Raw genomic sequence first — 227,457 nt, 5'->3', positions numbered from 1 at the left:
TACATTAAGGAAGCCCACCCAGGGCTTCTCAGTCTCAACAAACCCGCCCCAGAATTCCCAATTCGAAAAGTGCCAGTGTTAGCAGAAGCGGAAATGGACGCAAAAAGAGCTAGGAGACCACCGACGACAATCGGGCTGTGCGAATAGCAACCGTAAGCACGATGCCCGCGGGGATTTCGAAAACCGCTGGTGGGCCTGAATGGCTACAATCCCGCTGACCGCTCCCACCCCGGTTTGAGTGGGAGTTTGTGGCCAACCCATTCGGCGTCGCTTGTGCAATTTCCTGGGACCTCAGTTCCGTTACCATGGGGTGTGACGTTAGTAAAAACTAAACAGCATCAGCCGCAGGTTTACGGCAGTGTGTTACAGCTGAATGTGTTGGCGAGGTGGTGTGTATCGTAACCCGCAGACAGATCTGCTGGTCGTCCACCTCCACGAATGGAATTGATTTTTTCCCCCTGTTGTTTGCCATTATTAGCCTCAATCGAATCTATAAAAACCAAATCAAAATCCTTCAAGAGGTGTCTCCAGAGCCCCTTTGTTTCTTGTAACTTTATTAAAACATTTTTCTTGTATTGAATTGCTGACACTTCAGCTGAACGTGAAAGCATTTCAGTGGATGACAGACATACTCTCGCTCCACTGACCACTTGCAGTATAGGAAACGTACATACGAGTCAAAAATGGCTTACCTAAATGGTTTATTGAAAAACAAGAAAAAATCAGTTCCATTCCACCCTGTAAACATAAATGACTGGCAAAGCTCCCACATTAACCGCGCCAGAGCGGTATTCAGCGGGATTGCGCCGTCGTCTTCCGCCATGCGGTATTCGGAGTCCCGACGGGCATATCGCCCTTAAACTTGGCGCCCAACCGTCGTCGGTGATCTTCCGTCACGTTCGAGCCGTTTCCGCCCTTTCTTTTCTTTGAGTAGGCCTCACTGTGCGACACACAATGTGGGGAAGCCGGTTTACAAAGACAAAATGTGTTGCTAGGAAGACATTTTTTCCAGGCATAATATATGCCATCTTATATCAAAATGTAAAGCGCCGGGGCGAACAGGTGCCCGAGGCTCGAAGGAAAAGTGTGTGCATACAGCGCGAGACGAGTTGTAAAATTTTTATTATTTTATGAAGGGTTAGGCTGTGGGCCATGTATACGGAAGGCGCAGGAGGGGGCATTTAACTTGAGCTCATATTGTTGGGGACTGAGTTATCGGCCTCGAGAGCGGTTCATTGTAGACCTTCGGCGACCTGCCCGGAAGTGTACGGCTCGAAGTGTGCTTATACAGTAGGCCGTAGCGAGCTATGTTGAACGAAGACCAGTTTTTAACGTGAGTTCAGCTATACATGTACAGCGAGTAGATCCAGGGTGTGGTTGTTGAGATAGTTTGGGTCGACTGGGGAGTTGGAACAGAGCAGGAAGTCTGCTGAGATGCATAGTTGGCAATGGGACATTTGGTTATCATTGTGGGGTTGGGCCATCTGCTGATAGTTTCGGGTGTGTAAAAGGCATTGGCGAATAATTTGTTCATGAAAACATGTGCAGTCGGCCACAACACCTGCAGAGAACAGCGGCCCGGGGGGCTGAGAGAATGAGCGTCATTTCTATGTTTTCTGTCCTATGTTCTGTCGATGTATGCTTACGAGGAGCTTAAAAGGGACCTTGCAACACTCCTCGTGCAGTGCAAGTAAACCTGCGCGACTTTTAGATTAGACCGCCAGGAACACCCGAGCCAAATATTACACGTGCACGTGAAGCGGTAAGCGCGCAAATCGCCGTGAAAGACGCGGAAAAACCAACCGCTCTCACTTCAATTCTCCTCGTTATGCACCCCTGGCATGGCCTCTGCGACGTCAATCGGGCCATGGCTGTCCTGGCTGTCGCTGGTCAACTTCGCGGCTAAATTCTGGCATTTCCTGTGACGATCAGCCGTCGTCGGCGCTGTGTATGAACCTCTTCTATGTCTGAACCTGTCCGCATGCTTTTGGTGTTTCTTTTGTTTTGAGAGCGCGCGGAGTTTGAGTGACGAACTAAATACTCCACTTTCAACGAGCCCACTCGACAACTAACGTTTATTGCTCCAAAAACACCCTACCAGCCTGAGCGCTTGCTTGCAAGCAGGCCACCATGCCTGCTTTTTTGTGGCACCAGACCGGAAATAGACCCGTCCACGTTGCGGGGGAAAAGGACGAAACTCCCCGGCCTATGACATATCGAAGGCCGCCGAACAGAACGCCGCGCGCCGCCCCCCTCTCCGGGAGAGAGCGCGCAGCTTTCGTCGCGTTGTCCGCGGTTGAGTTGAGAGGGAACATTTATGCGCGATTTTTTATCGCGCGTAGTTTCGGTGATAGTGAACGTATTTTAATAATTCTTGCGGGAGGAGATTGCTGGGGACTTTACCCCAAAATGCATTCAGAGTAGTCGATGGAAAGTGTTGCAGGGTCCCTTTAATATATTGGTCCTCCCTGAGGGCTCTAGCGCCACGGGGTTATTCTTTCATCCCTGGGTGACGCCAACCGCTCGATCCCTCCACCTCCTTCGCTCATTTAAATTTCAATGCAAAGCTGCATGCTAGGCTAAAGCGGTCCTGTCCATGTGCACGCATAAAACTCTTACGTCGCAACCGATAAGCATAATGCGAGAGGGTAGGCTGGGTTTTATCTCGCTCCTGGTGGAGCGGGCGGGCAGCGAACTATATTGCGCCTGCCTTCGACCAATTTATTTTCGAGACCCTCGAGCATGTAACCGGCCAAACAGCGTCCTTCGGCGGCGCTAATCATATTCATCGTCATCACCAGCCTCTTCCTGGGAGCTTTGCTGCTGCTGTTGTGCATCATGCGCTTCCTGAAGGCGTTCCACGGACAGATCGTACCAGTCGGTGACGCAGAAGGATGACCGCCTAGATCTGCGTGGTTGAGAACCGCGGTAGGCCTCTGGCGGACGTCCTCTTCAACAAGCGCCCAGTCGACAAGTCCACGGAAATGAAGAAGGTACGCGACGAGGTCCGACACGACTTCCGCAGCTCTTCGTACAGTGCCCCGAATCGCTATCGAGCCGGAGCACACGAAAGAGAGCAGCCGGAGGAAGACGGCGTCCATGATCGAACGACAGACCGCCGGGCTTCGACGTCATGGATCCCGAGTACGCGCGAGAGAGCGCACTGCGAAACATAGTTTCAAATACAATAAAATACAATAATAACTATGCGGCGAAAGGCCGAGTGCAGCGCCCCAACTGCGGACAAGATTGCGGAGGAATACGCGCGGGAAAGCGCCAGCAGGAAAGCCTTGTCCAGAGCGCCACCACCCTCGATCCAGGTTGCACGCGCAGCAGAGACAGGAGTATACGGCAGCGAAGAGATGAACTACGACGAGCCCGATCGTGTGTCCGCAAGCACTGTCAAATGTACACCTGAACCTGCGTATTAACCTGGACCACCTTTTTAGCAGGAACAGGAATGCCTCGTGGGGTTTCTTCTTCGTCTGGCAAGTCGGATCCAACATGTCGGACCGACACGCAAGTCTGCGTCGGGCGGCCGTTTTCTTTGCATTCGGGAGCAGGACGCCGACAGCGGTGTCGGGTCAAACACGTCACTTGAATCAAGTATTGTGATTGGTTCTAGACAGTCAACCAAAAGTTAAAGCTCTGACGTCGCCGCTCTAACATCCGGGTTCAGCGGTTCTCTGCCGACGCGGGCCAGTGACGGAGAACCCCGTCGCACATCTGCCACTGCTGCAGTCATGGCGTGGTTTTTCACCAAGTTCCTGCTTCTGGCCCAGCACGGGAAGGCAGCTCGCTTACTCCCATCTTTGCTGTAGAGGATTACGGGCCACCGACCAAGTCGCGGCGTTCTCCCTCAGCCCCAACAAGAAAGCCAACAGGCCACGCGGCGGCATGCAGAGCTTTCTTTGGTTGCGAAATCCAAGCTGTCTCGTGCGAGGGAAGCCCCTAGCGCCTGGTGCTCCAATTCCAGTCAGAGCATGCCGAGCAGTGAAGGGAGCGAAAACGTTTTAAATGCAGAGCATTTCAGTAACTCACGATGTCACCCGCGTTGACGTCCGTAGTCGTAGTCCGCACCCCTCCCCCTACACTATATAAAAGAAAATACTATCCGGCGCCAGGTTCCGATCCCTTGACCCTGCGGGCGGAACGCAATGTGCATGGTGGTCTACCCACTGCGCCACAAGGCCGACACAGAATGGGACGCTACGAACGCGCCTTATATCGTTGACTCATTCAAATTACTGCTGACGAGCGCTCTCTCGTCAGCAGTTGCCACAAGTGCAACAACATTAACGTAACGCAAACTACTTAACGTCGTGCGCCCCCGGAAATGCTCTGCAGTTGATCGTGCCCCTCGCGAGGGGGATGTTTGACGCTACCTCTTGCAAGACCGAGTGCAACCGCCGAGAACAACCGCCAACAGGCCACGCGGCGGCATGCAGAGCTTTCTTTGGTTGCGAAATCCAAGCTGCCTCATGCGAGGGAAGCCCCTAGCGCCTGGTGCTCCAATTCCAGACAGAGCATGCCGAGCAGTGAAGGGGGCGAAAACGTTTTAAATGCAGAGCATTTCAGTAACTCACGATGTCACCCGCGTTGACGTCCGTCGTCGTAGTCCGCACACCTCCCCCTACACTGTATAAAAAAATACTATCCGGCGCCTGGTTTCGATCCCCCGACCCTGCGGGCGGAACGCAATGTACATGGTGTTCTACCCACTGCGCCACAAAGCCGACACAGAATGGGAGGCTACGAACGCGCCTTATATCCTTGACTCATTCAAACTACGTCAAGAAGCTGCTGATACAACGCATTCACTACCACCAACTCCCCAAACACTAAACGTTAACGCAATACACCCACCCCCTATGCGACGCATTTACTCGAGTCCCCCTCGCGGGGAGATGGGACCGCCAAAAACAACGCGTTGTGGACTGCGCAGTAAGGTGCCGGCACGTGCGAGAACCGCTCGCGCTGTTCGTTCCAAGCAGGGGGCGCGCGAGCACTGCGAAGGCGGGAAATTTGAACTGCTTTGGACAAACCTCCGTTCAATTCATCAAGAGAGAAGTGAGACAGGGAGGCGAAGAGCGTGATGAGTAGTAGCAGTAAGCGGATAACGGTGCCACAGGCCGTTATGGTGAATCACTGCTCTGCATTTACGACAGCTTTCACGTTGAGTGGAACGGCTTTAATTTTAGTTCTGCCCGCTAAAAGATCAGGACCTTCGCGATAAGCTTCCATCCACGTTTCAGTGGACGGAAAGCCTGTACCTCGAGTCACGAGCCTCAAAATTTTTCGTCGGGGGCGAGGGGGGGGGGGGGGGGAGATACCGGAGAAGAGCGTGAGAGGTGGGCGAGGGAGAGAAAAGAAGCATTTACGTGGCACCGGCCACGTAAATCGAGCGACAAATTGACATCAAAGCGCGTATTTTCCGGCTACTTTCACGTTCCGCAATCCAAATCACTAATAAAAAAACAGCAAGCTGATAAGTCACCGACCAGAAAATACCCGACCAGAAAATACAACTCCGGTATACAACGGCGCCTATCTGCCACCTTTAGGTACAGTCACGGAGAAATGAAGTGCGAAAAGGAAACTATGAACCAGAACACGCAAAACCGAAAAATATACTGTTCGTAGAGGTTAAAAAGGGCGCTCCATTGATATATTTCCAAAGCCACAAATTCCAAGTTTGTTATTGTAATAAATCACTCGTAAATTTAGCTTGTATGGAAAGAAACTGCGCTATTTCTGTGTTCTGGTTCATATTTTTGTGTTCGCGTTTCGTGTGTCCATGGCTATACATCGCTCTATACAGCGCGAACTTGCGTAGCCTACTCGCTAAAGAACGAGTTTGCGAGGCGCTGACTTTATACGTCACGGTCCAACCACCATGCAGCATTTCCACAGCCACTGAAATCCCATCCATCATCATCACGGGTAAATTGTACGGAACTTGGACATGTGTACACGAACAAGGGAAACTCATATCGTGATAGTCAACTGGCATCATAGCTAGCCTTTTTTAATGTTCTGCTGGAGCACGGGCGTCCCATAAATAAGACATCGCCACAGACAACGAGAAAACCATGTCCAGCTGTTTATGTAGTCGGCAGTTCAATGATCAGGACTCATAAAACTGTTTTTCTTGCAGCGCGGTGTTCACCGGAAACGTCAACGTTTCCGCGGTGAACACCGAGCTGCAAGAAAAACAGTTTTATGACAAAAATATTGCTTTGCTATTTTTTAGTATGGTTCGACAGTGTCGAGAGAAAGCATTGGTGCATAAAATTGGCCTGAAGCCGCGTGTGGAGCGTAGTAAACAGAGATTCAAAGTGGAAACGTCTCCTCCGGCATTTACAGCCTTCGTACCGGGTATTTTTTAATCCTCCAGACTCTTGGACATCGGCTACCTAGGCGCTGTTAAATATATAGTGTGACTTAGCACGGGTGTTGGCCATATCACTAAAGAAGGAAAATAGGCTTGCAGACTTTAGTAACTGCACATTGAATTATACCGTTTATTATAAGAAACACGTACCCTTTACCACGATTATGATAACAAATGCTAGAGAAAATTATTGGGCATTTGACAATTTGTTCCACACATGAAACGTTCATACTTTGTAACACTTCACCCAACTCACACCATACTTGTCATTGAGTGAAGGCGCGTCATTTTATGCCACCGTGATTGTTCTTTAATCTGCAGAAACGGGAAATTTTGCACTATCTGGCTACGCTCGTCTTTCCGTTGACGGTCGCGCCGTTTTATTTTCCCCTGTTCACCCAGCACGTGGCAATGACTTTTAGCCCAGCCAGTACAACAGAATGACGAGGCGCCTAATGGATATTTTTTTTCTCCCACCACCTGTCGGTGACGTCCCTCCCCAGCACCTGTTCGGTAAGCTAGGCAAGTAATTCTGAACCATTTCCTCGCCGGGGACCCTTTCTGGGCTTGCAAAAGTGGCGGGGGCCGGACCACACGATGGATTATGTTGATACCTGTCAAATTGTCAGATAATTTACCCTGGTCGGTATAGTCGTCCATACACACATTTCTCTATCCGGCTTTTGCGTGCGTGGCTTTCTGGCACAATTTTAATGTTACGCAAAAACCCGATGACCTTAAAATACATGCTACACGGAGAAGTTAAACGTGCATGTCATGAGGCAAGGCCTCTTTTGTGCGTTGGCCGCAGCGCTTGGCAATAAAAGAAAAAAAAATGGCTGCGTATCTGCTCCTTTCGTTGCAAATGTCGTCAAAAGACGATAGTCTTTGTAGACATTTGCCAAGGAAATGCCCCCCCTTCGCTTTCCCCCTCACCTCTCATGCTGTTCCTGTTCCGTCGCGCTCATCCCAAGGTAAACACACTAAAGGTTTGCTCAAGGCGATTTGAATTTACCGCGTTCCACTGCTACAGGCGGGGTTCCTCGATGCCAGCGCTGCAGTACGGCGGAGACGCTCGTGAATCGAGGCGGCCGACTTCAAGGTTTATAGAACCGCGTTTCCGTGCTCCACGTGTGTTCCAAGAAGAACGTGAAACCTAGCTAGTGGAACCTTTATTTGCTGTTGCCGCGTGATTTCTCATATGCCGCCAGGAGGTGGCGAGGGCAATAGCAGGCGGTACGCGTTGTTCTGCAGTAGATGTAGAATATAATTTGCTATCGAAAAACCAAGCATCCAGGAATTTTTTAATAAAGCAACACTGTAAATGTCCCTTGTGTACTAATTTAATGTCTTATATTTGCGTAATGTCTTGTTCTTGTTGAACAAAGTTGACAAGTATGAACATATAAACCGGGCTTAGACGTTTGCATTTGGCTTACTTTGGCCGGGTGGCTGAATCGAGTTACAGACAGACAGACGGACAGACAGACCAAAATTTCTGGGTTTAAGTAGCCCAGGAAAGACTATCGTCTTTAAAGGGGGAGGGACTCGCAGACTGAATTCGTGCAACGCAGACAAGAACGCAACTGGGTGGATGCAGTATCTCCCAGCCATGCCCGTTGCTCCCTTCGCTTTTGGTTCAGCGTGTACGGTGTATGTTCTTTCAGAGATGTCGCACCTAGATCATCTTGTGTATCTTAATCGGTACTTGATATTGGACGTTTCCCCTCGTTGATTATTGGGGTGTTCGTGTTTAGTATTTTCAGTAGATCTCTGCATGTGGCCGTGGTTGTGAGTCTATTTATTTGGCCAGTGAGGTGGGCTTCTGTTAATTCTTCGACCGTATTTAAGAAGAGCTGCGGGGGACAAAAATAACCAGTGAGTCATTAATTCGGCAGACTAAGACGTTCGAAGGTGATCACGGGACCCATGACAGTGAGCGGTGAAATATAAACGTGGCAATATATGGGGCAGTGTCGTGTCATATGCCTCGTGTGCAGCAGGGACACCAAATCTCATTGATGTGTTTGTGGATGTGGGAGGTATTCTGGAGTTTTGGTCACAACGTATACCTCCGACTAAACTGCTCTATTCATTACGGCAGAGATGATGCACTGAAAGCAGTGCGAACGGATTAATACAGGAGTGGGGAGCGGTGAATAGTGTGTGAGAGAAAGTATGTTTAATAAAAAAAGGTCGCGTTACCTAAGCCCTTTCGCCCAGCTTGGTGTGCCTGATGTAAAAAGACAAAATAAAAAAAAATGTACAGAATTACAGCGACGACCGAGTTGCGGTAATCCCAGTAGGAACACAGCTGTCGTGCTAGCTGCTTTTACCAACGTAGATAACAGCTATAAGCCTGTTGCACGCCGGAAAGCGGGCACGTATTTTAGTACACGCTCGTGCGGGCACGACATAAAAAGGCATGCTGAAAAGGGGCCGTTGTTTTAATCGGGCATACTAGGGCGCGCACGCTACTGAAAACAATAGCTTTTCATTTCAAATAGCTCCCTTCATGGCTGTAGCCCGAAAGAACCCATTCCCGTTTGACCCCTTCCCGTTTGAACCCATTCCCGAAACGCCCTTCCCGCTTGACCCGTCCCGTGTGCGCCCGTTCCCGAAACGACCTTCCCGTTTGGGCGCTTCCTGTTTCAGCACGTTCCCAAAACACCCTTCCCGTTACAACCCGCTCCCAAAGCACCCTTCGCATTTGAACCCACATCTTGGCAACCCATTTGAATTTCTGAAAATATGCGTTACCGTCTTCTAAACTGTTCCCCAAAATTGTGCTTACAAGCAACGGGTCATGCACTGAAAACTTGTATGCACCACATTTTCCGGAATCGACCGATATTTCCGGCCGATAAAAGTTTCCGAATGCCTTAGGCCGATACTGCCCTCTTGACACAGAATTTGTAGCGGCGAAAGTGTACTATAAAGATTCCCAATATCTTGAGGAATGCACGCATTGGATTTTTCTGCAGTTGGTGTCGGTACGTGCGGCTGAAATTTATTTATCAGCCGCTCTTATGCTCATTGTTTGGAGCGGAGCTTTGTCTTTTGGTTGGAGAGATCTAGCTCAAAGATGTCCGTACGAGAGACTTTATAAAAGGCAAGAACATGTGCAGAAATCTGAGAATTGGCTACAAATACCTTTCCTACGTGAGTAATGGGCAGATAGTTTTATTTATTTACTGATACTTTACGGCCTGGTCGGGCTCATGCAGGAGTGAACATAAAAACACATCAGTATTGGTTGGCGTAGTTTAAAAACGCCCCACACAAATAAGTAAAAGACATAAATATGTAATAGACGCAAAGGGGTCCGAACAAGGATATGCATTCGTAATGTATTCCAATTTTAAATTACGACGATTCAACTAGAACACATATTTACAATAGGCGGGGAAAATTCTTCTAACGATACCGAGTTCACTGTTCGTTCAGTTAACTTATTCCAGTAAGAAATTGCATGATGAAACAAAGAGAACTTTCGAAAAGTAAATCAGCTGATTGGCTGCCTAATAGTCTTACTATGATGTCTTCTCGCTGAACGGCTGTAAAGCCCTTGGAGGTAGTATTCCCGCGTCAATTTTAAGTTTCTGTAGTAAAGAAAATTTAGGCTAGAGACGACCCTGCGCTGCTTAGGTTTCTGAAGGTTTGCTCTATTATGCAAATTGAGTACACTAGAGAGACGGGAATAAACAAAATCAATAAAACGCAAAGCTAAGTTTATAATTTTCGCCGCTTCTCATGACTGCGGTGTTTTATAGCCAGATGTGGCAAATGTATCCAGATACATAGGGTTACTTTATTTTTATACATCTTTTTATCTTTTATAGTTTTCATGTTTTTTTTCGACGATGATGTACACTTGCGCTATTATAACGATTAAATGTGTTAGTCCGCCAAATAGGATTTCTTTCAAAGCGAGGGTGTTTTGCGATTTTTTATTTGTGCTTCCGTGGCGCTTTTCTGGGCTTTTTGATTTTTGGTTTGTTAATTTAAAATATTTGTTTATTAATTTGTTAATTGTTAATTTGTTTGTTATGCTTTGTTAATTTAAAAGATTTGTTAATTGGTATGACGAATTGTAACCAAATGTCGTCGTCCCTAGATTCAAAAAGTGAAGCCCAGGTTTGAAAAGCAGTCAATGACTCTGGATGTACTGAGCATGCTATCGCAGCGGCTGTGAACAAACGGAAATAAATGAAAAACAATATGAAAATGTTTTTATAACGTTTCATAAACTGGGTACGTTATTCCGGGAACGAGCTAAATAGGAAAATACGAAACTGGAAGGTTCTTTCGCCCCGGGATGAAATGGGAAGGAACAAACGGGAAGGGTGAAATGGGAACGGGTTCAAACGGAAACGGGACAAGTGAGAGAGGGCGAAACGGGAAGGTCGTTTTGCGCCGGGTTGAAACGGGACGGAACAAGCGGGAAGGGTGAAATGGGAATGGGTTCAAACGGGAACCTCCCTTCATTTTAGGGGCCAAGCCCCTTAGGGCTGCGGCTGTTGGCGTCGCCTGTCGTCGTCGTCGTAATCGTCGTTCGATGTATTCACGGTACTAAAACACCGGGAAACTCGTTTACGCCTCGCGCTAGAACGTAACGCGTACTAAAAAAAACACCGGGACACTCGCTTACGCCTCGCGCTAGAAAACTTCGTGCTTCAAAGACAAGAGACTTTTACAGCAAAGCTGTATACCTCTACCCCGCAACGGTTTCATCCCCGTTGGCAAAAACGGCAAGGCGCCAGGAATACACTTATACACTGCATGCGTCGCCCCTCCCCAGGTTTCACGTTAGTGGAGATGGCCCGCTATTTTTTAACGACCGGCGTAGTAGTAGGAGTAGGACTTTTATCGAAAAGGCCATAGGCCGAAAAAGAATTGGCTCCAATCCACGCTGTGAAGCTAATTGGAAAGCAAAGCTGTAAACGACACCCACAACAATTGCCCATGCGACGTCACTTGAATTCACACACGTGGCTCTACAAAAGGTGAAACCATAGATTCTGGCAGCCGTTACCTGGGATTCGCGGGGGCGGCGTCCCGAACGCTGTGGGGTAGCTATGTAAGGACAGAGAGGCGACCACAAAGTGACTTCAGAGGTGTAATTTCATGTCCAGAATAATGTCTAGTAGTGCCGAACGTTTGTCGTCAGGGTGAGAGAGAGAGAGAAAGGACTTTTATTAGTTATCCTGCACTATCGGTGAGGGGGATCACCACACAGGGTTCCGCCCTCACCGTCGGCTGTTGGTGTTAAAGCCGATCCGGAGACGCGGCCGCGTCCGGCCGGAGGCGTCGGCGCTGGAGGGTCCGACCATTGACGTGATCGGGAAGCCGCCCGCGCTTCTGCCTGGCCAGAGCTGTCTCCAGCTGCTGGATCACCATGAGTTGGAGCTCCCTAGTCGGGGAGTTCATATTTTGCACGACATGTTGTGGTAGTTCCGGTGGGTAACCCCTCACTCTGTGTTCGTCACACCCCCACATTATGTGAGGCAGGTCCGCGCGCACCACACTACACACACAGCACACGTCACTCTGGTAGAGGTCCGGACAGATGTGTCGCGCCAGAGCTGGCGTGAGCGCTGTACCAGTCTGCAGCTGCCGAAGAAACACTCCCTCACTTCTACTCAGAAGCGAATGAGGCTTCGGTGCTTGATCGGCGTTGTTCGCGATACCAGGCAAGGACTTCACCGAAGCTCAATGCCGGGTGCGGTTCGTTTTCCTCGTCGTTGCCTTCCGATCGCAAGAGAGGGGGCGAGGTGACTGCGCGGTGTGCGAGCTCGCGCCCAGTTCTGTCCGCTTCCTCGTTGCGGTTTGGCGTCCTTCCCAGAGTGGTTTCCATGTGCGCCGGGAACCACCTAATGTGGGCCCGCGCCATTCTATTTGTGGGCAGTAGTCCATGGGCGGGTCGCCCAATGATCCCTCTGCTGTAGCCGACAATGGCGGAGCGTGAGTCACTCAATACTGTGATGGCCTTGTCCAACTCACAAGTTAGCGCCAGCGCGATAGCCGCCTCTTCTGCCTGCGTTGCCGTATGAGCGGATACGCTACCGGCTGTGAGTGCACCATGCAAACACCAACACCCCATTATTCGTTCCAACGAAACGCAAGGATCAGTAGCAAAAGGATTGGTGTGAAATGTTTCTCTCAAACGTGTTGTCTGTTGTACTTCCAGAGTGAAACTGCGGAATATTTCGGTCCTCATGGTGTTCCGATCCAAACTATTCCCTCCTATAAGTTAAAGAACCCATTTGCTCTACCTCGAACGTCAGTGTTGAAATGGCCCGTCGTCGTGCATACACATAGGCGTGGTTCGACCGCTTCGTGCTGTTATAGAATGCTTGCTTACTTCCCTTAATTTACGAGAGAATATCTATCCAAGTATAGTATTCCTCTTTCTTGTATGTATAGCTGTCTCTGTTTCTATTTCTCTCCGTCCAGAGTAGTATAGGTCGTATAGGATGCAACTCAACGCTTTATCCGATTGTACGTGACCAAACCAGAATTAAGCGTAACGTACGTCCGCTCAGTATATTCAGATTTCTATTGAATGGTACATGCAGGTGACCCTAAAAGCAAAGCTGTTGTGTGCTATTTTTTTTTCCCAGTGCGTGTCACTGGCGGATATCCTGCACCTGCAAAACGCTGAAAGGTAAAGGTGCACGTACGCCGCCCACAAGGCGGAAGCGAGTGCATCGCAGCAGTTTATCTTTTCCTTTCTTTCTTTCTTTCTTTCTTTCTTTCTTTCTTTCTTTCTTTCTTTCTTTTTTTCATTCTAGTGCAGTTTGGAGCAATACGAATCGCACTCGCCGCTAGAAGTGCAGCTCGGGCTTTTCAGCTGCTAGGCGCAAGCTGGCTTGCTCGATGAGCTGTAGTCGTTTGAAACAAGCGGGAACGGGGAGGCTCAGGTGAGGGTCATTCAGCGTTTCTTCTTTTTCTTTCCCAAGGAGCGAGGAACGATCAGTATGAATTTTGATACTTTACCCAATGACGGGAGGTAATCAGATTTCTCACAGTAATCTGAAGTAAAAAAATTCAGGGAAGCTTGGACTCACCCGCAAGACTTCAATGGCGAAACCGTGGTAGGTGAGCATTGAAGGACACGCAGTTAAATTTCAGCACCACAGATTATTTGCATAGTTGTGGTGTTAGTAATCGTCGCCATATGCATCGATGAGCTCGTCGTCTTGTTCGTGGCCAGTAGCGGTGGCTGCAAAGTCATCCTCAGCATTGCAGACTTCCACCAGCTCAACTGGCGAAGCTGGCACTAAGTCGTGCAAGGCTTGAACCACAGTGAAGCTACAAGGTTTCTTTACACGTGAGCACTGAAGGACACATCACCGCGCATGTGTACTTAAGCTTAAAATTGCTTGTTTGCATGTTCCTTTGTTGCCTTGCACTGTGATAGTAGTAGACATATCGTCATAGGCATCGATATCGTCGTGTTCTTCATGCCAAGCATTACACGCGCGGTAGCACTTAACGATAGCGCTAGAGTTTTTCTTTTTGTTTCTGCACGTGCCGGGAACGCTCGGCGGTCGCCGCGAGCCACGCGCTCACGAGCGCTCCGCACTTTCTTGGTATTTTTTCCCTGCGACACCGAACTTACGGCTTGTACAACGGCTCCGCTGTTAAAAGGACCCCATTTATGCCAGAAGCATGTCGCTGGAACTTAAAATGTCCAGTTACATTTAAAGCTTTTTTAGCAAAAAATGTTTGCAACTGGTGGCGCCGTAGTAAAGACTGTGGTATCGGACAGGACGAACGGGTGATATGGTGCCGTTCATGAGGAGCGGGAGCTATAAAATTGTGATCTGTTTCACTTCACGTCTTTGACACGCTATCGAAAACTGCTCTCACCTCAAGAGAGACGCATATAAAGGGCACCTAACCCATTCTCGAGTTATTTTCTGTAATTGCGTATTAGCTCTCTGTAATCGCGTTTAGCATAAGTATGCACGCCGAAGAACGGCGCTAATTACTGTTCATGTCAGCATGGCGGGATCCTGATGAATGAACCCTGAATAGATACAATTCAACTGTCACTCACGTTAATGCAAGAGCGGCATGCCTGCTTTTCCACCAGGGTCCAGTCGGCAGACGCCACAAAGTCAGACGGGGGCTATAGCTGAGTTATAGGGTCGACTAAATAATTTTATCGACGGCCACAAGTGCATCATGGGCCGTATGCGGGCGCCGAGTTTGCGAATCTTTCCGCAAGCAGTCTTTACTGTAAACGACTAAATTTTTGCGATCTGTAAATCTTCACGTATTTCACGAATCGCCTTCCATTCGCGAAAATGTTACGAAATGTCATCACTTTTAAAGCAAAAATTTCGGCTGACCCTTGTTCCTTCTGGATGTCAATGTGCAACCTGCTTTGAAAGCTCCTGTCGTGATTGTCAGACGTCGTTTAGGGGCACGTCGGGTTGAAAACACAATCACGGATGTAGAAAATCCCACTTGTGCAGCGCAGTCTGGTATCATTCCTGCCAAATCCACTTCGTTTTTTTTTTTTTTTCTAATAGCGCTCTACGGCGGAACTGAAAGGTTAAACAGCTTTGCCGTTAAAAAAGCGCCCCCCCCCCCCCCTTTAATGTCAGATTTTGTCGATTGTGCCAACTGACACCGGGTGACAACGCTGGCAATAAAGGTGGTTACTTAATTTCGCACGATTTGTCTGCGCTGAAGATCTTCTTGTCTTTTATCTCTCAGCATGCTGCCTGCGCTGTTCATTCCGTTCGTTCTGGCCACGGCCACCCCTGGCGCACTGGGGACAACTTCCCGGAAGCCGCACATAATCTTTATATTGGCGGATGACCTGGTAAGTTCATTCCTTTTATCCGGGACATGAAATGCTACAAAACCAACTCCGAATAGTGCTTCCCGTGAACATGCGCATCGACATTCAGACTCAAAGTAATGACTCCTCGTCATCTAGTCAGAACTGAAATATTTTGGTTAACCTACAGAAAGACGAGCACCTATGAGCACCGGAATCGGGACTGAAGAACCAGTTGCGTGGGCTGGAATTTCTCTCGCGGGGGCTGTCCTTCCAGTACTTTTGAATTACATGTATATAGCCACGTGAAAAGCGGAGAGGGCAGCAGGGGCACAGACCTCCGTTCGGCACTTCTCATTCACAAGCGCTTAGGTGAGGCTCGACGCTTTTTTTTTTTTTTTGCTCCACGGGGTCAGCGTCTGACTAAGAGCTGAAAGAGAAGCTAAAATTACGAGGCCACATAAGCACTCTTGATGCAGCGAATGCGAATGCAGAAGGTACCGAACGTGTCGTCTCACTATCATAATCCTCATGATGATCCATTTTTCCTTCTCATCCCACTCTCCCTTTGTCCATTCTTTTTGCAACCAAGCTTGTTCTGTTCGCCTACCTCGCGTGCGCACTGCTCCAGCGTCATCTCTTGGGACCACGCGCGTTTTTTTTTTTCTTTATCTTTTTTTTTTGTCATGTTGCAAAATAACGGCTCCAGCAGACCTCCTTAGTTTTTGTGTTTGTTTTGATTTCATCTGTCTTCGACCCTCCCACTATTTTTTTTTTTTTCAATTTCCTATCGTAAAAGTCAATCCCAGCAGTATGCTCTAAATTAAAAAAAAAAACGCTGTTACTCTCGGTTATGTACTTGCATTTTCCCGCAAATGTGCCACGATGTTCCTCGCGCTGAACAAGTGGACATGCATGTATGAGCCATGCGAGCAGCTTTAGTAGCTCGGGACGGTCTTGCCTATTATTTTACTTCGTGTTCAAGCATCTGTGTTTATTCTTTAAGCCGTACGTCCGCCATTTTGTATGTGTGCCAGGAAAACCGGATTTTTTTACCTACACAGTAAACTAATGCTCTCGCATTAATAACTGCTGAACGCCTCCTTGGCGAGTTCGACAACCGAGTTTCTAGCGTAAGATTTTGTGAAATTCGGGCTTAGCATCCCCTTGTATGGCTCCAAACAGATAAAAAATGCAACGTGCCAACCAAAGTCGAACTGTTCTTACAAGAAATCTTAGATATTGGCTTGATCTGCTAGCTTAGATATTGGCTTGCTCTGTAGAGGCTAGAAAGGCCTTCTTACTTGCACTGCAATGACAGTCAACTAACGCTCGTGTATGTGCAAGGTCCTGAGCACTTCGAGCAGAAGTCAGACAGAAGCTTTTTCTTGAGCACGGCGTAAGCAATACCTCTCTGGGTGTGGGTACACCGTGACGCTAAGGTGGAAGGACGGTTAGCGTGGAGGTGAATCAGGTGATCGCGCTGTGTCGTTCACGCAGGGTTGGGGTGACGTAAGCTTCCACGGCTCACCTCAAATCCCGACTTCCAACCTGGACTCCCTGGCCGCTGACGGGATAGTGCTCAACAGTCTATACGCAGCGCCAACGTGTGCACCGTCGAGGGCTGCCCTGATGACTGGACTGCACCCGGTTCGCTATGGTGCGTCTCGCGACATTCATCTCACTTCTTCAAGCCTGTGCCGACCCGACGGAAACGTCAAAATATTACCTTACATTTTCAAATCAAACGCGAATTTTTGTACCTGGAAGTGCGCTCTTTTATCTCGCCTGATTTCAAAATAACTTCTAACGGGTTTGTTTTTATTTACTTTTGTTAAAACCGCTCCAACGTGTATTCCTAACTAAAAGAACACTGGTATGCTCTAGGCTATGTACTTAAATTTTGACTCAATATGCTTGAGGTTTCCTTTGCGCTGAATAAAATGGGCATGCACGAGCCGTAATACCAGTTTATTGTAGCGAACACAAAAGCTTCAAGGCCATGCCACAAACACGCGCCCATCCGCCGCCGATCACGTGGGCTTTGCCGGCCGGTAAGACGTGGAAGGTTCAGCACAAAGACATAAAAACTCCGACCTCCCCTAGCGGGAACCCCTGTGTAGATGAGACGCATAGGGGGTTCACGTTGCAGCTTTGGACAGCGGAGGAACGGCGCTGGAACGATGGAGCGGAGCGGCGCAGGCACCGCGTTTTATAGCGCGCATAACGGTGAGGGGACGCGCCGGCGCCAGTGCGTCTGCCGCGGCTATGACGCAACACAATCCACTTTAATCCAATCCAATCCAAGCCAAGCCATTCGAATCCAATCCAATGCCCCTCGCGAGAGAGTGTTCGCTATCGGAGAGGAGAGGGGGTGAGCGGCGGAGAGGGCAGCTCACGCGGCGAGGAGAATGGGGGAGGGGCGGACGCCGACGCCGACGCCGGATGTAGGGACAAGGCGAGTGAATGAGATGCAGTCGCATCTAAAAGAACATCTTTGCCCCTCCAGATTCGCTGATCATCCACTCTTGTGGGACAGGATGGCTCATCATTTTTTTTTGTGTGTGTGAAAACGAGTCTTTCTTGTGCTCTAGCAGCCCGAAATGTCACTTGAATGAGCTAGAAATGTCACTGGTGAGCTCGCTCACTCGTGGGTTTCTGACCCACAGGCGAATTGGTCGGTAAGTGGTTGGTGAGAAGTGTAAAGGGGGAGGAGGTAAAGTGAGATATATAGAGTAAGGATATTGAGGTAGGAAGAGGGAGAAAGTAATGCGAGCAAACGTGTAGCAGGAAGGGAACGCGGAGGACTCAGAAGGTAACAGTGAAGCGGAGGAGTTGGAGATTAGAGAGCAGAAGCGGGAGAGGACGAGGGAGAGCCGGATAGAAAAGGGAAGAGAGGAGAGAGGGAAGGACAAAAATCTCTGCCGGTTGGTAGTGGCGTTGAGAAGAGGAGGAAAGGGCCGAGTGGGAATCGGCAAGTGTAAAATACGAGGAGGGAAAATTAGGGAAGTGGGAAGGAGCGGGGGTAGTAAGGACGGTGATGAAGAGAATGGGGCTAGAGAGAGGGTATACAGAGAGGAAAATGGACGTGGAAGAGGCGGAAAAGGTAAAGAGGAATGTAAAGAGGAATGAAAATGGGAGAGGAAGCAAAGGGAAAAGGAAAGAAGAGGGTAAAGTCATGAGGGGGAGGCTTGGAGCATTGAGGATCGGAGGGGATGAGGAGATAAGGGAGGGAACGGTAGGAGTGCGAAATGGTTGAGGAAGTGAGGAGGGGCCAGAGAAGGGGGGGATGCGAGGGGGGAAAGATGAAAAACAGTAGAGCGCGAGGGAAGAGGTATTAGGGGTTGGAGTGGGAAAGAAAACGAGGATAGGAAGGAGGGAAGAGAGGATGACTGGGAAGGTGGGATTGAATCAGGGCAGTAAAGGCAGGAGAGGAGGGGAAAAGGGGAGAGTGGAACAGCATGAAGGGTAGGAGAGCAAAAACGAAGGAGAGGCTACGCAGCAGGGGCGGCCGAAACGCTATTGTCTACAACGTCATTTGCAGCAGAGCAAGCAGATGCGGAGTCGATTTTGCAGCTACCACTTTTCGCATTAGCTTTAGAGCATATCAGCTTTTTATTGTAAGTTCTCCTTTAAGCTAACATTCACCCACCCCTGCTATCTCCTGCTCTTGTGTACTTATATAGTGGGCTTGTAAATAGAACACGAGAATTGCAAAACTCCAAAGTCCAAGCAAAGCTTGTAATAAATGCCCATACAGTTTGGCACCGACAATACGGGTGCTTTTTTGTTTTTGTTGTTGTTGCTACTGTTTCTTTTTTTTCTGACAGCCTCTTTGATTTTGCGAATCAAAAAGGAGGTCGTGATGGGTGAATCGTTTCACATGCCAGCACCTTAGCCCGATCGCGCAAACTACTAAACTCTCGTCTGCATAAATGTGTCTATACAGGCTTGCAGGATGGCCTGCTCGATCCAGTTTCCAGGCGTAGCATTCCACTGAACATCACCCTGCTCCCCGAACACCTCGGAAACCTCGGTTACAGAAGTCACATGGTGGGAAAGGTGGGCTATACGCGCTTCGGCTATTACATGTACCCACCTGTTTATGTCCTCATTGTGCTGGTTACGCCACCAAAGAACCTTTTCTGGGTGAACACAATGCCATCTGTCTGAAACACTAATCGTATTTGCTCGTGTTACATTTATTGGTGCGATGGCCGTTTGCTGACACTAGAATGCTCTCCTAACGGTTCAGTGGTATGCGTCGCTTTTTGAAGCTGAAATCAGCGCAAGTCAAGAGTAAGAGCAAGGTTCTGAACTGGCACCCAGCTTTTGTTTCTTGAGGGGGAAAATAAATTCAACCCAGATGACTTAACGACACAGTGAAGGGAATTCTTCGCAGCGCCTAACGTTACCTTCTTTTTTTTTTGTAATCTCTTTAAGTATTGGTTTCCTATTTGACAGGTATTTGAATAAAATTTCAGAAAAAAAAAATAATAATGGTGTAGTTTCTGATTTCTAACTTTTCCCCGATTACTGCACAAGCAAACACGCAGAAGCGTATGCTGCCTTCTTTCCCACAGTGGCATCTCGGATGTTCCAGCTGGAACCACACCCCAACAAGCAGAGGCTTCGAAAGCCACGTGGGCTTTTTTAATCATGGCCAGCGGTACAGCGCCCACACGGTCACTTACGTAAGTGTTCACTTGAAAGGTTATTCATTTTCGTTTCCACGGTCCAGGCGCTTAGATAGTATTCGACATACTTACTGGCTGCCGAACGCTAAGTATTACTTTAGTTCCATCTGGGAAAGGTTGCATTCGACCACTGTAAGAAAGCGGTGTTAGCGTAATTTCAGAATACGCACAACAAAAGGATTATATAGTGCGTACGGACGAGAGCTGTCCTTAAAAAACGCTGACATTGATTTTAACTTGCTAGAATAACAGCGTGCCCGTTCATTTTTCTTTCTGTAAGCTTGTATGCAAACAAAGGTACCTTTATTTTACAGGGAGAGGGTTTGGTGCATTTGTCCACTCATTTCTTTCTTTCTCATCTGGAAACCACTTAGGCGCTACAGTAGTGGAAAGGGTATATTCTGCCCTAGAGGTGAAGTAGGGAATACACGCTGGATCAGGTGAAAACCCCAACAATGTGAAAATAAACCACGTGAGCAATTTGCGTGGATAAGGCACACTGATAATGCACTTGATACCAATAAACTAGCTTGTACTGTTCTGGTCATTTTCTCATTACGCATTTCATCCCTTCTAAGCCCGTATTAGAAATCCTAGGTTTATCCGCAATGCCATATGTTTCAGAGCAAACTTTGCAAGGATCACTACTATTCATTTTAGATATAATATCTATAGAATTGTTCATATGATGCAACAATACGAAAGAGCTACGAAGGACTCGCTAGAAAGGCCTTAGAATTTGGGCCATGTTAGGAGGAACAATGCATAAAGATGGATAACCATTTATTTCGTACCTATAAATAGCCATGCTATAGTGTCAGACAACGAGGTTGGGTATGTAAGCCTCATTGATAGGAGCAGTTCTGCCTTTTGCGCCCCTGTACGCCTGGCTCCACCCGTCCTGAGTACCATCAAAATTATTATCATTATTATCCTGAACGGGACGTACGATAGACAGTTTAGAAAATTTTCGGGAAGGACTGAACTCTACGGATGTGGACACCCTGAATACAGCGCCTGAGGGCTCGCTGTTTGATAGATCTAACATGCGGGTAGACTGTATACCAAGGTCAGTGGCGTTACATTAACGAAGGCGTCTCCGTACCGACACCGAGCTCCGTCGTGTATTGGTAGCGTGGTGGCTGAGCGGCCAAACGACAAAGAGGCGAGAAGAAAATTTAACTCGTTTACGGCACGGCAATATGAACCAGGACGATTACATGACTCGAGCAGGGTAACGCCAGGATCCGAGGCCGCCGACGTACTCCAGGGCGCTAGGGGCGAACGCGTATTTATCACCCAAAGCGGCAACGGTCAGCACGCCTTCAGAAGCCTTCATCCTGTTGCGCTCGACAAGAAAAAGGACCGCCCCGAGGTCGATCGCAGTCGGTCCCTGGCGGTGGATGCCGCTTTCACGCTGGCCGTTCGTTTACGTTGCGCACGACGCAAAACGCGCGCTAGCAAAAATCAAGAAACGAATATGATTGCGTGTCTGGCAGTAAACGTCACCTCTTTTGGGGGATTTTATCGAAAAACGTAATACAATCAGCAGCCATTGCGGAATAACGCGCTCCTTTAGTTAAGTGAACCATTGTCGCCATAGTCATCGCTTGACTCGTGAAATAATTTTGTCTCGACCCTTTGCAGTATCCTTATGGACGTGCGCAGTTGTATGCCCTCATGGGAACGGCCCAGGGTGTTTTGTTGGAGGTGGCGTGGTTGTTATTAAGGAACAAAGGTAACTACATGAAAACGGGATATCGTTCGAGGGCACCCGTGCATGAACATACATTTGCCATAACGTTGTAAAATTTTAGCGTGCGCCCTTTTGATATATGAAACAAGAATTACTCTGCACAGGCGCCGTCATCCGTGCACCACCCATACATTTACGAAGGCGTATTTTACACACGCAAGAAAACCTGTGTTTAGGGAAGTCTGCGCCTTCCTTTCAAAATATGAATACACACTGTATTGGACAGTCTCCGCAGCGCTCGGTGACATTTATGTTTTCTGTGTGTACATTCGTATGTACATTTTTTGCGGATGTGCGAAACTATTTACGCCGAATCTTTCGCTGGCATTCACGAGTTGTGAAAATATGTCTGTGCTGTTGTCTTTTAACAGCGAAGCTCCTTAGCGAATCGTAATTTTTCGTGTCCGAGGTTAAAAATACCAAGAAATTTCCAAGCGCGCGCACGTGAGCGCGGGCCTCGCGGCGACCGCCCGGCAGTTAACAAAACCAAGAAAATGCCTAGCGCTCGTGTGTGCGAGCCACGCGATGACCGTCCGACGCTGGACGGTCCCTGCGCACGTTCGTCAAGCCAAGCATAGGGAGATTGGCAAAGATTGCGGCGACCGCCTGGCCATTAAAAAATCAAGAAACGCTGAGTGCTCTTGTGTGCGTGCCTCGCGGCGACCGCCCATCGTCCCCGGCGCACCTTTGTCAAGCCAAGCATACCCACCTAAGGAGATTGGCCGAGATTGGAAAAAAAAAAATTCCAGCATTTGCCGTAATCGTGGCAACACGTGCTCGGAACGAGAAGGACACGTCATGGGTACGCCCTGTCAAGGTGATGTCCAATGACTATCACTTCCAAAAAAATGAAACCAGCTCACACTTATAGCAGCAACAATGAAGTAAAGGTCGTTGCGGCCGCGAAAACGAAGCAAATCGGCTACACTCGTGGACTGAAAGCTTCGTGGTGGTCGTGAAGGTTGCGTGCAGCTTTGCTACCTTCAAGTTTTACGTGTTAGTGTAAGCTTCCTTCATTTTTCCTTGTCTCATTTTCACACAGCCAATTTTTCAACCAAAGCATCAATCAGCTTCGCCATGAACGTGTCTTGTTCTGCATAACCGCATGCTTAAAATTAGTCAGGTCTGAACCCCGTAGAGAGGTCCTGAAGATTAATAAAAAATTAAAGATCGTGTAACGGGACATTAGGCGTGTACAGTCGGGCAAAACACCAATATTTTCTACAATACGCATGGAACGTACCCTGACTCGCTGGATTTTTTTTTTGTTTGTCCCAAACTGCTATCTTTTATAGTATTTTGAAAAAGGCTAGCCATAATTCTTGGGCAATGTTGAACCAAGATGGGGCTGATAAGTTATCGAATTACTTATGTTTATTACACCTCCCTTAATTTTCTGGCCTGCTCTTTTCACCGTTACGCAACTAATCCGGAGCCGTAGTGGAGGGCTCCGGATTAGTTTTGACCACCTGGGTATCTTTAACGTGCGCCTAAATCCTTCGTGGTTTTGTAGCTGAGAGTTTCTTAGTTACCATGGGCTTTGTAAGCGAGATTTTGATTGGTTACAAACACATCTCGCTGTTCTATGCATCTGTGAGATGAAGTGAAAAAGAACAGAAATAATCAACAGCGCAATCGTAATAGAAAATTTGGGCTCGTTATAAGGACTCTGCTATTAGGTATGCGTTCAATAAGCTTGATTTACAACACTATAAAGCCTCTTGTCACGCACCAATGTAACTGGACGTGAGATGATGAGCGCAGTGGGCGCGCGTTAATAGTTTCATTCATTTAATAGTTCACTTAATACGACGATGAAAGCCTTAAATAACTGATACGACAGCGCAATTCATCAAACCTGCCTTCGGTGTCACCAGAATTTGACTTAACTATGGGTGCTGTTGCGACCGGGCGGGGGCACCCGATCCGAGCTCCGTGGCCTCCGACATACGAGTGGTAGCGTGTATTGCGTGTATGATGCGAGCGGCCAGCCGCTGTTGCAGCCGTGAAGAAGTCCAGAAGCCGTAGGCTAACGTAACTGTTTACTTCATAGCGAGAGGTGAGCCGAAGCCAAAGAACAATGCCCGGGCGGGCGAGGTTACAATACAGGACTCGAGCAGAGCGACAACATCAATTCGCTGCTCTAACAGGAATGAGTTACAACGCTTGGGCAGCTCTATTTATACCCAAAAGCGATAACGGTCAAACGCAACAAGCTGGAACACGCACAACACTCTTTCCAGAGTTCGTAAGCCGTTCATAGCCTCGGGCACGTTGAGTCCGAGAGAGGGGAGAGAGGAGGACTCCGTTGCGATCGACGGGGCCTCTGTGTCCTTGAAGAGCGTGGAGACGAGCCTCGCAGGCAGCCGCCGAAGTTTCGAAATGCGCGAGAGCAAAGCGTGTGACGCGGCTTGTCGCAACTTGTTGCCGACATGGTGGCGCGTGTTTTCAAAGGCGCACGAGTGGCTTCGCTGCACAGCCGAGGAGTGATGCGGGGAAGTACTGCGGCGCTGGCCGATTCGTAACAGTGCACGTAAGAGACGTGCACCCATATACCTATTTCTGTCGTTGTTGTTCACTTGTATCAGATGAATGCTTTTTCCTGTGCCAAACGCTTTAATTTTTCTTCACCATACACGTCTTAATATAAGGTTTAGGGATGTTAGTGAGGCTCACAAACGACGCAGAAGACGTTGTCCAGTCTGGAGTACTCGAAGGTGGCTTTTGTGCCCCGAATTAATATCGTAGCCATCGTTATCATAACAACCTGACTCTCAACTCGAACGGTTATGACATGACTACGGTGCTGAACGCTAGAAATACTCACTAATTAACACAATAAATAGTGTACGTTCCACTTTCCAGTATAACTAGAATTGAAACCGATGAATATGTCCAAGCAGCTCTTTATTGTTTTCCAAACCGTTTAGGCATAAATAAAAAAACCCTGGCCTACTCGGGATGACGTTCCATCAATTGAAGATAAATTCCTCTTGTTCTCTTGAGAGCAGTTTCACTATAGCGCATATCTCGATACGAGGCAGATATGGCTGTGGGAAATGTAAATGACCAGGTCTGAACAAGTATAGTCCTACTGTATTTTTACCGTGTACATGTGTGTGCGTGTGCGCACTTGTGTGTGTCGAATAAGATCGCTTTTAAATTACATGAAAACGAGCACGCTGAGGAAACAGGTTGTGGCGGCGCACCTGGAGAAATGATGGAAACCTACTAGCACTAGTTCCTCTCCGTACTGACTTTTTACTCTCCGTACCAACTTTTTATAAAGGCAGAAAAGCAGTAATGAAAAGTGGGTGTGTCACTCCTAAGCTTCTATGATTTGGCTTGCACCTACAAATATCAGACGAGGTTTGAAACCACGATTGCTTTGTGAATGAAGCGGCTACGACGCAGTGCCCTGTATACGAGCACAGCCTCCGAGCTTGAATTCCGACCACGTTATTGGTATCGTGCACAGTTGCTAACGTTTTGCTCTATAAACCTCCATGCTTAGAAGTCTGATATAAAACCAGCAGGCTCTTATACGCACAGTAGGTTATTTGGAACTCAACCTACATTTTCTGCGCCCCATAGTGCATGTCGGCATACTCTTATGCCATGACAATGTAAGGTGATGTGATACAATACCTTCGAGTGTTTGACAAGTTTCTTCCAAAGCCGACAAACTCGAAGGCCTTGAATTTGTTTTCGTCTTGCATTTTCGCGGTTATCGGTTGTAAGGAGCTGGATGTTCCTTTTGTTCGAAAGTTTGCGGGATACAGAAGCTGACGCCTAGCCCCGACTCTTCGCTCTCTGTACAGGACCGGCTTCGCAAGGAATGGTGCGACGCCGGCAATGTTTCTTCCGGAGCGGTATCAAAAACTGTATCTTAAATCACGCCTTGAGCTAGTGTATGCGATTTTAAGTATTTGCTTGTGACTATTAACAGATGTATAGAGCGAAAAAGACGAAGGACAAAGAATGCACGAGGACGAAGCGGGTAGGTTGTCTGTTATCATGTACGCTGTTGTCATAAATGTGTGCTTCTTTCAATAAACCAGTAGTTGCAAGTAGCGCTTCGTCCTCGTGCATTCTTTGTCCTTCGTCTTTTTTGCGCTATACATCTGTTAATAATGATCGACCAACTAGCCCAACAACGTACTTTACTAGACTTTATTGCTTGTGACAAAAATTGGCCGCGTATCTGCTCCTTTCGTTGCAAATGCCGACAAAAAACGATAGTCTTTATCGATTTTTGCCAAGTAAATGCCTCCCTTCGCTTTTCCGCTCACCTTTCATGTGGTTCCTCTTGCGTCGCGCTCCTCCCAAGGTAAAGACGCAAAGGTTTGCTTAAATCATTTTAAATTTACCGCGTTCCACTGCTCCAGGCCGGGTGTCTCGATGCCAACGCTGCTGTACGGCGAAGACACGCGTGAATCGAGGCACCCTACTTCAACGTTTATAGAACCGCGTTTCCCTACTCCACGTGCGTTGCAAGAAGAACGTGGAACCTATCTAGTGGAACCTTTTGTAACTGTTGCCGGTTGATTTCTTAAAATGGTGTCGGGCGACAGCAGGCGACGGCGGAGTGGTTTTAAATGCAGAGCATTTCTTTAACTCACATGTAGCGTCCGCCATGCGTCCGCAACAGCTCAGCGCGCAGGCGCGCCCTCTTCCCCACTCCTCCTCTCCCACATCACGCTACCCTCCTCGCTCTCAACAACAGGTCCGCACCCCTCCCCCTACACTATATAAAAAATAATACTTACCGGCGCCTGGTTTCGATCCCACGACCCTGCGGGCGGAACGCAATGTACATGGTGCTCTACCCACTGCGCCACAAAGCCGACACAGAATGGAAGGCTACGAACGCGCCTTATATCCTTGACTCATTCAAACTACGTCAAGAAGCTGCTGATACAACGCATTCACTACCTGTGGGCGGAACACGAGGTACATGGCGCTCTTCCCACTGCGCCACAAAACCGACACAGAATGAAATGCTACGAACGCGCCTTATATCCTTGACTCATTCAAACTACGTCAAGAAGCTGCTGATACAACGCATTCACTACCACCAACTCCCCAAACACTAAACGTTAACGCAATACACCCACCCCTTATGCGACGCATTTACTCGAGTCCCCCTCGCGGGGAGATGGGCCCTTTTTTTTCTGCAGTTGATGAAGCATTTAATTTCGCAAAAATCAACCATGTATGATTTTTTTATAAAAGAACACTGCAAATGTCACTTCTGTATTAATTTGATGTCATATATTTGCGTAATGGCTTAGTCTTCTTCAACAATGTTGACAAGTATGAACATTACACCGGACTTAGACGGGTAGATTTATCTGTGACTATATAAGACTATTACGCAGGCATTGTTTATACTTTGGCCGGGTGGCTGAATCCAGTCACAGACAGACAGACAGACAGACCCAAATTTCTGGGTTTAAGTAGCCCAAAAAGGCTATTGTCTTTAAAAAGTTTATGCACACGTAAAATTTGGTTCGGACAAGCATCAAACATAAACCGAGCGCAAAGAAGCTGCGGGGAGAGCGAGCCCGAGTGAAGCAGACGACAAATACGGGAATCCCTACGTACGTCATGAAGATGCGCTTCGCAGCACCGCCCGTGGCCGCGCTCACAACCAATAGGCCGATCTCGCGGCGAATACTGGGGCTCCTCGATTTACAGCCTCGGACTCACGGCGGACTACCCAAGAAGCAGTCAGACATTCGATTTTCCCATGTTTCCTGTGGCTTGGGGGATCCTCGGACTACCCGCGGACTATCCGCGGTGAGCCCGAGACCAAATTGAAAGGCTCCGCTGTTGCCGGAGAGAGGTAGGGGAAGGAGGAGGAGACTCTAGCAGCGCAGGTGGCGATAAGTCAGCAGCCGTCGTGGCAACGGCTGTTCGGAGGGTTATGGCCAAGCGGCATTTTCGGAGCCTCATGATCGCCGTAAGAGGCCCGCCCCACCCAGCATTGTTGCTATGTGGGAAAGCATCTCGGCGCCTTATCATGCTGTCGCCAACGAAGCTCAGGCATCGTGTCAACACGCCCACACGCAGTCGATTCGTAACAATGGTCTAAGAAATTCATGGGAAAGTTAAATCTTCAGCTGAGTAATGAAAAGGCAAGTAGTCAGATTTATGCATTTAGGAGAGTATTTTGGTTTCCATTGCGCTCACAAGTCTGTTTGCTTTGCACTGGTGACTAAATGTGTAGACGTATTCAAGCATAAACTTTCCTAGTGAATTTTGATGTCATCAGCATAAAGCAAAAGAGAAGATTGTCTTATGGCCGCAACATCATTGAGAAGTGAAGAAAACAGGAAAGAACTGAGAACAGACCCATGCGGCACGCCACAATTTAGGGACACGATCGATAGGTCTGCTGGCCGTTAACATTGAAGTAGCAGGCCAACTTACACAATGAGCTTTTTAAGAGGCCAAGAAAAAAAGGCCCATCTTCAAGAGAGACACTTTAGCAATTTTCAACCGATGACTGATGATTTCAAAAGCTTTCTTCATATCAAATCTCGAGGCAGTATCGGGCTGTCTCCGACAATAAATCGCCTCAAACGCTCGTTCTTTCATGAAAGAAATGGGATTTGTAGTTGCAGAATCGCCCGACAAAAAGTCATGCTGTTCGGAATAATAATGATAATAATAATAATTGCAACAGGGAAGAATCGTGATGGGGGGTTGTGATTCATGCTTCGGAATCAGTGGGACATGTATTCTATGCCCAGAAATTTCAATATCGTGAAGAAGTTTTGTTTTTTATGTGTGTGGGAAAGGTGTTCCCACATGCACGCACGTATTGAAGATGGGTTCGGTTCTGAAAAGGTGTTCCAGGCCTTGAAAGGGTTGCCTCAATGAGGCATCAACGTTTCCAGGCGTACACGGACTTCAACAAATGAACACGACACTACAAAAGAGAACACACAAATGTAAAGACTTCAGCCCATGGGCATCGCATAAGTGAGTCGTTTAAAAACATTTGCGAAGGGTTGTACCAGAGTCCCTCAAAGGCATTGAAGGACTGTGGTTACACCAAGATATTAGTCGCAGCGTTCGTGGCCACTCAAAAATGTGGGAATTTAGGTGTCCAGGTTCATCTTTTCCTCGTGTTTCACGTAGCAATGACTGCACCTTCAATAGAGAGTTACAGCAGAGCGGAGAACCGGTCCCGGTACTACACCTCTTCTAGTACACGGTACCGGTACGGTACCCGGTACACCTGCGCATGCGCACAACCAGTTTTGAAGCCTCTGCACACGCGCAGTGGCGCCGATTGCTTACCGGGTACCATACCGGGACCAGTTGTCCGCTCTGCTATAACTCTCTAATGTGAAAGGAACTATCGCTCACAAAGCTGATATTGGCTTTTCCGTTGTCTCCTGCAGAAAGGTCGATGCGGTTACGACTTCTGGTTCAACAAGGAGGTTATGGACAGTGCATCCGGCGTCTACTCGATGGACATCTTTCTGTCAAGAGCCACGACCGTCATTGCAGATCACGACGTATCAGAGGTTCGTGAGCGAGAGGTGAACACGTGAGAGGCAGCCACCATTAAAAAGACGGCACCATGAAACAACAGTACAATGGAATCTCGTTAATTCGAACTTCAATAACTCGAATTTATGGATAATTCGAAGCGTATGATTTGGTCCGGCCAAATCTCTATAGAAGCCACGGATAATCTGAACTACACGCCACCGCACCGGCGTCTTGGCGCCTGATACAGGGCCAGAGAAACGAACTCTGGGACTACACACCTAAATCCCACATGGCGGGCGTTACGGAAGACAGATTTTTGCGAACTCTGTCGATGAGGACGGGAGTACAGTGGTGTGTGTGGTGCACATACAGATGATGATGATAAATTCTTTTATTAGGAAGGGGAGGACCGAAGGTCGCTGGAAGGGAAAAAGGGGGAATAGGGAGGGAGGTAGACGCCCACTAAATCACGCTCGCCAGGCCACTGGCAACGCCAAACTGGGCTAAGGTCACCAGGTGTTGAGGATTAGATGAGGGCATCATTTCACACGTCAGAAACGCATGCAGAACACGTCGCTAACAATGACGGAAAGGAGGACGAGGACGAGGCATAGTGCGGCAGTCCACGTAGAGGCCCCGGCTGTATCAACTACCGCCCGTATTTTCTTCGGCTTTCACAAAGGCGAAGATGAGTATTTCCGCTACAGTTATTTGATAGGCCAAGAAGTGCTGGCTCTCGCCTTTAAGGCCAAAAGGCAGGCCGGAATCACAAAGTTTTTCAATTAAGCATCAACGGGTTAACATACCCGACCGGTTCCCAGTTGCAGTTTACTATTGTTGCTCTAAGCTTTCGTTAGTTTGAACTTTCATTAATTCGAACTGAGGCGGCGTCCCCTTGCAGTTCAAATTAACGGGCTTTTACTGTACTGCATTTGAACGGTCCGGATCAAATTTTTTCCATGTGCCCGGTACAGTTTGCGTGGGGAAAAAAAGAAACCTTTAATTAGAACAAAGGAGTAGAATTTCCTCACGTTACCACGCAGTGAAGCAATAAACGGGCTGGCACTTTCGCGGAAACCTTGTATACATTATCCTGCTTTTAGCAGGTAAGATCGTGCGGCAATATTGAATTGAAGCACCAGACTGGCTTCTACCCGCTCCCTTGTATGTGGCGAGGGCATCATCTGCTCCGAGTTTCTTAATTAGTTCACAGTGAAGTCGTGAACGCTACATATTTACTGTCTGCTGTCAATACATAATCATCTACGCAAGGAGTATGCAGAAAACGGCTGACTGCCGTCTTACTGGAACTATCCGTAAACAAATTATATGACAATTAACCGCTAAGACAACTCTAACGTTAAACACCACAGCTTCTCCGGTCATCCTTCTTCTCAAAGTGGAAGGACACTGTTTCTTTTCTGGATTTTCTGCTCAGACAAATAACGTTTATTGTTCTCGAGAGACCTTAAGCACCTAACGCTCTAACACGACTTGTTAGCGCGACTTGTTGGAAACGTATTCGTTTGTACATCTCTTTTTCTTTTTCCGAGTAGGAATGATATTATAGCCCAATTGTGTTTCATTTGTGCAGCCGCTCTTCCTGTTTCTCAGCATGCAAGCACCCCACATCGGAACCGGAGACCACATGTTCGAAGCACCCGAAGAAAATGTGGCCAAGTTTGATTACATCGGTTTTCACAAACGAGCTATGTACGCAAGTAAGTGCACGGGGTGTGAACCGAACTGAAACCAGTAGTATCTCAAATCATTTGGGCGCAAGAAACACGCTAGCAATGAGTTTGGTTTGCAAGTGAAAGCAAGCGGCGAATAAAGCCAGACGCTCGTGTATATTGAGGTAATGTAGACAAAAAAGAACTTCATTAGGCGCACATCCCCCTTGAAAAATAGAAAAAAAAACTGGAAATACAAAAATAAAGCAGTTCCTTCAACGTGAAAGCTGTCAAGTGCGTGACAATGATTCGCCAAAGGGGCTGTGGCGCCCTCTTTTGACTAGTTTCAGTGTCAGCCTGGGGTTGATACCGAAAGTTGTCAAGAGAAGGTGACGCATCCCCTGAAAAAGCTTATAAAAAGGCACTGGATTGAGTTTTTATTAATTTAGGGTAATTACTGCCTTAATTCATGATTTTTTTAACATTATATTACTATGTACTTATTTGCGGCCTAGCAACGGCAGCCTCCATGGCAACGGCGCAGAGCAAAGATCACCCCCAACACTTTGCATATGAGAAACGTGTGCCTGTGTGGCGCAATGGAAGTTAACATCGGCTTCGTAACGCGATTTACCCAGGCTTGATCCCGACCGGGGAAGCGGTGGCCTTTTAGGGGCGAAGCTCCTTAGGGGCTCGGGCTGTCGGTGCCTCATGTCGTCGTAGTGTCATGTGGTCACGGTACTAAACACCGGGACACTCGTTTTCCAACGCCTCGCGTAGAACGTTTCATCTTGGTTGGAAAAACACGCGCGCTAAAAGAACACACCGGGACTCTCGTTTTCCAACGCCTTACGTTTGTGCTTCAAAAACAGGAGACTTGCAGCAAAACTGTATACCTCTACCCCCCCCCCCCCCCCAACGGTTTCATCTCCGTGGACAAAAACGCCAAGGCGCCCTCCCCAGGTTTCATGTTAGTGGAGATGGCCCGGGATTTTTTGAAGCCTCTGTTTGGGTGGGTGACATCGTGACTGCGGTGGCTAGACACCGGCACCCCGGGCGAGCTATGACGACAAGCCGGGCTCATAAAGTGCTGCGCACTTTACAAAACGCAGAGACTCCCAAGTCGACATTCTCAGATATTGTACACGCATTCTTTCCAGGGGCTCATGCTCACGTACACCTGTGTACGCGAGGACACGGAGGTGCTAAACAATAGTACATTTTATTACAGGGCCTTTCATTAAACCAACGAACTTAAGATACTCTCGCTAGGGACTCGGCGCTGTGGCTCAGTGGCTATGGCGTTGTGCTGCTGAGCCCAAGGACGCGGGTTCGATTCTCGGCCGAGGCGGCTGCTCATCAGACGGAGGCGAAAAGCAAAAACGCCCGTGTGTTCGAGATTTCGGCGCACGTTAACGATCCACAGGTGGTGAAAATTAATCTGCAGCCCTCCACTACGGCGCGCCTCATCGCCTGCGTTGCGTCGGCGCGTTAAACCTCATAGGGACTTTTATTAATCGAAGTGTCGGTAGATTAGAGTGTCATTAACAGAAATATATTACCTGCAGCAGCAGCAGCTTATTCAGAAAATTCCAAAAGTGGGAATACAGGTGTTCCCCCCCTCCCCCTCTATGCATTTTCCCGCACTACATTTGTGACTTCACAAACCAGGAGTGGTGGAACAAGATTGGTGGAGCTCACCCAAGCATTTCTCTGAAACAAGCACTTAAGAGACGTGTAACAAATGTGGGCAGAAAATTTTGCTGGTCATGCGCTTTGAAAGAAAAAGGAGCAAGGAGCTTTCACTAAGTCGCACAAGGCTTGAACCATTGCGAAGCTGGAGCATTTCTTTCTGTGTGAGCACTGAAGGGCACACCACGACGCATTGCATTAGGTTTGAAATTGTTTATTTACATGTTCCGTCGTCGCTTTTCACGGTGGTAGTAGTAGCCACCGTCATATCCACCTATATCGTCGTTTTCTTAATGCATGACTGGCCGGCCCGGATCGTTTTCTCCGCAGGCTTTCACATTTCTCCCGAAGTGGAACGCATCAGCACGCGCTAGAACCGGCAGCAACCGGCTTCGCAAACTGGGCGTCTGTACACTCTAAGCTGGGTAACCCTTAATAGAGGTATACATTTTCGAAATTTTGTAACCTATAATTTATAAGGTACAAATGTAACCTATATCTTCGTAACCTTTATATACGTATACACGTAAGGGTTACGCAGTTATGGGTTACTTTGCAGCTTTCAGCATGTATACCTTTATATAAGTTACATCTACCGCCGTCCAAGGCCACACAAATTGGAAGGTGCGATGTTGCGCGCCAGGCGCGCTTTCGCCGGCGCCGCTGTGGCGACACTCCAAAGGCGCCTTTCCCGCGTGGTGAACAAACATTGCGTTAGTGGAAGATATGTGCGACCATGCTGTCCATTGCGCCGTCTAAACTTTTGCGTCGGGTGTCTTTTCTTCGCCCCTTGAATAAACTGCCGGCCACACGGCTGGGGCTAAAAGAGAAGTTACTTTTATAATTCCTAAAACAGCAGTGCCAAAAAGCTTGAGAATGTTCTCTTAATATATATGCATTGCATTACCTGTTCGATAATTGTTACCCAGGTTGTCACCCAAAAATCTTCATGAGTATTGGCGACGCTTAAGTCTTATAAACAGGCATAACTAAATTTGATGTTTGCGTCAGCTTTGTGGCGTTTAAGAAACCAGTATCAAACATGCATGATAGGTCTTTTGCTAAATTGAGCTTTAGTTAAACAACATTAGGCTTTAGTGAAACCAAGCTTGAGTGGAAACATGCACTTGATAGCATACTTCAAAAGGACGCCAAAGTTATGATAACATAGCCTTAAGCCAAAAATTATTGTCTGACAACCAAAGCCATGATTATCAAAAGAGAATTGCAGTACATGCACACATATTTGCGCATTTACCAGGAGCACATTTCCAGAAGTTTGGCATCGGTAGTTTTGAACATTCACATTTATTATTATGAAACACCTGTGGGCTATTTATTAAAAAGCAAAGCTGCGAACCACCCCAACGTTATTATCGTTCCTTAATGAGTATTAGACGAGTGCGGATTCCTGGGCGAATTGGTGTTTCCTATATTGCTTTAGACTTCCAGGTAAAAATCGGTTTATTCATATATCCTTATTAAACCTATTTATTAAATGTTGCGTGAACAGGTTCACAAACATGGCCAAATATACAAATTCTTTACCTCAATATTTGCACGGATGTATGCAAAGCATTCCGAATTGTTTGGATACTGCCATTGAACAATTTCAGGCGAATTCGAGTTTGAGGTACATTGATAAGATGGTTCTCAGGGGTGCACTTTCCCAGTACAGCGTTGTTGTCGTGGTTCCCCACAGAAAAAACGCAGAATGTGGGAAAGTAGAAAGAACATTTATTACAAATTCACTTTTTCATACAAAGCAGTGTTTATGGCTATGTTCCCTACATTCTCCGTTTCATTCAGTCTAATATTACACTTGGAATTCACTCGTCCTTACGAATCCATCTTTACACTTCCATCTTAGGTTCCTCTTTACAGTTCCACCTGAGTTGTGATTCCCACGCCAAGTTATCGTTTCTTATGCAGCACTAACAAGTTTCTAGGCTGATTGCAATCTGTCTTTTGGACAAACTTTAAATGGTATCTATAGTTTCCTGCATGAAAAAAGGCGCTTGCAAAATTCAGAGATAAGCTTCGCAATTTACGTAGTACACAAGCAGGCACAAAATCAGGGCACGTTGAAGATTTCCCTGCTTGTTCCCTGCTGCCGCAGATGGAGGTATATATGTGAGGGGCCGTCACTTGGATTTCCCCACCTTGAAGAGCCATCTACAGAAAATTTCAGAAAAAGAACAAAATGCAGTGCAACCATAAGCCCCTCACACCAAACCACAGGCATGTGAAGTACGAAAAATATATTGCACGGAAATGAAGACGGAGACCAGAGAATGAAATGAAAGGCCACACCAGAGGAGTGATTTATGGCCTTTCCTAATATAATCGTTACACAGAGTAATTTGGCAGCATTGTTCAGAACAACGCGAAGCCACTATAGTCATACCGGCCAACCTTCCCGAATTTTAATCGTGCCGTGTTCCAGTTTATCTCGCGAAATGTTTCTGCATGCTCACCCAGAACAGGCAAAAACTTTGGGCTACGAGATAAACTGACATACATTTGCAAAAGAGAAAACAAAAACGTTTCCGCGCCTTCATGTGGAATCACTCGTACACGCAACAGAGCGAACGTCGCACTAAACCCACGAAACGTGCTTTCACGATGCTGACGCCACCTGCGTCACATTTTTGGCTGTACTTAAACATCCTCCTCCGCCTCCCCCCCCCCCTCGTACTGGCAGTTTCATTTTGAACAAGGATCCCACGTGGAAGCCGAAACGTTTTTCATTTAAGTAAAGTGTTCTTATCGGTGGTTTCTTCCTCGGCTATCAGTAAAAAGGAATCGCCAACTTACATTTTCTCTTCGTCCAGATGTGTTGTAGGAGAGGATACATCTAGAACTTGCACCGATCTTCAAGTGGCATTCCCAGGAGGTCTGTACCTGTAATGACTCGAAGGGTTATTTGGGTTAAAATGTAATAGGCTTTAGAGCTGGGCAGTTGGTATACATTCATAATGAAAGAACACCTCAAACTTGACAAGACGAAGAAAAGAACACAAAACAAGTACTCACTAACAACTGGAGATTTCTTATAGAGCTATTTTAGAAAAAGAGTTCTTGTTGGCTCTGCAAAACCACGCATCCTATAGAATTGCTAGAGATGCTGAAAAACTACAAAGCTCCATGCTGAGGAAATCGTTATGTGAATTCATAACATTCATGTAGTAACGAACTGAAAGACAGAGTCACTAAACATGAGGCAAAATAAGATACGAAATATAACATCATAACACTTGAAGAAAGGCCTCGCATTTTTACAAGTGAATCATACTTTTGTCTGTGCAGGCCTGGGGGCCATCTTTACAAAGAATATTTGAAGGAATGTGTTTTAGTTATTGCATTTTCATACCGTTATTTCCGCTGAAATCAGACTTCATTTCAACTTGTGTCATACGCAGGGGAGTCCTGGTTGTCAGCTCAAGGAACACTGCCTGTAAGAAAAAACAGTAGTGCTGATAAGTCATTCCATAGGTAGCCAGATGCAACCACACTTTTTGAACAGCCAGGATCCGATGAGGGTGCAGAACCCATTTTTACACCTGCACCTGTCTCTGTGTAATTCGTCACAATTTCTGTATCATCAAAAAACAATCAAGCAGCCTGCATGCTGGCTCATACATACCACCATTCTGTAAAGTCGCTTTACTGCACTACACTAGGATAACGCGAGACAATCATTTGCCCTGCAATACCACGCGAATAAATAAACGACTGATTTGCGCGAATGAGAATAATAAACCACTTAACATGGTGGAAATGGCCCGCTGTCTCAACATGACTAACACCAAATTTACCCACTCAAGGAAAAGAATGAAAAAAATGAGGAGTGTTGTACATACGAAAACTTTTTATTGTGCCGTAAGGCAAACTTTCACAAAAAAGAGGCTTGTGCTGGACAAAAGTGAGTTTAGAAATTTCGGGCAGCATTTAGTGGACTACTCTTCTGCAGCACACACCTTGTGTTTATCCGGATATATTACTACAAGACCAATAAAATGAACACCATTCCGAATATATGCAGCGAGAAAAATGAACATTTTCCGACGACTGAAACAAAATGATAATACCCAGAGAATAGCGCGATAATATAAGACTTTAATGGGAAAAAATTCAATTATTCAAACAGAGTTACCTGGCAATTACATGGTCCAATAACTCGTCAAGTGCGCCCGATGCAGCGAACAGCGTAAACAAAACGCTCAACACATGACGAAGGCGCGCAAACAGAGCAGAAAGCAGGTCACGGGCGCCGTTATCTGTGCTTTCCGGATCGTCCGCTCTAGTCTGACGCAACGAACGCAAGCCCGTGATTTCATTCAATTGCCGTCGCGGAATACAGAAAACGTCCAGCGAAGCAACCTGTCAGGTAACGAAAATCCCTCTCGAATGCTGCAATTTCAAATTGAAAAGCCCCCAGCGAAAAGATACATCCAATGAAAACACCGAAACCGTCACGGGACTATACTCACCGAGTTCGCTTTCACTGGCGCCGGGGCAATGGTCCAACATGCGAACTTGATGCTGGTCGTAGAAGAACGGTCCGTGAAGCGCTGCCAGTCACAAATGGGCTCGCCGCAGCCTCCGCGACTCACGCCGACAAATAAGTCTTGTTACAGCAATCCTCGCTTCATCGTAGGGGTATCACAGCGGTTAAAAGGCTCGAGTGGCGCGAAAACGCGGCCACCGGGCCTGCCGACGCCGCCATTACTCTATATCCCGTCATGCAACGGAGAAACCAACGGCCGCCGGGACAGAAGGCGCAACGAGCATCTCTTAGAGGTTACAGGGCGTTTTATAGGTTACAACGTAGAGGTTACATGTCAGATTTTGTTGATGTAACCTATAAATCATTATTGTAACCTATAAATCGCTTTTAACCTCACGCTTGTAACCCTTAGAACGGACTGGGATAAAGAAAACATCAAAATGAATCCATTGTAACCTTTATTTTATAGGTTACTTCCGTTTAGAAGTTACATTATGGGTTACCCGGATTAGAGTGTAGTGGAGCACTGCACACACTGGATATCATCTGGGGTTGCCTCCTGGACTCCGTAATTAAGTATTCACACATAGGTGATGCCTCTTCGTGAGAAGGAAAGCACTTTAACTGCTTAAACAGCGACATTGTAGCAAAGAATAGTACTAAGGAAGACAGGGACGGACAGAGGGGGACATATACGGGGCGCTATGCCGGGAGGTGTCCCCCGACATTGCGCCCCATGTGTGACCCCCTTGTCTTCCTCAGCGCTCTTCTTTTGCTACAATGTCGTGCCAAGAAGCCCAAACTGGCGCTCTTTTCAACACCGACTTCTGCGGCAGTGCCGCCCCGCTGCGGTGACATACGGTAGCTCGCTGCCGCTTTTTTCCCTCGTGCACATGTTGGGAGGACTCGGCTCGGCACCCCCTCCCAAGGGGCGCCCGGGGCACTTGTACGTACACCCCAGCCCCCCCTTAGTTACGCCACTGGCTGTGTACATCATATTAGTATGAAACTCTATGGTGTACATATGTCTATGAACACGTGTGTTTTACATGTTGCACCTATCGAAATGCGGCTGCCGTCGACGGGAATCGAACTCGCGTGCTAGGGAAACACGACCGCTGAGAAACCACTGTAGGTAAAACATTTCAATGCACGACCAAAAATTTGGTAGCGTAAGCAACACTGACCGAGGTTGAGCAGTTTCGCGTGGACCTTGAAGGGCCCTGCTGCGCAAGCGCGAGGAGCATTGGATTGGATTGGGTTGGACTGGATTGGATTGGATTGGAAATTCAATTCAATTGGAGTACGGGTGTGTGGAGAATTGGGTCTGCGCATTCAAGAGGAGTGACGTCATAGCCGCGGCAGCCGCACTGGCGCCGGCGCGTGCCCAGCTGTGCGCCTCCGTTGCGCAGTAGCCAAGTCTGACGGTGCGCCGGATCCGCTTGATAGCCGTTTCGCGTGGCTCTTGGACAGCCGTGCTGCGCATGCGCGAGGAGCAGTGACTGGACTGTACTGGACTGGACCAGACTGGATTGGACTGTACTGGATTGGATTGAATTGGAAATCGTTTTAGCAGCAGTAAGCATGATAACCATCTAATCCTAGACAACCAGGAAACCTAAGAATAACCAGCTGAACCTTAGCTCACGCTACGTATATCCTGGCATGGCCGAGCTAAGCCTCTGCTAATTTTTTTTTTTTAAGCGTACCAACTTGTGGCAAAGACAACCACGTTACGTTGCCAAGAATCTGGTCTCCGAAGGGGATGATGTCTCTGATGAAGAATGCGAGCTATTATTACGCTGATGTGACGTTAACTGAAGACGGTGGAAGCTGAAGTATACGTGCTGCTTAACCCTAAGTTTTTGCATTTCAATCCACGTGCTGTACAGAGTAGAGGCTCCGGCTGATTGCCAGCTACAAAGACACTCAACCAAATATAATAAATTTCATTCAGCGTCTAACCCCTGGCGTGGTCACGCACACGCGCGCCCTCCTTAGGCTTAAAAAATTGGGCCCATCTCCCCACGAGGGGGGACTCGAGTAAATGCGTCGCGTAGGCGTAGGGGGTGGGTGTATTGCGTTAACGTTAGTGTTTGGGGGGTGGTGGTGGGGTGGTAGTGAATGTGTTAACTATTATTTATTTATTTATTTCTAGGCCCTTATTTCTTATTTATTTCTTGCTTATTAATATTAATTATTAATATTTCTTTCATACATTAATTATTACTTTCGTGATTTTGCGACTCGAGTCCCCCCTCGTGGAGAGATGGGCTCAATTTTTCTTTTTTTTTTGTGACGCAAGAAGTGAAGGCAAGGAGTAGGTTGTTGTAAGTCGTTATTTATTTATTTGTTGCTGTTGTCGTTGTATTGGACGCTGAGAACAACGGCTTCGTGGTCGCTAAAGTGTACTGTTAAGGGGTCTTTAAGCAGTGGTCGTGCGTTGCAGCAACTGGTGAAGAAGAGATCGATGCAACTGCTGCCGCGTATCAGCAGCTTCTTGACGTAGTTTGAATGAGTCAAGGATATAAGGCGCGTTCGTACCCTTTGATTCTGTGTCGCTTTTGTGGCGCAGTGGGAAGAGCACCATGTACCTCGCGTTCCGCCCACAGGGTCGTGGGATCGAAACCAGGCGCCGATAACTATTACTTTTTTTTATAGTGTAGGGGGAGGGGTGCGGACCTGTTGTTGAGAGCGAGGAGGGTAGCGTGATGCGGGAGAGGAGGAGTGGGGGAGAGGGCGCGCCTGCGCGCTGAGCTGTTGCGGACGGACGGCGGACGCTACATGTGAGTTAAAGAAATGCTCTGCATTTAAAATAAATTACCGAGCCCGGGCCGGGCGATGTGTTAAGGGCCCTGGCCTTGAAATCAGACCCGTGCAGAGCTCTAGTCTGTAGCGCGAGCTGTCTTGTGCTCCCCGCTTGAGGCGCGGATGCACATGAACTGTTTTCTTTGTTGTTGTTTTTTTTTTTGCGAGAGACACGCCCAAGCCTGGACGACGCCGGACGCTCCTCGTCATAAAACGCGGAATCACGCTTGCGGTAAACGGCCAGAGTAACTATGTCCCAGATTTTTGACGACGCCGTACACCGCGCACATTACGGCCAGCAACAACAGCTTCGCTGTGAAAACACAAACCTAAGCCTGCAAACATTTAGGATATGATGCATCAGCCCAGGTACTGTATGCTTCGTTCCAGTTTTGATTTTGTTGAAATGTTTCGCCTTGGGTACAAGCACAGCCAAAATATGCGTGCACATATGAGAACGCGAGAGCCTGTCGTACCTACTGACCACTAGCGCACAACCGTCAGCAAATTCAGATATTATGAGCGCAATGGACTTAAAACGAGACGGTCGTCAGCTCATTTAATCAACGGCGCGTGTATTTTCAACCCCTGCTTCGCGATGCCTGGGCGGGGGCGCACGCGTGCGCCGCCGCTCGATCCCGCTTGTGGTCTGGGTCAGCTTCACTGGGGTCATCAATTTTGCTGCACGCCAAAGACAGCCAAGGTGGAATCCCGCTCATATTGGCTTCCAATTTTTGCGGCGAAAGTGATAGGGTTGCCACCTTTGCCCGAAGAAAAAAACCGGCTCTTCGGGGTAGGGGGGGGGCGTGCTATATAGGAGGTTGAATTTGTGCTAACATCAAGACGCCACGGTTTTATTTTATCTTTTTTTGACATGCGATACCATTTATTGTAGCGTTTTCCTACAGAGAAATCCACATAACATTTGTACTGAAAGTGATCGAGATTTTTGTTATTGCTCTAAATGTGATGCAGTGAAAAGCAACTGCATTCCCTTGCTGACCGCGTCGGCGGAATTTCGTTGTGTTGTTCCTCCCTTTGTCCCCTTCCATCTCAGGAATCGTGCTCGGCCAAATATTATCTCTGCTCGCGTCCCATCGCACAGTTTGTCAACACATATTTATCATCGTAGTTTCTGTATTGACGCTTACAATAGGCCTAAAAAGGAATACATGTGGCACGATAGCCAAATAAAACCGGCCAGTGTTGTCCGGTTTTAGGTACAGATCGGCACGGCAACCGTCCCGCTGTTTAAAAAAACCGGTCGGGCCGGTCCAAAACCGGTCAGGTGGCAACCCTAGAAAGTGAAAGCCAATGACTATGGGCTTTTGAGAAGATGGCGACGATCCAGTGAAGTTAGGCTCGGCTCACTTTGGATGCGTTGTGATGCGCTCTGAAACGTCACCAAAACATAAAAGGGAAACAGCAAAAGGAAATGACAGTCTGGATTATTTATTTCTCAGCAAACAAGGCATCGTTGACCGTCGGACAAAACCCGAGGAAGTTACGATACGCATGATTTTTCAGCAAAACCAAAAGGTTATTCAGCCTTTAGTATCCCTTTTCGCGCTATGGAGCGCATTGTATTACGTGTTGTTACTAATGGGGCGGGAAGACGCCAAAGAATGCTTATGCATTACAAGTAGTTTGTGAACTGCCGCGTTGTTCAGTGCATAGCTGAGCAGTACTTGCGGGCTTGACACGTGCACGTGCCAGTCGTGCTTACCATGGCAGCCTCATCTTCCCGCTTCACTTTTCTCTTTTTTCTGAAGGGGGTGAGGCATGGCGCGATAACAGAAGACATGGTGAATTGATGGCACTTGGTTGCGGGCTAGTTGGTTCATGACAAATGAAGGAATAAATGCTGCGTTGGCGCGAAAGACGAGGCCGAAGACAAGAGGGAGACAGGACAAGAGTTGGTGGGCAACGGGTCTCGTAAAAGAGGCATCAATTTTTACATCCAAGCTGTAAATGGCCCTTGTTACGAATCGGCCCGCCGCCGTACTTTCCCGCATCACTCCTCGGCTGTGCGGCGAAGCCACTACGTGCGCCTTTGAAACAGGTCCCCTCTTGTCAGTGATTCATGTTTTCATGCCTCGACAAGCCCGGGCCAGACGCTTCGCTTTCGGCGCGTTTCAAAACTTCGGCGGCTGCCGGCGAGGCTCGTCTCAACGCTCTTCAAGGACACAGAGGGCCCGCGATCACAGCGGTGTCCTCTCTCCCCTCTCTCGGACTCAACGTGCGCCGATGCTACCGATTGGTCATGAACTCTGGAAAGAGCGTTGTGTGTGTCTGACCTTCGTGGCGTGTTGCCGCTTGTTGGCGTTTTGACCGTTACGGCTTTTGGGTATAAATAGAAGCCGCCCAAGCAGTGTAACCCATGCCTGTTTGAGCAGCAAATCATTGCTGTCACTCTGCTCGAGTCCTGTACTGTTACCTCGCCCGTCGGGACATTGTTCTTTGACTACGGCTCACCTCTCGCTATGAAGTAAACAGTTACGTTAGCCTACGGCTTCTGGACTTCTTCACGGCTGCAACAGCGGCTGGCCGCTCGCTCTACACCACGCTACCACACGTATGCCGGAGGCGACAGAGCTCGGCTCGGGTCGGAACACCCGCTCGCAACAACTGGTGTCAGCGCTGGGATGACACGGTTGCAACACCCTTGACTTCCTCATTAACATCCGTCCAAACAACCCCCCACAAAGATAATACAACATCATTGCCATTGCCTTATACTTTTTTCTTGGGTGATAATGGCAGAGTTCTTCTACCCAATAATTTTTATACCTTCGTAATGCTTTTGGCGCCACAACTATCGGTGTCCTCCACCTTCTTCATGTAAACGAGCTAACTTCTTAGAATTCCTTATACGTGTTCAAACTATGCAAGAGTTAAAGCCGTTCCACTCAACCCGGAAGCTGTCCAAAGTGCATAGCAGTGATTCGCCATAATGGGCTGTGGCGCCGTTATCCACTCACTGCTACCACCCACAACAATCTTCGCCTCCCTGTCTCGCTCCTTTATTGATGAATTAAATTAAGGTTTGTCCAATGCAATTCAAATTTCCCGCCTTCGCAGGGCTCGCACGCCCCCTGACTGGAACAGCGCGAGCGGTAGTTCTGTTCTTTTTGTGCCTGCTTTCATCTCGCACGTGCCGGAGCCTTACTGCGCAGTGTGGAACGCGTCGTCGCTATCGTAACAACCAATCCAACAGACGGACTGTTAAAACTCTCTAGTTTTAGCAGTCCGTCCGTCCCGTCGCGTACGTAGCTAGCGTATTGACCAGGACCCGTCTGGGCACACGGGCATTTGTTACGGTATGGGGATTAATTCCGCGGGCCTGCCTTCGCCATGTCCGCGCCTCCTCGCCCTTCCGCGCGCGCAGGCGCAGACCGGTCCCAGCAAACCCGGTAACAACGTAACGAACGGAACGGACGGACTGCTAAAACTCTACTAAATGGACGCGGGCGCTGCCGGTTACTTACACAGATTTTGGCTCAAATGTACCTGCAGTTTTCTTTGCGCTAAACAACGGGGAGATGCATGACAAGCGCCAGCGCCTCAGGAGTTTGGAACGGTTATGACTATAACAACCACTTGTTTTTCGAAGCCTCTGTTTGAGTCCGTTACGTCGGAACGCCGCCTGATTGTGGCGGCGGCTAGACAGCGCGACAGCGAACGAGCTACGATGACAGGCGAGACCCTAAAGTGCTTTACACTTAAAACATCATGGCAGCTAACGTGCGCGAGCGTGAACACACAAGGTGTGCCCTGCTGGTGTCGCAAAAATGCGTTGCAAGGAGCATCGTTAACTGAAAGCTGCATTTACTTTGGCCCCACAGGCATGGTAGACACGTTGGACCAGGCGACAGGCGTCGTCCTGGAAGCCCTCCAGGAGAAGGGCATGCTGGAAAACAGCCTCGTCATCTTCTCTAGCGACAACGGCGGCCACATTGGGGGCCAGGGTTCCAATTGGCCGCTGCGTGGCATGAAGAACACCCTGTGGGAGGGGGGAGTGCGAGTGCCGGCCTTCGTCTGGTCACCCCTGTTGGTAGGAAGAGGCCGCGTCTCCTGGGACCTCATGCACTTCGTCGACTGGATGCCCACACTTTACCACCTGGCTGGTAAGCGCCCTCCCTGTTTCCTTAAATCCCCGACGCAACGAGTAAGCACAGTCTCTATATGATTGAAACTAGAGCACGAAAATATACAGGAGAATGCAAGCACTATACCCGCCGCGGTGGCTCAGTGGCTAAGGCGTTCTGCTGCTGAGCCCAAGGACGCGGGTTCGGTTCCCGGCCGCGGCGGCCGCTTTTCTGATGAAGGCGAAAAGCGAAAACGCCCGTGTGTTTGAGATTTAGGTGCACGTTAAAGATCCCCAGGTGGTCAAAATTATTCCGTAGCCCTCCACTACGGCGCGCCTCGTCCCCTGTGTAGCGTCGGCGCGTTAAATCTCCTAATCAATCAATGCAAACACTAGGACTTTTTGTTTTACGAATCCCTGATGACTTGGGTGGCTCATTTGTACGTATAAATTGAAGCACTTATTTTGTAAATACGGCGCCAAAACACCGTTATTTTGCCCATGAAATAAGATGTAAAATTATGTATGAACGTATTTTCATGCTGGTATTTGATTTTATGCTCTGTGTGCTTTCTTTAGGTGCAGCAAATTTAAAAATTGCGCCCACCTCCCCGCGAGGGGAACCCTGTGTAGATGCGACGCATCGTGGGGTTCACTTGGTGTTTCCGTTGGATTGATTCTGAAATCGCGTGAAACGTGTCAGGAACGCGTATGATTATTGTGTTTTATGATTATTATTATGTTTTACTGGCCAATCTTGGTCAATCTCTCTAAGTGGTATGCTTGGGGCTTCGCTGTCGCAACGACCTTTACTCCATTGTTGCTGTAAGTGGGAGCTTTTTTTCTTTTATTGCAAGTGTTAATCATTGCCCCATCATGCGTTGTATCAGTAGCATCTTGACGTAGTTTGAATGAGTCAAGGATATAAGGCGCGTTCGTAGAATTTGATTCTGTCTCGGTTTTGTGGCGCAGTGGGAAGAGCACCGTATACCTCGCGTTCTGCCCACAGGGTCGTGGGATCGAAACCGGGCGCCGCTAACTATTATTTTTTTTTATAGTGTAGGGGGAGGTGCGGACAACGCCGTATGGAGGGACAAGGCGAGTAAATGAGACGCAGTCGCATCTAAAAGGGCGTGAGGGAGACGAAACCCAGGATGGAGGTTCGTAGAGAGGCCACCGTAACATGCCACTAGCTTCTGCATCTGTCTTCAGTGCTCGTGCGGCATTTGACGACTAGCGGTGGTCCATAATCATCAACATCATCATAATCAGCCAGTCTACGCCCACTGGAGGGCAAAGGCCTCTCCCATAGATCTCCAATTATTCCGGACCTGTGCTAACTGCGACCAATTTATCCCTGCAAACTGCCTTATATCATCTGCCCACCTAACTTCTTGCCGCCTCCTGCCACGCTTGCCTTCTCTAGGGATCCACTCTGTTACCCTCAATGACCAACGGTTATCTTACCTTCGCATTACATGCCCTGCCCACACCAGTTAGATTTCGCCACTCTATCTTCTTGGTGAATGATGAAGACGAAATAATGAGGTTCGTTTGATGCTCGAGCCGAGAGGACGATCTGGACTCATTCCGATGACCGACGCCCGATGCTTGAAGCAGGTGTGGGATGAGGACTGCCTTTCTTGGTTTATTTACGCTATTTACATTACTCCAAGTATTTACATCAGGACAGAATGACGGTTACATTGTCACTCTGCCTGCAGCGTCCTATTCGGCCAATATTTATAGTGAACTAGACCCCTCTCGACCGACCGACCCTGGACAAAACCCAACACTCTGGTTTTGATCCCAGAAACCACGCCTCCAAAGAGGGCGTTCAAGAAAGAGCGAAAACCCTTTTCAACATGATTCATATGGAGCACAGATTGGCCACAAGAACCAACCAATCCTAGACATGTCCCCACCTGTGGTCACATGACCCAACGCTCTAAAAAAGGGGCGTCGCCTAATCCCCCACTTCCACCACCCCCTTCCAGCCAATAGTGTCGCTCTATCAAGGTGACGTCGTGGCCGACCGCATTGCACCTGCGGGCAGCACTCGGAGCCACGCTTTCCTTAATGCGTCCGTGCCGAAAAGTAGTTCGTAAGGGCGCCTTCACTTTGAGCGGAGATAAAAACCTTAGCTAAAATTTTTTATGTGCCCGTTTTAATTCAATGCGTGAAAGAATTTATCGTCAGCTGCAGTAGCGAGTTTCAATTATATTCCTGATGGTGAATTTCTGCTCTTCCGGGTTTTCCCTCAGCCGCTTGCTTCTGGCAGCTTCTGGTTTTATGCATTGCCGGCCCCATTTCCCGCCATGGATCCCGAAGAAGTCGCATCTGAATGTGCTTCATCGTTCTCGACTGAGAATTGTGGTTCGTTGCCATCTACGCCACGCCGATGGTACAAGAAAAACAAAAGCGGCCGTGTCATCTGCAGCTGCGGACGGGAGATGATCCGGAACGCGTACGTTCGTTTGCGGCATCTTCACCCAGAGCGCAGCGTTGAAGAAACGGCCGCGACCGTGAGCGATCTTCTTGGAGTCAGCGTGAGCTTGGTGATGGACGTGAAGAAGGAGATGAAAAATAACGACGGAAATGTTGCGACGCCCTCCCGAAAGCGCCCGCGAAGCGCCGGAAAGAGACGACGCACAGAAGTGTACGACGACTTCACGAAGTGCGCATTGCGGTCGTCCGTGCATCGTTTTTTTCGCAGCAATGAGATTCCGACAGTGAAGGCAATTGCTGCGGACTTCAACGCTAGCGGCGATGTTACTCCTCTCAAGCCATGGACTGTGCGCCGCCTGCTGAATGACATCGGGTTCAGGTATGAGAAGAGGGGCCGGAACTCGCTGCTGATCGAGCGGGACGACATTGTCGCGTGGCAGCAGAAGTACCTCTACGACGTCGCCAGGTACAGGATGGAAGGTCGAAAAATCTTCTACCTTGATGAAACCTGGGTGAATGCGGGACACACGCTATCGACTGTTTGGACGGACACGACGGTTGCTTCCCACCACGACGCCTTCATGCGTGGTCTGACGACAGGTTTGAAGCAGCCGTCAGGGAAAGGACAGCGCCTGATTGTAACGCACATCGGCAGCGAGGACGGCTTCGTCAGTGGTTGCCTGGATATCTTTCGGGGTACGAAGACCGGCGACTACCACGAGGAGATGGACGGCACCCGCTTTGAAAGGTGGTTTGGCGACGTTTTGCCGCAACTGCCACAAGGTAGTGTAATTGTCATGGACAATGCCTCGTACCACTCGCGGCTGGAAGAAGCAGTGCCTACGACGTCTTCGCGCAAACAGGTCGTTCAGGACTGGCTGACGTCCAAAGGACTTGCTTGGGATGAAAAAATGCTTAAAAAGGAGCTCCTCAGCCTTGTGACCTCTGTAAAGACACGGTACATCAAATATCGTGTTGACGGTGCAGCTGAAAGGGCAGGATGTATTGTGCTTAGGCTCCCACCCTACCATTGTGAGCTCAATCCCATTGAGCTCATATGGGCGCAGATGAAACGAGGTGTCGCAGCCAGAAATGCCACATTTAAGCTGGCAGATGTAGAGGTGCTCCTGAGGGAAGAAGCTGCCAAGGTAACAGCTCAACACTGGGCAAACGCAGTTCAGCATGTGATCAGCATTGAAACAAAGTTCAGGGGAGACGGTGGAGCAAGTGCGCATGTTCAACCTATTATAATCCATCTGGATGAAGATGACATGGACTCCGACAGTGACCTATCTGGTATCGAGTCCTTTGAAGATGTGTAAGGCGGCCAGCTATTCGCCAGTGCCGCCTTTGCCCCTTTCAGTTAGTGTGGAGTGCGCAATTTAGCTTAAGTAGGTGTGTTTCCATAGCTGCAGGAGCAAGAAACTCCATCAGACAGCAGAGAAGACCAGACATGCTGTTTGTGTGCGTTATTAAGACTTATTTCTGGAGTTAACTGAGCTGCCTGTGTGTGCTGCGTAACTTGTTCATGGTTGATTGCTTTGATATGTAGCTATGAGAATCAGAAGATGGAATTGCAGTGTTTGGTTTTTATTTCATTTGCCATTACTGAATGTTGTATGCTGTGTTGTAGAGTCGACAGGGATTTTCCAGTATGATAGTGAGGGTGACAAGTTATTTCAACAATCGATGCATGATATCATTTGCTGTAGTGAACCGAGCGGTGTATTGTGTGGTGCTGGCTCAGGACTGGTTGCCTTGATATGTAGCTATGAGAATCAGAAAAGGCTGTTGCAGTGCTTGGTTTCTGATTGCATTTGTTGCAAGTGTGGTGCAGGAATTAGGCCGAATGAATGCAGTCCTGACAAGACACTGCGTGGCAGACGTATCCATAAAAGAAAATTGTACATCTCGAGCTAGAGGAAACCCACACTGTTCCAAACTATTTTCTGGAAGCAGGGCCACGCTTGCACTATGCGATAGTTTTCGCTGCACAGGGAGGATGGCTATTCGCATGTGTAGCATGAGGTGTGTGCAAGCAGAGTCAAGCGAGTTCGCAAATTCACTTCAAGCAGAATCATCTGCAGTGTGTGGCTCTACGGCTCCTTGTGCGACACTATATAAATGGCTATAAAGGCAAGTTTCACCTACAGGAAAAGACGCTAGCTCGAGTTTTCACCCCACGTTTTTTACATTGTTTGGACACTTATGCGTGTATTGGATGCAGAAACAAAGTTGCAAATTAAATGCCTACATGAAAGCATGTAACTGAACATTGTGTGTCCGTGTGGCTGGCTGAGCCAAGTTGTCTTCTTGTAGAACATTGAGAACAAATAAATCTGTTTAAGTGTCTTATTGCTCGTTTCATTTGCTATGCATAATTCAGCAGTGCGTCTGTTTAGCTGTCTGAGCCAAATCTGACAGGATACAGCAGTGAGGACAAGAAACGTTGCTTCGGTGTTTTATTTCTAATTTGATTCTATTTAGCTATCTGCTGTCTTACGCACTACTTAGGATAAATAGGTTTTATCTGTTGCCTACTCCACTGGATAAAATGCAGAATCACAATGTTAAAAACAATCCCCAAAGCTTTGGGAAGGGGAAACAAGGTTGGTTTCAATCGATCCTCCCATGTATGGGAATCATTTCATGTAGTGCATATTTGGCGAGATTATAAATTTCCTCCTGAACATATGATCCGATTTTGCCTTTGCGTAGCAAGAAAAGTATGATATGCATTGACCAGTTTCAGTGCAGCGATGTGTACCATATGTGTGGTTCCATGCATCAACTCAACCGACATGTCATCAATCAGTGCAGATCACTACGTAACCCTTCAAACAGACTTCATTGCCTGTGTTATGAAGTGGGCATCAATTCATGTTCTGTCATTGTGATTTACACTCCTAATATATGTGTAGACATTGCACGAGTTGAGTTGCGAACAGTGCTGTGGCAAGCAGCAGCTTGCTATTTGACTTGGAGCAGCGAGCTTCTCGCTCCAGCGGCCACTTGTGACGCAACAGTGAGAATGGATGAAATGCTGAGCTGTTTTCCACCCTGAATGCTCTATTTTGAATTTAGAGCACGTGCATGCAGATGACCATTGCAGCAGCAGCTTCTTACTTAAGAGACAAACACAAGGCGGGCAGTGTCTATATAGCTTCAATAATGCACATCTCATGCAAGAATTTGATTTGGTGAACAATATGCATGCGCATGTGTAGAAAAAGCTGAAAGGTGGTTTATTTGATTTCAGTGCTGCGTTTCATGTCTTCACATGCATTGTTGCAGCTGGTCATACCGGTGAAATCTAGCTAATGCAATGTCACTATCGCGAACCACAGCTAATTCACAAAGCATAAACGGGACAATGAAATTGAACTTACAGTGTTAACACTCCTGTGGAATCTTAATTATCATAGACAATGCAAACTCAAAGCAGATGCCTATTCGTATTTAATTCACAAAGGTTTTTGTCCGAAACAACAACTTAACGCACTCCAACAAAAAACAGGCGACAAAACATACTTGTGGCAATTAACACATTTAACAATGGTATCTCAGCGTAACCGAGAAAAAAAATAGAAAAGGTGGCATATTAAATCCCATCACGTAGCTAAGCTACAGCTCGTACGCATTCACGGTCAAAAAGTGCGGAAATTCTGCTTCTTGTATTTGGCAACTTGATCACAATTTGGGCGAATACGCTTGCGCCCGACATGGACTTGGGACACACGGCTCGACATATATGCTTTAACGAAATGCAGCGCGCGCCGTCGCGTGGCTCGCGTTTCGCCCCGTGCGTACTGTCCATGGCGTTAATAACTTGCTGGCGTAATCTACGAGAAATAAACAAGGAGTTATCGCCCCCTGTCGCAGACACTGGTGCGATAACGTGGGTAGCACAGACACAGGAGGTACTAAACGGTAGAACGGTACTTCACGCTCAAGGCCAAACGCCCGCACAGGATGACGACGACAGCTTCGTATCATACAGCGTACTGCAGTAACTGCAGCGGCGGCTGCTTACCGGCAACGCGAGCGCTCACAAAGCAGAAGAAAAAACACCGTAGCGATTGTCATTACCGAGCATGTTAAGAACACTGCACACAACACGCAAACAATGAATGCGACTGAACGGCATAAAAATCGTCCTCAGAGAGCCCGACGACGCCGACGGTTTGACGCGAACAGCGGAGGCGGCCATTTTGGTAGAAGTCCGGAAGCGCGGAAGAACATGTTTTGTGATTTCTTCCGTGAGCGCGGCGTGGAGGCGGTCTACCGCGACGTCACGTTGATACGGCGACACCATTGGCTGGAAGGGGGTCCTTTGATGAGGAAAAGCCGCACTTTTCTTGAGTTGTATCCGAGTATAGTACGTTTTCCGAAGCAAAGACAAGACATCTGCTACCCAAAGTCACTGACCGCACGGAGTGGTCACACCATTACGTTAAGCGGGCGGCGCCTGCTCAAAGCCAGAGCCGAACGCTTAGAGCGGTCTTCCCGCGTCTAACATCGTAGTGTCCTCGCCTTGCTGCCTCGCATTCGTCCGCGCGCGCTCGCCGGCACAATGAGGGAGTCGTGGCTAATCCCCTCCACAGACTGAGGGACGCCGCTGCCCGACTCGCGGGAAGAGCTGCTCTAAACCCAGGCGAACATTCTTGAGGCGAATGACCCATAAACGAACAGCACCTACGCCGGCTTCGCAAATCCTCAAAGACTACGCCGCGCGCCTTTTCGACACTAAGAGACGGCATCCTTTCGCTTCCCGTCAGCACGTCAACCTTGACGGAAGACCACATACCAACGCAACAGAGGTACTCGGGCTAAGCACCCCCGTTTTTTGCCACACAAAAGGAAGGAACACAAAGCATGCACTGGGCGGCCCCCAACTTCGCGTCCCTGCGGTTGCGCATGACAGCTACAAGCGGAGGCAACGCCGATACATGAGCCACCGGCGGCTTTCATTAATTAAATGGGTTAAAAACACCCATTTCTTCTTCTTAATTTATACTAATATGTCCTTAACATGCGTTTGTTTCTTGACTCACTCCGCTCTCTTCTTGTCCCTCATCGTGTTACACCTATCATCTTCCGTTCCATTGCCCGCTGAGTCGTCCTCCATTTAAGTTGAACCCTTTTAGTGAGCCTCCAAGTCTCTGCCCCATAGGTGAGTACCGGTACGATGCAGCTGTTAGACACTTTCGTCTTCAGGGACAATGGTAGGCTGCCATTCATTATCTGAGAATACCTGCCGAATGCACTCCACCCCAGTCTTATCCTCTCTCTGCCTCATGGTTGGGATATATAATCGCTTACCACTTCCACTGCATCGCCACCTATATCAAACCGCTTTGCTGTCCCTAGGCTATTGTGCATTACGTTAGTTTTCTGCATATTAATTTAGTGCATAATAATTAGACATCAATTACTGGCCGTGGTTATAAAAACAGTGAAGTTTGTATAATAGCGTTAGTTGCGCTTTAACCTTTCAGTTTTAACACAAAAGGCCTGCCCATAGCTCCGACAGCTCCCATTCTGCACTGTCTGAATACATTATTTGCTTCCCAATTTTCTTATCTAATCTTTCTATCTAATTATCAGGCTTATACTTCTAGTCTGTACGTTTACAAATATCCCATAGACTTGCAATTGCTCCGCTATGTGTCATCCTAATAATTGCCCCCTCATCTTATCTCCTTCCTCTTATATCATATATGCATGTATCTCCTACAGGTACACAAATGCACACATTATCGCCAACTGTATGTTTGATGAATAAACCTTAAATGCCTGCCCAAATATTTCCAGCACTGTCAACCAATGATGGTGTATTTTCTGTCGGTTGTCCTCGTCGTGGAGCTAGAATTGCACCGACTAGTCCAACTGCTGACCTATTTCAAACACGGGCACAATAGGCCTGCATAATTAATACACTGATTGCCCAAATTTAATTCGCAGTGGATAAATATTTTTTTACTCTGCTGTGCCCAGGAGGAAATGTTGACGACCTGGGCCCCATTGATGGAGTAAGCCAATGGGAAACGCTGTCGAGTGGTGCGCCTTCGAAGAGACAGGAACTCTTACTGGGATTCAATGTGCTCAGCAAGACCGGCGCATACAGAAGCGGCAGGTTAGCCAGTGCTTATCAATTGTTATCAACTGGTTATTTAATTCAACGAATACATAACAAGTGGCTCGCGCGCTTTAGACCACCAGTGTTACAGTGTCATTGCCTTCTAAGTCTGGGGCCTCTTTTACAATAAAATTACACAAACGCCTAGCTCGTTATATTGAAATAAAATGCGCATGGTTTCCAATGGGCATTGGGTTACTTATAACGTAACTTCATTATATCAAGGATTTCGTTGTATTGAAGCTCATTATATCGACGTTTTACTGGACAAATGCTTATGGCAACACATCGACAGTTGTCAAGGGTGGAATCTGCCCAAATTTCTTCTTTACGGTGATGCAGTATTTGCTTAGTTTGGGTGTTAACATATATAATTTTACAGCATCCAAGGTTTACTGTGCAAGATTTATTGTTTATTGCAGCAATCAGGTTTTGCACTTTCTCTCCAGAGAGAGTGCAAAATTTTTATCGCAATCAGTGGTTACAGTAGAAGGAACGCATGTGTCTATAGTTCACAAGCTACGTGCCGGACTGTGGAGGCTGCATTGTTGTCAACAGTCCCCCAACTGAGGGCGCCTAACTCACCGCGAAGAAAGCGACAAAAGGTGCCGGGGCATCGCTGATGAACCTGCCGAGAGGGGAGAAGGAAATGTCCTTTCAAGGTGCCCTTCGCGGTGAGCTAGGCGCCCTCAGTGGGCGGACTGTTGACAACAATGTAGCCTCCACAGTGCTGCATGCAGCTTGTGGCATGAACTCTAGATGCTCGCACCTGCAGTTTTGGCTTGGCGTTCCGAAACAGGATCTGTCAGCTGAGATGGCTTATGCACCTACCAGGTATAAGCTGATGGTGAACCCCAGCGACGGCAGTTGGAGTGACCTCAGGGGGAAGCCACGTGGGAATGCGTCCCTGGGCATCGACCTCGACCAACTGATGGCCGACTCGGCCGTGGCTAAGACGCTGGCGAAGTTCTACAACACAGGGACGCCTCTTGTGCCAGCTCCCGAGTGGAGGCGGTCTGCCTCCGTTTTCTGCGAGTTGGAGCTGTGGAGCAATTACAAGAGGGCAGACTCACCCTATCTGTTTGACGTGGTCAGCGACCCTTGCGAAACCAATAACCTTGCAAGCGTGCGGAGCGACGTGAGTGACCTCAACTATTAATAACCATCCTTTCACAGCGCATAAGGCTGGAAAACTTTGCGACTTTGTTGCGCAGTGCATCATCATCATAATTGTGGCCCTTACCTTCATTTTTGCTGCAAAGTTCACTTTAGCCAGTCTCCTCCTTGCACACATCTGTTACAATTTAGCGTTCTCTCCAATTACCAAAGCTAGCATTGCTAAGAAACTTTTTTCTTTCTCTCTATCGCTCTCATCATTAACATTAGTGTGTAGACCATTTAAACGTAACCGCTTATAGTGCGGGACCGGATAAAATGCGGGTTTTTGTGATCACCGGTTTGCCTCCACTAGAACTCAATGCATAAGCATACGGCTTAAAAACGCGCTTGCCAGAAGCACAATACCTTTTATATTGCGTTTTTTTTCGCGGTTTGGCTGATCCACCGGCGCAGCTGTGGCATCGTTTAAGGTCGCCAGAGAGGGAAAAAAAAATACGGAATCAGCCATACAATGCAGTGCGCGCTCCCTGCTCTAATCAACAGAAAAGAAAGGCTCCTTTTATTCGTGTGCTCCGTTTGCACTCGCATGGTAACTGCCCTCGCTTGACGCTTTCCCGAAGATAGTGATCCGCTCACCCTACCCTCCCGCGCGTGGTCAGTTGTTTCTATTAAAACGTTGTGCATATAACCAGCCGCCCTTTCACGTTTTGACCATTGGGAGATAGCGAGTGGCCACGCCGCCTTAGGCATCGTCAACAAGATGTGGGGTGAAAAAAAATCCAGCCTGCGTTCTTATCACGTTGTCCCGCGGCATCCCGTCAAAGAAACCCAGCCGGGCTCCTGCAGAACACAAACAGAAAGGAAGCTAAAGCCGCAAGACCCTTCAAGAATGGCTGATAGGGGTAAAAAAGGAGGAAATGAAGACCGCGCCTCTGTTTTCAAGAGGCCTTTGTTTCAGTGATGATTAAGAGGCCTTTCTTTGAGTGGTGATAAACAAAGAATAAGTTAAAGGTAGATTGCAATTAGGTTCGATACGAGCATGTTTTGTTATACTGCGGTGCCGCTTATAGTGCGGATTTTTGCGGCTCCCGCTGCATACGTTATAAGCGGTCTTCACTATTAACAACTCAAGGCATATGTGTCATTTTCGTGAGTGCTACAAGAAGCCTTGTCACAGCAGCTCTCGTGCGATGGGCAGCACAATAAATTACAAGAACCATATCTTTTTCTACACTCTGTAACCACTCTGTAACAATGATAAGCTCATTTTCATTTGGAAGGTCATTGGGCACATACACACTGATCCACTCTCTGTTAACAGTAGGGTGCTGCCACTGCCAAACAGCATAACTAATTTTTAACACTTTTTTGCCCACGGAAAAAGCTGCAACTTTGGGTAAGCTAGCAAATATTTTTTCCGGGTCGCAAAAAAAAAAGTAACATATAAGTGTAGAAATGTGCAATGGCAAATTTCCTTTGTGATGGTAACTGTCTCAAACAAGAATATGTATGTAGAAAAAAAAGGAAGAAGGCTGTACAGAGAAGTTTTGTGACAAACAAAAAATAAGCAAAAATACCGGTGTTGCTCCACACACAAGAAGCACAAAAAAATTGAAGATATACATTTTGTAGAGACCAGCAGTGCAAGACTCCTGCAAATATGAAATGCCTAGCTGTAAAATTTTTCGTCACAAAAAAAAAAAAAACAGTTTCCCTAGTCCGTTTCGTGTCTCTGGGGAAAGCAGTTCCTCAAACTTGTGAAACATACGTTGGCCGCACGTACATCTTCAAAAACGTTGGTTTTCAGCTCCACTTTTTTTTTTGTTCGTAGCACAACTTACAGTTTCTATACTTTTGTGTTTTCTGTGGCTTGTGTTTAACAGAGGTGTCAGCTTTCTGGCTAATTTCACACACTATTGCTTTCATTACTGAAATACGGTGCATAAAGTTGTCCTCGGAGTCAGTTTTGCTAATATCATTCAAAAATTTGCATGCAGTAGGCTTGTCCAAATAGCTGCAAATGCGGCGTTCCCACCACCGTAACTTCAGAGCGCCCGTTACATGACTCCGACAGCACTTTACTTAGTAGATGGCGCCAGCTCTCAGAACACACTTGGAAAGCATCAAAGTTGAACTTGAAAGTGTCAATAAACTACTATCGATTTGAATAGGTGTGGGCAGAAAAGTGTTTAACGACAGGTGCTGATATAAGCGAAACCACCAAAAAACTAAATGACAGTGGGTTGAAAGGCCTACAGAAGAATCCATGATGCTGTGGTGTAATTAAGAAAACAAGCCGCACTGCCTGTCGCACAATATATGATTACAAATAACTAGCAATAGCAAGAGTGAGACCACCATGAAATTACAAAAATCATGAACTAATCGTGAGCGGTGGATACCGCAATAACAACTCATGCAGATGGCTTTGACGCTTTACAGTAGGGCACGATGCCTTAACAGATGACTCACAACGGTTACTCGGGTGCTGCTTTTTTGACCCACAGCTGGTGGCCAGTCTGAGAGAGAAGCTGTTTGCCGCCGCCTCGATCACGGTACCCCCTGTGACTGAAGACGTCTTGGAGCCTGAAGCAACTCCCGAGTGCAACAACTGCGCCTGGGGACCCTGGGAAGGCAGCTCCCGCTGCAACAAGCCTCTAGAACGCTGCTGCAGCACGACACCCGGATGGCAAGATACACCGACTGATGGAAACACGTGTCCCGTACGTCCCCCCTTTTAATGTCGCCTGAGAACAGTGCGCCAATTCTTGATGAACTCTGGCTCTTTGCGGCACTGCATCTTACGGCAGTAGTCTATTTATTTCCTAGTCTCATAAGACCTCTACGGTGCAGGGGTTCTGAGTGTCAGAGTCCAGCGCTTTGTACAAGCCCTACTGGAATCTCCGGGTTCGTAAGTCCACCCGAGCGCAAATAATTTAAACTTACTGCGGAGTATGAACTCAAGTAGCACAGAAATTTCAGGGGCCAAGCCCCTTAGGGGATCGGGCTGTCGTCGTCATCTCATGTCATCGTAGCGTCATGTAGTCACAGCATTGAAACACACTCGTTTTCGAAAGCCTCGCGTTAGAACGTGACGTGTACTAAAAGAAAACTAAAACATTTAATCTCTGTGGGTAAAACGTGTACTAAAAGAACACACCGGGACGCTCGTTTTCCAATGCCTCGAGCTAGAAAGCCTTGTGCTTCAAAAACACGAGACTTACAGCCAAGCTGTATACCTCTACCCCCAATGGTTTCATCTTCGTGGGAAAAAAAACGCCAAGGCACCAAGAATACACTTACACACTCCATGCTTCGCCCCTCCCCAAGTTTCACGATAGGGGAGATGGCCCGGGATTTTTTCTCCTGTTATAAGCAGCACCTGCAACTCAAGAATCTCAATGTATTTATGAGGGGTCAAAGAGTAAAATATGGAAAAAACATTACACGTGCCCTGTCAGGGCGGGCTGACTACACCTCTTTTGCTTCCATGTGAATGGCCCTCGCAATGGTTTTACATATATTAAGTTGACCCTTCCATTTGGCTGCCACTGTAGACACTGAACTAATTACTGCATTTCTCCTCAATTAGAAGAACAATAAACCCAAATGTGGGGAAATGCAAGTCCGCCAGCGCAATGCGTGCCTCCATTTTTGTGCAGGTGAAACCCTTTTGGACAACGTGATTCATATCGCCAGCAGCACTGATTGGACCATACCAGTCTCTGCCATTTAGATGCTTCTATTCAGAAAAGGACATGTGGTTTTCACTGGCCTGCTCGCGTGTTCCGTTACGGTGTGCAGCGAGTTCCCGTGAGCTTGCTACTGACACCGCAGATGCTATCCTGTGAACACTTCCTGCAATCTTTTTTCTGCGAATTTTCTGTGATGTTAAGAAGACAGTGTGTAAATTTATTAATAATAAAAACTGTGATTGCATGCCTTTTTCTCTTTACACATTATGTTTGAGGGTAAATGGAGGTGTGAGGGGCTATTGACACAAAAAATCGGCTCAAGTTCTATGCATGCTTTCATGGTATCAGAGAGGTCACTGTTTTATGTTTGAGCGTGATCGTCATGATGGCAGCAAAAGTGCCCGGTCTCCTAACTGATTCGGCGCTAAAAGAGAAGCGAAAAAAGATTAATGAATCAATGCTATAAAATTTGCACTTGCAGGAGCTCAGTGCGAAATGACGAATATCTAGGGAAAGAAGACACAGAACACCGATTGTCCTGCGTCTTCTTTTACTCAATCTCCATCACTTTGCACTGTGAAGTCCAACCATGAACCAAAGCTAATTTGATGCTGCACTTTAACAACGTTGGTTACTCAGTGGTGTACCTGTTTAGTGGAAAAAGTATATAGCGCTTATCTTCTTCAATTGTAGCTAAGCCATTCACAACAACAACGCCTTAACGTCCTTTTTTACCAATATTTTAGCCATTATTCTCAAGTAGTAAATATTGCAGAGCTTTCAGTGCCCCCTGCCAACAGCTATACTATAGAGATTTTATTGATGTGTCTGTGAGCAACAAAACATTGCGAACAGGCCAATGTAGCTGAAAAGACAGCTCCTGCTTGATATTATAAAGTCTTCTACAACAAGAATTAATTCGCAAGCTCTACTGGTCCTACGACTATTTGTGTGAACAGCAGTTTTATTGGAGGCAAGCACAACTATGGTGGCCTACACTGCATTTTCGCTGTCACCAAGAAACGCCAGTGCAATAGCTATCCCAAAGACCTCCCTTGCAGTGCAGTTAGTGTTACCAGTGTTGCTGCAGCACACTGAGGTTAAAAATATAATCAAGGCTTATAAAGCACCTACAACTAGACATAAATATTTCGCATTTACAACTGAAAACAACATGTTTAGGAGCGGTCGGACTTCAATATTCATATATATTTCTATGTATTTATTCTCGTTACTTCTGGTAACCCAATTTAGCTCTCTGTTTTAACAATGACCTGCAAACTAAATTTGCATTACCACTTCCATGGCCATTACGATGCTGTTGTTTGCTGGTATGGCGCACTTCATTAATGCCATGACCATCTCTCTGTGATGCCGTACTGACAGCAAAACGATTCACCCAAAAATAGAAAATCCTACAGGCACCGCCAAATCAAAGCGGCGTCATCCCGATGCCACCAAACAGAAAATGGGGCCTGACTGGTTAGGACAACCTGATGTTCAGTTCACTATACGCCTCGAGCTTCGTGATCGCTGCGCCGCCTGCCGCCGCTTCTCCGCGGCGTTAACGGGATGGCGCTGCGTGGCTGATAGGAGCTCGTGCAGTGTTTTGGCTCTGTTTTGCTTCTTTTCGCCTTTCTGCGGCCTAAAAAAACTTGTGGTGACGTCTACAAGCAAAGAGTACGTTTAGGTCACAAAGTAGCTGCGTCTTCGTAGAGCACGCGATCGCCTGCAAGAGCTACCCGGAGACGCGGTTCTGCACACTTCGTCGCCGCTCTTCTGGGTGTCGGCGACGGTAGCATCATATCACCACTGTCACCTCCAAATACGTCAAGCACAAATGAATTCCACTGTCGCCTCGTTTAGACCTGATTCTGGCGCAGTGAGAGGTTGGCTTCATTTTGCAGCGTGGACAACGAATGCGGCTTCGTTTCGAATATATACGTCGCAGAAAAATGTTTCGGGGATGTGATTACCCAATCCCGGACAATAACTTACACCTTATATAGGAATATAAACCATGTGAAAATGTTAAGTATATTCCAAGCCTGTGAATCGTTAAATATTTGCCCACACACGCCTTATAGCAAGAACCAAAGCAAGTTATTGAAACCACGGAAAAATAAGTGCTGTGCAAGTGCGGAAGAAACATAATAGCTCTAACGGAAATGAAAAAAAAACAGTGCAGCTTCTGACATGCTAAAGACGTTCGTCAAAACTTAGGCCAGGTATGCGGTTCACCAGACCAACTATACGCGAAATGCACTGCTATTTCCCGAAACATAGGTGGGGGGAGGGGAGGGGGATGCTGTGCACAAATGGGGAGCGGAATCAATCAATGAACGTTTTAGTAATCACACACACCAATCTCGCATTCACTGTCCTTTTGTTTTTCGACTTCAACGAACAGCTGATCGTAAGGCGGACGCATTTTTGGAAGTATACAGTGTAGGTAGTTCAACAAGCGATGAAAGGGGTCGTTGGAAGAGTGTGGCATGTGATAAGGCCCTCTGATTTCCGGTTCTGCTTTATTCTAAAGGCTTTCTGCGCCATATGACGATATTTTGAAGGAGCATTTAGTCACAGACGCGGATATTTTAAGCCCGCCTCCACGCTGCTCGCAGAGAATATATGTGGCAGATGAATGTTTGCAGGCGCTCACCTCATGACAAGACGACTCTGTTTTGATGCCAGAGTATAATTATGCATTGCCCATCGTAATTTTGATGAATATTCCAGAAATTAACACACAGTGGCTTGTAAATGGTGGTGATCAATATCAGATGTATATTGGCAAACGTAACTGGCATGCCGTCAGGTATGAGTGCTCTGCTGATTATGTAAGCGCACAAAACTGATTTACATCGTAGTGTATAGCCGTAGCATGAACATCTGAGGAACAGGTGGTTACAGAGATACTATTAGTAAATTCAGGGCAGTGTAGGTAACTACAGTCGGCTCCATCACATGCCAATTCCGCGACGCTGGCCTGTGACACATACCTGGCGCTTATACAGACCGAATATACCACACTAAGATCGCGTCAGAAACATTTACACTCTCGTAAACACACCCCATTTGCGAACAGAGTGACTGCTACACATAAACATGGATTTCAAACGCCCACAAACGGTAAATCTCGGTCGTGAACGGGCCGCAAAAGCAGCGGCGACCGTGGGGAGCGGGACGCGGACTCCCGCGGCTGCTTTCGAAATGGGCCACTAGGGGGATATCAGTGGCGCCCCTACAGGCCGCGCTCGAGGCGTATGGCCCTCCTTCAGCAAAGCAAAGTCGAGCTTTGCACGCACGCTTATTGCCTTCCTAACACTGGCCAGTCTGTGTGTGCCTGAAGAAGGAGAAGCAGGCATGTTGGCCAGGCACATTTTAATACGTGACGCCCGAGTGTACACTGTAGATGGCAATGCTAAATGTGCAGCAGGCCGGTGCAAGCCCAATAAGTATGGTGGCTGCCAGGCGCGACGGTGAGCAAAGGCAGGGCGCCTCAAGACGCTGATTCACTCGTTCTTGGCAGAAGCAGCAGCAGCCTTCTCTGTAAAACACAACACAAAGCCACGCTAAGCCTTCAGGAGGCAGAAGGGTGGGCTGCCACCTACCAATGCAAGCCGTTACAGAGGCAGCGGCATTGCGAAATGCTAAAAGTACGCCCAACACAAACACCTCCATGAAACAGAGCAAAAATTCAGAATTTTTCTGCACTTAAATACCGAGACCTTCCGGGGAATTGGTCAAGCATGATTGACTGGAGTAATTGCACGACATTGGAGAAAAATGAGACAAGAAGCCATTCTTGACATCTCGAGCTTACAAATGTCTGGACCACCCCTCCCTGGTGTGCAGACCTACTAAATACAAAAGTGCACAACCAGGAAGTGCACTTATTCAGCTGTTACCACAAAACACCTTTCCCAAATACTTGTACGCCTCAACTGATGGTGATATTCCCTAGGAAAATATTTCTTCAGACCAACTAAAATGTTCCCATTCTGAAAAAGAAAAAAAAAAAAAAAGAAAGAAAGAAAGAAAGAAAAGAAATTAGACCGAAAATGTCTGTATCATGTCTTGAAAGGGTGTACAAAGCCTATTTTGTGTAGCTAGCAGCCAGACAGCTTAGGCACCCCCTTTACAATGTGCTATTCAGTACCACCAGTTCATCCGATTTTTTTTTTTTGGGGGGGGGGGGGGGGGTGCAGATAAGAAGAAGAGGCTGAGAAATAGTACAGATGAACTCTCACCCTTGCGAGAATCTTCATACAGAAGTCCAAAAGCTAGTGACAATGACAATATACCTATATGGCAGAGTCAGTGAACAGAGTGGCTTTACACATTTCGCAGCAGGTCCCAGGGCACAAAAGATGCTAGTTTAGGACAGTTATGAAAGTTTTTGCAGCAGATGTCAATATGCCACTACGGGACGAAAACATCACTACCAGAATCTAAGCATGTTTCTCGCAAATAGCACAACAAAACTAGAAGGAATTCATCGCTGGGCTACATTGCCCCATACTTGAACATTAGCAAAACAGACAAGGAGGTGAAAGTGACAGCGCAGGCACTAACCCCAAGTTATTTCATTTAGATAATTTAGATGCTTTTAAATATAGCAGCTGACATACAAGACGTGTGAGGTTTGGGGACAGAAATGCATCCAGTTTGCAATAAATTAATTATTCAGCTTGCAAAATGAATTTGGCTTTTTGCATAAAGCGCTTGCAATGTGTTAGAAGGCGCCCCCCTTGTATGAAAATAAGTGTGCTTTTCAGAAACAGCTTCATGGAAACAGTTGCATGGATCTCTTCACGCAAAGTTTGCATATAGGCGTTTCCTAGTCAGCACAGCCAAGCGACGCAAGGCACCATCTAGGGGCATGTTTGAAGCTATGTCCACGTGCATGTGGCCCTCCATTTAATCGCTCATAACCGCTTGGTTTCGCAGTGTAGTAGTTCTGCTCCTGCGAAGCAAACATCCTAACCCGGATTCAAATCCTGCTACCGCTTTTTTTTTTTTTTTTTCAAGGGTTTGTCATATTTAAATATTAACATTTGTTATTACGCATATAGTATATTTATGGCATCTTTATGCACTATAAATGGGACTTCGTGTATTTTCGTTGCCTTTTGGTCAGTTTCAGCTACTGCTTCGTGTATGATTTCGCAGGTTTTCCCCTTTTAGGTTGGTTTCAGCTATTTCCGTTGAATATTTTCTACACCGTGGTTTTCAACCACTGCAGGTACGTTTTGGCTGTTATTTATTTCAGTTCGTGTGGCTTTGTATGCTTTAGGTACGTTTATGCTGTGATATAACCCCCATAAGCAAGCTCAGGTGACGGCTGGCTGTACTGACTAGGAAGTGCATATACGCCCAAAGTTTACACGTTTTGCTCATCTACCATTTTATTTCAAATCGTGGTGCCCGACAAGTCTGCTTACCTGCGAGATTTGCTCTTGCAAATGACACTGTTTTAAAGATGCTGGTAAGATAGCACCCAGCATTCTGCTCGGAAACAAGCGCACTTTAGTTTAACTCTCCGGCTTTCTTAAAGGCAGATGTAGGTGATCTTTAAAATAATGGGAGCGAGCGAAAGAAATGCGAATGGGAAGTATGTCTACAGCGGGTGGAAAATCTCCCAGATCTGCCCACAAGCTGCCAATTCGACATGGTGAAATCTAAAAAATACCGCTGGCATTGCATGCATGTCTTTTGCATTGCTCTGCTTAACTGTTGCTATGTGACGATGTGATAAGAACGGTTTACCGTGTAAGAACATGTGCCACACATGGTACGCGGAACTAAACTTTATAGCGAACACACTGGGAAAGCCTGAACTTGTTAGGAAATCGAAAATACCCGTAGAGGTCGCAAGCCAGTGCCTATACCAAATACATAACCTTAGAACGTAACACGTGGGACAAAATTTTCCCTTTTTTTACACAAGTTATCCAGGAAAGTGCGCAGATTAGTCCCTTTGAGCTCCAGTACGCAAGACAGCCGACTACTATGCCCAATGCCATGCCACTGACAACCACCCCAACAATGGCATTTAGCAGCACCTATTAAGAACAAGGACAAATTAGGAAAATCACGTATGCCACTCTTAGGAGGCCATTTTATCCTGGAAAGACGGTTCTGTCAGTATAGATTCTTCCCTTCCTTGCAAGGTGCCAACTTTTCTCGCTAATACCGCATAAGTCAGAATATAGGTCACGATTTTTTACCCAAAAATTTGCCGAAAGGTCACCCTTCGATTTATATACCAGTCATTGGCATAATATCAGTTATCAGGCAACCAGGCAGCTCGTTGGGCGCATCCAAACCACAAAGGCATAATCGCCACCGGCACCAATCAGACGCACCACCACCTTTGTTTTGTTGCTCTTATCAGTTCTCTCGCTGTCAGTGAGCATGTTCTATGCATGTGCGTGCTACTTCCTTCTTGCTCAAGAGAACTTCAGGCACTTGGTGCTAGTTCACCACAACATTTAAAAGAAACGTCACATGGTATGCCCAAGCCAACGGCAACGCGTCCTGCTAGTGCCAGTTTAGTGTCACCGAAGAGAGCGCACGCTACTGGCGTAAGCTGAAGGGGCAGCTATCGGTATGCAACGCTCGGAAAACCTCCTTTCATGGGCACCAAGCTGTGCACCTGGAACTGAAGGACAAGGAGGCGACTTCTGTCTCCAAGCATCGTGCAACGCCTCTACGAATTGATGGCTGGCGACAACCCCAAGACGCCTGCTGGCTGCCTGCACGGACTGGCTCTCGCGACGATCTGCTCATGGTCGTTTTATGCTTGGCGCTCACTTCTTGATGACATAGTTTTGTGAGTGTTTAAAAAGTGCTTCCTAAGCTCTCCGGACTGCACCAAGGACGACTTACTGTGTGGGAGACCATCAGAGAGAAGCAGTCATCCTACAAGATTTCAGACAGCTCTAACAAGTAACCTGAGATGAAAGAAGTGCTATAGTCTCAATAAAACGATACTGCGTATGTAATTTTTTTTTCCCAATGTCTTTGCCACAAGGTAAGGGAGTCGACCTATATTACGATTTACATGGTACTTCTATTGTCCTTCACCCGGATGTAATTTACAAAGCTAGCAAAAAAAACGAAAAGAAAGTCCATGCACAAAGGGAGGTTGTCTCAAAATAGGTGACCGGTAAAAAGCGCGAAGGCTCATGGGTATGTCATCTGCTCCCGCCACTTCCAGTTCGAGATCTCGCCTGGCCTGCCGTACGCTGGCAACTTCCACGAGCATGTGCGTGTTGTTTATTTGTCACAGAGTTCTTACCTTTCAGTGAAGCCCCTAGTAGGATTCATCGTTGCTTTACATTGAATGCGCGATGCATGAGCGCTTTGTTTTCGGTGGAAACAGATAAACAACAAGCACACGCGCGCATGAAAGCCGCCGGTCTACGGGAGGCCAGGAGAGTTCTCGAACCGGAAGTGGCGGGACTCCACGGGATCAGACAATGTACCCGTGAGCCTTTGCGCTTTTTACCGGTCACCAATGGGCGAGGAGAGGACAGGGTGAGCTACTCACGCAGGGCAGTTTTGAGGCCAGAGCCAGCCTCTGCAGCCAACTTGTTGATCGTGCCTTCGTTGCGCAAAAAGAAGGGCCGGATGAATTTATTGTAGACGTGCTGCGATCCATTGGGCTCAATGGGAGCAAAGCAGTACACAAGGAAGATGATCTGCAAGACACGCAAAAAGGCTCCACTGAAATCAGGCGCCCCCCACCTACTAGGACGAGGAAAGAAAGCCTGTGGATATAAAGGCTATACCACAGCATGTGGTCAAAGTATGCAAGGCCTAGAGACCCAATTTTTTTTTATCACAGAATATGACAACTTAGTTTTTACACAGTAAAAATTACAAATTCAAAAATGAGCCACCTGGCCAAGCAAGTCACCAAGCAAGCAAGGCAACCAGCACGACAAATACCAAGATGCGCGAACCTACTATTCACTGTTTGCCAATCCTGTGCGTATGTGCAGTGTGGCAATGTAGCAAACCCTGAGTGCCATCTTATGCAATAAACCGTTGTTCTCCAGTAAAAAAATGCCCACTGGTGTAAAGAGTATAAACAAATAAAACACGTGTGACCCAATGGGACTTGAACCGAGGTTTCCACAATAGCAGCCCAATGAGCTACCACCGAGTTATCTTATGGCGAATTCCATTGGGAGAACAGGAGCAAGTGGAGCGAGCAGCCAGAGCAGCACACGGGAGTAATGGGGACGTGTGCTTTCGTTCCGCAAATGAAACATTCGCGCTGCTCCGGGAGCAGTGAAAAGAGGGGGAGGGCGTAATGTCAAGAGTCATGTGACCAAACTTTTCCCGCTCTCGCTTCCCGGAGCATTTCGCGCGCTCGTGTTGCCCGCACGCTGTTCCTCGCCAGTTTTGCCAGATACGTGCCGGTGGTTTTGTGTCTGCCTTCCGCATGGCGACGAATGAAGAAGCCGAGCGGATGTTCATGTCCATGATAGGGTCACCATCGTATCTCCCAAAATTAGCTGCGAACGATAACAGCATCCGCCGTCTTTTCCAGATACGACTCTACCTTCGGTCGCTGCTCCGGCGGGGTGAACAGGTGCTCGAACATATACTCATGCAATGTCAAATCGTCGTCGTCGTCGCTGCTGCTGCTGCTGTCCGATGATGAGTTTGCGCTTGAATCTGTGGTGCTTTCATAATCTAAAAGTAGCGGCATCGTCCAGACGGCCGCGCTTAGCTGCTGCCGTACGCACTGAGCGACTATCGCGGCTGCTGGATTCCGCCATTTTTCCTCCGCCACCCGGGGATAAAACCAGAAATGACGTAAAAGAGGTCATGTGACTTCCTCGGCGTTCCCTGTTACTCCGCCGCTGGCGACGGAGCACCGAGAACTGCTCTCGGCTGCTCTCGGTGCCAAAAAAGTGCTCCTCCTCGACCAATGAAACACAACGCCCCTGCTCCTGCCCGACCACTGGAAGACGCCAGAACTCGCGAGAGCACTTTGGGTGCAGTTAGAAGTGCTCCTGTTCGCCCAATGGAAAGCGCTATTAGCCTGTTGCCAGTGGTGGAACAAAAGTTGTTGTCGTCGTTCCTTCCTTCAGGGGCATACCCACTCGAGGTATACACCAGGAATCGGGAGCTCTGAGGGGGCTAAGGCGCCCAGTTCACAAGATTTAATGAACAATAACTGTTTTTAATATGATTATGAGGTTTAACATGCCGTAGCTATACAGGCGATGAGGCGCGCTGTAGTGGAGGGCTCCGGATTAATTTTGACCACCTGACGATCTTTAACATGCGATGAAATTTCGAACACATGGACAATTTTGCTTTTCGCCTCCATCAGAAAAGCAGCAGCCGTGGCTGGTAATTGAACCCACATCCTTGGGAAGGCTTAATGAATTAATTTATTGACAGGATAAATGAAAGGAAAGTTCGCCAGCAGCCGCCATTTGTCACACCTAGGGGTGCACCGGTTCAAGCTTGCAAACCGGTTCTGGCTGTGATTTAGTCGGACTAACTGAACCGGAACGAAATAAATGAACCTGAACCCGATTCGTAACTGGAATGTTTCTTTTTTGTTTTTTTTTCCGGGTCGACACACTGGTATCGGGTGCACCTTTTCTGGTCAGTATCCCCAGTAGAAATGTTTCATGTGTGAGGTCGTGGTTAAACATTTCAGGCAACAAACCCAATTCACTTTCAGTGCTTCACACATACGTAGATGAAGGCTGCTAAGCACAAGGTGAGATGGCAGCATCTATTGCAACATGCCCTACACAGACATCCCAATTGATGCTTTGTTCATAGAACACACCTAGCTGGCACGACAGTCGGCAAGGCATAGGCTTGGCAACTTATGCTGATAGACAACACAAATATTCCGACCACCAACAAACTACTAATAGCTCCGCTGAAATAACGTGGCACTACATTACTTGCACAGAGGGTTGCGTTTGGCATCCCCTCCTTCTACCTCGCCTCAAACCCCAGCATAAGCTATCTGCAAGAGCAGAGAGAGGGGGGGGGGGGGGAAGAAAAGTATAAAAGTAATAAAAAAGTAAAGCCCGGACATTGAACCAGACCAATGGATCTTTCAAGTGAAAAAGAAAAAAAAAAGTTTACACAGTCCTCCTATAGGTTGTATTCGCTGGTGAGGCATGCATGCAGGCAACCATGTGAGTGTGCCGTCACTGGTTACGTCGAGATCCGCGGGATGGCGGTACTTGTCCGTGCTAAGCACATGATGTGTGTTGGACATTCCAAACTCTACCCCACCGAACACAAAGTAATGCCTTGACTCCAATGTGTTTGTGATTACTAACAGCTCTGTTGACACCACCGTTGAGAATCCGGTTGAGATGGAGCAGACGACACACACCGATGTTTTTTTTTCATCTGCGGTGTGCGTGCACAGTGGCACAAGCCGCGCCATGTCTGTGGTGCTTCAGGCATGTCCGTGGCTGTTTCCAGTGTTGCCAAGCGAAGAAATTGACAGCTAAACATTTTAGTGAAACCCTTCAATACCCCAGAGTGGACAGAAATTGGCGCCTTCCAATCACAGGCACACTTCCGGATTGCAGACCATGGGGGCCCCTACAACAAGGTCTAATCTCACGGCAGGCTGCCACCAGGCATTCACAAGGTGAACTGCTCTGAAATAGTTGCACTTACCTTCGCGAGCCAGTAGAAGGGAAAGTAGCGCAGGATGTTGTCCGCAAAGAAGTCCACCACTGAGAAGCAGGCAAAGACCACCCAGTAGGTCAGCCACTTGGTGTCGTCCTCCTTTTTCGTGGACTCGATGGCCCGCATGCTGCAAATAACCACCCGAGCACTGGAGATCTGAGCTGGCAGCCGTAAACTTGACACATAAGAGGCCTCTGACTTTCGCAGGAATAATACCCCTTAACAGTCTTCATCTCCATGCTTCGTCCCTTCATGTGAGCAATGGGTAAATAACGATTCTCTGAATACTGTAGTATGGGGCCTTGATGCAAGAAAAAAAGTAACAAGACCTGAAAAAAATAACAGGCCTCAACTGTCCCCGCTCTACGCGACACACAAAGGTCACACACTACACGGTACAACACGTTCCGAAGAATTTAATGTTAACTCTCTGGTCCTACTGATCCCGAGTGCTTGCAAAGACTGCTCATTTCACTCACGAATCTTATTGCTTGTATTCACTGGCGAGGCGCGCATGCAGGCAACCGTGTGAGTGCGCCGTCACTGGTTAGGTCAGGCTCCGCGGGATGGCAGTACTTGTCCGTGCTAAGCACGACTGTGTTGCACTTTACAAACTCTACCTCACCGAACGCAAAGTATTGCCTCGAGTGCACTCTGAGTGCGATTAATAACATCTCTGTTGACACCACCATTGAGAATCGGGTTGAAACGAAGCAGACGGCGCACACCGGTGTTTTTTTTCTTCGGCGTGTGGGCGCAGTGGCCCAAGCCACGCCATGTCCGTGGCACATCGGCCATGTCTGTGGCCTTTTCCAGTGTTGCCAAGCGAAGAAATTGACAGCTAAAATTTTCAACGAATGCCACCTATGCCCCTGTCATGCAGCACATCAAATGTAATTCAAAGTGAATGACATTAGCTGTTAATGACATTCAGTTTGGCCATGTGTCTACACGGCAAAAACAAACGAACACGGCAATTAGCAAGCTCAAAATATTGGAAAATTATAGTTCAAGTGCGTCTAGGATGTTTTTATACATAGGTTTTTTTAAAAGAAAACAAATATTTTTTTTTTTAATTAAAAGGGAGAAAATCACCGTCTTAGGTGACATAACTAGACATCACAAGCAGAGACAAGTCCTTTTAAGTACTTGTTTGTTTTTATTTGAAGAACAATATGAAAGGGAGATATAAGTTTACAGACAGTTTTTAGAAACAGTATTCTTTGGTTTATTACTGAACTTTCTTGTCTAGTGACGTGCCACTGCTGTCGAGGCTACCATATTCATTTGGCAGGTAAGTGAGCTCCCCAACCTCATTTAGACACTAAATGCCATTCGCCTCGAATGTCATTCGGTATTCTCATTTAGCACCGAACTAATGACATTTAAAGCAAATGGCATCTGCCATGATGTCATTAAATCTGTCGCGTGACAGTGGTAGTAGAAACATTTTATAAAATTTCAGCTATTCAAAGCCACGCCCTCCCCCACATCCTCCCCAAGTCTGGCATTTTATACGCAACTTGCACATATTCCAGGCTTTTTTGTGAACAATTCCTATGGAAACCAAGGCAACAACAAAAAACCAGCAATCTTGATTTGCATAAGCGGGAAATGGCACGACATGCTCGCATTTAAAATTTTGTTAGTTGCAGCCATTCCTTTTCAGTGAGAGCCCATGCTGCACAGCAAGAAACTATCTTGCAACGAATGCCGCGATCATTCTAACGAGCTGCAGTGAATTTGAGCGGATTTCACAGCATTGGTGGTGCCACATCCTCGTGCATTGTTAATACTGGAGTGAAAACAACCAGAGCAGTTTGTTCAGCAGCACTGCAGAAGCCTCACTTTGAAAAGGCTAAAATATGTGCACTGATTCAGCCAAGATCACAGCCAGCGCAGGACACTCGTTACTGCCTAGCTCCTGACAAAGGCATCAGTACAAGCAACTGCAACTAGAGGCTAAGCAGCAGGTGTGCTGCTCAGGCTTTCCAGTCACAGAGCTTTATTCCCTTTCACAATATTTCAGCAGAAACACGGCAAACACCACTCCTGGTGCTTCTCATTTCTGTAAAGTGCACCCGCACAATGAAATCAATATACCCAACCAAACAAACTGCACAATGGGCACAAATAGACAGTATTTAGAACTAAAGAGAAACAAAAAAACAGCTCTAGGACACCATTCTTCAACTGCAGTCTCAAAATAGGTGCCAGAGGCTAAAACAGGAGGATCAGCAATCCTACACTGTTTAAACTTAACAGCAAGGCACAGGCTGGTTTTCGCCTCTCATGTGATAGCCTGTCGGCCAACTAAAATCCCGATTTGGAAAGACACCTAACTGACATTGTTGTGATGCTCCGAGAATACTTAATTAAGGGGGCATACTGGTCTACTAGAGCTAATTTTTAATTTGCTAACCACTTTTAATGAAACTGCACAGGATTATGGAGTTTTCTGAGCCAATTTCAAATCAGCAACTAGATTTCTTGCAAGTTAATTCTTTTAGATAATTAATGATTAACTGCCATTATTTTAGGTCACAATTACAAAATAACCAACAGAATGGCGATTACCCCGTGGCTAGGCAGACTCATAAATGACTGAAGAATACAATGTTGCAAAAACTTTCCTGATTTAGATATTTTTGGTCATTTTACAACACACCGAACTTAATTCCTCCTGCGCTGTGCCAGAAATGGCTCACAGGTGGTGTCAATTAAACACAATAATCATTTTCCAAAGCCTCCATTTGAAAAATTTGTTTCCAACATTGTATTCTCCACATATTTAGGTATCAGAAGCAAAAAAAAAAAAAAATACAGTTCTACCTGCTCTGGGTGCCGAGATATCTGAGGGCGCAATGTTAGCTTTGCATTGCAAGAAAAGTGCCGTTTCACCATCGAATTCTGCACGAATTGAGTTGTAGAGTGCACTTTAAAATGCTATTCACAACAAAATATAGTGCCTTTTGCTGAGGAAACTTGCAGACTGATAGAAAAATGGTGGTGGATGCTGAAATTGCCATTTTTCAGAAAACGATTTTTTTACCGTTTTTTTTTGGCCCGAAAGACCCATCTGCTCCCTTAAGGAGATTAGGAAAGACGGGACGGACAAGAACGGATGACGCACACGGGAGAGGTCAAAGATTTTCATGAACAAACACACTACACAACTTACGAAGCATAAGCGGGGATGGCGAAGCCAACAAAGTTACACAGGAGCTGGGCAAAGTAGCCAAAGATCATGTACAGCGCGAAGAAGACAGCAATACCTGCATGAGAAGAGAAGCATGCAATCAGGCACTGAGCACAACACGACTGCCAAAAGGGTTCAGCACATATTACCACCCACTTCTATTTCCCCACAGCTCGAGGATCAGGAAAGCAGTGGGTATCAATCTCAAGCCATGTGCGTACACTTTGCTCAATTTCCTCACAGCTTCTGGCTGAAGGCTACATCAGCTTTAGTCATAACAGAAGTTACTGGACCATTTATGAAAGGTTAGTTGTCATATGTAAAACTCAATTCTGGCAAATCTGATCCAGATTTATGTTATACCCCTGTAACACGGGCACTTTCAATCGCGATTGAGTCAATCCAGATCGAGCTCAATCCGGTCGGCTCGAACTCAATCCTGGTTTCTCAAGCGTGATCGAGGCTTCCAAGCACGATCGAACGAGAGCGGCGATACTCTCATCCCCGCTGAGTGATGGCACAGCATGTGAAAACTTCAACTAACGCCACAAATTGTGTCAAATAACTTGACCCAAATAAGCGTGAAGTAATATTTACATAGTTACGTATACCTACGACCATGCGAAGTTACCAGACGCCGGCCGCAAGTACATTGTTAGCGCCATCTAGCGCACACGAGTGCAACCCGTGCAACTTCTCGGTCGCGATTGAAACGTGCCGTGTAGCAGCGGCAGTGCGTCGAGCGCGCTCGAAAACTCGATCGCGATTCACTTCAATCGCGGTTGAAAGAGCCCGTGTGACAGGGGTATTAATTCAGGGCAAAGCAAAAGTGAGAATCATGGGTGACCATCACTGATGCAACTGTGTACCAAAAGAAATTGTACATACACACAAAACTTCTACATAACGCATTCAGTATTTCATTACCCATCCATGAGAGTTGCTCTTTTTTCATGACAAGCTTCACCATGAACAACTAGTTATCCAAGCTCCACACTTTGGGATTGCACCGTATGGCGTAGCGCCAATTTAATACTTTCTATTCTATTCTGACATTCCTCTAGTTCCTGGTATTAGCTCTTGTCTTACTTTTTACCGAGCATAAATTAAGTTCCACCTTTAAACATCTGTTTTTGCTGGAAAATGCAGGACATGAAGTGCTCAAATTAAAGTTTAAAAATCAAATGGCATGTCTGTTTAAATCGACATTGCTGAATGCTTCAATTCGTGCAGTTTCATGCACTGAGAAGCAAAGCCATTTATTTCTAAATGCGAAATCCTGCATCATATAGTATTTATTTAGTGTAATTTCAAAAGGTTTAGCATAACAGCCATTACCAGAGTCCCAATCTGCATAAACAGAACTGCTCAGTACATCATTACAAGTTGCACAGCTTTAAGTAATTCAGTTTAGTCAAGGCTTTCAAAGAGCAAGACCCTGAGGAGCTTTCATTCTGGTCAGGAGCAATAAGGATAATGCTGCCCATTCCTAGCAAGTGCGGCAAACATAACGCCTTTAAAAGGTTTTCAACAGCCCGGCTTTTCAGAATTTGGACTGAGATGCAGCAGAGGTAGAGCTGCACTGCTTCTACAACAGCAGCTCGAAGGCAAAAAAAGAAAGGAAAGTGTGCCGGGAAGACAGAGCCTCGACTCCACTTCTCTGCGCTGATGCAGGCAACTTTTTGCAAGGAAGAATTGCCCACCCATGGCCAGCTGGCTTCTGCGCACGCCCGTATGCTGCTCCACAATCATGAAGCCCTTTCGGACTATGGGCGGGGTGTCCTCGATCTGCCTCAGCACAATCCATTCAAGCAGCCGCTCGGACTGTTCCTGGCTCATGGGTGCAAGGCCCCCCGAGCTGTACAATGCATCCTGCCCATGAGACGGCCATCCACCCTGGGAGGATAAGCCGAACCCGGGAAATGACTCCTGCTGCCGCGCGCTTTCGGCGGTGATGACATGCTCTGGCACGGGCTGTGCTCCGTAGCTGGTAGCTGGATCCTGCTGCTGCGCTGGCCCTGGTGGTGCAGATGTGCCTGCCCCAGCACCAGCTTGGCCAGTGGCCTGCTGGTTGAAGGCTGCCTGCTCCTGAGCCCAGGGGTTGTCAGACATGTCAACGCAGGCACACCCCGGGCTGCTTCACCTTCCTCCTCCTTTGCTCCCCTGGTCGTTCCTCCAGGACTGTCACATACCCAATCGGGGGATCGGCCAAACAAGGGACAAAAATGCTTTATCTGATTACAGCGCTCTGTATACTGATCGTTAAGGCGCGGTCAAGAAGTATTGTGAACCGTGAGCGATATATAAAAATTAGAGGAATAAAAAAAATAAATAATCCGGGAAACTCATTATTAATAGAACAAAGATTTCGTAAGTGGCTAGAGTAAAAGAATCCAGTTAAAGTGGGAATCGATTAGATTTTTCAATGAAACTCAGAAGTGCAGAGCATACATCCCGGTGGCAGAACCCTGTTTCTGAAGCCCCGAATGAAAGCAAAGCCAGTACCATTGGCGTGCGCAGAGTTCTCGATTAGGGGGAGCAAAGTCTTACCACTGCCCCCCCCCCCCCCCCCCCCCCCTCCTCCTTTACAGCAACTCCAGACCTCTTCCCACTGAAGGCCTAGCGGTCTGAACGCAGTGCAAAGAGGGATGGTTATAAAATTTTTATTCAATGCGATGGACTTGCAACACATACAAAATATTTCTGAGCAGAAATTTTTACTTTAATGTGTTACATTGGCAAAATATGGGCCAATTTGGCGCCCCCCTTCAGATAATTAGGGGGGGCGGCCGCCCCCCTGCCCCCCCCTGTGCGCACGCCTATGGCCAGTACACTAATGTGGGGCTGGCATTTTGCCTTCTTTCTACGGCAAGAGGAAGCTGATCCAGGTGAAGAGACAATAAAAATTCCAACGGCTTCCTGCAGAACTTGGAGGATAACCACACTCGCTAAACACTGCCAAATGCTACCTTAGGTGGAAGCTACCCTCAATCATTTTTGAAGGCGCAGGTATCAACGGGACCGTCCTGTGGACTTTGAAAGCAACCGCTCCTGCGAATACCCTAGTCACATGACATTTTTCATCCACCACGCTGGGAGCGGAAAGAGGTGGCATGCAGAAGGGAGAGGGGTTGACATTTCATTCTGATGACACTCCATTCTGAAATAGCCTCGCACTTCTGATGCAATGTAGAACATTAAATATACGTGCAGATAGGTTGTGGCCACAGCTAGACTGACCAAAAAGATATCGAGTCACCTTGCTTTACGAAAGCAATGTGTGAAATTTATACTAGGAGTACAAGATCGCAATAAAAAAATCACGATACTGACAAAAAATTGTTACAATTGCTGGGGCTCAAACACAGGCAATTAGCATTAAAACCAGTGACTGTACCTCTAAACCACAGAGGCCAAAATGCGGGCTGCATTATAGAGTTGCTCAAGAGACTAGAGGGTGCATTCAAAGCCAACTAGAAAACGGCACTAGATGGATGCAGCAAGTGCTGTGCTTGTATTACCTCAGAGGGAATGAGAAGGCCTACTGGGAGAGAGGATAAAGCGTGGGGAAGGAGGAGGCACATTACAGAAGGGCGATGGGGTTTAACAGCTGTCAGCGAATTGTTCCTCCACCATTCACCATATGAATCTTATGTTGCTGTTGTGGTTTGTCAAAAAATAGAAGGAAAGGAAGTGCACTGGGAATATTTTTGAGCTCGGCGGGGGTGTGGAAGATGAATCTTCTCAACCGACACACACTGCATTAATCGGGCATCGACCACTGCAAATCCGGCTAGATGGAACGGCGGTGGCCAACCACTTGCACTGCCACCGAAAGTTTGCTTTGCCTTCAAGCTACGAAAGACGTGTCAAATATAGAAAGCTCAAGCCCAAAATGGTGATACGAAGTGGCCGCGGTCAAATGGGACTCCGCACTATGAAACAGAGCAACAGGCTTTCATCTGCTCTTTCTGACCTTTATGACCCTCACCTGTGATAATATCTGTCCCAGGGGCAATGCCAACTTGACTGATTGTGGGGTTTAACGCGTCAAAGCTACACCTGGGCTCCGAGGAACACCGCAGTGGAGGGCGCCAGATTAATTTTCGGCGCAGGCAATTCCAAATCTGTCACTAGTACAACATTGGTGCTAATACTACCAATGTGTGCACCAAGTAATATGCGTGACTAATGATGAGTGCACATCAGCACAGCAACGCTGGGAAGACACCCCACTGCGGTGGTCGATCATGTTTTTTGAGCCTTTGCTCAAGATCTAACAACGCTGTTTATTTCTAAACAATCTCCGTAATCAGCTAGCCTTAATTACTTAATAAGTTGCTTACTACTAGGTTATTACCAGCTGCTCCAGGATTACGCAAGCGAAAGACCTTACGGTTCCGGTCGGATGAACTACACCATTTTAGCAAGGAATGTAAATATGGGTAGGTAAAACCATTCAATAAACCGTAATTATTTTGAAAAAAGCGGCGGCCCAGGCAGTTAAGAAGGCCGCGCGCCGCCGCTACTCGTGCGTCCCGCTGGACCAGGCTGCGCTGGTCAACGCGCATTTCCCTGGACGGGTGATCGAGCCATTAATTTTTTTAAATGTATTAATGGTGGCAAATGGAAATGAGCGCGGCTTTTGACAACGCCTGTTTAGCTGCTTCCGTAGGGGAAAAAAATGTGCGGCATAAAACCGCAGGTCAAAGGTCTGGCACGACTCGCATCAAGCACCTCCACCCCGCCCCCTTTCTATTCAAAATGTTCTCTAACCGATTCCTGCCGAGACGTACTGCAGATGTCCTCAGCCCGTCTCACAACCAAGGCAAATAGCACCACACAGAGAAATCGGAGCATGGCATGCATTTTCGCCGTAGCACCAGGAACTATCCCCACGCAAATGCAGACATCTCCAACTGCATGTTTTAGCCAGGGCCCTCCCGCCATCACCCAAAGAACTAAACTGCCGCAATAATTAAGTGAACGTCTCTCTCTCTCTCTCTCTCTCTCTCTCTCTCTCTCTCTCTCTCTCTCTCTCTCTCAAGGCGAAGGCCGCCACCTAGCACGTGGAAAGCAGCAGTTCGTTTTTTTCCTCGCAAACTGTAACACTTTTCTAAAAACGAAAACCCGCCACGGGCGGCATGAAAAATTTCGGGAAGCAACGCGGGAACTACGCTGGGCCAGAAGAATTTTGCAGATCGCATTTCAAGCTGCCGATGAGTCCGGTTTCCTCACGTGGTCGCACTAGTAACAGCTGGCACGGTCAGTCATTCGGGCATACCTGCTGCGTACCGTGGCATATTTTATTATTTTTTGTGCGTGCGGCAGAGGAGATTAAACGCGGCATGCACCTGCGAGATCAGCCAAGCTCTGCAATGTACGGCTCTCGCCAACCCCTGCAAGCAGCATGCAAGGTCACAACCGCCGGATGCCCATTGTGCCAGTCCGCTGCAAAGAAGCGCGCCCTGCTTCCTTGTCGCGGGCCGGCAAGAGCGTGCTAAGGGCGTTACTTCCTGTTAAAACCGCTACTCATGCTTTATCGCGTTGCCAGCGCTTTATCCGGCTGCTTTGCGCACATCTGATGCTTTGAAAACAAGGCACCAGTGAAAGTATTGACCAGTGCGTTTTAGCTCGCCACCACCACCGTCCGTAAGGTACGCCTTACGTGCACGCTTTGAGGCCAGGGTGTACGTGCGGTCAGAAGAAAAGCAATCGCGATCGAAATAGCAAAAGCCGTGAAACACACCGAGCAAAATGTAGGCCCTCTTGACGCCAGTTTTGGCCTGGACGAAGTTGAACAGGAACTGCCCCTTCTCTGGGAGACCTGCAATCACGGTCTCGGCCCGGTCCACTGCATCGTGCACGTTCACCATGCTTCTCGATGGTTATGTCTGCAGTCCCACGACAAAAACGTTGATTATCACTAGTGTCCTTCCCAGCGTCGAATTTGCCTCCGGCAGTATCTGCACACCACGGCCGCTCCTCCCAAAGCCAACACGCACCTGCCGCTAGCGGCACCAAACAGGACGCGCGCGCGCGATGCGTTGTTCCTAGCGTGAAAGAGTCACAGCCGTGCCCTCCTCGGTAGACTTCTGCCAACGTTATTGAGCGATTGCACTGTCACGTGACCCATTCTGTCCATAACTTGTATACTATGTTTTGTAGAAAAGAAATATTATGCATAACGTTTTTCTATCGTTATTTGCGTTTTATCAAGATTTCTTTGATTTTTTTAGGAACTGGTTTTTAGTGTTTTTCCGCGTGCGTCAGGTCGTGGTGGTCAGGTCGTCAGGTCAGGACGGAAGCAGCTCGCACGTCGCCTGCCGCCCGCACGCCGCTTGCGTGTACGTGTATGCGAAGCTTTCGTGCTAAAAGAACTAGAACTTTTTATTTGTCACCGTATTTGAAGTTATAAAACTTGTATAATTATTGTTGTGACTGAAAGGTGCACACACGGTGCCGTGAAGCCAGAAGTCACAACTTTTCTGGTGCTTTGTTATGATGTTAGGAAACTTAAATGAAGACATCGCATAACCCGTAATGGGTGCACACTTACGCTCACTCGCGTTAGCGTTACAGTGACCCGCGGCGTGCGCTCAAGATTCTTACTCCCGCGCCGCGCCACTCATGATGTTCCGAACGCAGGAGCTAGCGCGTGCTCGATGGGGGAGGGGTTCGTTTAATGACGTTGAATAAACACTTTAGTTTCAATTAGCGATCGGTGTGGTCACTTTGTTGCGCGAGACAAACCCCACTTTCACTACATCCCAAGCCTAACATGATTGGTTTTTTTTTTTTTTTTTTTTCGAATTGTCAGTCAGCGTACAAAAATGGCTGCCGCGGGCCGACCATTTTGATACCGCACTGTTTTCGGTACTTCAAGTGATGCAAGCGTTGTACCACTGAAGTAACCGAATGGTTGCCGACATTCTCTCATTGTATGCACATACTCAGTTTGGTCAACAACCACGGCGTTTCCAAAAGAATGTTGAAGTGTAGTGCCTAGAATATATTGTAGCCACAGGCACTACAGTTGAAGAGACGGCCAGAGCATCACGCTAATAAATTTTGTCCGTGTCATCAGGTCCAAGAATACGGGTTAATGTATCAGTGTCAAGGGGAAGTTGTGCCGAAAAAGTGCTACTTGGACAGCACGTTCTTGACAAAAATCGACGAAATAATCCCACCAAATTAAGGAAACAATTAAGCATTTATGCGTACGAGGACCACAAGACGTACGGCGCGGCGGAAAATTCCAGGACACGTGGCAGCAGGACATTTAGCTCTAAATATACACGCCTCGCTTCACAAAACGACTGACGTTACGGTGGGATGCGTTATTTTTTTTTTGCGCTATTTTTTCGTTATTCATCATCATCATCATCAGTTGCGAACAATACATGTTCTCTTACATGAGAGAGCGAAATGCAAATATCCCCCATTTAAAAAAGTTACAATGTCCAGAGCAAAGGGTGCGTGCACTGCGAAGGCGAAATTGCAACAATTGCAAAAAAAAAAGTCTCGCTTCATTAAGATAAGATAATTCGAGAGAAACGCCGCGAAATGGCGGTATATCGGCGCCATTAGAGTTCCTGTATATCGCGTAGCGCAAGAGTTGCGCGTCTGATTGCCGCATGCCGCGGATTCCAGTTCGACAGAAAGCCCGCTTTCAGTGCTGCGCACTCGTGCTCAACTGAACATCGGCGGTTGCTGAAGCGGCTGCAGCGGCGGCCCCTTAGCTGATAAGCAGCCGGCTATCGCGCGCCAGGCTTTTGTCCGGGGAGCGGCACGGAGATGCATGCAGGTTGCAAACACCACCGTAAAGCAACTGCAGGTTCCATTCCATACAGTGAGTGAAAGAAAAGAACTTAGCATCAGGGTTCAGGGTAAGGACACATAATTCTTCTAGTGCTCCCGTTTAAGTAATTCATTCATTGATTATTATGCATAACCCAGGACTCAAAGCACCACGGGCGGCAGCGCTACATGTACCACCACGCGCTCCCTGCGTATAAAGCGCTTTCCAATGCACCACGGGTGTCCAGAATGTTCTAATCGGTGGTTATATTATATTTCCCTCAACAGCAGCAGCAACCACTGGGTGTGCACCAGAGCTTAGGCCTAACGTCGCGCTTGAGGTCTTACGATGTCAATTTCGGTGGCCTCAATTTGACGTACGAGTACAATAATTGTAATTATAATGTAATTATTTGTAATTACTTTGTAATTATAATGTATACGCATTGTACGTTGTGCTATAATCGGAGTCATGTGCTTCTTTTTGCATTACTTTGTCAAAATTTCTCCTGTCGTTTAAAGGAGCACTGACACCAATTTTCGGCGTTAATATTATTTGAAGGGGAAAAAACAGCGCAGAGACGGGGACTAACGGACGAAAAGACAGTACAAGCGCTGACTAACAACTGGGGTTGCTTTATTGCGTTCTGCAATTTATACATGAGGAAAAAGTGACGTCACAACCCTAGGAAAGGAAAAAAACACGCTGAAGTGATTTGCACTGTGAGCGAACAAAGAGTATTTTAGAACCTGACAAGCGCTATCTGTCGATATACGCTATCTCTTTTTGAAGAAGTGCGACTGAAGCCTGACTGACACATTTCTTTCTTCCTTTTTTCGCTATTGAGTAGGCTTCGAAAATCTCGCGTGTGCGTGATTCCGTGTAGCGCTTTAGAACCTTGGTTCTATCTAAAAATGGGATGCACCCGAGACAAGGTGGCTCCCGCTGCCGACACGTAGAGCATACGCATGCTCGCGCAGGCGTTCATTGATGCATCTTCCCGTCTGTCCAACGTACACAGCGTCGCACTCTAGAGGAATCTCGTAGACCACGTTGGTGCGGCAGGGGACGAAGCGCGTAGCATGATTAGTGCTGCAGTCCGCCTTAGGTGGTGTCGTGTCATTCACGGCTTTGCACATTCTCCGTAGCTTGTTTGGTGCGGAAAACACTGTTCTTATTCCAGCCTTTTGTGCTATCTTCTTGAGCCCGTGCGACACTTTGTGCACATATGGGATGACGTTGATGCGCCCGCGCCTCGTTTCCTGCGTTTGAGGTGCTTCCTTAGATGTCGTCGACTTCAACACACTCTCCGCGACAGTGAGCAGCAAAGTCCGCGGGTAGCCTGCGATGAGAAGCCTTTCGGTCTGCGCCTGCAGACTCGGGAACATTCTGTGGTGACATGAACGAAGCAAAGAATTTTTCAGGGCTGCCCGCACGATGCCTCGCTTAACGAGCCTCGTGTGGGCTGACGAGAACGGCAGAAAACCTTTCTGGCTTCTGGGGGCATATTCCCAGCATACATGGTGGCCACAGAAAGTCAGGCTCATGTCCAGGAAACGTATGGTTCCACGAACAGGCCCTTCTGTGGTGAGTGAAAATGGACTCAGCACTGAGGAAAAAACATCGAGTAGCTCACCCACTTGCTCCGCCTCTGCCCCACATTTCTTTTTGAAGACAACTAGGTAGTCGTCGACATAACGGAACGTCTTCACGACGCTCTTCCCTTCCAAGGCCATCTGAAGTTGTCGGTCCAACGATGCCAGCAGGAGGTCACTTAAGACCGGCGCAAGGGACGACCCGATGCATACACCTTCCTTCTGCAGGTAGAGGCTGCCACTGTATTCCACATACGTGGAGTCCAGATAGAAGTTCAGGGCTTCTAAGAATTTGCCAGTGCTGATTTCGCACTCACTTTGGAATCCTACATTGCCGAACTGGTCCACCGCATCGCTGACCGCCTTCAGTACTGAGCCACGTGGGAGATTGTAGTACAGGTCTTTGATGTCGATGGAAAACGCGTCCAGAGTTTTTGCTGACTGTGACTCGAGAAAGAAGTCAGAGACTTCGCAGGAGGATCGCACAAGGAACGGGTCGTCCACGCCGAGCCTTGCAAGGGGGGCCTGAAGAAAGCGGCCGAGGGCGCGCTGCCAGGAGCCTCTTTCTGTCACAATCGCCCGAAAAGGGCAACCTTCTTTGTGAGTCTTCGCTGAGAAGAACACTTGAAGGGTGGCACCCTTACTCTTCTTGAGTGTTGACGCTAAATTTGACAGTCCCCACCTCTCACACATCTGGATTGCTTCCTTTTTCTTCCGGTCAGGCTTTGCTCTAACGATTTCACGGAAGTTCCCCGATATGGCTAGGTCTGCTCTTGCCTTGTACACAGACTCGCTGGCTGCTGCGAATCCACCTTCCTTGTCTGAGAGGAGCAGCTTTGTGTTGGTCGCCCTCAATTCTCTCACCACGTTTCTTGTGCGGGAGGAACGGATTCCAGAGGGTGGCAGAACGTCCACACCTTCATGGATGCATCTTTCTTCATCCTCAGCGCTGGCTTTCGATACCGTCGTCCTCACAAGCGACAGAAGTTCCAGCTTGTCAAGGTTGGGGTGTGTGGCGAACTTTGGACCGAGTTTGAGTGTTTCTTCTACCTTCTGGGGTAGAGATGCAACGCCCAAAAAGTGAATCTTCTGATCTGGGCCCTTGTGCTGGGGCTTCCTTGGTAGGGAGGCAAGCATCATTCTCCAGACGAACTCAATGGTCCTAGAGGCCACTTGCAGGTCACACTTTACTCGCTGGGGCACTTGCTCGCTGGGGCATTCGGCTTCAGCGTGCACTGAGTGCGCCAATTTAAGGCACGCGCGCACCTTGAGGAAGCGGACTTGTCGGTACGCTTCAGAGCGGAGAATTCGGCAAATTCTTGCGCTGTGGCCCGGAGACGGCGGCACCACACCTGTCAAAGCTGCCACTGCAGGTGGGACGTACGCATTGCGAATTGCGTACGAAAACAGGCGAGCCCTACAGCTTGCGTGGACGATCCCGGAGATACACATTAAAGGGTTGTTGACGACAAACAAAGGAACAGTACCCGGTGTAGAAGAAATGAACTTGACTAAAGCTTGGGATTGGGCTCGTTGGTTTGACATCTCAGGGGGAAAAAACAGCGCAGAGACGGGGACTAACGGACGAAAAGACAGTACAAGCGCTGACAAACAACTGGGGTTGCTTTATTGCGTTTTGCAATTTATACATGAGGAAAAAGTGACGTCACAACCCTAGGAAAGGAAAAAAACACGCTGAAGTGATTTGCACTGTGAGCTCTTTGTTCGCTCACAGTGCAAATCACTTCAGCGTGTTCCAGTGATTCCCTCCAGTGTTCCCTCTTCCAGTGATTTAATCTTGCGCTTTTTTAACGACAAAATGTATTGACAAGGCATTAGGCGGTATTCGCGTTGAGGTACTCGGCACATAATGCTAACGCATTAAAAGCCAATTGTTGACGTTAATTTACCCACCTTGTCAGATTTTCTAACGCCTTGGCAGTCAATCGCGGTGCTGGCCTTTATTTCAAAAAAGGGGGAAATGGGAGGTGGGGGAAAAGGGCATGTAGCTGGAGCTGTTGGATGGTTGAATCACATCGACTCTCGATGAAATGACCCCTACTCCCAAACTCCCGAGCTGTCACTCTTCGGAAATAAAAGGCCTTCAGAAATAAAAGACGGTTACACAAAAAAATTGTAAACAGCCGCAACATGTCCACTACCACACGGTCGTCAAAGCGATCGTACGTAAGTGCCTGTGACCGAAATAAATGAATACTAATACCTTCGTTCGTACTCCAAACGTCTGGCGCCAAGCGTACAGGCCCGCAAAAAGCATAACTGCGCATACCAATGAGGATTGCGTATTCCACCTTAGAAGAGTCCGACAAATTTACATAGCTGTTAGTGCATTCCGAAACGCAACACATCCGCCTAGATTTATCTTTACGGGCATTTCTGCTCACAAGACCACCTAAATGTTATGGCTGCGCACTCAAATGCGGCGGCCCATTCCACTAACGAAGGGGTGCCGAGTGGGCACCAGCCGGTCGCTGTAGCGGGTGAGGAATCGGACGCGGGCGTTGCGGCGGCCTCGGTTGTAGAAGGGATCAAGGCGGAAATTTCTGAGATTAACAGCGCGAAAGAACGGGACAACAAAGGAGTAGACTAACACAGGGCTGTGTTAGTCTACTCCTCTGTTGTACCGTTCCTTTACGCTGTTAATCTCAGAAAAAACCGTGCGTCCAATCACGGCCGGGCTAAAGCGGCGGCGGCATGCGCGCGCCGCCGCTGCAGGCCGTGTTCCAATGAGCTGGATTACCCGTCGACCGGCCGGTGTGAAGGAGAGTCGGTGCAGGTGGGAAGTGCCTTGGGCTTCCAATATTTCGGTGAATGTGTTGTGGAGGCCAAGTTGGAGGAGGCGTGTGTTGGAGGTGTAGGTATGGAGGCCTAAGGCTGCTTTGTAGGTCTTGCGGATCAGGGCGTCCAGCTTGTTGTTAGCTTCCTGTATCTTTCGAGGTTCACGAAAGGGCAGCTATACGTGGGGCGACTGATGAGGAGGGCTTGGACGAATTTGCAGGTGTCGGATTCTTTGAGGCCGTTGGAGCCACGGATGCGCCGAATGAGGTGCGTGAGCTGGATGATTGCCTTGTGGAGTTGTGGGAGAGAGAGATAAATTTATTAAGCAAACTGGAAGTACTCACCGCACTGCACAAGTTCACATCGCTGGCGCGATCAGTTCAAAGCACGCACACCGCCTTTATGTCCATACGGCAGTCGCGTACCGAACACCAATATACATCATTCCTGAAAAGAAAATTTAGGAAAATTTAGTGGCCTTCCACTCTGTGAAGAAGGATAACCAGCGAAGCTAGGCGCAGTCCAAGGGGTGCACGAATCAAGACACGCCTGTTTGTAATATGAGATTGAGCATACTTCCTGGCTAATTAGGTGATTGAAACTTGGAAGGACTCGAGCATCATTCTAGCGGACAAACATGGGAATGTCCGTTTCCCTCCCACGTCGTAGGCATATCACACCAACCCAAATGTTCGGCCAGCGAGGCCAGCAGTCAGGTCACAGTGTTCTAGAATTACAGATCTTAACAAAAAGGCTAGTACAAATGTAGTAACTGGTTGTATTTGCTAATTCCTTACGAACTTGAATGCCCCGCAGAACGGTACGTAGGCGCTACCACTAAGTATGGACCCTATAAATGCTATCGCTACTAGTCTAGACCGTGCACTTAATAACTGCGACTTGTTTGGTACTAACATTCATTGAACAAAATTCTATGATCTAACACATAATAATAACTGAACATAATACAGCACTTTTGCCACTCCACCTTATGATTTAAAAGTTTTTGCAAATCCACATACTTACTTGTATATGCCCACATTAAAATGCATAATTCCGAAATTATCGCTACAATACTTGATTTTCACGAAAAGCCCACCTTACGACAAGCCCTCCACTACGGCGCGCCTCATCGCCGGTGTAGCGTCGGCGCGTTAACCTTATAATCAATCAAATCATTGCGTACGTCAATTAAGGTATACATAAATTGGAATCCAAAATGGAAATTAATTCTGGCAGATTTTCTAGAACCCCGCAGGGCATCTTTTCAATGGCTTTTGGCGCGCGGGAGCCTCTTTTTCTACACCAGACGCACTCGTGCACCTGTGGGATTGGTTCCGGCGCACTGCAGGGCACTTTGTTTGTTCTGTGGGGCGGCCGAGTCCACGATGCACATCTTTTTGGAGTGCGCAATTCCACAGGCACTCTTACGCAAAGTAGCCCAAATATTTGATGTTCCTGGCATTCCATACGAGACAGTGCGGTTCCTAAACCCACTCCCGCGCGTAGCAATCAATCAGTTCGTCTTGCTCCTGGTAGAATGTTCCTATCAAGTATGGCTGGCCCGCTGCGCTGTCACTCACTCTGAGCAGCGACCAGGCCTCCATGAAGTACTTGCAAAAGTACGGAAAGAGGTCTGGTTTCACCTGCAAAGAGAGCAGCGGCGGCTTGGGGCCCAGGGCTTCATCTCCACTTGGTGTTCACCGGCAGTAATTTTCGAGGAGGCTGGGGGAAAAATCTCTGTCACATTCTAATGCTTCTCCTTTTTTGCAGATTGACCCCATATAAGTATCACGGTAGTAACGGTTTTTTCCCTTTCGCACAGAAATGAAGAGACGGCAGACCATCGCCCCCCTATGCCCAGGGGTAAGGGCCGCCACTCAGAACAAAAAAATACTCCCCTTCGGGGGGGGGGGGGGGCTTACCATGAGTGGCGTAGTTGGATGATGATGGTTGGCTGGGTTCTGTAGCCCTGGGGTGCGGCACTCATGTGCCAAACCCTCCACCATCTGACAACGGTAAGTTGGTACTACGCACCGAATGGACTGCGTACTGAGTGAAATATTTTGTACTAGGTAGCATAATTAGTCGATGGCGCCCGAACACTAAAAATCCGAGTGGTGAAGCTTTGCGCAGTCTGAATTTTTAGCTAAAAATGAGCTTGCTAGTTCCGCACCATAATTTTCTAAATATGGCCATGATTTCACTAGTTCTATCGAGTCCTCCACTTTTCCGAACGTTTTCTCAGCACAGTGATAATTAGAGCTACTGATTTGTTCACTACCGCGGAGAGTAGCAGTAACCATACCTGTCAAGGCAAAGGCGAGGACCACAAAGCCGGTGCAAGCTGCCCCCACAAGTAGCACCGTCAGCCGGGCAATCATACTCGCTATCGTGGCTACGCAGGAAGCCCCAGAAGTAACGAATGAGCCTGTCGATGCACCCGCTGTCCCCAACTTGATGCAAGCAGCTTCAAAAAGCAGGATCGTCAGCCGCGCTATGGTTTTCCCTATCATGGTTCCGCAGTGAGCTCCAGACGCACCCGTTCCGAACTTAGGTCGACAATACACTGCTCTCCAAGCGTGCACTTGAAGAGCAAGCAGGAAAAGCCTTTCGGAACCTATCGCCTGCCTTTCGTGAGCGGATGGATAAGGCGAGATAGCACCGATACACAGACGTGTGCGTTTCGATAAAAAGGATAAACTCGGCAACATCTGCATGCACAACGTGACTGTGGCATGAGATTATCTGGTTCCGTGATCCTCACCTGCGCTATCTTTGTGTAGAGAATACTTTTTTCCAAGTGTGGGATTGAGTGGCACTCCAAGACTGCCCTATGGGACATTCGTTAGCTCATCTTTTTTCCACAACGCTGTAACACAGTGGAACGCGTCGCCCGACGACACCAACACATGCCCTGATAACAAATGTTTTAGAGACAAACTAGAAAAAAATATCCTCACTCAAGATTAACCTTCAAGTTCTGCTGCCGTAACAGATGATATTTTGTGCAAGATATGTTGTTCAATTTGTTCAGTGTGTGCACTGCTTCCACCTATTGTTACCTTTGTAAAATTGTTCCATTTATTTTGCGAAGTTCCTACCTTAATCAATGTCTCGAACTTTTTTGCTTTAGTGCATTTGTGTTTTGTGTTTTTTGTGGTTTTCAACAATATCTAGGTTCATTTGTATTTCTGTGAACAATGTTCCGTGACCCCCCCCCCCCCTCCCACTTATGTAATGCCGTAATAATAATGTAATAATACATGTCATGAAATGAAATATATCTTCACACAGCTGTGTACGGTTCAGATAAGAGGGATCGCAGATGGGAACAGATATTAATCTTTTTGCACCACAAATTTGGTTCACCAGAAACGTATTTCTAGGCAGAACACAAATTTTCTAGCGAGAGCAAAATCAAGCTGGAAAAATGTTCGAGCGAAACTGGATTGCTGGAATTTTCAGCTGCCTTTTTAACTATAGAAAGACGCCTTTTCTTGCTAAGATGAACACCATAACCAGCTGGAATTCTTAAATTTCTGTACCAAGAAAATTTCACCCGAGGTTATTTTGAGTTAAATTAGTCGAATTTTTTTCCAGCTACGATCACCACAATTTCCAGCTGTAATTCAATCATTTCCAGCGAGAAATTTCAATTTCCATCTTTAATGTCCAGTCTGGTAATACTTTCTTCTAGCTAGAATCGCCACAATTTCCTTTTATAGAATAGCCAAATTTATGTAATTTCTGGAATGCAGCAGTCATGGGCATCCATTCGGCAGCGAGTTTCCACACAATAGAGAGTTATAGCAGAGCGGAGAACCGATACCGGTTTCGCACCAGTGGGGCCGGTCGGCTGCCGCCGGGTACCGTTCCGGAACCAGTTCTACGCTCTGCTATGGTTCTCTAGTTGCCATACCGCTAAAAAAAATCACAAAGGCATGAATGCTCCTTGATCGATTTACTGCACAGAAAAAAGATGTATGACGTGGCTCGGAATTCCGGCGTATTTCTTAAAACTTGCCAAACTGTTAGATTTTACAGTACGAAGGAAGTTTTAAAAATGGTAGTAATCAGTAGTAAATACAAATGTAGCAATGAACACGAAAGCAACAGCCCCATGCATACATTAATATTCTGCACATTCTTGGAATTGCTCGCAATTGCTTAGGTTGTACAGTCGAACGTCGTTATAACGAAGTAGCATAGGAACAGTAATTAATTCGTTATATACGATATTCGTTATAACAGTAGAAGTAAAAATCGGCTCTAATAAATCGCATTCTGGCTCGCGCAACAATTCTACATAAAAAAACGCACTGTTCTAGGCTTCGAATTCGCTATGAGTGAGGTAGTCCTTATCTGTCTCCTTGCATTTCAAACTAAACAGACCGGAACGTGAGAACGTGAAATTACAAGAATTTACAAGAACTTACAAAACCTTCGTTCGGCAAAAAAAAAAAAAAAAAATAAACGGGCCGGCATTTCTATTAACTTGAAGGAGGATGTGACCTTCACCTGGTGGCTGTTCACAGTCTGAGCGGAATGAAGTTTTTCACAGTGTCCACGCAATAAAGGGCCTTAAGCTACTAAAAAAACGGCTGTTTTGCCTCATTTCATTTAAATATTCTTTTTATTGTGCTAGCTGTCGAGTTTTGAGCCTCGCGGAAACCAAATATTTCTTTGTTATAGCCGATATAGCGCGGTTCTCGAGGTTTCGGTTTTGTTATAAAAACAATATGAGGGACCTTAGTTTGCCCTAGAAGGCTCTGGTTTGCCCTAGAGTTCCTGTATATAGCTCCCGCAGGGAGCTAAGAGTTGCGCGACCGACCGCCATCTTTGTTATCCGGATTGCTGCGGGAAAGCCGCCCGTCGCGAGTGAAGGAGCCTCGCCGCCACGCTTCCGACGGCGGCCGACGCGCGGTGGTGGCGCTTCGGTCGGCGGCGCCTTACAGCGGCTACGCTGGATTCCTGCGTTGCCGCCCGCGTCGGCGGCTGCGGCGCAGCCGTAGTGGGGGCTTCTCTGCGCGGCATGGATAACCGGAGTGTCGCAATCACGGCGACGCGTGGAAAAGGGTCGCGCAACTCTTAGCTCCCTGCGGGAGCTATATACAGGAACTCTAGTTTGCCCGCGACTGCTGCGCCGCCTCTCGCAGCCTCTTAGCAACTTTGGGTCGGTGGATGTCGCGACCGGCCGTTCAGACGGTTCAGCGCACGTGAAAACGCGCGCTGCGTGCGGCTGGACGCTGTGTGGCGGATGTTTTTTTAAGAAACAGTTATAATGGCAAGTGCAGTGCCCGAAAGGATCAAAATGCTACAGGAAAGAATTCGTGGCAGCCCCGCTACTGCTGCGTGAAGGACTGCCACAATCGCGAAGGACAGCCTGGCATCGTCCTGTACTGGTTTATCCGGCAGCCGTGGGAGAAGGAGAGTCGCAAGAAATGGATTTCAACAGTACGAAGAGTGAAGTAAGTAAGAAAGCCATGACATTTTTTGGCAGTGGAAGGAGTAAAATTGTGAGTACGATTGCCATTTATGCGCTGCGCAGACACGAAGGGCCGCAAAACAAACGTTTATTTTCAACAACAACAACAACAACCTTCGTGCCATCCTGCTGCTGACACTGCGGCGTAGCTGTCTTACAGTGGGATGGTTGGAAAGACAGCTGTCGCCTTCGTGCCATCCTGCGACTGGCACTGCGGCGTAGCTGTCTTACAGTGGGATGGTTGGGAAGACAGCTGTCGCCTTCGTGCCATCCTGCGGCTGGCACTGCGGCGTAGCTGTCTTACAGTGGGATGGTTGGAAAGACAGCTGTCGCCTTCGTGCCATCCTGCGGCTGGCCCTGCGGCGTAGCTGTCTTACAGTGGGATGATTGGAAAGACAGCTGTCGCCTTCGTGCCATCCTGCGGCTGGCAGGCTAGCAGTGCGGCGTAGCTGTCTTACAGTGGGATGGTTGGAAAGACAGCTGTCGCCTTCGTGCCATCCTGCGACTGGCACTGCGGCGTAGCTGTCTTACAGTGGGATGGTTGGAAAGACAGCTGTCGCCTTCGTGCCATCCTGCGACTGGCACTGCGGCGTAGCTGTCTTACAGTGGGATGGTTGGGAAGACAGCTGTCGCCTTCGTGCCATCCTGCGGCTGGCACTGCGGCGTAGCTGTCTTACAGTGGGATGGTTGGAAAGACAGCTGTCGCCTTCGTGCCATCCTGCGGCTGGCCCTGCGGCGTAGCTGTCTTACAGTGGGATGATTGGAAAGACAGCTGTCGCCTTCGTGCCATCCTGCGGCTGGCAGGCTAGCAGTGCGGCGTAGCTGTCTTACAGTGGGATGGTTGGAAAGACAGCTGTCGCCTTCGTGCCATCCTGCGACTGGCACTGCGGCGTAGCTGTCTTACAGTGGGATGGTTGGAAAGACAGCTGTCGCCTTCGTGCCATCCTGCGGCTGGCAGGCTAGCAGTGCGGCGTAGCTGTCTTACAGTGGGATGGTTGGAAAGACAGCTGTCGCCTTCGTGCCATCCTGCGGCTGGCACTGCGGCGTGGCTGTCTTACAGTCGGATGGTTGGGAAGACAGCTGTCGCCTTCGTGCCATCCTGCGGCTGGCACTGCGGCGTAGCTGTCTTACAGTGGGATGGTTGGAAAGACAGCTGTCGCCTTCGTGCCATCCTGCGGCTGGCCCTGCGGCGTAGCTGTCTTACAGTGGGATGATTGGAAAGACAGCTGTCGCCTTCGTGCCATCCTGCAGCTGGCAGGCTAGCAGTGCGGCGTAGCTTTCGTACAGTGGAATGGTTGGAAAGACAGCTGTCGCCTTCGTGCCATCCTGCGGCTGGCACTGCGGCGTAGCTGTCTTACAGTGGGATGGTTGGAAAGACAGTTGATGCCTTCGTGCCATCCTGCGGCTGGCACTACGGCGTAGCTGTCTTACAGTGGGATGGTTGGAAAGACAGCTGTCGCCTTCGTGCCATCCTGCGGCTGGCACTGCGGCGTAGCTGTCTTACAGTGGGATGGTTGGAAAGACAGCTGATGCCTTCGTGCCACCCTGCGGCTGGCACTGCGGCGTAGCTGTCTTACAGTGGGATGGTTGGAAAGACAGCTGACGCCTTCTTTCAAATCTTTTCAACCATCCCAATCTTTTCAATCTTTTCAAACCATCCCACAGTAAGACAGCTGTCGCCTTCAGGCCAGCCTGCGGCTGCCATTTAGTTACTTCATGAATTCATTTATTGCAGGATGATGGTTTTACCCACTAGAGGGAAGGGGTTTCGGGGAGGAAAAGAAAACGTTTATGCGTATAGCATTACTTGCTGCATCATTACGTAGTCAAGACAAACCCAAGCAGCAAAGGCCGATTGCCAATGATTGGAAACCCCGTATGTCCCCATTGGCTTCCGAGCTATTCGCCGCTCATCGGTAACTCGGCTGAAAGATTGACTCAGCGCCAAGCAAACGGCGACAGGAAGTAACGTCACACGGAAAGACCATCGGAGGCCGAGCTTCAACTGATGCATAAAAGCGCATTTTGACCACGCGCTTGCCGTGCGCGTCGCATGTTCAAACAAGACGGTTGGAGCGGTGAACAGGCTACAACGCAGAAAAAAGTAGTTACTTAAAGAGCCACAGCACCGTGACACAAAACAAAGCTTACTTAAACTAAAGGGCAGCGTATTCAAAGGAGCGTGAGAGATAGTGTTACACGTTCAGTAGGAATGGGTCATTAGTGCGTCCTAACGCAACGGTGTCCGTCGGACTGCTTGAGTGTTGTGCCTTTGCACGTTCTTTTTCTCCTCGGCGGGGCTGGTGGACGTACGCGTCGCTCTCACGTCTCCGCCCCTTTTGTGGATTGACACCGCCGTAGTACTCCTGTGCGTGTCTGTGAGGTGCGTATTGTGTCGGTGTGTGTGTTTGAAGTATACCTGACTGGTCGAATAACATCGTTTGCCTGCTGCGGCCGCTGCTGAAAACGTAAGTCACCATTTCAACTTTCCTTGCGCGGTACGGGAGAGCTCGCGCTCGTTCCCGCCAAAACTTCAGCTGTCGTTTATAACTGGTGCTTGTGAGTGCTGCTTGGTGTTGTTGGTTCTTGCGAAGAATGAAGTGGTCACATACATGTGCTTCCGTTTGTGTGACGTCAGTTCTAGCTATCCTTTTTCCGGCTTTGTGTTGTCCGAACAAGCGGCCGTGCTCCCCCTTCAGGTTCACGACGTTGAGCATGCGTTGAAGCAAGACCCGTCTGCATTATAAGAATTCCGGATGTGTTAAGCTGGCTTCATTAAACTCTAGCTATAAATGAAGCTTTCGTTTCATTATTTTCTTGAGCAACCCGCCGTGGTGGCTCAGTGGCTAAGGCGTTGTGCTGCTGAGCACGAGGTCGTGGGTTCGATTCCCGGCCGCAGCTGCCGCTTTTCTGATGGAGGCGAAAAGCAAAAAGGCCCGTGTGTACGAGATTTCGGCGCACGTTAAAGACCACCAGGTGGTCAAAATTAATCCGGAGTTCTCCACTACGGCGCGCCTCATCGCCTGGTTTGCGTCGGCGCGTTATAACCCTACAATCAATCAAAATCAATTTTCTTGAGCAACGTAAAGATATTGTCGAGCGACAAAGTAATTTCACATCCGCTGGGCTTCTCCGTCGGTTTCGTTCGCATCTGGCGCGTCTGACGATGCAGAAGTGAGCGACGGCGACAGCAACACCGTAACTGGCCCAGCAAACCATAAAAAATCTTGTGGATGTCCATTCAATGTAACTTCCCTGATATCCAATGTGTAGAGGATATATTCGTGAACGCCCACGTTATGTCCACAGGATATTCAGGCGATGTCCCTATTGCCTCGGAATAGACATCCACAAGTACTTTCGTCTGGATATCCACAGGATGTCCTTAAAATTCATGGAAACTTTTTGTGGACATTTCACAGATATCCGGACGACATCATATAATGTCCATTTGATGCCATGTTGAGGCATTCTCAGGACTTTATACTATTATTATATAACTATTTATATATTATTATTAGTGACATGAAACCATCCCCAATTTTTATTGCAAAGAAAAATGGTATTTATTTCAAAATAATTTCAATATCCACCAGATGAACCTTGCTGGAAGTTCAAGACCTAGAAAACATTAAAAAATAAAAACAGCACCAGTTAAACGCTTGTTAAATAGCTATTATTGAAACAGCTGCTTACACCATTCTCCTGGATCTCTCCATCGCTACCGCCTCCGGACGACCAGATGGTAATGTGGTCTGCATACAGGCTGTGTTCCAGCCCCTCTATGGAATCTAAAATTCTCGGGAGCCCGATCATAACTGCATTGAAGAGAAACGGGGACAGAACGGAGCCCTGAGGCGTGCCCCTGCTCCCTATCTCTATGACATCCGATTCTACTCCGCCCACGACCAGGCGTGCCGTTCTGTTGGACAGAAAGTCCCTAACGTAGTTGTAAGTCCTGGTGCCGACCCCCAGGCCCTCTAGACTCTCCATAATTGCCTCGTGCTTGACGTTATCAAACGCCTTCGTCAGGTCCAGGCCAAGAATAGCTCTGGTGTCTAACGGCGAGCACCCTTCTCCGTCAAGGATTTTATGCTTGAGTCTCAACATCACGTCTTGAGTGGACAAGCCCGGTCTAAAGCCGATCATGGTATGGGGGAATAGATCTCTTTCGTCCATGAGCGCGTGAAGTCTGTTTAGGACTACGTGTTCTAACAATTTGCCCATACACGACGTTAGTGAAATGGGTCTTAGATTCTCTAGGTGAAGTTTTTTTCCAGGCTTCGGAATCATTACAATCTTTGCGTCTTTCCACTGTGCGGGTATCTCGCCGCGTTCCAACACCAGTTCAAGTACCGAGTCAGCGCTTCTATCGAGTCGTCGTCCAGGTTCCGGAGCATCTTGTTTGTCACTCCGTCGGGACCCGGAGCCGACTTTGTACGCAGCGCCTGAATGGCTCCGCGCACCTCGGTGAGCGTTATGGGTTCATCTAACTTAGGGTTCGAAGGTCCCTCGTAATCCTTGAGTTTCACGCGGGGGTGATTGCCCACGTATCTGTTTCGGATCTCTCTTACGAGCTCCTCGTCTGAGCCTTCGAATTTGTGAATGATTTTGCTTAGATTCTGCTTCTGAGTTGTTTTGCTCATTTGGGGGTCTATCAGATATCTGAGTGTGTTCCAGGTCTTTGCTAGCCCCATTTGCCTGTCCATCTCGTCACATCTGTTGTGCCACGTCTGTTGTGCCAAGTGATTAGCGTAGTCTTCAATTTCTTTGTTGAGTCTGGCTAGCCGCCTGCGGAGGTTGCGATTGTATTTTTGCTTGGCCAGTCGTCTTTGCAGACCCTCTTTGGCTTCCCACATATGCAGGAGCCTGGCGTCGGTCTGCTCGAGTCCCGCTTCCTCCGGGATTGTCTTAGTCGACGCTTTAACGTCACCGTGCATCTGCGTGACCCACGCTCTCAAATCTGTTATGTCGCGGGTAGCTCCTACCGACTCTTCGTTGCCATCAGCGGTTTCGCAACGCCTCCGGAGCCTAAAGGAATCCCAGTTCACTAGCCTCAGTTGAGTACCACGCCCAGCCTTCGTTGGGCCCGCCACAAAACATTCCTTACAAATGTAAGGTCCGGAGTGGTGTCTACGCTCACGCTGTTTCCCGTGCGCGTGGGGCACCCGGGATCCGTCACGAGAGTGAGGGCCTCTTGTTGACAGTCCAGCCAAAGATTTCTCTCTTTGATCAAATCCTTCTTGTACGCCCACGCCGGGTGCGGTGCATTAAAGTCTCCCACTATTACAAGCGGCTGCTTACCCGCAATATCTAGGACTTTGCGGAAAAGTTTCTTGAATCTATGTCTCTTCTGAGGACTACTGTAGACGTTCAGTACGAAGACACTTCCCTGCCCTCGTTTTTGAGCGGAGATAATCTCCACGAGTACGTGGTCTACGGTCCCTATGCCCGTTTCGCGTCGCATCGCCGGAACGTTGCGCCTAACCAGGATCGTGACCGGGGTCCGCTTGTCGTCCGAGTGCTCCTCGTCAAAATAAGACGTGTATCCCGATAATTTTGCCTGCCCTCCCGTTTCCTGTAGGGCAATGACGTCTGGCACTCCCCCAGCGCTTTTAGAGTCTATGAATTGTTGGAGGTTACCACGCTTGCGTCGATACCCACGACAATTCCACTGCCAAATGGTGTACCTGTTGCTGTTTTTGCGATCGTCCCTAGCCATGATTATTCGGTTGAGTTTCGATTTGCTACCGTTGTATCAACCAAGGCAGATCTCAAACCCTCTACTGCCGGTCTCGAGTACGGCTTTGTGGATTTGATTGGACCTACTCCCCTACCCTGCTGCTGCTGTCTGGCTGCGGTCTGTGCACTTTCTAGTGCGGACACTCTCATGTTGAAAGGATCAAGCTGCTTGGTTACGTTTTCCGCAAACGAGTTGAACATAGCCCTTATCTCTTCGAGTTTCGCGTTCATTTTCGCCTCGAAAGCGTTACTGAATTCCTCAAATATCATTTCTGTGTTTTCCTGTATCCTCGTTTGTTTCTTGGCCTTGCGCTTGACTCCTGATCTGCCGGCGTTGCGGCATACCCTTCGCTTTTGCGGAGGGGACTCAATCTCCAGGTCTAAGTCTCTCTCGAATTTGGGTGACTCTACCGCTGGCGGCTTTTCCTCTATCTCCGTCGTCACGGGAGAAACCGATGGCCCCGATGTCGGCTGCAGGGGCAGACTCGGCTTCGTCCCCACCCCTTCACCTTTATCATCGGCTGCCATCACCAGCATCTCCTCGCTTTCGCTAGCGGAGGCCTGATCCCCCCCAGCGCTCGGCGCGGCGGTCTTTTCTCCAGCGGATTCTAACTTCGCTATTTTCTCCTTTAGGGAGCGATTCTCTGCAATGAGAATCTCTAGCATCTGTCTAACCTTGGTGGTTAGCTCGGACTGCTCTGCTGCGGCTCGTGCATATTTATCTTTGTTTTCCTGTGAGTTGGTTCTACCCTGCCCCTTAGGTTGGGAGACCGCGCTCGCCCAGCTTATCCTGGTTTCGACCGAGGATGCCGCCACTGTCAGCGCTTCCCTGGTCTTGTTCGAGTTCTGTCCCTTGTCTTGCAGCGCCGGTTTCCCCTCGCTGCTGCTTTTTCTTCCCAGTCCTCCTCTCGAGGTGGAGGCGCTTTGTTGTCGTCCCGGTATCGACGGCGATCTGAAGGCCCGCAGCCCAAAACGAAGAATCTGACGCCAAGCGCGCGCCGGCTCCCTCCTTCCCCCCGAGCACGGCTTTCGAAGCTCCTTTCATGGCGGCCGAGCTCGTGTGGGCCATTCAAAATGCAAAAAGAAAAAGTGCATGCACCCGGGGCTGACGGCATCACATACCAGGCTATCGGAAACGTAGCCGAGAGGCAGCGCTCGCGCCATCTTGACTTTGCAACTTCCACTGGTCTTCCGGCACCCTCCCTGCTCACTTTGGCCTGCAACTTGTCTCTCCCATCCTAAAAAAGAACAAATCTCCCAAACTTTTCTCCTCTTTTCGTCCTATTTCACTCACGAGCGCTGCCTCCAAAATTCTCGAATCCATGGCGCTCGCACGCCTCGAATTACCAGTATGCGCGAATCTGCAACTTGAACCCTGAGCAGCAGACGGGTTTTTGCCGCCAGCGCAGTGCCATGGATTCAATTGCTGACCTTGTCTCTGCACTAGAAAACGCGAAGGCTACCAAAAACCATGGCCTTTGTCGTCCTTTGGACGTTCGCAAAGCCTTCGACTGCTTAACCCACGAGGCTATTCACGATGCAGAAAAACGCTGCTAAATTACGCGGCCGTATCATCTCCACCGACGTTACAAGACTGGACAACGCCCGCCACTCCATCGCGCAAGAACTAAACAAACAACACCCAGATGCGTGGGTTGCATCATGCAATGCACCTGCTCGCATCCAAAGCATCAAATTTGGGTGACAAGAGTCCTGCCTACTCAGCGGGCTCCATATATACTGGTTCCGTACTCATGCAGGCTGCGTACCAGTGCTCGGAAAAAATGAGAAATGAGAAAATCATCAGTCCCGCTTGTTCTTCATCCACATAAATCAAGCAGCCTAAAATATAGAATTCAATTCCCGAATCAAACAGAAAGGCAACCAGATTTCGCTCAAATTCAAAATCACATATATACTACCCACTCTTCATTTAAAATATTAGTTAGAAACAGACCAGAAAATATTTCGAAGCTTAAGGAAAGACGGGGATGAGGGGTGATTGAGCTAAGACACACTTTGTGTGGCTGGGGCCCCGTATGTACACCGCGTTATGAATGCGAATTATCAGTGTAAGGAAAAATGTAAATTTGTGGACATCCTAGCAATATTGCGTAATGATGTTATACTAACACACCTGCAGTGATATCGCATGGATGTCCGCAAGCAGATGATCTTGGGTGAAACATTGTATGGACATCACATGAATGTCCTGAAATGACATTGGATATTGTGACCATTAGTGGATATCCTATGGACTTTCGTGGTTTGCTGGACAGTTTAATTAATACCCGATGAGTTAGGTTTGTAGCGTTGCTTCAATTGTCGCTTTATTTGGTTACCCCTTAAAATATAACGCATTCAAAGGCCGCAAGGTTAATCTTTTCTACCTCCAAGTTGGCATAGATGTCTTGAAAAAAAAAAAAAAAACGTAAACGTTCGTGCGTTCCGAACCCGTTGTGTAGTGCGTTGCCTTGCAGTCTCTGATCCCGCGTTGTTAGAAAACAAAACTTACGCTAATAAAACGTTGACGGCACGACATTTCAGTCGTGATTAATTGTTTATGTGGCTACAGTATGCACAACAAAATTTCACGGAACCGCTGGTGGGTTACTTTGTGTATTGGACTTTTTTCATATTACCTTGCGCGACTGCGCAATAAGAGTGAAGCCCATTATCGGTGAAATACCGGACTGTTTTCTCAAGAACGAGCCAAGTAACTGCTACCGTAAAACGCAGTATTGAAAAATGAATAGTGTAGTACGTTTCATGTTTCATAGCGAGTGCTGGAAGTTTAGGCTGAATACTTTCACACGTACAGTACATGTGTTAAGGCTGGTACTAGGTGCTGTATTTAGTAAGCAGCGTGCATTTAGCATTATAGTGGTCTATTTTGTTTACTTATTACAGGCGCTACGACGTAAAGGTGTTTCTTGTGGACAAATGGCGGATGCAGCAGAGACAAGCCTTCCAAGCTGGGCTATATACGCTGTTCATTGTCATATGGGCAGGTCGGCGAATTACCGGGGAGGAGGGTCTTGTTTTCATTTACCTGAATTCTCCTTTTTAGTAGGCACCTCAAGCCGTTAAACGAAGCATAATCGGTTCGCGCTTCATGAGCTGCGCTTTCTTTTATTTTTTCTCGACTATTGTGTTTCTGTTTGCTTTCGTGTTTGTGTTCGTATTCTTGCCACTGTTAAGCCAGGTTTCCCGTTGTAAATTTGATGTGCATAATAAAAAAAAACTACACAGTGGGACCCGGTGAGTTGTTTCTCAATTGTTTTGCAAGTCCCGTAATTGCTTCGCAAAGTTGATGCAGTTTGTTTATTGTGCCTCGCGGTCCGATTTCTGTTTTATAGATGCCTTTGTACAGGAAATTATTTAACGAGTGCGCATTAAATAAATAAGTAACGTTAAATAATTTCCTGTATAATGGCTTGTGTAAAGCAGAAATCGGGCAGCGAGGTATCTCATAAAATAGGCATTGGTCATAAAGGCTGGCCACAAAGCCAAAAATGTGCATGAGAATTCACGGGGTCCACCCATAGGCATTATCATGGCAACTACTTTGCCAAGCGTTGTCCAATATTGGCCTTCCAGAGCTTGTCACCTTTCCAAAGCGCCAGCCAATAATGGCGTCCGAGGTATTGCCAAGCTCGGACACATAACCACTGACGATTTGCCGTGCTTGCGCTTGATAATTTCTGCTGCTTGGGAACGTCTTGTACACATTGAGGTTCGTATGTCTTCTAGTCATCTTAGTAAAGATGACTTATCAACATCTCACGGAGCTCAAGACGTCGGAGATCTTGCACAGGTGTCCTGTAGATATCTCTCTTAAGACATCTTTGAGACATAAAAAAATAGACGTCTTATAGCTAACTCGCATAGCGCAAGATGTCTAAGACCTTGCAAGACCATGGTAGACATCTATAAGACGTTTTGTGTTCAGTGGGTTGTAGGGTTTAACGCGTCGACGCAACGCAGGCGATGAGGCGCGCCGTAGTGGAGTGCTCCCGGTTAATTTTGACCACCCGAGGATCTTTAACGTGCGCCGAAATCTCGTACACACGGGCATTTTTGCTTTTCGCCTCCATCAGAAAAGCGACCGCCGCGGCCGGGAACCGAACCCGCGACCTCGTGCTCAGCAACGCAACGCCTTAGCCACTGAGCCACCGCGGCGGGTTTTTATATTCAATTTGCATCAAACAATAGCGTACGTTTATATTCAATTTACACTATTACTTGATGCTTAATAGTAACTTTTTACGTCCGTTGGCGGATGTCATTCGGACTTGTACATCCGTTTCTGGATGTCCACTGTACGTCCTAAAATGTACGTCCAAACATGGACGTACAGTGGCCGTCCAAACTGGGCCTTGGATGTTCGGCTGTATTTCGGACGTCCAACGGACGTCCGTGGTTGCTTGGGATATCGTAGAGTTTCGCACTGTCCTTGCTGTTACTGACACTAAATAATTTCTACTAAGATTTTGACGAGGCTGATTTTTCGACATCGCGTGGCTATCAACCCAGATGAAAGAGACTGTCGACATATATTTTTGCATCAGAATACCAGCCGGAGTAGCAATTCTTATTGCTAGTAAAAAAGCAGGACCAGACTTGCAAAGCTACTGCTCGAGTGATATCGAAAAGCAGCTTTGGTTAGCTAGCGCCTCGGCTATCATCTCGTTTTTTTGTTTGTTTTTTGCTACATTCACCACGGACAAAGAGTTTCTCAATATTGAAAAACTCAGTGACCAGGGGGCATGTGGCTAGGGATCAGGGACGTGTCGGGCCGGGACAGGCTGGTCACCTTAATAACTACAGGCTGGGAAGGGCTAAATATCATGCAGCAGAGATCTGTCCAGACGGCAGGCAGTGGCTTGGCGCCTTCTCCAAACACCGATCCCCAACCAGGTGTTGTACAACCGCTGCTACCCGGCGCTATATACTCCAGCGCACGCAAACAGTGCGGAAACAGGGCGGACCTGCAACATATACGGTCTGGGCTTGCTCCAACAAGGGATACAGAAATCAAATGAATAAATGTCAGAAATTAATGGTGGAAGACGTACCGTGCTGCTCAGCTCGGACCCGTGAGAGCAGGCCCGTCTGTTCCAGATGGCCGAGGCCGCCGCCGGGGCAGGACTCCTGGCTGCCGACTGAGGGGGGAGGGGGGATTTCATCAAGACTTACCTTCCCTGACTCCCATCTATGGGCAAATAAATGTCACTCACTCACTCGCCGTTTGTCTAGAATGTGAGTTCTTTGCGGCATGGCTGTGAGTAGCGAAATACGTTGGATTGTTTTATTATTTTTAGGTTTTCTCTTGTTTCTTTTCGCCAAAGATGTAAATTTATACCATTATAGCAAGGAAGTGCCGTTACTTCGCTAATTATGTTGTTTTTTCCCCCCGTAGATGCAAGGCGTATATACAGGGTGTTGCGACGATAACTGGAACACTTTAAAAATTTTTCCTGAGCGATCCGCCGCTCTGTTCGCGCTCAAACTTCACACAAAGGTCGCATTTCGTGGTCTATTTTGTTTGACACCGGGAACAACAACGGTACTTGCCTGTTTATTCTGAAAATAAATAAAAACGATTTTCGCCTATGGGAAAATGGCCGCTGATTTGGACGTGCGAGCCAGCGCAAGTTGATGTTGGAACGACGGAACCACCTGCAGAGTGAAACGCATATGTTTGGGATTCACGTACGGAGCCAAATGGTGCAGCAGACGATCAGAAAATGCACCTAGAAATGAGCTAACAGACGATCAGAAAACCCGGTTTTCGGGCTCGCGCACGTCCAAATCGCCGCCATTTTCCCATAGGCGAAAATCGTTTTTATTTATTTTCAGAATAAACAGGTAACTACCGTTGTTGTTCCCGGTGTCAAACAAAATAGACCACAAAATGCGACCTTTGTGTGAAGTTTGAGCGTGAACAGAGCGGCGGATCGCCCAGGAAAAATTTTTAAAGTGTTCCAGTTATCGTCGCAACACACTGTATACCACGCGCATTTGCAGGCATGCTGCAAGCGAGCGCCGGCACCGGCCCTGGCTCTGGCCGCCTTTTTTGCAGTTTTGGTTCCGAAAACACCAAAAATTTGAGTGAATTTGAGTGAATGTGTTGGGCTTCATTTTAGGCGAGGGAAGCGCAAAGTAAAATACGTTTTGAGGAGCGGCTTATATAGACATTTAGATGAGAAGAACTGGGCAGCAAAGTGCACAAATACCTGTACATAAAAGTGTGGACACCCAATGGCAGAAGAGAACGCGAAAGCTGGTGACAAATATAATTTGACCACGGCGAATAAACAATGGGGGGCACAAAGCAAACGAAGGAAACAGAGACGCTCATGTGGACAGAGAGGATGGAAAACATGGAAAAGAAGGGATCACTGGGAATCTACAAAGCAAGCAAACTAGAGATCCGGAAAGAGAACTTTAATGGCAACAATAAAGGTAGTGCGTTGCTCTTTAATTGAGGCGCGGGCTGTCTGCTTGAGAACTCGAACTTACATGAGCAAATATTCGTCCCAGGATGAGGCATGTGTAAGATGTGGCAGGGATAAAGAAACAATCGATCACATAGTAATAGAATGCCAGACGATTCAGCCGGCTAGAATTGGGGGGCAAGTCCTACTTCCTGAGGCACTGGGCACGGCCGCTGGATGAAAGGCGCACTGCGTGCGCTCTCATCCAGCGGCCGTGCACTGGGCTTGGGGAAAAAAAAAAACAGGGAAGTCGATAAAGTGTCATCCCAGCCAGGGCGAAAGTAAAAAGAAATACAAGTTGAGGGTTCACTAAAATTAAATTACTAAGATAGACTAGATGGCGCATGCCGTTACCCCGATTCAAAGAAGAAGAAGCCTTTGGACGGTCCGCGGGAGTCCGAGGTCTGCGTTCGGACCGGAACTCACATAGGAATACACTGGAAAATCGAGCTCCGGATCGCGTCTCGGGCAGTCCGCGGATTATCCATGATCATGGAGGAAGAAAAAGTTATAAAAGTGATAATCGAGGAGGCCCATTATCATCATCATCGGTTGTAAACGCAAGATGGCGGCGCCCGCGAAGTAATGCTTTTGTCGCGCACATGGAGCGTGAACTCAACGTGGCTGCATGAGCGTGTTGGCACATCTTACAATTAATACGTGAAGTAGCAGCTGTACTTGTCCACCTGCAGGGAAATGGAAAAAGTCGCAGTTAACAACTTGGTACGTCTAATTGCGCGGTCATTTTACTGCTGATCGGCGTCATCGGCGTCATTTCTAATGCTTGCATGCCTTATGTGCAGGTATTGAACCTTCGCCGGAGGCTCAAGACGGAAAGGGTTTTGCTCATTCGAAAAATGATGGGGCAGATAAAAAAACTTGGGGAGGCCAAGTAAGTTGTGCTGTTTTGTTTTTGTGACTGTGCCCTGCGTAAGCGTGGATCGCTGCAGGGATTGAACGCGCAGCTCGCTGTGTTGACAGTAAATGCTAAGCGAGGGTTTTTGTTTTTCACATATTGCAGGGGTCCTCATGCAGAAAGGAAAAAGCAAAAGGGAGAACGTTGGAACAATCAGGTGAAATTCCTCAAGGTAAGTCGGCTACAAATTGTCGTGTAGCACAGGAGGAGTAGGGCCGCTGGCCTGTGTTTCAATGATGTCTTTCTTTGATTTTTTTTGCAGAAAGTTGACCTTCTCATTGTAGCACGACAAGCTCTGGCGGCCGAAGAGCCATGGCAGAATGTGCTTGTTCGGGTAAGGCAAATACATAATTCACGGTGCATCTGATGTGATTATTGGTTTACGGACCATAAGTGCTGTGCTGCTAAGTCAGTACGTCGATGATTTTGAAGGGCAAATACACAGTGAGGTCTACAAAAGGCCCATGTGGAGCAAAAGGTCTACAAGTGATCCAGCTCTGGTGTTGAATCCATGCTTGCACATTGAAGAATTGTTTAAAATTTCCATGTAGCACGTGGTTTCTGTCGCTATGCAATTACAAAACTGCTGGCGCCCACTAGCGGTAAGCTACGCTTCTACTCTGCAGGTTTGATATGAAGCCTTGCAGCTGTACTGCAAAACAATCATCATTATCATCAGCCTACTCAGAAGTGTCTGTGGGCTTCAAGAAGCACTTTTTCCGTTTGCAGCAAAGCTCCTAATGGCAGGTTCGTGCAGTCATGGACAATTCAAATACGAACCGCGGATCGCACAGCCAAAGATACTGGTACCGTCGCCTGGCAGTGGCTGTGGAAAACGCACGGACATGTGCAGTTGAGATGCCGGGTGCGTGCAGTGCGTGTTTTACTTCGATATGTCACCCTCTCCTCGCTCGCATGATTGGCTTGTCACCATGCCTTAAGAGCGCTGCAAGCACTGCAAGTACTACTGCCGCCGCAGCTGAAGGTGTTGGTCGCGTTGAGAGCAATGCGGCACGTAATTGCTTGCAGCTGCAGCCAGTCGTTGCGTCCGAAACGCTTGCGCATTCTCGTAAGGCATACTGTTGAGCTCATCATGCTTGCCTGAAGAAAACGAGCGCACAGAAATGGAGACAAAAATAAATGCATGCCGCTGAACTTCTGTTGGTACTGCATTGTTTTGCATTCGTGGTGCAATGGCTCTGGAATTGAACAGTTCGCTGGCCGCCAAAAATGCGCCTATGTGTGACGGAGTGATGGCTGAGTCGCCTCGCGGATTCAGTGCTTGTAGCAAAGAATAGATGTATAGCACCAGAATTTGTTTCCAATGATATACAATTGCGTGGGCTGGGAAAATTACTTGCGGAATTCTAATATTTCCAAAAATTAGGAAGATAGGCAGCTGAAACCATTGGCAGCTGAATCTATGGGCCAGTTGCCCTTGCACAACAATTTTGACAACCCGATGTTTTCGTTTTTTTTTGGCAGGCACCTCAGTGCTAGTAGAAATCTGCGGAGCGGGCAGCACTGAGCATGATTTGGGCCTGACCAAGGTGTTCGTTATTTGCTCAAGTTATTGCATTCCACGTGCAAAGCTATGTCGCCAATGTGACGCTGGCACACGCGGGGAACAGGCGCTCATGTGAGCCGAGCTCACAGTACCTCCCACCGCATCGCTCTTGCGGCATGGCGACAAAGCAAGCGTGCGAGTGATCAGAGGGCGACATATCGACACGCACCCTCGCTCCCGATATCTCAACTGCGCATGTCCGTGTCTTTTCCACGGCCGCTGCCAGGTGACGGTACTGTTATCTTCGGCCGTGCGCTCTGCGGTTCGTATTTGAATTGTCCATGACTGTACAGGTCCTTAAAGCCCTCTGAATTGAGAACTCAGTTTTGAAGGTCCTTGAAAAGGCCAAAAATTTTTTTACTTCCCCTTGAAAACCCCTGAATTCTTTAGGCAAGAAAAAAAGAGGAACAACTGCGAGCTGGCCTAGTTGGATTTGATTCATCTTGCAAAATAGTGCACACAAACGGGGACAAGGAAATACGGACAAGCGCTTCTAACGGCTGATAATTTAATTGGAAAAACAGTGCGGCGCACAACAGTGCAAAAAACATTCAACGGTGCATTCATCAAAACGTGTTCACTCAGTAATTTCATATGCATGAGGACAGCAATGATATATTCTTATCTGACAATGCTAAGGATGGGCGGCTTACACAGTCCTCACTGTAAGTGAAAATGTGCAAGGCCTCTACCATTTCTCGATGTTTTATTAGGATGATTGGACAGGACGACAGTGTTATCAAAAGAAGGTTGTTATCAAAGACAGTGTTATCAAAGAAGAGCAATTGTAGAAACCTTGCAAACCGTTGCAATGAAGACAGTGTAAGTCACCCATCCTTAGCATTATCAGATAAGGAGATATCATTTATGTTGTCATGCGCATGAAATTAATGAGTGTGAAATTGTTTTGATTTGTGCGCTGTCGATTGTTCCTTGCATTGTTGGGTGCAGCGCAGCGGGGGTATAAGAAAAGTTTTTTCAATTAAATTATTAGTTAAAAGCGTTTGTCCGTGTTTCCTTTCTTGTTCCTGTTTGTGTGTGCTATTTTGCAAGATGAAAAAAAAAGAGGCCAGATTATGTGACCTGCTTGTCAGTGTAGCTGTGCACTGTCCCCAACAAAAACATGCTTGTTTAATTTCAAGCCAGCTTTGTTTGGGAGTACAGGCATGCGTCTCGTGTGGAACAGACAATAGCTCATGTGGAACGAAGTCCCCGCATCAGACGAGAACAGCTGCCATGGGTCCTCTTCCCATGTTTGGCACTGCTTTCTTCATTGCCTTGTCCTGTTATTCATTTCGCGTATCTTTCTGTCATGCCCCCCCCCCCCCCCCACCATGGCTATGCCACACCATGCCTCGAAAACAAACAGAGCTGACACTGCAGGATGAACTAAAAATGAGCACAGATAAGCAAGACTGAACGTGAGAACACAGTGCGTTTAGCGCCTACTAGGCTTTATTGGACGATTTAATTTTGGCGCGTATGATGGTGGGTAGAATCAGTAGACTCTACTAGCACCCCCACCCCCCACTGCTTTTAATAAATCAAAAAGTTTTGGGGAGGAGGGTGGCGGGAGGTATTGTTTTAGGTTCCTCGCTATTCCAGACTGTATTAAGGGCATTTGTGGTGCTCAAGATGTTCAGGCTTATGCACAGCTCCTTGAACGTTATTGGGGGTGGCACTGAACTTGTACACTTCCAGAAGGTGGAATTGTACCAGAAAAATTTTTCTTGGGGCCTCTTCCTTTCTTTTTCTTTTTTCTTTTTTAGTGGAAGGAAGCAAGTGTTAAGTCTGCGAGCGGAACAGTAGTAAAAATTTCGGACATGTGCTGCCTGCATCCTTGAAAATGCCTTGATAGGTCCTTGCAAGTCCTTGAATATCCTTGAATTCTTGTCTTTGAATCTTGTATGAACCCTCCTAATGGCAACTCGACCGGAATGTTGTACACATGCTGCCATCAATGGGGACTGACGAGATTTGAAGAGCTTACCTCATCCTCCTTCCACCACTCTTCTCTAGCTGGTCCAGATTCCACAACTTTTCTGTTCAATAATTTGGCACCTGACTGACGAGAATTTTTTTTTCCACTCGTGCTTCTTTGGTGCTCCTGGCTAAACATTTGTTGTCTGAGCCACTCACCAGGAATGTCTGGCCATCAGTCATGGAAGCACACAGAGGCAGGTTGTCTTCATGTATGCACATCCACACCCGGAAGTTTTAAATAAAGGTCGGATCGTCACTTAGATGAATAAAAAATTTCAGACTGCATTATCACTATCCCTGATGCAGAAAATCGCTTCAGCCTCTCAGCAGCTACTGTCCGAGCTCACTGTACAAAATATCAATAATACCGGATTGCAGACATTTCAGAAATGTCGCTCTGGCTGATCCACACTTGCCTGTTGTCCGTGCTGCAGAAGGACTCTACGCCCGAGCAGCGTGCTGTGGCCCGACTCGTTGGCCGCCCCACAGTGCACAAGATAATCGACCAGTTCAGAAAGGAAAACGAAGACTGGAAAGAGTGGCTTCCCAAGGTCTACGAGGCCTGGGAAAAGCGCAAGCTTGCTGTGCCCAGAAAGAAGGAGAAGCCGGAAGGACCACACACCGGACCCTTGGCCACGTCCACGCCACAAGTAAAGAGGAAGGTGCTTGGCAAAGCTGGCCAAAAGAAGGGTCCAGTTGCTTCATCCGACAAAGGAGAGTCGGCAGCGAAGGGGGACACCACGCCTGGAGCTGCCGAAGCCCCATCGACGGGTGCTCCGAGGCCACTCGCAAAGAAGAAGGTGTTGGTGAAAAAAACTGGAAAGGCGAATGTGACAGCCAAGGGCAGCACGGGAACTGCAAAGGAATCCCAGTCGCCTGGCGGGAAGCCCAAAGGGTATGTCGTGGCTGGGATGTGGGGTTCGTTTGTTGCAATGTCAGTGCATGCTCTTTGCTATCATGTGGAACCACACTGCGGGGGTTAGTGTAGAAAGTTTACAAGAAGGCTGCATCCAAGGTTTAAAGCAAGAACGCCTGTGTGGCGAAATGCACGTTAAAGGGGTACTGACACCAATTTTTGGTGTTAATATTATTGCACAGTTCGCTTCCTTAATACAGCAGAATACCCTGGCGGAAATGTCAGCAGAAATGTGAGATGGAACAGCTCGCAGAGCGGTGCGCAGCAAATGGACATCAGCGTGACATCACTTCGTGAGAAAGAAAAGAAGTGACGTAGCCGTTTGCCTCCAACGCTCGCCAGAAACTCGCGACGTCACTTCACGCGTGTGGGCCGGCGAGCTGCGATTGGGCGCTGGCGCGTTCTTGAAGTCATACATGTAGACAGAGCTGCAGGCATAACCATTGCCTAGAAAGACACTCTTACCAAAAATAAAGTTCCACACATGGGAAAAGAGCCGATAATAAAGCCCAGAATCGCTACAGAAGCTGCTATCAGGTCTTTTACTGAAAGCGGTCATCAAATTTCTACCGCAATGCTAGGCCTAAAGCCTTCAGGCAGGTCACCCACTCAGCTCTGGCAGCGGGGCTGTCGAAACAACGCCTCCTCCAGCCTTTGCGGGGGTTTGACATCCGCACAAAACGGTGAGGTCATTGCGTGATTCTGTCACATGCGCCCTTAGGGCTGGAAGCGCGGGAAACCAAAACGGACAATTTTCAGGCCGTTCAATGTAATTTATTATTGCGCGCTCAAGTATTTAAAGTGCTGTTTCGGGTTTGCCAGCCCTTTAAGCATTGATAAAATAAATAAAAAAAGGAACATAATATTTTGGTGTCAGTACTCCTTTAAGGGTTTGCAGCTCATATAGATTTTTAGCCCTTTATTATGGCATAACTAATAGTTGAGGTGTAAAATGCCCCTTTACATCCAAGGTGGCCTATGCTCAGCAGGAATTTTCTGGATTGTAATGCACAATATTTTGTTACAACTGAAATTGCATCACTTAATGTAGCTTCCTGTGCAGGTTTCACTGCTTTATTAGTGTTAGATACCTTTACAGTGCTTTATTGAGCATGATATGCCTTTAACTGAACCCATCATTTAAATTTTTTGTATGTGGATTGTTGCAGAGCAGGTGTTAAAACTAATGTTGACGTGCTGTTGGCACTAGAATTTGAGCTCATGGTTCTTGTGCTCTGAAGTGAGAATTGCGCAACGAGGGTTCTTCCAACTTGGTAACACAGCTATGAAGTTTCATACACTACGTTCTGAAATCAAGGGGCTGGTTGGTCGATTCCCCCCTTCCCCCCCCCCCCTCTATTGTAAGATTTGGATTTCTTGGAGATGGCACTTTTACATTAGATGGAATAGTTCCTCCTTGGAGGCTAGCAGAGAAGTGCGATTAGATCCCACTCTTCATGTTGCTCTTTAGTGAGGGGCGGGTATGGGGCGGTGACGTCATGGTGTACGTTCAGGGCGTGGCGTTCAGGGCATGTCGTTCCCTTTTGCTCTCCACCAGTGTCCCACTGAAAGGTAACGGGGGGGAAGTTGGGTGAGTTTGTAAACACTCGTAATGGTAGAAAGTGTGAAAACAAATTAGAACGGAGAGGAACGATTATGACAGGACAACGTGCTATTATACCCTTGCTACACTGGCATCCGAATGTCATTCGAACCGAATGTCATCTGACTCAAATGCGAAGTTGTGCTGTTCCACTGTGTTCGGAAATGGCGTTCAGCTCGAATGACAATCGAGTAGAATTAGCACCTTGAGAGACATTTGGGGCTCTGAAATGCCATTTCTTGCACTCTTGCGAACAGTGTTCCAAGTCAGCGTTAAAGGGGCCATGAAGAGAAAATTCTTTCCTTTTACGGGAAGAGAAAATTACGACCTCATCACGATCCCTTTCCCCTCAAGTGAAGAGAAAATGCTTAATGCTTAATCTTTGCCTGATTTTTTCTGCTTGAACGACCTTTTAAGAACACAAATCCCAAATATTTTCACAGTTCATTGCTTCTGGAATTTAGGAGACGCCTTTGAAATTCTCGTCTTGAGGCACATCGCAAGCGACCATGCGCGCATCGTCGGTTGGCAGCGCAACTAGCAGTGACGTCACATCAAGGACATTCGAGAGTTAAATGGTCTTTGTGTATATTGTTCTGTACAGCCGCAAACCCCATATTTTAAAAATAATGCATCCTTATCCGTTGCCATTAACACTTTTCCATCAACGTGACCGGTGATGAAAAAAAGAAGTGCTCCGTATGCGATTAGAGAGAGAGAGAAAAACGTTTATTGTCAGAAGCAGCTTGCGGCCGCCGGGCCAGCCCAACGTTATGACCAGCCTGCGTAGAAGTCACACACCTTACCCACTAAGCTGTCGATGGGAGAAACGCGTGCGGCAGAAAACTGCGGCATAAAAGCCTCTTCGCATCTGTAATCCAGCACTCCGGTGTGTTGTCATAAATTCTAATCAACCCAGAGCTTTAACCGCCAACTTACGGTGCACGCTTCTGCAGTAAGCCAAAGCGGAGCATATCCAATGAATGAAACAACGTTAACAGAATTGTTTATTAGAGGAAACAGGAAAGCAATCGAACTGCGTGATGGGTGGGACCAAAGTTGGGACTCGGCGCTGTATCACTGCTTCTTGCTAATTATTTTTGCGCTTGATGAGTAAATTATGGGTTAGTTTTAAGTTCCAACTACTCGGGGTTCCTTCGATAAACGTGTTTATGTAGTAAATTCTCATTCTAAGCTTTCAGTCATTTATCTCATCGGGTCAGAAGTTTCATGTTCGTGCAAGTCACATTACAGGCTACGTGAGACAGGTGTCAATAAGCTTGTGCAAGAATACTGGCTAGCAGAACGGCAGAAAATCGTGCGAAAGAGCATAAACAGGTGACAAATACCCAGTTTACTTTAAATGCGGTTACTTCTGCCTACGCCACTCGCCCGCGCTGTTGACTGAAAGTTCGACCATGTTGATCTGTCGTATCAGAGATCACACACCTCCCGTTCAGTTGCAGGGTGAGTTCATCATGGCGTTGATGTTGTGGCTTTATATGACCTATTGTGAGCCCTCTCTATGTCGACATGTTGTGCAGACGAGTGGGAACTGTGATTCGCTTCTTACCAAGACATCACTTCACAAGTTGAGGAGAAAAGCCTCAGTAAAACCATAACTGCATGTTTTTTTTTTTTTTTTTTTTTTTTTTTTTTGGTAGCGTGAGCTACACTGGTTGAGGTTGAGCAGTTTCGCTTGGCTCCTGGAGATCCGTGCTGCGCATGCGCGAAGAGCAGTGACGTCTCACGGCGCACAGCTGGTGCACCGGAGCTGCTGCCGCTGCGACTGGATTGGATTGGATTGGATTGGAAATAGCGGTGGTCCCGGGTTCGCATCCTGGGCCAGGACGAATTTTTCTTCAACTGCGAAGTTTCTGAGGAAGCTGTACAGCTTTCCTTTGTGGCCGTATGGCTGCATTCAGGTGTATGTCAAACTTTCCCTCGCAGAAACTTACTCCACCTTGAGGATTTCCCCTAAATTTGGTCGATTAACACCTGTCCTTTACTTCGAGTTGTTGATCAATTCGTTCTCGCGCTACAAACAACTAGCGTCCTGGTTAGCTCAGCTGTTAGAGCGACTGCTCCGGTTAAGCGGTTGTCCCAGGTTCGAATTCTGGACCAGGACGAATTTTTCTTCAACTGCGAAGTTCCTGAGGAAGCTGTATAGCTTTCCTTTGTAGCCGTATGGCTGCATTCAGGTGGATGTCAAACTTTCCCTCGCATGATATCAAGATGTAATGTTTCTATACTCTCAGCACCAATGCGACCAAGCGACAAACTAATGTGGCCACAGAGCACAAAAAAAAAGTATGAAAAAAATTCTTGATTGCTAGTTAGAATTAAGAAAAACCGTGTCAAAGCTTGCATTATTTATAGCTTGATATCGTTTTACTACCAAATACTGCTGCTAAAATTGTCGCGTTATTGCATAAAAACAGAACTGGACAGCAGCAGCACCACGCAGCAAGGTGAGAGATTGCTAAAGCTTTCAAATGCTGTCGAAATTGTAATAAAGCATGGTGGATTCTGAGTGGCATTTGACGCCCTTTATGTGAGTCAAATTACGTTTGGTTCGAATGACGTTCGGATGCCAGTGTAGCAAGAGTATTAGAAGCCATTTGAAGTGTCAGTGCGATCCCACACCTTGACCTGCCATCTCTCATGAGAATCGTAGTCCTACTGCCTATTGCAGTCGTGACACATGACACATCACCGTGATCTAGTGATCATGGTGATGTGTCACTATGTGTGTACAAATACTTAGTGCATAGACCACATTCTGTAATAAAATATGCATATGGAGAATTTATGGCCTGCTGTTACGCAACACTTAAAAAACCCCAGCTGATTTCGCTCATTATCATCTGTAGCAGACAAGTTTAGAGCCTTGTGCCAAAGAAAAATCAATTCTGTAAATGGTGGATGGTATGAGTCCGATTGTGTGAACATGTTCAAACTGCACGACTTTGACTGATAAAACCCCTATTGTCAGCTTTCTCCAGACTACTTCTATTTATTTCATCGAAAAGGGTGCAGTTACACTTCATGACATGTTTGTGCCTGTTAACTCTTTCGCTACCGCGCCTATCAAAATCGATCAATTTGATCGATACTTTTGGGAGCGCCTTTTCATAGCGTTCCAGGTGTTTCTCCAACAAGTAAAGCTGTTCGGAGTTAAATCAGAAAATGGCCTTTCATAATTAGTTTTGTTTTCATTTTTGCAACGGAAACGTGATTTTTGACACGCTTTTGAATCACCTGGGTGTGGAAAAGGGGCGTGGTCATCGCGCGTTACTGCTACCAACGAAGAATGCGTGCAACTCATAATTACTCTGCACCAGCGCTTGTTTTTTGCTATCAGGGCGTAAATGGGGAACTAGCAAACGATTTTCAATCGTCAGGTTCGCGCTCTGACAGTAATAATCCCAGAAATCGGCTGAAAATGTCAAGCAGTGCCTGGTTGCAAAGCTACTTTATGATTTTAGGCAGTTTTATTGCCTTTGCGCACGCTGTTCTAAGTACTGTGGTAGTTCTACTTACCCCAGGACCATTCGCAAACAGTCTACAACAGTTTCGGTTTCGTTTCTGCATCGCGAAATTCATATTTAGCGCTACTACGCAGTTACCCAACTTCAAGGCTACCTGCCATGGCGCCTGAAGCGTCCGGGACTGATCCTCGAACAAAGCACGGTGCTCCTGATTTCCCCCCACCCTAACCCGATTTCTGCGATAAGAACTTCAGATGCAAGTCAAAAGGTCACACCCAGTCGCCAGATATCTGTACCGCCGAGGACAGCGCTTCAAACCGGCCTTACACTGCCAGCTGTTCGCCTTCCAGTTTCGTTTCCATGCGAGGGTATATCCGGGTGTCTAATGTTGCTGCTTAGTTGAACTGTCTATTCGGACGGAGACTCTGATAGGTTTTTGTACTGTTTCATTTGAAAAATGTTAGGTGGCGCTGCAATAGAGGAGGCTCGTTGTGCTGATCTTTTTCAGCGTGCAACTGCTACTTGGCCAAAGATAGCAGGGCACGATTCTAGCTCATCGTACCTCATTTTTGCGAGCAAGGCTACAATTGCGAGTAAGAAGATGATAATAAAGCTCAGCTTTATGTTTTGAGAGGTAACTGACCGTGAACGACAACAAGCATCAGCCACGGCGTTCCGTTTTAAACTTCATGCATGTTTTTTTCCGCATTGCGTGCTTGTCCCAAATATTGTGATCGCTGTAAATGCAAAGTCAGCCATTGACAAGATGTTGTTATGTTATGTGGGGGCAAATTGGTGCCTCTGATAATGACAAACCGCCAGATTTATTCCAGGAAACCACCCGAAATTGCACATTTTGAATTGGAGGTTGGGCTTCACCGCAAGACGCGAGCACCGTGCATGCTAACATTTTTTTTTTTATATCTGACAAACTGTTCCGCGCAAGTCTACATTTTTTCTAGGGCGTGTTTTTGAAATGTTTTCCTACAAAATGTATATTCTAATTTTTTTTCTACTACCGGTGGTTTGATATACACAACTCCTTTTTTATCATTTTTTTCGAGAACTTGACAAAAATTTTGGTTTTGATATTTTTTTTACAAACTATGATATATAAAAACCTTTAAAAAACTGGTATTATTGGAAATGCCGTTAAATAATCTGCATTTTGTGCTCCTGCAATTAGTGCCTAACCAATTTTTTAGCAGGAAAAAAAAATGTTTTCTTGGACCCCTAAAATTAGTCAATTTTCCGGCGGTAGCGAAAGAGCTAATTAAGTGCAAAAAATTTCACATTGTTGTTTATTTATTTTGTTAGTTATTCAGCACAATTCCATGTGGAGTCAGTGTCCTTCCACGTAATCCTACAACCAGGCATTGCTGTTTGCAGTTGTTGGGACGTTGTCTGTGATGGTTAGTTCCTGTTGTCATCTTCTTTCCGTCTTGCCAGCCTTTACTTTAAACAACTTGGGAAATGAGAAGATGACCGAGTCACTGTGAGGGCACTAAGTACCTTTATTTTTGCGTTGCAGTCTTCCTGTCCAGAGCTCTGGTGATGCGGAAAAGGCTGTGACCAACGCTGCGCAAACCAAGGAAGCAGAGAAGCCGCCACCCAGGTTTGTTGTGGTGTTGCTTTAGACTAGACTGCATGCCAGATGGCTAGCTAGGATGCAGTTGACGAGAAACACTAACTTGTCCTTCGTGGCTGTCCACAGTGTGAAAGATGGGCAACGGTTCTTTTTCCATTATTAACTCTTTCGGGACCGCTCCATAGGCCATCGATCACATATGATCGATGGTTTCATGAGCCTGCAGAATACAAATTTTCGCTCGATGGAACACCTAGCGACATCTAGGAGATAGTTTGAAAACTATAGTTTTCTCTTTTGTGAAGTTTCTTTTTTTATCGCCAGGCGGCAACGCATCAGATATTTTATTCTGACGGGCAGTGGTTTCGAATATAAACAAACATGGCGTCATACCCGCGCGAGCGCGATAAGAAATCCGCCTCATCTCGTCTCGCATATCTTCGCCTTCTACTGTGGATTTTAACGATGAGAGTGGCAGTGAAGAGTCGGAATGCGGCTTTAGAGATCGGATTTCAGCTCGAGTGAGGATTCATGTGTCGATCAGCCTGGAACATCAAATCGCGCTCAAAGGTGGGTGTTGGTTTCGGTTTCAATTGGCTCTGGAGTAGATGTGTATGCTCGAAATATGTTCTGGCTGGTTTATATTTGTTCGCTAGGGTGTTAACTACCTATGGTGGTGATCTTCCACCATCTCAGAAAGGGATCAAGTTTTTGCCGAAACGAGAGCCCGGCGTGTACCTGGGCGACGACGTAGCCATGGCTGTAGTGCCAAAGAGATCGCGCACAAAACAAAAAACCAGTTACACCTAGCCGCATCAAACTTGCGCGATGAAGAAACAAAGCATTGTGTTAGATTTTGTATATCCTGAAATACTTTTATTCTTTTTTAATATTCTTATATATACGCTTTTTTCTAGCTTTTTCTGTAGTTTTTTTACAAAGTTCTTACTTTAAGATTTTTTCATGCTTCTATCGTCACTGTAGAAGTAAAACTTGGTATTGTATGTCAAAGAACAAATAATTAGCTGCATTTTGGTATATGCTAAGGCAAGATGGTGCCTTTGCTTTATGCAATAAAAAATTTGTAGCGAGACCTCCCTTTTTCATCACTTTTTCTGGCGGTCCCGAAAGAGTTAAACGTTGATTGGGAAATGAGAAGATGACCGAGTCGCTGTGAGGGCACTAAGTACCTTTATTTTTGCGTTGCAGTCTTCCTGTCCAGAGCTCTGGTGATGCGGAAAAGGCTGTGACCAATGCTGCTGCACAAACCAAGGAAGCAGAGGAGCCACCGCCCAGGTTTGTTGTGGGGTTGCTTTCGACTAGGATGCAGTTGACGAGAAACACTAACTTGTCCTTTGTGGCTGTCCACAGTGTGAAAGATGGGCAACGGTTCTTTTTCCATCATTAAACGTTGAAAAATGTGCAGAGTGCAGAAGTTTCCTAGAAAAAAAAAAAAAAATTAGAGCCGTTCCACTCAATGTGAAAACTGTCGGAAGTGCAGAGCAGTAATTCGCCATAATAAGCTGCAGCGCCGTTATCTGCTCACTGCTGCATTTCAAATTTCCCACCTTTGCAGTGGTCGCGCACCCCCTGCTTGAAACTGCGCCTGTGGGAGTTCTGTTCTTTTTGTGCTTGCATTAGTTATGCTGGAGCTGTTATGAGTCATTTCGAACGCGTAATTTGTTTCTTGCACGGCTGGAGCCTTTCTGCTTAATTTTAACGCGCCATTTCTTTCTTGCGCAATCGCTTTTTTCGCTTACTAAAAACCAACCCAACGAGCGTTCCCAGCTAAAGGAGCGCGGGGGCTGCCGGTTATATACACAGATTTTGCCTCAAATGTACCTGCAGTTTTCTTTGCGCTAGATGGCGAGATGTACGACAAGCGCCAGCGGTTCGCGAGGTTTTAATGGTTATGACTATTTAAACTGCGTGGTTTTCGAAGCCTCAGCGTGACTCCGTGACCCCGATACAAAAGGCTGTACTTGGGTCCGTTATCTCGCTGTGCCGCCCGATTCTGGCAGTCGCATCAACCGTTAGCAAGCTAAGAAGACAAGGCAAACCCGTAAAGTGCTCTGCACTTATTATGGTGCTCGGGACAAACTACATGAAGTGTTTGAGCACTGCAAGTGCATGTTGATAGAAGTGGCAGCTGCTTGTATGTGATGCTGTAGGGCAGCGTCTGATATTAGGTCATGCTCAAAAGCGCGATGCATGAATGAGAAAACCTACCAGCTGTTGTTTTTATTCTCATGTTTATTTTGGCAATCTACTCTAGTAAATTTTTTATTGAAAGTGCAGCATTGGATTTTTTTTTAATCTTAAAATTTTACAATTCAAAAACATCTAGCGTCTCTAGCGAGTAGAAAGGTTACCGATTTTTGTTGATCACTTTCAAAAGCCAATTTAAGCTAAGGCACTCTATAAACCATTGTTAATGATTGTAGGCTTATTTCCTCCAAGGGCTTAGGATTTGCTCAAGCTACAGGGAATACATGTATCCACAAACACATTGTCAGTTCTATTGCAACAAATGTTGTGGTACTTGTGGCCATACCACTCAAAAGCACAGCCATTTTGTTGCTTGCAGTGAACCGTTAAAGAGGCACTGACACAAAAATTTTGCATCTTGTTTTTTTTTGTTGCGATAAGTAGCTAGTGACCTACTTATAACCTGTAGAAACCTCATTTGCTTCAGCGTGCGACGGTCGTTTAATTAGAGGCATTTAAATGCGGCCAGTCACAGTTTCGGTTTCAGCGAGTGCTGCGAAACGATGGATTTTGTGTGAACAAAGCTGACCACGTGACCGTCGGAGGGATATCACAGAGCAGAGCCGCCGTAGCACTGTCGAATCCGCATCGACGGCAGTTTCTGCGAATGCCCCCACGTACTGATCTCGTCAGGCGCTTAATTAAAAAGCGACCGTGGATGTGACGCAGGCGCTGCGAGTGCAAATGCTACCGCGGCTAAAGAACGACGCGCGACGCTCGAGACGGTGGGTGGCAAGACGCGCGCTGGGAGCAGCCGGCCGGTCTGCCTACAGGTCCGCCTACAGATGTGTTCGGCTTAGCACTGTGGCGGATATTCGAGTGCCGCTCTCGTAAGCAGTGCAGATGACAATTTTTAATGCAACCCGCCATCGCATCATTAACTCCTTTCTCGTGTAAGCCACCATGGTCGGGACTTGGGGACAATTTCGTGCAGCGGTAACAACCTATCACTCGAGCTACCTGCGCCGGCCTGGGCCACTTCGCTGCCGTGGCCGCCGCCTGCACAGCGACCGTGCGGCTAGCTCAGTGGGCTTTTCATGCCTCCGGCGCGTTTTCGCATCCAATGGTAATAAACAGTAATAGAAACAGAGTGCCTGGAATCGCTGTAGAACTTTGGTCGCGGCCAGCTGCCCGATGAGCTGACGAAATCACGGCGCCTCCGCCGCCAACGATCGGGTCGTTCGTTCTCGAGAGCAGAAGCTCCGCCCTCCGGCCCTCCGATTGGAGCTGCGAGCCGGGCGAAAAACGCCGGCAGTGCGGAAGCGGCAAACACAAACTCGTGACGTGTTTGGACGTTGTTTATTTACACAATATCCTCGGGATGTCGATTGCGCGTGGTCCTCTGCTGGCCGCTCGGTTGCATTTCGCACACTTTAAAATTGATTTTAAAAATGTTATAGGCTGTATTCGCCGCTGATATTTTGCAGGTGATGTATATGTGTTCCCACCAATCTATCTCCGAAGTTATCTCGCCTTCAAAATTTTGTGTCAGTGCCCCTTTAAAATCCTCACCTTGGCTTACGCATTTAGTGGCCTTGCATCAGGCATAACGTATTCGAAGAGGTAAAGTGCAACAGTTGCACTGGGCTTGCTTAGATGAAGTACTAGAGTAGCGCAGCCAGTCTGTTATTACAGTAAAAACCCCATGTCTTCACTCTACGGCTGTGTCTGTCAGCATGAAGCCCTTTGAGCTACAGACCAGTTACTTGACTGGAACTATGAAATTGCCGCCCGTGCCGGTTTTTTTTTCTCATTGAAATCATGTGAAGACCACATTGTGGACGCGACCCTTGTTTCAGTGACGATCCTTGTGCGTACGCAGGAAGTTTGCCGCTGGTGACCCCTTCTTCTGTCACGGTGACAAAGCGGACCCTGGACCTGCTGGGTCGCCGCCACCCAAGAAGCAGCGGCCACCTGCCTTCCGCGAGCGGCCCTTCCCTAACCAGAGCAGGAGCTTTGGGGGCCCTCCCGGGGGTCCCAACAGGAAAGAGCGCCGGAATTCGGAATTCAGGCCCGGTGCGGGGGCTGGCAACAGTTGGAAACAGGGACGCCGTTCGGAGGGCTTCCGGCCAGGTGCGGGCAACGCTCGGCAGTCACCAGCCGCCAAGCGGGCCACTCCGCCAAGCGCCAAAAAGGGCCCCGAGGACACTGGTAAGGACTAGTCAGCTGAGGGGCCACGATTTCCTTTTTTGTCTTTGAGAATTCAGCAGCGTCTTAACGGATTACTTCTTAACGGAGTTATGAAGTAATCCATTACTGTGGCGGGTTAAAGGCCCAGGCACTCTGCCGTTAGGCACAGTGTTGTGGGTTTTTGAAACCAGGCTGTAGTGCTGACTTCTGTGACAAAGGGAGAAAAGAAATGTCAAAATATGTGCGTACATGACATTAATAAGTGCATGTCAAAAAGGTTGAGGAGCAGGCTCGATGCATTGGTTTTCAAACCAAATTGAAATTCGAATGTCCACGGTTTGATACGATAACTGTTGTTTTGCTGCTTGTGTGTGGTCAGTAATGTCACTTCTTCACCCTGCAAAGCTTGCCACCCCCGCCTATGCTTACTTTAAATTTCCCCCGAAGTCTACTGTGATGTCTATTAAATATTGCATCTCCTGAAAGGTGTTCCCATAGCAATAACAGAATAGCAAGTTTATTGCCATCACAAATGACAAATGCTCATCGTCCGCTTGTAACATGATTCTCGTGTTGCACGAAAAAAGGGGGCAGGCAAATAATAATACTCCCCTTTGTGCGTGCAACATGTTTGTCTCTTAAGGGGGCACATGGGTCTTAGAGCTAAAATTTTTATTATTTGAGCTATTGCCATGAAAATTTGTAAGTTTATGTATTATGCTATGCTGATTTCAAATCTGACACCAGTTTTTGCACAAAGTGCAATGTTTTAATTTTAGGCTACTTTTATTGTTTGCAGCTTTTGTCAAGTTTTTAGAAAAAATAGTTTTCTTGGTGGCTATAAATTTCATGCTGGTGAATTGAGGAAGAACCCGTGAGTGCAATAAAAGCAGCCGCATGTTCCTCTCTCTGCTAGTTCAAAAGTTATGAATGTGAAAAGTTAGTGTTCAAAAACTACCATTTTTTTAGTCTAATTACTTTTGATAATAAAAAATATCTTGATGCATAGGGCATTATCTAATGGTCTAGTTGCACTCACCAGCTATTCAGTCACTAAAAAATACAAGAATGACCAAAATCTGATCAGTATTAGTGGAGATTAGGTTGTCAAACGACTGCTCCAAGGCAAAAAAAGTCGAACTGAGAAAATCGCAAAAAACGAAATGCAATGTTGTGAATACTTTATTTACATACATACACATCAAGGAATGCAGCCAAAAGCATCAAAATGCTCCTGGGGAGTAATTTTTGTTGTTGATCAACAAACTCCAGAAGTTTGTTGATAGCCGACAAGTCAACTATCGTGTAAGTCGGCGCCGATGCTGACGGCTCGGTGTTATCACTGCTACAGAGAGTCCGCAGCTTGCGCTCTGTGCCCGATGCAGACGATAAGCCGGCTGTTATCGCCTCGGCTCGCTCATGAAGTTGTTGACGATCGTCAGGAGTCATAAACGTCGTGTCAAGCCGCGTTCGCTGCTGCCGGCCGCTTTCACCAGAATCACTCGAACAGCCGGCGGTCGCGCCGAGGGCCGCCGCTCCGCCGACGGTCGCGTTGAGAGCCGCCGCTTCATCTGCCGCGGGTTGATGGTCGGTTGCGACGCCTGTTGAAGGTTCCCGAAGGCGTTCAGCTTGCTTGCAGCGTACCTTTTTGCGTTTTTTGCCGAATTTGTGAGCGCTGCGGAACTTTCGGTACGGTTTTGCCATGCTTCCCGTCCGACGGCTTTTCCAAAATGGCTGCGTTCAAGTTGAAAAAGATGGCCGCGCCTGATGACTAGGGCCAATGAGGAGCGCCCGTTTCACCACGTGACGAGCAGGGACCAATAGTAAAGGCGCATTTGACGTTTTGTTTTGTTCATTTTCCCAGCTAACAAAGCGGAGTCTAGCGCGCCGCCCGAGTAGAAAAAAAAGAAGAAAGAAGGCGCTTTCGAACGCTACCAACATGGCGGCTCTACGCCGCGTCGTTCAAGGACGGCGCGCCGCTCAAAATCGGCGTTTTCGACGCCGCTTCGCGTCATTTTACAGCTAGAAACGTGCCGTTATTCGTCATTTTCTAAATAACTACGTGGATTTGGGCATCAAAACTTGACGAAGAGGTAGAAAATGACTTCGCGAACGCGAATATCGCTAAATTGAAAAATGGGTTTTTTCGCGATTTTTCGGCTCCAAAGACCCGTGAGCCCCCTTAAAGAACATTCCGACAGGGACTCTCATGCTACTCTTACTTACAGATCTGAAACATGCAGTGCAACATTGAGTGGTGCTTGCATGTGCTATAATATATCATTTAGATTAAACTAGACTTTCTTTAATTCTTCACTGTATGAAAGCCAGCAGCTTGGCATGCTGTGTAACATTAAAATCCCCAACACGTTGCAGAAATTTGGGGCATTCTCAATGCAAGAGTAACCCAATACTAGCCAGCTAGCTAGCACAAGGATGTCTGCAGTAAGTGTCTGTGTGTTTGGACAGTGTACAGAGATCTGCATTTTAGTTTGGCAGACATTCCGCCTTGTTTGTTGTAACAAGGTCTACCTGTGTAGAGCTGTAGAATTGTGGGACGAGATGCTACCACTTCACATCCATGCACGGGACAAATGCAGCATGCATCAAAACAGCATTTATTACCATCTAGTAATTCACAGTGAATTAAATAACATTTCTCCCATCTTTTCTCTGCTCCCTGCACGTGACCAGACCTGCACCCTTCCTGGGCTGCAAAGCGACAGTCCCAGAAGGCACTGGTGCCATTCCAAGGAAAGAAGACCACCTTCAGCTGAGTCCTCAATAAAGATCGCCCCACCATTTCTACTGCCACAGCTTCGCAGGTCTAATGCCCATGCTCCACTGGCACAATGCCAGACTGTGGTTTGCCATGCAGCAGTTGTGTGTGTACAGGGACTTAGGGAATAGTTTGCCACTCGAAGTACAACAAATTGCTTGGCTCTGCAGTGGTGTTAGGAATATTGAAAAGTGGCTGAAAAATTATACTCTCAGGTGGGGCTAGTGTTCCCTACATTGTGCAGGTCAACACAAAACCACATTACGCCGTCCCACAAAAAGGCTGGCTCGCACAATTGAGGCTTTAAGCAGCATCAGCGAGCAGTTTTTCCCTATTGCCTCCTGCACGAAGGCAGTGCCATTAGTACAGGGCTGCGGACGTACAGTGCAAACGATGGGCATGTTTAGTGTTGCCCCAACACAGTGCGAACTAGTGAAGCAGATACCGTTGGCTTCGCGTAACACAAAAGTGGCATCTGTCATACACTAACACTGCACAAGTGTTTGATCAGGAAATGCCACAAGAGTGGCACCCAGTGCAGCCAGCTTGTAAGGGAGGGCGAAAACTGCGCAAGTCCGAGTGTAACGGTGGGCAAACCCAGCAGACTAGGTGAGGGCTTGGTTGCGCTGCGCAGTGCGACGTTGTTTGGCCTAGAGGACGTGTGGGCAGAGTTCCTGGCAGAGCATGTGGGTGAGCTTGAGCAGGGCCCCCTGGAGGGTGTACTGCAGCTGCAGGGCCCCAAAGCCCTTGTAGAGTCCCGCGGCCCCTTCCTCGGCCACTATGCAGCGGAAGCAGTCCACGGGGCCCTGGTACTGCGAGATGATGGCCGTCACCGAGCAGCCCGTGTCCAGGTTGTCCACAATCGTCCGGGTGCCCTGCAGGTACAACCTGTGCAAAGCATTGGGTGGCGGGTTTTCAAGATGCACGCTCCTGGTGGATGTCAGCTGGACTTGCGCTACAAACTCCAGTTATAGAAAAAAAAAAGGCAGTGCCGTGAAGTAGTTGCTTCATAGGATGGTACACATGGCGCTTGACTGCATTTGAGCGCTGGTCACATTCCCCGCCTCAATTTGTTTTGATCACATTAAGCGACTGAGCCTCAGCATGAGAAAGAGATGCCACCCGGATATCGTAACACTAAAAAAGGGAAAAGGAAATGCATCCCACATATGCATGTGCTAACTTTCACACAAACACGCACAAAAAAAAACTATTTATTGCTGCCGAGTACCAAAATTTTGGCTGACGTGAATGTCAAGTAACCTGTTATTCAATCAAGTACTCTACTAACTGTTCTAAATTTTAAGACTTCTAACCGCAGCCAATGGCCACTCAAATGAAACAAGAAGCATTACCACTGTAGTCTACTACCAAGAAGAACCATCGAATGCGACCACTCCATAAAGCCTCAGCATGAGCAAGAGTTCTGCAAGTTCTACAGATGCGGGGCAATGCTTGGTGCATACTTTTGAAGTGGGGTCAACCCCATAGGCTAGCAATAGCGCTTTGCTAAAGTTGGGAGAAAGCTCTTCACACTCGGTCGCACAGCAGCTGATGGGACACGACTTACCTATGCAAGACAGTTTCAAGCGGGAAGAGCAGCACGTCTGCCACAAAGGAGCCAATCAGCGAAGCCATCATTTCTTGGAGAAAGGAGGGACCCTCGTGGTAGGGCTCCTGCAGTAACAGCAGCAACGGACACCCATGTGAGACATCGACTAGTTAGACACAAATGTTCAATTCCAAAGGCAGATCCAGGGTAACTTTGTTGCTACTTCTGGAGCAGACGCATTCCAATGGCACATTGGGAGCAATCAAATTCTTCCAATTACACAAATCAAGAACGCCGTTGCAGCTGAGATCGCTCCATGGAGCAAGAAAAGTTGCTCCCCCGAAATCGGTGGAGTGGGCCAGAACTCGCGAGGGGTCTTGTCTTCTCTAGTGACGCTGTTGCCGTCTGCTTCCACCTCACTCCCCTTTTCAAATTGCCATGGCACCCGCTTCGGCAAATACAACGGCCACAGTCACAACAGGAAAATAGATGCAGCACGCCGTGTTGCGCTCATGCTTGCTACTTACTGCACTCAAATTTCACCTCCAAATTTACTTTGAACCCACAGTACGCACCACCAAACCAACAGGGAGCGAGCCCAGACCGGCTGTGGTTTTTACCATCTCCACGTGCCGGGCAGGCTGGAGGAGCAGATGGCGTCATGCTGATGCCGATTGCAAAAGGGTATCCGTTCTGAGCTTTCTCGTGCAGGCAAAGATTAAAATGCATTTAAAATATGTTATACTGAATGCTTACTAAAATCTCCACATATAAAGGAAGCCTTTTACATAGTTATCCCAGCCTGAAATTTTGTGTCAGTACTTTTTTTAATAACACTTCAAACAAAAAGAAAATTGTGAAGGTGATTGATGAAATTTATGTGATAGAAACATGCTACGACATTTTCAATGGCTTTTCTCTTTTGGTGGGTTCCCGTTTTACACGGAATGAGACGGATATTGTTTAAAGGTTTAAAACCAATCTTTGCGCAAAGGCACAAAACCCACTTCTCACTATTATAATGCAGGGGTGAGACAGCTGCGTATATTGCGAAGATCTGATACAAATTTGTTTTCCTGCGCCAGGATGCACCAAAAGCTTGAAAATTGGTAAAATTGCGCCAAACTGGTCCAAAACAGTCTGAGAGGCAACGAATTTTTAACTCTCCCATCAGTTTCAGTGGGGAAAAATGCTTACTGACCGCATAATTTTCCATTGCACCCCCAAGGTGATGCTGTTTGTAAAAATTGACTCATTCAATAAAAAACCCGCATAAAATGGTCCCCGAAATAGTTTTTTCGGAAGTCACAATGTCGGGCTGCACATGTTATATTCTGTATGTTTTTAAAAAAGCTTTCCCATCGAAAATCATTGCAAAGTCCTGTATAAAAATACTAATGTTTACTGAGGCGACAAAACTTGTTCAAGTTAATTGTTCAAGTTACAAAACGGCAATTTTCTGAGCGCCGTATCTCCGGAACGACTTTACGTACGTATACGGGGCGACGCCATCTTAGGATGGCGAGGATCGGAAAACATGGCCAGCGGGTGAAGCAGTTGCTCGTAGTTCAGGCTGACCACTCTTCACAGATTTCTACCGTGCTTTTGGTTATGGGGGTGCCTAGATTTACATTTAGTTTGATCTGTTAGGGGAAGTTGCGCCACTCGAAAGGTGGAGTTCATAGAAAACAACGCGTTGCCCGCGAATTCGCCGCGTTTCGTGTGAGGCGCGGTTCGCGCTTGAAGTGAAATTTCGGACTCATTGCGTTGTTATAAAACGCGGAGTTATTGCTGCCTTTGACAGCGAGCTTGCGAGCGGCGGGAATGGGACGGTCGACACCTCAAAAGGGGCGGCGCAGGCTACATCGCCGCAAAATGCTCAAGCAGTGTCCGATAGCGGGACGAGCTATTATTGCATGCTAGTAATAATGGTTCATCTATCTGAAGTGAAATTTAATGCCAAAAGGGAGATGGCTAAACATATCAACGTTACTCGAATTACGATCGATCGTAGTGAACGTGCACTTAGTGTTTGAAATGGGAAAGCTGGTGGGGTGCGACGACTGTCACCCCGCTTTGCGCAACTTTTGCCGTGGCTCTACACTTGTGCTTAAAGCCGAGTCTGGGATTACAAAAATAATAATTTCGGCATTCCCATGATAATAAAAATGCCTTACGATTGCTTAGTTTTTCAATTTGATATTTTCAACGGAACTCCATGCTATCTATACATAGAGCCTAAGAATTTAAAAATGGTTTGTAAAAAGGTAGTGCATTTGGTACCTCGTGATATTCTGGTAGAAAAACTTTATTAAGAGGCTGTTTCAGTGTTGTATACGTTCAAAACCGATTAAAAAGTTCTTTCCCCCCCCCCCGAGTTGCCAAATATTTGAGCTTTTGGGCACCTAAGGTGACGTAATAAATGTCGTTAACTGCTCCAAATCAAGGTTCTTCTGCTCCAAAATCGAGATTTAGCTGCTCCACAAACTGCTCCCAAACTTGATTCAGCTGTCTCACCCCTGATAATGTGAACCACAAGTACAATTAGAAGTACAAGCACAAGTACAATCATGGTCATGCTACTCACATTAGTGCAAAGAGAAAAAGATTTAGGCAACAATCCTGCTTTTCATGAAAGGTGTTTCATCTTAAGGGGGGCACACTGTTCTTGGAAACTTTTTTTTTGCTTTCCAACCAATTTTGATAAAACTTCATGGGCTTGTTCAGTTTTTTAGCAGATTTAAAATATCTAATTAGTTTTGATGTGAGATAACTAGTTTTCGAGTTAATTAAAAGTTTTCCTTGATTGTTCTTGAAAACAATAGGGAAAAAACTATTCAACAAAAGATTACCAGTGAGACATGAATAGATACCAGAAGTTGTGTAGAAGGAAATATGGGAAGCAGTTTTTTTTTTTGTTTTGTAGTCACATACACATATCAATTCTAACTTCTGAGTTCGAACTACTTCTGCTAACCAATTAAAAATAATGCTAATTAAACAACCACTGAAACACAAAAGGCAAAATCTGCTTCCCATATCGCATGGTTTAAACATTCAGCTTCACAGTGCAAAAGAAATGATCTTCCTAGCTGCACTACACTCTGGGATGTACCTCTCAAGAATTTTGTATCACTGCCATACCACTGATGGCGAAAAATGGAGACTTATGGGAAAATATTTATTTTTTTGTTGAAATCGGGCCTCTATGGCTTTTACAAGTACCTGGTAGTGTTCCATGTATGAAATTTTTGGAGTAAAAACTGTGCAAATCAAGAGAAAAGTGTTACAGTCTAGTCCACTTATAACAATATCCAAGTGCCACGAAAATCCCATCGTTATAATCGATAATTGTTATAAGCGGATTGCGAAATAAAAAGATGGAACAGAGCTCAAACTATTTTATTCGAATGCCAGCAAGGTCGTACTACTACTAATTTGTGGAAAAGAAGCCACAGTCGGTCACCTTTGTTTGCCACGTGTGAAGCTAGCGCAAATCTTTTCCAAGAGCATCTATAGGTGCTTCGCCTAGCTGAGGTAAATGTCCTTGGCGGAAACAAAGTTCCTGAGGGACTGTGTCACGCATTGGGCCTCCTACGAAGACACTACCTAAATAGGCTGCGCAACCGCGTCATTAGAGTCATCCCTGTTGCACTTTTGGTGCACAATATAACCGAATTCAATCGTTATATCCGATATCGTGGCACTGGAGCATTGTAATAAGCGGTTTATTTTACCATAGAAAGAATACAAAAGTTGACGGTGCCATATCGGTTCATCGTTATATCCGATATATTGTTATAAACGGTATCGTTATAAGTGGACTCGACTGTACCTAAAATAATGTTTTTTTGGGCAACTTTTTGGTCCCAAAGACCCAGTAGCCCCCTTAATCCTCCCTGATGCGAGGAAAAGGGGATCATACTGCTCCTTCTCTATGGCAGATATGTAGATGCTGTAAGTAAATTCATCGCTAACTTGTCTTTCAAAGGATTGTATGAGAACATGGAATATGATGAGAAATGATGGGTGCACGTGCAAACACACACACACACACACTTGTCATTTAGTTCCTTCCTAACATGATGAGTAGATGAGATGCCCCTATTTTTCTCCTCATGAGGGATATCTCTGTTGTTTAGTGAAATCCTGCTCCATAAAAGGGACGATGGCGATTTGTGCCTGTGGAACACACAGCTTTCAATTGACAATTGGACGCCCACTTACAAGTGCACCCCATGTATTTACAATAGGGCACTCGATAGACAATTGGTTCAAAGGCTTTCGGAAGGCCTTTGAAACGGCCATACAGCACAGTTATTACTCTACTGTCTACTCAACTGCTGAAGTCATTAAAGAGGATTGCAATTCCACGACTACTTCCCCTACACTAGTGTGGAGAAATGGATGACCACCACTTAATTCTTGGACGACAATGTGTCGTTATTTTCGCACGCGCAAGCGAGTGCATCTGCGCTAGTAGGCAAGCAAACAGTGCCCACCGAGGCGTCGCCCCGGGCGTCGGGCGGCAGTCCCGCCTGGTGGCGCACGAGCAGCAGCTGGCGCCGCTGCCTGGCCCGGTGTGCGCTCAGCAGCTGCAGGGCGGCCCAGCGCACCATGGTCGCCAGCAGGTAGTGGGCCAGGCCGTGCGCCACCGAGGGCCCCAGCAGGCGCCACAGGGGCAGCAGGCGGCCCCGCCGGGGGCCCGTGCGCGGCAGCAGCCGCACCAGGCCCTCGCGCAGGCAGTCCAGCAGGCCTGGACGCTCGCTCGCGGCCTCACACTGCACCACCTCCACCAGGCTGGCACAGCTGAACGGGGTGGCCACCATCAGTGCCACGCTGGAAGAGGGGCGGAGAGGCACTTCAATACTTGCTGCGCTAAACAAAGAGTGACAACATACTGAGGAAATACGCAAAGCTCAGAAGTTTGTAGGCTATGGTAGAGCAGAGATTCAGGACGCAAAACAAGCAAAATGACAAGAAAAATGCTCGCACCCAACTCAAATTTCTTCTATTTCAAGCACAGCCACCAGCAGCAGGAGGAACACACCTTTTGAGAAGTAGATGCTGCCCCAGCTGGCGGAGTGAGCTGTGCGAAGTGAGCTCCCTGCAAAGTATGCCTGCACTGTGAGCCACTGCTGCTCCTGCTGCAGCCAAGTACACTACTCACCGAGGAAGCGCAGTCGTCTCCGCAAGCACCGTCTCCACCACCACAATGATGCCACGCACAATGAACATGCTTGGTGCACCTTTCCAGAGGGTTATTAAGCCCTGCAAAGCCCACACACACACACACACACACAGATGGTACAGAATAATACTACCACCCGACATAGAAACAGAAAACAAAAACCATCACATAATGGCTTTGTGCAAGAAATGGACACAACAAATTCGCATCGGCCAAGCGTAACCCCCCAGCTGTCTTATGCCACCTGCCATAAATGGCTGAAAGTTACTAGGAGAAAAATTCGGAAAGGAATTAAAGTATTCCCAGTGACACACGGTCAATGAGCCCTTAAATAATGCTCTGTCTAAAGGTACGTCGGACATACCCTAATCTCAGAGGCAAATGATACGTGGGACACAGATCCTTGTGGACATCAGACTTGCCCAGTACTGGGAGTCTAAAGATGCGGCACGACACACAAACTTTGTTGTATCAGTCCAGAGGTGCTCCACGCTCGTATGCCTTACACGTCACGGTGAGAGCAGCTTGCCTTGATTTTTACCCAACCAGCCGAACTGCTTCCACTCATTGACTGCAAGAGAGATCCTAGTATGTCCGATGTACCTTTAGCCTTTCGGATCGGGGTACATTTGACTCACCCATTGACAGTTCGCTTAAATAATCCCTTTTGTCTTTTTATCCCCACAAAATATGGTGCTGCTTCCGATATCCCATTTTCACATAGGGAGCAGTAGTTGACCCTGATGCGAAAAGTAGACTTACAAAGTTACATTGATGTTAATCGTGCACTTCACTCAATTTTTTTCGCACATTATAAATTCGTTCACTGTCAAATAGGGTCACATTACCTGTCTTTGCTGCAGCTTGGCAATTACAGGAAAAAGTGTCCATGGCGTCAAATGATACCGGTAGGCTGCCCTATGAACCTATAAAAAGATCACCACGATAACATCTGCAAATCCCGAATTATAATAACTGCTGGATCTCACCTGGCACTGCCTCCTAAGCACTATGCACGGCTGCGCCACCAGGTTATCAAGGAGGATGCTGGAATGTAAAAGTTGTCTTATTGTACGACTTGGTAGCAGTGCATACCTAATGCAACTGTAGTAAACTATTTCACAATTTCTAAAACGTGCATGCTTATGTCGAGTAAACAATACCTTCCTAACCGCAAAGCCACTTCGGAGTGCTGCTGGCTCGGCTCTGCGGGATAAAGAAAAAAACTATTTAGCTCCAAATTCTGATAACTGACGGCGACCCACCTGGTTCCTTGGGCGGTGTTGGTCGATCCCCATCGCCTTGAGGCGCAGTTGAGGGAGCGATCTGAGGGTAGTCATAATACGTCCGTGCGCGAATGCTAGGTCCCACGGTCAGCTCTGGGATAGGTCGCAGAGACTCTCCGTCTCGGCTGAAATCACTCGCAGCCGCTCCAGGCAGCACTCTTTGCGGACGCTGTGGATCTGATTGCATTGCTGCGGAGAGTTGTTGAAGCACTGCTTGCGGCGCCGCCTTCGACTCTTCGCGTCAGGTCATCAAGGCTGACCCGCGAAACTAACGCCAGAGTTGGGTGTTCCTGGAGAACAAGCTGATGGAGACGCCCAAAACAGGCCACTGAGAGTGCCGAAGATGTGCTCTGCTCGGCAGAAGCGGACAGAAGGCTGGAGCACTGCAAAATGTGCAATAAAAAACCCAGCTGATTTGCGCGGACCACTTTATTTCGCTTCGCTCCTACCGTGAGCGCCGTGAGGATCCTGCTCTTAATGGCTCTAATCCGTCCCAGCCTGGATAGTGATGGATTTTACTTATCTAAATTTTTGCACACTAATATTTTAGTAGTGTGCTAACTTTGAATAGAAGCATAAATATTGATTTTTTTATGCCAGAAAGATTGCGAATTTTAAATACAAGATAATGTGCAATTTTTACTGTTTTTGGCTTTAGGCGATCCTAGCCAAGTCGAGCGAAAACCAACTGCGTGATGTGGTAAATGGCATGTTAAATTGAACCAACGCTATGCTAGCAATACTTTACGCCCGGTAGCTGACGACGAAGGCACAATTCAACTCATTTGGCTGTTGTTACCTCATTAACGCAGTTTAAGTTGTTGTCTTTATTGGAATGCAATGGTAAGTTGACGGTGAAGAGAGAAACCGAAGTGGTTCGATGTGGCTGAGTGGCGCTCCTTCGTTCCTTCCAGTCGGCGCTCTTCAACTTCCAAAGCCTGCTGACAGTGGTTCTGTTGCTAATATGCACCTGCGCCTACATTCGTTCCATCTACCCGAGCCTCCTGGACAGAAACAAAGAAGGGTACGCTCTGCGTTTTGAAGCAGCCTGGTTTTTAATTTTCAACCATAGTTTGTGAACTGACAAACCAGTCGTGTTTCGTGTGGAGATGGTACTAATGTGTGGATGTTTGCAGGCTGCTCGGTCTTTTCTGGAAATGTGCTCGCATAGGTGAGGACGCTTGCTTAAGAATGGTCTTTGCCGAAATTTTTGGTGCACCAAATGTTGCTTTAAGTGCTGCTTTGTGTTCGCAGGCGAGCGTAAAAGCCCATGGGTTGCCTGCTGCTGCGTCGCCATGGCCGTCAGCATCTTGTTTTGGACGTGACTTCCAATGAACTTGTGCAGCATATTTCCCCTCTCTCGCTCAACCTGTTGCCCAGCATGCTGGAAGACAGGCAAAAGGGCGTGCGACTAAATTGATTGCGCCGCCTTTTCTTTTTCCTATATGAACGGTGCGAGCTTCTACTAGAACCCGCACTCTGGGCACTGCTCCAATAAATGCAATCAATGTCACTGATATCATGCAAGGCAAAATCTCACTAAGGCTATTTCACTAGGCTGGGTCAACCATATTTCTGTAGCTGTAATCGTGCAGGAAGTGTGCTAAGCTGTTTAAATGGACGGATGTGAATGTTTGTAGTAAAATGGTCTCATTATTTCTTATGTGTGAAGCTGGTCACTTTTCTAATGCCCAAGAGCTGTGGCGGCAACATTTTCGTGGTTTACATCACTAATGCTCCTGGGGCTGAATTGTGTAAAGCGAGGATCGTTATTTTTAAAGACGGAATTCGCGTGAGAATGCATTTTTCCTTTCGTTCAGAAGTTTTGCGAGTGTGCAATAGCCGAGAGGGAACAGCATGATGTGCCTGTTCAAGGAGCAAAATGACGGCTCGGAGCGGTGGGACAGTGTGTGTTTGCCATTTTGCTCCGCATGTGGGTGCATCCCTCTGTATTTTCTTTTGGCTATCACATTAAGTGAAAAATGTTAGGTCAATCAACTGCATTCATGATACACTGCAGTGTTGACATTAGTTTTACACATGCAGCATATAGCACTAAAAAACATAGCCACTAATGACGCTATCAGATCGCGCAACACGCGTCCAGACTTGGCCAGGAAAGTGAAGTGCACCTACAGACAGCTGAATGCCAGCTGTGCGAGAGCACATTCCGGTGCACGCTGCCTTCTCTTCCTGCAGTGGCTCAACACCACGTGGAGTGGTGCTCGAATTGCTCCGGAGCAGGTGTGTGATGCCTGCCTCCTTTCCCTTTCACCCACCCTGCACATATGCTCGGCTCCCCTTTCACACGTGTTGGCTTCCTCTCCATTTTTGCTGTACACAAGCCGGCGGATTAGTGTTATTTACGCGACCGTTGTAATGAAAGTATTGCATTGGTTTCAAGGGACACTGAAGGCAACTAACAAGTTGGTTTCAACCGAAAGATGCTTAAATTGCTTAGAAATCGCTAATCAAATGGGACGCAAGCAGCAACTGCAGTCACTGTTTACATCTTGATAAACTGGAAGCAAGCGAGGCAGTGGTGAAGCAACTGAATACAACACTGCCACATGGTTTCGTCAGTTTCGGTCAAATAGGTCGGGCTTTCCCAAACTCCCACATCCTTTGCAGCTCCGGACCACTAAGCAAAATGTTCCTTCATGGGACCTGTTATCAGTATTGAGGCTTTGTTGAAGAAAAACATATTGTCCTTTTGAGGACCCGCGAATGTTGGCGTCAAACCAACTACTCGTGCGAGGCTCGCACGCTTCCTCAAAAAGTATGGACCTACAAAAAGTATAAAACTTGAAAAACTTGCAAAAAATATAGTACAGTTTAGTATAGTATAAAATAGAAGCTCGTATAGAACCTCGATTTAACGAAGTCACCGGGACCAGCGAATTATTTCTTTAAATTGAGAACATCAAAAAAATCGCCAGAGCGAGAAATTTAGTTTAAGAGAACGAAAAAAAAGCTCGTAATTTTCACCCATACGCGCGCTTGAGCAGCGGATGCACACACTTCTAGTAGCTGGTTAGTGAAGTCAAAGCGTCCGGGGCACCCTCGTGTGCCCCAACAAACCGCCTCAGAAGGACGATGGCGTCCATCACCTGGCTTGGTATGGGGACGGGATCTTCGACAGTATCCGAATCGTTCGCATCTTCAGACTCGTCTTGTGCATCAGAAACAAGCTGCGCTATCTCCTCGTAATCGAGAACTTCTGTTGTGCCAAAAGTCTGTCTACGTTGGCATTCATGAAGACGTCGACGTTCTGATCTGCGGCCACCTCGTCACGCCGACGAAGCTCTTCCCAACAACTGGGCGATGCCTATTCCTGCTTGTGTTGCGGTCTTGTGTTGCCCGACGCAGCCCCAGAAGTAGAAGTGTGGAAGCCAACATGGCGGAAACTGTTCAGAACGATCAAGGGCATGGTTGCTCCCCACAATGTTTTTTTTTTTTATTATTTCAAGTTCATAAAAGCATTAAGCCGATGGGCGGCTGCGGGGGTAATCCAAATTTGTTTGTTAAATCATGAAATTCATAAAATTGGGTTTCGTAAAATCAAGTTTCAACTGTAGTATAAAAGCTGCCCCAAGTATGGACGAGTAGCACCATTTAGCGGCATCCAGGAAAGACGTTGCACATGCCAGACAATTTAAGCACTTCTGGTGAAAGTTTCACAGTATAGCCAGTAGCGGCGGCACCTGTCTTCACATCGCTATCTTCTAGCTTATTTTGGAAACAGCTTCGCATAAGAACGGTATATTCGTGTTCTTGGTGAGCTAATCTATCAATATACATGGAACAACTTGTACTTTGACTTCAGTGTCCCTTTAACAATGCATAGTGGTCTCAGATTTGCGGAGTAGGCACCTCTGAAACTCGGTTTCGAGACATTTAAGGTTTCTCTTATAATGGGAGAAAGCGCGACCATCATTTCGCGGTGAGTTGTGAAAGCACATGCATGGGTGGGTATGTTGACATCACAGCCAAATGGGAATTGGTGAACCAGCTGTTGGCGTTTCACGGCAGCTCTCCTCGTCACTGGCCAATCCACCTGAGCTAATATGCTGTGAGGCCTACATTCAGCCTTAATGTGGAACCTAGCAATGTGGCAAGAAACGTCAAATTCTTACATCAAACTTCATATACCAATGTAACGTTAAAGCTAATGTTGGGCTGTCGCATAGGGCCGTCGGGATGCCGCATATACCCCGGTTTAGCCATATGCCCCTTTTTGCGCCAAAGGGATCTGGGAGCACTGCTTTTTCTGCCTACTGAGCAAGTAATGTGCGAGTGACACTCTCACATAATAAATTTATTAACTGCCTTTTGTGCCATGTTGACTGCATGTCTGAAACAAAAATACTATTGTTCTCAATCGTTTGTCAATCATGTACTACTTGCTTTACGCAGAATTTCTGCCCACTTTTTCCATCTATGGGAGGCTCAACAGCGCCTCGTTCGTAGATGGCGGGAGGCGAAAATACAATTGATACCTGAAACTTCAAATCGCTGCCCTGACTCAACAAGCCACTATCTACGCGCTCACTCTTCACAAACAAAACTGGGCTACCTTCTGCAACCAACTCCAAGGAACACTTGGCTATAAGCCACATGGCATCTCCTTCGCTGCCTTGGCTCCAAACCTACCAAAGCTGCCATCCACAATCACGTTCGCTTTCTTTACAAACATCCTCATTCCAAGGATCAGCTACTAAAAGAGCTGAACACCACCCTTTTTGGCCCCGACAGCGATACCTCTCCTTTCTGCCACGCTGGTTACACCGGTGCTCCGAATCCAGCCCTTGACACTCCATTCACTCTGCAAGAACTTGACCAAGCCCTTTCTCGTCTCACTAGAAACACCACTCCCAGCCACGACTGCATAATTAACAGAACTATCTGCAACTTGGGCAATGCTTCTTTAACAACTTTACTGAATTTCTTCAACCTCCACAGGGCAAGCAGCACTTGCCCTTCCCAATGGAGGCACGCAGATATATCACTCATACCGGAGTCGAACAAGCCAATTTAGTTTTCCAACCTTCGCCCCATCTCCCTCACCTCCTGTTTCAGCAAACTCTTCGAACTCATGGTTCACACCCGCCTCATTACTCACCTTGAAGACTACCTATTCCCCTACACCATGTTTGGCTTCCGCTCACACCTCTCAACTCAAGATGTTCTCCTACAGATGAAAGAGCAAGTCATCGATCACCTCGGCAAAATTCATCCCAGTGGCATCTTAGCTCGTGTTTGACATCACACATCAGTCCATCTTAGAAGGACTTCGAGAAACCTAGTGCGGTGCGTGCAGATACAACTATGTATGGGCCTTTCTTACTGACCGCACTGCCACCCTTGGCATTGGACCACTTTGCTCCGACACATTTTGCACACCTCCCAAAGGAACACCACAAGGTTCAGTTATATCCCTCTCCTCAAGCTTCCTCTTCTCTGTCAAACCATTGCTGGTTTCCACCATGCCCCATACACTGGTGATTTAACTCTTTGGACCACCACGGGATCTGGCACACAACAAGATACCCTTCAACAAGACATCGACACCATCCTTGCTTATCTCCGACCTCGAGGCCTCACGTGTGCTTCCAGAAAGTCTACACTCCTCATCCTCCACTCCCGCACTCGTGGGCGACCTCCAGTTCCCACACCCAACCCTGCACCAACAATCAATTCCACACCCATTCCTAAAGTACACACCCTTTATATATACTCGAATTCGATCAAGATGGCTCTGGCGCTGCAGTTCTTCCCCAGCTACAAGCCACTGTCACCAAACTCCCCCATCTCATCAAATGCATCACAAACCAGCGTCAAGGCCTCAAAGAAGACGATACAATACGACTAATTCAAGCACTTTTAATTAGCCGCATCACATATTCCACCCCATACATCGCCCTCAAACTCAAAGAACGAGAAAGTCAAGTGAGCTTTTAAATTAGGACTTGGCCTCCTCGCTCAAACCTCTACTTGTTGTTTCCTTCAACTCGGAATTCACAACACCCTCGAAGAACTCCTGGAAGCTCAATGCAACAGCTAGCTCGCGAGACTCCTCCTTACCACTACCGGCCGACACGTCTTTCAGGCCCTCAGTTACCCGACCCCACCTGCTTCACAAGCCCTTCAACACATTCCATCTTCAATCCGGTCCCACATTACTGCATCCAAAATTCGTAACAATACGCACCCAGAATTCAACCAAGGTAGAAGACTCTCCCGGATTAAACATCTCAATTTCTGAGGCAAACCCACCCAACGAGTGACGGCTCAACGACCACCGTTTGCTACGTTAACGTTTCATCTCCTTCTCTCTCTCTCTGCCGCATGTTTATCTTTTTCACGCACAAAGCTAAAGCTGTGGTGTTGTGCGAAAACCACCATAAGGGCGCATGTCGTACTGTTAAACTTGAAGGGTGTATGCCGAGACGTGTGGCTATCCAGCACTGACTCATTAATAAATTAAATTTCTTGTATTTATTTAAAAAAAAAATGCTCAAACCCATCAAGGAGTGAAAGCTCATAATGCATCAGCAAACACTAAGAGCAAGTTACATGAAGCTTTGAGTATTCACACACTAGTGCAGTTCAAATAAACTGCAGCGGTGAGCAAATATTGCAACTGGGTTATACTGAAACAAAATTGAGGCCATCTTGGTGGCATTTAATGGTGCACACGATTATGGAGTAACAGTATCGACTGCGTCAAGGCCCATCCACACTTGCGACGGGAGCGACAAAAGCGAGCAATGCGACTGGAGTGACCAGCACATTCGGTGTTCACATTTGCACGCAACATGAGCAATGGCGACGACCTATTTTTGCTTTCCTTGTTATTGTCTCTCGCTTGGAATGTGATTTCACGGGAGTTTAGGTTTCGACATCGCACAGTATCCCGGTGCTATGGCAGGATATGACGTCATGGGCTTTCGCCTCCTCCTTCCACGTTCAGAGCAACAGCGTGATGGCAGCGACAAAAATTGGTCAAGACCAACAAGTCTTGCCACATGACGAGAGCGATGCCGAGTAGCAGGAGTGACAGAAATCGCATCGCTTCTGTCGCTTTTGGTCTCTCCAGTCACAAGTGTGAACGGGCCTTCAAAGAGCAAATTTAGCCAAGAAGCACAATAGGCAGAAATAAAAGAAACATCAGTACAGAATTACAGAAATATGTTGCGGTAGAAAATTCGAGCACAGCAACACCTGTCTCGCTGCCCTTGGCAACATACAGTTTGTTTCACTTGCAAGTACAAAACAGTTTTGAGCAGTTCAGGGCCAGTCCAGTCCTAGGCAGTCCAAAATGGCAAGTTGAAGAGACTTCTATTCAAGCCTTGACACTATGGGAAGACCCACTGCGAATCTAATGAACTGTTACAAGTCCTTGGCATACTCGCCCACCTGTTTATGCTAGCTAAGTGGGCACATTTGTATGGGCGTGCTCAAGCAAAATGACCAAGGTACAGCGAGAACATACAAGCAGGTCAGCTGATGGGTCGAGACAGGAAAGGTAGCAAGTGGAAGCATTGCGAGTGAGCAAGTTAAAGCACTGCAGGGGGGCAAGAAAGGTGGCCCCCTTTAGAGAGAGTGTGCTGAAGAGATGGCGCAACATGGCATCCTGCAACCAAAGCTAGTGTCGTTAGCTTCAGTTGCAGCTTTGTGCAGGTGCGTATTTTGAGTTCGGTGGCAAGCAAGCAACCTGCACTGCAGTGGACCAACAGGAAGTGCAAACCTTGGCCAGGTTTTAGAAAAAAGCATGCTCGGCATGCAATTGTTTGTGCTTCGAATGTGATGTGATGATAATTATACCGAGCAGGTGCCTCTGCTTAGTGATTATTTCCCGACAAGAATTGCCCTCCACTTCATTCTGCACCCAATCTGCAGCGCGTTGCTGGAGCAGGGCGAAATTAGTCTTGATCCACATGATTGTGTCTCCACCACAGCCCAGAGGCATATGCCTCGGCACAATCACTGAGGGGATGTTTTTACCAACAGTTCCCTTTAAGCAGATCAGAAGCTTGATATGCGTATATGGAGGTCAGTTGGGCATAAAGGGGCAGACAGTGCAAGCCAAAGTTGTGGTTAACAGATGGGAGACATAACTGCCACATCAGCTTCAAACCACCACGCCATCAAAGTTGGCACCAAATGTCGCATGTTGAGCAAGACTGCATGCTTTGATGGCAGCACGAAGAAAATTCGCTGCTTCACACTGCTATCCAAACTGCTTAATCAAGTAGTCTGTCAATTCTTTCTATGCAAAATTGACCAAACAGACATGTGGGTAGTACAGTTCTTTTTTTGTTTGTTTGTTTGTTTGTTTTGTACACGTTTGCATGATTACTTCTTTGATGAACCAAACCCTGAGAAACCCATGGTGGCAGCCATGTCTGGGTCCACATCTTCTGTGGGTTCCTGCGCTTTTCGCTTCCGCTCCTTGCGCTTCTCTCGGCGGTACTCACGCAGCTTTTCTTCCTGCAATGAGGTCAACAACAGACGAGGAAAAGAGTTGAGTACGACACTGTACAACTGACACTGCCACTGGCTAAACTGCACACTCATAAGCATTCTGCTTTAGGGCTTTGCGACTGAAGTACTCGTTAAATGTGGACCATAACAAATATACAAAAAAGTGAGGGACGCCTTGCGGACTACATTCTCAGAACTATTCGTAGGGCCCAATTGAGCCATGGGCCTTACTGCATGGCACAAAAAAAAAGTGCTCGACACAGGGCAGTAGCCTGAAATTTTTTTCAGAGGGAGGTTGTGGGGTATCGGAGGGGAGTAGTTTTGCCGGAAGGAACACTAAGCCTCACTTATGCACTTCCCGGGAAGAATTTTGGAAGGGGGTTTGAATCCCCAAACCCGCCCTCTGGCTACGTTTCTGGCTCAAGAGCAGCAGTGCTGCTATAAAGAGCACCGTCACAACTTGCTACATAAAATATCTCCAAATGCATTCGGAACACAGCCATATCATATTTACTCATCCCTTGCAGTAGTAATGGTGCTCCTGAAACACGGAGAACACCTGTTTACATATCCCTTTGTATTTTTAGATTACACAACACCTGCACCTACGAGTTACATATCCAAACCAAGGTCACTTATTGGGCCTAACAAGTGGAAACACTGCTGAAGTACTCCAAAAATTATAATGTATGACACCCTAGTTCACACCCACATGGTAGCGATTAGTTTTTTCTTCTCGTTGTTCAAAAAAACATACAGGCTAAAAAAACTGCAATGCTCCAGAGTGTAAAAATTGCAACATCGATTGAGAAATTTACTCGGCCCTTCAACAGGCAGCTTCCATGTATTCGTAAATTGAACAACAATTAAAAAGAAAGTGGATGAAGTATCTAAGATGTGTCTCATTACTGTAGTAAAAAGAAGAAAAGAATCTACTAGTGTCGTAGCTGCAGTCCTTCTGCACAGCACTGCGGTTTGAAACCCACAAAGTGACACCTGCAAACGTTTAAACAGGCCGCAATATGCAATGTCCTGGTTCAACAAAAGATTTGCATCATTATTTACCACAAAGCCCTCCAAGGCACACACTCATTCCTGTTAACAAAAATTATCACACATAAACTATGCTCGCCAACCAAGCCATTGGTACGCTGCACGAAAGTCTACAGGTAACTGCATAACACATAAAAGGAGTGTGCAAAGTAACAGCCAGTGGCAAGGCTTCTTTCGTGCACGTTGGCTGTCAGCCTCGGAACCCCACACTCTGAGCAGTGACAACGGCAGCAGGGCAGGGTAAGCACGCAGGAGGAACGTGGCTCACCTCTTCCCGGAGCTCCTGCATGCGCTGCTCAAAGTCGTAGTCCTTCTTCTTCTCCTCGAGCTTCTTCTTGTTGAGCTCAAACCTCTGTTTGACCTGGTCCAGGGAGGAGCGCTCCACACGCATCGACATGCCCAGGTTACGCTGGTCTGCAACAGCACAGCAGTGCACCGCTCAGACAACAATGCCACGAGTAGAAGGCACTAGATCGGCATACAGGCCACGAGCGGAAATAAAATAAAGAGCAAAAAAAGTACGAAATTGGTGATGTTCCCTGTGGGAAATTTTCTCTTTTTCGGGAAATATCCGGCTGCAATTTTGGCCAAAAGGAAGAAAGGGAATCTTTATAAATGCAGGGAATTTTAGGAGCCATGGAGTAAAAAGGAAAAATAATGTCAGTAATCCGGACCGCACATCATTTATTACTTTGTTTTCTTTTAAAAAGCTTTCCTAACACTTCGTCGGATTTGTGTTCACATATTTAAGGTCACGTTTCCGCTAGCCAAAAGCATTCAAGACTGCTTCCAATCCGGTTCATGAAACAGGAGGAAGAATACAGAAAAGAATACTCCGAGAGAAAGAGCTAGTAAAGCATGAAGCAGCGGCAGCTGAAGGGCTGAAGCCTGTTCACGTGTATTCCTCCACAATATACAAAAATGCATTTTGGGTGCACCTTGGTTTGCGTGCTGTCAACAAGAGATGGCGCCAGCAACACCAGCGCCAAGCCAAAATTGCCTCAATTATGCAACAATGTCTCGTTTTTCATACGGGCAGTTTTAACTTAGAGTTTTAAAATGCATAGTAAGCATGCTGTTTGGTACAAAACAAGAAATGTATGGTCATATGCTGCGGAGCGGCAGATGTAGAATTTATTGCCTGCTGAAATTCTGATTCTCCGAATGGCGTCTGCACACAGAAGGCTACGTAAAGTAGACATAAATGGCACTGGCTAATGCTCAAAACCGAATAAGAATCTCTGTCAAAATCTATCAGCTGCAAAAAAGAGAATGCAAGGAAATTTGCAGAGAATTCTTAAAAAACCTGAGAGAAAAAAGTGCTAAAAATATGGAATTTCTGAACCTAGAAACGGGAATTTTTATCCAGAGTATGAAACATCACTATACGAAATGTAGCCCAATGGTACCCCATAGGCTTTCAGATCGTAAGAGCACAAAGTGTCAGGAGTTACATTCGAGGGGTGAATGTGTTAACGAATAACCGCCGTTGAGCAGCCAGCGTCTACTTACGCTTCTTGCCGTTGATGTGGTCCAGGAAGTTAATAGAGTCCTTGACCACGCAATCACAGACATTGCAGTAATATCCTCCAGCTTGAGAGGCTGGTGTTGTTTTTGTGATAACGCAGGTCTTGCCCAGCTTCGAGTCAAGGTCCACCTGTGTTTATGCAGTGACAAAAAAAGAAAAGAAAAAAGAAGCAGCATTACTGTAGAAACAGTGCCAAGCATAGATGTGTGAAAGCAGCAATCATAAGCGTATTCAAATTCAGGAGCCTCCCAACATCACTTTCGTCACAGCTGAACACGTGATTGATTGTAGGGTTTAATGCACCGGTGTAGTGCAGGCAATGAGGCGCGCCGTAGTGGAGGGCTCCGGATTGATTTTGACCACCTGGGGATCTTTAACATGCGCGGAAATCCTGTACACACGGGCGTTTTTGCTTTTCGCCTCCATTAGAAAAGCGGCAGCTGCGGCCGAGAATTGAACTCGCAGCCCTGTGCTCAGCAGCACAACACCTTGGCCACTGAGCCACCGCGGCGGGACAGCTGAACACGTGCCCTGCAGCTCAAATGCTGCAGTGTTCTCTCTCTCCACAAGGTCCACCTTTTAAACAAACTTTAGAAAAGTATAAGAACTTTCATGCAGAAAAAAATTTAAAAAGGGACCCAACTGAAATTATTTCCATGAGGTGTAGATTCATGGTCAGGCACTGGCACGTGTTACAGGATCAAGCCCCCTCAGTTTGCAGTGAACGGTAAACCGTGTTTCAAGCACCCTTCCATGCCTGCAGGTACGAATCTGCACAGCAGTCGACTGGAGTTAAGTTGGTGTGAATTGCAATCACAGCTAATAGGAGTTAATTTCAGAGGCACAATGTTTTCGACCCCTATTACAACTCGAATCGACCATCAATAATCATGCACAGCTCTTCAAGATCCTGGGGTGTGTATACCAAATAAACATTTCAGCCATTATACCTCAGTTGAGCTGCACACGAAGGGGATTCTTCGTTTTCGGGGAAAGTCCAGTATTGCCCAATATATCCCCTTGAACAAATTTTATAACAGCCTGGTTAAAACCAGTTGCACCACAAAAATATGCCATTAACAAAAATATTTACTGCCACGAAGTAGGGCTGCCTAAAATAAAATTATTCTGACCAATATAAAAATGTGACTGAGACCCAGAAATTAGTCGTCATGCAAAATTAATACCAGACATGCCAATACGTTCAAAGAATTGTGCTTGCTTTGGAGGTGTCCTACAAAAACAAGGGCCCCATCACTGGTAAACTCTCAATTATCAGCACAAAATTTCCAGTGCTTCCTCCTAACAGGACCTTGAACATTCCTGACAAATAGCATTTATTTTGGGCCATCTGTTAAGGTTCAGGCTTCTGTTCTTTTTTGCATTTGCTACAGTGAAAAAGCTGATTCCAGCTGTGTTTGCAAAAGGTTGTTACAACTGTGAAAATGTATTCGCTACAGTGAGAGTTCAGAATGAGCAAATCATAGCAAGTACATAGCCGATATAGCACAAAGAATTGATACGACCTGCACAGGCACAAAAATAACCCATGGCGAATCGTAGTCAACTTATTAGTAAGCAGATTCAAAGCTGTTTCAGAACTGGATAAATCGAGCCACAACTGGCTAGACAATATGTCACTATACAAGAATAGTGCTCAAGGGCGTCCGGGTACATAGCACTAAAAAGGCGCTATTTGTGGTTACAAAAATTACAAACAGCGAATCAGAACCAGACTTGGAGAATGCACATTGGATTTTATTACCGAACAAAGAAATAAAGTTAATGAAATAAAGTTAATAAAGAAAATGCAAAAAGTTACTGTCACTTCGTAAAAAAAAGAGTGGTCAGACTCGCTGCGTGAGGGTTTTCGACTAACGCCAACTGATCACCAGCACACAGCACAATACGTTCACATACATACAACTGCACTCTGTCAATCTTCCTTGAATAGCAGCTGCAGACGCCTGGGGTTTTTCTGGGCAAATTGCGAGATGACAGGTGTGATGAAATCTGTTGAAATGGCTCACACAATAAAGATACTACTGGCCTCCCTGACTTTCAGTGCAGTACAGGCGTACAAGTGTTTTGAGGGGCTGATTTATAGGCTTTGTTTCGGGGCTTGGGTGGTGCCGACATTTCGCAATTCCGAAGAAAATTGCGAAATTGCGTAATTGGGAAATTTCGCAATTTCGAAGGAAATTGCGAAATTGCGTAGAAGGCGATGGGACGGCACGGGAGGATGTTACACTCTCCCTACTAAGTGTAGCGGTGAAGATTTTTTGCTAGATGTAGCTGCACATTTGTCCAAAAACTGAAGTTCTTGCGGTAAGGCTGCATAAATATAGAGTTTAGAAAAAAAAACAAGAAAAAACGTCAAACCTTTCAAAATTGTTTGCTATCTTCAATAGCCAGCACAGGCAGTCTGTTTCACTGCCGTCACATGACCGGCGATGTTAGTGTCTAAAGTGCAATGTTGACCGCAGTCCTGAAGGGCGTTTCATGCAGATACGCAGGACCTGAGTGTGCACTTGAGTAGAGTGGATAGTTTGGCTAGTTGGTTCACGTACATAATTAAAAAAAACTTTGCGCTAAAGGACGGGACAAAGGAGAGAATGTCGGTGTCGTTCTCTCCTCTCTTCCGTCCTTCAGGGCAAAGTTATTTTAATTATGGGCCAACGAAGCTGTGCAGCTTTTTTGTAGTGCATAAAAATATCCAAACCTCCTGGGGAGGGGGGGGGGGGAAGTTGCCCCCCTTGCCCCCTCCTTCTGGACGCCCATGATAGTGCTAAGAACAAAATCAAAATATGTTAATTCTTTTTTTAGGGAGGAGGTCAACAAAAACTTAGATTTTATGCACTTCTGGACTCAACTGAGGTTGAAAGCTTACTACCACACATGCCCACTATTCTTGCTGCATGTACCAAAAAATGTTCCCTTATTTCTTGATCTTCCTGAAGGCACAAAGCCTTGCGACGCCAAAACTGGAAGTGCAGTTCCCCTTTCGCGGTTTCTCTTGGTGTTTTCCACTCAGTGGCCACTGAGGGGAAGAAGCCAGGAGCTCTGCAGAGTTAAGTGCGCTGTTCTGTCAGCCAGTCACAGCTTCTCACAGTGACCCACTGCCAAACCTTCAGGCTCCAGTCAACCATGTCTTCGAAACAAATGCCCCCCCCCACCCCCCTTTTGCCCAAAGATCCAGCCTCAGAGACTGACATTGCCAGCACTGTTACCCACGGGCATCCCGGAATTTCGCAATTTCGCAGCGGGGCACTGATCGCTGCATTACGTAACTTGCCAAGTGCCTAGAATGCTCGTTTTATACGAATGCATGCCCATCACAGTCACTACGCTAACTACATGTGAAAGAATGCAGCCCGACAGGAAGCGGATGTCGGGCTATCACTGTTTAACCTACTTAACCTAGCAGGACATTTCACCTATGCATTAGTGCGGTGTTATGTTTGTCAGCATTCTGTGTTCGACACCTGCTCCTCCACAGTGACTTATGTTGCGTGCGCACCACCTCGCGCCAGGCGGTCTGCCTCGGGCTATTACGTTTGTTGGCACTGCATTTTCGACGCCAGCACTGACACAGTGATTTGTGCGGCACATCGCCTCGGCCCAGATCGCTAATCTCTCAATTGAAGACAGGTCCTAGAAACAAGCAAGTGGCGGCATCTCTTGCAGAACTGGCAGGCCCCATCGGCTTGGTTCAGTTACAGGGACACTGTGAACGTGCACACACAGCTTGGTGGACCCACTCTGCCAAAGAGCGCAACTGGACAGAGCGTCCAGAAGTGGACGAACTCCTGTTAATTGCCGAACCCAAGAGAAGAGTGTGGCCCTTCCTTGCCTCGGCACGCGGAACTTCCAACCCAAGTGCGGCAACAACTTGGTTTACAACGAATATAGAAATGAATGGCCATCTACATGTCTTTGTGAAGGCCAGAGAGAGTTTCACCCAAACCGTCGGCCCCTCAACCCCTCCAGTGGTTCATCCCAGCACGATTGGACAGCGGGAGAGGGAAGGAGGACACTCTGGCGTCAATTTAATGGCATCGCCCTACCAGGGTAGATTCCAAGAAAGATTCGAGTGATGTGATCACGAACTTGATAGTCGACCACTAACCTTTAGGTTCTGACAATTGAAAGTCTTGTGTACTTAATGTGAATATAAATGTTTTGTTATCTGCCAAGTATCGGACTTTTCAACTACGCCCCATTGTGTGAAATAGTTCTTTGGAGAAGAATCCATTCCTGGAAACCCTGAGCCTAAATCAGCGGGCGTTGCGGTGGAGAGACAGCTGGAACAAGGGTGGCAGCATGGAGCGGGCTGCGACGTTGGGGACTTAGTAGTGCTCGCTCGTTGATTTGTTTGTATTATGTTTTAGAAACAGCTTTTCATCTTGGTTTGGCTAGGGTGCGCCTTTCTATGCAGCGGCTACCTGCTAGGAAGGGCACAGCCACATCACCATCAGAACAGATACCGTGCGTGCTCGAGACGATAAAATTCCAGCTTAGATATACACTTGCCTAGAACTACATACTTCTGGCCCAGCTGAATCTTTAACGCGACAGCGAGGAAACGGGCGCCCCGAATTACTGACGGTTCTTCTGATTTTAAGAGCACGGCCGGACAAGAGCGAGCGGCGTTTTCGTGTTGCAAGAGGGCCGAAAAAGAATGACGCTACATCCTTTACAATATCTTATAAATTTGCGTTCGCTTTTTAACAGCGTCAGCCAACTGGTACAGGCTGGAGGGTTATGTCTTCCAGTGACACCAATCATAAATGCTGGAAATGCGTCTGGCGCACCACCTTCCCTTCTTATTTTTTTCCAATTATGAAGCTTCACTTCATACAATGTGCATTAAACACATCAACTTTGTTACTCTCACAGCTATTTCTTGATGTGCATTAAACACATCAACTTCGTTATTCTCAAAGCTATTTCTTGACTGAAGCAAAGTCTGATGTGGTCATCCTGGTCCCCTCAATTAAGGTTTGTGCAGCAACTACACAGTCGTTACCATGGGAGCATAGCATGAAGGCGAATCGTAGTCATTTTACGCACTGAAAAGTATGACATAATATCGTCCAGACCCACCTTGTAATCTCTCGGCTTGAGCGTGTCTCTTTTGACAGGAGCCAACGGCTCCTCATCGTCGTCTTCGAGACGAAGCCTCTCTTCAGCGAGCTTCTCGTACTCCTCGCGGTCCCATTTCCTGCGGTGGTCCGAAGGCCCCTGCGCGAGATTACCAGTGTGATTACCGGTATACAGGCGATGTCCACAGTACCTAATGCCCTATCACTCACCCGTAAACCAGACATGGTCAGAAAGCCTGTACTCCGACACTGGGTCGATCGACAGTAGGTCGCTTCTGCAACCTCTGGGGCGCAAAAACTGCCCTAGGTTACTGCGCTGATATAGATCACTTAGTTCTCTGCCTAGCCGTGTTTCTACAGCCAGACAAATGCCTGCACCGAGCCACCTGTAACGCCGAAACGACGTAAATAAGATTCTTGCCACCACACAGATTTGGCTGCGGATTCACTTTGACTTGGCCGGACTTGGCTTCATTGATGGCAGTTGGGTATAAATCGCAATAATGAGGTCACTTTATGGGTGTTTTGGGGTGCGAGTACATTATCTGTACGGTCCAATCCATAGAATTTAATACAATGAAACTCTATGGTTTGATTGTGGCAAATTATAATTTTGCTACAGGAAGCCGCATATTACGCACACCTATGTCCTTTGTTTAACTAAATTTATTACAAGACGTAAAACAGACTGTACATTTTTGTTTAGTGTAACTTGGATGTTTTAAGATATATTAAGTCAGTATATTATCTCTACGAGTTATATAATGACTTACTAATGCGGACGGGGCAGCAGACAGAAGCCGTATCCAATCCAGATGCTGAATGCTGCAGCTGTTCGCTTTGTTATTGTAGTTTCTCTAACGGGTGGGCTTTGTGTCTACCGCCATATGTTTCGTGTTCGATCATTTTCACTTTACATTGCAGCATAATAGGCACTTTCCAGTAATGGTTGGGAACGTTGTAAACGCCGTCGTTGATGTGTAGCAACGAAACGTGCCATAATCGAAAATGGTTGTTGCAACTGCGGGCTTTCTCAGGTCTTGAGCGCACAGACAAATATTTAGCGAAACAAACTAGCTTACTAGCTTGAAATGCAAAAAAAAAAAAAAAAAAGATGAAGAAAAAACTTCGCATACCTCTCGCAGGTTTTCGTCACTTCTCTTCACGCAAGGATGCGATTTTACCATTAGCACACACAAAGAGTTGCACAGATAAGGGAAAACTAATGCAAAACTGTCGAATACGAAATGCTGCAGCTGCACACTACAGTTAAGTGAATCTGCGCTCCAATCAGACACCACAAATAGCATTACCACACCCGAAGAAATTGTTTCCCGATGTAATATCTAAACAGTTCTGTGGCCTACGACCAAATGCCCATGTTCCAGCCAATGGCTCAGCTGTACAGCAAATGTGAAAAACGAGTTTACAAACCGCATATACAAAGACAAATATTTATTTTTGTGCCTCCATTCTGGTGGGCTTGTAGAGACCCCTACCAATAAACCGTGAAAGTCGAACAAAAAGAGAAAAAGGCAGAGCAAGTCGATAATTCTTATATGCACTTATCACGACGAGCCCCAGTGGCCTCGTACACCGTGCAGCAGAGGCCGGCTACGACAGCTGGACTGTCCAGCTGAATTAAGTCACCGAGGGGAGGCAGGGCTCTGCACATGTAACACTACCATGACACATTCCTGGAAATTTGTACGCGCACTCACTACGTGTAAAATGTACAGCCTAATGTGAAAACTCGAGTTCAAAAAACTGTAACCATGTACAACTCTTGGCCTGCAAAAAAGTAGAGGCATTTATCGGGAGTCGCGCCACGTATATGAACATTGCAAACATTTCTTTCCCTCTCGGGGGAAACACAAGGACTAGTGCTTCGCACGGGGTAAGCGGTGGTAAGCCCTGAGGCATCTACTGGCCTGACGCTTACAAAAGACACGTCCCAACAAACTGCTTGAAAGGGCACTAGCAGAGTGGCACTTTTTTTTTTCACTTCACAACTGCGGAACTCTCGAGTGGAGATGTCCCCTTTGTTCATCAATACTGAGGCTAAACACACGCACTGTAATAATCAGACAGCATCTGCAGCAAGGAGAACAACTTGAGCAGACCTTTGTAAAACTATGCACGGTGCCGTCATTCGCAGTCATGTGCAAAAAGAAAATGAACACTGTAGACAATGTACTTAAAGATGCGATTCATACCCATGAACGAGAATGCTGACGAGCATACTTCCTCACACAATAACATTTTCCTGCTTCGTAGGGCAGTAAAAGGGGCGAAAGAGTTCAGGAGGTACTAAAAGTACGCATGTCACTTGTTTTACTCATTAAAAAGAAAAAAAAAGTGAGACAGGTGACACTACTTGACGCACATTGTTACTAAACACAAAATAAGCATCCCTCAGAAGTTACAAACATGCGTGTGAGCGGGCAGGTGTAGTCGAAAGATAAATAATACGGTTATCTAAAAATAAGCCACTGAAAAATTAGCAAAAGCACAGCGAAAACGATGAAGCAGATATAAAGTACGCTGTACAGTGCAGACACTGAACAACGTGCAAGCGCTAGTAGAAATCCTGTTTGTTGGTACGCGCACCAAAAAAAGAGACCAAGTTTTGCAGGATTAGTAGCCTTTGACCCCAGCCAGCCATGACAGAGCATTACATAAGAAGCAGGCTAACTACCCTTTCCCTCCAAAGAAATAAAGCATTTCGTACTAATTTTCTTCACCCCAATTCCGATTAACGTTGCAGTTTATTTTCCTGTTCTGCACTTGTGCCCTTATTAGTCTGTGGCTGAGATCTCACTGCTGGTAGTTCAGAGCAGGCACTAGTACGAAGGGCAGCTACGGTTCAGAAAGCAGTCGCAGCAGAGAATGCGTACTTTCAAAAAAAGAAAGGCTCAGCCCTGAACCAGTAGATTAGTGAAAAAGGGTAACCCTGTGCCCTTGAGAAAACCACACTCTTCACGCAAATCACTCACATTACGCAACCCTGCCTGCACACTTCACAGGCTCGTCCCCTCACAATTACACTGATGCACATAAAATGTTATGCTGGTCTTGACACGCAAGCGCCCCTTCCAACGCGATTTGTAGCGCAATCAAGTGTACTGCGTGTGACATGCTGCACAATCTACAATCGAGACAAGCCAGGAAAAGGCCATAGTGATAGGCATGGCCTCTCTTATCTTCGTCCTCACTCGATTTACTGAAATCGGTAAAATAAGCGATGGAAGATAATACAAGGGAACATCTAAAACGTTGCACACCACAAAAGAAAAATACAAAGAGAAGGCATCGAGTTGCGAAATCGCTATGTACAGTACATGCACTACACTGCGATCCCGGTCCCGCAAAACACTGCCCAGAGGTTCACACCGTAAAAAGGGTGACGGGGCACGTAGGCAACAAGCTCGGCGCGAGTCTTGTGCACCAGAAAACTCGTCGGTCGCAGCGTAGCCGACACACAAAGAGGCAGCAGACCCGTGGGGTCCGAGAGGTGTGCGTAAACGAGTGCGCAAACGAAAACACCGGCAGCGGCAGCAGCGGGGTTTACTAATGTTCAGGGGTCTCCTCAGTGGGCAGGCCCCTCGGGGCTGGTCAGTTGAGCAACTCGACCGAGACGAACTGCTTGAGGCGCTCGAGGTACTGGCCGTACAGCTCGACGTCGTTGTGGCCGGCGCCTTCGACCCAGAGGGGTTCGACAGCACGGGGGCAGCGCTCGTACATGGCCAGCCCGTGCGAGAAGTCGATCACCTCGTCCTCGGTGCCGTGGATGACGAGCACGGGCGACGACACCTTCGAGATCTTGTCGATGCTGGGGAACGCGTCGAAGAACCAGGTTCTCTTGGTGTTGGGAAAGGCGACGCGCATGCCGGACATGAGCGGCGAGTGCAGGATCACGGCGCCGACCTCGTAGCGGGAGGCCAGGTCCACGGTGGGCACGGTCCCGATGCTCTGACCGTAGAGGATGATGTTCTCGGGGCTGATGCCGTAGCGGGTGCGCAGCGCCTGCCAGGCGGCATCGATGTCGGCGTACAGGTTCTTCTCGGACGGCTTTCCCGTGCTGACGCCGTAGCCGGAGTAGTCGTAGCTGAATATGTTGCAGTTGATGCGCGAGCCGAGGCCCAAGTAGAAGCTGCTCATCTGTCCCAGGTCGATGGCGTTTCCGTGGCTGAAGAGCACGGTAAAGCGGGCCGCGGCCGAGCAGCGCACGAACATGCAGGCCAGCCGGTTGCCCCTGGAGGTGCGCGAGTAGAACACCTCTATCGCCTCGAGCTCCCGCTGCGAGTACTGCCACTCGGCCCGCTCGCTGAGGCTCAGCGTGAACTTGGACCCCGTCTCGTCCGGCACCAGCGAGTACGTCGGCTCCGGCGGCAGGAACGCCAGCTTGGCCGCGATCCGCGCTGGGAAGGGCGGGCAGCAGAACAGGCAGCACAGCTCGCTCAGCGACAGGCCGTTCATTTCGCGCGGCATGGGGCCCTGGCGCGTGGGGCTACGCTCGCATCCCGGCCCTCGGAGCGCCGATCAGAAAAGGGGTACGCAAAGATGACAGTTCGTCGTCCTCCCACCACAGCGATCCTTGTGCTCCCACCATTCACGAGGTGACGTCATGGGGAGCCGCCGTGCCGCCGTCTTGCGTCAACCTACAGGAACAATAACAGTGTTGTTCACCTCTCGCCCCCTCCTGATGCGGCGTCTTTTTCTTATCTTCGCGCCTAAAAGGTCCGCGCAACTGCCTTCGCTAAGCGTGTACACCTTTCTACTGTATGCCCGCTTACTCTAATTGGATAGTTTTGGCAAAAAGTACCACCAAAATGAAGACAATATATGCATACTCTTACCAAAACATGGGACCGAGGAAAACAAACGTCACAAAACACAAGAGCCCCCAGGCGCCACCTATGCACTGCGATTAGGGGCCATTCCGAGTAAGCACTGAAAGTGCCTGCCCATCGGCATCGGTTGTCGTAACGGTGGGGCTGTTGTTTAGTGTTTATTTCCGTGATCAAGCTGTAATGGCTTCAAGGCGCAGCGGCATTCCCTCTCTATTTTGTGACTGCACTCACACGACCATGAACACTAAAGTCGCTGCAGTAAAACGACTTACTAAAAGCGCGCACAACTTAGCCGCGTGAGATGGCGCGGGTGCTCGCCTGACCTACTTTTGCCTGTGTCAAAACAGAACAAGAGTGCGAAGGACAGCCACTTCTGACCAACGGAGCCCGACCGTACACCACTTGGGTTCTACCTTCGCCCGGTGCAGCCCAGCGGCACAACTTCAGTCGCCCGAGCGCACGGATGGGTTGCTGCGAGTTCACTAAAACGCATCGCCGAAATTCTGGCTGCTTTTTTACTGCGTCCCAGATTACTGCTGGGACCTCAAGTGGAGGATGAGAGCTCAAGGAACAAACGACTAGCGTAGCTTCGCGTCACCTGTGCGCATATATGGAGTCGTACCGACAGAAACGGAGAGACGCTTTCAAGTTGCTTTCAGGTTTGACTCAAGTCTCAAATTTCTCTTAATTTTAAGCGATTGTTGTGCATGCATGCGGTGGGCATGTTTCCCTGGCTGTTGTGCATAACTAAGTCACTAGACTCACCTGTAACCACCACTCGGTAATTCGAGCGCTACCGGCGCCTGTTTTAAAATTGGTTGTCTAGCGTTCCGCCCGGACGGAACAATACGGAATGCGAAAGTTCCGACCACACGGAAACTGCAGCTGTCACTAATGTTCCATTCAACGAAAACGTAACTTTTCGTGAGAACGGTCTTTCTTGATTTTTACCCAACCGGCAAAACTGCTTCCACTCACTGACTATATCCAGGGTCACTGTTAATTATTATTCACTATTAACAATTACAGATGATTGGACTCCGTGAGGACTGAACGCCAAGCTGCTCCAAGCAGTCTTTCTTGATATTTACCCAACCAGCCAAACTGCTTCCGCACACCGACTAGCCAGAATTAATTATTAATCACGATTAATAGTTGGAGATCATCAAACTAACATTAGTTCCGTTCAGATGAAACTCCAAGCCGCTACCCAACGCCCGCTTCACAATACGCAGCGAGAGCAGTCTGCCTTGATTTTTACCCAACCAGCCAAACTGCTTCCGCTTGCTGACTAGCCAGAGTCATTGTTGATTATTAATCAATATTAATAACTATAGATGATCGGAAGTAACTCTGGTGATGGCTACGTTGCCCTTGGCTTCAGTGAGTGGTAGTGGTGCGGCCGGTCGAGTGCAAATCGGGACCAACTGCTTGATCCGTGTCAATTGTAAAGTGGACGTGAAGTATAGCATTGCGGAGCGCCAGCCACAACCACAAAACCAAGAAAAGTGTGGGAAGAATCGAACCGAGGACCGTAATGTCCAAAAGCCGAGGCACCACCTCTACACCAAATCCCAGCACTACAAGTGACGTCTAATCAGCTGGTTTTCCTTTTTGTATTGACAGAACTCTACACATTTCACGTTGGTTCTGCCTGGACGAAACTTTAGCATATTTTAGTTTTCTGTCTGGACGGAATGCTAGACGCAGCCTTTAAAATTTCGTAGTGGTCGCGGCTTCGATTTCCGGCCGCGGCGGCCGCTTTTCTGATGGAGGCGAAAAGCAATAACGCCTGTGTGTACGAGATTTCGGCGCACGTTAAAGATCCCCAGGTGATCAAAATTAATCCGGAGCCCTCCACTACGGTTCCCCTTGTCGCCTGCGCTGCATCGGTGCATTAAACCCTACAATCAATCGATTAAAATTTCGTAGTTAACACCCACGCACGCACAGAAAAGCAACATACATACTTCTGGAGTGAATAGAAGTAATTATGCATTGCCAATCGCGCATTAAGCACTTGTGACTATCTGAATTATGGGAGCAATACTATGTTTCTCCTAGTGACCGTAAAATACTGAGCTAGCGCCCCCCAGGTCAGGACAATTCATGAAATTTTGGAAACGGGGCCGTCGTTCGGAACTGCCCCGGAATTCAAAAAATGCGGCGCAAAATCGTTTACCCCCTCCACCCCAAAAAAGAAAACATAATGCAGTACATTGAAGAATGCAATCGTGAATCCCCTCCTGGCACGACCACTGTTAGCAATATGCACAGTGTTCTCGCCAGCCACACTGTTGGGCCTTCTAGCTGGATAATCTATTCTAACATCATCTGGTCATGATCTGGTCATTACTTGCAATATTGAACTACGTGTACTGCTGGCGTGTTCGGAGGGTAGGGTGTTCTTGGTGGAGTAAAAGGCCTCTGAGAAATCTTCTGGTCACTTCTGGCGTACTTTAATGGCATGGCACACTGTAACACCAAAGCGCTGTTTCCATCACTTGATGTATTGGCTCGACGCAACAAAATTGCCGAGCTGCAAGCTGTGCGCTACTTTAGCGGCTTCTTCAGACAGAAGCCTGTTACACATAGCACGCCATGAGATTTTTTCTTGTTCAGGAAAAGAGCATCATCCTCTTCTACGCTGATCTCTGGCACTCTGTTGCTCAATTTTCGCCGAAGCTTGGCCTTGCCAAGGTTCTGCTGCAGAAGACTCATGTTTTTTGTCCCGCTTGCATATCCTCTTTCAATCTATACCGAAGTGCCCAAATGTCGTGTGCACTTTTTTTTTTTTCCCCTACACAGCGATGCCATTCCACGACTTTAAATTTCTTAATTGTGTACAAATACATGTCACGAACCACTGTGGTGACAAAATCACGAGCACGTTCGGCACTCTCAGACGCCAATAAGAAAATTCCAAGCTTGCGTGAAATTTGTTGAATTGAATTTAGGATTAGTCTAGAGTGCAGCCCGAAGTTCCTGGGTGGTTTCGTTTCGGTTCGGGTCGAGTATGGTTGCAAGGGAGGTGCTTGTTCGGTGGTACTCAATGGCTCGAAATACTCAGATTATGGGTAGGGGGCGCTTGATCGGTATTTTACGGTAAGTGCCTGGCTTTTGCAGCAGAGTATAAAGTTTGACTGCATGGCTGGGCACCATTTTTTAAACCTGCGTGACCAATAGTCACTATACATATTATTCTGCCCACTATCTCTATCCCTCTCTTTTTTTTTTTTTCAGTAAATTTTGTCGGGCTACATACGTTGCACTAAATGATATGTAATATTGCTAAAAACAGCTAATTGAGATGGTTGTTTTCGCTGTTTTGATGAGGTGTTAAAAAAGACTTAAAATTTTGAGTAGACTTAGGAACCATTTTCGTGCCAGCGGGACGCCTTGTGGGTCGCCGTTGGCGCCTTTTCCAGAGGACGCCGCATCAGGATGGTGACCTGGTGCTTACGTTTCCATCGAGCACGGATGCTTCCGTGGTGTCGTGGTTCCAGGAACGGCTGTGCAAGAAGGTTCCACAGATATCCGTCCAGCTCTGTCGCCATGCCCAGATGGGCCAGATCGCCCTGTACTGTTCCCCCGCCGCTGAGCACCTGTGAGTCTTACTGTCTCTTGCAAAGATGGATACTGTAGAATCTTTTATGTCAGCGCTGTTCTATATCATCAAAGCTTCAATTGTGTTTTGTGATTGTTCATCTTGTGACCGCAATAAGTGGGATTTATTGGCTGTGAGCAAGTCTAGCCTGCCGTTGACACAAGGTTTTGAACACTGCAACCTTTTTTAATGTTCACTCCTGTGGAAATTCAAAGCTTCAAGTTAACCAAGTTCATTGTTACTGTAATGCAGTGTGTCTCTGTTGCTGTAGGTTGGTCACACTCCCGTAGTCACGGATGGCCTAAATCTTCCTACCAGTCATGCATGCGCAAAGTATCTTGCATGGCTCAACACTGCCCAACAGGGCAGTGTTGGGCATGTTGCAGTGAAGTTTTTTCTGTTTGAACTTAGGCAGGCTTGCCATACACATGCTGTCTCGTTTAGTTCCTTTGTAAATCTATACCAGTGTGTACGCACTGATAAGCACCCACATACCTAAGTACCAAGGTATAGCTTGCTGCAGCCTCTCAAACATGAAGCTTTGGCTGACTCATGTTCTGATGGCACGTGTGCCAGCTCAACGACAGCTTGACAGATATGCTGCCACTGGAGATTTTGGCAAGGAAACAATCATATGAGGAGCTTTTTCTTTTTTTTTCCAAAATGAGCCAAATCCAGAAACCAAAGCTAAGTCAGACAAACTGTAGTGAAAAGAAAAAGTTGGCAACTTTTTCTTAGAAAACAGGTTGCTACAAAATAGGTCAGCTAACGCCTGGCGAACATGTACGCAGATCGTATTTCGTATAAACAATGAGCCAGATCCTGTTGTGGCACAGATCAAAACGAGCCAAATTCATTTGCCCGGTGCAAGTGGGCTTTTGGTTTGATGTCATATAACCAACATATAACCAACAGCCTCCTTGTGAGTTCCCGCCTGACGGCTCAGACTGTCATGCAGAATAAATAAATGTTAGCGAAACTTGTTGTTTATAGATGTCATGTTTTGTGTTTTTCGGTTTCTTTTTATATGAGGTAATTATTTGGTCTATATATCCTGGCTGTAGTAGGTTTCCTTCAGATAAGCAGTAGACCAATATAGATGAAAATATTTTACAAGAGCCATGGTTTTTTTTTTTTTCCTTTTTTTTCCCCTTTTTCTCTTTTTTTTTTCAAGAGTAATTTTACCTGACAGGGTACTTTGGATGATCTAAGAGCTGAATAGACAAAACACTGAAAAGAAAGCTTGTTGCTGCATTCAGCCAGCTGCTTCTCTGATGATGCTTTGTTCATTACAGGTGCATTCCAGCTATTTTGTAGCCCCAGCTTACATTTATAGAAGTGAAAGTAGCTTAGTGCATACTGTAAAAAAACTACAAAAAACAACCTTATCGTGAACAATGATGAAACAGCAGCTGGCCTCACTGTAGTATGCTACAAAGAACAAATAACAAAATGAGGCTATATGTTCTGTTGTAGGGGCTCGTAGTAGTGTCCTGGGGGTCAGCCACCCTTGTCACTTGAACACAAAGTGAATGTTTGCTTGAGGCTGCTTTTACTCCGGGCTTGCAGGCGCAGCTGTTCCGTAACAACAGGAAAACGAACGATATCCAATGATGATGCAAATGCAATTGAAAGGAAGTTCCTTTTGAAGTATGTTGAAATAGTAACTAGCGCTTACACAGCAACAGGAACAGGCCGCGCAATTTCAATTCAAATTTATGGTTTCACGCGGGGAAATTTGGGCTACAAGGGGTGCAGTAGTGGAGGGATATGGAAGTTGGGCCCACAAGAGCGTTTTAACGTGAGTGAGTAGCTGTACAAATGAAACTTGGGTGTAGACCTTGATGGTTCCCTGCAACTGCTGCAGTGCACCTGTGATGGCAAAATGAACTGTGAAATGACAGCCTGGCTAGGGGAGCTCTGCACAGAACGGCACAACTACATGAATGCGGTCGTAATGTCTCGTTGCGAGTGCACCTGTGGACTCAGCTGCCAGAGCACGTGTGCCTCTGCTGAACGCACACTTGGTGGTACCGAGGCCACTGTAGGGAGGTATGGCTCCATGCCGCATTTGCTTGCGATTTGGTGGGCACGAATGGCAGGGGGGGCGGACACAGCAACCGAGGCAAAGTGTCACGGTGCTGGTCTGATGCAACTGTGAGAAGGCTTCAAAGCTGCTGTTGCGTACCTTGTGTGCAAATGCACAGAAGTTACCCTACTTCTCCCTCACTTTATTGGAGTTACAGCTGCTGCAGCTAGCACTTTGAGGCCTTACTGGCTAAGGAAATGTTTGTTAGTATATAGAAAAAGGGAGCCCTCTTTTTGCGCGGTTGCTTGTTGTCACCGTGATGCTGCCCCTCTGAGCAACCCCTGCGGGGACCTCCCGTGTGCATGTGGTGCAGGCTGCTGCGGGGTGCGGAGGAGCTGCGCATGCGCAAGCGGCTGCGCCCCGAGTGGGGCGGGGGCCACCGGGAGTTCTCGTGTGCCGAGCAGGACTGCTTTGAGGGGGCCGGCCAGCTGAGCGGCCAGGAGCGCCAGCGGGTCATGCTGCACTGGCTGCGCGAGGGCCTCCGGGCCGCGGGGCCCGGGGACCACCCGGGGCCCTCCTCGGGACACCACACACCCTGCCTCGAGGGCCAGTGCCTGGGTAACAAGGGGCTCCCTACTGGGTGGGTGGGGCTTCCGGTCAGCGTGTTTCCAAACGCTTCACTGCACAGTGCCCCGCGTGATGTTTGATGTCACTGTGTGGGCTATTCTATCGAGCTGCTGCTAAGGTGATCCCGCCGTTCCAGCTCTATGGCCTCGAGGTAGAGTTCTGGGTACTTGCACTGACGCCCTGGGTTCGAGCCTCAGCAGGTCTATTTTGATTTTTTATTTCGATTTTTTTTTCTAAACTCAATTCTTTTTTTTTTTTTTTTTGCGGAAGAACTCAATTTTCTATGTTGTTTTTGTTATAAATGATGATTTGATATGTTTTAAGTCGCTTTAGGTTCGGGGCGCAGCCTGTGACGTTCTGTATCACACGAAGACATATGCCACTTGGGGAGCAGTGTTGGGTTACAGAGTGAAGTCGGGCATACTACTTCCTTTTGCTTCATAGCGCAGGAGTTGCACAAAGGGTGGGTGCGTAAACAACTGAAAAAATCTCAAACTGTTGGGCAAATTGGCGCATATTTGGTAAAACTTAGAGCGCGATGCAACAAGGTCGACAGAAAGACGACAAACACAAGCACTTGTGTTTGTCATCTTTCTATCGTCTTTGTTGAATCACACTGTAAGTTTTACGAAACCGTAATAAGCGGTTGTTACTATGTTGTATTAGTATAGGAGGGGAAATATTTAAATACGAAATTCTAGAAACCGTACTGTGTGCACATGCTCAAAATTTCTGAGGAGGGGCCATTTAATGAAGTGGTTTGCTGGCTGTTAACTCTATTTGCCCCCTGGGAACTATAGTGGTCTCCAAAAAACCTTGTTGGCCCCCAGAGAAGTTGGTGAAAATGGACTGTACCTACTGCCGTGGATTAGTGGCTATGGCATTGTGCTGCTGAGCTGAAGGACACAAGTTCAATACCCAGCCGTGGCAGCCGCTTTTCTGATGGAGACAAAAAGCGAAAACACGAAAGCGTGTGTTCAAGATTTCAAGGTGAAAAGAGGCGTGTGTTCGTTTGAGATTTGATGCGAAAGGTGAAAATGTGTGTTCGAGATTCGGCGCACGTTAAAATAAAAATTAATCTGGAGCCGTCCACTACATCATGCCTCATTGTTTGTATAGCATCGGCATGTTAAACCTCATAATCAATCAAAATGGACTGTAAGTGAGGGTAGTCATCACTGTGGCATAAAAATTTATCTGAACTAACTTTGCAAGAGTGAGCACTTTACTGACCGGAGTCTTAAGCAGTGAGACTGTAAGTTATGGATTGAAAAACCTTCAGTGTAAAGAATGTATTATGATAAAAGTAGTACATTTTGAAATCAATGTATACTGTGCTTACGTGTGTTTTTCAATTGATTATTATTGTAATAGTATACAATACTGCAATTTTTTTGCATTATATTTGGCTGCGCTCACTTTATCGTACTAATTATCGATGCAACACCGTTTCTCCTCTTCTATGAGATCTCTGGGCCCTGTACATTCTTTGTACTTGCTATCACATTTGGAGATATAGTTTCAAATGACGTTCCTCACTTTCTTTCTTGAATGCAATTTCCAGTGGACCTAATCGCCTTGAGACAAACGCGCTTTAGTGGGTTGTAGCAGTTAGTAATTTAGTTCAATTGTGCCAGTGCTGAACACGATGCAGAAATTTTAGTGCAGTTGATGTTGTGCTACAGCCTAAACTCGGGTGTTGATCTAGGGAGGTAAAACAGCAGGGTGCCCTGTATGATACATTTTGGAATTATGTGTAATATGATGGATGGAGGGGGGAGTGATGCATAATACGGCCTTCCGAGTGTCCGTGGCCTCCCTTTGTGAGCGACCCCTACTTTTTGCCCTGCGCAGTGGAGTGGTGCCTAGCCGAGGGCCTCCTCAGCCAGCTGGTGGCCCTGCACTCCTGCAAGGACCTGGACTGGCTCAAGCGCCACTGGGTGCTGGCCTTCTTTCGGCGGCAGCCGCTGGGTGAGGAGAGCGTGCACTCGCTCTTTGGTGGGGGAGGCTGGGACACAGCACTCACTCTCCTCCTCCTCCCCTGCTGGTGTGTTGCAGAGCGCATCCGCCACTACTTTGGCGCCAAGGTGGCCATGTACTTTGCCTGGCTGGGACACTACACCTGGGCGCTGGCCCTGCCGGCCCTGGTGGGCCTCCTGGTGGGCCTCTCCTGCGGCGGCTCGCATGGCCAGCAGGTGAGTCACAGTGGACGCATTTGCTGGCAGCAAGGCTGCTGGGCAACATTGGGAACAATCGTCGCTGTGGCCTTTTCACAGTGGCCTGGTGCTCTGAGTGCAGGCGAGTAACTTGTGAGGAATCAGTGTGGTGGGACTGTATTAATGACTGTAATCTTGCTGCACCCTATACTGGTTCTCACGATACTTGAGGCTCTTCAGGTTCATAAACCAGGTTTACAGGGAAAACTCAGTTTTATTGCGCGAGCATTTAAAGGAGAGGCTGGATGAAAATGGTATTTATCCGAAAATAACGAATGCTTGTAGCGAACGAAAACGTGTAGGGTGAAAACGTGTGGCCATGCGAGATCAATACTAAAAAAAAAATGAAGGAAGCTCACGCTAATGTAAAAGACCTGAAGGTAGCGAAGCTGTACACAACCTTCACGACCACCACGAAGGTTTAAGTTCACGATTGAGCCAATTAGCTTCTTCGCTGCTGCAACGACCCTTGCTCCATCATTGTTGCTATTCCTGTGAAGTTCTTTCTTTTTTTTTTTTTTGGAAGTGGTAATCATTGGACTTCACCTTGGAGGGGCGTACGCTATGACGTGTTTTTCTCATTCCGAGCAAGTGTTGCCACGATTGCGGCGAATGCTGGAGGTTCTTTTTTAGCCAGTCTTGGCCAATCCTGGCCAATCTCCCTAAGTAGGTATGCTTGGCTTGACAAACGTGCACCGGGGATGCTGGGTGGTCGCCGCGAGGCATGCACACACGAGCACTCGGCATTGTCCTGGTTTTTTTTTTAACTGCCGCCGGGCAGTTGCCACAAGGCTCGCGCTCGCGTGCGTGCACTCGGCAATGTCTTGGTATTAGTAACTGAGGACACGAAAAATTACAATTTGCTAAACAGCTTCGGTGTCAAAAGAGGGCCTTTTCGATTACTGTAATGCGTACCAAAATATTCTCTATCTTTTCTCAGCATCGAACAATACCTGCATATTTTAAGACGTACAGGTTGTCTATGAAGGTTTTGCAGTGTACATCATGCACCTGTGCATCTGAGCATTTCCCCCGGTGCAGGTGATGCTGTGATAGCTGCTTGCTGTACAAAGTCTTTTAGTGCGCAGCACTTCGATGCCCGGTACCGTGGTGTGTGGCGCTGGTGGCGGCGATGTCTGTGTAACTGAGCAAGCGTCTGGTGAAAGTGTGAGGGGAGGACGGCACGCGCTGCTACGGCGTCATTTCTCTCACTGCCTCCCCTTCACACTTTTGCCATGCGTTGTCGTCGAAGAGCACCCTCCCCCTCACGCTTTTTGTCAGATGCTCCTTCTCTGTTGGCGGCTCATCCGAACAATGTGACATTTGCGCAGGAGGTTCAAACAAGATTTGCAACAACATGTTTGGTTGCGGTGACGCACTGCGAGATAACGGCAGAGTAGGGCGCGCCGCCACGCATTCGCTGATCACGCGATGACTTCCTGAGACGCAGCATTTTCATTCGTTGTTCACCTAGAACTGTTACTGCTTTGTGAAGTGGCTAGAGACACCAGAAAAATGCACACTCTGAATGAATGAACATTTGCTGTGAACAGAGCTGGCATGATGCTTTGGGCATGCAGGAGGGTAGTGTGACAGAAAATGAACACCTGCAAATGGCCCACATTAGTGAAGTAGATGCCATGGTGCTTTAAGCTTTCACTTGCTGTTGCAAAAAAAAAGTGTTTTTTGTTCACCTGTGATCGCCGTGCTTTTGTACAGATGAACACGAAAAAGCAGCACAGTGGAAGGAACTGATATGGAGGGTTAATAGGTCCACTGTCCCATGTGTACCCCTATGAATCTTGAGTTTGCTTCTTTTGTGTGCATGGAAAGAAAAGGTAGTTGAGTGGTTCCCATGCAAAGCATAGCCAACACAGCGCGAAAGCATTGCTTTCCTTAGCATTTTTGAAAAATGCAGAGAGGTGGAGAAAGGGTAGGTTTGCCCGAAAGATGATATCAGCCGGGATATCAGCTCTTTTTCTGCATCCTCTGTGCAATGTGCAGCCAGTCACTTCTGTTGCGTGCTCATACTGTTGCACATTGAAATTAGCTCTGCAGGGGCTGGGGCAGATTACAGAAACTTGCATAAAAAATATGTGCGACTGGAAAGACACTGGTCGGCCATGCTTTCCTTTATCAAAAAGCAGGGGCAGGGTTCGCACAGGTCCTTGAAAACCTTGAAAACCCTTGAATATAGAAGTGTCAATTTCAAGGCCTGGAAAGTCCTGGAATTTTTAAATGGTCCTTGAATACCCTTGATTTTTCTGGAGAGAATCAATGGCCCTGTCTTTTCACAAGAATTTAAAGCGTTTGTCATGGATTTTAGGTGTTAACAAATGTAAAGAAACATTGTAACAATCAAGTTTCAGTGTATTGCGTGAAATTACAAGTTTGGTGGATTTTTATTATTACGAGGCAACACTGGGAGCAGACACTTCTCAATCCAATCCATGTCACGATACAATTCAGTGAAAGCTGGCTTCTGTTCTCTAGCATCTTCCATCTAGTCTGTGGACGTATGCCCATTGCATGTTTGCTGTGCCTCATACACTCCATCTGCGTTTGCTTGTACGTGCAAATGGTAGACAAGTACATAGTTTGTCCTGCCTTGCAGCAACACTTGCTGATTTAATTTCAGCTGGTACTCTTGCTAACAAAGCAGGCGATGCAGGCAACATTAACGAAGTTTTGAAATCAAACTGCCCGAGCAAAAAACCAAGAAAAAAGAAAAACCTCTAAATAACAACCATGAAATAAAAATAAAGCTGGGGGAGCATTCACGGACCCGTTGGCGCCCGTCTAAATGTGCACTAATGTGCTGAGGCATTGTGCAATAAAAAATCGTCTGCATTGTGTTGAAGAAGTTATAAGTAATCCCAGATTAAACATTAGATGGGGACCTTTAAAATATGTTTTCTGGTCCTTGAAAGTCCTTGAAAACCCTTGAATTTTTGCTTTTGAAGCCTGTACGAATCCTGAGGGGTTTCTGCGAGGCCCCAAGCCTAGTACAGTATAGCCCACTTATAGCGAAACCGGTTTTAACAAAATCCCGGCTAAAACGAACGAATCTTCGTTTCCCGTTGCCATTTGTATACATAGATTTTTATGTCCAGATATAATGAAAAGCAGATGTTATGAAATATTTTCCGTTTCCCGATGTGTTCGTTATAAGCGGGCTGGACTGTATCTGCAGCTGTGTCCCCATAGTTTCAGAGTACTCAGAGCGCAAAACATGGTTGCCGCATGTGAGGCAAAGGAAGGACGACAAGGAAGAGAGGAATGCAGGTGCAGGAGGACGCGTGCCTGGTGGGCTTCACCCTGCTGAACATGCTGTGGGCCACCATCTACCTGGAGATGTGGAAGCGGTACTCGGCCGAGCTCTCCTACCAGTGGGGAACCCTGGATGAGCAGAGCGAGCTGCTCGTCGAGCCCAGGCCACAGTTCAGGGTGAGCTACTGTGGCACGCAGGGGCTGACCCCCCCACCAAGATGCCCGCAGGTCGAGATTTGGGTGCATGTTAAAATACCCCCGGGTGGTCTAGATTTGTCCGTGGCAGTCCGCCGTTATGCGTTTCATACTGTTAGTAAATAAATATACAAATTTGAAGCCTTTCTCTGTGGGTGCTGTCTTGAAAGTAATTCTGGGCAACAAGAAGGGCATGTGTTCCCAGTTCAGTTATGTGCACTTGATGTTCTTGTGTTTAGCTTTTGCGACAGGAGTGTGAAAATATTTTTAATGGACCTTTTTCCTGTAGTGATCTGCGCAGGCCTTGTCTCCCGGTTCGCCATTTTCGGCGGTCGCATTGAGCAAAATAAACAAAGGGCGCTCCCTCAGCTTGCTGCTCGTAGAGTGGCTATGCTTTCTAGTGCTGCACGTTTTCGTTTCCTTTTTTTTCAACAGCTCCTGGTGATTTCGTATGTGCACACAAAAAACGCTTACAAAGAGAAGGGGCAAGACGTTTGAGGATAACCATGCTGCGAGCACATGGCTGCCAGTTAGGGAGTAACAAAAATGGAAATAAAGAAAAAGAAATAAAGAAAAATGGTGCTTCAACCAGTTCAGATTAGTCACTGGAATGTGCACCTGCAACTGTGGCATTCATCAGAAAGGAACTGGTAATGGGTAGCTGCGAGAGGGACTGCAGGGCAAGAATATTTTGTGCACGAGTTTTTCGGCAGCGAGACCTTTTGGGGGGGCGTTTCTGACTGCCATTTCTTAGTTTGCTGCGGTGGCCGTTAGGAGGACCGGTACTGGGAAAAGGTCCATTGTGTATGGCAACTTTGGCCATGTGGGAGCCCTTTGGTGGCATAAAAGGATTGGTTGTTGAAATGTGACAATGTATTCATTAAGGCTTGCTGGGTAATCGGCCTGTTGCCAGCGGGGTCATCCCGCCTGTGGGCTCCGAGACTTGCGCTGTCGTGAGCCCTGCTGTGCCCTGCACTTGCAGGGTGAGCCCAGCCGCAGCGCAGTGACGGGGCGCCTGGAGCCCAGTTACCCGAGCTGGAAGCGGCACCTGTTCCGCTACCTGGTCACGCTACCCGTGGTGGCTGGATGCCTCCTGCTTGTCGTGCTGGCAGTCTTCCTCATCTTCCAGCTGCAGGTGACACTCAGCAGCTGCGTCTGCTCTTGCTTGTCCGTGCCTTAGAGGGTGGCTGCTGCTCGTCAAGCATGGGTCGTGGACGTTATAGCGCCTCAGTTGTGACCTTTCTCTGTCCTAAGCAGGGCTCATACTTGTGTGCAAGCAGCCTTTTCCTGGTGATTTTCGTGTGGAAGACGTACAAGCTACTGCCGGGAGCATTTACTTCACGAGGAGGCAGTAATGTGTAAGGTGTGAAATGCAGGAAAGGGATTGCATTAAAGGGTCATGTCAGAAAGAAGGCTCCTCTGATCCTCCCCCATCTCCACCTAACTACCTCTTCTGACACCTATGCAGGCAGTAATGCATTCTACAGAACTGAAAGTAGCTGTGCCCCGTAAGGAAAAAAAATTGAGTTTAGTTGGTGAGAGAGGTTTACTGTGAAAATGAGTGAGAATAGGAAAATGAAGCCTAAAAATAGTTTTGGAGCAGCGCTGTCTGTTTTTACTGGCAGGGATTAAATTCAGTTGTATTAATCATGGGCCCACTGCTGTGGCACTGCTCGTATTATGAATTTGGCTCTGCATTTTGCCCTGTATCATATTTGAATTGCCTGCTAGGTAATAGTTGGGGTATGCTTGCTGTGCAGCGTGAAGCTGTGAAGAAAGCTACTTAATGGTGCCGCCTGTTCAGTCAACTAAAACTATGTCAAAAGGTGTGGCAACCGTGGCACTGCATTCTACATTTTTTTTCTTTTTGAGTCGGGACCAGTGGCAACAGAAAGAGTGATGTGTTTGCTCTTCTGTGCTTTGTGGTGTGCAGCACTGGTGGGATGAATGGCGAGTGCAGAGGCACTTCCTGGGGAACTTCTCTTTCCTGCCTAAGGTGAGTCGGGCAGGCGTTCAGTAATTTTCAAACCCGCTACGGTGGCCCATTGGCTAAGGCACTGTGCTGCTGAGCACGAGTACGCGGGTTTGGTTCCCGGCCGCGGCGGCCGCTTTTCTGATGGAGGCGAAAAGCAAAAACGGCTGTGTGTACGAGATTTTGCCGCACGTTAAAGATCCCCAGGTGGTCAAAATTAATCCGGCGCCCTCCACTACGGCGCGCCTCATCGCCTGCGTTGCGTCGGCGTGTTAAACCCTACAATCAATCAGTAATTTTCAAGCTGAACTCGAATGTAGTATTCCAAGTCAAGTAGTTTAACCCTTTGAGGGTCGAATTTTTTTGAAAAAAACTTTCCCTGGTGGTCAAATTAGTTTATTGCGGATTTGGAATGTACAAAATGTCTAAACTCTAGATTAAATGGTAAAAAATTATCAGGAACAGTATTTTGGGGTCAGCATCACTTAGAACTGAAAAATGTTCAATAGTATTTCAGAGTGTGGTATACCTTGAAACACGGGTCTAGGCACAGTGCCTTATTGCAGTCTGCACGCATAAAGCGCGTGTCCGAAAATGAGCTGTCTTCTTCCGAAGAAAGTCTGTCTTCCGATTCAGACTCGGTGAAAGGAGCAAACTCAGAGTCAGAAGAGTCATCGCGGTCGGTGTCATCAGAACGGGCACTTCGTTGGGCCATATCGCCGCTTTGCCGTGCATCTGAAGAACTCGAAGGCAACCCAGTAAACGAGGAGAGCGAGAATAACTCATGCGCGCCGGTGATAAACAAGCTAATAGGAGCACCAATATAGATAGAAATCAACTTCCGCCGCCCCCGCAACGGAGTCTCCGAGTAGGTTACTTCAGTTCCAAGCAAGGAGGGCAAGAATACCTAGTGAGCGTGGGTAATAAACAAGATAAGAGCAGCGCCAATATAGATCGAAATCAACTTCCGTCGCCCCTGATAGCGAGCGCCGATCAAGTTTCGCGCGCCTCCGATGCGATCACGTGGCGAAACTGAAACCACGAAACGCGTTGACACGTACAGACGGCGTAACGCGCCGAAGCCGGAGAGTTCTGTTTTTCACCGCAAGAAGGTAGCACAATCAAATTTCAAACACTTCTTGTAAGTCCCAGGAGGTGGCAGCACCTCCCAGGGAGCATGCATCGTTAATATGGCGCGAAATTTCAAACGGATGCTCGAAATCGTACCCGTACGGCAAAGACTTGCGGGACGGAAAACCGTCGCAGTACACGTACGGCAAAAACCCTCAAAGGGTTAAAAGACCCCTGCAACACTTTTCTTACGGGTACTTTTCTGGCCCTCCGTTTGTGTCGTTCAGATACAGACGCAAAAATAATTATGAGGATTGGTGCGGAAATGAGAAAGTTATTTCATTTTTACGTCTACAAATACAAGTAAATGGGGTACTGCCTACATCACACCCGAAGCCTCCGGATATGACGACGCAACACGGGGACCCACGTGCCCTACCATTGACTGAGTTTGCAATATTTTGTATATGTCATTGTATCGACCAAGTGAGCCTAAATTATGACTTAGCTCATATTTTTTCCTTCAAGGAAGCATAAAACTTAACCGCAGATAGTAACAGAGGGCAGACACTATTGCCCACTTCGAGTGCTTGTGTGTCCTTTCAAGTCGTATTACCATGAGCTGCTCTCGGCATTGCCCGGCTCGCTAAAATGCGTGGAAAATCATCCGTCCGAGTTTCGTATGACAGTGTCTGTCCTCGGCGGATATCAGTGTCGACGCCAGAAGTGGTGTAGTCAGCAAGCATAGCAAAGCGGACGGCAGCTTCAGGGTTTTCAGACCGTCTCGAGCGTCTCGACGTTTTGGGGACGTGCTTTCACACTGGGAAGTCTGTTCCATTCACCGAAAACGATCACTCCTTTGTTTTCCGGCAACTATTGGCTGCTGTGAGACAAATTCAACCAAGCTATTTTTGTTGGAAGGCTGTTAGCAAAGGCGACTGTAATTTTAGTGGCGCATTCCTTTCATTACTAACTTGGCCTGCATCGGGAAAATTGTGACTGTGCAATAGCTTGTTATGTGTTCAACCAGAGAGAGCTCTAGCTGAATTGCTAGTAGTATTAGCATGGCAGGGATAAAGCCCCTCCATACTGCTCTCTGCCGCCGCCCGAGAGCGCCAACCGGCCCTTTTCCGTTCCTTTTGTCCGAGCTATGGAAGCGGATGTGCCGCCATGTTTCAGCCCTGCCGGCTGGCCAGCCACGTGCGGCCATTCGCTCGCTGGCTGGGGCTGGAGTGTCTCTTCAGCCTGGCCGTAATGGCCCTGCTCTTCTCAATTTCTGTTTCAAAATCTCAGATTTTTGATGGTCGTTTGCGCCGCGGATATGCTCATTTCAGCTGTCATGTCTTGTATATTGCAGTATTTTTAGGCAGACTATACGAAAATCAAGAGGTTGAAATTTTGAGTGCAGTTGGCCTCTAAGTTTGCCTTCGGCTTCTTGTTGTCATCACCAAGACAGCAACTTTAGCTGACCACTCGACCACCACGCTACCACACACGATGGAGGCAATGGAGCCGGGTTCAGGGATGCCTTCCCATGTAACACCTCTTTGAAAGTGCCCTTCCCTGGGAAAATGTTTTGAGGGTGAGGAAGCTAGTGTGAGACGTAAAACTGCCCCTATCAAATGGGGTGTACACCAGATTTAATGCATTCTACTAATCAATAGACCAACTCGCAGTGGTCAATTACAGAACCATGGGTGGTTGCACCTTGTAGAGCGGCATAATTTATTTATTTATTAGAGTACCGTCAAGGCTTGTAGGGCATTACAGAAGAGGTAGGTAGCAGTATTTTATAGCACACAATAAAAAAAACAAAATAAAAGACAAGAAAAAAAAAGAATGTCAGAAGCACAAAGAACAAAAAAAAAGAAAAAAGAACTAAAGAAAAAGAATGGGTATGTAGAATGCAAGCAAAAGCAAAAGCTGACCTGCTGCTTTTTTGGGGCACAATATTTCAAAGTGTGAATGTAAGTGTAATGCTGCCAATTACTGGTCATGGCTGTCACAGGTGCTGCTGGCCGTGGTGATTCATGTGCTGGATACTGTCTACTACCGCATCGCCCTCTGGCTCAATGACATGGGTGAGCGCTCACTGCTTCAGAATCACTTGCTACGCCCTACAGGCATCCGTACTTAAGTGCTCGGACAAAGGAACAGGAGGGTTATCAGTTGGAAGGTGGGATGTGATGACTGTAGATGTCGTGGCTGTCAAGCGCCATTCCTGCACGGGAGGTTCCCGTTTGAACCCATTCCCTTGTCATCCTTCCCACTTGTTCCCTCCCGTTTCAACCCGGCGCAAAACGACCTTCCCTTTTTGCCCTTTCCCATCTCGCCTGTTCCCATTTGAACCCGTTCCCGTCTGAACCTTCTCCTTTGTTCCGTGCCGCTTCAACCTGGTACAAAACGCCCTTCCCGTTTCGTATTTTCCCATTTAGCCCCTTCCCGGAATAACGAACCCAGTTTCGACTCGGGTGACTCGGACCGAGGCGTGCGATTTTTGAAATTAATCCGACTGTATCCGACCTGATGTTTTGAGTCACGTCTGACGCACCCCAAAGTAAAAAATTACTTGCATTCGCGTAACGTGAAAATTAAATTGAAGTTACGTCACTGTAAAGAAAAACAAAGTACTATGCAGACGCCCTATTAACCTGCAACCTTTTTGCAATGGTCCGTTTTACAATGGGCGGCGCCATTTAAAAAACAGCACGTAGGTTGCTGCATTGCGTCCGACCTGGTACAGCGTTGGTGAATTACAGCTGAAACCACACCCTTCCGTGGGCTTCTGCGTTGGTCGAGCGGTCTGGAACATGTTGCTCGCATGCGTACTCCGCGGCAGCGGTGATGGTTCCAGTCCCCACGGTTGCATATACAAATGCACATGCACTTATATGCAACACACAAAAAAAGAAAGGACGAGAATTAACAAAATAGAACCTTTCCGCGGTCGCAGTGCCAGTTTGTAGCATCCGTAGCGCTTGCCGAGAATGAAGTTGGGTGTTTTAACGAACGCAACTATTAATTTAGTAGCGGTAGTACAGGGCTACTGTTTTATTTCTACGCAGGAAAAAGATCTTGCGAAATATAATTACCAGGTCTAGCTAACTACAGAAAAAACGTATTTTATGAAAGTGGTAACTATTATGGGCTAAGCCAGTGGTACGATTCATTTTAATGTGTGGCTAATGGTCACTTCATATGCAAATGTCTGTAAAAGAATGGCCATTGAAGTTTAAAACTGAAGTTTTTGCTTGGAAAAAATAATTCGCACACATTTTCAATCCAAGCGTAAAGAACACGTCAAGCTGTATTTTCTCTTGGGTTTACTTTTTACAGATAATACATAGGCGGCACGCAGTACGTGGAAAAGCAAAAGCATAGAGAGTTGTAGCATATCGTTACCGTGTTTGCGTTACCTTGTTACGGGGAGCCGGAGTTGCCGTTTGCCGCTGAAAACGGTAGAACACGTTTTAGCGCACCGTTTGCGGTGCGTATTCTGGCCGGGGCGGCGCAAGTATCGACATCTGATGAATTAGTCCCAAAGCAAATCACGCATAATTTTGTTGCTCATGTGTATTTGCTTTCGTTTGAAGTAGCTTGAATATTTCACTTTTCGGGTGAAGCATTCACAATAATTGTAGTTTTGAGAATACTGTAGCCTTAATCTGTAGAGCATTAAAAAAAAACGTGTTGGTGGCGCCATCTACCGAGTAGAGTTAGATTCAAGGTAAAATAGAATTTGCCCTCGCGCTAAATATTTAGGCAAAAAATGAGCAAAATATGTCGTAGTCATTACTCAGTAACCTACACTACCTTGCCCAGCACAGTTTTGGAGGCCTAAAGGCGCACTGCGAGCTCACAAACTTATCTGAACTATTTGAGGCGGGCGTTTTGGGAGCGGGTTGTAACGGGAAGGGTGTTTTAGGAACGGGTTCAAACAGAAAGCGGTCAAACGGGAAGGACGTTTTGGGAACGGGTGTAAACGGGAAGGGCGTTTCGGGAATGGGTTCAAGCAGGACGGGTTCAAACGGGAATGGGTTGTTTCGGGCTACACCCTCCTGCACCTGGGGCTGCCTGCCTAGATTGCTGCCCTGTCCTGCAAATAGCACTATTGTTGCACCTTTTTGTACACTGAACCATGTCAGCCTGCCAAGGCTGTGCTAGACTTCTCTTGTTTATTTAGTCGCTTGTTTTTGTTGCCGCAATCTGGTGCTGCTTGTTTGGGCGTTATTCTCTCCCAAGTCAGAATGCTGCAATAACTGCCAGAGATGTTCTGTCCGAGACAATTGATTGTGCCTCTGATTAATGTGAACCCTGACCTTGTCTCTTGCAGAGAACTACAGGCTGGACCAGGACTACGAGGATCAGCTCATTATTAAAATTGCACTGGTCAGTTCCTGCACAACTCGTATGTGGGCACTTGGCATGCATCCCTCTGGCATCGTGGCTTCCTACAGTGTGCACTTCCCTTGCCTGCACACTTAGCAAATGTGAGAGCCTTCGTTAAATAACATTTTTTAAAATTATGGTAACATGCCCTTTGGCATAATTAATGAAAAGTCTAATGTGCATTCCAATGATGAATAGCTAAGATGAGGCTTCTTTTTTTTATTTTGATTTTTAAAAAATCACATTACCCGCCGAGCTGGCTTAGTGGTTGAAGGAGTACTGACACTAAGTTTTTGTGTTCAGTGTTTTTTTAGCTGCTATGGGGGCCTACCAACCCACTAATCCTAGAATGGCACATTAGGTGGTCGATAGAAGCATTAATTATTTGCAGCCTTGTTCACTTGTGTCAGTTTCGGTTTTGACTAAAACGAACACCGAAACGGGCGCCATAACAGGAGGGCGCTCGTAACGTCACTGTTCTCGTCGTGCCACTGCCAGTGTGGACACGTGCTCGCTCACGCACCCAGAACGGCCGTGGTTTCCACCATCTCCATGCGCCAGGCAGCATGACGTCAGTCCCAAAACCGTGACGTGATACACACGGCGGAACAGTGTGTGCCGACCGCAGCCAGCGTGTTGGCCACATCACGGGGGCTCTCGTGTTGGCAGTTTGGGGCCAGTAGGAGCAGATGGCGTCATGCTGATGTTAATTATTAAGAGGTATCCGTTCGCAGGTTTCTCGTGTGGGCAAAGATTGAAATGGATTTAAAATATGTTAGACTGAACTGTTACGGACGAAACTTGCTGGGAGGTATCTCCATATACACAGGAAGCTTTTTTCATAGTTATCCCAGCTTTAAAATTTCGTGTCAGTACTCCTTTAAGGTGTTGTGCTGCTAAGCCCAAAAATGTGGGTTCGATCCCGGCTGCGATGGCTGCTTTTCTGATGGAGGTGAATAGCAAAAACGGCCGTTTGTCGAGATTTTGGCGCACATTAAAAGCCAACTGCACTCAAATTTTCGACAACGTAAAAATAATGTTATCTAATGGTACACATAAAAAGAGTGCTAACTGCAAAACACTGCGCTTCAAACAAAAATGTGCATGACGCAAACAGCTCGTGAAGATTGCCGTTTTCGGAACTGAAAAAAAAACAAAAAAAACACGGCCATTTCCAGCGGCTGGCCGCGATGTAGGTGATGGAATGGAAACGAGCGTGCCAGTTCTGGTGGCTGCTCACAACAGCCTTCAAATGTGCGTGGTGGCATCGTGTTTCATACTACAGTCGAACACGGATATATCGAACTCCAAGGGGATCGCAAAATAGTTCGATATATGAAAAATTCGATATAAAAAATATGGGCTCTGAGACCTCACCTATTGCGAACGATCACTTACCGATGGGCGCATTCAAGAATGACAACTAATTCCGCACTCACGACGCAACAGAACGCTTTATTTCTGTGAAAAAAAAATCGCTGATCTTGGCCTGCTTCTTCGTCCTGGAAATGAAATTAAAGACGCTGGTCTCAATCTTCTCGAGGCCGTCCAGGTGCGACAGCCCAGTTCCTTCCATGTCGCCGCAACAACGGCGAATCAAGCTGAACGCAGCGGCCACTTCACCCGCGCAGTACGATTGTGTAGCCGCCTCCTCGTCCGGACGATCTTCACCACTCGAGCTATCGGCCTGGGTTCCTGCGACCGCAGCTACAATATCCTCGTCACCGAGGCTCGAAACAGCCTGAACATTGGTGTCAGCGTTCACGAAGTCGTCGGGAGATACTCCGGCTGGAACAGCAGCCGGGAAAAGGAACGACAACTCACGAAACGTGTCGCCCATGCACTCGTCGTCGTCGTCGGCATCTTCGCAAGCTTCGGAAAGTTCGGCCGTCACAAAGCCTGCCTTCTGGAAGCAGTTGGCCACGGTCTCCTTCTTCACGCCGTTCCAAGCGCTTGTCATCATATGTATGGCTCCCAGCAGGTCAACATTGGGCTCGGTGCCCACGCGGAGGTTCATCAAAAGCCTATCGAGGAGTCGCCTCCTGTACCCGACCTTCGCCATGCCCGCGCATTCCTCCACATCCTCCTCAACCTCAATCGGGGGTGCAGCGACCGCCGAAGAACACCTACCAGCTCCCGCGGCGTTCGATATACCCGATGTCGGGAAAAATACGGTTCGATATAAACGTACGAATTCCTATACTTTTACACAGAATTTTCAAGGGGATAATTTATGAGTTCGATATAGACAATAATTCGATATACCCGTGTTCGATATATCCGTGTTCGACTGTATTTCCACAGAAAAACTTCCACCAACATTTTGCTGAGGTTAATGGAGTTAAAAGCAATTCGGGCATCGCGTTGCTATCAGCAATTCTGACTTTGTGACTATCAACAGAGATGAAGTAGACTGTCCAGCAGTTATTTTTGCATCAGAATACTTGCTGGAATAGCAATCCTTGGCATCGGAGTAAAAAAGCAGGTCCTGATTTACAAAAATGTTTGCTTGTATGATATCGAAAAGCAGCCTTGGTTAGCCGGTGCCTTGTTCATCTCTCCTTTTTTTATAGAGGTGAAGCCTCTTAGGGGCTCGGGCTGTCGTCGTCTCATGTCATCGTTGATGTAGTTATGGTACTAAAGCACTGGGACACTCGTTGACACCCCACACTAGAACGTAACGCGTACTAAAAGAACACACCGGGACACTCACTTTCCAAATCCTTGCACTAGAACGCTTTGGGCTTTAAAGACACGAGACTTTTACAGCAAAGCTGTATACCTCTACCCCCCCCAAATGGTTTCATCTCTAAAACGCCAAGGCACCAGGAATACACTTATACACTGCATGCGTTGCCCCTCCCCAGGTTTCACGTTAGTGGAGGGGGCCTGGGATTTTTTAGGGATAAACTGTCATGGGCGGCGATTTACTACGAACTGTTTTTACTGCGTCTTTACGTGCAAACAGCTTTGTAAATATCTGCGCAGTAACTTTCTCCTCTCTGCACAGTGAGGATCGAATTGTAAAATCAGTTTGAAACTGTATGTTAACTCCCAACGATAGGTAATGCACTAAAACGTGAAAAAAGTTGCATATCTACCGCTGTTTTTTACTTTCACATAGGACGTGCAGTTCATAACATTTTACTTTTAAGTAAACTAAATCTAACACCACAAAAGCAAATACTTAATTCCTTGATTGAAAAAATAATATAATTTATTGTTTAGGGGTGGAGAAATTTCATTAGCTTTTACACTTTGCGAAGATGATGGTCAGCCTTTGTGCGGATATATTTGTTACCACGAGCAAGGCTGGTTTTAGTTCACTGAGCGAGTGAGAAAACAGTCGCACAAATGATTATACCCACCTGTAGGACAACTCTAGTTGGGTCGCCAGGAAAGGTCTGCAGGGTAGAGTTAGCACTGGGCGAGGCCAAGCGCAGGAAATATTGCACACCGGAGTGCAAGTGGTCAAGGATTCATAAAAGATCCTTTTCTTTCTGTGGCATATACAATAGGAAGGATAAATGTACAGGCAGGTGCGAGCGGGCTTTGCGCTATTTTCGCGAGTAAAAATAATATTTTGAAGTAAAAAAACGTTTATTCAGATGTATTGCAATCGCGTGCGTAATTTGTGGGCTTCTGATCTGTCGTATTGCATTGAAAGAGTTGCAGATATTACTATCCGTGCAGTTAGTCTCAAAACGTGTGATGCCGACAGCAGTATAGCAGAGAAACCTGCTGCGAATGCATCCCTGCTCCCGGCAGTGTGCATTTCCAGCTGCCAGAAAGCACGAGTTCCACAGGACAGGATCCTCTTCTCCATCAAAGGCCACTCGGGACGTGCTTTGGTGACTCCCTGCCAGTTGAAAATGTCGTCTGCTACAGAGCTAGGTCGTACGGTGGTAGTTCGTGTGCGCCATGAGTACGAGGCTCAGGATTTCGCCATGAGCCATTTGGATCAAATGATTTCGCCATTTGGATCAAATTTGGGCAAAGAAAAATTTGAGTGCAGTGCCCTTTAAAGTTCCCCAGGTGGTCGAAATTAATCTGGAGCCCTCCACTACGGCACGCCTTATAGCACAAGTGTAGCTTTGGCATGTTAAACCCCGCAATCAATCAGTTTAAGGAACTCACACTTATTGTGCATTATATTTTATATGCAATGGGCTCCCTTTGCAAAACAGGCCATCATGGCATAGTAAAAAGGAGCACACCCACTATTTTGTCATTGTAGGGCTTTTGATTAATTAAAGATATGCTGCATGATAATGACATCTTGGCATTATGTATAAAAAAGCTTGCCGGCTGTTTACTCTAGTCAGATTCTGTAGCACGGGTAGAGAAAAGCCTGTTGGGCCCAGCGGTGCACTGCAGTGTTTGTTTGCTTTGTTTTGGCACTAGCGGTTTGGGTTGACTGCATGTGCTACTCTTCATAGGTTGGCAGCAAAAGTACAAAGCATGTGCATTGTGTGGCGGCATGCATGAGTTTACGCAGGTTTTTCAGATTTCATGGTAATAATTCTTGCTGAGGAGGAGGTGCTGAAGATTTCAACCATGTAGGGGTGCACCAAGGTGAGTCTTAAAGTGTAAGGAATGCATTCATGGCACTCATGTGGCCATATTTGGGGGCACATTGGGAAAACTGAACCCATAAAAATACGGGGTCATGATTTTTCACAATTAAAAATGCCCCCACCCCCTTTTCTGAATTCGTAATTTAGAAGCACCCGTCCTTGCTCTCAGAGTGGATTTAAAAAAAAAACAAAAGGGGGGGGGGAGAGATATATATTTATAATTCTGGCACTAGACAAGGCCATTATGGTATAGTCCCAGTTTCTGAGTTCCTGTAAATGTAGAAGTTGATGTCCCATGTGATTTTCTTGCAGCTGGTCTAGTCATTGTAGGACATGTTTGGTGCATTAGCATTCAAGCAGACGTTCAAGTGACATCCATGGTTAAGTTGTGAGATTACAACTTTCTAATATAGAAAGGGGTGTGGCAAGATAAAACAACTTACCCAAGTTATAATCCAGTTGTGTAACCAAGGTTGGAACACAAGCACAGTTGTCTGCAACAAAGTGCAAGCATAAGGCAGTTTGCAGTTTTTTTGGGTATATTTTGAAAGTAGTGAATGCATTTTACTAAATGAAATCGTCCTATATATGCACAACTATAATTAGGGGTCCATTTCTTCAAAATTTGTTTCACAGCACCCAAAAAGGTGTCATGTGCAGCGAAGCTTTTCATTTATTTTTTCTGGCCTCAAAAAATTTAGTTAATTTTTTGGCAAGACACGTAATGAGCTTTGCCTTACAGAGTGGAACGCGATAGCCAAGCAGGCAGACGGAGATGTTAATGCACCATCAGCACTGAGAAAACAACTAGATAACAAAATTAGTTATTAGATTTAGTTGCCATGCCCCCTCCCCCTTCCCCTCCAAATATAAATAAAACATGTGTGATTCAGTCTTCTTTTCTGCATGAATTTCTTTGTTGTTGCTGCTGCTGGTGTACACATGTTGCACGTTACAACATGGCATGTGGATTTGTTATTGCACCGTTGCATGTGTGCCTTCTTCACATCTTTTCACATATTACCGCTGCATTCTCGACTGGTTATTTGTTTAGACGAACCATGAAGGCAAAATACATTCTTGTTTCATATTAAGAAAAACTAGCTTCTGATAACTCGCTCGACTGTGTTTTGGTTGTAAGGACCCTGTTCTCGCCATGTACAAAAATAGTTGCTACAAATATTGACAACCGTTTTAATGTCGCACCACACAATGTCGGTGGGTACATCATGGAAGGGTGCCAAGAACAGAGTAATTGCTGCGCTTCCTCTATGCTAGCATTCAAATGCTGTGTTATTATGTAGCTTAACTGTTCGCATTAAATGTTCGCATTAAAAAATCGGCATGATTGTTATCTGATGTACCAATCTTTTGAATGAAGCAAACTTATATTCGGTCTTCGTGGTCCCTTACTTTGTACAGTCGATGATCAAGTGACTGTCTTGAAGTGGGAACTGAATTCTCAGAAAATCACAATGATCTTGTAAGTGAAACTATCTAAATTCTCATTGTAATGTGAATAGGGCATGGCACAAACTTCTTCCTAGTAGATCCTTGGTGGGTGTGTATCTTTCGTCCCAGCATTGCGTCGTTTTTAGTGCGCATACGTCTGTGCAAGGTACTGAAACAACACACCAACTCACTGGGTTGTATGCAGGTGAGCCCCCTGCCGAGCTCAAAAATATCCCCAGTGCACTTCCTTTCCTTTTCCTTTCCCACAAACCACAACGAGAACACACACAGTGGTGAGGACACAGAGGAGTGTGCATTACGTGTGTGCAGTGACTTGAGATTTTATTCTGAGAGCACAGAACCTAAGGGAAATAAATTAGCAGTGCTGCAAATCTTGTGCAGTCATCAGCAAAAAAAAGCTGGTGCCAAGAAATCCAGTTCTGTCAGGACGATTGATGGCACACTCACAAAAGTGTTTTGAGTGTTTCAACACACGTACCAAGCTTGAATGGTCGGCCTTGAAGGAAGAGGGCAAACTGTGTTTTCAACAGGTCGCATACCACAAGAATGGGCAGGTCTTCCTTCAGCCTTGTTGCAGGATCGTGGTTTTCTGCTAGCACTTATTTAAAGAGGCCACGAAGACAAAGTGCAAGTTTAGTTCATTAAAACGACTGCTTTGTCTCAATACCAAAATAGCAATTTGTCGCAAACTTCAAATATTGGAGATATTAAGGAATGCATATACAACAGTCGCAACTCCCCAGCTGCTTTCCGGCAATTTCTCTGTGATGTCATAGAATATTATTTGTGCAAATTCGGGGCCCCCAACCCAAGCCTGCACCAAGAAACATGACTGGGCAATTGTAGTGGGGCCTTTAGTCCTCTTTGGTCGTATCACTTGAACACTAATGTGCAGTTCACGCACTGATAACTTTTTATTGCTGGCCTGTGTTACATCACTCCTGTTCGTAACACATCACTGTAGTGCAAAATTTAAAAGTTTTTCAGCATTTCTTCTGTTTCTTTTTTTTTTACTTAAAAGTCATCTTTCGCTGATGTAATGATGCTGAGTGAGCTACCAAAGACTAGTTCTTTCAAATTGAACAAAGTTGTATTTTGTTTTTATGGGCCCTCCAAGCTAAAAGCAGAGGGCTGACATTGTGGTGGCTTACCATCTTTGACAAGTAGCTTAAAAATGAAAAAGCTGATTTTGTTTTTGTTTTTTATCTTCCCAGAAGGTTGTTCTCCAACCAAACCACAGAAAGGCCTTCTCAGCACGTTGTTTAGCCTTGTCAGTATAGCTTGCCTTTGTGTGAAAAGCTAATAGAAAACTGCTTCGCTGATGTGGGGACATGATTTAGATGGGGCAGAACACAGGCAGCTGTGCAGTGCCTTTCTTGGCTAATTTTTAGTGTTCAGCAGAAAGCTATGAACACTTCTTTCGTCTTCCATATTTTATTTTTGTTTACTGTTTCAGTTGTGGATGTATTATACCATTTCCCAGTTTGCCGATTTTACACATATGGGTTTTTCCCCCCTATATTTTAGGAACAGTGCCAGGCCACATAGCTTAAAGGAGCCATGAAGAGAAAATGCAAGTTGGTTTTATTCGAAAGATTTCGTGTTTTATAGTGCCCCCAGCGCTTCTCCGGATACAAACGGTGCTTTATTCACTGAGAAATTAAACAATTTAGGTTAAAATTTTGATTTTCCCGCTCAATCGTGCGTTTTCGTGGTCCCAAATGACATCACAGGAACCGACCGCTCTGCAGCCTAGAGTACCTTCATTCACGCATCCGCCGTACAGGGTAGAGACACGTATACGCTGGCGCCGCCATTTTCGGTTGCTTGCTCGCCGCCGAAGCAAGTCATTGTGTCAAAACCACGCTAAAATTATCACCGCAACGCGGTTTACTGAAGAAGTTTGAACCATATTGTCTGTTTCGCGTTGCTAGGTCTCGTGGGAAACGAAAAGAATAACGCGTTGAGCCCGTTGGCCCAATTGCGGCGGCACGGGACCGTTCAAAGGTTGTCTCCACCCTGTACAGCGGTGTTGGTTTGTTCCCGCGTTTCTTTACGTTCAGTAACCTAGATGGCGCCACCATACCGTGGCAAGCGTTTGGTTTGTTTTTGCCCGCATTTAAACCTGGCTTGTTTTTGTTCTGGGAGAAAATATTCGTTCCCTGAAACAGTGCTCGCTCGACAAATGGGGTCACGTAAGACACCGTTGCTTGCGTCAATCGGCCAGTGTCGTCTGAGACAACCCCAAGCCCCGTAGTGCTGTGCAGCTAAACCAAGCATGCTGTGCGCAGTACGAACAGCAGAACACATCAGTACTTCTATGTTTACATGTGCTTTCGTAACTTCCACTGTTTGTCCCATGATTCTTATTGCTTTGTAAAGAATGTGTTCTAAATTTAAGCGCAAATCGCTCGTTCGTCTAGTTTGTTAGCTCTACCTAATTTGCGTCTGCTTCTGCCAGCCTCCGCCAATCGCAGAGCTTAGCTCATGTGACATCATAGGTTCTGTTGCGGGAAATGAGCTGGTGGGTCGCATGACCATTCCCGTTTTTCCTAATTATGTAGCTTATTTGAGCGAAGTTTACGTTAAAAGTGGTGTGAGTATGATTCTAACGAGACAATCTTTTGAATGAACCAAACTTGTGTTTTCTCTTCATGGCTCCTTTAACAACAGAGAAATGTTCTAGTTTTGCTATGTTGCAGTTCTTTTGGTTTTGTCGGTTACAGTTTGGCTGTCGTGTTGTAAGCTTGTGTGTTTGCCACTAGTCCCTTGTCTGCAACAACCTCACTGAATATTCCCCTTTTGCTCAGTGTTTTTGATGTGTGTGCTGTAATGTAGCAACCCGATCTCTATTCTTGCGTGTGCTGTGAAATGTGTGTGAGCTTGTTTGCTGCAAACCCTAACATCTCTTTTTGTTTTGTGACAGCGTCAGTGTCTGTGGTGCTGTTTCTAAATAGTGTTGCATTCAGTTCCAGTTTGTCAACTCGTTCCTGTCACTCTTCTACATTGCCTTCTACCTCCAAGACATGGAACAACTTCGAGAGGTTCGTATCCACTCCTTCTGAAAGGAACTGTTTGTTTTGCACATTTACGGGCATGCCAAGGTTACATTTATACCTTCAAAGTTGTTCAGGAACACTGGCAGTGCCTGAAGGTTGCGTGAGCCTGGTAAATGTATTACAATAAAAGCCCGTTAATTTGAACTTGGTTAATTTGAACTCGCTATTAATACGAACTGACACCGGGACAGCCTTGTATGTTTCAATGGGAAGGAACTCCCAATAATTCAAATGCATCGGAATTTAGAACAATTAATTCAACTGGGATATCCTAGTTTCCATCGCTCCTTGCTAAAAAAGTCGGCCCAGAGAGGTTACAATGTGTTGCAAATCCAAACCAAACCAAATTTACTGGAGATGCGAAACAACGAAACGGAAAAACGACAGTGTATTGCGTGCACTACGCTGCTGCGACAGGTTATTTTGCTTCAGCAGCGGGCACCGCGCCGCTGGTGCCAGTGTTCCGGCGCATGCCGTTGCAGGTTTTCTTTCTGTCGCAATCGCTGGTCTGGGCATTGCCTCCTGCATTTTTTCAATGCCAAACGCATCGCCTGCTTCACAATGGGAGAGTGGAACGTCTATTTTGCCCATATATCATAAGGTGTGGCCTCGAACTTAACCGGGACCACCCGACCATAACTAAACTCGAGAGCGGCTTGTGTCTGGTTGCCAAGGCAACCGATGTTCGAAATTGCCGAAGTAGCGGTGCTCTGGCCAGTGATAGAAAACTCAGCGCTGCGGTGGAGCATGTTTTCCCAATGTTGCCGCTTTCCACCTTGCGCTGGCCTTGAGATTAATCGTCCACGTGACTAAAGCGCTGGGAAGGCTAGCAATTGGGGGAGAGTTGCCAGAGTAGAAGGAAAGGGCCTGGTTGGCCGCTTGGGGCTGATGTGTTCGGCATTGCAAAAATGCAGTAGGGCGATGGTCTGGGGGTCTGGACCTGCGATCACATGGCATGCGCAACACGCTCAGCTGTAGCCTGCGCGGTGTGTGTTGGTCGTTGTAGCCCTGCTTTTGTTTGTGCTGCAGCGGGTAGCCAGTTTCCTGTGTCACCTCTTTCATTGCCTTGGCGCTTCATCAGCAATGCCATATTGACTGTGTGAAACATTACGATACGTTACGATAACTGGTCCGGAGGTGGCTTCTTTGTGTTCTGCCTGCGCAGTGTGGCATGATGTCCATTCGTTCTAGCGCCCGCCTGCTAATTCGAACGATTTTATGGCCCCCTTCAAGTTCAAATTAACGAGCTTTTACTGTATCATAATGATGTGGAGTGAACTTTTTGTTTGTAATTTGTGTTATCCTAAGCTGGCCTTACAGCTTTGCTCCGAATTTGTCTTGATGATTTGGCATGGCTGATTCTTGTGGCGTCTTTTTTTCTTTCCCTTTGAGACTGGGTGGGTGATTTCATTCTTTTTTTTTCATCCTACGGTTAATCGCAAACATGAGGTTAAAGTCTATAGCCACTTATTTATTGTACCTCATTGTGTTCAAGTGCATTTCTAGCTGTGTGCTTAATGCATGCAGCAAGTTTTTAGATCTGGGTACTTAATTCATTCGACAAACATACAGGTAGCCAGTGAAGTAAAATATGCGAAGTGTGCGGAAGTGGACTAAACTGTGCATCAAAGGCGAGAGGAAATAAAATTCAGTGCGGTATTCACGTCCATCCTTCAGAACTGCATCTTTGTCTGCAAATGCATCAGGGTCAGTGGGAGAGAAGATGCACTCGCGACCTTCCTCCTGGTCTTGCCTGTGTTCCTTTAGCAACTGGCCACTCTGCTGATCACGCGGCAAGTTCTGGGCAACATCAAGGAGAGTGTGATTCCGTTCCTCGTGGAGAGGCTGCACTTGGCCTGCCTGGAGCTCAGCACCAGCGAGGGGCCCTCAGCAAGGTCAGTTCCCCCTTTTCCTCTCCTCTCCCACAGTGGAGCTCCCGAATGGCTGTGGGAGCCCAGCAAATGAGGCAGCATACTAGTCTGCAAGCTTTACACAGTGTACGCCCATGCAAACAAAGTAATGAGGGCACACGTATGACCTGTGTGTTCATGTCTGCTTAAAAGTGCTGCTTGCTTTGCCCTTTTGACACTGTTGTGGGCTCTGTGAGTGCTGCAGTTAGCAACGGTCAGTAAAGAATTGTTCCATTAGAGCAGAACAGTAGTAGCTGTTCCAACACCTGTTTGCCTTCTGAAATTTACTGAGCCAAAGGTTTGGGCAGGTAAGGTGTCTGCAGGCCAGGAGGAGTGCCATTGGCAGTGGGAGAAAAAGTGGGGTGCAGCAGGGCAGTCGCCTTCCCCATCCCCTTCCCACGCATTTCTGGGCTCCTTATATAATGCATGACATGATAAAAGGCCCATTAATCTGTCCTCTGCTCCCTGTCCATATATAATACGTGCCGTAGGTATGCATAGGCCACATGGAGTATTACCCCCTTATTCTGAAACCCTCCTCCACTTGAGCCTTCAGTTGAGGAGATCCTTGAAAGCGATTTTTACATGTAAAAGTATTGCGGTGTCCTCCACTCAGCCAAGTTGAAGAAACTCCTGCAGTATCTACCTTGGAAAAGGCAATGAGGAGGCATGAATCGGCTTGTAATTTCACCAACCAAACCAGCTCGCAAGTCGTATCCATGGACACATACCTCAAACAGCGGCCGGCTTCTCAAGCTCCTATAGGAATAACACATGGTTGGTCAAACCCTGGCCCCCACCAGTCCCTTGATAGAAAACGGGCACTATTGCAGATTAATTCCCTACCAAAGCCAGCCCTGTATTGTCAGGTGTATGCTGAGCTATATGAACCAAGCACCCACTTGGCAGGTGCAAAATGCACGAAAGTGAAAAGCAGTGTAAATGCTGCCTAGCGCATTGAGTGGAGTCATTTGTTAAATAGTCGGCTGTGGCAGCTGCACGTTCACGTTGAGGTGGCTCTACACTGTCTCCAGCGCAACACCAGAGGAAGGTCCAGGTTCTGCCAGTGCCCCATCGCCAAAGCTGAGCCAAGGTGAAATCGAGTGTGCCATGTTTAAGGTAAGCACGCACTCGCCATTACCTTTAGTGCCGTAACACTGAATAGTCAGTCCTGCTGTAACCATTGGCGTGTGTGTGTGTGTGTCTATCTCTGCTTGGCCAGTACGAGGGCACCTTTGAGGACTACCTGGAGATGTTCATCCAGTTTGGGCACGTGACGCTGTTCTCGTCGGCCTTTCCCTGGGCCGCCCTGTGCGCCCTGCTCAACAACCTGGTGGAGGTGCGCAGCGACGCCTTCAAGCTCTGCTTCGTCTTCCAGCGGCCCTTTGCCCAGCAGGCCAACAGCATCGGCACCTGGCAGGTGTGGGCTGGCGACACCGCCCATTGCAGGGTTGCGTTGACTTGAGGGTGGTGCAGGTGCTGTGAGTGGCGGTGGTGACGCCCTCCTCTCCCCCCCCCCTTGACCTAACCGCAGGTGGCCATGGAGGCCATGGCGGTGCTGGCGGTGGTGGTGAACTGTGCCCTGATGGGCACCTTGGGGCAGGTGCAGCGCCTCTGGCCCTCGCTCAGCCCCCTCGAGGTCGTCCTGGGGCTCGTGCTGCTCGAGGTGGGTCACCGGCTGGTACATGACAGACTCCCTCCACCACCACCACTGTAGTTTTGTCGAGTTTGTCACGGTAATGCGCAACGGAGGTTAGGGAATTTCCCCATACTACACTTGGCCCACAGGAGCAGCTGAGTGGCCTCACTTGGCAACAGCCTCAGGTTAAATTTAGCAGGCTGAGAGAACATGGAAGCAGGTACTTCGCCATGGGGTGTACACCACATGCAGTAGAGTATAATAAGCATGAGGGGTGTGCCCGTGATCCCAAGTGTTTCGTTTAATTACCTTTTGGGGCCAGACTTGCAAAAGAACTGGGAAATGGTTTTGCAACATTATTCTGTGCTTCATATTGTTTTTGCTCCCTTCTTTTCTCTGGCATTCCTTCGGGGTTTGCAGCCCAAACAAATGGCTGTGGGTTACGGAGCATAACGTTTCTATAGCAAAACACTGACACTGTGGGATATTCCTAGGTGTGCACACATGAAAGAGGGACTAACTTGTTAGTCTCGGTGCATTAGTAGTATTTGAGAGCATTCAGATTAGTGCAGTCAGATTTATCAACTCTAGCTGACCTGCTTGCTTGGTTCCTCTGCATTCTGACTGTTGCAGCATCACTCAGCAGACTTTCTTATGTCGAGATTAAGAAATATGTTCATTGTTATGTGGAGACTAAATAAGCATATGTACCTCTGGAGCCATGACCCAAGAGGTATGAGTCTTGCCACTTTGCTAATGAGGGTTTTAATTATATTGTAGTCTGCTATATCAACATTTAGCCATACTGGCAGTCTGTGTGTGTCCCCTTTTCTTTCAGCACGTGGTCTTGTGTGTCAAGTTTGCCATTGCCTATGCCATCCCTGATGTTCCCGACTGGGTGGCCACCGAGATGGCCAAGACAGAATTTCGCCGAAGAGAAGCTGCCAAGGTAATTCACCACTTCCTTCTTACTAGAGGAGACAGGGGTGGGACATGCTTATAAACATCAAGAGAGAGTACATAAACAGAATATAGTGTAGAGTGGTTACTCTCCAAGTAGCTTAAAAAAGCACATTGCTACAAGCACTAAACGCTAAGAGCTTGTTTTTGTGATTGGCATACGCATAAGGGAGTTAGGAATATGGTGTTACAAAAATAGAAGTACAAAAGGAGGTATAGAAATAAACTCGGTTCGGCGGTTAGGTCCCTTAATTACTTGAGGGTTGTAGGCTCGCCGGAATCGGCCTCTGGATGCAAAACACAACTTGTTGTGGCCAGCAGTGCCCTTGTTGTGCTCGAAATGAGATGCTACTGGATTACTTATTATGGTGAAATCAGTGTTCGTCAGAGGGTGCTGCTGTGACCTCCATTTGCTGCAAACAAGTAAAGCAGGTGTGGTCATCCAGTGCCCTGTGTAGTAGAAGCTGTGAACAACAAACCCTAAGGACAAGCGATCACTTCATTTCCACTATTGTTTTCATTTCTGTAGTTTGTGTAAATGCCTTCAAATTGTGCATGCCTTTTTTGTTTTAACTGTTCATCCCGTTTTTATGTAAACCACGTTGCGGAGAATGTGTCTGAGAGCCGTGTGAGTGCCCGTGCATTGTGCCTGCCCGCAGGGTGCCAAGCTCACCACTGCCACCCGAGGCACGTGCACCTCGGAGGACGCGTTGAGTCCCGAGCACCGCTGCCTGTGGGACCCCCTGAGTGCGGGCGATGTGGATGTGGCCGCTCAGCCGGGGACCCTGCCCAGCTGGGTGGGACGTCTGCTGCGGATGCCGGTCGCTAAACCCAGGCAGAGGAGGCGCACCATGCCCACGTCTCAGCAGTAGCAGTGGCAGTCTCATCGGCGCCTGCTGGCCTCGCTTTCAGGCAAAGAGGGCCCTCACTGATGCTGCCTGACCATGCTCGCCCGCAGTTGTGTAATGTGAGTGTGTGGCAAAAAGAGTCGAGGTGGAACTGCATGTTGCGGATGATCATACAGTGGTCAGACAGAACTACTGTATTTGCATGATTCTAACGCACCTTTGATTGTAACACGCAGGTAAGTTTACTCATGAAAATGTGAAAAAAAAAAGTTTTTTCTGAAAAATAATTTAAAAATAAAAATTTCCAGCCGCTGGCTAAGGTATGCCCATCGAGGAATAAGCACGCCAAAATTTACTCACGTGATGTTAATGGATTGCTTTGGATTGGATTGAGTTTGATTTTGGGAGGAGTTAGTGTCCATGGCAATGTGGCTGGACGGTTTGAAGCCGATGACAGTTTTGCGCCTGATTAAAGGAGCCATGAAGAGAAAACACAAGTTTGGTTCATTCAAATGATTGCCTTGTTTGAATCATACTGACACCACTTTTAACGTAAGCTTCGCTCAAATAAGCTACATAATTAGGAAAAAAGGGAATGGCCATGCGACCCACTAGCTCATTTCCCACAACAGAACCTATGATGTCATACCAGACAGCTCTGCGATTGGCGGAGCGCAGCAAAAGCAAACGCAAATTATACAGAGCTTATAAGCTTGCCGAACGAGCTATTTGTGCTTAAATTTAGGGCACATTCTTTTGAAAGCCCTAAGAATGGTGGGACAAACAGTGGAAGCTATGAAAGCACATATAAACATAGAAGTACCGATGCGTACTGCTGTTGGTACTGCGCGCACTAGCGCACTATGCTTGGTTTAGCTGCACAGGACTGCGGGGCCTTGGGGTTGTTTCAGACGACACTGGCCGATTGACGCAAGCGAAGATGTCTTACGTGACCGTATTTGTCAAGCGAGCACCATGTTTCACGAAACGATTGTCTCCATGAACAAAACAAGCCAGGTAGAAATACGGTCACAAACAAACCAAAGGCAGAAAACTGCTTGCTGTGGTGTGGTGGTGCCATCTAGGTTAACTAACGGTAAACAAGGCCCTCTGATGTCGTTGCAGACCACGAAAACTAACGATTTAGCGGGAAAATCAAAATTTTAACTTAAATTAATTTCTCAGTGAGTAAAGCATCGTTTGCATTCGGACAAGCGCTGGGGGCACTATAAAACACGAAATCTTTCGAATAACACAAACTTGTATTTTATCCTCATGGCTCCTTTAAGGCTACTGTTAGCGAAAAAAAGTGCACGTTAAAATCATGCAAATACGGTATTCTTTCAGACACCTCTGGGGAATCTTTTCTGCAATCAGAAACAATAGCAAGCCATGCTTGTCATCGTTTCTATGACACCTTTGCTTGTTTCAGATGTCTCCGCTTGGCTAGACGTAGTTTACTCCAGCCATCTGGCAAAGTGCAATCTTGTGCTGCCTTCTTGCTGCTGTTGTTATACTTCATAGTAGAATGCAGAAATGCCTATTACAATTTGTAATTGAGTTGTTACACTAATAGGGGGCTGATGTTGTAGCCCTCATGACCGGAGGGTTGCAAAAATATCAGTGTGGCACAAAAAACAAATGATGAGTCTGATAACATCTCGTTCTCATGTTATACACCCTCCTACCTGACATATCATCACATTTCATATGAAATGGATGTCAGCAGACAGTAGCTTACAGATGCTGTTTTGTCAACAAAAAAATGAATTTTTAAACTTTTAGCCTGGCTTTCCATAGTCTGAAACATTAATTATGAGCTAGGTAAGTGGGCTTTGCCTTTAGTGGTATCTACCACACAGATCGCCCCATGTAGTGTGAAACGTTTTCGGGTTAAAAAAAAATTACGTGCTAACATTGTGGCCAAGAAACGTGCCACAGAAATCATTGCTTAATTGCCTGTTTTCTTGCGAGCTCACTCCCCTTACTCTTGTCCAGCCCATCCATACACTTGTTTGTATGTGCATTGGCGTTTTCACTCCACCAGCATAAAATGCAAGCGTAAATGCCAATTCACATCGGAAGTTACTGCTCCAACGCATGCTGGATTTTTTTCTTGGTTATTGCTTCACGACTTTTAGATGTTTAGTTTCTTTTAGACTCATAATGTAGCAGTGTTGCCACTACGTCACCGCATATTTAATGTGCGGATTTTTGCAGCACATAATAGCACATTGGGATTTGCAGTCTGCTCCGTGTAGGCTGTGTAGTGCCAAGACTGGTGCACTTAAAAGGCACCCGCAACAAAACTACTGCAATGTTTTCGTGTTGCGACACCTGCCTTCTCCACACGCACTCTGGCAGGAGATCATATTGCAAAGCCTGCACCGACCACTCTCTGATACACATCGAAGCATGTTCTAGTCAGTAAGTGCCCTTGCAAACCAGCTTCACTCGCAGTCCTGAAGACTACATATACCAGCACGCTGACACTGCAGCTCACATGTGGCACGAGATCAACTCCAGTGGAACAGCATCGGCCTTTTTACAAGGGCACGCTCAGTTCTTGCTGTAACGTGGTCCGGCAGAAAAGCAGGCAGAAAAGAGCCTGCTAGGCAGTGAGGTAGGGGAGACAGCGTGGAGAGGGCACTGTGTGGTTAGCAGCAGACCTGTTTGATGACTTGGTAGCAAGGTTCTACAGCAAGTTTCCCGAGTGAAGGAGCACTAAACATACTACTGGCATTGAGATAGCACCCTGCCTCTGCCTTTATCATCAATTCGTCGAAAGTGCTTCCCTCAATGTGGCTGCCATTTGTCACCCATGCAGTAAAGAAAAGGGGTAGGGAGAGGGGTAGTTAATATAAATGTTAGTCTCTCATTGTCCACCCTTCCTTCCCAGGTTAACCAGTGTCACTGTTTCGGCCATTTGGTAAATACTGGATCTGGCAATACCTGCAGTCGTTTTACAACTTCTTCATGATCTCTGATGTGTGACATGCTCAAAACCTTTTCTCAAGCGTGCTGTGCCATGCTTTCACGCCATTTGTGCCACACTGCACTGAAAATGTACTCTCACTATTTATCGGGGTGCACTCGCAAGTACAGGCGTCGCCAGGGTTATTTTTTCAAACCGTTCCACTTTTATTTGCCGCAGTCAGGCACGACACGGGGTACTTCGACGTCGCAGTGTCTCTTTGGCACGAAATGTTTCCAGGGTTGTACTACAGCTGGGACCTGTAAATGTTTACTGTGCGCACTGTTGCTGTGAGATGTTTGCTTCGTTGCAGCATCGGTTGATGGCAGCGTTTATGAATCCATATCAGTTGTTGTTGTGCTGTCTCTCTTTGCTGCTCAGGCTGGCATTGTGGCTTTGGTGTGTGTTTCGTTGTCGCTAAACGAGTGCGCAAAAACAGGGTCAGCCTTGTGCTTGTGCAGGGTACCTTTAAAAACAATGTGTCCTATATGGTACATCTAGGGCAAAGCCACTCGTAAGCACAGCCACGTTACATGGTTGTGAACAGATGTAAAAAGCATGGCCAAGTTCAGGATTGTGCTAACAGTATAACTTAAAGGTGGCAGTGTGTTTCAAACGTGCAGTCACAACCTACTGATGTAGCTGCTGGAACCACTCTCTAGTCAAGTGCACATCAGTGCTCCATTTTGTGTCAAGATGCATTAAAAGCACGAGTAACTTCTAACCTGCTCTTAGCAACACAGACAACTGTATTTGCCAACGTTCATTCTGCAAGTATCGCAGTCAAATTCAATGCAAGATCTGGGGAAGGCCAACATGCTGGCTTAACAATGTGCACTTGCCATCATGAATCATTCAAGACAATAAAAAAAATGCTAACGGAAAGACTAACGGAAGTAAAGAGAAAGAGAATGATAAATTTGGCGTTTTCGTGCTACCCTTATGGGCTAGCCAGTATTATTGGGTGTTTTAATGTGTGTCAGTGTTAATTTTGTGCTTAAGTGCAGACACAGCAAATGCCACATGCACGCACTTACCTCATATTATTTGTTGCTCAAGTTTCTGTGATCACGGTTTCGGTAAGGCCTCTTATCTAGATCAAATCAGGGCTGTGTCCTCTGTGTGCTTCAGCGGGGCACAAGCAGTGCTGTACATTCACTTGCAGGAGACTGGAACCTTGCGAAATTCAACCATTTACACTTTTTAGGCCACAGAAGCTGTATTTCTAGTGAAAGATCAAATGCATAAACACCCGAAGGTGCACAATGCCCGGTGGCACATTGAAGGGACCCCAGTGGTGTAAATTGATCCAGCTGTATGTTTTTGCAGCCTGTGTGCCACATAAAAAAAGAGAGTGGTAAGGGGTGGGGGAAGAAGATTAAGAATGATGCGACAACTAAATTACGTGTGAGATGACGTGCTGCTTACTGCATGCAATTTGAGGGGGAGGGAAAGAGAGAAAGGGCCTAGTTTGTTAGCTTTTTGGCATCGATTTCTGTGTTCAGTGTAGCTAAGTTACCCTTGAGGCAGCTCAGCTGCTACTATTAACTTCGCATTTTTCTTTTTTGTTGTCTCCGTATTTTCGTAGTGCCCATGCTTTTTTCTTTCTTGCCTGTTTGAAAGCTTCTCTCTGCTGTGTTCAGTTTACTTTCACTACCTGAACCATTGTTAGTTTTGCTGAGTTCATGTGAACTGTTCTTCCCCCCTCCCTTCTCTCGCTCTCTTTTTTACGGGAACAAAAAAAAATGATCAAACAAGTGTGCAAAAGCTGAACCTTTGGAAACCCTCACCACTGAGTGCACTCATTGAACATAGATGTTTATGGCACTGGGCCGTTTTAGGCCTGCATGAATGAAATCTGCAAGAGTCCAGTTTCCTGCTCTAATTGTGGTGGCATATATGTAAGCACGTGATAATTTTTTACTGCCATGCGGTTCTCATTTTGAGGTTTTGGTGGAAGACTACTGATTGACTCATGTTTTATGCCCAGTAGTTTGATCTGCTTGTTGTTGGCAGATTTTGAGCTAGCGGTAGTTGTTTGTGCGCCATTTCATCTTGTCCTTGAATTGGCCCTATGGCTTAAAGCAGATCCATTTTGTATGAGGGTTGTTTCGAGGATAATGTTCGAGCTGCTACACTTTTTAACCTCCCTCACACGACTTGCTGAATGCAAGTCTGGTATCGGGCATGCCTGCTGGGAAGCACGTCTCTAATTGTTGTGTTTGTTAATGTAAAATGCGCTGTGAAAGATAAGAGAAAGTAGAAGGGACAGAGAACGTAGTTGTGTTTATAAGTGCTGCTCCGGCAATCTTAACCATTTGTCTGGGATGTTTTTGTTCAAACTTAGGGGTGTTCTAGTGGTGTGGACACATCTCTGATGACAATCTCGTGGGAAGTGTGGTATTTTAAGGGTTGTCCAGCTATTCATTTATGCAAAGTGGATTGAATCGTAAAAATGTTTGGGCATCTGTTTAGAAGAGGCCCAAGAGGTTGCTCCGTGGTGGTATTATTTGATGACTAGGTTGCTGGGTACACTGCATTGCAGTCTAATGTGCACCGTGACTGACTATACTGCTTTTGTGTTCCCTTTACCAGATGACACCTCTACTTCCACTCCTATCTCAATCTTGTGTGCTGATCAAAAATAAAGTGATAAGCTTATCTTTCATTCTGTGCCAGTGCTTCAGCTTTGTGGTGCAAGTGATGCATGTTTGTACACCTCTTGAGCCATTGTTTTTTGTGAGACCACTGTGGCTGTTTCATTGCCAATATGAGCGAATTCAGAAAGATAAACGAGCGTTACTAGGCCACAAGATGATGCAAGGAGGAGTAATAAATGGAATTGCAGTTTGAGTGTGAGGCAGCGATGAACTTGGTCAATGTTCTCCATGGCAGCTGAAAAAAGCGCAGTTTCTGTGTGAATTGTGAGGGCTAGTCATCTTTCAGCACTCAGGGTGGTGTGAGTGGTGAAGAAAAGGTGGTTTTTGTGCCGAAAGTCATGATTATGGAATTGCGAAAATGAGAAGTATCTCATATTTTGGCAGTAATCTTTCTTTGTCTTAGACAGGTGTATAACGAATGTGTTCTTCCAGTATGACATGTGGAAAAGAAACTTGGGTTCTCAGTAGGTGCCTTGAAACGAAACTTAGATCTACCCGAAGCACCATCGAAAGGAAAATGCCTGGGGTAACACCTAAAGGAAAGAAAACAGCAGCATGGATTAGGAAACAGACTCAGTTGAAAAACATTATACTTCAAATTGACTAAAAGAAGTGCGGCTGGGCAGGCTGTGTAACGCAAATGAAGGACAGCAGGGGGACCATCCTATTAACAGAATGATTGCCAAGGGATGGCAGGCGAAATTTGGGAATTTGAAAGATTCGATGGAGCGATGAGCTGAGAAAATTTGGGGCAAAGAATGGATACCACAAATAGAAGCAGCTGTAAACCTTTGGAACAGGCCTTTGTCCTGCAAAACATGCAAACAGGCTGGTGATGACAGTGAAAGGAAAGGCAAAGGCCATGGAGCGGGCGAGCGACCAAAAAATGTCACAATGAAAACCAAGGTGGATTGCAAAGCTTCGTATCTGCGACGGCAAAGGAGAGGGTAGCGGCACCTGATGGACAAAATGATAGCGGCCGCTATTCATTCTGTGGCTGCACAGTGAAGTGCCGATCGCGAAGGCTGTGCAGTTTCATCACGTGCGGCACTTGTGACATTATCTGGCAGCGATAGGGAGCCTCATTTCCCCTCCTGTCTTGTTCTTGTTTCGTGGCAAAGGCTAGCTAAAAAGAAATTTTTTTTATTAGTCTTGTGGAGCACATGGACCATATTTCTTTCTGGATGCTACTGACGTGGTCTTCAAATTTGTTGTTGAAGCAAGTTTGTGAATTTATATCGACGGATCTTTTCCTCTTTTGGCTTTTAACCACAAATGTGGCACAAACCCATGACTGACGATTTGTTCTAATACTCGACAGTCTATTCTTCTACTGCCTTTATTTCTCCCACACGCGCATATGCAAACAATGCAGTGATACTTGTCTATGGGGACTGGGTCGTCTCGCAGCTTTTTGCAAGCTGAAGGCATTTGGCATATGCTTCAAGAGGGTTAAACTTGTGTTGCCTCGCTGTCCAACTAATGTCAAGATCCAGCTGGCGTTTTGAAGGCACTGGAGCACTGTGGTAGTTGGGGAATGGAATGGCCAGAGTGTGCCGAATCCATGCCTCATTTTGGTGGAGCATGGCATGCAGGTAGCCGACATCCTCTGGCCCTGCAAGGAATGGAAATCTACTGGTGCTAGCAGAAATGCTGGAGTTCATGCAAGCACTACATTACCAGGCTGCTAGAGGTTCCTTCAAGTGAGATAATCTTACTGAAGACAGCATTGAGACTGACTAGAGAGATGTCTAGATGGCAGAGCTAAGGTAGACCTGCTGTGTAACAGGAGTCATTTATTGGGAGGCTAATAATTCAGCAGACCAATTGTTAGTAAATCTGCCTTGCTAATTCTTTTGTATTTATCACTGCTAAAAAATTTAAACATGCCCAGGTTAAATGAAGGAATTTCTTGGGTTACGTGTGGCACTGTACCTTGTGGTGTCTTAAGCCAGTGCTCTGCAACCAAACCAAGAGTGATGTCTTCTGCGGTCTGGGAGAGGCTTTCTTCCCAAGGCATGTCCCTGTTTCCCAGGAAATAATGATAAAATCGTTAACCGCGAGTTATTACGTGGAACAGCAATTAGTAAAGGCAGAGAAGTTGGTGCACAGTTGCATTTGCTCTCTTTCTTTCAATCTTTCAACCTTTCAACACTTGATCATTGTTGGTGGTGATAGTAAAATATCGGGGAAAGCTTAACGAACTGGGATTGGAGCATGCATGCACTCTGCAGAAAAACTAAGTCGCTCTGGTGCACTATTACTCAACTCAGTAAGCAAAACAAAGAGAGTGAGTGTCAGTCGTCACCCGCATGGTCGTGTTCTTGATCAAATCAATAATACAAGAAGCAACATTTGAACGACCAGGTTTAGGGGAAATCCCCTAGGTGGAGTAAGATTCTGCAAAGGAAAGTTAGGTGGATGTCAAACTTTCAGAAGCAACATTTGTACACTTCAGTCTGTTGCCTTCAGTCCCACCGTTGTAGTGAATGGGAAACACTTTTTGCAGCCCTCCTGCTTTTCTGTTCCCTGCCCCCTCTCTGCAATCCCCTGGGTCTACTTCTCCGCAAGACGCACCTCTCTGTGCAGAGCAGGCTAGTCAGCAGGTGCAGGCTGTTGGCGGCCCTCTGGTCGTCACTCCCCGTTTCACAGTTTGCTGAGGCCTCGCTTTCGGGAGGCTGACTGAGCTGCAGTGCAAGCGCTACCATCTCGTCGGCAATGTGAGCGCACTCCAGAGATGTCTTGGAGTCGAGCCTAGCTCCAAAAAGCTCCTCCAGTTCATCAGGGCACTTCAGGATGTCGTGCAGAGATGACAGCAGCATCTGGAAATGTGATGATGCAGATGAGAGCTCGACAGCGGTGCCTCTGCATTTCTGTTTTGGGGGGGTGTGGCCATAGTCAAGGGTGCGTATGGTGCATTCAGAAGAGACACGCTGCATGGGTCGCTACAAAGGAAAGCGGCACACGGCTGCCTCCTGTTCAAAGCATTAGCTGAAGGAAAATGTGCCGAAGCCTTGTGGGTTGGACTTAGAACATCCATGGCTTTAGTGCAATTTTACAACTACCTCGGCTAGTTGCGAGGCTCGATCGAGACTGACCCAAAGTATAATTAGTTAACCTTGGGGAGCATCGCTGATGTAAAACATGCCTTCCAGTGAGGTCCCCCTCTGCGCATCAGGGATCCCCCTGCAACTAGGCAATTGTGTTGGAAGTCCATTTACATGGGGGCACTGAAGTGAACTCAGGTTAATGCTAATAGCTAAAATTTGACATTACAACTCAAGCAGTCAGAAATGGACATAAATCCTCAAGGAGGATGAGCCATATGAGCAATAACTTTGCATAATTTATCAATGCGGCCAGCCATAGGACAAAGCATGGCAGCTATGAGCAGAGCACGTTGGCAATGAAGTAATGCAGGGAAGTACAAAAATTACTACTCCCACATTAAACCAGTTTAGTGGATCGTTACTGTCCTAGACAGGCAATACTTGTTGTTGCTATGAGCATAAAAAAGGTTAGTGTCAACTTTAAGTGATCAGAATTAACCTCTTGAGGTTTGGGAATACGGTACGATGAAGCAAAGCAACGAAAATTGTCCAGTAGTCTTGCGTTCCTCTTACCTGCAGTCCAGATGAGTTGTTGGTCGAAAGCACTCCCACTTGGGTCACAAGTTTGCCCAGCCTTGTCAGGCAGGCGAGCAGTGGAGCAGGGAAAGTGGGCACCACAGCCATGGTGCAAGAGAGGAGATCCACCAGTGGACTCTCGTCTGCACCACATAGCACACTGTTGGGCCAAGCTAAGCCTGCTTTCTAGCATAAAAGGCTCGTGTCGTAGTTTGCCTCAGTTCATAATTGCCATAATGCTTCCCCAGAAGTTGGCTACCAGTTCTACACTTCCCTAATGCTGTGCAGTTGCATAATTACGAGAAGAAAAAAAATTATGCGTCAGAGCAATGTTCATTGGCTGTTTAGTAACCTTTTGACAAAATCAGAACTTTATAATGTCAAAATTTCTGATTCTTGGTTGATGTAAAAGGCTGTCTGCACCTAAAAATCTTTGCAACCAAGCCACCTTTTCTCAGCATTCACCCCTTACAGGGGCCATGCAGACAAAATGAAAGTTTGTTTCATTTGGAAGATTGCCTCATTAGAATAACACTGACACCTCTTTCAAAGTGAACTTCACTCATATAAGCTATATAATAAAGAAAAAAAGAGAATGGCCTTGCGACCCACTAGCTCATTTCCTGCACTAGAACCTAGATGCATTATGGACAGCTGTGCGATTGGCTGAGGCCGGTAAAAGCAAACGCAAATTGAACAGGGATTACAAGCTTGCAGAACCAACTATACTTGCGCTTAAATTTAGCACATTCTTTTTATAGCAGTAAGAATTGGGGTAAACAATTAAAGTTAGAATGAATATGTAACCATTGAAGCAGTTAGTGCAGCACTTGCCGGCTGACAGTGCAAGAGGTTCCCGTTTGAACCCATTCCCATTTCATCCTTCCCGCTTGTTCCCTCCCGTTTCAACCCGGCGCAAAACGACCTTCCCTTTTCTCCCTTTCCCATTTGGACCCGTTCCCATTTGAACCTTCTCGTTTGTTCTCTGCCGCTTCAACCCGGTACAAAATGCCCTTCCCGTTTCGTATTTTCCCATTTAGCTCCTTCCCGGTATAACGAACCCAGTTTCGACTCGGACCGAGGCGTGCGATTTTTGAAATTAAAGTTGCGTCCAACTGTATTTTAACCTTGTGTTTTGAGTTACGTCCGACGCAACCGAAAGTCAAAAAATTACTTGCATCCGCCGTAACCTGAAAATTAAATTTAAGTTACGTCAAACGTATTTCACCGTAAAAAAAAAAACGTTACGGCTGGTGGGGCCAAAGTATGCAGACGCCTATGAACCTAGCTGTAACCTTTTAGCAATGGTCCGCTTTACGATACGCAGCGCCAATTAAATAATAACACGCAGGTTGCTGCGTTACATCCGACCCTGGACAGTGTTGGTGAATTACAGCTGAAACCACACCCTTCCATCCAATGTTTATAGATCGTTGCTTCCGTCTGCTTCTGCATTGGTCGAGCTGTCTGGAACGTGTTGCTCACATGCGTACTCCGTGGCAGCGGTGATGGTTCCAGTCCCTACGGTTGCATATACGAATGCACATGCACTTATATGCAACACACACACAAAAAAAGAAAGCACGAGAATTAAAATAGAACCTTTCCACGGTTGCAGTGCCAGCTTGTAGCGTCCGTAGCTCTTAATTCCGAGAATGAAGTTGGGTGATTTAACAAATGCAACTATTAATTTATTAGGGTTAGTACAGGACTACTGTTTTATTTCTACGCAGGAAAAAGATCTCGCAAACTATAATTACTAAATCTAGATACAAAAAAAACGTATTTTATGAAAGTGGTAACTATTATGGGCCAAGCCAGTGGTACGACCCATTTTAATGTGTGGCTAACGATCACTAAAATATGCAAATGTCTGTAAAAGAATGGCCATTGAAGTCTAACGCTGAAATTTTTTCTTGGAGGAAATAGTTAGCATACATTTTCCATCCAGGCATTACGAACACCCCAAGTTGTATTTTCTCTTGGGTGTACTTTTTACGGATAATACGTAGGCGGGCACGCAGTACGTGGAAAAGTAAAAGCAAGCATTTAGGTAGTTATCCATCTATAATAGAGTGTTTTAGTATATTGTTACCGTGCTTGAGTCACCGTTTACCACGTTACCGGGAGCCAGAGTTTCCGTTTGCCGCTGAAAATGGTAGAACTTGTTTTAGCTCACCGTTAGCGGTTTGCGTATTTCGGCCGCTGCGGCGCAAGTAGCGACATCTCGTGAATTAGTCTCAAAGCAAATCACGCGTAATTTTGTTCCTCATATGTATTTGCTTTCGTTTAAAGTAGCTTGAATATGTCACTTTTCAGGTGTAGCGTTCATAATAATTGTAGTTGTTTTGAGAATACTGAGCCATCACCTGTAGAGCTTTAAAAAGAACTTGTCGGTGGCGCCATCTACCGAGTAGAATTAGAGTCAAGGTAAAATAAAATTTGCCCCCACGCTAAATGTTTAGGCAAGAAATTAGTAAAATATGTTGTTGTACTCCGTAACCTGCACTACCTTGCCCAGCACAATTTTGGAGGCCTAAAAGCACACTGCGAGCTCAGAAACTTATCTGAACAATTTGAGGCGGGCGTTTTGGGGGCGGGATGAAACGGGAAGGGTGTTTTGGGAACGGGTTGAAACAGAAAGCGGTCAAACGTGAAGGGCGTTTTGGGAACGGGCGCACACGGGACGGGCCAAACGGGAAGGGCGTTTCGGGAATGGGATCAAGAGGGACAGGTTCAAACGGGAATGGGTTGTTTCGGGATACACCCGACAGTGCCCAACACAGCCGTTGGACGCATTGGGCTTGTCTGACACAACACGGACCAACTGACGTAAGCGACACAGCCACTTACATGACAATGTTTATCGAGTCATAGTTTATGTTTAAGGAAATGATTAGTATCAACCCTAATAAAAATATGGCAGGTATAGAAGTTCGGCCAGAAGCAAAGTGCGAACACTGGTACTTCAGCGGTGAATAAAGCATCATTTGCTGCTGGACAAGCGCTGGGGGCACTATAAAACACCAAATCTTTCGAATAAAACAAACTTGTATTTTGTTTGTAAGCACCTTGCTACACAGTTCACCCATTATTTTGTGCTTGATGGCTCATAACTTTACCCTGCAGCTGACTTGAAGCCTTGCAGTGCTGCCAGATTTCGTCCTGAATTTGATGCAGCAGAGTGCAGTTCTTCTCGCACGCTCTCCTGAGGATAGGTGTCGCAAGACTTGCCACAACACTAGCAAAGAGAATCAAGCATAAGGTGCAGGTTAGTGTTCCAGATTGCAATTGTAGATTCCTCTTACCTTTTCAGATAAGGCGTTAGCAGGCCTTGCACTGACCGGTACCACCAGGCCCTCTGAAACAACAAAGTAGCTCCAGTGCATTTGACTGGGATTTAAAGTGCAAAGAACTTACCTCTGACTTGTCTTTGCCAAGTGAAGCGTATTCAAACTCCCGCCACCCATCCAACCTGTTCGAATTAGAACTTTGGTCACAGATCTGAGTACTGCCTTACTTCCAACCCTAAACGCACAAGCAGCAGCACAAAGCTAGTGCAAGACAGAGCAAGCCACCCTTCTTTGGCAGAGCCCTCGTTTTCCTCAAATCCTATCCCTCATATTTATTGCCATGCTGTATGCCCTTATCAGTTCAGACAGCCTTCACTGCCCATTTCATGTTTCACTTAACATGGCCACCTGATTTTAACATTTAGCATGTCGATTGACAAGATGGCATATGGTGAATGTGAGCTTGTGACTTCCGTTGCACTGCCGAAAACTGCTACTGTCCACAAAATATTCTGCTTACTTTTCAATAACGCTGACCAGTACACTGTTGAGTAGGCCTTCGTGGTAGTCACACAGTACCAGCATGCCGAACAAGGCATCCAGGAAGCGTTGCTCCTTAGCTGCTGCCTCGCCAGCCTTGATCTGGCTGGCTACTTGAGACGCCAGCAGTGTGGAAAGGGTGCCTTCCGCTGCTGTCAAGCACTGAAACACAGAAGAATACTTCCTCTTCACACTGCCAGCCCTTGGGAGACTACTAGCTGCAACAGCTTGTGGGAGCCACCAACCATCGCACGTGTCCACCAGCGTCACTTGAAAACTTTGTTTCGCTCATTGTTGAACCCAGATTTGGAAACCGTAGAATCAGTAATCATTGAGTTAAGATTGCTTAGCTTCAGGTAGGCATGCTCTTGCCTTGTGCTGTTTTGGCTCTTGGGGACTGTATCATCGTCAGCTTTATGTCCACTGCAGTACAAAGGCCCCTTCCATGGATGCCACCCACTCCTATCCTGCGCCTTGTGTACCCACTTTTTGCCCCCGCATTTTCTTCTCGTTAATCAGTGTTCCGTCTGTTGATCTTTTCATATACGCTAAACCTGTGTTGATGCCACGCTATATCCATTCCCCGAGCATGAGATAGCCTGCTGTAGGTAGCCACGTTGAAGCCTTGTAGGGAACCAACGTATCGCTACTGTCCGTGCAGGGGCCGTGACAGTGAATGAAAATTTCTTGTGCCAGCTCTTGCACAAGCCTACAGTGGCTGTTAGCCTCAACAATTCCTCAAAGCCGTATACTGTAAGACGTGCCTGTAGGAGGAGCATTGGCTGGGGGACGTCAGTTTCCATGCACAGTGCCAGTGGCAGCCAGATGCGAGTGTTTGCGGGAAGCTGGGCCCAAGGTGGGCCTGTGAACAGGGAAGGTTCCACCCAGCATAGCCATGGAGCTTGCTGGTGTGGCTGCTGCTGCTGCTGCTGCTGGCTTTGCTGTTGGCTTTGTTGGCTTTGCTGGCTCTGCTGGCCTGGCTGCTGCTGCTGTTCGGCGTTACGGCCTTTTGCGGTGACCACGGTCAGCAACGTGTTGCAGTGACTGTGGACTTCAGCCACTGGCCCCACAGTGGACGGGCTGACGACCTGCGAGCAGTCGCAACTACGGTCAGTTGACTCTATAGTAGGAAAAGCATGACAAAGGAGCATTTATGGGGCACCTTGCCACACGTGTAGGAAATGGAAAGCAAATGGCGTGGGAACTGATTCACTGTACTTCAGATTTGTTTGTTATTAACTCCTTGATGCTCATGGATAGAGAACAAAATTACGGGTGCATTGCACGATTATGAAATGTGTGAAGATTGAGGCAACTGTGTCATTTGGTGCTGCATGCGTTGTTGGCTGCCTCATTCGTTCTCAAGATAATAAGTACGGCGAGAGTGCAACACTGCTAATATATTTCACGTTACTGAGCACAGCTTAGTTTGCTCTCACAGCATGCTTATGCTTATTTTACATTCCATTACAGCATATCCTGTGAACTCGAACTTGCTCTCACAGGAAATTATGCTTAGCAACACTACAATGATGAAACCAGGAAAATTAAAATGTGACTGCATATCCCTGTCTCCACTTATTACTTCAAAAATTCTAAAATAAAAGTGAAGCACCGACACAAATGGCATGAAATGCCTATTTTCAGCTAGGACAGCTGTTCACCTAGGCACCCATGTAAGCTATGACCAGTTGCTTTGGGTGTGCATGCAACAGTGGTATCCTGTCCACAAGGGTGAAAAATTCTATTTTTTTTTATAACAACCATTATGGGGGCTGAAGCTACGAAATACCATCTTAAAACGTTACGTTGTATCATATGGATCATACACTTTTCAGTAAATCTGTCTTTTTACTTCAATTTTTTAAAATACTTTCTGTGCATTTTTTGCCTGTTGATAGGCTGACTGTGTCATATTGTTGCACTTTTAGCAAAGAAGCCAGCTGTCAGAGAAAATAAAATTGATATTGCTTCTATTTGCAAATGGCACATGGTAGCCTTTTAGCGTAACCTCTGTATTCTAATTTAGCAATGCTGACAAAGGTGTCTGTACAAAAATGCATTTAAAATTAAATAATCCATGCAGTGCAATATTCTACTACAAGTTCTTGTTTATGCAGTGATTACTTTATTTTAGAAAAGTACTATCTCAGCCAATTTTGAAGATCTTACTTTGTAACGAGAGAGAGAGTAAACATATTTATTGCTTTCTAGAAGAGAGTCTAGGCATTGCAGTGGAGTCTAAACACAGTGCAAAGTATGAGGCTGCAAGTTCGCATGCCATTAGCAAGCAGCGTGCACTGATGCCCTGTGTAAAAGCATAATGTGTGAGAAGTTCAAGTGGAAGTGCAGTTTTGTGTGCACAAAGTGAAGCCAGCTCACAGGCACCCCCAGAAGTTCCTGGGTATTATTGCACATGAGGAAAAGGGCTTCGTATGCACTGCGCAGAACTAGCTTCAGTTCGGGTTCCCGAGACACCATGTGCAAGGGTGTCACCTGCCTGTAATGGGACAAAGGTGCAAACACAAACACTGCCAGAGAGTTCACCTGTATGCTGCGGTGACTTCCAGCACACATCGCACATTTGCGCCACACAGCATTTTTCAGGATGGAGGCGGTGCTTAGACTCGGAAGCGGGAAAAATTTTATGTATACATGTTAATGTGAAAGCATTGGTTGGTTGACTCGGGAGGGCACAAATCTGGTGTTGGGGCCAATAGAGCAAAAGATCAAAAGCAAAGTACTTGAGTTGAAATTAAAATTGGGTATTTTGGGTTTGGGTGGGGATTGAACTCAGCCGGAGCCTCCAAAATGCGAGAGAAGCACGCCTCCCGGCACCACGGTGGCTCGATGGCTGTAGCTGACATACTGAAGGTGGACCTAGTGAATGCGTTACGGCCTCCGACTTAAAAATAGTTGTTAGAGTCACGTTCTGAGGCGTTTGTGAGTAATTTGAGCATTCCAGTTAGAGAAGTAGCAGCTATCATGTGAATAGCAAAGTAAAGGTGCCGTCGTGAGTAATTGGAACAACGTTTTGTGAATAGTATCACAAAATAATTGTGTTACTAGCTTTAGGACAGCCATTACCGGTTTACAGCAAGCTTTTTTCTATTAGGGAGGATTCCTTTAAATGCACACCAGTGCAGCCAGGCAGCTTCGGAAGAAGGAATTCCTGTAAATTTATGAGGCCATGTTCCAATTACTTTTAACGGCACCTGTACATTTCCACTGTGTCCTCTTTTCTGGCCAATATGAACACGGGTATGTGCCGTCCTGTTAGGTATGATGTTATGTTTTGAGATCTAACATCCTCAACAGGTACCAACAGCCTGATGTACGAGCTTGACATCACTTAGCACGTGTCATTAGGCTCAGTACGTGTTACACGTACCTAATGTTAAGCCTAGCCTGACAAGGGTGAATGGCCAAGGCTATGGAGAGAAGGGAAAAAAATGCCAAAGGGAGAGGGTGATGACAGTTATGAGAGGCTAATGATTGGGGGATAAAGCATGTGCCACCACGAGCTTTGCACTCATTCCTTTGCCTCACCTAGTGGCGGAGTAGTCACCAAAGATCCAGGGTGTTGTAAAGAAAGGCAATGTGGGAGGATGTGAGCAAAGCAATGGCCCTCAACTTCCACAGAAGCTTCAAGCATGGCCAGGAGGGGGAAAAGGGAGTTGCCTCTCACCCCTTTATTTTCACGTGCCTCTGGTAGAAAGTTTTGTTTCTTAAATATATTGTTATCAGCACTTTGTTACTGACTCCTACAGGTGTAATTTTTGAAAACCAGAGCTATATAAAAATGCTACATATAACTATATAGTGGCCCATCGCACACATTATGAGCTCTCCCTTTTGGTAAGACATCAAAGTGACAATATTTGTTTAATGCACTCACCTCAGGATCTCACTGAAAAGGAGCCTCAACAAGCAGCCGCACTGAGTGTAGCCGACATGGTATTTGAGTTCTCTGCCGAGAGCACTCACATACAGGCTCAAGGCACATGCTCTCTTGAAGTCCTGTGGGTGGATGTAAAACGGTACAAGCAAACAGAAATGTGACATCAGTTTCTGCATATGATTCATGTCTGTATTTATAAGGACAACAGATGAACCCATGCAGATGCTGGTATTATGGTCGCATGGCAATCTGATACACAAAATTAAACCTATACAGAAGCATTGTGAAATTGGCAGGGGGCCAAAACTGTGTGTTCTAGGTGCCCACAAATAACCTTACGGAGCTTTTTGTCCACTTTTTTTTTAAGAATGTCAGCAGCTAAAAACCCTGCCATTTGTAGCTGGCCCAGTTATCAGATTAATGGCTTTGTCTTCTTTTTTTTTCTGCTTTAGTTTACCCACTACTGCATTCCTACAAGTTTGCTGTGCCTGTATACTGACAAAATGTTTTTTTTTTTTTTCATCTTAATTATCGGAGAGCTCCTGACCCAGTCATGCCTATCTTTAAAAAAATGAGCTGGGAAAGGAAATTAAGTCAGCTTTTCATGTGAACTTTATAAGCACTGTAGAGATTAGGAATTCTAAAATGAACTTATTTATTTGAAAAATTTATTGACCTGAGAAACTTGATCAAAGAGAAAACTATTTGTGGGCTCACGGACGCACAGCTCTTAAATCTGTTCTTTACTGAGAATATACGACTCAATGCTGTCACCCTTCAGGAGAGGGACCGTGCTTTCTGTCATCATTTTTCTGGATGATGCATCATGTCCCTCGAGAAGACTAGGATCATCATCTCATTCCTCGGGAGTGCACATCATCGTTTAGTCATGATGTCGCGAGACCCGCGCTCATGACCCCAGGAATGGCTTTTGCCATTTGCCATTAGACAGGCAGCAACTAACAAGTTTTGCAGCAATGGCATGTCCTCGGAAGCTGCAGGCAATTGCTTTCTATGTGCACCCTTGCTCACTTGTTCGCTGTCAGTGCTCGGAGCGATGCAACCCGATAACCACTTCAGGTGATGCAAAAGGATTAGCTTCTCGGCATGCCTAAGGGCTGATGTCACCCGCTGGTGCAAACCATGAAACGGCGCTGCAGCCAGGCCTCTGAAAGAAAAAGTGCCACCAAAGTGACCCAGAAGCGACGCCCTGAAGGCTCAGTGGCAGCTTCAGAAGACGATGACAAACACAACCTGCCAGGGTTTGCCGGGCTATGCTTCGCAGGCAAAAACCGAATCACTGTACGAGAGCTGGTACCCACTCATTCTTCCCTGAAAGTGCTGCTGTGAAGCGTAGGACGGCGCAGCTCAAGTATGAGCCAGTGTTGAGCATGACGTAGAAGTTCCTGGCAAGCCGGTCCTTCTGCCTGAGCTCAGCTTCCAGGCTGTCCGCTGCTCTTCCTAGGGCAACGTGGACGGCATGGATGAAGGAGGCGCGGAAGGGGCCCAGCACACCCTGGCACGCCCTCACGGCCGGTTCGTAGACTTCCAGGCAGCTGATGGCGTGAAAGGCTGCAGCACAGTATTCTCCATTGGCGTCGTCACTGAGGCAGTCATTCAACATGTATGACAAGCTGTTCCACCTTTGGTGTTATTAAGGGCTCTGTAAGCACTGCAGTGAGGGCATTTTGGAGTACCCACTGCTTACCAGCAGCAGAAACTCGTAGTTTGCTGCCATCCAGCTCTACGGTTACTGTGTCTCCTCGACTATGTGGTGGCTTCATCTGGATGAGCTCCTGAATGCTCTGCTGCAGCATTGTGAGGACACCACTAGACGCGAACACCTGCCTGCAAAACGTCACCGTGGGGCGCGTGTGAAGTATCACTACTGCTTATGCATGAAGGACATGTGCTCACCGCCAGTCCCAAGCGCAAGGTTCATCCCAAGTCACCATGCCGTCTGCCGATGGCTGCTGGGGGCTCTTGGACAGCACAGCTGGAAAGCAAATGTTGTTTTTCTCGTTGAAGCATTGATAGAGACCCATTGCACTAACAAAAGTTGCAGTTAGCCTTCCTATATTCAAAGGACAGTTTTGTTCAGTCTTTTTAGATCATGTCATGCTTTTTGATTCGCGTTGTGTGCACACCTTAGCTACTCACCCCATGTCCTGCAGCTAATGCCATTTAGCTGCTGCTCAAACCAGTACAGTTCGGCCACCAGAGTGACGACAGCTGTCACCAGACGACGGTCGCTCCAGTCACTGCATGCGTTCTGCGAGTCCACGCCATCTTCGGTGCGCACTGTAGATTTCGTACCGCTGTCATTCGCACCACTGTGTGCCCAGCAGGAACGAGGGTTTGCGAGGCAGGGTGAAAAACCTCGCTTGTCTTCCCCCGTCGCATTCCTGTTGTGCCAGCGGTTCCACAGTTCCTGGAGGCATGCGGTGACGCGGCTGCGGACGGCATCGACGTAGCAGTCGCTCAGGTCGTGCCACGTCATCTCCAGTGAAGGCCGCATGGCCACGTCTCTCGCCAGGCTCTGTACACTCCACTGAATGAGGCAGATGATGCAGCACGACGACGACGACGACGATGATGCGGAGGTCTCGCAGGGGCAGCTGGCACGCCGCAGCTGCTCAGAGCGAACCCACTGGTGGATGCGTTGTACCTGGCCGACAACAAAGAGGAAGCGCAGCATCTCGAAGTAGCTCTCCCAGTTGGTGTCTTGTACAAAACCGTGTTTCGTGAACAGCACCTTCGCGTTGCTGATGAGTTGCTGCGTTATGAAGGCTTGCACGTGGTAGCACAGGCTGCACCACAGAACCTTGATCTCCTCGCTCACTGGCTTCTGCAGCTCTGGTGGAGTGTCCTTTGCAGCGTCTCCACTGCGTGACTGTTGCCTTGCGTGGCAGTTGCGGTTGCTGCAGCCTTCCTCTAGGCAGTCGGTGCAGATTCCACAGTCGCAGGCTGCTTGAAACGGCAGCGAGTGCTGGGCCACTTTCTTGATGGTGTTGAAAAGTGCCTCTACTGCTCCTGGCTCGTCATGACAGAAGTTGAGCTGCAAGATTGGAAGGGCACACATGGGTATAGGGGTTAAAATGAGGTAGCACCGCCGAACCTCAGTTGGCTCTGATTTCAGTGCACAGTTTTTTTGTGTTTGCTGCTAGGCTTAGTGTAAAGCTTGATTTTGTTTGTGACAGTAATGTACATACGTACCATCTTTTGCAAGCCGTCCCTAATTGTATTGCTTTGCTCTACTGAGCTGTTTTCCAAGCTGTAAAGTGAGCTCTTGCGCCGTTTTGTAAGGTCTTTTTGTGTTCCATTCTTCAGATATCGGTCAATCTCTTCCAAGGTCTCTTCGATCCTGAAGGAAGAGAAAATGAGATTGAAAGGGAGTATACACTGAATGTGCACTGTGAAATAGCTGAGAAACAAGAAACGAACACTTCAGCTCAGCAAACTTTGTGTTAAGGTAATTTCTTGTATTTTTCAGTGAATTGTAGGGCCAGTTGCTGTGGCATAATTATATGTAGAATGGTGCACAAGGACGGGCAGTAAAAATGGGGCGACAGGATGAGCGCAGGACATGCACTCGTCCTGCTGCTTGTCCTTATGCACAGTTTTACAATTAAATCTTGTACATTTGTTCATTAGCAGCTTGAACAGCTTGCACCCATTCATGTAGAAAAATTAGTTCACAAAGGCTTCTGCACAGCTCTAAACCCACTCCTTTCCATTGTGCATAAATATTGAGATTTTTTGGGGGGTACACGTTCTATTTTGCGCAAATTTTCTGCACTGTTGTCAAACCAGTGTACAGACAGTACGGGCTACTGACACCATATATACACACGTTATTTGCTGTAACATGTCATGTTCAATGTGACCCCACATTTATTCAATTTTTCTATGCCAAAAACATTTTTTTATTTGCAGAAGTGGAGATTTTGATGTTTTCACCTCAGCATGGAGTATTCATTGGATAATCAAGGGATGTTTCCTATAGTAGGGGCAAATTTTTGAAGAAAAAAAAAAATTAGCATCCCCCCAAACACACAAATTCAACGTTAAAAGAAAATTTCATTGCTTGAAAAATTTTGAAATTAAGAAAACTTTGAAGACTTCTGGTCCAGAGTTCAAATTTGTAGGTGCTGGCAGCGCATTTGGGCAAATGCTTTTTTTTTTGTCACAACACTGTCAACTCGTATATTACCCAGGGAGAAGAGGTAAAACATTATCAAATGTGATGGACAATGAAATTGTGGGATAAGATAAGATTAATAATGCATTCCTTCATTTTTGATAATGGCGATATGGCAAGGATTTAAGAAAGATATACAGACATCCTTTATACCCATAGGGCACCATTTTGGCTGATGCTTATTTTAAGGCAACTGCTGTAAACAAAAGGCTATTGCTTTCATGCATGCCGAAACGATTGCGCCCACTTAAGTGACCTGCTAAACAGCATCCCTGCTTCCCAGCAGCTGCCAGGGGATTGAAACAATTTCTCAAGATTTGTGCTAGACAACATACTGGCTTATTGCATAAAAGCCAGTATATATTAAGGGTGGCTTTTTTTTTTAATTTAAACTAAGGCCTAAGTGCTTGTACGAGGAGATTGAGTTGCTTGAGGTTTTGTATTCAGTCACCAACAGACTTTTCAGAGCTCCTACTCAAGTCCAGATTTGCTAAATGTTTTAAACACAACAAATCTGCGGACTTTTTTTTTTCTTAGGTTATATATAATTTAATTCTTTGAACCATTGAACAAATTGAAACAGTTGAACCATTGTCCAGTCCCCATCGTTCATACCTAGTTATTATTAAGCATATTTATCATTAAATTGATTTAGTATTCAATTACACTAACAATCACGAAATCCCGATAATTGTTGTGCTGTGTGTAATTACCACTACAAATAGTAAATTAATTATCCAAACCTTTGACAATTAAAGTTAAGCCATTAATAATTACAGGTGTTCGAAATAAGATGTCCGGGGAAATATTAAACGCGCTTATAAATGCCACAACATTTTTAAAATCTTGACATTCGCTGTATCAGTCATAGGTCTCTCGCATGACAAGCAAGTTCTGTGGCTTTTTGGCGGTGGTGGTGCTGGAAATCTGGAAAGCTGGCTTCGCCTCTCGCTCAGGACCACTGAGGTGAAGAGGACTACACTGCCGCTTTATGAAACTTGTTTTTTGTGGTAAGGTGCGAAAGGTGGAACATACCTTTCGTCAATGGCTTTAATTCGGCTGGAGTACACTTTGTCCAGCGCTGAGAGAGCCATGTAGGCGCTTCAGGTCTTAATTCGTGCGATTTTGCAAAGTTAATCGTGTTTTTATGTGTGAGCGACGGGTGCCCACAGCCCCAGCGAGTTTGTCATTCTCACGTGCGGCGTCAGTTACCATGACTACCGTGTACTACCGCGCAACACAACGCAAACACGTACTCAATAGTTTGAGTCAGGCTTTTTAAACAAACATTTGAAAACAAAATTTGAAATTTTATGCAATTATTTTGTTGAGGTGCTGTAATAATGCGTTGACTTTATTTATGACCCTTGACCATCCTTGACGTCGTCTTGTCGTGCAGCGCGCAACCCTGGGCACGCTAGTCACAGCGCATGCGTAGCGTCGTGGATGGATTCTGTGGAACCGGTGTAGCATCGGCTTAACGCTGTGTTATGGTTTCTTTTGCATGTAATTTTTTGTGGTGACAAGATTCTTGTGAGGTGGATATGTAGCTTCGCGCCAGGACAAAAGCACCTGCAATTAGACTGCTGTATTCATGACCTATGGACTTGGCTTTTTCTGGGACGCTTGGCCGGACACTTGGAAAACGACCTCTGGCCCACGCCTGAAATCTCCATAGCGCTGTTAGTCAATGTGCAATATGTCGAATCTCGAGTGCCCGGCTTTGCCAAAAGGGTGGCGGCGTGAAGAAGTTATCCGCCGGACTGGCCTCTCCGCCGGCAAAGTGGACGTCTATTATTACAGGTGTGTAACTGCCATAATTGCATTTGCCGGCCTCTTTGCTGCGGCTAATGTATTTTTTTTTTTTTTTTTTTTGTGGAGAGCAATTAATGAGAACTAAAACGTTCTGACTTGGCTCGTGATTGTAAGCCGTTTATGTGGGGAACTACATAGTCGCATCCATGCTTGGCGTCTTACGATGCATCTCTAAATAAAACCTGATATCGGCTTGCCCAAGGAGCCTTGGAGAAAAATATCTTCAGTGTTGAGTTAAAAATAGCAAGGGAGTTCAGTGGGAACAACTAGCAAGGTACGAACAACACAGGTGGCGGCGGGAGGACGACGCCGTCGAGGCGTCCACGCGGCAGCTGGAGGACAGGTGGCGCAAATCTCTAGCTTGCGGCGCCACGAACATTATTGCTGGCGCAGAAAACGCTTTTCTTTTTCGTTGTCTCAAGTAATGGCAATGACGAGACATCAATAACGGCAGCCGCCCATTTCAAAGGGATATATGCTACATCCACGCAACACATTGTTGCAACTGAAGGACGAGACGGAAGGCTGAGTGAAACATACAACTAGATGGAGTGACAGGGCAAAAAACTGTGGGCACAAATAACCGATTGGCGCATGCAGGATAGGATTCCGTCTAAGTGGCTGGTGGAACCCTTCTTGTGACAGCAGGCATCCAGCAACTGGTGATGAACGATGATCGAGTAGATATTTGTCACTTCTCATCATACGCACTCTAGAGGAGCTTTGGAAGAGACGAGACCGCCTGTGGAAGTGTTTCTCAGAGGTTTGTCTATGCGCACTAAAACGGTGAAAGTTTGAAGGGCCCAAAGCTGTAGAAAGCTGTGCTTTTATTTCTCATTCTAAGTGCCCGAACCTGTACGTTATTTAAATCTGTTATGGTGTAACCAGATGAAGTGATTTTTGATGTGACGTGTGACAGCAGTCTACTTAAAGGTGCAATCTCTTGCAACTAATTTTGGGAGAAATTTGACTGGCAACAGCAGTGTGTGTAAAAGCGTAAGCTCAGAGGGGACTTACATCAACGATGCAAGGATGTAGCGTCACATAATTGGCCACGTCCAAGTTGAAGCAAAGTTGGCTTTTTTTTTTTTTTCTTTTTCCAGCCAAAACCAAGTTACTGAAATCAGCAGTAGAACACATTAGTGGCAGCCAGCTCTTGCCACTGTGGCCCTTTGTAATAAATAACTGTACCCACATAAAGTTAATGTATTGCTGTCGTTTGTGGCGTTGCTTAGAAAAATCGCTTTAGGTGAGCTGATTCATTTTTGCTAGCAACTATACGCAAACCTATACCTCGCATATCAAAACCACTGGGAACATTCATTTTTTTCATTCATGCCTAGGAAGAATAAACACTCACAACCTTCAAGGTTGACTGGGCTTCAAGCTAAAATGCTAATGTGTCTGCATTCAAACGGGAAGTTAGGTTTCACTCAAGAAGCTTCGTGCAGTTGTAAAGACACTGCTTTGAAAACACGGGCCTAGCCCTCTGTTCTGTGCCTTCAGTGCCTCATAAGAACGGAATTCCACACATTTCGAGAGTAACTTAGCCACACCTATTTCGGTTTGGTGTTGAAATCGCAAAAGTATGACGCTCCTCATAGCCCAGGTCACGGAGCAAGAAAAAGACAGGAGTGGAAATGAGGCTTTCTAGCCCGGCCAGATAATGTCACAAGCGCTTGTCATAGGTTAAGCCAGTGGCATCTGCCACGGGTGAAGAAACTGCGTGGCCGCCACGATCAGCATTTCACTGCACAGCCACGGAACGAATTGCAGCTGCTATCAGTTCGTCCATCAGGTGCCACTGCCCTCTCCTTCACCGTCGCAGATACGAAGCTTTGCAGTCTGCCTTGGTCATCGTTGTGACATTATCTGGTCGCTCGCCTGCGCTTACCATAACGGGCAGTTTCCCCTCCTATATCCGTGGCCCAGGTGTAGGTTCAGCACATAAAAACCCAAAAATTAGATAAATTTTGAATTTTCTCTAACCCCACTTTTCTTAATGCCTTCTTAAATGCAAAGCAGTTCTCAAATCACAGCTTGATCTTTATAACTTTGGTACCCACGTCCAATTTAAGTGTATCAAAAAGCATTGCGCAGTTCCTAGATATAAATTTTTAAGCAACCCTTAGTTGCATAATTGGCTTTTCCTGTGTTATTTTGTTCTAGTTGATAGCTTTGCCTGCAGAGTGTGGTTATGCAGCTGTGTCTAGCCTACCTATGTTTCTTCCTATTATTCTCCCAATTACGTCATCGCTACTGCTGTTGCCCTGTATCCTTGGCATTGTTCCCAGGCCTCTTGTCTGTGTTCTCACGAAGCTGTACTCTATGGTCACAATTTATTATGCCTAGTAAGCATAGGGAGAAACGAAGCTCACAGTGCTGCATTTGTCAAGGTAACCTTTGCTCTTGTTTCCGAATTCTTCCGCACTGCAAACCTTTGTCTTGCATCTAATCCGCATGGCTCCTTACTCTTGCAACAAATCGGATGCAGCAGCCATCTGCAGTGTGATGGATCTGATGGACCTCGGCATTATTAAATAAGCTCACACCAGACCTTGGTGATACTGCCTGAACTTGTACCTCATAAACAAAGAATTGATTGTGATCCTTGCTCTCCAGTCCCGGCGGGAAGAAGTTCCGCAGCAAGCCCCAACTGGCCCGCTTTCTGGGAGACGCCATCGACCTGAGCACGTTTGACTTCCGCACGGGCAAGATCAACTCGCTGCTGCTGCGCAAGAGCCGCCGGCAGCGGGGGACGCAGTTTGATTACAGTCGAGGGATCCGCAACGACGCTTCCCTCGTGCCCCCGATCCGGCAGACGGCCTCCATATTCAAGCAGCCAGTGACGGTGGTGCGTTCACAAGAGGGGAAAGTGCGTTCGGACTTCAAACATGGCCCGCCAGACAAGCCAAAGCAGGTGGGCACATCATCCTGTATTTTCTCTGCACCGGCTCAAAAACTTAAGGAACGGTGCTTATTTGCACTTCATTTACAAATGAAGGGATTTGCATGTACCAGCTGCACTCCTCAGCCATAGTGGGGATAAAATGAGAGTAGTTGGTATGGTGACGGTGGAGTAGACCTATTCCTTTGGGCACAGTAGGAGTATGAAATGACACAGCAGGGGTCTGGAAGCTGACTGCTGAGTTTTGGAGTTGGAGCACCTTAAACACTTGCAGCATGTAGGCTGCAGTCTTCACCTGACCAAGACTCTCAGAGTTACGTGATAGGCACACATTACATAATCTGGACAGCAGCCACGCACCCTTGTAATGGCAGTGTACCTGGATGTTTGCTAAGGAGTGTATCAAAGAAGGCTTTTTATTAGACCGGCCGTTCATTGCATGCACTACTTTGCGTCTTCAAATGCATGGTGCTAGTCTTCGGACTCCATTTTTAACACAAAATTCCTTTTTGTTTGTTTAGTTGTTCTGGGAGAAGCGCTTGCAAGGCCTGCAGGCATGTGACCCTGACCAAGAAGCCCTTCAAAGTTTTGAGCTCCCCAGAAACATGAAAGGCAAGTGTTTTGTGGTTTGATTCTGCCAGACACCTAGCAGTTCAAATGTAACGCTGCATGAAGAAGCAAGCATGTTATTATTGGCGGAGCTCCCACAAGGCCTCGCCAGCACATAGGGTAGAGGCACCTTTCTAGGACAGCACCTTTGGCATGCTACCCAGCATGAATGCGGCTGGCAGTGCTCTGCCTAGCCACATCTAGGCTTTAGCCTGTCTTTGCATGGCGTATCTTCTTCCAACTGGTCGCTGCTTGTTGTTAGCTTAAGAGGTTCCAAATAGCTTGGTATGGGTGAGCATTACCTCCCATCTGGGAGAGGGAAATAGAACCTACGTGACAATGTGGCACTGGTGGTGACGAAGCTGGCCAGTTGACGACTGGATGAGTGGCATTTCTCCTGTCGTCATAAGGCAGTACCAATGAAAGTGACAGAGTGTTCAAAGTCCTCGAAGTGCCGTTTATTGTGAGCAGCAGCAGCAGTGGTTCCTGCCACCTGTAGTCATCATTTGTCCTTGCTGTGTGCGCAGGTGTGGGCCCCAACGTGAGCCAGGAGACCCTCCTGCGCAGCATAGCCACGGCCCTGCACATGAGCGCCCAGCCCATCACGGGGCAGACGGGCTCGCGCAGCGCCCTCGACAAGCACCCGGGCATCTACCTCAACCCGGATCAGCCACTGGTGCAGGTGCACAGCCACTCCTCCTCCTCCTCGTAGGGGCACCTGGCCCGTTTTGGTGACTCTTTGGCTGTGGCAGCGGAAGACAACCTTTTACGGGACGAGTATGTCGGTACCTGAGCAAGATTTCAATGCTTGGTGTAAACTGGGAAGGCACAACAGGAGAGCACGTGTGGGATGTAGCAAGACGCTGGCTGCCAGCTGCTGTCTTTCAACAACAAATGAAGGTTCAGTATATTTCATCGTAATGGATGAATGCCATAGCAAAAGCTGTATCAAACAAATGCACCCAGAAAGGCCAGCCGCTTTTTATCGAAGAGTAGAAAGGAAAGCGTGTGTACATGAAATTACCTCAGTGTCATGGTCCTCACTCGTGCACTCTTTTTGTCCAAGCGGGGTCAGCATCAGCAAACGCAGTACAGTCGAGCCCACTTATAATGGCCGCAGTTATAACGAATACTCCGTTACAACAAAATAACTCGCCATGACCATCGCAGCATGCATTGAGGCAATGGCAATGGTGAACTGGTGCAAGGGTGCAACTCAGGCACAGCAAATGGTCGACCATTGCCCCACTACACTGGCTTTCCACTTGCCACGGTGGCTCAGTGGCTAAGGCGTTGCACTGCTGAGCACGAGGTCGCAGGTTCGATTCCCAGCCGCGGCGGCCACTTTTCTGATGGAGGCGAAAAGCAAAAACACCCAGGTGTACGAGATTTCAGCGCTCGTTAAAGATCCACAGGGGGTCAAAATTAATCCGGAGCCCTCCACTAAGGTGCGCCTCATCGCCTGTTTAGCGTCGGAGCGTTAAACCCTACAATCAATTAATCGATTGGCTTTCTGCAAACGTGAAGCATTAGTTGAACTGCGTGGGGATCACATTTTCCAACAGAACTCATTGTAGCCAGCAAAAAAAAAAAAAAAAAAAAAAAAAAAAAAAAAAAACACCCAGAGGCAAAGAAAATGTAAACAAAAAAAGCACATCGTCGCCGTGGGTTCTATGTTGCCCCCCCCCCCCCCCCCCCCCCCCCCCAACTTTATTTGTGGGTGAACGGAGGGAGCACACAACGAAAGATGAGATAGGGGAGAAAATAGGGAAGAGGGGAGCAAACTTGCAGGAAGTTGACGTTGGCACGGTGCCAACACCTGTGAGGCACATGCTTTCCTCCTGTCTGCATGTGGACGAATCATCAGAACAGAGTTTAAACAGATTTTGAACAGATTTTGTAGGGCCACAAAATTAGCAACCCATGAATTTTGGCAGTACTCGTTCATGTTCGCTCGCACTTTCCTCTAGAAAAGTGACAAAAAAAGGAAACAGGAAGCAACTTGAAATGCGTGCCATGAAGCTGAAATGCGTCGAGTTCCACTGAGGTGTCATCAGTTGTTCTTTTCTTTGGGCATTGTGAACAATCTTATGCAGGGAGCAAACAACTGCAACTTGGTTAAAAAGTATTATCTGTCCAAGTCGACAATCTTATAATTATTAAAGGCAGAGAGAAGATCCTGAGATCCAAAATCAATGCCGGGATCAGGAACCTCAACAACCCCAATGACAATTCATAGGACATTTGTGCTTATATTATGAACTATTTTTCCGCTTTTCTAACTTCTTTTTGGGCCGGGAGTTCTATTCTAGCGGGCGAAGGCAAACTTCGCTTCATGGCTGCAGCCAGCGCCTTGTTATCACCACGCGCCGTCCAGGTGACGTCCGCGGCCACGTCAGTGCAACCGCCATATGCGTGCCGCGTTTTCACGCGCAGAAAACGCTTATCACGTTTATAACGAACTTTGGATATAACAAACAAATTTAGAGCCCAGTTATAACTGGGCTCGACTGTAGTTTGCTGTGAGGTGCTGTCAGTCAGACGTTTTGGTAAAAAGAGGGACATTCATTTTAAGTTCATATTATTGGAACTATAAATTTGGAACAGGCATACATGGTAGGAATCAAGAGGAGTGCATGTCCCTCTAGTTTTAGCAGCATATGCAAATTGTTTTCGGTGTAGTATTGGGGAGAACCACCAGAACATTGCAGCGTCCAGTGGGAAAGTTGAACCAGCGTAAGTGTAACCAGCAGTCTGCTTTCCACATTTGGAAAAAAAAACACTGCCAAGGAGATTCATGCTGAGCTGGTAAGAATCAAGCTGGGGCGTTGTCACCGTTTATTGTTACCAACTCGACACAAACCTCCTTGGCTTTGTGTCCCTTCAAACGTGGAAAGCGAATAATTCCTGCTTTTACAGCGACACATTCGCAGGAGCACAGTTATGCGGCTGTGTCTAGCCTCCCTATGTTTCTTCCTATTATTCTCCAAATTATGTCATCGCTACTGCTGTTGCCCTGTATCCTTGGCATTGTTCCCAAGCCTCTTGTCTGTGTTCTCATGAAGCTGTACTCAGTGGTCACAATTTATTTTGCATAGAAAGCATAGGCAGGAACAAAGCCCACAGGGCTGCATTTGTCAAAGCAACTTTTGCTCTTGTTTCCCAATTCTCCCACACTGCACACCTTTGTCTTGCACCTAATCCGCATGGCTGCTTGCACTTGCATCAAATGGGATGCCACAGCCATCTGCAGTGTTGATGGACCTTGGTGTTATCACTGTGCTCATCATGAGCCCTGTTTGTGTCGCAGGCCCTGAATGTGACGGACGAAGACATCCGCCGGCAGGAAGAGCAGGTCCACCAAGCCAGGAAGAAACTCCAGGAAGCCCTGTCAGATCTGCCACTCTAGTCGCCTTATTCACCCTGCCTGCACCCAAAAGAACCCTGTCATGGATGGAATTTTTCAACGTAAGCCCTCTAGCACGCACCACGCTTACAGGCATTTCTGAGAGGTGAAGTTTTTCGGCACGTTTCAGCATTTGCTGGACTTTTTTAGGTGCAGCTCCTGTGAGTGGTGCACCTGTTCATTTTCTTGAGCTGTGGGCACGGTGGGACTCAGAGGTCCGAAGTGGGATAGAGGGGGTTGCACCATGCCCCAGAGAGGTTCACGGCGGCTTGAAAGGCCATACGATAGGTGACTCACCGACAAGGCGACAGCAGGCTCCGAGGGGCCAGGACGAACCAGGAGATTTATTGGCCGAGGGGTACAGCGCATATAAATCGCCTCAACATGGCTAAGAACTACGTTGTATTAACGTGTGCCTCAAGGCCCGGCCCCAAAACGGCCTGCGATGGCCGAGGCGACACGTGGGCTGCCAGCAAGGTAGGAATAGGCCTACCTTGCGCGTCTGATTGGGGTCAGGAGCCCCACTCCAGACTGGTGGCGGCGAGTGTGCAGACAAGCCGCGTTTCCCTGCATTTCCTACTTTCGATCCTCCATCTCCCAAGAGAGCAGCGAAGCGTGCACGCCGCGCTTATAAGGTGCGGAAGGAAGGATGCAGCTTCCTGGGTGGGGAGGAGCAAGGCGGTGGCGGCGGGGCAGTGTTCGTGACCGCCGGTGTGCCAGCCCACGAGACAACGAACGCACACGCCCCACACGGCTGAGGGTTGCGCTTACAGGAAGAGGAAAAGGGTATCTAAAGGGTCCCCACAGAGCTAAGCATTGACATGAACCTGGTTCTTCATCTTCAGTGTGGTCAGTAAACTTGTGCAATCATGAGGTTTGCGTAGTTGAGAACATTTGAGCTGAATGACGTTTTTTCATGAACAGACTTGCAATTTGCCACTTTCCTGTGCTTGTTTCGAACACCTGCTATTTTTGGCACCACCTTTTACGCATCCCATAGCAGAATAGCTGGTGTTATTCAGCTTTTTTTCACACACTTTGGGTAACTTGCAAGTGTCCTTTTATTGTGTGCCATCCATTTACACCAGCACTGCTTATGAATTCATGTTGCCGGCACCATGCTAACGTGTTTGTCTATGGTGACCCCTTTGTAAAAAGTGCCCTACACTTCGGTGCAATGCGAGCAGGCACCTTGTGAGCAGGAATTGTCTAAGCTGCTGGTGTTTTCAGCTCCTTTGCGGGTTGCAGCTACCTGTGTCCTAACATCTCATGAAGCAGTGCATGCACTAAGCCGTCTGGTGAAACTGAGTTTCTGCCACTTTCCATATTCGGGCAGAAGAAATGAATTACATAAAAAGATAGGCAGAAACTTGATGTGTTTCTTGCGCTGATGATTGGGCCATTCACACGGCACTGGAGCAAAGTGCGGGAAGAAAAAAAATCAACCAAAGTGCTCAGCTTAGCATACGTTGGCCGTTCACTTTAACGCCACGGCGCATGGCCCAAGTAATTGTGAAGCTCTGTTGCACGCGTAACAAATATTGCCGCCTTACTCATGATCAGTTAGTTTAATTGGAAGTGGTTCATCGACATGAGCAGGATCAGGCTGATCACAACCCCAACCAAACTGGCGGAGCGGTGCCCTTTGCGATCCTGCTCCGGTGGCTCGGTGGCTATAGAGTTGCGCTGCTGAACCCAAGGACGCAGGTTCGATTCCGGGCCGTGGCAGCCGCTTTTCTGATGGAGGTGAAAAGCGAAAACGCCCGTGTTTTGGTGATTTCGGCACACTCAAAGATCCCCAGGTGGTCAAAATTAATCCGGAGCCCTGCACTATGGCGCACCTCATAGCACAGATATAGCTTCAGTGCGTTAAACACCACAATCAAGTAGCCTCTGCAGTTTTAAAACAAACAGCGAGGGAGATAAGTAACCAGGAATGCGAGCTCTAGTGATATGCAATAACTGCGTTAAAGGCTTACTACAGCGAAATTTCACCTTGCCCAACTTTATTGAGAATGTGCCACAGGAACCACCAAGGCTACAGGGACACTCTTAGTAGCCACAAGCGTTTAAGATAGATCCATAGTAGGCATTCCACCTTCCAGCAGAGCACGCAAACAGCTATGAAGTGACACCCCCAACTGGCCCAGTCCACTGGCTGGCTAGGCCGTCGAGCATTGCTCTGCGCGCTTCTCCGAGTAACGGAGAAGCACTCTGCCAGCCGGCATTTGAACGACCTTCCAACCGGCACCTTTCAATCGGCAAGCTCCACTGTCACTTCTATATGGCTGTAATGGCACTCTCTTTTTAATTTGTTTTATGATTTCGATTTTCAGTGGTCAGTCGCAGCACACTAGCACATGTTTTAGTAATCATTCCTTGTAACTTTGTCTTTTAAAGCAAAGGATTTCTGAATGGGACTGATGGCATCCTGTCAAAAAACTAATGCATTTCCCCATAGACCAGTTGGACAATCGAAACGCTCTAATAAGATTTCTGGACACACGGCAAGAGCGCAAAATCGGGCTTCCTGTTCAAAACAGCTGCTTCAAAATCGCGAAAAAGGAACGGTTCTTGATTAGGCAATGCATGTATCGATCGTGAAGGAGTGCAATAGTATACCTTCATCTCATAAACTATGTATCAGTATACATTTAGATTGTTCGTAGATGCGTTTACTTTGAGCGCAAAAAATCGTCGCATGGGTCGTTCTTCGTTTGTGATTTGGGTCTTTGAAAAAAGGTTTCACAATCAATTGGATGCACTTTCAGCGAAGGTTTTAACACACTTTTGATGCAGTTTTGATGTGAGCAAGCTTTTGTGCTTCACAAGTTTCTTTTGGAATGGATTTTTTAGTTAAATCATATAAAAATAGCCCTTTTTAATGGGTAGAAATTTTTGCTGCAGTTGGCCTTGCATACTGATTGCATTGGCAGAGTTCAGCTTAATTATGGCTTTGTACTCAAAGCCTTGCTGCTTAAAAAGCTGATGCTTCACTGTGTGTGTTTTTTTTTTTTTTTTTTTTTTTATGCCTGCAAAGGAAGTTTTTTTTAGTGACACAGCCTAGAAGATGCAATGGTTTTGTTAACTTTGTTGTTTGAATGACATGATGGTGTGATGTCAGCTCTTCACTCTCTTTCTTTTTCTAAAAAATTTCAGCATAGTACAGCCTCTTTTATAAGGCACTCCATTTATATCATGCTGCTGTCAGGATTTTGTATGGACTCCAATGGTATCGTGCTGCTACCAAGACTTGTTCCTGGGCATCGTAGGGCACAATCATGGTTTTGTGAAACGATTGTAATAAAAGACTAAGAGGAACTCTTGTTTCTGCTTTTGCATCTGGATGGTGTCCGTGGTCAAGTTAACTTTCATTGGGATCACAGTGGACACTTTGTGGCTGTAATTGATTGTTGTCTGTGCGTGCAAGCATATGTGTGTGTGTGTGTGTGTAACTTTGTGCTTTGATTGTTTGATTGCATTGTGGCTTCACTCAGGATATCGTGATGACTGTGTAACTAGACTCAATCTGATTAAAGCCAAGATCCAGAGCCTGCAAGCATCCTGAAACATTCATCCTAAATCATTAGAGATAGGCCCACACCTTAGCCCATCGGTAAAACGAGTTAGAAATTGTGCCACCATTTTATCCAGACCACAGCATAAAAATGTCTAATTTGAGATATTGTGAGATTACTTATCTACAACTCTGGCTTGATAACGAGTCCTTGTGAATCAGACTAATCATGAAATGTGTCTAGTTTCTGTAAATAAAAATGGCGATTCACTGGCTTTGTTCAGTTGATGGTCGTCCCAAAAAATCTGGAAATTTCATTGTACAAATGAAAACTCAAAATATGAAGAAAAAATCAGCGTGCTTGTATAAAACTTGGTGCAAAGGTAGTTAACTTTTTGAATGAAGGGATTCCATGTAGTAGCTCCTTTAGCAGCTGCCACAATTTCTCAAGTCTGAATATGAAATGTCTGCAGGCATGCTTCACTCCTTGGTCTGTGTTGGTCACTGCCTTGCTGTGTGGAGGCCTTCAGGGCAGTCTTGGTGCAGTCATTTTTAGTGATTCTTTGGTCTTTCTTACCACATTGCACGCGTAGAAGTCAAGGGTGGGGCAGAGAGGTTTGGGGTAGGCCACAGGAGAACCAAGCAAACTGGCACACTTGTACTGGAGCAGTGTTGAGAGATTCCATCTGTAGTTGACTCCTGTAGCAGGTAAACATTTGCTGCATGGTACCTGGTTCATGCTAGGTCATGGATGTCTTGCCATGGCATTTGTCATGTTCACTTTAAAGAAAGATCATCTGGGCACCATGCTGGCACCGGGTAATCCCCATGCACAGCATCGGCTCATCCGTAAAGGTGCATGTGTGATGTTATGATATAAAAATGCGAGACTAAAAATGTTTCCTTTTTCCATTTTTGTAGTGTGGTATCACATGGAACTGTCATGGCTGCTGCTTTTTTGTCACTGCTAATACTCTTTTGAGAGTACGGAACTTGCCTCTCTCTTTATTTTGTATGTTTTGTAAAATCATGCGACAAAGCCTGCCCTCTTTAAAATAAGACGTAAGAGAACTTCACGGGAAGCTAGCAGTAATGTCAAAAGGGATTGACTCTTGTTGAAAGAACAATTACGGTGTTGAAGTTTCAACTGGTGGACCAGCCCTTACAGAGTAACATCCAACCTAGGGAGGAGCAAGCTTTTGTGCACTAAAATGGGCTCTTGTTAGGCAAGAAGGATTTAGTGGCATGGTGAGAAAAGTGGAAAAGAAAATGAGTGTGAGCGTGTATATGCAGTTGGCTTGACCAAGGACGTTTACAAACACGGCTGGCAGCACAGAAATAATAACGGTGAGAAAAATTGGGTGAACTTCAGTCTGAGTAGCATTGGGCAGCAGCCAAGGTGTGTGAGAGAGTTGAGAGAGAATAGCATTGGTGTTCAGCGTTAGGCACCAGTCGAGGAGGAAGAGCAAACTTTATTTAGGCGAGCCTGAGATGCTAATGTCAGGGCACTCGCCTGGTGGGGGGTTTCCTCTCGACTTGAAATTGTGTTTCCTTCCTAAGTCCTATCGTTTTTTGTTCAAGCTGAAATTTCAAGTCGATATGGAAAACCAACTCGCCCAAACCCAAGCAATTCTGCGGTTTCCTCTAGTTTGGGATGCGCTGGCCACCTGGGCCCTCTCCACCAGGCTATGGTGGCAGGAGAGGTTGGAGCTGGTCAGCCGTGCCACTCACTGCTCGTATGTAGGTTGGGGATCAGGAGTAAGGGACGGTGTTTGTTGACACCCCCATACCAGATGGTATAGGGTGCTAGGGTGGGGTTCATTGCATGGCGTAGGGTATTGTGAGGGTAAGAGTTCGTTTATAGTGGTCGGAATATTGTAGCTTCGGTTCTACAATATTGCTGCAGGAAGGGGCGAAGAGTGATGTTGGCACTTGGGTAACAGCTGGGGCACGGTAAAAAGTGGAGGTGTGGGTCGCAGCCGAGGTGCGGAAAAGGAAGGTCTGACGTTCGTTGGGGAGCAGCCGAGGTGCTGAAGAAGCGTGGGCTTGGCGATGGGTGGCGACTGCTACTGCTGGTGTGAGTTGAGGGAAGGCAATATATGGGATGTTATTGAACTTGTAGCGCCACTATCATCATCATCTTCAGCGCCACCATCATCATCAGCAGATTGGCCAGCTGCCATGGAGGACACGCAGCACTCGGCACCCTGTCTTGAACGGCACCCCCTTTCTACTCGTCTTGTCCTGACCATGGCACGGCCAGCGCAACCTAAATAAACGTAGGCTCGGCTACACCGCCTCATCGGCCGCCTACAATTTGGTGACTCGGACAAGCGGCTTCGCCATGGCTTCGCAACGCTGCTTCCCCAGCCATAACACGGACGACAGCACGCGAAGAACATTCCCCGCCCTCCCAGACCTTCCCTTGCTGATTCCGTTTAACTCCATCACAAACCACGCTGCATGGTTCATCATCCTGGAGAGCCATTTTTATGTTCACGACATCCAGTTCCAGGAAACCAGGTACCTCGTCACTTTAGAGAAGTTACCTGCTGACCTCAATGAGCGCATCCAGCTGCCAGCCCCAGGCCCAAGTGCATACGACGATCTGAAGGCCGCTGTCCTAAACCACTACGGTATAGGAACGCCTTTGTTCCTACCACCGCCCAGCGAAACCCCCTACGACGACTTTCAGGCTGCCATGCTCGAGCACTACGGCTATCGAGACGACCCGCCGCCGCCTGCAGCACACGAGGTACCCTACATGCCACCCAGCATGGCGACGTCCTCTCTCACCAACGCCGACACCCTGCTCTCCATTTCCAGCACGGCAGCCGCACCTTCCACGAGAGGGCTGGCGGCCAACGACATCACGGGTGCCCGCCGACCACCGCCCGCCTCGCCCGCTGCTACCACTCTACGCGCAGGCACCGGTGAGCCACCCACTACCGCAGCGGCGACCTCCCTTCCGCGTGAGTCGCCTACTCAGCCGCCATCTACAGCCGGTGTAGACTCCAACGGGGTTTCACCTCCAGCGGCACATTCGCTGCCACTACCTGCGACGTCGAGACAAAGGCATTCTCAACAGCGCCTCCTACAGACGTCGGGACACTATCGCAAGGGCGGCACCTCAACACATGGGCACAAGACGCCCTTTTCGCCGGCTCGAGCTTGGATTTTACAATCATTCCTGCAGTCCAGCTTCGCAACCGTAGGCGACGTACGCGACGCCAAAAACCCTCCCCGCGCGGACGCCTAGCTTTCCTCGTCGGCACTCAGACGACGCCCAACAACGATCCGTACATATGGTGGCTAGCCACCATACCGTACACGCCGACCTCACCAGTGTGCTCAGCGTGCACGCTTGACTACCCTTCCGATTCCCAGCCACCGTCGGGCCCACAAGCGACTCGCGCGAAACTGGTGCCATCGACATGTGCCTCGAACGCAGTCTCAGCACCACCCTGCACGTGCTGGACAGCGACATGAGCTGCGCCGCTTCCGCCGCACACGTTATCGTGCTCCGTGCAACGACAAAGCTGCCTACGCGACGGAGCCATCTTACACTCGTACGCAGTGTTTTCCTGGCTCCTTGGCTTGCTTTATGGAGCAGACAGCGCACTCAAGCTGCATGGGACATCTCTTGTGCCTCTGGCCGCCCCTGGCAGTTTACGCACCGCCGGACGCCCGTTGCTGCCGGAGACCTCTGCGCCATTCCCAGGCAAGGCCCCCGAGGAAAATGCACACACCGGACGCCCTCCTTGGACCGACTAGGACAGTCTAAGGACATTGACCGCGGACAAATATTACTGATCACCGGTGTTGTACATACCTGTACATAGTTTTCACATATTTCTCATAATGCGCTAGGGGGGAGCCCTGTAGCGCCACCATCATCATCTTCAGCGCCACCATCATCAGCAGCAGATTGGCCAGCTGGCACGGAGGACACGCAGCACTCGGCACCCGGTCTGGAACGGCACCCCGTTTCTACTCGCCTCGTCATGACCATGGCACGGCCAGCGCAACCTAAATAAACGTGGGCTCAGCCACACCGCCTCATCGGCCGCCTACAAACTCATTTGGGAGCTCGCCTGGATTAAACCAAGTCGGGGAGGGGGGGGGGGGTGTATAAGGGGAGGTAATACGATAGGGTAGAGAAAAGTAGATTAGATAGTGAAACGATGACCGATTTTGTCGCACACAACACACCTCGAACACTGATGGCTGGCGTCACGCTGCCTCCGGGAGCCCAGGCGGGAGAGAGAGAGAGAGGGAAACGTGAAGCTTAGATGCGAGCTTGTTGTAAGGAGTGAAGTCTGCAGCAGTTCCGACCACTAGGGAATTCGCTAGAGTTTGGTACGGGTGAGCGGGAGCTTGTGCTCGACGGCCCGAACAAGCAGAGTGCAAGCCGGGAGCAAATTGTATCAAGGTCTACGACCCGCGTAGACGAAAGGGCCACGATCCAAGGTCCCGATGAAGCGGACAAACGCGAAGGCACGTTCGTCCGAAGCGACGACCGAACCTGGGCAGCAGAAGAGGCGCGGTAGTGTGAGGCGCCCGGGGTTGGGCAGCAGCCGAGGTGCGGGAGTGGGTGAAGATAGAGGCGTCGACATTGGTAAACAGCCTTGACGCGAGGGAGGGTGGAGATGCGTTGGGAGGAGCAAAGGTTGAAGAAAGCGTAGAGAGAGTCGCGTCGGCGTTGGTAAACAGCCTTCGAGCGGGGGAGGGTGGACAGGCGTTGGGCAGCAGGCGCGGTTGGAAAATATGTGGAGGGAGAGTGGCGTCAACGTTGGTAAAAAGCCGTGGCGCGAATGAGGGTGGAGAGGCGTTGGGCAGCGGCCTGGATGCAGCAAATGGTGGAGAGTGGCGTCGACGTTAGTAAACAGTCTTGGCGCGAGGGAGTTTGTAGAGCCTTGGGCAGCAGCCGAGGTGCTAGAAAGGGTGGAGAGAGAGTGGCGTCGGCGTTGGTAAACAGCCTTGGCGGGAGGAAGGGTGTAGAGTCGTTGGGCAGGAGGCGGGGTGCGGCAAAGGGAGAGAGAGAGTGGTGTCGACATTGGTAAACAGCCTTGGCGCGGGAGGTTGTACGGCGTTGGGCGGCAGCAGCCGAGGGGCTAGAAAGGGTGGAGAGAGAGTGGCGTCGGCGTTGGTAAACAGCCTTGGCGGGAGGAAGGGTGTAGAGGCGTTGGGCAGGAGGCGGGGTGCGGCAAAGGGTGGAGAGAGAGGGGTGTCGACATTGGTAAACAGCTTTGGTGCGAGGGTGGGTGGAATGGCATTGGGCAGCAGGGGAGGTGGGAGAATAGGTGGAGGGAGAGAGACGTCAACGTTGGTGAACAGCCTTGGCGCGAGGGAGGGTGGAGAGGCGTTGGGCAGCGGCCGAGGTGCGCGAATTGGTGGTGAGATTGGCGTAGACGTTGGTAAACTGCCTTGGCTCGAGGGAGGGTGGAGAGGCGTTGGGCAGCGGCCGAGGTGCGGGAATTGGTGGAGAGAGTGGCGTGGACGTTGGTAAACAGCCTCGGCGGGAGGGAGGGTGGAGAGAGGCATCGTCATTGGGCAGCAGCCGAGGTGCAAAAAAGGGTGGAGGGAGAGTGTCGTTGACGTTGGTAAACTGCCTTAGCGCGACGGTGGGTGGAATGGCATTGGGCAGCAGGTGAGGTGGGGAAATAGGTGGAGGGAGAGTGACGTCAACGTCGGTAAACAGCCTTAGAGCGAGAAAGGGTGGAAAGGCCTGGGTGCAGCAAATGGTTTAGAGAGTAGCGTCAACGTTAGTAAACAGCCTTGGCGCGAGGGAGGTTGTAGAGGCGTCGGCGTTGGGCAGCAGCCGAGGTGCGGGAATGCGTGGAGAGAATGTGGTGTCGACGTTGGTAAATAGCCTTGGCTTGAGGGAGGGGGAGAGGCATCGGAGTTGGGCAGCAGCCGAGGTGCTAGAAAGGGTGGAGTGAGTGGCCTCGGCGTTGCTAAACAGCATTGGCGCGAGGAAGGGTGGAGAGAGTGGCGTCGACGTTGGTAAATAGCCATCGAGTCATGGACGAAACAAACGCGACGTAGACTCCCTCACTCTCCTACCGCTCTTCTCTTCCCCCCTTCTCTCCCTATCATTTGAAACCCCAATCCCCTTCCCTGAACTGGTTTGTATGAGGGTGGGGCAGCCGTCTAGGTGCCGGAAAAGGAGTGGCGTCGACGTTGGTAAACAACGTTGGTGCGAGGGAGGGTGGAGAGGCGCTGGGCAGCTGACGAGGTGCAGGAAAGGGTGAAGAAGATGGTGTCGACGTTGGTAAAGTCTAAGCGCGAGGGACGGGGGAGACAGGCTTCGGCGCTGGCCAGCAGCCAGGGTGCGGGAAAGGGTGGAGAGAGGGTGGCGTCGGCTTTAGTAAACAGCCTTGGCGCGAGGGAGGGTGGAGAACCGTTGGGCAACAGAGTAGGTGTGGGAAAGGGTGGAAAGAGTGGCGGCGACGTTAGTAGGCAGCCTTGACGCGAGAGAGGGTGGAGAGGCGTCGGCGTTGGGCAGCGAACGAGGTGCAGGTAAGGGTGGAGAGGGTGGCGTCGAAGTTGGTAAACAGTCTTCGCACGAGGGACGGTGGAGAGAAGCGTAGGCGTTGAGCAGCAGCCGATGGGCGGGAGTGGGTTGGGCGGTGTCGGCGCTGGGCAGGCCGCTATGTGCGGGAAAGGGTGGAGAGTGTGGCGTCGGTGTTGAGCAGCAGCGGAGGCACTGGAGAGGGTGCGGCGTCTAGACTTAAAGGAGCACTGACACCAATTTTCGGCGTTAATATTATTGCACAGTTCGCTTCCTTCACTCAACAGAATACCCTGGGTGAAATATGAGCGGCCTGCGACGCGAGGAACTTAGTTTAATTGGATCTCATTTATCGCGCCGACGGAGCAGCGCGCGGAGCGGCACCCAGCAAATGGACATCAGCGTGACATCATCCAGGGAGAGCCAAAAGAAGTGACGCGGCAGCGCTCGTCAAAAACTCGTGACGTCACTTCATGCGCGCGGCCCCACGAGCGACGAGCGGGCGCAACACCCTCTCAAGCAGGCGCCGGTGACGTCCGCACAAAGCGGTGAGGTCAGGCAGGAAGTCGGTCATAGGCGCCGTTCTGGACGAAAGCGCGGGAATTTGAAACAAACGATTTTCAGGCCGTTCAATGTAATTAACTATCGCGCGCTGAAGTATTTGAAGTGCTGTTTCAGGTTCGCCAGGCCATTAAGCATCGATAAAAGCAATAAAAGTGTAACATAAAATTTTCGTGTCAGTGCTTTAGCGTGGGCCTGCAGCCGATAAGCAATTGAGAGGGTGGCGTGGGCGCTTTGCAGCAGCCTTGCCACCGGAGAGGACGAAGCATGAAGGAAAGAGAAGGGATGTAGAGTGTGTAGTGCCGGCGCTTCATGTAGCAAACGCTCCCGCCGCCAATCGCGTGGACACCTTTCGCCGGGAAAACGCAATAGTTTCGTGCACTCTTCTCGTCTGCGTCCCGGTCAATCGTATTTTGTTTTTGTTTTTCGCGTAAGCCTTTCAAATCCATCAAAAAGAGCAACCATATGGCACGTCGTCGTCTCCTGATAATTACAAAGGAGCAAGGCACGTTTTCTCTAATGTATATTTAGGGCTAACAAAGGCGATTGGTCAAGTTTCAACGTCATAGTAAGAGAGGAAACGGTTATGACGTTTCTGCTCTCGGTGCTGTCGTTACTGGATGAACCGTCACGACGCAAAAATTACACGCCAGTCATATTTCCCTCTGATTGAAAGGACATTGTCGCAATACGGGATGACAACATCAAGACCTACTATTAGTCGGGTATCGCTTAAAATAAGCATGTTTTTGCATACCCGCATATGCAGTCTCGAGTGTTCCCTCAATTTGTTTTTGAAGAGAGCATACGAAATAAAACATGAGTGTCACTTGTGTTTTATATTTTCAAATTAGTCACGTTGGTTACGTTCTCTATGGCCAACATAAGCCCTCCGATTACAAACATTATGTGGTGTGCGAATGGTATGGTTTGTTATTCCGTACCATGCAGTTTAACCTGTACGCTGTAACTAGTCTGATACACAGTGGTCCGAGCTCACTCAAATTGCTTTTACTAATAAATCCTATTCGTTTTAAAATATTTTTCATGTTGTAACTACTATGCACAATGCTGCGACAGTCATACTATTGCCGTTAAAAGGGGCAAGACGGTACGGTATACGTACGCATATTTATGTGCGCGGTTTACCGGATTTAAAGTGAATTGCAGGGGAATGAACAAATTATAACATACTTCAGTCACTGGCTACCAAAAGAATTTCAGTCCAAAGGAAGAAAATTCCTTTTTTTTTTTCTTCGGAAGTTTGCCCTGCGGCATAGCGGTGCACGATTCACAGGTACCGAACAAGTTTGCTTCTCGTATATAGTCCAGAAGGTGCCGATGAAATGGTCCATGAACCCAGCGCTGCAGGTCTGGAGGGCGGCCAGGGTGGAGGCCGGTTGCACGAAGGTGCCGTAATCGGATCTGATGCAGTCCGGGGCAGGTCCACAGGAGATGCTGCACCAACGCCGCCTGTATTAACATTACCTGACGCGTCGCGCGCTTTTCAATGGGAAGGGTAGGAACGCTTAGTTCAGGCACTGATCCGCTATGTGGCGCGTGCCAGCGGACATCTCCCCTTACGTCACTGCTCGCGAGTCGCGAACGCTGCACCCACTTCTACGACGTGTGTCTGTCAGCTTGCCTGTTGGGCTTCAAGGACCGTTTCGCTTACATCTTAGCCGCGACGGGGCGCTAGTTCTGTGGCGCACTGGGGGATCTCGTTCAACGTGTCGCTCGCTTCATACTTGCTGCATTTTTCCAAAGATAAAGACGGAGGCGGACTGAGATAGTGTAAGAACATACTGATTGTCGGGTAGACATATAGCTAACAGAAAAACGATATTTTCGGATGGGGCAGCCATTATTTTACTGATATTTTTCTTTCTGGAGTATTTAGAGAAGAAAAAATTGCGTGCACTTTTTTTGTTCAGGCGCTCACTTCTACGATTACTTTCCAATAATATCACGTACTTGTAAACTTCAGAAAATTATAGGAAACAAAAAAATAAGCAGCTGGGATCCCGCCACGCTGTCCGGGTGCTTCTACAGTACAGTCCTCAATTTTAGAAGTGCGTACCAATGCGGAGTGCGAACAGCAGGGTCAAAATAATACCTAAATGCGGAGGGGATAGAGGTGGAATGCCCCACTCAGAAAATTTCAGGGCCTGTGATCCGAGTAGATAAGCCCGCAAAGCCGGCATCAGCCTGCGGCAGCGCAAGGGATTTTGATTCGTGACAAAGGAAGTTTTATCAGTGACAGACCAAGACAGACAGGCATGGTGAAAAACAAGGAGGCGTAGGAGCGCCGCCTCGGGAACGCTAAACAAACTTTCCACTATTTTTCATAGTTTCCGAGAAGGGGCGCTGGCTGGCGGACACGAAAGCACGCTGGAAGGCTACGGAGCGGGGAAGGGTAGGAGAGAGCAACAGGAGAGTGGCTGTTTGGCCATTTTTCGCTCACGCGTTAGGCACTGTTTATACAGGCGGCGTTGGCTGCACATTCACATTCTGTGCGGCGGAGTCGCAGAATGGGCAGGTAGATTCGTATGGGCCGCGGTACTGCGATGGCCAAGAGGCAGTCACAGACGGCGTAAGGGCCATCCCAACGCGTATTCTCCGCAGCGCAACCTCCTCTCGGCGAGTTAAGTCACCAGGGAGGTTTGAACCACACGGGGGTATGAGGGCTCGCGTGGTGCGCCGGAGAATTTCCTTCTGTTGTGCCAGGTTTCCACTTGGATCTTCAGGGAAAAGTGGCAGTGGTCGCATCAAGGTATGCGGGCGACTAGCCGTGTCTGCCTCCCTACTGCCGGGTACAGCTGAACGGGGTACCCATTCTATGCGTATCTGCAGTAGAGTGCTTCGTGCTAAGAGGTGAATGGCGTCTGCGAACGCTGTGGCTTGTGTTACGCGGCGTATGTCGTGGATGGCTTGCGTAGAGTCTGTGCGTATTATTAGCCGACAGTATGGCCCTGCCTGGACAATAGGCAGTATTGCGGCCATCCCATCGTGTACCGCTGCTAGTTCAGCAAGATACGCTGGTGGCATCGGGTTAGCTTCATAAGAGCAACATTGGTCCACCTCTGGTAGCTGGGGGCAGATGAGTGCAGTGTGCACCATGCCGTTTTTGACGCTGGCGTCTACATATGCAATTGCCGTTTCCGCGTCTGGGCTATGTAGGCGAGAGACTTGGGCCGTGGCCTGGCGAGGTACCGGGTGACGGAGGCGACCGATTGGTTTGTTGTCTGTTAACTGTACTCGCTGCCACGGAGGAATGTTTGAACCTTTCACAGTGGTACTTGGTACAACGTACCCCATGTACCGGGGCTGCGTGTTTCCAAACGCTTCGCTGCACAGAGCACCCACGTGACGTGTGATGTCACTGCGCAAGCTATTCTATTGAGCGCCTGCTAAAGCGAACCCACCGTTCTGGCTCTGTAAGCTCGACGTAGAGCACTGAGTACTGGCGCTCACGGCGTGGGTTCGAGTCCCCAGCAGATGTATCTCTTAGTTCTTTTTCATTGCCTGTTTTTTTTTTTGTCTAAATTAGTTTTTTTAAAACTCAAATCCACGCATCGTTTTTGTTAATAATGGTAGTTTGGTATGTTTCAGGTCGCTTTAGGTTTGGGGCGCAGCCAATGACCACGT

General features: G+C 47.4%; 11 protein-coding genes and 1 long non-coding RNA gene across 16 annotated transcripts; 5 read left to right on the top strand and 7 right to left on the bottom strand.

Moving 5' to 3' along the window:
- Positions 1-13,171: 13,171 nt before the first annotated feature.
- On the top strand, positions 13,172-57,562 carry LOC144169943 (arylsulfatase B-like). 2 transcript variants are annotated; one of them, XM_077699395.1, is made up of 12 exons: positions 13,172-13,317; positions 15,125-15,233; positions 16,692-16,851; positions 19,141-19,253; positions 19,775-19,885; positions 29,060-29,185; positions 30,748-30,874; positions 43,682-43,963; positions 52,369-52,507; positions 53,345-53,648; positions 56,137-56,352; positions 57,292-57,562. In XM_077699395.1, the coding sequence occupies exons 1-12, from the start codon at positions 13,274-13,276 to the stop codon at positions 57,313-57,315; spliced, it is 1,755 nt and encodes a 584-aa protein (XP_077555521.1). In that variant the 5' UTR covers positions 13,172-13,273; the 3' UTR covers positions 57,316-57,562. The 2 variants fall into 2 exon arrangements, with proteins under 2 accessions (XP_077555521.1, XP_077555522.1); XM_077699396.1 differs by lacking the exon at positions 13,172-13,317 and adding an exon at positions 13,343-13,491.
- LOC144167636 (uncharacterized) lies at positions 34,265-37,244 on the bottom strand. Of its 2 annotated transcripts, none has more exons than XR_013322073.1 (4): positions 37,012-37,244; positions 35,892-35,973; positions 35,336-35,422; positions 34,265-34,693 (listed from the first exon to the last, which is right to left on the bottom strand). It is a non-coding gene; the product is annotated as an uncharacterized LOC144167636 (long non-coding RNA). The 2 variants fall into 2 exon arrangements; XR_013322074.1 differs by lacking the exon at positions 37,012-37,244 and adding an exon at positions 36,675-36,895.
- Positions 57,563-60,691: 3,129 nt separating the features above from the next.
- On the bottom strand, positions 60,692-77,301 carry LOC144169944 (receptor expression-enhancing protein 5-like). The gene is made up of 5 exons (XM_077699397.1): positions 76,971-77,301; positions 71,204-71,297; positions 68,011-68,149; positions 64,883-65,033; positions 60,692-60,874 (listed from the first exon to the last, which is right to left on the bottom strand). The coding sequence occupies exons 1-5, from the start codon at positions 77,095-77,097 to the stop codon at positions 60,840-60,842; spliced, it is 546 nt and encodes a 181-aa protein (XP_077555523.1). The 5' UTR covers positions 77,098-77,301; the 3' UTR covers positions 60,692-60,839.
- Positions 77,302-80,565: 3,264 nt separating this feature from the next.
- LOC144168506 (uncharacterized) lies at positions 80,566-81,757 on the bottom strand. The gene is made up of 2 exons (XM_077697476.1): positions 80,663-81,757; positions 80,566-80,604 (listed from the first exon to the last, which is right to left on the bottom strand). Exons 1-2 carry the CDS (start codon positions 81,755-81,757, stop codon positions 80,566-80,568), a joined length of 1,134 nt encoding a protein of 377 aa, XP_077553602.1.
- A 19,929-nt stretch (positions 81,758-101,686) lies between these two features.
- Positions 101,687-120,422, top strand: LOC144169936 (uncharacterized). 2 transcript variants are annotated; one of them, XM_077699388.1, is made up of 9 exons: positions 101,689-101,869; positions 101,950-102,038; positions 102,168-102,234; positions 102,325-102,396; positions 106,047-106,507; positions 113,154-113,237; positions 114,420-114,506; positions 117,301-117,629; positions 120,303-120,422. In XM_077699388.1, exons 1-9 carry the CDS (start codon positions 101,843-101,845, stop codon positions 120,383-120,385), a joined length of 1,299 nt encoding a protein of 432 aa, XP_077555514.1. In that variant the 5' UTR covers positions 101,689-101,842; the 3' UTR covers positions 120,386-120,422. The 2 variants fall into 2 exon arrangements, with proteins under 2 accessions (XP_077555515.1, XP_077555514.1); XM_077699389.1 differs by lacking the exon at positions 113,154-113,237 and having other exon boundaries at positions 101,687-101,869.
- Positions 120,206-128,925, bottom strand: LOC144169937 (mitochondrial outer membrane protein SLC25A46-like). Its single transcript, XM_077699390.1, has 10 exons — positions 128,866-128,925; positions 128,396-128,799; positions 128,294-128,336; positions 128,120-128,177; positions 127,979-128,056; positions 127,110-127,210; positions 126,990-127,046; positions 126,442-126,778; positions 121,958-122,064; positions 120,206-121,275 (listed from the first exon to the last, which is right to left on the bottom strand). Exons 2-10 carry the CDS (start codon positions 128,601-128,603, stop codon positions 121,038-121,040), a joined length of 1,227 nt encoding a protein of 408 aa, XP_077555516.1. The 5' UTR covers positions 128,604-128,799; positions 128,866-128,925; the 3' UTR covers positions 120,206-121,037.
- A 161-nt stretch (positions 128,926-129,086) lies between these two features.
- Ksh (transmembrane protein 167A-like protein ksh) lies at positions 129,087-130,079 on the top strand. Its single transcript, XM_077699394.1, has 4 exons — positions 129,087-129,259; positions 129,331-129,440; positions 129,553-129,587; positions 129,671-130,079. Exons 1-4 carry the CDS (start codon positions 129,257-129,259, stop codon positions 129,739-129,741), a joined length of 219 nt encoding a protein of 72 aa, XP_077555520.1. The 5' UTR covers positions 129,087-129,256; the 3' UTR covers positions 129,742-130,079.
- A 4,817-nt stretch (positions 130,080-134,896) lies between these two features.
- Positions 134,897-145,052, bottom strand: LOC144169941 (zinc finger matrin-type protein 2). Its single transcript, XM_077699393.1, has 5 exons — positions 144,800-145,052; positions 144,591-144,728; positions 139,469-139,613; positions 138,225-138,370; positions 134,897-136,909 (listed from the first exon to the last, which is right to left on the bottom strand). Exons 1-5 carry the CDS (start codon positions 144,812-144,814, stop codon positions 136,775-136,777), a joined length of 579 nt encoding a protein of 192 aa, XP_077555519.1. The 5' UTR covers positions 144,815-145,052; the 3' UTR covers positions 134,897-136,774.
- Positions 145,053-146,029: 977 nt separating this feature from the next.
- LOC144169938 (alpha/beta hydrolase domain-containing protein 17C-like) lies at positions 146,030-149,575 on the bottom strand. The gene is made up of 2 exons (XM_077699391.1): positions 149,449-149,575; positions 146,030-149,250 (listed from the first exon to the last, which is right to left on the bottom strand). Exon 2 carries the CDS (start codon positions 149,078-149,080, stop codon positions 148,205-148,207), a length of 876 nt encoding a protein of 291 aa, XP_077555517.1. The 5' UTR covers positions 149,081-149,250; positions 149,449-149,575; the 3' UTR covers positions 146,030-148,204.
- Wwk (anoctamin 8 white walker) lies at positions 149,522-188,926 on the top strand. Its single transcript, XM_077699387.1, has 17 exons — positions 149,522-150,101; positions 152,833-153,049; positions 155,452-155,696; positions 157,560-157,676; positions 157,764-157,900; positions 161,207-161,368; positions 162,369-162,521; positions 163,320-163,382; positions 166,438-166,510; positions 168,763-168,818; positions 177,838-177,912; positions 179,695-179,822; positions 180,872-180,956; positions 181,060-181,257; positions 181,372-181,503; positions 182,315-182,425; positions 183,096-188,926. Exons 1-17 carry the CDS (start codon positions 150,053-150,055, stop codon positions 183,306-183,308), a joined length of 2,214 nt encoding a protein of 737 aa, XP_077555513.1. The 5' UTR covers positions 149,522-150,052; the 3' UTR covers positions 183,309-188,926.
- A 139-nt stretch (positions 188,927-189,065) lies between these two features.
- LOC144169934 (uncharacterized) lies at positions 189,066-205,775 on the bottom strand. Its single transcript, XM_077699386.1, has 18 exons — positions 205,515-205,775; positions 203,495-203,642; positions 202,439-203,336; positions 202,196-202,274; positions 201,987-202,126; positions 201,601-201,850; positions 201,311-201,446; positions 200,276-200,397; positions 198,760-198,877; positions 197,142-197,465; positions 196,358-196,539; positions 195,965-196,019; positions 195,853-195,905; positions 195,667-195,785; positions 192,542-192,687; positions 191,496-191,740; positions 190,854-190,942; positions 189,066-190,533 (listed from the first exon to the last, which is right to left on the bottom strand). Exons 1-18 carry the CDS (start codon positions 205,571-205,573, stop codon positions 190,304-190,306), a joined length of 3,393 nt encoding a protein of 1,130 aa, XP_077555512.1. The 5' UTR covers positions 205,574-205,775; the 3' UTR covers positions 189,066-190,303.
- Positions 205,776-205,922: 147 nt separating this feature from the next.
- On the top strand, positions 205,923-216,768 carry Mbd-like (methyl-CpG-binding domain protein 2). Of its 2 annotated transcripts, XR_013322544.1 has the most exons (6): positions 205,923-206,282; positions 208,917-209,214; positions 209,724-209,814; positions 210,339-210,493; positions 213,122-213,279; positions 216,377-216,768. XR_013322544.1 is itself a non-coding variant. In XM_077699392.1 (5 exons), exons 1-5 carry the CDS (start codon positions 206,170-206,172, stop codon positions 213,218-213,220), a joined length of 756 nt encoding a protein of 251 aa, XP_077555518.1. In that variant the 5' UTR covers positions 205,923-206,169; the 3' UTR covers positions 213,221-216,768. The 2 variants fall into 2 exon arrangements, 1 of the variants encoding a protein (XP_077555518.1); XM_077699392.1 differs by having other exon boundaries at positions 213,122-216,768.
- The last annotated feature ends 10,689 nt before the right edge of the window (positions 216,769-227,457 follow it).

The sequence above is a fragment of the Haemaphysalis longicornis genome, unplaced genomic scaffold (assembly GCF_048455015.1).
Source record: "Haemaphysalis longicornis isolate Haplotype H1 unplaced genomic scaffold, Haemaphysalis longicornis Haplotype H1 scaffold_2, whole genome shotgun sequence".
Classification (NCBI taxonomy): Eukaryota; Metazoa; Arthropoda; class Arachnida; order Ixodida; family Ixodidae; genus Haemaphysalis; species Haemaphysalis longicornis.
The sequence above is the reverse complement of the archived record's forward strand: the minus strand, read 5'-3'. Positions and strand labels throughout refer to the sequence as shown.

What these genes read in the sequence shown, in the direction of transcription:
- LOC144169937 (XM_077699390.1), bottom strand. Translation starts at nt 128,603, where the DNA reads ATGCAATCAGATCCACAGCGTCCGCAAAGAGTGCTGCCTGGAGCGGCT. An exon ending in AACACCGCCCAAGGAACCAG is followed by an intron (nt 128,337 to 128,395) that starts GTGGGTCGCCGT and finishes TTTATCCCGCAG; the next exon opens with AGCCGAGCCAGCAGCACTCC. An exon ending in CCAAGCTGCAGCAAAGACAG is followed by an intron (nt 127,211 to 127,978) that starts GTAATGTGACCC and finishes TGGGCTTTGCAG; the next exon opens with GGCTTAATAACCCTCTGGAA.
- Ksh (XM_077699394.1), top strand. An exon ending in CTGGACAGAAACAAAGAAGG is followed by an intron (nt 129,441 to 129,552) that starts GTACGCTCTGCG and finishes GGATGTTTGCAG; the next exon opens with GCTGCTCGGTCTTTTCTGGA. An exon ending in CTGGAAATGTGCTCGCATAG is followed by an intron (nt 129,588 to 129,670) that starts GTGAGGACGCTT and finishes TTGTGTTCGCAG; the next exon opens with GCGAGCGTAAAAGCCCATGG.
- LOC144169934 (XM_077699386.1), bottom strand. Translation starts at nt 205,573, where the DNA reads ATGGCTCTCTCAGCGCTGGACAAAGTGTACTCCAGCCGAATTAAAGCC. An exon ending in ATTAAAGCCATTGACGAAAG is followed by an intron (nt 203,643 to 205,514) that starts GTATGTTCCACC and finishes CTCTTCCTTCAG; the next exon opens with GATCGAAGAGACCTTGGAAG. An exon ending in AGGAACTTCTGGGGGTGCCT is followed by an intron (nt 197,466 to 198,759) that starts GTGAGCTGGCTT and finishes GACTGCTCGCAG; the next exon opens with GTCGTCAGCCCGTCCACTGT.
- Mbd-like (XM_077699392.1), top strand. Translation starts at nt 206,170, where the DNA reads ATGTGCAATATGTCGAATCTCGAGTGCCCGGCTTTGCCAAAAGGGTGG. An exon ending in CGCCAGACAAGCCAAAGCAG is followed by an intron (nt 209,215 to 209,723) that starts GTGGGCACATCA and finishes TTGTTTGTTTAG; the next exon opens with TTGTTCTGGGAGAAGCGCTT. An exon ending in CGGATCAGCCACTGGTGCAG is followed by an intron (nt 210,494 to 213,121) that starts GTGCACAGCCAC and finishes TTTGTGTCGCAG; the next exon opens with GCCCTGAATGTGACGGACGA.
- LOC144169941 (XM_077699393.1), bottom strand. An exon ending in CCACATCAACGGCAAGAAGC is followed by an intron (nt 138,371 to 139,468) that starts GTAAGTAGACGC and finishes GTGCTGTTGCAG; the next exon opens with ACCAGCGTAACCTGGGCATG. An exon ending in TGCAGGAGCTCCGGGAAGAG is followed by an intron (nt 136,910 to 138,224) that starts GTGAGCCACGTT and finishes ACCTCATTGCAG; the next exon opens with GAAGAAAAGCTGCGTGAGTA.
- LOC144169943 (XM_077699395.1), top strand. Translation starts at nt 13,274, where the DNA reads ATGAGCTGTAGTCGTTTGAAACAAGCGGGAACGGGGAGGCTCAG. An exon ending in CAAACGAGCTATGTACGCAA is followed by an intron (nt 30,875 to 43,681) that starts GTAAGTGCACGG and finishes TTGGCCCCACAG; the next exon opens with GCATGGTAGACACGTTGGAC. An exon ending in GGCGCATACAGAAGCGGCAG is followed by an intron (nt 52,508 to 53,344) that starts GTTAGCCAGTGC and finishes TGCACCTACCAG; the next exon opens with GTATAAGCTGATGGTGAACC.
- LOC144169936 (XM_077699388.1), top strand. Translation starts at nt 101,843, where the DNA reads ATGGAAAAAGTCGCAGTTAACAACTTG. An exon ending in GGCAGAATGTGCTTGTTCGG is followed by an intron (nt 102,397 to 106,046) that starts GTAAGGCAAATA and finishes TCCGTGCTGCAG; the next exon opens with AAGGACTCTACGCCCGAGCA. An exon ending in GCAGAGAAGCCGCCACCCAG is followed by an intron (nt 113,238 to 114,419) that starts GTTTGTTGTGGT and finishes TTTGCGTTGCAG; the next exon opens with TCTTCCTGTCCAGAGCTCTG.
- LOC144169938 (XM_077699391.1), bottom strand. Translation starts at nt 149,080, where the DNA reads ATGCCGCGCGAAATGAACGGCCTGTCGCTGAGCGAGCTGTGCTGCCTG.
- LOC144169944 (XM_077699397.1), bottom strand. Translation starts at nt 77,097, where the DNA reads ATGGTGAACGTGCACGATGCAGTGGACCGGGCCGAGACCGTGATTGCA. An exon ending in GAGGGCCTACATTTTGCTCG is followed by an intron (nt 71,298 to 76,970) that starts GTGTGTTTCACG and finishes CTTCTCATGCAG; the next exon opens with GTATTGCTGTCTTCTTCGCG. An exon ending in TGGCCTCAAAACTGCCCTGC is followed by an intron (nt 60,875 to 64,882) that starts GTGAGTAGCTCA and finishes TGTGTTTTACAG; the next exon opens with AGAAGGCTGCTGCTGCTTCT.
- Wwk (XM_077699387.1), top strand. Translation starts at nt 150,053, where the DNA reads ATGGAGTCGTACCGACAGAAACGGAGAGACGCTTTCAAGTTGCTTTCA. An exon ending in GCGGCTCGCATGGCCAGCAG is followed by an intron (nt 157,901 to 161,206) that starts GTGAGTCACAGT and finishes AGAGGAATGCAG; the next exon opens with GTGCAGGAGGACGCGTGCCT. An exon ending in TCATTATTAAAATTGCACTG is followed by an intron (nt 168,819 to 177,837) that starts GTCAGTTCCTGC and finishes TGTTGCATTCAG; the next exon opens with TTCCAGTTTGTCAACTCGTT.
- LOC144168506 (XM_077697476.1), bottom strand. Translation starts at nt 81,757, where the DNA reads ATGATGCTTGCCTCCCTACCAAGGAAGCCCCAGCACAAGGGCCCAGAT. An exon ending in GTGGGGCAGAGGCGGAGCAA is followed by an intron (nt 80,605 to 80,662) that starts GTGGGTGAGCTA and finishes CACTCACCACAG; the next exon opens with AAGGGCCTGTTCGTGGAACC.